The sequence below is a fragment of the Culex quinquefasciatus genome, chromosome 1, assembly GCF_015732765.1.
Source record: "Culex quinquefasciatus strain JHB chromosome 1, VPISU_Cqui_1.0_pri_paternal, whole genome shotgun sequence".
Taxonomy (NCBI): domain Eukaryota; kingdom Metazoa; phylum Arthropoda; class Insecta; order Diptera; family Culicidae; genus Culex; species Culex quinquefasciatus.
This window is the reverse complement of record NC_051861.1, coordinates 53,750,203-53,997,918: the sequence shown is the minus strand read 5'-3', so window position 1 is coordinate 53,997,918 and position 247,716 is coordinate 53,750,203. Positions and strand designations below refer to the sequence as shown.

Genomic DNA, 247,716 nt, shown 5'->3' with positions numbered 1-247,716 from the left:
AAGTGATTGTAGATAGGCCATTATGAATTGATCTCAGTTGAAAGGTTCTCCAAATCTCTGAATTGCAAATGTAACATCCTGGAGCAGAACAGTTAAATTCTAATAAAAACACTATTGTTGCTGAGGGTGTGAACCGGTTTATGTCGGACCTCTTTTAGTCAAACTCGAGATGATTCTTGGAGTAAGCTTAAAGCTGAAAATGTTGTTTATTAGTACATAGTTCAAAGGTTTGATAGCAGAGACTTACAATTTATAGTCCTTAAACCAACTTTGGTTCACCGTACAGCTATTTAGTCATAAGAGGGGCACGGAGCCTAATTTGTGCGCATAAGGTTAGTAAGTTTCATTTAAATGCAGATTTTGCTTACTTACAATCTAAACCTAGCAGATTTAGTTGAGCACAGATGATTTTTCACCCAACTTATCTATATGACCGCAAATGTTAGGTAAGCGAATTAATAAAGATCAAAAGAGTCCCAAAAGTATCTATCGTTGTTCAGCGAATGACTGTCTGCTTTCCACGAATTGACGTTCTTCTCTCCTTCTTATATGTCAACTCCGTTGACACGCCCGAGGTTGAGGGAGAGATCAACGAATGATCTAGATCACCGGGGGGTTTGCTCGCCTGGTCATCTGCTTCAGCAACAATCCCCGACCCGTATTGCTGGTCACCTGATCCAGCTATACTTCTACTCTGCACCTCGAGCAACCCCAGTCGAATGACCGGATATGTCAGTACTCCGCTAGATATCTGTGACCGCGCGCCAGGATTTGCTTCGTCCACCGGTTCTCCTGCCCAGCAGCATTGGATGCTTCCAGTGATGATTGTTGTTCCATCTCCGACACATTCGATCAACTGGAACAGATGTCTTTCGGTCCAACTTGTACTTTGATCGGCGAGCATGAGCTGAGCATGTTTATAGTTTGATATCAGCGACATACAAGAATCTTCCAGCTCTCGATCAACTTTCGTGTGTCCTATTATGGGAGGTTGAGAAATGACATCCCCGACCCGTCGAGGAAATGCATCCGAATTCGCCGGCAGATACCAGACCTTATTAGATGGGTTGACAATCAATGCTGTCTCTGTGACTGCCGGTTGCGGTGCAGTAACAAGCAGGTTTTTCGCCGAGATTTGCGGCGTCGATGGTACCGCTTTGCCAGCCAGATTCGGTGCAGGTGCAGGCGGGATCAGGTTACAAACCGCGAGCTGTTGCATCGCTGCTGTGACGGCAGAATTCGATGCAGGAGCAGGCGGAATCAAATGGCTCGCCAAGAACTTGGCCGATGAGGCTACCGCTGTGCCATCCGAAATTGGTGCAGGAGCAGGCGCGACCAGGATACCATCCGAAAACTGCGGCGTCGCCGCTGTGCCAGCCAGATCCGATGCAGGAGCAGGCAGAATCAAATCGCTCGCCAAGAACTTGGCCGATGAGGCTACCGCTGTGCCATCCGGAATTGGTGCAGGAGCAGGCGCGACCAGGATACCATCCGAAAACTGCGGCGTCGCCGCTGTGCCAGCCAGATCCGATGCAGGAGCAGGCAGAATCAAATCGCTTGCCAAGAACTTGGCCGATGAGGCTACCGCTGTGCCATCCGGAATTGGTGCAGGAGCAGGCGCGACCAGGATACCATCCGAAAACTGCGGCGTCGCCGCTGTGCCAGCCAGATCCGATGCAGGAGCAGGCAGAATCAAATCGCTTGCCAAGAACTTGGCCGATGAGGCTACCGCTGTGCCATCCGGAATTGGTGCAGGAGCAGGCGCGACCAGGATACCATCCGAAAACTGCGGCTTCGCCGCTGTGCCAGCCAGATCCGGTGCAGGAGGAGGTGGAATCAAATTGTTCACCAAGAACTTGGCCGATGAGGCTACCGCTGTGCCATCCGGAATTGGTGCAGGAGCAGGCGCGACCAGGATACCATCCGAAAACTGCGGCGTCGCCGCTGTGCCAGCCAGATCCGATGCAGGAGCAGGCAGAATCAAATCGCTCGCCAAGAACTTGGCCGATGAGGCTACCGCTGTGCCATCCGGAATTGGTGCAGGAGCAGGCGCGACCAAGATACCATCCGAAAACTGCGGCGTCGCCGCTGTGCCAGCCAGATCCGGTGCAGGAGCAGGCAGAATCAAATCGCTTGCCAAGAACTTGGCCGATGAGGCTACCGCTGTGCCACCCGGAATTGGTGCAGGAGCAGGCGCGACCAGGATACCATCCAAAAACTGCGGCGTCGCCGCTGTGCCAGCCAGATCCGGTGCAGGAGGAGGTGAAATCAAATTGTTCACCAAGAACTTGGCCGATGATGCTGCCGCTGTGCCAGTTGAGATCGACGCAGGAGCAGGCAGGATCAGATTTGTAGCCGAGAACTGGGTCGTTGAGGCTGTTACTGTGCCAGTCGGGATTGAAGCCGGAGCGGACAGGTTCAGATCGGTCGCTGACAACTTGGACGATGAGATTGTTGCTATGCCAGCGAGAATCGGTGCAGGAGCAGGCGCGATCGAGCTACAAGCCGCAAGCTGCGACGTCGCTGCTGTGCCAGCTGGATCCAGTGCAGGAGCGGACAGAATCACACTGATTGCCGAAACCTTGGCCGATGAGGCGGCCGTTGTGCCAGTTGATATCGACGCAAGAGCAGGCAGGAACAAATTGGTCTCCGAGAACTGGGCCGATGAGTTTGCCGCTGTGTCAGCCAGAATCGGTGCAGGAGCAGGTGCGATTAGGCTACAAGCCGCGAGCTGCGGCTTCGCTGCTGTGCCAGCCGGATTCAGTGCAGGAGCGGGCGGGGGTGGGTGAAATTCTAAGGCTGGATAAAGGGCTGCAATGCTTGTCGTGCTTGTGAACGACGATTCCACCGCAGTAATCGGAATCGAAGCTGGTGTCGACCTGAGCGTGGTACCGATGTTTGACGTGGTAGTAGTGCCGGGAATTCCTCCCACTACACCTTCCTCCAGAGTCAGGGTTTCCAACCTTGGTCCGACTGAGCTAGGATTGCTCCGAGAACTGAAGCTTGTTCTCCGTTCACGAGCGATTTTGGTTTGCAAAAAGACATATTTGTGCTCGATGAATTCTTTTTCCAGCCGTTGTTTTTCGTCCAGAACTCGATATTCCCGTTCTCTTTCCTCCTTAATCGCCCTTTCATGAAGACGCTTTTCCAGATTATTCCTTTCAATCAGCAAGCGTTCTTGGATCTATTTTTCTTCCTCCAGGCGTCGGAGTAGCAACGCTGTCTCTGCTGAAGATGTTGCTCTAGCAAAACTCGAACTCGACGATTTGTTTTCGTCCAGGGCGGGAATTCTAACCTCACCTTTCCTTCGTAGGTCAGACATCGCATGTATAAATTCTTTAAGTTTGTTGCTGAGGGTGTGAACCGGTTTATGTCGGACCTCTTTTAGTCAAACTCGAGATGATTCTTGGAGTAAGCTTAAAGCTGAAAATGTTGTTTATTAGTACATAGTTCAAAGGTTTGATAGCAGAGACTTACAATTTATAGTCCTTAAACCAACTTTGGTTCACCGTACAGCTATTTAGTCATAAGAGGGGCACGGAGCCTAATTTGTGCGCATAAGGTTAGTAAGTTTCATTTAAATGCAGATTTTGCTTACTTACAATCTAAACCTAGCAGATTTAGTTGAGCACAGATGATTTTTCACCCAACTTATCTATATGACCGCAAATGTTAGGTAAGCGAATTAATAAAGATCAAAAGAGTCCCAAAAGTATCTATCGTTGTTCAGCGAATGACTGTCTGCTTTCCACGAATTGACGTTCTTCTCTCCTTCTTATATGTCAACTCCGTTGACACGCCCGAGGTTGAGGGAGAGATCAACGAATGATCTAGATCACCGGGGGGTTTGCTCGCCTGGTCATCTGCTTCAGCAACAACTATTGAATTGAATATTGGACGATGTTGGAGCTAGTTTGGTCCCGGAAAGTGATCTAGTTTTCTTGGAGCGATGTATACGTTCCTGGCAGAGCGTTCCATTTCAAGGCCTGCACATCTAGGCTTTCGGACGCAGGAATTTGGCTTCATTGACATCATTCATTCAATCAACGCTATGAAAAAATATAAAGTTAGGTTAGGGTAAGACCACAGACAAACAGACGGGACACTCTAGTGCGGAACCATCGTCCTTCAATAACCGAGCCAAAAACGGTTATTTCAAATGCATTTTAGCTTCGGCATCCACTCACCCGGTGCTGATGGCGCTGCTGTCGTGACAGCTCGTACGTCTTTCCTCAGTGTGTGTGATGTGTTTTTGTTGTTGTAAATTTGAGCGTGAGCACGTGGCAGCAAATGAAGTCAAAACAGATATGATGGAATTCAGTAATTTTAACGGTGGCCCACAATCTTTGCTTTGCGGGACAAGATTGGGGCAGTCTCGGTCAGGGTCAGATGAGCGGCTGACTAGTGAGGACATACCTTTTTCCGCTTTTGCCCAACTATTAACCCTGTAGGCCTACCGATGTCGAGGCTGCTGTTGAGGCGCCCGCTACTGCGGAGGAAGACGGATCCTGTGGTGGAGTCATCTCCTTCGGAGCAACCTGCTTATCCTTCGTGGACTGCTGCTCAGATTGCTGCTGCTGGTCGTCTGGCCTCGTTTGGCCTTTTGGCGATGTTGCGACCACAATCTTCTTTCACAGTTCAGTTTCTGTTGAACTGTTTCGAAGTAAATTTTTCGGCAAAGTTTTTTGGAAACTTTGCGACTTTTCTCGCCTCATTTGCCGCTTTTTGATATTTGTTTGGCGCAACTTAACTGCGCCGTGGACGCGCTCCATGCGGATGTTTCCAAACGCCCATCGTGGGGATCAATTCCGGTAGATTTGAATTGGATTTTTCTATTTCGGCGGCCACTACTGGTATTTTCGTGACCTCTTGTTGAAGATGGTATCAGGTGTAATGGTTCGAGGTTTCAGTGGAGAAGGAATATTGGAAAGAACGGAGAGGACCAGTGGTTTGGTATCTGTCGTTGCGGTTCTGGTGCGTCGTTGCTGGTGCTGCCGCATGATTTGGCTCATGAGGTTCTGCCATTGAAAACGGAACCGACCCACCGTCATCTTCGGCCGTCGGTGTTAATTTTTATTTCCATTCCATCGAGTACTGACGATCAGCAACAATAAAATTATTTCAATCAGCTGTTGATGTTTACAATCGTTAGGGCTTGATTGTCTCACGCATACATTGACATGACACATGACAGTAATGGGTATGTATTGGTATGTTTGGGCTGCGCTTCGGCATCAGCTCACCAGGCAGCGCTGGCGTCGTCGTAATATGGTGGTTTGATGAAGGACGATGGATTTCAAAAAAAATGTATGGAGAGTCACGTCTGTTTGTCTGTGGTAAGACTGTGAATATAAAGTATAATTTTCTTACCAACATCCGCCGACTCTTGACCAACTAACAATTCCTTGGATACGGCATCGATTCCAGTGCAACAGGTCCGCTATCTGGAAAGTTGACTTGTTTAATAAAAGCAAATCATGTAATATTTTTTAGAAAAATTACCCACCATCTTTGCTAGTTAGCAAAGAGCAGTTGCTGGTTGCTCTGACTGCTGAAAAAATGCCAACACTTTTTACCCAGATTTAAAAGGGAAGCTGATCGAAAATCTGTGTAACTTTTTACACAGATCTGTGTTGAAAATTTACACAGTTTTGACAGCTAGAACATGTTCAACAACCTGTGTAATTTTTTTACACAGATCTGTGTTATCAGGATTTTGCGTGTATGAAAAGTGGGATTTGGAACTCAAAAAGTCATGATTTTTGGTAAGGGTGTGGAACGAGCTGTCAAGTAGGACCTTTTCTGTCAAGAAGGGCCGCGAAAGGATCACTTCCTATTAAACTTTTAAACGCTTTTTAGAAGCTGTAATCATAGACTAACTACTAATCGTTCGCCAATGTGCTGAAATGCCAACATTAGGGGCACGATGGAAAAACATGACGTTACCCTAACCGGACTGTCATTCGACATTTCTTTCTTGCTTTCTTGTTCTTTGTATTCTATTTGAACGCGTGATTTTTTCCTTCACGTTTAACAAATTGAATTGAACTTTTATAGAAAAAGTTCACACTTTTAAATTAACAAGAACAGAATATAACCATAAAACAAAGAGAAAAAACGGTCCATATAAGGCTTTCTAGTCAGAAATTTACCAACACATTCACATTGTGTACCCCGTATCGAGAAATTATAAAGAGAGATTTGAGCCGGTAACATGAAGTGAAACTTTCGTAGATTTCATGGTGAACTTCATAGGAGCTTGTCAGAGAGGCCGAGCTTGAGGCACAATTTCTAAACAAATAAAAGTGCTAAACCACCGAAACCGACGTAACACTTCATATGTAAAAAATCTACCAAAATGTGCCCCATCGTGTGTCGGTGGCTAAATTCAAGTTAAAGAAATCACATTAGAAAAGCTTAAACTTTACTCATTGAACAGACTTTTACCCAGCAACTCTGTTATGTTTACAAGCGTGCACGTCTGACAGCTGACAGCCACCCACCACCCAACTCCCTCTGCTGAAATGTTTTCTTCGCACTTTGCAATCGGTTCGTCAGTCTGAGGAGAGAGCTCATCGCGTTTGCCAGGATTTTCTCGGAGACGACAGTTATCGCGAGTGCGCGACTTCCCAGCAGCAAAAGGCAATAAAATACCCTCCCGTGTGGCAGGAGAAAAAAAGAGTTTTTCGACCAAATTCGATCGGAAATAGCTGTGATTCCTTAGGTGGTGAAGCGCCAAGTTTCGGAAATCAATCAGGTAATTGGAGTTTAGCCGCTGGATGGCCGAAAAGTGGTGGAAAAGCAGTTTTGTCGATTTGGTGCATTGTCATCCGAGAAATCGATCGATTTGTCATAGTTGGCCAGGGGAAGAAAAAAGCGAAGATGAGCCTACTACTTTCGGAATGTGTCGTCGTCGTCGATTGGGAAAGAAGAGACCCAGAAGGCTGGAAAGTATGAAAAACGGAAATGCAATCGATTCCGGATCAGAATTTGTGCAGTGAAAATTGGTCTGGAAAAGAAGTTTTTTTTTCTTCTCTCCAATAGACATCGTGTGTGCTACGCCCTTTCTGGTCTTAGTGTTGGTCGCGTATGAGAGAGAGGACGATGACGAAAAAAAGTGGTTCCAGAAGAGACAGTGCTGCTGCGGCAATTCGGAGTGGATTGTTCCTTTTTCGTGTGTACACACGCGCATAACACCAACACATCTTCACTTTGCTCCAACACAACCCACCCGGGGGACAGTTGTGGGTGGTGGGCGGTGGTGTTGGCGAGTGCGAAGGACACGGACACGGTGTGGGTGATTTCATTCATTCGCTTTATTCAGGGTCATTCGGAGAAACCAAAGGATGCAAGAAGAGACAAAATTGGACCCGTCTCTTGGTGGAACACCAATGAAGCAGGACGTGTTTTGGGTTAAATCTTTCTTTATCTTTTGCGTTGAAATCATTGGACTTGTATGGATTTATGACGTCAGCTATCGATCCCGCTAATCGCATCTCATGCGATGACTAAAGTCTTAAATAATCCCATGAATCAACAAAAGTCGAGCTGAGCTTGCGGAAATAACATTATAATATCTAATTGCGTTGTGTTTCAGTGTTTACAGTGTAACTATTAAAAACATTATTAAAATTTAGTTAAAATCTTAGCTTATGGTAATAAGAGCATTATTGCGTTGCTTAAACTGCTGATTGTTCGAAATCGGTTTGCTTGTCGAAAGTTTACAAGGCGGTGTCAAGATGAGTCTGCAAAAGTATAACGTTTCAAAGTCAATTTTGGACTTTTAGAGCTAAAAAAAATACAATCATTAACTTTACAGCAGCCTTATTTTAAACGAAAAAATAGCCCATTTCGTGACTCCAGAAGGTAAAGTAAGTAGTTTAGTCGACCATCCTAACCACTGATTCCCAAACTATGTTTGCACTTGCCCTACCTTCCATACTTTAACAGTGAAGCCCAGTGGCGCCCACGGCCAAACCAGGAATTTGTCAGTTTCCTGCTGCAGGTTCTATAAAGAAATTCTAATTTGCAAAAATAGGAATATTAGTTAAGTTTAGTACCCACTTTGGGAAACACTGGTCTGAACTGTTTTTGGGTTAAAAATTTGTTAGCAAACTGCGGTTTGCTCATAAAAAGCCGATTCGCTAATATTTATTCAAAACGCCTAAAATATTCTTATCTTACCTGAAGAAAGGTCAAAATCTTACAACATTTACTTTATGGGGGCGTTTAGTGACTTGTCCCCTTGCAATTTTAGTAAGTTTTTTTTTTATTTTTTTCTTACTCTTGGTGACACCTTTATTTACAAGCAATAACTGTTCCAAAATGGATTATGATGTAACACACATCTGTAACTCCAAAACTCTGTTATGTACCTGAAAAGAACTTATTGTATCTTGATTATTCACCAATAAAACCAAATTGAAAATTGAATTAGAGACTTGTCCGTGGAAAAAAAACAATCCCATATATAACTTCGATTGAGCGCAAAATATATAACATAACAAATGTGTTGAGCTGTTGGGAGCCACATACACTGCCGTTCTAGCATAGTTGTCCCATGTTCGAAAAAGCGCAACTGAGAAAAATGCGATTGAAAATTTTCGATCGATTTCTGTGTTTCTACGCATAATTATCCCGTGGGTCCTCATTTGCCCTATATGTCCCTAATCGCCCCAGTTAGTAGTTAATCACTCTTATTTGTAATCCTCTTGCTATACAACAGGCAATAGCGCTTGGCGCTTTTTGCAAGTGGAGGGGAAGTTTTGTTATGATTCGTTTTTCGTCGGGAAATGTACATGGCGTCTTTTTCATGATGCTTTTTTTCATCGCGAGGTTCACGTAGTCTTTTATTTGACAGATTGACAGGGTTATATAAACAGGCACTGATGATACCAGAGATTTTGTTTATGTTACTTTATTTAAAACCATTATCAAACGGACTTCGCTGAAGTAACTTTTGCTCATTTTTGGTGGAGAGGTAGCTTATTAAGAGTACTTTCAGAATATACAATAACCCAGGAAGTGTCAAAAGGGACATGATGCCTTTTGAAATGTTGCCGTCAACATGTTGAAATAATAATAATTTGTGATGGTTCAACAGTTTGGAAATTTATTATGAGATCCGAAATTCATACGAATTAGCGAAATTTTCATTTACGAATCCGCTCTGTATAGTAAGAAACTATAAATTGCATGGAAATAAGACTGGAACTTCCTCAACAGCATTGAAGTTCAGGGCCTTCTGGAGCCATGAACGATCCTAGTTGGGCTCTAGCAATGCCAAGTACATATTCAGTGGAGAGGAAGAAGCGAGTTTACAATTATTGTAAGCGGGCTCGTGGTTATTAATTGGCCATTTAATTTTTTTTTGGATCAAATTTTGACAGAAAATATGAAACTTTGAGGCCCTGTACTGCCGTTCTACGCATAATTGTCCCATGTCATTTTTGGTCGATTCTGACTTTTTGTCATTTTTAAGTTTGATTTGATGTATATTTTTAGAAAAACACATAAAATCTAGTACTTTGTTCGGAAACTCATCAAAAACAACACCAAGTCTGTTTGTCACATAGTTGTACTTCTACGCATAATTGTCCCACCAAGTATTTTCTTTCACGCAATCGTTAGTTTTACGAAATATTGTGTCTTGTTTGGCGAAGAAAAACGAATCATAATAAAGCTTCCCAACAGCAGGGTGGTACAAACTTAAAAAGGTCAAACGAAAAAGTGACCAACCACCGGGGGTTGAGTGTATCTCGATTTTTAAGCAAAGTTTTTAAGCAAAGATGGCGTTCGAATGGTGAACGCCCGAAATGTCAACATCACGCAGTAGTACCAACATTACGAAAAAAGTGTGCCATGGCATGACAGCCACATTTTTTGTCTAATGTTGGTGCTACAGAGGAAAAAATTGTGACTTCAGAAATGAACTCAAATCACTCAAAGTTAATTTTATGAGTGACTTTAACAGTTTGACCTAGTTTGACAGCTACATTGTCCCCAGTTTACTGTGGGAGAGAAAAGGAGGCGAATACTTTATGAAAATCATACCTGTCAAAATTCCTAGCCTCAAAATGTTGTCGCGAGTTGCTTTTCTCCTCTACTGCGCGATTTTGACATTTCGGGCGTTCATCATTCGAACGCCATCTTTGCTTTTAAACCTGGATAAACATTGGTGATTTCAAAGGAGTTATGTTTGTTTTTCTTAAATATAATGACGGAATCAATGTTTTATTGAATATGAATGATCAAGTATCAATAAAAGCAACGCGGTTTTCATCGTTTGTTATCATTAGAACATATTATTTTGCTTTTATATTTAAATGGGAATTGAAAAATTATGCTCAAAATGTTACGCGTTACGATTTTACGCGTTAGATTGCATTAAAAATTCGAAGCGCCAGGTCCTGTCGCAACCAATATATTGGATTCGAATAGAGGAGAAAATCAACTCGCGACAAAATTTTGAGGATAGAAATTTTGACAGGTATGATTACCATAAAGTATTCGCCTCCTTTTCTCTCACAGAAAACTGGGGACAATGTAGCTAGGCCAAACTGTTAAAGTCACTCACAAAATGAACTTTGAGTGATTTGAGTTCATTTCTGACGTCACGATTTTCTCCTCTATCGAGAAATTAAAAGTGAGAGTGTGTGCGTGCAACATGGCGTTAAACTTTTCGAAGTGCCATGGGAACCTTCACAGAAACTGCACAGAAAGTTTAACTCCGTGCAACACACTCTCACTTTAAATTTCTCGATATATAAATATGCATTGTTCAAAATCGTGACGTCAGGAATGAACTCAAATCACTCAAAGTTCATTTTGTGAGTGACTTTAACAGTTTGGCCTAGTTTGACAGCTACATTGTCCTCAGCTTTTCTGTGGGAGCACGAGATTGAAACTCGTCTGAAAAACCTGTATCATTTTCTCAATCAAAACGGTTGCGCCGCGTGGTGGTAGCTGCCTTGTTTATTACACTGTGAAATTATCCATGGCAAATTCAATGAACCAAAAGGTGACAACAGAAAAGTCCGCCCAAAAGGGGCGCTGCAAAAAAAAAATATTTCTAAAAAAATTCCTAACAAATCAGCAACGAATTACAAGTTTGAAAGTCGAACTACACTTAAAAGTTGGTTTAGTTATTTTGTTTTGCAAAACCGCATATTTTTTAACAAAAGTGCCAAAAATATTCGTAACTACCTTTTGCCTCTTGGTGGCGCTTTGTGTTAGTGTGTGTGTGTGTGTGTGTGTGTGGTCGATATTTGCGGACGTGCACGCAGAACACAGAACTGTGAGAACCTGGGATGGGATAAACAGAGAGAAAAAAACCTATTGTCAAACTAAACCACTTTCAACATGGCCGCTTCTGTCAACCTAAACCAGTCCTTTCTTATTAGGAGAAAATGAGAAGTATTGTAATTGGAGTTGAGAAAAATTAAAAAAAAATTAAATCAATTTCACAAATAATTGTAAATTGCATTAATAGATTGTTTAAAATATTTTCAATTGAAAGGCATTTATTTCTATCATACACCAAATGTTGACTTATCAGCATTTTCAATTTAAAAATAATACATTTCATGAACTGACTTTTCTTTTGCCCATTTAAAACTATTGTTATTTTTTTCGCGTTACATAGAAATGTCATCTAGATTGAACAATATTAAACCTGTGATTCCCATGAAATTAAAATGTGGCGTGAAGAAACAACATCGTACTGGATTTAAAAGCAAACAAAAATAATGGCCACAGTTTAGCCTATTTGATTTTTTCGCACTTTTTTATTTCAACTCATTGCCACAAATTGAAAAACAAACTTTTTGCTCTTTGAAGTGAATGAATTGGTACAAATTTGAATTCTTGCCAGCCATTTCTTTCGATTCTGACACCTTAGGGCGTGCGACCTATGGAATGTTAACTTTCTTCAAAGCTGAGTAAAAATTGCCGTTGAATTGGACGTGCTCCTCTTTGAGGAACTGGGAAAGATTTATTTACTTTCTTTGCGTAACGGGACAACGACAGGAGCAGATCTAGGAAAAATCTCCTCCCATTTAATGACTTGCAGGCTCGCTTGTAGGCTTTTTAGGATTTTTAGATTGAAGTAAGAAAACGCATTTAAATCGTATTGCATTTTTCACATCCAAATGAAAATTAAAAAACTTACTTATAAAAAACACATAAAAAATGAAGAAGTGAACATTTTTTGACTCATCTTTGATTTGCCAACCATTTCAAGTGATTTGTATCCGGCAGCTCCTTATGAACGGATCCACCGTAAAACGATGGAACATAAACTCAGGATTCTCCACCCACGTTCAACCGCAAATTTTAACAGCCAAATTCAAAAAAAATCTGCGAGGGAAAACTAAACAACATTTCAACCAAAGAAAAAGTCATCCGCATGCTTGAGCACTGAGTTGAAAAACATCATCAAGAAAATTTGAATTGTCAAGCTATCTGAATCACAGATTGCTTGATATTTGTTTTCGAACACAAATTTTCTTGCAAAAAACAGAAGAATACAAACGTAAACACTCAAAAAGAAGACTCTATCCAGCCGTCCCATCCCAGGTGAGAACTAGTGAAAATGCCTCACTTTCTTCTGATACAAGTCGCCATATTGGAATAGAGGAGAAAAACGTGACGTCAGAAATGAACTCAAATCACTCAAAGTTCATTTTGTGAGTGACTTCAACATTTTGGCCAAGTTTGACAGCTACCTCGTTCCCAGGTTTTCTGTGGGAGAGAAAAGGAAGCGAATACTTTATGAAAATCATACCTGTCAAAAATCCTAGCCTCAAAATTTTGTCGCGAGTTGCTTTTCTCCTCTATTGCTTGAAGATTCATACTCGTGGTGGGAGTGAATAGGAGGCGAATACTCATACTTGTCAAAATTCCTAGCCAAAATCATACTTGTCAAAATTCCTAGCCTCAACATTTTGTCGCGAGTTGCTTTTCTCCTGTACATAGGCTATGCATAAATTTGCAATCACCTTTTTACAAGTAGAAAATCTTTGCCCAGGCCCAACCTTTTGGCTCTTTTTCACATTTCTAACCATTTCATAGATTTCATTAATGGAATTGAGTCTTAGATGACTAATGGACATTACTCTGGCAAAAGTTTTTTGAAATATTTTCACACATGAACACATAACATGAAGAGAGTGAAGAAAAAGTTGAAGTTTTCAGCAGCGGTGTTCTAAATTCGCACTCTTCGGCAAAAATGTTCCCTGGAGCTGTGAGCTCGTGAGTTTTTTGAAAAAATGCGTAAACCGTTAAAGGGACCAAAACTGGCAAAACTAAAACGCACCGGTTTAATGGGTTTAATCCCATTTAAATTTCAAAGTCAAAGCGCCAGGTCCTGTCGCAACCAAACAAGCTCATATCTGGAGTGTTTTTTGAAAAGGTCCAATAAACCAATTTTTTAGTTTTTGCTTTTTGGGTGTTTTTTAATAGAGTTATCTAAGTCCGATATCACGCACACTAGCGCACCATTTGTTTTGCTGGCCGGTACAAAATTTAACCTCAATCTTTTTCGTGTACGTACACGCAATACATGCGCACATAGATAAGTCTATACCCCTGACTCAAGGCGGTTTCAAAAACTTTCAAATAGAAAATACTGGGAATTTGGTTTATTGAACCTTTTCAAAAAAAAAAAAAAAAACTCCAGATATGTAGGATTCGGGCTCAGTACACCTAGGGGATCATGCCCTAAAATGGCTGCAAAATTGACCCAATTTGCTACACCCTATATTATCCATGGCTCCATGGGCAGTACAATGCTTATTCACCCAATTACAAATAGGAGTTTACATCCATTTTCGCTAGAATTTGTGACTTTGAATTATCTCGCCTAGTCTGTTCAATTTATATCAACTTCACTTTATGGATGGATTTGATTCATTTTTTTATTCTTCTAGCAGCATTGACAAACTTTCAATCTCTGCAAAAAACATGTTTCCTTATAAAGCTTCTGGGTATTCGTGTATTGTAGTTTGCATGGTACGTAATAACACAAAAAAACGATACCATTTCAATTGTAAATCACATGTCTTGTGCATCATCTCTGAATTTGTTAGTTTAAAGACTCATCATTTTCACATATTAGTTGTGTTTGTTTAAGCCTCCGACGCTCATGTTACTACCATATGCTCCAGCAAATGTTTAATTTAATTTGAAATTTCTCGAAAACTGTTGAATCAAATGAACTTATTCTTCTAGCACAGTTTTACTGAAAATGTCAAATGAAAAAAAAAAACATAAAAATCAAGATAACTATGACTAAGGACAGGAAGAAGTTAAACAAGTTTTCATTGATTTTTTTTCTAATAACATGAATCGTCACACTTGTCCAACTGTGGAAGATTTTAGTAAATTTGCAGATACCGATTCAAGTAGAAAGTCACACAGGGTTCAGCTCAAGTTCATAAAAACAAAGTTGGTTTTAGAAGGCACGTCGATTGATTTTCTCACCAATAAACTAGTTTTTTTCTGTTTACAAAAATGATTTGGGTTTGGCAGACAATAGATAATAAAGAAGATTTTGTTTGGCGCACGCTCAGAATTAGCCCAATAAAACCGTTTCCAGCAGGTTATTTTCTTCTCCAGTATCGATTTTTCACGAGCAAGCAAAACTAAACCAAAATACACGCGGGTAACGCGGGAGATGAGAATGTTAAAGACACCACATGGCATGGGCACCGACTAACGACTAGCGGGAGAATTTGGCCCGACGACGACGTAGGCTTGAGAGAACTCGTCGCCGTCGTCGTCGGAATTCAACAGAGAGGATATTCGCTTGAGAATGTCTGGTCGGGACAAAAGCTCGCGTGCCGGTAAGAAATATATAGTAGCTTTGCGTTGATATGCACTGCGAGAGTGGTGGTTTTGCTATCTTTTTTCGTAGGGGCCTTATCCAAATTTGTTTTTATTATTGCTTTTTTCTTCCTCATTGAGGAAAGGATATAAAAGCACTTTTTTGCCTTTTCGAGGAAACACTTTTATGCAATAAGCGTACCCCCAGAATGGCGTAGGACTAGATAATTTACGTTGAAACAACGAAAAATTATACGGTCAGCAAAACTTCAGTACCTTAGGTGTGGGGGGACTTTTTCGCTTACAACAAATTCATTACGTTTAGGACCACTGAACTCAACACTTCGGAGTCATTTATTCTGAGAAATGCCAATCCTAATAATGTACCTTTAGTAACGAGCGCAGTCGAGTCTTCATCAGAAGGTGGCTGTACACAGCAATTCAAGCAGTCCCTCGCGAAAATGCGAAAACCTTGGTATAAGTTCTCAGGAGCAAAAATTCGTCACCAACGACTCTGGAGATCAGGAATTAAGCAGCCAAATGAATCACCGAAGAAGCCGTCACCGACCAGAGAAGATAAACGTTATCCGCTGGATACTTCTGCAAGATGCGTGATGCCATCGAGTGCACATCGCGAAAAACTTGGATCTGAGTTCAGGAGTACAGCAAAGCGAGGACTTCAACACATACTGACGATGACAAAGGAAAATTACGTTACACTTCAAAATTGAAACTGATTAAAATTCAAAACTCAAAATTTCTTTTCAAAATTTAACTAGTTTCGTGTGTGTGTAAGATAATCATTTAAATAATTTTATGTGAACAACGTTGTTAAATATTTGAACGAATCAAATTCAAACTTATAAAATCCTTTTCAAAATTTAAGTTGTATTGCGTGAATTAACTCTATAAAAATAGTTCAACAAGTCTAGCATCAAAAATTGTAGCGCTGAAAATGGCAATGTTAAATTTTCTGGACAATTAATACAAAATTATCAATCTATATCATTCAGTTTTTTTTGTGATTCATAATTGCAAAAATGTAATGAAAGATGTAATGAAAGATTACGTAATCCCTAATTACAATAATTCGTAAGTACGATCTCAGATGAAGTGTTGGAGAGTCAGGTTGACTTCCACTGGACCAAATATGAACGATCATCAATGACCGGGGCCATTTGTTGAGGGTTTAGGTAGACAGAGCGGAGAGAACGTTCTCCTAGAACTTTCTCTCTAGCCGAAGATCAAAATATCGCACTAGGTTCAGCAATCGTACAAATTATAGCACATCTCAAGTTGTGAAAAGGTCCCCAAAGGGGAAAGGTCACGGGGTGACCGTCGCTTGTAAATTATTGTACAGTCCTAGAAATAAGCGTTCTTGTAAAAATTTGTGTAGTTTACGGTAATTCGCATGTTTTATTTATTGCGGTGACCACGGAACCGTCACCCGGAAGCCCGGGGAGTCGTTCCCGCGGACTAATTGGACCTCCTCAAACAGTGTGTGTATGCGCAGATGGATCTGCGCCCAATCTACCATCGGTCTATGTTGGGACCTACCAACGGAACCACGGACCACTTATCGAAGGCAACCAGGTCCCCAACATAATGGCAATTGGCGTAAGTGTCACTTCAGGGAAATGGCATTCGGGAAAATGGCCGATTAGGGGAAATGATATTTGGGGATATAGCCGATTAGGGGAAATGATATTCGGGGAAATGGCATTCGGGGATGTAGCTGATTAGGGGAAGTGGTATTCGGGGATGTGGCCATTTAGGGGAAATGATTTTCGGGGAAATGGCATTCGGGGAAATGTCATTCGGGGCTAGACCCGTTGGCACGTACTTGGACGTACGACTCGGTGGTGGAATACGCATGGCATCGGGATTAGGCTGGTCATGGGGATCGGCTCGCAAGGTCTTCTGCGCACTCTTCAGGCAGTCAACGAACAGCTGATCAGCACAAACATACATCTACGCTACGATCGTCGATGATGGGTGAGGCACGATAGGAACGTTTCCTCACGAACACAACTTCTGGCAAAATTTGGTTGGACGATCTGATGATCGGGTTAGGGTAAAAGACTAAACAAATGTCCAAGCAAGACCTTCAGAAAAAGAAGATTTTTGACTACAAACACTTTTAGGACACACAAGCTCATGTTTTGGTTGAGCTTCGGACACAAACAACACAAACACGAAAACCAAGTAGAACTGTAAATGTATACCACAAAAACAAAAAAGCAAAGAAGTCTATTTCAGAATTCGCGTGGGAGTACTGAGCCCAAATATGAGCTTGATTGGAAGTGACAGAAAAGGGCGCTTTGCATTTGATATTTTTAATAGGATTTAACAGGATTTTTTTTTCTAAAAATCGGAATACCATTTATCAATAAGTAGTGAAATTTTCTTTTTTTAAATATGGTTAAATAATATTTATTTTTTAAACAATTTAGCAGAACATCAACATCGTTTCTTTTTGTTTGTTTTTTTTTTTCGCTTTAGAATGCCAGCTGCAGTCCCCGCGGAAAATGGTGCGGCAGCACCAGGAGTTCCAAAGACAGAGTTGCAGGAGCTGCAAATCAAGCAGCAGACGGTGGTGGATGAGGTTAAATCCGAACGGAAGTTCGACTTTGAAATAGCGATAAAATCGTGTTTTTCCTATTTCTCCTTTTTTGGCAGTCCCTGGATAGTACCCGACGAATGCTGGCGCTATGCGAAGAGGTAAGATAAGATGTAAATTTTGGTTTGTACAGTTGGAGAGAATGTAATGAACAAGCAGTTGTTTAAAAATAGAAATTTAACATTTCGTAGCTTTCATTAAAAGTATCAGGTTTTAGCTCAGTTGGAAGAAATGGAACAGGCAGTTTTTGTGTGAAATGCGTGCAAGAACAAAAAAAACGTAGCTAGTATCCTCATTCAGAATCAAAGTTAGATTATTTTATATATTTTTCTGATCATTCACGTCTAAGAAAAAAAATTTACAATAAGTTCAAATAGAGAAGGGAGCAAAATATTGTTTTAGCTATTATATCAGTATCATTCTGTTGTGTTTTAGATCCCTTTTCCCATGTTTGTGTAATGAAATGATAATTGTTTGACCAAATAATGTTGTTGTGGACAGTGTAAACTTTAAAGAACAGTAGCATACTTTATCGGTTCAGAAACAGTATGATGATTTCTATCATTATCGGTTAAATGATTAAAAATCGATAAATCAAGCGTATAAAATGTGCTAACATTATTGAAATATCTGAGTAAGTTTAACTTTGGGTTATTCATCCTATTATGTACACAAGAACGTATCATCTTATCTTTGCATTATTTGAATTATTTTGTTTATTATTTGAAATTCAATTGAACGTGATTTTAAGACCCTGAAAACCAGTTCTTTGTTTAGTTCTACACTGGATTATTATCAGATTAATTCCAAGTAAATGTTACTTCATAATCATACCTACAGATAGTTTCAAAAGTTGTTCAAATCAATTTAAACTTACATAATAATAAACATATTACTTAAACTTATTCACTACAAGTTTGGCAATGTTTCCAATCACATCACAGATTTATATGTTTCTTTTTATGTGTTATTTTTGCTTGACTAATTTTTTATTCTTTCCTATAAGTTGCATTTTTTCCAAGTATGTTTATATTTTTTGGCTGCAGCTGTACGTAAGTGTTGCATGTTTCGTCCATATTTATCTCTTGTATGTGTTAACAATATTTCAAACGCGACTATCAATGCTGTGTATACGCTATACTGACGCCAACGCTCCTCTTCAGAGCTTTCAAATCTATGTGTGTTAGGAATCTAACGAGAAAACAACGTAACTAAGCTCGGAAATAAAACAACTTGTTGTAATAAAACATTGTTCAGTTGCATGTTACAAACTATTGATACTTTCCTACTGGGGTCAACCCATTAAGTATGTTTCTTAGTTTTTAAGGAGTCATGATTCATTGATAACTTAATTTTTGTTTATTCAAAGCATTCTCTTGGAGATCGGGCAATTATTTGAAATTTAAATCTTCAAATGTAACTTTTTGGGAGCATTTCTTATGAATAAAAAATCATTGATAAAATTGTTCGAGCTTCACTGGGCCGTGTTGAATAGACGCAACATCACCCAATTTTGTTTACCGTGCAGCTTGACGTTTCGATGTTAACCTTACGATAACACAAAAGAGACAACGAAGAGCGCTGTCAAAAAAAAAAAAAAAACAAAATTGCAAGATGTATCGATTTCAGCAGGTAAGGCGGATATTTCAGCAGTTTTAAACAGTGAGCACCATAAGCGGATTTTATGCATACAAAATCCGATGAAATGTACACGAAAAATTATCAAGGTTTGACCTTTCTGAAAATCAAAATATGCTAATTATTTTTTGAAAACTGAAATATCTTCCTCATCTTTTGCTGTTCTTTTACATCCCTTGTTTCCACTTGAACTGAGAATTAACAAAAATAGTATTTCCAGAGTTTTTTTTAAAAAAAAGGTCCTATAAACATATGAAACACAATAGATTATAAGATCTTTTAAAAAAGTCTAGATTTGGCCAAAGTGTTGTTCGATAAAAAAAATGACGAATTGCTCTACTTGATAATTGTTTTATGTATTTGAATGAAGTGATAACCAAAAGTCCATACCTGGGTTGTCATCTCTTTGGTAATACTTAATGGGTTGATAAAAAAAAACTTTCACATTCAATACTTTTGAAATTCCTTTTCATAACTTCATATGCTCAATGTATATCTAGCGTTGCTAACCATACTTTCAAAAACATCTTATCTACATATTTTCACGATTACAATGGTTTATGTTATTTAATTTTAAGAATCACGTAACATGTTGTTACGTTGATTTTTGTTAATATTTTGTGTTTAAAGGTAAAAACCAGATTACACAAACTTTCAATTAGTTAAACATGTGCCTAGAAACAAAAATAAAAAAGCAAGACCTTTATAATGAACTTGAAAGAAATTTCGAATGAAATGAAAGAATAAATAGTAAAAAAAATTGATTACTTACAATGTTAAACCTGCAATCACATAAACTCTAATTTTTATTACAAAACAACAAAATTTATGCTACTACAATGCTATAACAAACACTGATCCACTAGACATTTTTGTTCAATATAATTGTTTCGTGTTTTATTATTTGTACTCGTCATTTTACTCCGATACTTTGAAACGTTGTTATTTTTCATTATTCCATACAAATCTCAGTTCACATTAATTAGGTTATACTGAATCATCAGTATTGTTAGGTTGAGGATAACTTTTTGGCAGGATAGGTTACATTGGTCGTGATCAAATTCCTAAAAGGACATACTGATACACAATAAGAGAGAGATAAAAAAAACACAGTGCAATACTAACTATCAACATGCAACATTTGAAAGTATTCTCAGTATTCTCACGTCTCCTTCAACTACCCTCAACTGTGTGTCTACGCGAGCAATAAAAACAACACAAAAAAACAGAAACAGCTAAATTCACAACATTGGTCCAACAACAAAATGACACTGATTACTTGCCTAATTATTCTAATGCCGCCATAAACAACAACAGAGCAAGGAAGCCGGGATTCGCACCCTGGTAGCTCTAGACGATCAGGGAGGTGAGTCACCTTAAACACACTTACTACTTAATCAATCAATCCCCACTTTTCCTATTCCAAAAAAAAATCACATTCTTCGAATACCCTCCCCTTTCAGACATTATTCTCCCAGAATAGTAAAATTCAAACGCTACTTTTTCTCACATTCTTTAGTATTCTTGCTGTTTTCCACTTGATTAGCAGTACATAACATATTACTCTTAATTTGTTTACATATATCCAACTTTGCAACATTTTACACCGTTTAGCCCACCTCACTTTGTCTTGTTTATTTTGAACGTTCTTTGAGTAGGTTTCCCAACGAAAAACTGTACAGTATCTTTTGAGATGTCACCACTTTTGCAATCGTTTTACGCATTTTGACCTTGCAGTAGTTAGTAAGTTATACTTCAAGCAACCATTTCTAAATTTCTTTTCGTTTAATATTTGCGTATTGTATAGCTAAGCTAAAATTGCTACAATACATTGTTAATTTACAACCCAGAAGTTATGAGGATAAAAGTTTTTCAAAGATATCACTCATAAAGATACCTTAAATTGAAGATTAAACTATTTCTGCCATTTGTCGCTTCTGACACAATAATCTTTAACTTAAGGTGCTGTATGTTGTAAACCTTCAAAGCACTTTTAAGATCAGGTCGATAAGACCGGACCCCGAATGTGGATTAAAGTTTTTTTTTTTCAGAAAAGCAGTGCTAGATTAGTCATTTAAATAGATACTTTTACAAGTATAAAGCTTACAAACAACATGTCCTCTTGCTTTTAGGTGCCTACCAAAACCGTTCTAGCGTCTGCTAAGAGAGACTCCTTCGACTGAACTCTATTACCTGTTAGTTTGTTTTTGTTGTCTTAGAACCGCCAGTAGTAGCTTTTTCTTTGATCCTTGATTGAGTTATTTTTTGTATGAGAAATGCGTTTTATTTAACACACGCACACAACAAACAAACAAACAAACCAACATAAACATACAGACACGAATCAAATCTTAGTGATTCAAACTGTAAGGGTCTTTGTTCGTTATCTAGTTCGAAAAGTGAGTTCAATTGACATGAGTACTTAGTAACTATTTTGAAATGTAGAATTTGATTTTTCATTTCTGTAATATTTAATTGTTTTTATTTTCTCAGTTCAAATAGTTATTTGTTTTTTTCTTTGAATTTTTGATTGTAGAGCGAAGATGCGGGTGCAAAAACTCTTAATCTATTCAGTATACAAGGCGGTAAGCTATGTTTGAAGCTAAAGTTTTTGGTTGAAGTGTTGAGATTTGAATGTTACTAAAGCACTAAACGCAGGTTTAAAAAAAAAAAATAACCTACATCTAATGTGATTTATGCGATTTGATTTGTGATAAAGAAGCAAGTGTAAAAAAATTGTAGTGATTAGTGAGAAAGGTTTTTGAAATTGTAACGAATCGATCAGGGATGTAACCACGCGCAGAGTGATTGTTATCAAGTCAGAGGGCCAACTCTAGAGCTATGTATAAGCTAATAATGATTTGATCTCGCTACCCTACTAGCGATACACTGAGACGTATTTGCTAAGATGCAATTTGTAATATTTTCCTATCTAGAGCACTGAAGTGGGAATGCGTACCATCGTTATGCTGGATGAGCAAGGAGGTAAGATTTTAAATGCTTGTTATAAAATGTACTAACAATTAAGATCAGTCGGTAGATAACTAGTTTTTGTTTTCGATAAGAAACTGAACAATTTTGCAGACTTAAATTGCAACAAATTTGGTTTGTATTGATTTATTCATTACGAAAAAATATATCAAACAGTATTTACGTTTGACAATCCGTTTTGAAGAAAACAAAAACTACAGTTATGTTTAAAGTTTGAGGGTAAGAAAGGACAACAAAGTAAATAAAATATGTTCAGCATGAAGGCATATCATTCTTTAGGTACACCCAAAATAGATACTCAACCTTGAATTATTATCTATATCATCATTTTGTTTGCAAACCAACTGTATTTTACTAATATGTGTGTAAGATATTTAGGCTGAACATCGAACAACTAACTCCAAAATCACAAATCACTACAATATGTACTACGTTCAGAAAGAGCACCATAATTTAAAAATAAAATCATTCACTAACAATTATAAAAACAAAATTGACCAAAGTCTAACAAAAGGAACACAACCATTTTGTGTTTACCGAATACGTGACAGTACTAAAACAGCAGCACCGCACAGATATATATATATAAATCACATTGAACAACTAACGCAAACTCTGCTTCTTATTGCCGTACAATTATATATCAAAATGAACTCCACCACAAAATACAACAAAATATCAATATAGATCCACAAGTGAGTACTTACATTACTTACAATGTTCTCAAAGAAAACACAGGATTTTTTCATTTTGTTTTTTTATTGTTTTATTGAATCCTATGTTTTTTTTACGGTTTTTTAATCAAGTATTTTTCAAAATTCTTATTTCGTTTGTTGTCTTAAGTTTTTTTTTAATGAAAACTTTTTAATAGCTATTCGGTTTTGTTCCTAGTAAAAAATTTGCTGCAAACAATTTGTGTCGTTTTCATCAATGCTAGAATGATTTTACAATACGTTGAACCAACTTATTTTTGTACATTCTTCTTGAATATTAAATTCAGGTTTGTGGGGGAATAGTTGTATGTAAAATATGTTACGCGTTGAATTTTCCCCCGGACCAACAAAGTATTTCTATGAATAGATACAAACTGCACAATTTGTTTGTACAGTCCAGACTCGATTGTCCGAAGCTTCGATTATCCGAAGTTTCGATTATCCGAAGCTCGATTATCCGAAGGTTTGTATGGGACTTCGGATAATCGAATCACGAACAAAAAAAATTGTTTTGTTTTCTTGTTTTCTTACTTTTAACATCAAATTCGAGTTCCGCGACCCCATTTTAGTCAAATTTGAATGGTTTATTGCCTATTAAATTGAAGAAAAAAGAACCACACACGGACATCACCCGAACTCCACGGATTTTTTTTCTCGAAATTCGAAGGTTGGAGATAGACGAGTTCTGTCAAGGTGAATGGATAGAGCGTCGAAAATCGAGGCAGTCTGATTTTTTGACGATTTTTTTCGATGAAATTCATGCTGAATCGTAATATTTACTAAGATGGAAATGACGTCCTGCCATAAAGTAAAACCTATACCTTTCTGTAGTAAGAAAGGCAAAAAAGCATTTTTTTGTATTTCATCTCCGCCATTTTGGCCACCATCTTGGATTTAAAAATTTTAAATCACTTTAAAGTAGTTTAGAGGTCATACTAAAGCTCAACAATCAAAAATATTACAACAAAAAAAACTTTTTTTTTCTTGATTCGATTATCCGAAGCTTCGATTATCCGAAGTAAAATTTTTGTATTAGAATATAGTTTAGCATTGTTACGGTTTTCATAAAATGTACAAAATAGTACTTGTTTTTGATTAATTGTTTCGTCTCAGTTACTTGGTTTTGATCTTTATGTTTTAGTTATCCCTCGACACATTAATATAAAACAACGCAACCACAGATACATAATTTCTCATACTCTTAGTTAAAAAAAACCCCAAAGAAGCAGTAACATTATTTACAAACATTCTAATCAAATTCAAGTAGCATAGTATTATACCCTTTCTAGGATACAACTTAACAGCTATCTCTTTCGAAAATTAATTGCATGTGTTTTGCTTTCAAAAAATCAGTTTTGCATCATTTGATATTCACACTTTTACGAAACAAGTATTTCTTTGCTAGGATAAGTAATGGTTGATTTCTTTTTCCATGCCTTACTATTCTAGAAACACTCCTGCTAATTTTGAATACTATATCTATAACTCTTCCCATTCCTCATGTGTTTCATCCTCGCTCAAAATCTAACAACCTCCATTCCACTCATTACGAAAAAAAGAGAAGAAAAAAAAAAACTTTAGCATCCGGGATATATTGGAAAACGTACTGATTTTTTGATATTATCCGCTTTACCATCCCACATCATCCGATCCGGGGCGTCAACTAAATGTGCTTCTTAGAACAACTGGACCGCATCGAGGAGGGCATGGACCAAATCAATGCCGACATGCGCGAGGCCGAAAAGAATCTCAGCGGAATGGAGAAATGCTGTGGCATTTGTGTGCTACCGTGCAATAAGTATGAAAATGTGTTTTGTAATTTCTAAATGTTTGTAAATGTTCAACTAACTAACACACACACAAACACACAATCTCATTTTTGTGTAGAAGTTGAATCTTCAAGAGACTTGAGCCTTCCCTTTGAAAATGCTGTTTTTGCCATTTTTGAAATGTAATTTCATGAACTTCTTTTATGAGAAAAATTTCAACTATTTCAAACTTAATTTACCAACCTGTTTTCGCCGGATTTTTTGGTATTTCTTTTAATAGATTTGCAAATTTGGTGAAAATGTTTTAACGAAAATATGTTTTTCCTGATTGAAGCAAAAAATAGTTTTTCTAGACTTAAGTACACATCTGTAAATAAAACAACTTGTTGATAATTCTATGTTCAAATGCTGCCGTATTAAACTCGCTGTAAGTATGAGTTGACGCAAATCAAACATAACGATCAAGCTTCCCTTGTGCGCTATGGCGTAAACGCATACTTGTAAGGGGAAAGGAGGTTTTGGCGGACAATGGCCGCCAAAATGTACCTTAAGACAGACACCGTTGACTCGGTTCCCCTTAACTGAGATCACTCGTGCGAAAAAAACATGGCTTGAAGTACGGAAGTGCCCTTAACCTATCTACAACACACCTCGAAAATGTTGACGCCTTCCTCTAGACACATGATACATAAGTGTTCAAAATCCTGCTCGAAAATTTTCCCGAGGCAACCTCGAAAAATGAATCACAAAAAAAACGATTTTGAACATTTCCCACAGAATCCACGCATCGACGAGTATCCCTCTTTTTCAAAATCACATTATTTTTTCCCAAAAACTTCGCTTATCGCACCCAGTGAACCCTTTTATTTTTACACAAAACTTTTGCCAGATAAAAATCCGCTTGAATATTGATTCACAGATAAACATTCGTGTAACTGAATGACTGGCGCCTTCTTGTAGCCAGAAAGCAAATTTAAAGTTATGTGTTTTAAAATTCAAAGTATCTAACTTCGTTTCAACATTATAAAGTTAAACATTTGATTATCTGTGACTAAATTTTCAATGAGTTTCATTCCATTATCATCAAATCCATGTGGGGTAATGTTACATCAACTGCACCACGTTGTTTTCTGGAGTGAAACACTAAAATATCCCAAAAATCGTCTATTCTACGACGAAAAAAAAACGAAAGCTTCAATCCTGTGCCCGGTGAGTTTGATGTAATGACATCTATTCATATTTTTTTTCAATAGAATTTATTCAATTTCGTAAATCCTTTGATAATATTGCGGTAAATGAATCAAAATTCGGCATGTTCTTGTTTTAAATATGGAGTCCAGGCAAACGTTTGAATCTTAAACAGGTACTTGGTATGCGTTAGTTTTATAGAAGATTGAATAATATTTGGTATTTTTAGTTGGCTTGTTATAAACAAATATCAATTGCACATGCTTTTATTTTTATAGAACTTTTCGCTAGCTAGTTTCATCAATTTGCATTATTATCTTGCTATATCATTTGCTTCCAGAACTTATAAACAAAAATACATGGATTTGAATGTAGCAAACTCCAGCTAGATTGACTACCAATTAATTGTTTTCAAACTTTGCAGTCGAATCAGCTGACGAAAATTTCACTTCGAAGTGATCAAATTTTTATGTTATTCACAGGACTACACTGCCCCTGATCGCATAAATGTCCCATATGCATTTTCATCGATTTCGAGTTATTGATGCAGTTTGATTGAATATTGTGTGCTCTTTCGAAAGAGCCTATAACATCAAGTACTTTGTTCTTGAAATCAGGAGGAAAACCAGTGTTTTCGCGAAAACTTAACACGTAGCCTTATGTATGGGACAAACTTCAAATGCGTTTTTCTCAGCTTGCTGTTTTTGCATATGGGACATTTATGCGAACATGGGCAGTACAGACGCTGTTCACCAGTGCTGTTAATCGTTTAAATTAACGACGTTTAACTTAACGGAATCGTTAAACGTTAACCTAAACGTGAACGCGAACGGAGCCTACGTTGATCTTAACGTGAACGTGAACGGAGCACTTTAATTAACGTCGTTAATTAACGCGTTGATTAACGCGAAAAGATCGGAAAATTTTACGAATGTTTCATATATTAACATTGAAAATCGGACCATTAATTGCTGAGATATCGTAATTAGAAAAAGGTTGGTTGTTTTAATGAGATTTAGAAAACTTCAATTTTCGTGTTTCTTTTTCTTAAAGCGGCTCTATCTCAGCAACCCGAGGTCCAATCTTCAATGTCTCTTAGACAACTTTTCAAAAAAAATATTTTTAGAAGTGGTCACTTATGGTCACTATTTTTAAAAATTGAAAAACTGCAAATATTTCGCTAAAATCAAACTTTCGGTGGCTATATCTTGAAAACGGAGCCCTTTATCAAAAAATCTGTAAAGTACTTTTCGATTGCAAATTCAATTTTGCATTAAAAAGTAATGTCAAACTTGTTTTTGCATGAAACTTCAATTTTTTCCAAAAATCACTATTTTTTCAAAAATTCATAACTCGGCGGCAGATTTTTTGACCTTGTTTCTCTATGGCTCAAAAGTTGCGGATTTTTGTCCCCTAAAACATATCAAAACATCTCGAAAATCAAAAAATACGTAGTTTGGGAAATTGAGTTTTAGTAAAAAAAAATGTTAATAAAAAAATATGCAAATTTTTTTTCCGTGTACCTATTTTTTCTCGAAAGTCCTCAACAATACCTACAACTTTGCCGAAGACACCAAATTGATCAGAAAATTCACTCAAAAGTTACAGCTGTTTGAATATTTACATACCATTTTTGTATGGACAGCAGCCAAAATTGTATGGAGACTTGTATGGCTGAACCATTGACGCAAAATAGCTTTTTTGGTCATAGGGAAGGCCCCCACAAAGTTTGAGTCAAATAAAAAAAAAATACAAAAAATAAAAATGGTCGAAATCGGCCGATTTCGTAGAGAGTTGCTCAGTTATCAATTTATTCCACTTAATTTTGCCATTCCGAACATCGGCACTGAAATTTAAAGACTAGTCGTTAAGATCAACGTAGGCTCCGTTCGCGTTCACGTTAATTTTAACGATTAAAGGACGCGTTAACGTTAATTGACGTTTAACAGCACTGCTGTTCACATTTTTATTTTGGCAAATGTACACAATAAAATCTAGCAAAACATTGTAATTGGGTTAATGTCGAAGTGTAAACAAAGGGACAGACTTTTTGTTCCTAATGTTAACACCAACTGACGTGAGCAGGATATACTCTTTGTTTACACTTCGACTTTGGCCCATTTACATTATTTTGCTTGAACTTATGGCAAGTACTACCGTAAAACGGGGTGACTTTGATAGCCGGGGTGACTTTGATAGGTTTGCGATTTTTCCGAAAAATGAAGAGTACAATTAAAAAACGTAAGGAATGGTTCAGAAACATACTGACCGTGGTAGAGAAGTGTTCAAAGTTCCTCAAGAAGAAGTTTTCATAAAATTTTGAAGAGTTTAAAAAGTTAGTTAACTATAGTTAAGAAAATGTTAATGAAAGTCATTATTTTAAACAAGCTTCCCTGCACCGTGCGGTACACGCGGTTCACTTGTCCCTCGGGTTTGCTTTGCGCCTGCTTTGTTCGGTTTACACCCGTACCCGACTCTCTCGAGCCGAGGGTATTTTGGTTCAACGTACCAGCGCACCACGACACTCTCGGTTCGTCGCCTTGGTTGTGTGTCTGGCACTCACCCGAGGCATGAACCCAGCGTATAAACCAAGGTGCTTCACTCGGCACGAGCCGAGGTACGTGCCGTGGTACGCGCTGGCGGTACAAACCGGTTTCAATACCACGGCGCGTACCACGGCACGCTGGGTTCTTGCCTCGGGTGAGTGCCAGACACACAACCGAGGCGACGAGCCGAGATTGTCGTGGTGCGCTGGTACGATGAACCAAAATACCAACACACAATGGGTTCAGGCTCGTGCCGAAGCTAGAAAACCAAACCCACGGTGTGCGTTGGCACTGGCGCATGGGAAGCTTGATTTTAAACTTCTCAAAGTGTCATGCTTTTCTCAATGAACATGATTTTGAATCGGAAAACGGAATGCATTTTCGGATTCTTTGGACAATTTTCCACTAGGAGAAGATTCAATAAGTTTGTAAATAATAAATAATATGTGTTTTTGAAACACAGTTAAAAAAAATCTTCAAATTTATAGGCATTTTCAGTTGAACAAATTTCATGTAAAATGTTTAAACTTGTGATTCGTGCTTCGAATTCAGTATAAAATGCAATATAAATCAATAATTTTATAAACAAAACTAGTTTTAACAAATTTCAGGCAAAATTCCGACTTTTTAGCAATTTTACCTAAAATTTATATGTATTTTGTTAAAAAGCTTATAAACTTAGTTAACTTAACATAAACATTGATTTTTTTCTTACAAACTGTATCAGCTTCTTTAGTGATGGTAAATTTAACGTAAAAATAAAGTTGGAACATCTTAAATATGTTTTAGCAAGAAAAACTATGACTATCAAAGTCACCCCGGAATTAAAACTATGAATTTTTAACGTAACTATTTTTCTAAACACTACTGAAAAAACTTTTTTTCCAAAATAGTGCATGGACTTAGTGTGGCCTACCCCAGTACATGTTTTAAAAATAATAATCTTGAGAAAACCCTTACCTGTTGGAAAATATTCTAAAAACAATTTGAAATCCTATCAAAGTCACCCCGGTTTACGGTATCTAACAATCGAAACTGTATAACCCATTGAAGATCGCCTTGATTAGTCAATACCGGCGTTCTCATAAAAGAAAAGCAGTTTAGGGACCATCCACAAACCACGTGGACACTTTTTCGGGAATCTCAACCCCCCCCCCCTCGTGGACAATTGTCCATACAAAAAAAAAACTTTTTTATATGGAGCGTGGACAATCGCCATACCCCCCCCCCCCCTAAAGTGTCCACTTGGTTTATGGATGGTCCCTTAATGTCGTAGAAGGTGTCATTCATTCTTGTAGCGATGACTGTTGTTTGTTGTTGTTTATTACACCGTTTTCGACTGTCAATGATGTAGATCCCAGAAATATTGTACGATCAGTTCCTTACTGGACTTTATAGCTATCTGCCACTATTGCTAGTACCAACCACTAGTGTCTTCCTTCTAATTACTAGGACTTCGCCGCCCTGGGCTCATAATGTGTTTGAGTACGGCACGGAGCGACGGCGCCGGATATCCATGTTTACACTTAGAATTTTTGAAAACACCCGACGCGGGATTCGAACCAAATAAAAGCAAAGTAATCCACTTTAACGACCCCCGGGTCCTTTGTGGTCTCTGTTGCAAGTTACTGCTCAATTCTAGGCGTTCGAAGGTTATTTGTGGTGAGTCACCCAAAACCTCTTTTACGCAAATGGACCGACGTTTTACTTACCCATCCGATAGAAGGCCATCAGCAACCTCTGGATTGTGAGTCCAGCACGCGGTTCGATTGATCCACACGGGCGGGACCTTACTGGACTCGGTCGTTGGAAACAATAAAAATTGGCATAAAAATTTCAATACCTCTTTCCCTCACTTCGTCTCATCTTCCAGCTGCAGCTTTGTTGACAAACAAAAGGAGCACGCGGTCTCATGATGGCGGGATCATGGAAGGAATTAGGGGTGATCATGGAAGGAAAAATAATAGGAGAAGGTCCCGGTGGCAATTTTTGAGACGAGATTTGTCTGATCACGCCTTGTTTGAAATCTCAGAACCCTCCCTCCTCCTCAATTTCCATACAAAACAAATCTTTTTTTTATGGAGCGTGGACAATCGCCGAACCCGCCGAAATAAAAAAAGTATAAAAAATTAAATTAGGAGCCACGGTTTTAACATTTCAATGAAAAAAGTGTTTTGGGCATACACTTTGAAACATATTTGCAACGGCCTAATAGATTAAAAAAATCTTTGAAACAAAACGAAGTTTTATGTATTTTGCGTTTTAAAATATTGAAGGGCATGCATGAGCATGAGCATGAGAGACCACCCATGGTTGTCCTTCTCCGTTGTTGAACAGAACCGCAATATCCTTTCAACACTACTGATAATAGGCTTCGACTATCAAGTGGTATTTCCCTTATCAACAGCATGTATGAATGCGCTGAAAAGATAAAACACCATGATTTTCAGAACAAGATCAGTTGCGAATAGGTAACAGTCATTGGCCACCAACGGCTCCCGCCATGTCAGTTTGTAGATCTCGATTTTAAGGGACGGGAATGTTAGTTAGCGCAGGTTGCTACTAGGGCAGCTGATGTACTCTGTGCTTACACCCCACAAGCGCCAGGAACCTGAAATTGGTTAGTAGGATAGGGTGTTTGGTCAGGATTCATCATAGAAGATGATGATGCGACCCAAAATCATAGTGTTTGTTGAAAGGTATTATATTTTATTCTCAAGGCAAACAATCGGTTGCTGCGGATGAGACATTTCCCGTTTAACTGTTGTTAAATTCTTAATGAAATGGTTTAATCTTAGACAGCCGGCTGTGAAAAGATAAAATCAAATAATATTTATTTATAAAATGAGGTGTTAAACGCAATGCTGCAATGATAGCGTAGTCTGATTTTTAATTATATAATCATTTAGTTCATGAATTTGTTACGGAATAGACGCGACGAACTCAATCATCAAATGCCTTCCGATCTTTTTTCTGTTAGCTAGATAAGGTATTGATTTTCGTTGCCTCTCGAGCTACGATGCTATGGAGAGGGCTTCACACACAAACAACCGACGTCGAGCCCTCCGAGCTACGGAGCTATGAGAAGGTCTTTTCAACACAAAAAAACTCGCGCACCACACGACGTTCTTGATGAATCAAAATAATTTTGTTACGCGATAAACCTAATCAACTCGGATCGTTTTTATCGAAAACTATATCACAATTCACGACAAAAATGCGAAACAAAAGGCACACACAAAGAAAAAAATCACTTTTCACTCCGGATATTTTTTTACGACCACGCGCTCCCTTTGCCAATTATGCACTCTTTTAAAATATTGAAGGGCATGCAGATGAAAAACTCCAAGATTTATGGCGCTAGCGACCGTTTAAAAGCTATCCTGAAAAATGAAAATACAAAAAAAAAAAATCATTCCGCTATAATTAATGGATCCATTTTAAATGTTTTTTGATACTTAAGTCAGATTGAAAAACAAAACATTTCGTTGGTCTTGGTTGAAAACTGGAAATTTCATAACCGAAATGATGTGGCCACCCTGCTCTCAAAATTTTTGTAATGGATTATGGAAAAAAAATGGTTTAAAACAATATTTCGATACTCCCCGTCCTTTCTCGAGCTTGGGAGTTAGGTTTAGCATACATACCATACCAAACAGCTTAGAACACCATACGCGGTGCCCGTGCTGTATCAAGAAGGTTGTTCCATGTTGCTCGGTTCTGGGCTGCAGCTCGCCAGTCTCCTAGGTTGCAGATCTTTCTTAAGTCCGCCTCGATCTGATTACCCCATCGTGCACGCTGCGCTCCTGCTCTTCGGCCAGTGCCGCCATCCGGTCGCGCGCGGTCAAAGAGCATCCTGACAGGATGGTCTTCGTCCATCCTCGCGACATGGCCGGCCCACCTGAGCCTCCCGATTCTCGCCAGGGTGACGATGGTCGGTTCTCCCAGCAGCGCGTGCAGTTCGTGGTTCATGCGCCTTCGCCACTCGTTCTGAGCTGTACGTACTCCACCGTAGATCGTTCGCAGCACCTTCCGTTCGAAAACTCCAAGGGCTCGTTCGTCCTCTTGCCGCAGCGTCCAGGTCTCGTGGCCATAGAGGGCAACCGGTCTAATCAGTGTCTTGTACAGGGTCAGCTTCGTGGCGCGTTGCACTCGATCAGATGTCAAGGTTTTCCGTAATCCAAAGTAGGCGCGATTCGCGGAGTGGATACGAGTCCGGATCTCTAAGCTGGTGTCGTTGTCGGCCGTTACCAGCGATCCCAAGTACACGAATTCGCTCACCTCCTCCAGCACATCGCCATCCACAGCTAAGGGGGTGAGTCTTGGGGGGTCAACGTCCTTTGAGCCCCTCCCTTTCATGTACTTTGTTTTCGTCGTATTCATGGCCAATCCAATTCGTCCTGCTTGCGTCTTTAAGGCGGTGTAAACCCTTTTCACCGTCTCTAGGTCTCTCGCTATAATAACAATGTCGTCCGCATAAGCAAGAAGTTGGACTGTCCTGTTGCAAATCGTGCCTCTCGTGTCTGTAACCGCTCTTCGCACAACTCCCTCAAGTCCGATGTTGAATAGCGCATTGGATAAGCCGTCACCTTGTCGTAACCCTTGATGCGATTGGAAGGGGTCCGCTAGCTCCCCTGCCACTCGCACGTGACACATCACACGATCCAAGGTAGCCTTGATCAGTCGAGTCAGTTTGTCCGGAAATCCGTTCTCGTGCATGATCTGCCATAGCTGTTCGCGGTCGACTGTATAGTACGCTGCCTTGAAATCGATGAAGATGTGATGTGTGGGCACGTTGTACTCACGGCATTTCTCGAGGATCTGCCGGAGCGAGAAAATTTGGTCCGTGGTGGCCCGAGCGCCAGTAAACCCCGCTTGATAGGGGCCCACGAACCTCCGTGCGTACGGTGTCATTAGACGGCAGAGGATCTGGGAGAGGATTTTATAGGCCGCGTTGATAAGCGTGATGCCGCGGTAGTTGCCGCAGTCCAGCTTATCCAGCGGCGGCCCTGTTGTTCTTCAGCTGCCTGATCTCCTTCTTCACCGTCTCCAGATCAGGTGCCGGGAACTGTTCGTCAGCAGCGGGCGATCCAAGTTGGGCTTCAAAGCCGTCTCCATGCGCTACATCGCCGTTGAGGTGCTCGTTGAAGAACTGCTGCCACCTGTTCAACACCTCGCCTTTGTCCATAAGAAGGTTTCCCTCGGCGTCCCGACAAGTGTTGGCTTGCGGCGCATAGCCTTTGCGGGACCGGTTAACCTTTTCGTAGAACTTACGCGTCTCGTTCTGCCGGAACAGCTGCTCCATTTCAGCGCGATCGCGATCTTCCAGCTGGCGCTTCTTGAGCTTGAAGACCGTTCTCTGCTGTTTCAGCGCTTGTTTGTATCTGGCCACGTTCTCATCAGTTGCAGCTCTCAGCTTCACCGCATAAGCTGCTTTCTTCTCGTCAAGTAGCCGCTGGCACTCCTCGTCGAACCAGCGCTGCTTTCCAACTCGGACCGTACTACCTAGCGCGGCTTCAGCGGCACTGCCGATGGCCGAGCATATTCTGCTCCATCCATCGTTGAGCGAGGCAGCGCCGAGTTCCTCCTCCGTTGGCAGGCTCGCTTCCAGCTGCTGCACGTAGTGCTGAGCCGCAGCCGTGTCCTGCAGCCGCTCGGTGTTGAACGGCGGTGGGAGCCGGCTCCGTCGTCGGTGATACGTCGTCGACAGTTTTGAGTGCATGCTTGCACCCACCAGGTAGTGGTCCGAGTGGATGTCCGCACCGCGGTACGTGCGGATGTTCCGTATGTCCGAGAAGAATCGGCCGTCGATGAGGACGTGGTCGATTTGTGTTTTTGTTCGTTGGTTAGGCGATGTCCAGGTGACTTTGTGGATGTCTTTCCGGGGGAAGAATGTGCTCCGTACCACACCATACCGCGGGAGGCTGCGAAGTTGATGCACCGCTGGCCGTTGTCGTTCGTGACGGTGTGCAGGCTGTTCGGCCCGATCACCGGCTTGTACATCTCCTCCCTTCCTATGCGGGCGTTCATATCTCCGATGACGATCTTGACGTCCCTCTGCGGGCAGCTGTCGAACTTCTCGGCATCGGATGATTCCTCGTGTGGGCAATGTACGTTGAAGATGTGATATTTGAAGAAACGGCCTTTAATCCTCAATCTACACATCCGGTCGTCGATCGGCTCCCAATCTATCACACGACTCCGCATCTTGCCCAACACTATGAAGCCGGTTCCCAGCTTGTTTTCGGCTCCGCCGCTCTGGTACATGGTGAGCTCCAAAGCATCATCCTCCCACATCTTCGCTCCCTTCCAGCATCTCTTGCAGCGCTACAACATCGAAGTTGCGGGGTTTGAGCTCGTTCAACAGAGCGTACTCATACCCATCGAAACGTAGCGATCTGCAGTTCCATGTTCCGAGTTTCCAATCGGTGTCCTTTTCGTGCCTACATTGAGTTGTGGCGCTATAACCACGGCAAATAGTGTCCAGGGCATTCGTGGAAATACAATGTCCCATCCCAGAGGGTCCCGGAGTACCAAACCTTCTTAGCATGGTGCTCCCAACGAATACAACCAAATCTCGGAGCGTATGGTGGTGTGTCCCCACGCTTCTTCCTCCCCTGTCGATTCAGAATTGTGTTGTTGTTCGAACACTCAGTGCTCAAACTCAACCCAATTACGAGTCATCTCTGCGATACGGCTTTACGCAGTAGGCCTGGCCGCTTTAACGCTTGTGATGTTTCAATACATTCCGATGCAATGGCGCACTACAAATGTTAATAAATGACAAGAAGAGTGCTAGGCGTCATCTAACCTAAGGCACTCTCCAGGCTCCCTTCGAAAGATTGGCTGCGCTAGGGTCTGATTAGATTAGATTAGATTAGGTGTCCTTTTCGTGCCTACACAGAAAAAATATGTAAATTAACACAGCACGTAATTACTGTTTCTTATGTAAACTCACTCAATGTAATGTTGAAATATGATGTAAAGAGTAAAAAGTCATGGAAATTACTCCAATGTAAATCTAAATCTAATGTAAATCATGAATAGAATGGAAACGTTGAGCATGGAAACTCAAATCTGATGGAATTCTACCCGTGTTCGGCTTCCTGTAAATTCCTATTTAATGTAAATCATATATCCAATGTATTTATGCCAAACGTTTACTTCAAAACTACCCGAACTAAAAATAGTTATATTTGGTTCTCTTTCTATCGCTCTCATATTTCGCTTGCCCACTGCCTGAGCCTCGACCTGAACAAGTTGATGATTTAGCCGTTCGTTTATAAAATGCGAAGATGGCTCAGTCGGCAGCGGGTAGCAGCAGTAACACCGAACATCCTACCCGTCGTCCGTTCGATTCCAGTCCAGCATTATTCCACTTGGCCGTCGACGAGAAAGCGTCCCCTACCTGTGAAACATCTTTTTAAAATCAGATTTTCCTTTTCCTGCCCGCTTCAACCATTTTAAAATAGAACATAGGCCACACCCTACTGCAATCCAAGTCGAGCTTCTTTTTCCCATTGGCCAATCAGAATTAGTTGATTTGAACTAATGTAAATTCCAAAAGTAATGTAAATTCCAAAACTAATGTAAATTTCCAATGAATCTAGTGTAAATTTCCAATGAACCTAATGTAAATATACATCATTTATCATGATACCTTTTGGTACATGATAAATAATGTAAATTTACAGGAATATTTTTTTCTGTGTATGGTACGCCATGTCCAGTCGTTCGCCAACCGTTAGGTTTAGCACTAAGTCTAATTTAAAAATACGAACATTTAACATTTTAATAGATTTGACATATTTTTTTATATATATATTAGGGTGTTTCAGCCAAACAAAAAAGTTCAAATTAACTGTATAACACTGTAGGAAACTGGAGTTTAATCGCAAATGTTTATCTGCTAAAAAATAAGTGAATTTCTGTGCTAACCCACAGGACAGAGCAATAACGACACACAGTAAAGGGCAGAATTGGATTCCGACGGAGCGAGCAGGAAAATGCAATTAATCCTGTAAGTAACACTAAACAAAAGTGCACGATAAATTATTTAGTAAAACATATGAATTAAAATGAATAAAATTTGTTGAGGAGGAGTAGGAAAAGGATTTCTGGAAAGTATAAAACTGAAATATGTTAGAAAATCACAAAGTTTGATCTGCGGTGAAACGTCTAATTCCCCAAATTAAGTTGCGATGATTGCGACACCATCCGAACAACATTTTTTTTTTCAATCATTCCTGGATTCTTTGAACACAATACGGCTGCTGTCCACACGTATAAGGATTTATTTAATTGAATGTATCTTGACCAAAATCATTTTTTAATCAAATAAAGCTGAGCAATTCTCTACGAAATCGGTCTTTTTTCTTCAATTTTAATTTTTGTATTTTTTAATCCGACTGAAACTTTTTTGGTGGCTTCGGTATGCCCAAAGAAGCCATTTTGCATCATTAGTTTGTCCATATAATTTTCCATACAAATTTGGCAGCTGTCCATACAAAATGATATGTGAAAATTCAAAAATCTGTATCTTTTGAAGGAATTTTTGATCGATTTGGTGTCTTCGGCAAAGTTGTAGGTATGGATATGGACTACACTGGAAAAAAATGATACACGGTAAAAAAAATTTGGTGATTTTTTTATTTAACTTTTAATCACTAAAACTTGATTTGCAAAAAAACACTATTTTTAATTTTTTTTATTTTTTGATATGTTTTAGAGGACATAAAATGCCCACTTTTCAGAAATTTTCAGGTTGTGCAAAAAATCTTTGAGCGAGTTATGAATTTTTTAATCAATACTGATTATTTCAAAAAAATCGAAATATTGGTCGCAAAAATTTTTCAACTTCATTTTTCGATGTAAAATCAAATTTGCAATCGAAAAGTACTTTAGTAAAATTTTGATAAAGTGCACCGTTTTCAAGTTAAATCCATTTTTAGGTGACTTTTTTGAAAATAGTCGCAGTTTTTCATTTTTTTAAATTAGTGCACATGTTTGCACACTTTTGGAAAAAATATTTTTGAAAAGCTGAGAAAATTCTCTATATTTTGCTTCTTCGGACTTTGTTGATACGACCTTTAGTTGCTGAGATATTGCAATGCAAAGGTTTAAAAACAGGAAAATTGATGTTTATAAGTCTCACCCAAACAACCCACCATTTTCTAATGTCGATATCTCAGCAACTAATGGTCCGATTTTCAATGTTAATATATGAAACATTTGTGAAATTTTCCGATCTTTTCGAAAAAAATATTTTCAAAAATTTCAAATCACGACTAACATTTCAAAAGGGCCAAACATTCAATATTACGCCCTTGTAAAATGTTAGTCTTGAATTGAAAATTTTGAAAATATTAAATTTTACAAATGTTTCATATATTAACATTGAAAATCGGACCATTAGTTGCTGAGATATCGACATTGAAAAATGGTGGGCTGTTTGGGTGAGACTTAAAAAACATCAATTTTCCTGTTTTTAAACCTTTGCATTGCAATATCTCAGCAACTAAAGATCGTATGAACAATGTCCAAAAAAGCAAAATATAGAGAATTTTCTCAGCTTTTCAAAAATATTTTTTCCAAAAGTGTGCAAACATGTGCACTAATTTAAAAAAATGAAAAACTGCGACTATTTTCAAAAAAGTCACGTAAATATGGATTTAACTTGAAAACGGTGCACTTTATCAAAATTTTACTAAAGTACTTTTCGATTGCAAATTTGATTTTACATCGAAAAAAGAAGTTGAAAAATTTTTGCGACCAATTTTGGATTTTTTGAAAAAATCAGTATTGATTAAAAAATTCATAACTCGTTCAAAGATTTTTTGCACAACCTGAAAATTTCTGAAAAGTTGGCATTTTATGTCCTCTTAAACATATCAAAAAATAAAAAAAATTAAAAATAGTGTTTTTTTGCAAATCAAGTTTTAGTAATAAAAGTTAAATAAAAAATCACCAAATTTTTTACCGTGTATCATTTTTTCCAGTGTAGTCCATATCCATACCTACAACTTTGCCGAAGACACCAAATCGATCAAAAAATTCCTTCAAAAGATACAGATTTTTGAATTTTCACATATCATTTTTGTATGGACAGCTGCCAAATTTGTATGGAAAATTATATGGACAAACTAATGATGCAAAATGGCTTCTTTGGGCATACCGAAGCTACCAAAAAAGTTTCAGTCGAATTAAAAAATACAAAAAAAATCGAATGACCGAAATCCTAGAGAACTGCTCAGCTGGCTCACATTATAAAAATCGATTCAATATGATCAATCTTTAAAAACATAAAGCAGGTTTTGGGGGTTTTGCTGAATGGCACTATTTTGCTACCGCCCATGACAAAGGCCCTACACAGAAAAAAAAATCATGGTAATATTACATCTGGGAAGGGGTACATCTTTTATGTCAGAAAAAAGGTGTAATTTAACCTCTGGAAATGTGTAATTTTACCACTTTTCTGGTGTAATGTCATTTTTTCAGTCTAAATTGAGGTAAAATTACATCATAAAAGAGGTAATATTCAACCTTCCAAAATTACAGCTTCCAAATTTACATTATTTTTTTCTGTGTAGTCATAGCCTCGGGAGTATTCTAAAACGGTTAGCAATACGTAAAAAAGGTGCATTCAGAATAACCCAATAAATATTCCTTACACAAAAATAGATAGATCAAGGTATTAGCTATATGAATAAATATTTGCGTTAAATTGTAAAAATAAAAATTAAATTAATCATCTCCCAGAACACCAGGTAGTAATTATTGAACAGCGCGCCTGTATGCTTCTAGCAGATGAAGTTGATGTAGGTAATCTCAAATACTAAAAATTCAATGTCTCGGGAACGGAACATATTCATTTCTGTCGATAAGTGATTCTTATGCAAAATTGGTCGGGGAATACGATGATGAGGTCAAATAAAAAGAATAAGTTGGGGTGTTTTGAGATACGGCCATTCAAAGTTTTCAATTGCACAATACAGGTAACAAAATAAATCAATCAAAATTTTGATCTTGGAATGGATTCTACGTCCAATTTCCTTCAAAATTGAGTCTAAGATCGACCCTCTAAGATTTGAGCTATCGCCGTTTGAAACTAGGAGGTTCGCTCAAAAATCGCCAAAAAGTCGATTTTTTGGGGAGGTACAAAAATGGAGGGGGTGGTCCGATTTGGATGAAATTCGGGATTCATGCATGTTTTGATAGTATCAACAGCCCTGCCAATTTTGAGCAGGATCGGAGAGGGTAATTTTCAAATTTGCACTTTTTCGCGCACAGTTGAGATGGAATGACCCTTATACAGAATTCCGAACAAAGCAGTTTGGTTGAGAATCTAATTCTAATCCGCTGCGTGAGCTTGTTTGTAGAGGAGAAGCAGACCGCAAACATCCTCTTCGCTGGTTGCACTCTTTTTCTGTATCTATCTGGTAGCGACTCTATGGAACTAACGTGTGAATGGCTGAACTGCAATGATGGTGAGATCGTATTCATTTGCAGTAGGACTGCAATTCCACGTCATTACATTGAGATTACTTTGCTTTGCAGCAATAACTGTTTTGGGTTAAGATTTAAAAAAAAAGTATCTACGTGGTTTATGAATGGTCCCTAAAATAAAAGTCGTTAATTCATTCTTGACTGGATGACTTTGGAAATAAAAAAGCTGCTTATACTAATAGATCTTCTTTTGGAGTGGAATTTTAGCAAAATTATATGTAATTTATCTTGCCTCAAATTGTTTAGACACTTTTTTCCGTTTTGAAAATGGGAGAGATCGTATTGTTTCTTTGTCGCGTAATAAAGAAAAAAAAATGAGTATTTGTAGATTCATGTTCAAGTATCGTATTTCGTATCAATACGGTTTTGCTAAGAAATTTGCTATAAAATAAAAAAAATGGAAAAGTTTTCCTTTTTTTCATAAAATTATTTTCGTTAGGTCCTTTTCGGTTCTGGACCCTGGTTAGGACAAAGTCGGCTTTTTTAATTACATTGTTCTTAAAGCTACACAGAAAAAAAAATCATGGTAATATTACATCTGGGAAGGGGTACATCTTTTATGTCAGAAAAAAGGTGTAATTTTACCTCTGGAAATGTGTAATTTTACCACTTTTCTTGTGTAATGTCACTTTTTCAGTCTAAATTGAGGTAAAATTACATCATAAAAGAGGTAATATTCAACCTTCCAAAATTACAGCTTCCAAATTTACATTATTTTTTTCTGTGTAAGAGTAATTACAGATGATCTTGTGAGTAAATGTTAGTGGGAGGGAAGCCGATTACCCGCGGCCTACTCGGGGTTAGTAGGGAAGGCATTGATGTTAAAAGACAAGTCGTGGGAGCGGAAGGGGGATTGTGTAGTGGTCTTGGTAGGCTCTGCTGGTCTTTGTTTTTGTCCTCAGCCGCAATTCGGTGTCCAGCTGCTGGGGCAAAAGTTTCCCTTAAACGAATTTCGTTGATTATTTCCGCAAAACGTGGAGAAAGACAATTAACCTTCTTCATGGTGCCCTTGTGACAGAATTTTTTATTCTTTCATAGCATCATGAATAATTTTTAAAAAACCTTCTTTTTATTATTATTTGCACTCGTTGTCAGGTCAGTATAGAACATAAAAAAAGCATAGCAAGTTATGTTTCAGTTTCACGTGTTTGTTGCATGGAACAACTCATCCCCAATATATGAAGAGTTTTGATTCATTTACCTTTAACCTTTTTTGGAAATGAAACTCACAATAATGTTTCTAGTGATTTTTACAAATTGTAATATTGTGGTATTTTTGTAAAACACATTCTGCTCACTAAATAAATCTATTTTTCCACAGCATACCAGGGTTTTTTGATGTGCGGCACTTGAGCATAAAATTATCACCGTCATCTCTCTTCAGTCAGAGGATCGAGATGCAGAGGAACATGTCGACTACACTGCATGCCAACACTACTAATTCAAAACTTTGGCGTTATGTTTCCCTTTGACTAATTCATTTTTTCTCTCTATTACACCACGTGTGGAACCACCTCACCTCAGGAGTTCGTCCTTCAAGGAAGACGATGGTACATGGAAAGGTAACGACGACGGTAAAGTTGTGAATAATCAGCCTCAAAGAGTTATGGACGACCGTAATGGACTAGGACCACAAGCGGGTTACATTGGAAGGTATTTCCTGTGTTTGTCGATTAATCAATGTGTAACACACACTAGCTATTGGAAGATTGGAAATCAAAATGTATACATTTAGGGCTTCCAAATTACTAACAAATTGAAAAAATCAACACTGAATTGTTGTCGATTGCACTGAATTATTTTTTAATTATTTAATTGTTTTTGTTTAGAGAAATTCATTAGCTTTAAAAATCTATTTCTTCAACTGTTTATGTGCCTTTTCGTTACAATTAAACAACAATTTAAATCCCATTACAAGAAGGTAGTACTTTTGGCTTGGTATTATTTTGTTAGGCTTCAGTAGTACTTGTTTTCCAAATATGAACCTTAAATAAGGCAACGTCCAAACTCACCGCCAATTTGTTTTTAATTTTGTTTTTCAAACAATTATTTATTACTAAAACAGTAGAAAATCCTAGAAAGTGCGGTGCTAATAATGATCCTTACAAAAGATGAAAAGAGGTACATAACTCAATTTCGATTGTTTGTACCCGATTTATCTTTCGTCACGGCACCATTCTTTCTTGAATATTATTTCTACTGCTTTGTTTAAAAACAAAAATTACTGCGTTTCTGAGCGGCGCATAATTTCCTCAAGCCACATAAACTATTATTATGTTTATAATTCACTGCAATACGATATAAATTCGGCTAACATACATACTTTCACAATGACAAGGTACGGTTCCTATTCTACTGTTTCGTTACGTAACTGTATAATATGGTGTTTTGAAGAAATTGCAACCATTGCATTGTAATTGCCTCAAAACATCATGAAATCAAACTTTATGAACGCCATGGGAGCTGCTTTGGTTTACTGTACTGTTTGTTGGTGAAATGCTACATGAAATGCTGCAAATTGTAGTGGATAAGCTTTTGGTAGATATCAAAATTAACAATCTATGTGATTTCATTCGATACCCCTTTCGTTCCAAGGATCACCAACGATGCACGTGAGGACGAAATGGAGGAAAACATGGGACAGGTCAACACGATGATCGGTAACTTGCGAAACATGGCCCTTGACATGGGATCTGAGCTCGAGAACCAGAACAGACAGATTGACAGAATCAACCGCAAGGTAAGGTCGGCTAGCGTAACGCTTCCTTTCAAATACGCACCAAGCGTGTTTGAATTTATCAATGTACATTATGGGTCACTTTGGTACACCTTTCTAAATCAATACATTATGTAGGCAAATCATTCGTGACAAAAGTTACCAGGTTTTCAAATTCAGAGTTGATAACAGTCCTGGTGGTTTCCTTGTTATGCTGATGTAACTAATGTTGATCAGATTATTTATCACCAGAAATCAAAAACCAATGCTTCGTTTCGATTAAACGTGATCATTTATTAACATGCTTGCACATTTATCATTTCATAATTGATCGTTTGTGTTATACTGTTATCATTTCCTTCCTTTCAATTGTATTTGGTTTGTTAAGTTCCTGGTTATGTAGCAGTAAATTTGTGCGCACCTTTCGTTGCTATTAGACTGTTGATTGATATATTAGTGAAAGTGTTTACTAAGGCTTGAACACATGCACTTGGAAGGATTCCGGATAGATGAGGTGTCGGCGTCATCAGTGAGATCACTGGAATTACACCGTGACGTCATTTGACAGCTCGTGTGCACTGTTTACATGGTCTTCGTCGATTGTCGACGAACTTCCCCGCAAAAAATCGACGATCGCATCGAACTGTGCTAAGTCCATGTAAACAGTGCACTCTTTTCTAACCTCCAAATCGAGTCGGCGTAAAACCTAATAACCTAGTACATAAAACTAGTACAAAAACAACAACCAGAATTCAAAAGTCTCACTGATGACGATGCATTTCAAAAGCAGAAATAGACGGTAACGTAAAATGCATTTTCTGAAACTCTCTATCATTTATGTTCGTTTCTTGAAAAGCGCAGCTAAGTACATGCTATTGATTATTTGCATTTCAAAAAGAAGTCTTTTGTCTCAGACGAACATGTGAAATTATGTCTAAATCCGCATCCAGTTTTCCTTCAAATATACAAAATTTTGAGCTACAAAGATAACTCAACTATAAATATAGGTTAAAGATTAAAATCCTATTAAAAGATAAATATTCAACAGAGATAGTTGATCAAAAGCTGAGTCAAAGATTTGTTTTTTTTTTTTTTGAAAATCATCTAATTGTCAATTTTTATGCTCAATATGCGTGTATTCCAAAATCTTAAAATAAATTCGAAAAATACACAAAAATCGAAAAAGTCATTCTAAAACAAAATAACTTTTGAAATATTTCCAGTGAAGTCTGATGCTTCTCTATCATTTTTTCTCTCTCTCTCACGATGAGAGAAGACTTCTGGAGTTTTTTTGAAAAGGTCCTATAAAACAAATGTTTAGTGTTTTGCTTTTTTGTTGTTTTTTAATATCCCTGACTCAATGCGGTTTCCCAAAAACACCCAAAAAGCAAAAACTGGAAACTTGGTTTATTGGATCTTTAAAAAAACTCCAGACTTGAGCTATGCCAAACTTTTTCAAAAATATGGTGAAAATCGGAGAGGTGATGTTCTTTTTAGAATCCCGAACGATGGCTGGAGAAGTTATTTTAACCCTTTTTATGAATGTTGTAAATGTTTTAATTCTGTCTGTGTCAAATTTACCAACGGAATGTCCAAACTTAGCTTTAAAAGTAGAATTAAGGGAATAGATTAAATATAGATCAGTCTGTGGATATTTTTTGTATCAAAGACGGTGTGACTAAATAAAATAAACATACATTTTGAAAAATATCAACACAAATGTGGTCCTTATTAGTAAATTACTCACTTACACTTACACAAAAATTTTGATATGGAGCATATGGTAAAATGTCCAAATTCACTCCGAATATTAAAAATTAAAAATGGAAAACTAGACGCAGATTCAATGGATAAAATATACTCAAGTAAATGTTCGATGAGTCCTGGACTCATCCGGACCATATTACACGGTCTCTATTCAAAATATATATGTTGGCGGGACAACAAAGTTCAAATCTCTGTAACGAGCTTAGGTTAACTGTTTAGTTAATGCATGCATTTGCAACCTATTATATTAAAACTATTCTTCACAGCGATTCTTTAATCAGAAAAAAGAGTCAATATCAACTTGATTCCACTTATAAGTTGCACTTTTACGACAAGTTAACAATAGTTACTTTTTTGTTGCAACAAGAGTAATTTCGAGCAGTTTTCTTCGTGAAATCGCAGATTTTTACAGCACCTTTGTCAACAGATATGTTTGAACAGCATACAGATTTTTTTTATGTTGTAGTATGCTTAGTGCAATTTAAATATCCTTAAGTAGATTGACAGTAGCTGCACTGTTTCTTTTTAGTCAGGCACCTTTAAACATTTCCCTTCTTTCCAAAACGATCACATTTATTACCTCAACAAGCTTATATTCTAATATATACTGACTGAATAATATGTTGATCGCTTCTTACTTATGCATGTGGTGATGGTTATTATACTCTTTTCCGACTATCCAGGGCGAATCAAACGAGGACAGGATAAAGGTGGCAAACGAAAAAGCACATTCGCTGCTCAAATAAGCAGGTTAACCTCCATAACCAAGTGTGTACATGTAAACGTAACTCAATTAACTATTACTATTATTGTTATTATTATTATCTATATTAATAAGTAGTGGCAATATTTTTGTTATTACAAATTCAGTTACCTTTTTTTGATTTTTTGTCTTTCATAAAGAATTATATAGCGTGTATGGCATAAAACAAATAATGTGGACTAAAGTAAGAAGTATAATCTTATTATTTACTGCAAATCAATAAAGAAGACTTGACCAACTAAGAAAGAGTGTCGAATGAATAATCTGATCATGGTTTTTATTTTGCATAGTATATTTAACCACTGATTTACGCAAACAAATTAACTTTCAAAACTTTTTCGCAACGCTCCACAAAAACAATGAAATTCCCCCTCACTTTACCAAATCGTGATCGTTCGTGCACAATAGGGTGAGTCCAACGAAACCAGGATAGCAGCCGCAAACGAAAGAGCACACACCCTACTGAAATAAGCTGATCCACGCACCCCGGGATAGAGATCAATATGATATTATGGCTAAGTTTGTATGTAAGAATGTGCAAGAAGTGCAAGAATGCGTATGAAGTGGTGAAAACTAAAAGGAAAATACTATACTTAAAATAGGCAAAGGCAGCAGCAGCAGCAGCATGATACTACTGTACTCTTCACCATTATATTCAAAATTTACTGTCGTCGATCGCGCACTCAAATCGCAGTGCAAACACAATTTGCAAAATATCTGTCAGCATGGTTTTCCCTAAACTTCAAGGTTTTGTTCTTGGAAAGGAAAACAAAGTGTAGCGAAAGAAGTCAAACAGAAAAGAGCATATAATGTTTTTTACTGAATGTAATGACGATAATGCGAAAATTTATTGTATTAAAATTATTGATCATTGTCACCTATTGAATTTTATGAGAATCTCAATATAACATCTATATAAATATGTATTGAAAAATAATCTTGTATAAACTACGGTAATCCGCTTGTTAAAAATATATATATACATACAATATTATATATTATGAAGTAACAAACAATTATTGAACCTTCAAATACGCAACAGTTAAATAAACATAAACATAGGATTTACAAATATTAAAACAACAAAATATTGCTTTGTTTAAAAATAAACTTATTTTTACTGATTGTTGGGAACGCATTTCGATTGTTCCGAAGCAATAAATTGTCGTGCTTTTGCTCTTTTCAATTTATACTTATATTTTGAAGTCAAAATAAGTGCCTAGCACTGTCATTTTTCGTTTATTTAAACAAAAACATCAACAAAGCCAGCGTTGTTTGGAGCGCATGCTTCCTTGAGTTTATTTAAAAGTGTTTGGTCATCGGTATAAAGATTTTCTGTTTTAAAAACATTTTTCAATGTTTCTTTTACATTTTGATAATTGTTCAACATGAATATGTAATCTTAAAAAAAAATCTGTTCGTTTAAACTGCTTGTTAAAAGAGTTTTTTTTTTAATTTTACTCGAATTGTTTGATTAAACAAAGAGTCAAACTACGACGATAGGCCGTCAACGTAGATGCTTCTTAACAATCACGCCAGAAAGTCCGACGAGCGCGATGAAATTGATGCAGTCAAAAAAAATTTAGGCCATTGGTCAAAAAATCTCCATAATGTTGGGACCAAAATCACCTGACCACAGAAGCAAAAAAAAACATGTTGATCCAGCCATCAGGCACACACATAGCCAGGTCAAATGTTCTTACTGATCAGTAAAGTTGTTTGAGAAAACTGATAGTGTAGCTAGAGAACTCCCGATCAATCGCCGGAGTGTGTGTGTGTGTCTGTGATGGCCGAGTAGTTGAATAATGGTATCGAATAACTCCCAACATTTGTTGACGAACAGAAACGAAAAATCGAACGAAATTTTACACGTTTTTATTTACAACTTGTTCGCGCCCGTGAACGTAAAGTGGTTAAAAATCAAAGCAATAAAGGTCCTTATTTTCTTAATGTGCACTGACTTCTTTAAAAATGCTCCTCGAGAAACAATTCTGAATTGACAAAAGTGCGATACGGCTTTAAATCCTTGGCACACATTTTGTTCATAGTATTTCACATTCAAGTGTGATTACTTTTCCAGGATACCTCATAATTCTGTTGCAGATCCGACGTTTTCTATATGTTTTCCCACCGACAAATTTTAGAAGGAAAGTAATTGTTACGATACAATGTTCAGAAAACATTTATTAATATAGATACGAACAAAACCAATAAGAAAAAAGAAAACATCCATATAAGTAGGACAATTTTAGATTCAAAAATCAGTGAAAAACACCTTTCCAAGTAAAGAAAATCAAACTCACATACGAAAAAAGTAATGCTTCAGCTCCGTAGCTCAACAAGACATTTTCCTCCTTCGGTCCGGTTGATCTTGTACAGATGGCCTATGATGCGTAGAAGTGCACTCGAATAGTTGCAAAACTCAAAGTGCTTCAATGGCAAAATTAACTAACTACATAAAAAAACAAAAAAATCAAATCTACAATACTGTACTGCATATTACGGTCCTCAGTAGCTATAGAAATAAATCTATGATACACAAAAAGAAAACACAAAAACACACAACGCAGAAGAATACAACTCGAATTGATCGGACTATCTGACAAGATAGCTTTATTGTGAGTAACAATAAAACAAAAAGCAAGGTGCAGCAGATCGAGGTTGCGAAAACGGAATCTTTTCAGAAGTTTAATCGGAACCAACCACTAAGCAAGGGAAATCCACCATCTTGTTACTCGATTTGATTTAGAAAAGAAAATTTAAATTAACTAGCTGAAATTTGATGTAACAGTTAATTCAAAAATAGAAAGAGGGATAGATTTTGTTGCCGTTTTAACATTCTTCATTTGAATCATGTTTGTCTAACAAAAAATAACAAGGATGTCGTCCCATACTAACCAGTTCTCATTTGTGTTTGTTTTAACTGTTTTTAAATAATGGTTTCAGGTTTCAAGTTAATAAATAAAAAGTCGATTGAAGAAAACTCTAATTATGTACTACTTGATGTTTTTTTTTTAAGTTTTGTAATTATACGCAAACAGCAACCTAAACAATTGCTGAAGTTAAAAATGATAACCACCACATTCCAAAACTTTAAAGTCCAATAAATTTACCGTAACAGATATGAAGATGTTGGTGCTATTTTTGTATAGGTTACGTTATGATTTATTTTAGTTTCTGTTATTTTTACCTCTTTATTTTATTATTTTCATTTCATTTTAAGGGAGACGACAACACGACTAGGCTCCAAGAAGCTAGTAAAAGGACCGATCAACTGTTACGAAGCTAATGCAACAGGTTTGGTTTTATTTTCCTTCATTCAGTATAAATGGGAACGTTAACGATGTAAACAATCTGTTGCCAGCGCCAAGACTATTCTAGATATTCTTGATTTTTAACTACAAAATTATTCGAAGTGGTTATTTCGATTTCCGTATTTGAATAAAATAGTTTGTGAAAAGTTATTTATGTTTTTTTATCATTTGAAAATTTGTATGTTTTTTTAAATAATTTAAACCTACTGCAAAACAACTAAAACCATATCATATTCGAAGCAGAGTTGTATAATCTACGAGAGCGCATTACCGGTATACCAAACATGATGCGAGTGGTTCTGTAAGTGTCCTGTTACTTCCTAAAATTCCTGTTTGTAGGTCACCATAAGGTCAACAAGAAGCAAAGGTATTGATTCAAATTCAATTCCAGTTTTCGTTAGAGATTAATTCCCGTTAAACGGCACTTTGCTAGCAATAATGAACATAATAACAATTGTGATATACAAACATAAACTTACAAGAACTATTATAATATGAGCCAAAACAAAGACGCGAAGTTGAAATTTAATATGGACGCAGCCTTGAAACAAAAAAGCAACATAGAAAAAGAATTGGCATCTGTGAGAAATGCCTTGTTTAATCGTCTGAGCACTAGTTTAAAACCAAAATGACGTTTTTACGATTATTTCAAAACGCTTTGTTACACCCATTTTAGCAACAGCATATTGAAAATCCTAACGCATTATAGATAAACGAAGTTGAGATGTTAGTAGCGGATGTCTAAAGGAGATCATGTTATTGACTTCCCTCCATATTATCAATCAAACTAGCAAACTTAAACATTAGACACATTCAAAGTTGCTATTCAAATGTTGGGAAACCCAGTGGAGAATAGCACGTTGTACTATAAACGGTACATTTTATTTGTATTACTCAGTTTTTTTTTTTGTTTAAAGATAATATTATCTGCATCATTTTTATCATTTCAGAAACAATCGAAACGATTGTATAAATTTGTACTCATTTATTGTTTTACAACGTCGTATTTATCAAAATTAATCCGACTGGGTACAAGCAATAAATTGGAAAGTTTGTTCAAATTTTAATGAAATTGGTCCCACCAAACTGTTCTGACACAAAGTTTTACTGATAATAACATGGTTTTATTCAATGTGAAAAATTGCAACGAAACGTATGTTTGGAATAATATGCTTATGCACAATTATGGATGCTTTAAACATTTAATATCATTTGCTATTACATTTCGTCGGATAGGATAGATAGAATAAGATTTATTACATGCCCAAGATGGTTTTGTTTTCCAAACATAGGTACTGGGATTTCAGTATGAGATGTGTATGTCTTTTGGTCTGAATAATTGCAAGCTTTTAACCTGCTGATTGGACACAAATTAAAAGTTGAAACTCTGTGTCAAATCTAAATACAAAAAAAAATGCAACCTTTTGTTGTTGGCCCTAATTGAGTACATTAGCATCTGTTAAGCGTGTTTGGGCTACAAAATACAACCAGCAATAGAATAATATCTTAGGCTGAATCTACAAAAAATGCAAAATTAAACCAAACAAAAATTAGAACAAGCCGTTGAAAGGGCAGTATCCAGCAGATCTAGCAAGACAGATATTTATCGCTTTAAAAAATCAATTCAACTCTCGTTGTCTTTTAAACTCTATGTGTGTTATAGTGAACCAAACGCAACTATCGATCAAGTGATCAAGATAATGAAAGAAACTCAAACATCCTAAGCTTGACCTGTCTAGCACATTTATTCATCACACTAACAACAAACAAAGATCCTAAGTTAATCCCCCTGAAAGTATTGTGATTTTCCTGAAAACAATGTGTTGCGAGTAGAGAAATCATAATTTCAATGCTGGCCAATTTGAAACAAAACAAAATAGTCAGGAATCGAAAATAAAAAAAAAACTCGGTACACACTTTTTCCGGAAGTTCTCACACCAGTAGGAAAAACAATCTCAATACTGATGCTGTATCGCGAACATCACCACTTCATAGGAAAACTTCTTCAGTATAGGGCAAAAGCTATAAAAGAAGCCATGTTGAGTAAAGCAGATCAGGTAATCGAATGTACAGATATTATTCAATCAACGAGACAAGCTTAAAATATGAAAACGAGATCTCGCCCAACGCGAGCTTATTTTTGAGGTTTGTTTTGTACAGAAATGAGTTTTTGATAGTTCCATTATTGTTTGCTCTATTGATAAATTGTTAACATTTTGTTTTCAATTTGGTTTTTTTATTTACAAAATTGAAAAAGAAAAGAGGAAAATTTTAGATTGAAATTGAAGTGCATCAAATACTAGTAGATTAGTTTTATCATTACTCTGGTTAATATTTTTCAAATGTATTAATGATAAAGTAACATAAATAAAATATCAAAAAAAAGTATTCACGTTTTCTCAGTTACCGTCATCAGGGGTGACATTGGGTCTGGGGGATGAGATTGGGTCATAGAAATTTCAGCATTTTTGTATGACCCAATCTCACCCCCAGACCCAATGTCACCCCTGATGACGGTATCTAAAGTATATCACAGTCCCTTTTCTGTTATTTCAACACACCAGAAGTTTGTTTCAATAACTTTTGGTTGGTCCAGGTGTTAAAAAAAAGCCCTTAAAACTTTTAAAACTATGCTGCGGTGCTAGGTTGCTGAATAAATAACTTATAACTATTTTTATTTCACAGGCCACCCTAAGTGGCAGAATGCAATACGAACGCAGTCAGTTCAATAGGAATTCTTAAACGGAAATCGATTTAAATCGTTTGGAACGGGATTCGTATACGATTTGAATCAAAATCCCTTTCAGAATTCAGCTGTAATTGAAAACACCTCTCGTAATTTCTATATAACGAAAACAACTAAAATGATATCGAAAAACTTCCAACGTAGATAGGAATGAAACTAAAATGATGCTCAAATACAAAGAAAGGATCAAATCAAGTCATTCAACAGGACGTAACCTTGTGCGTGTTCAAGTTACTCAGACTTGCTCAAGGGAATGTCATTCAGGCGGTATCAGGCGGCCATAAATCAAAAAATCGGCACACTCTTTTTTTTATTTTTTTTTTTCTTTAAATAATAATCATTCTAACTAAGAAATATTCGAGGTTTGAAGGTTGTAAGTTCAAAATTCACTAAATGGCAAGCCTTCAAAGGCGAAAATGGAAATAAAAAACATGTTTTTTGACAAAAAAAATATTATTTTTCATAGTTGTACTGTGTAGCTGTCTATGTATTTTTTCCTGCATCATTATATATATTCAGAAAGGGAATTGATTCAACTTTTTAATAACATTTAACAAAGCATGCTTTTACAGGCTAAAAAAACTGAAAATAAAAAAAGATGGATTTTTATTCAAAATTTAGTTTTTTTCAACTTTGTGAAGTAGGGGAAATCTACCCATTTTAATCCTAATAAGCGGTCGTGTTTGAATGATGCTGGATAATCTAGAGTCTCCCTTGAATTTTACTAAAACCAAGTACACCAACGAGTAGAGCAAGTTTTTGTGAACATTTCTGTTTATTTTCACTTTCACTAAAAGTTATTCTATCTCTTTACCAAGCATTTAACAAAAAAAAATCCCAAGGGTATTCTAATCGAAGCGAATGCATTGGGCCACGCCCATTTTTCTAATATCGGCTTAGTTTTTTTTTCTTCCAACACTCTGTCGAGTGTTGCCATTTGCGCTGACAGTTCAAACGAACACTCACGAAAAGTGGCATTTATAGGGAAAGTTTCCTGGCATCGCTGGCTGGTGCTGCTGGTGGTGTTGACGGCCAGCCTTTGTTCTTTTTTGCCTTCGTCTCTCGCTCGGTTTTCTTCAGCCTTCGATTGGAATGCAAAGTGAAAATTGAAACGTCAAACGACTTGGCGCGTTTGTTTTTTTTTTTTTTGATGGCGCTTGCTAATTTATTACATTTTTCGGGATTATTCTTCAAGTAGTGCCTTACTAATGATCAAAAGAACATGTTGCCGGTAGTTGGAAGCAATTTCATATCTTAAGTGCCGTGAAAAAGTAAGCGAAAGTGAAAAGTTAATTTTGGCGATATTCATTAAGCGTTTGAGGGATTCTCGTGTGTGTCACTGTGTGTGCCAACAAAATGATGAGAAGTGGTCTCGCAAAATACAAATTATGATCAAAAGTACATTAAATGTGATCTTTTTGGCCAGAAAGTGGCATACATTTGAGTGCTTACTCGAGGCGGTGCTGTTGCTTTATAGCCCAAAAAGTATTTTTGGAGCTTTAATCGAGCATCAAACTCTCCATATGACGAAGATAGGTGTTTGATTGGAAAGGGTAGATTTCCCCTACTTTTTTGTGTGCATTTGTGCGATCTGAAAATTTCCCAGCTTAAAATTTGAACCATGTCCTAACTTGTCTCCAAATTTCAAAGTGCACAAATGTGCACTTTTTGAGTTATGCCATTTTAAACATTTTGATTCATGCGAAAAAAATAATGATTTCGCGTATACGCTTGGTAAAAAGCACATTATTTTACCTGTGGAGGCAGAAATAACGTACCTGTTATGCATGTTTTGAAATTGATTCGATATCATGACTGTTGGTACTTAGATACGTTTTATAAAATTAGAAATTTCTATTCTAAGTATTTTAAAGAAACGATTTATATCAGTTCGTTGTTGTGTTCTTTTGAAAGTATGGATAATAATACCGTAGTGTCCCTGTACGATGTAACGAAGCACTATTCTGAAAACGTGAGAACTGCTTTCGAGTATATTCAAAGAGAGGTGGATTTTAACTCAAGAGGAAGGGGAGGGGGGTTGAACGTAAATCAGAAACTGTAAATTAGCATAAGCCGCCATTCCGTGCTTAAAATAGACAGAGCAAGAATATCAAAATTCACCACTTTAATGCATGTGGCCTAAAATATATGAAAAAATCGAAAATTTAACTTTTTTTTTTTAAAAAAATATCAAATTTCATTTGTTTTCATTATAGGGTAATTCTCCGCCAACTCACACAGCAGTTGCCCCGACCCCTCTTCGATTTGCGTGAAACTTTGTCCTAAGGGGTAACTTTTGTCCCTGATCACGAATCCGAGGTCCGTTTTTTGATATCTCGTGACGGACCCCTTCCATTTTGAACATGTGAAAAAGAGGTGTTTTTCAATAATTTGCAGCCTGAAACGGTGATGAGATAGAAATTTGGTGTCAAAGGGACTTTTGTGTAAAATTAGACGCCCGATTTGATGGCGTACTCAGAATTCCGAATAAACGTATTTTTCATCGAAAAAAACACTAAAAAAGTTTTAAAAATTCTCCCATTTTCCGTTACTCGACTGTAAAAATTTTTGGGACATGTCATTTTATGGGAAATTTAATATAGTTTTCGAATCTTCATTGTCCCAGAAGGGTCATTTTTTCATTTAGAACAAAATTTTTCATTTTAAAATTTCGTGCTTTTTCTAACTTTTCAGGGTTATTTTTTAGAGTGTAACAATGTTCTACAAAATTGTAGAGCAGACAATTACAAAAATTTTGATATATAGACATAAGGGGTTTGCTTATAAACATCACGAGTTATCGTGATTTTACGAAAAAAAGTTTTGAAAAAGTTGGTCGTCATCGATCATGGCCATTCATGGTCACCCGCGACAGACACGGACGACGAAACAAAGAGAAACGCAAAAAGTAACTTTTTCAAAACTTTTTTTCGTAAAATCGCGATAACTCGTGATGTTTATAAGCAAACCCCTTATGTCTATATATCAAAATTTTTGTAATTGTCTGCTCTACAATTTTGTAGAACATTGTTACACTCTAAAAAATAACCCTGAAAAGTTAGAAAAAGCACGAAATTTTAAAATGAAAAATTTTGTTCTAAATGAAAAAATGACCCTTCTGGGTCAATGTAGATTCGAAAAGTACATTAAATTTCCCATAAAATGACATGTTCCAAAATTTTTTACAGTCGAGTAACGGAAAATGGGAGAATTTTTAAAACTTTTTTAGTGTTTTTTTCGATGAAAAATACGTTTATTCGGAATTCTGAGTACGCCATCAAATCGGGCGTCTAATTTTACATAAAAGTCCCTTAGGCACCAAATTTCTATCTCATCACCGTTTCAGGCTGCAAATTGTTGAAAAACACCTCTTTTTTCGCATGTTCAAAAATGGAAGGGGTCGTACCGCCCCTCCGTCACGAGATATCAAAAAACGGATCTCAGATTCGTGATCAGGGACAAAAGTTACCCCTTAGGACAAAGTTTCACGCAAATCGAAGAGGGGTCGGGGCAACTTTTCCCGATTTCGTGTGAGTTGGTAGAGAATTACCCTATAGTAAGTACAAACAACAACAAAAAGGCACAAAAAAGCAAAAGAAACATATCTGGAGTTTTTTTGAAAAGGTCCAATAAACCAAATTTCCAGTTTTTGCTTTTTGGGTGTTTTTAAAACCGCCTTGAGTCAGGGATATTGAAAAACACCCAAAAAGCAAAAACTGAAAATTTGGTTTATTGGACCTTTTCAAAAAAAAACTCCAGATATTTCCTTACAAATCAAAATTCTTTTCCCACCAGTATGCAGCAGCTATTGCTTTTCATTGTCCGGATATGTCGGAGTGCGTTGCTCCCCTGCTCGTCGTCGTCGTCGTCTCGACGAAGTCACATGGGTTCAGCTCAAAGCGAAGTAGCCCCACACAAACACGTGCGGGTTAAAGCACTCTGAAGTAAACAAACATTCGCAAATAAAAGCGCGCCTCTTTTTTTCTCAGCGACAATCATCGTCATCATCGATGTCAGTTTGTGAAGCACGCGTTACAAACCCTAAGAGTCAATAACGCATTGCATGAATAATACTTTTCTACGAAACTCTACGACTGTACGTCTCGTACATTACTCCCAAATTGCGAACTTGAACTCGACTCGGTACAGGTTCATGCAATTAATTTATAAATACAAATCACGTAGTAATAAGTATATTGCAAGATATTAGTCAGCCTCCGTACGAGGGGGGATATTTTTATAATACGTACGACAGTTTGCCTATGAAATTGCATAACAGAAAATCAATTCCACTAAAACTACTAAGTCACCTAAGTTATTGAGAACGGTTATAGAACTCTGGATCCTGCATTTATCATAGGCACATTTGCGGATGTGCATTGGCCATTGTCATCGCGCGAAGGAAGGTGTTCACGTATCACACGTGTCGATTACCGATAATAAGTGCAGTGCACGCACAAGTTCAATAAACCACGGATCGTCTCAGAACGGAAATACTGCGATGGATCACTCACCTTCCTCGGCGCACCTGAGAATACACACACACATAATGTGCCGGTACCTACTCCTAACGATGGCAATATACTAACAACGAGTGTAAGCGTAGGTCACTACTATATTTTGCCCTTAAACTTGAACGCCGGCAATAGACGAGGGAATTGCGACATACCGAGAATCGTAAACGAAGTTCAAACGAATTGCTTCAAGGTCTCTTATGTCTAAGCTAAACATTACTTTACGAGTATGGACCTGATGTTGGTGTTGATATTTCTATTCTGCACGATTAAACCAAGTATTGAAATTGAACCATACATCCCAGCAACTATCATTTCTGCTAGATAATAATACTTTTTATTCATTATTTTTTTGACCGATTTAAAACTTTTTGAAAAAAAAATGAACGATAGGTAGGGTAGTTTGGTATAGGATATAGGTAATCAGTGTTTCCACTAGTGGGGCCTGACAATTTCCTGATGAGGCCGTCTACCGCAACATTGATGTATGGAAGGTGGAGAATTAGGGTGTAATCTGGTTGCATGTTTTAATAATAAAGTTATCCAACACTGGTGGGCACAGCAATTTCCAGTTACTTTTGGGGTCCTAAACAACTCCTGTGCTCTACAACTTTCCCGAAAGGTCGTGTCGCTAACTCGATTCAGCGTATTCGAAACTGGTCTAAAACGTGATTTTCAAGCATCCTATCTAACCAAACCAACCATACTTGATTTTTCATTGACATAAAATACTCTTCGAAGTTTGCTTTTCCCCCTTTCAATAGTTTTACTAAAAATTATTGAATTATTGTTACGCTGTCCGCTTTGTAAGCGGATGATTCTGGGTTCGATTCTCATCTGCTCCAACCTTCCATCGGATGAGGAAGTAAAATGTCGGTCCCGGCCTTGGTTGTTAGGCCGTTAAGTCATTCCAGGTGTAGGAATCGTCTCCATGCCATAAGTACAAACAACACACCAAACCAAGCCTACTCCGGTGGAATCGCTGGCGGCGGTTGGACTCGCAATCCAAAGGTCGTCAGTTCAAACACTGGGGTTGAAGGTTCCTTGGAGCAGAAAGAGGTTTGGGTGCTCTCCCCATTCAAGCCTTCGGACTCCTAGGTTCGAGCAGAAACTTGCAATAGAGTCCACAAAAGACCCGGGGTCGTTAATGTGGATGGCTTGATTTTTTGAAAAATTAAAAGGCAAACAAATTATTTGTAACAAAACCATTAAAAAAACTCGCAACTCCAACGTTAAACGACGCTGCTGCACACAAATGGCTTTTCTTTCGCAAATGTTGGAAAGTATTTACCTTAATTTCTACCCGGTTTGAGATTGGGAAGTTGGTCATTCGGGGAGGCTTCATTTAAATATCTGCTAATATCTGACTCTTCTTTAAAATTCCCTTGATGAGTATTTGGTTTTTCTCGAAATACTTGATTTGGCATAATAGCCGAATCTTCAATAATTGGCAGAATAGCAGCACGTACTGCACTAAAGTGTGGAGACTAGGATGTAATCAAATGGATCAATTTCAGGGAATAATCTCCTAGGTGTACTGAGCTCGAATCCTAAATATGAGCTTGATTGGTTGCGACAGGACCTGGTGCTTTGACTTTGAATTTTAAATGGGATTTAACTCGTAAAATCGGTGCGTTCCTGTTTTGCCAGTTTTGAGCCCCTTAACGATTTTTGCATTTTTCAAAAATCTCACGAGTTCATAGTTCCTGTTCTAGGGAGCAATTTTGCCGAAGTGTGCGAAAGGATTCGTCAAATATTAAGAATGTTACAGACAGAGCCGTACCTTGGGTCCAAGGCGCCTTTGGCGAAGCATCAATTTGGCGCCCCTCCCAAATTTACAAGCATTTTGATAAATTGATATTAATTTTCAATGATTGCTTCAATATGAGTTTTGATTTTATAATTGCAATTGGAGACCTTTATATGGTTAGATTCAGAAACATAATTATTTCATGTTTTATTTTTCAAATAATATGAGACAGGTTGAATTGAAAATTAAGTATTGGAGTTAAGTTGGCTGAATATTTTCTCAGATTTCATAAAGTCGATAGTGATAGCAAGTCTTTGGTTTTTTTAAATTTATTTTTCAGATTAATGCACAGAATAAAATGCTCAATCATGATAAATTTTGCTAGAACTTGTTAGCTAATTTTATATTTTAAGCCTGCATAATTTGATATCAGATATTAAAGACCGATTCTTAGCGAAGCTTCACCAAAATGTCCCTTTTTCAATTTTCAATGTGACTTTTGATATGAAAGATTTTATTTGTATTATGATTCAATAATTGCAATGTGCTTTAAATGCGTTTTCTTATCTCAAAAGCCAAACAAATGACCAAATATGGTCTGCAAGATATTGAATAGGAGAGGAGTTTTTTTTCATAAATCTGCTCCTTTCGTTGTCCCGTCACGCACAGAAATGGCTGGCAAAAACTCAAATTTCAACCAATTCGTTCAGTTCAAAGAGCAAAAGATTCTTTTTTGAATTTTTGATAATGTGTAGAAGAGCAAAAGTTTTAAAAAAAATCAAACTGGCAAAACTGTAGCTATTGTTGTAGTGTGCCTTTTTAAAAGTCCAGTTTTACGATGTTGTCCCGTCACGATACATTTTCATTTCAGGGGAAGCACAGGCACTATATGGTTCATTGTACATGATATTTTTTGTAGGAAAATCAACTATCTTTCTAAATATGTAATAACATTGGGGGTTTCTTCTTTTATTTTGCCACTACAGCTAAAATGCTGAAAAAAAATTTTTGGAAAGGAGCTTAAGAATCGGTCTAACGTGATTGTATAATCAAAGAACTTTCCCGGATTCGTAAAATAATTAGCTGATTTGGCTATGGATTTCACTCCGTTAAGGCTTCATCCATATCCATGTCACACTTGCTTAGATCACCCCCCCAACGAATACAACCAAAATCTCGGAGCGTATGGTGGTGTGTCCCCACGCTTCTTCCTCCCCTGTCGATTCAGAATTGTGTTGTTGTTCGAACACTCAGTGCTCAAACTCAACCCAATTACGAGTCATCTCTGCGATACGGCTTTACGCAGTAGGCCTGGCCGCTTTAACGCTTGTGATGTTTCACTGCATTATAATGCAATGGCGCACTACAAATGTTAATAAATGACAAGAAGAGTGCTAGGCGTCATCTAACCTAAGGCACTCTCCAGGATCCCTTCGAAAGATTGGCTGCGCTAGGGTCTGATTAGATTAGATTAGATTAGATATATTTCATTATTTTATTTTTTTTAATTATGATTATCATTGATTTTTATTTTCATCAGTATTTATTTGTTTGTTTTCAATTCGTAAAATTAAATTTCATATTCTAGAAAAACATTTTTTGCGCAAAACTGTATAAATGTTTTCAAAACTTGAAAAATATTTTTTTTTGGTTTTACCTAATTTTTTTGAATTGTTTTTCATTACCAAAGCATTTTATACGATTTAAAAAGTAAACAACACCGGTTAAGCTAAACTGAAAAAGTGATGTGCTCTGAAATACTTTTTTTTTTTCTTGAACAAATAATGTTGGTCTTATTGGTGAAAATTTAAAACAGTTTTCCAATTCCAAAACGCTAGTATTTCGAAAAAGAGTATGCAAATTCTTATCAACTTCGTGCATAAAAGAGGAAATTGAGCTGAAAATATTTCAAAGGCCAATTCGAGAGTGTAAAAATTTCAAAAGAATAGGTGTTAAAATAAATCCTATTTCAAAGAAGCTAAAAATATGACTTTTCCACAATTTGGCTGATTGTGATTTACAGCCAAATTAACGTGAAAATAACATATAGTTGGACATTTTTTTAGTTTGAAAGGTATGACTTAAACTACATTGTACACTCAAACCCCGATGGTTTGACACCAACTGTTGTCAAACGAACGGGGTCACTTTTTAGTTTGACACCCCTTTTACACGGAGTTCACTCACACTCTCAAACGTTTGTTTTGATAGTGTGCGTGAGCGCCGTGTAAAAAGTAACAGTTCGTCACTTTTTAGTTTGACTTTGGCCAATCAACGGGGTACAAACTAAAAAAGTGTCAAACGAAAAAGTGACCAACCACCAGGGGTTGAGTGTACAACGGTCCAAACATTAACGTGTATTTATTTTGAGAAGTTCTTCTAGAACTCCTTTAACTTTGTGCCACTTGAACATTAAGTATGAATTTTCAAAACACTTCAGTAGAAATATTCATACAATTGACGCCACTATTTTTTTTATTTTAAACCAAATCATCTAGTTATTTGTAATTCTATTTTATAATTCGGCGCCCTTTCTGTTTCAAATATCTAATGAGGATGTTATAGCTGACATGAACATTTTGTACAATCATCGATTTTGGCGCCCTTGGCGGTCGCCAACCACGCCAACCCCTAGGTACGGCGCTGGTTACAGAATTTATAACACCACCGCTGAAAACATCAACTTTTTCTTCACTCTCTTCTGGCAGCACTTGCAGAAAAGATTCAGGGTATGTATCGCGATGCTCATGCAACCAAACAAACTTATGGTTGTCAAAAGAGCTTGAAGAAAATGTTGAAGTTTTCAGCGGTGGTGTTATAAATTCTGTAACATTGTAACATGGGCGCATTTTTCGGCAAAGTTGTTCCCTGGATATACAAAGTTATTTCCAAAATACACCGATTTTACTGTCGCAACCAATCAAGCTCATATTTTGGATTCGGGCTTAGTACACCTAGGTCCTAGGGGAACATGCCCTGAAATGGAGCCTAACATTTCAAAAGGGCACATAACTTTTGTAAACAATAGTGTATCCCTTTCCCTCAAATGACAGTTTACATAAGGTGTGAAAGGGACACACTCTTGTCGAAAAAAGTTATGTGCCCTAATGAAATGGCAAGTACGAAATGTCCGCAAAATTGACCAATTTTGATGTCCTTAAAATTGACCCATTTTGTTACATTCTAGTGGATACGCATGGTATAGCTTCATAACCAAATGGTTTGACGAAACGATAATATTTCTGCCATGAAATGTGACTTGAAAATGCCTGTTAGATGAGTTGGTTTAAATCAAGAGGTAACTGTAACTGTAAATAGCTCCAAAACACACCTTTCGATTTGAACACCAGCCAGCTGATCTGGAGGCAGCTGCACTCCAAATTATGGGGGTTTGGTACCGCTCAACCACGTTGAAGTACACACATATTTGTTCTGAGCCCGTCTCGCCGGTCTCGTCTAGAAAGAAACGTGAACGGCGGTGTGTTTGTTTACATTTCGCTACCGCATATTTTCTCGATAAAAGTGCCGCCTACAGTCGAGAAACGACTCGACGACGCTCGGCTCAAGTTGTATGCAAACAAAAACCGCACTCTTTACGCGTCCTGATGACGCATGCTGTATACTGTAAGAACACGCGCTTGATGACGAAACGAGCGTCGCGACGCGTCGACCACGTTGATCATCAACGGGAATATGATGATATTGGTATCATCGTGATGCTCAGTACACACCCTATGATGAGCCAGGAACAAAAGGAGGAGGTGGAAGCATCTTTTGTTATTGTTTGTGGAAGTTTTTGCTTAACCGGCGACGCCTTTGCATGAAAGGAAGACGCTTACACACATGCGCAAATGAATCGTATGCCGTTGGGTGTAAGAATAATTGATATTGATACTACTGACTACACCTCCACTAGGGGGTGAGAACTCTTGGGACATGTCAATTTTGCTTTGTATAGGACGACCTTCTCGTTTCGATATAATAGCGGCTGTCTTTCCGGCTAGCAGTGTCATTTCGGGTCGGATTTTCTTGCAAACCATTTGCTAACTGCTCCAGCGTGTCAGAATCGGTTTAATGTACATTGAGATTATCAAATTTTGACATCAGAACCATGCGATGGAGTTTGCACAGAGGATTGTGGCAAGGTGTTATCTTGATTTTCCTGTCTGAGAGCATCAACAGTCAAATCAACTGTAAGAACCGAGAATGTGAAGTATTTTGTCATTTTAAATCAACGAACTCAAAAAAAAATATTGTTAAAAACAGAAAAATATTGAATTGTGAAATAGTGTGGCAAGGTGGCGAAGTGAACACATATATACACTCCTCGGTTGTTCTGAAAATCGGCACTTGAGTAGGTGCGGCATTAACATTCCAACGCCCAAGGCTAAAAAAAAGTTGGAACGGTAACTTCAACTCAATGATTCTCGGGCATAACTCAACCAATAAAGATGAATCTTCTTTCCAGTGATTTGTTAGGATGTCTAGATGATTCTAGAACTTTGCAGAACTTAATTTGATCAAATCTGTAATTTTTGCGACCAAAAACATCGTTCCAACTTTTTTTTCGCGTGTAAAAAAAAAATCGCCAAAAATTCCGCGGAGGCAGTTGTTTTAAAAAAGGTGGAACGATGTTTTTGGTCGCAAAAATTACAGATTTGATCAAATTAAGTTCTGCAAAGTTCTCGAATCATCTAGGTATCCTAACAAATCACTGGAAACAAAAATCGTCCCAATTGGTTGTGTAATGCCCGAGAACCAGCGAGTTGAAGTTACCGTTCCACCTTTTTTTGGAGGCTTGGGCGTCCGTGTAAGTTAGACATGCGTTGGGCGTTCCAGTATTAAGTGTTATAAGTATAGGCCAAAAATGTGTTTTCCCATATGTATAAAATTCCATGGAGGAGGTGCATGGTGGCTCAAGATAGTTCTATAAATTTGTAAATAAGTCTCATTATATGGCGTGTTTCAACAATTTTTCATTTCTTTACCTTTAATTAGCATTAAATTTCGAAAAAAAAATTTTTAAATCAACTTTTTTATTTTTTTAGTACCAGGCGTCTCCATTAGTATGAAAATACATTTTTTCTGAAAAACGCGAACCGATATAATATTTCGCATTTAACAAATTTTTGATCAGGAAGGTGAAACACAAATTTCTACGTACAAATCTCGTGTTTTCGATTTATAATATTTTGCTTCCGCCATAGGGACCATCCATAAACCACGTGGACACTTTTTTGGGAATCTCGAACCCCCCTCCCCCCCTTCGTGGACAATTGTCCATACAAAAAAAACTTTTTTGTATGGAGCGTGGGCAATCGCCATAACCCACCCACCCCCCCTCCCCCCCTCCCCCTAAAGTGTCCACGGGGGGTGAGATTGGGTCATACAAAATGCTGAAATTTGTATGACAAAATCGCACCCCCAGACTTAATGTCACCCCTGACGACGGTATCCCGAGCCGACGGAAATAACTTAGGAATAACATTTTTTGATATTTAAAAATTCTAGGCCAATAACATTTTGTGTTATTTATAACAAGATTCGTTATACGTTGTTATTATTTTTTTTGTTATTGGATTGTTATTGTAATAACAGACTAATAACATTTTAAGTTATTCTTCGAACAAATCTTCGTTATTATTTTTTTGTTATATTAACAACCAATCCGATCATCCCAATAACAGTTGGCGTTATTCTTCAATAACAAAAAATGTTATTTCAAAGTTGTTTAGGCTGTCAACCAATATCAGACCAATAACAAATTTTGTTATGATAACATAAACTGTTAGTAAACCCTTATGCAAAAATTGATTTATCAAGAAGATTCCGGGTAGTTTAATGTTGAAACTTTTCTTTTGTTTAACTTTTAGGGTCGATAGTAAATAATAGTCCGGACTCGATTATATGAAGCATCTGTTATACGAAGTTTCAATTATTCGAAGGACCGCAAAGAATCTTCTAATATTCAAAAAATGAAAAAAAAATTGGATTAAAGCACTGCATTTTATTGACTTTCCGGATAGTTCGCATGATTCCGGACCAAACTGCATCATTACTCAAAATTTACGAAATTACAAATGGAACGGACTTGCTTCGAGCGGCAGTTTAGATCCCAAATAGTCATATTCGTGTGGTTGATTGCCAGTTACTGATGATGATGATGATGAGATGGTGGATTAGACATTTATAGATCACTGTTTTTGGGTTCACATTTGAGCTAAATGACTCCAAATAAGACACACAGATAAATCAGTTTGACGTTTGAGTGTTTTTTAATTCGAAAACGTTCGAATTAGCAAGCATTTGATTTGTTGGACATTCGAATTAACGAATTCGTTTTGTATATATAAAAACTTATTTAGTATTTTTGTGTATACTTTTGTGTATACTCAGAAAAAAATGGATAAGGTGCTAAAAATTCTTGAAAATATTGTTAAATAAAACAAGAAAACGAACAGTTCCTAAAGACGTCTTATAATCAATTTATCCACAAATCGACATATGTCAACAAAGCGATTTAACGACAAAGTGAGATAGAGATTCCAAAACAAGGCGTGGTCATTCCACCTCGTTTCATTTGTGGGGGAATATGATGGATTAGGCTTAAAAAGGAAAATAATGTATCGAGTTGTTTTTATATTCCAAAAAAAAACCCTTAAGCTTCAATCATGCAGTTTCCCACGAGCTAAATTTTGATTTGCCGTTAAGAAATGCAAAATTTAATTCATGCAAATTAATTCACCGATCATTTCGATGAATTGGTTATTCTTAGTAGCAACTCGATGCGGGTATTTCAAGTCATTCAACTGTTAGCTTCCAATTCACTTGTCATATATTTTACACTATAGCGACTCAATGAATCCCATTGCGTACGCTTACAGTTATGATTCGCAACTAATAGAGCAGATAATATTCTCAACCTACCATGTTATTGAACTTCAACCAACCACCACAGTTTCATCGATCCCATGCGGCACCGGCGGAAGCAGCAGCAGGAGACAGCGAATAGTCGGTGGTTCCGACGCGGTGCGTGGCCAAACGACGTATATTGCAAGTCTCATGAAGTACGGTGGCCACTTCTGTGGCGCAACGGTATTGAACGAACGATGGCTAATCTCGGCCGGTCATTGCGGGTGCAAGTAAGTTGTTGGTTTGAAAGCAAAATTGAATTCACCACAAATGGCGTTACCATTGTTTTTGGTTGAAAAAAAATGCCAGTACCAGACTAACAGGATAATACTGGCCGTTGGTACGTCTGTTTTTTTTCTATTTGGATTATTGTAACATTGTACAATACATTGATCAGAAAGCGTGGTAACGTTATTCGTGAGTGTACTAATACTAGAAACATTGATTAAAAATGCACATTCGTAGTGGTCTCAACAAGCCGATACGTCCGGCTCTTATTAAAGCAATTCTCGGACTGTACAAAATTTCTGAACTCAAAGGAAACCAAATCGGAGAAATTGATAATGGACTTGGTACTGCGTATGAAATGACCATCAAGTCCATCGTGCTCCATCCAGAGTACTTGTGTAGTAAGCCGTACAATGACATTGCCCTCCTGGAGTCTACCAAGGTGATCTTTTTCAATCAAAACGTGCGACCAATTTGCCTGGCCACCAGCCAAGATTCTTCCGGCCACGTCGAGGGTAAACTGGCGGCCGTATCGGGCTGGGGCTGGAGTCACGAAAATCGCAAGGAAGGAGTCAAACCCGATACGTTGCAACGGGCAGTGGTGGACGTGTTCCGGAATGAGGACTGTGAAGCATTCTACCGCGATGGAAATCGACCGAGGACCATCGCAAATACACAACTTTGCGCTGGTAAACGAACCGGTGGAATCGATTCGTGTTGGGCAGACTCCGGAGGGCCGTTGGTGACCAACGGTGATGTTCTGATTGGTATCGTGTCAACGGGAATTGGATGCGCGAGGTCGGGATTTCCGGGAATCTACACGAGAGTAAGTGAATTTACCAACTGGATTGGTGAAATCGTGAAACGATGAAAAGTTTGTCGTCTGATGAGTGATTTGTTTTAACAAAATGTGATATTTCTACCTCGTTGTACAATCTGATCTTCTAGTCTTAGGTTATTAAAAAGTTTACAGTTATCCAACAGGATGTTAATTTTGAAAGAAATTTCCTTGGACAATTTTTCTCACTAAAACTCAAATATCTGGGCTACCCTAAATTAAATAAGCATTTCTGAAAAAAAAATCGAAAAAGTGCGGAAAGCCAAATATTGATAATGAGCAATTTTCTACCAAAACCGGAAATGGATTTTATTTGTAATTTTTTATTTGGCTCAAACTTTGTGGGGGCCTTCCCTATGACCAAATAAACTATTAGTCTCCATACAATTTTGGCTGCTGTCCATACAAAAATGGTATGTAATGCTGTCCATACAAAAATGTATGTAATATTTAAACAGCTGTAACTTTTGAGTGAATTTTCTGATCAATTTGTTGTCTTCGACAAAGTTGTAGGTATTGTTGAGGACTTTTGAGAAAAAAAATAGGTACACGGAAAAAAATGCAGATTTTTTTATCAACTTTTTTTTCACTAAAACTCAATTTCCCTAAATACGTATTTTTTTATTTTCGAGATTTTTTGATATGTTTTAGGGGACAAAAATCCGCAACTTTTGAGCCACAGAGAAACATAGTCAAAAAATCTGCCGCCGAGTTATGAATTTGTGAAAAAATAGTGATTTTTGGAAAAAGTCGTAGTTTCATGTAAAAACAAGTTTGACATTATTTTTTATTGCAAAATTGAATTTGCAATCGAAAAGTAATCTACAGATTTTTTGTTAGAGGGCTCCGTTTTCAAGATATAGCCACCGAAACTTTGATTTTAGCGAAATATGTGCAGTTTTTCAATTTTTAAAAATAGTGACCATGAGTGACCATTTCTTAAACTATTTTTTTTTAAATTCAGAAAATTTGCTTTAATATTGTCTAAGAGACATTGAAGATCGGACCTCGGGTTGCTGAGATAGAGCCGCTTTAAGAAAAAGAAACACGAAAATTGAAGTTTTCTAAATCTCACCAAAACAACCCACCATTATCTAATGACGATATCTCAGCAACTAATGGTCCGATTTTCAATGTTAATACATTTGTGAAATTTTCCGATCTCTTTGAATTTTTTTTTTTGAATTTTTTTAAATCAAGACTAGCATTTTAAATGGGTGTAATATTCAATGTTTGGCCCTTTTAAAATGTTTCCAAAAATCACTTTTTTTTTTTCAAAAAATCATAACTCGGCGGCAGATTTTTTGACCATGTTTCTCTATGGCTCAAAAGTTGCGGATTTCTGTCCCCTAAAACATATCAAAAAATCTCGAAAATCAAAAAATACGTATTTTGGGAATTTGAGTTTTAGTGAAAAAAAATTGATAAAAAAATCTGCAATTTTTCTTCCGTGTACCTATTTTTTTCTCAAAAGTCCTCAACAATACCTACAACTTTGCTGAAGACACCAAATTGATCAGAAAATTCACTCAAAAGATACAGCTTTTTGAATATTTACATACCATTTTTGTATGGACAGCAGCCAAAATTGTATGGAGACTTGTATGGGTGAACCAATTACGCAAAATAGTTTATTTGGTCATAGGGAAGGCCCCCACAAAGTTTGAGCCAAATAAAAAAAATACAAAAAATAAAAATGGTCGAAATCGGCCGATTTCGTAGAGAGTTGCTCTAATGCATCTGAATCTATGGACAGAAACCTATCATCACCTGCTCCACAAGCGCCCATCAAAGTTGGCCTGAATAATCAGGGCTTTGGTATGTTCTACAAAGTAAATAGCATTAAATTTCCAATAAAACTCTCACTTTTGAGAATATTTGGATAAAAGTAGCGCACCGTGCAGACCAAACCGTAAGAAAATTGGGTTTTCCATACATTTTTTTTTCTCATGCAAACTCCACCTTTGAGTATCAATGGGTAAATGTTGATAGATTTTGCTCATATTTGGCCCAGGGCCCTAAAATAGCTCAAGGAACAATATTCAGATGGGGAGCGAGGTTTTGAAAATAAGTCCCATATTCTGGGCACCCTATTGTGTTTTCATTCCGAGTGATTTAAGAAAAAATGTTCGAACAAGTGACTTTTATCACTAAATCGAAGAAGGAGTGCCAGAAAGTTTTTTTTTCTAGTCGAAGAAAACATTGCATCATTTTCTATCATTTAAGAAGTGAGCACCTAGAATTCCTCAACAAGACCTCAAAATGGGACTGGACAATTGGGCAGTATAACCTTCTCGTGTAATTGGATTTTTTTTCCAAAAACTAGGGAGCCGTACCCGATCAGACGGATTTTTTTATATTTGAAAATACTAGGTCAATAACATTTTATGTTATTTACAACAAAATTTGTTATTCATCGGTATGATTTTTTTGTTATTTGTTTGTTATTGAAATAACAGACTAATAACACTTTTAGTTATTCTTCGAACAAATGTTTGTAATTATTTTTCGTTATTTTAACAACTAATCCGATCATCCCAATAACAGTTGGAGGTATTCTCCATAACAAAAAATGTTATTCCAAAGTTCTTTTGGCTTTCAATCAATATTAGACCAATAACAAATTTTGTTATGATAACATTAACTATTATTAAACCCTTATGCAAAAAATGATTTTTCAAGAAGATTCCATAACACTTTCTGTTATTTTAAAAGTTTTTGTTATTTTGTTATTACCATCTGCCCGGATATTTCACCAATTTCATCGATTCTCTCTACCAAAATGAATCATCATGTGCCAGTTGTACCGATCTTGAAGGCACTGAAGGAATGTTTGTTCTTAAAAATATGTGTCTCGAAATTCATATAATTTTGTAAACCAATCTTTGAGGTAATGGTCGGTAAACATTGATTAATCATGATTTCCTTAGGGAATCTCGAACCCCCCCTCCCCTTCGTGGACAATTTTCCATACAAAAAAAAATCTTTTTTGTATGGAGCGTGGACAATCGCCATACCCTCCCCCCCCCCCTAAAGTGTCCACGTGGTTTATGGATGATCCCTTACAAGAAATAGTTAAAAAAATTGTGGCAATGATTGCAGCCGTCTTCTTAAAAAATGAAACAATTTCACTCATCACAAAAATTTTTATTACCTGTTTCAGGACTGGGAATTACATTGTCATAATCAAACTAATCTATTAACTAGTTTATCTTTATATTCAAATAAGTACTCTACTAACCTATGATCACGCATATAACCATTCGGTTTCATTTTCGAAACCAGAAGGAAGGAGCACCTCTTGGCTGATATTTCCAATAATGGCAGCTACAACTTCATCGTCGAAAATCCTGGAATAAAACAAAACAGAACTATTTAGAAAATCATGAAAACTGTGTACGCCTCATCGCGAGAACTTTTTTTCTTATTGTTTGTCCAGTTTAAAGACTCTTTGTGCAAGAAAAATGTTTAAAACTGAAATCAAACTGTTAATAAACAACTTACGGTGAATTGCTCGTCGGCACGTCTAGCATTGCTAGGACCGGCTCTGAAGAAAACGGTTGATATGCCTCCTCTAGTTGCTCATTATGTTTGAGTGCTTCAAAACTATTTTGAGCATCGACACCCAGTATAGAAACATAATCCTCGTCGAAATATATTTCACTGGAATCATCTCGAAACGAATCGTCCAAAGAAGGTGTCAGTTCAATTGGCACGGGAGAATCCCAGTTTATTTCTAACGGTTGAAGTAAAAATTCCAAATCTTTGTGGTCGTCTTCTGCAAACTGCGAATTCGCCAGAATGTCGATGTATTCGTCATCAAGAAATCCATCAGCTTCCGTTTCTTCCTCTCGGTAGTTTACAATGTGTACATTTTCATTGACACAGTCGTTAAACGAGCTGAAATCGGTTATTTTTTATTTAGTATGATTTTTTAGTATTGTAATGCTGCATACTTACTTCAATACACTAGTGTGTTGTTCGTCCTCCGAAATATCATTGCTATCTAGTGATGAAACGTTCTGAAAATACAGAAATAAAAATATAAAATTTGATCTTTGAATTGGAAAAAATATAAAAAATTTGAAGTTAAGTGGATTTTTTTCATTAACACATTTTGTTATGACATTTACAAAAAACAGCGCAAACTTCTACAGATTTAGAACTCTAGAAACGCAACATTTGAACCGAATTTATTTTCTCTATAATGATTATCAGTAAACATAAATTTAAAAGCAAATGTTTTCTACAAAACTGCTCGCGTTGGTTTTTGTTTTCATAAAATTGTAATTTTGTATTTTCAACTTACACTATTTCCTTCAGATATCGAGCAATGTTTGCAAAGTTTTTTAGTAGATTTAATTCTTTGCTTTTGGCAATTTCCACAACGGTTTCGTATTGTTTTCTTAAGAATCACTTCTAACTGCCACAGGCCACCAAGAAAGAGCAAATAGCTCACAATCACCATAAACCGATACAAAACAAATATCACGCTGATCTTCTTGACACAATTACAGTCACTGTTTTCACATTGTTCAGCATCGTTAAGCATGAAATTTGAATATTTCTTAAGGATTGACAACTCAAACGATTTAGCACTGGCCGTAACCGAATCTATTGGTGACCACTTGACGTACATTTTGGTGTTTTAGGTTTAACGGGGATAAAAAAAATAGTTGACCTGCGGCACGATCAAGATCTAGCTTGAAACTGACGAGCATCTACACAAAATACGAACAATTATAGAAGAACTGAAGCTGGGTTGAGATAAGTGCAATCTTTCTTTACACATTATCCTTCGGAAACAAACGAACACATCCTTGATTTTTGGTTTTGCTAAGAGGAAGAAAACCATGCATACAGAACATGCAACAACAAGTTCAATCAATGTTCGAAACGTGTGTGGGGAAATAGATCATCAGGTACATGGACAGGTAATTCAGTGCAAACGTTGTAGAGTTCGCCTTTTGTTCTTAGCGAGAAAGCAACACGCCCTCAGTTTGGTGGAATTGAAGTCGATTGACTATATTAACTGAACATATGCGTGTTAGAGGCCTGATTCTTGCAGGTAACGTATTTTTACGTCATGCTGTTTAAATGGATTGGTCCTTCTTGTTGTATTGTTTACTTCTGTTTTTGAGTATATAATGAAACTAAAACAATTTCATGTAATATATTAACAAAAAGTACAAAAAAAAAACTTTTCAACTTTTTTGAATGAATACGACGTGTGCTGAAAAAAATCAAGTTTTGCAGCGAGTTCCATACAACTTTTTTTTTGCAATTCCGAAAAACATTCTTTGAATGGAAATATAAGTCTAATGTTCATGTTGTTGTTGTTGTTGTTGATTTTATTGGGGGAACTTTAACCCTATGGGTCATTCGCTCCCGAAATGTTCATGTATTTTGTCAATTAACCTTTCCAATAAAAAAATGAAAATTATTACTTTTCAAAACAATTGCTGAAAAGTTCAACTACAGTGGATTCTCTCGCTGTCGATATTGAAGGGATTGTAGAACGATTGTAGAACGAAAAGTATTCTATTTGAAGGGACTGAAAATTTATTGACAGCTGGAACAATAGAGCTTTATGACGTTTCGCGTACGCACACTAGCGCACCTTTGATTTTGCAGGCCGGACAAAATTTAACCTCAATCTTGATCGTGTACGTAAACGCAATACATGCGCACGTAGATACCACTATATTGATCGTCAGCCAAAGAGTTCACTGTATTCATTTTCATTTAATTCATTTCGTTGTTTAAGAATTACTTGTGTGAAGTTACTATCCTAAGCTGAGATGTGGATTACCTTGAACAGCTGATTAATTCAAAGTTGGGAACAGAGTTTGCGGGTGCTGTAAATATGTAAATGCGAGTAAATCTACTGAAGGAAAAAAAGTAAAAAAAAATAACCATCAAAATAGGGTTAAACTGTTCGATTCTCTTATTTTTGGAACAGAAGATCTTTTCAGCATTGACAACGTTGTGAAAAGTTTAATTTTTTGCAACTCAAGTTAATAAACTTTTCAGCACTAGTTAGTGGTTTTAAATGCATGAAAATTAGTTTTAAATTTATTTTTTTCTGTTTTTCATAAGGTAATTTGAAATTTGCAAGAAAAGAAATAGAAAGATTGATTTACAAGAACTTTATTCAAATGTTAAATGTACATTGTACAACTATAGTCCTGTCGCTAGAAATTATTCAAAACCAGAGATTGACTCGAGGAACTTTGCATGTGCAGCGGATCACAAAATAAAACTAAGAATTAATTTGTTGTGGTGACAATATGATTTAACCAAGAACACGAACCAGATTCTACAACAGATTTTTCTCCAAAATCTTCTTGATGTACTGCTCATGGGTACTGCTAGTTGCCGTCGCCAGCAAACCTTTCTCGTTGACGAACGGATCCTTGTCACTGTACGATATCTCCTGATTGTTCAAGTCAGTCATCTTGCCACCGACTGCGTTGAGGATGGCATTTCCCGCACAAATGTCCCACTTTTTTATGGCCGTCGAGTGGAGATACGCCGTGGCTTCGTTGTTGAGCACCTTCAATACTTTGTATCCTTGAATAGTAAGATTTATTTCAAAATTGAATTATTTTTATCAGATAAAAGATATGACCAACCTGCTCCACCTGCCTTAATGATGTGAACATTTTTACCAAAAACTTCTTTAGCAATAGTCTGTACATCGCCGGTATGAGAACGGGACACAATTAAAACGGGATTCTTTACTTCTTCGTCCTTTGTAAGAAAAATTTTCCTGTTAGTGATACATCGCTCTGAGAAACCTGCACAAACATATATACTCTACCCGTTTCATGTTGGACAGTGGCTCAGACATTGCCTTGTTAGCCCAAGCCCAAACGGTCGTCTTCGTAAACGGGTTGTGAACAACTCCGATCGTTGGAACTCCCTTCACGGCCACGCATACCATCGTCGTCACGTATTCTGTCAGAGATTCTGTAAAATTTATGGAAAAACAAAAAAAAAATATAATAGGTTCCATAAAATAGTAGATTGGCATCTAACCTGTATACTCCTGCGTTGCATCCAGAGGATCTATCCACACGGTCACCTCGTCAATGTCAACAATTTCATCCAATACATTAGTTTCGTGCATAACGGTCGGGTCCAGATCGAACAGTTTTGCATCGGGACAGCTTTGCTTGGCACTGTCTTCCTCGGATATGATCCTTAGTTTGGGGAATATCCGGTGCAAACCGTCCGCCATTACGCAGTGCGAGCGAAAGTCTGCATCCGTCACCGGATCATTAGCACCTTCCTTAGTTTTTCCCTTGCTCTGCACCTTCAAGTCGATGCTCTTGGAAACTTCGACCACCTCGAGTCCACCGCGCTGAGCCGCTTGGATGGACCCAATTAGCAGCTTTCGCAAGTTGACTTCGTTCGGATTTTTGTTCAAAGCGTAGTTTGAACTACCAGACTTTCCGGTCGATAGGTAATATAGGAAAAGTAACAGACCTATTGCTATTAAAACTACACCGCACTTGTTTATTCGAATTGATCCACCCAGATTCATATTGGTTAATGTTTTTGAGTACTAATTCTAGTTAAATATAAGGATTTCTTGCTGCCCAAAATACAAAACAAATTAATTATTCACACCAACTTCTTCATTCATTTTCAGTAATTTTCGAAGCATATTCTTTTCATGCCACAAAGTAACTGAATTGCTTAAAAATATCTATAAGTAGGTATGATTTTCAAGTAAATCTTTAATGATTACTTTAACAAAAAGTTTTACAACTCTTATGGGAGTCAGACGATAGGTGTAGACGTAGCTTGACTCGGTTTATTTTTGTTCCTCTCTGCCATTTCCCGTCATCGTAACATGGAATATGACAAAACTACTGACGTTAGCTCGCTTTAGATTGTATTTATGGTATATTCGTTGGTTTGTTTTGTCACTTAGTGTCTTATGCACATTGGATACATTTGATAATTTGTGACCAAAAGAAAATGTATTTTTTTGGGTGTTTTGTGTTCTTTTTCTATTTCCTTACTTTCAACATCAAATTCGAATTTCGAGACCTCATTTTAATCAAATTTGAGTCAAAATTAGGGGGCAAAAATATTTGTTCCAAAAAACTGGAAAATTTCAATGGAAATACATAGAAGTCTAATCAACTCAAAATAATCTAAAATGCCTGCACCGCAAAAAAAAATTCTTACAAAAATAAAATTTTCGTCAATACTTAGAAATTTTGGAAACTTATGATTTCAAAACAACAGGACAGATGACATTTAAAAACACTTTTGCCTTCCTCACTGAGGTAAGGCTATAATCCTGCTCTGAAAATGAACTTTTTATTAAAAGCTCCTAGACCCACCTTCATGTATACATATCGACTCAGAATCGAAAACTGAACAAATGTCTGTGTGTGTGTGTATGTGTGTGTGTGTGTATGTGTGTGTGTGTGTATGTGTGTGTGTATGTATGTATGTGACCAAAATTCTCACTGAGTTTTCTCAGCACTAGCTGAACCGATTTTGATCGAACCAGTTGCATTCAACTTGGTTTAAGGTCCCATACATCGCTATTGAATTGTTTGAAGTTTTGATAAGTAGTTCAAAAGTTCTGTATAAAAACGTGTTTTCGCAAATATCCGGATCTCAATTATATGAACGTAAACGATGTCTGGATCCTTCATCCAACCCATCATTGGTTAGGTAATTGAAAGGCCTTTCCAATAAGTCCAAAACATTGAAGATCTGGCTACCCTGTCTCGAGTTATTACCACATAAGTTATATCTGTGTTTTTTTTTCTGGAACTAAAAAAAAAGCTGAAATGTGTGTTCAAACCACGCATATTACTTATTTTTGGTAAAAAGTGAGAAAGGCATCAACCACATAGGTGGATTAGGTTAATTTTTCATTTAAATGTTGGAACCGTGGAAGGTATAAAAAAACTTTTTTTGCGGTGCTGCTCATCGAAAATGCCCCTCGATTTTTCGAACCAATTTTGAAGAGACAAAAAAAATATTTGCAACAGCCTAATCAGTTTTCGGTTCCCGAGCTAAAAACATAAATTTTTCTGAACAAAAACTTTACAAGGTTTTCGATATATGTAAACAAACCTAAAATAAAATAACATTGATCAAGAAGAGTTTATAAAATAAAATAAATTGCGTGTACTTAGGTGAATCGGGAATGCAGTATGAATAAGGACAGCAGTTTTTAGAGCACTTAAATACTTAAAATTTGTAAAACGATACTCTATTTTTGTTGTTCTGTGTTTGTTCTATCAAAAAGCAATAAAAAATGTCCAAATATTGCTCCAAATACAGCTGTCCCTAGTAATGTTGTGTAGTAGTGAGTTAAAAAAAAAACAATGAAAAGTCAACCTTCGTGCACACATTTTATTTTATTTATTGCAATCAAAGGTACAGGCATCACTAGTGTAAATAGCTTAGAACTAAACGTGTGTGAGAATTTCTTTTACTTCGACTAGTTTTGAACTTTCATATTTGAGCGAACATATCAATATTGCTCGACAAAGCAGTTACAGCTACACACTAATCGAACACAGTGGATTTTGGAGGAGATTTTGTAAATCTCTCAAGGGGTCCTAAAAAGTTGTTTTTGGGTTTACGTTTAATTTTTCAATACATAAGACTATTGTAAGTAAACGGCTTACAGCGCGTTTCGATGACTTTGGTCGTTTGCTATATAACTATACCTAAATACATACCCTATTGTCGACGGAAGCCATATTTTATTAAGAATCGGCTTCGATTTGACTCCTGCTTACAAATCTTGCTTTAAAATATTACCATAACTATCGATCACAAATAATGTCAGTCCATCTAGCTGAATGGTGTCCCCGACCTGAAAGTTGTCGGTGTCGGTCTCTAGGAAGGACCAGTAAACCTTCAACATCCCATCCACCCTGTCGCGTAGCTCAATCAATTTTAGAAACGAGTTGACGCTTGTTACAATCCGTGTTACAAAGTTAAAGCTAATCCTAGTATCACAATTGTTATCGTTACTGCTGGGGCTGTAGTTGAACCACTTGTGGAACCGCAGGGTGACGGCGCAGTTGTCTGCAAAGTACGTAACATCACTTTCCTTTTGCTGCTGATACTTGAGCAGAAACTCGCCCGGCCGCTTGATTTGAGTCAATTTGCTGTTTAGCGATTTACGCGTTGGTCCTCCCCGCCCAATAACTCGGTCCGGAAGATCTTCCGTGTTTGTTATAAGTGTGAACACACGATTCACGTGGTCCAATCCGGAGCCCATGATGCCATCCTTCGTGTGGCCAAGATCGAAGATGTGGCCCATCTCGTGGCAAACGGACCCAATCGTGGTCGCGAAGCAGCCTCCGTAACTAGATAAAAAAAAGACTTAGTCTTGGTTTTCTGTATTTAAAATCAACTATTTAAGCTACTTACGTGTATCGATAGTTGCTGTCGTCCATCATCAATTCTCGATTAACAAGAGTCGTGTTCAGGAACGCAGGTACAATGCCGTCCAATCGATCCGGCCAGGTGTACAGACATCCGGTTCCAAACAGTGCAAGACCACCCCCTCCCAGTGCCACGTTGCCCGTAGTTCTTCGCTTGATGTTCTCGTACGAGAAATCGTTGTCCGAGATTCCTTCGTAGTACGTGCTACTGATGAAACCGATAAACTTCTGCTTTTCAGAAGTGTACAGCTCCGATTGGAGAATTTCCTTCGCGAAAAAGTTCCAAAGTTGTTGATCGGTCATCGCCTTAGACTCCTGCAGCGGAAGCGAGCTCCGGAACGGCAGACAATCGCCGGCAATCGTGAACGTCTTTCTACTGGACCATTTCTCTGCCATCTTTTCCGCGTACAGCGATTGTACCAGCTGAATGCCCAACGTGATTTTTGCACACGCATTTTCAATACTATTCTCCGCTGTATCGGACTGGAAACACCCATCGTGCCCATCGCAAATTATGTACAAGGGCGTAATCCGGTGCGGATTTTCAGACTCCTCGAAAAACAAATTCAACTCGAGCTCCCGACTACAGTAGGTCAGCGTAACACGATTTTCACCTTCCTTCAGCCGAAGCAGCACCTTAAACTGGCCCCGCTTTTCGTTGATGAACCGAACATCTTTCGATACAGGACAGTCGTAATTATCGATTTGCACCTTCAGCTCACCTGTCTCGCAGCGAATCCCCAGCGAACCCTTAATCAAAATTACCGGATAGGTAAACTTTTCATTGTCGGCCACGCTAACCGATTCGATGGAATGGTCCTGGTTGCACATCTCCAGACAATCTCCAAGAAACTGCAAACTTTCGAAAATATAGCTCGCTGCACCGGCCGTAATAACTCTCCGGAAAAAGAAACTTGGTCGCCAAGCTGCTGAGCTGCTGCCGAGTGGGTGGTGGTGGTGCGATCTATGCTCGTAGCAATAATGTAATAAGAGGGTGTGCTGCGTACGCACACATTTACTACTGCCACCTACCCACCCACTTCTTCGGAACTGTTTCCAGCCGGTGTCCATCAATGCATCCAGAAATTAAAAGTGAGAATGTGTGCGTGCAACATGGAGTTAAACTTTTCGAAGCGCCGTGGTAAACTTCACAGCAACTTCACAAAAAGTTTAACTCCATGTTGCAGATTTGACAGCTCGATAGCAGAGTAGCGAAATCAATGTTAGGGTGGTACATACAGCATTAAAAGGCAACCATCTTCAGTCAAAAAAAAAAACTTCTCATTCTCTTATTATTTTTTTTTTTTTTTGTACAAAAACTTTATGCAAAACAAATCTGTTTTCAGTGATTAGAGGGAAAAGGGGCAATATGCAAACCTGGGAAAAAAATGATTTTAAAGTCTTTTGTAGATGCACTAACTGGCGGTACATGCCTGAGTACCATCTCCTTTACCATTCCGAACGTCGAACAGATCTGGATTTTTGTTTTTATTTTTTTTAAAGGTCCTATAAACAAATTTTTTTTTTTTTCTGTTTGAGTGTGCTTAAATACCCCTGACTCAATGCAAACCCCCAAAAAGCAAAAATCTCGCTTACTTTTTCAAAAGATCCTATGTACATAGGCAGCCCATGGCGCATTGGTTGTTTTGAAAAAGTAATCTAGAAATTGAAAATTTTGTTTATAGGACCTTTTCAAAAAAAAAAGAAGTACATTGATTCACATTAGGGCCCAAAAGGGGCACATTCCCCTCGACGACTTTGTAAGAGGCTTTTGCTTTCCTTGCTGAGGTTCTGAGGCTCAAAAATTAACTTTTCATGGAACGCTCGTAGACCCAGCTTCATGTACATTCCAGACTTGATTATCCGAAGGCCTCGGAAAAAAATCACTTCGGATAATCGAAACTTCGGATAATGGAACCACGAAAAAAAATGTTTCGTTGTCTTATTTTTGATTGTCGAGCTTAACCCTCTAACGCCCAGAGCTGTTTGCGTATCGTAAAAATAGTAAATGGCTTAATTTTGGTACAATAATGCAGGAAATACTTTACTTTGACCCACAAACATCGAATTATGGCAAAAAAGTAGAATTTGAAGTGGTGCACCAGAGCACCATCAGGAAGATGAGCAACTTTTTTTTAAACCACAAAATCTCGTTTTCTTCATACCTATTGGTTCATTTGTTTGAAAACGCTTCGAAATGTGTTAAAAACTACTTATTATTTGCTGTAAGACCATATTTCTGAAGTATTAACTACAAATTCTAAAATCTCTGCATTTTCAGCTTTCTTTGATTGACTCATTCAAAACCCACAAACAACCATTTTCATGAAAAATGAGGAAAATAATAAAACTGTCAGTCTAATAACAATGTTTTGTCTTGTTTATGAATAGTCAAAACGTTTATAAACTTTTGTTTTGATAAAAATAAGCTTTTTCTATAATTTAGAAAAAAGTGCTCCTGAATATTTAGTTGCTCATGTGCCTAGGTGGTGCTCTGGTGCACCAAATGAAAAAGGTTGAAAAACACTTAAAACCGGTCCAAACTCACAATGTTATTCACAGGGGTTCTTGTCCAAGGTTCAAATGATAGCAAAACATTTTTTGTTTCATAAAATTTTGTGTTTGGTAATTTTTACGGGCTTTCGAAAACAGTTATTTTTTATTTCCCTAAAATTGGCCCATTTTTGTTAACATTTCACACTGTAACTTTGCTTGTGCTTAACCAAATTTGATGAAATTTGGGGAGATGTTAGAATACATTCTACATGAACACCTGCAACTTAAAGCACCATGAAAAGTTGTGTCAGTTCCGAGATATTTGAGTTCAAAGTTTTGGTGCTCTGGAGTAACCATGGGCGGGAGAGGGTTAAGTACACAGAAAAAAAGTTGAATTTTGGAATGTTGAAAATTTGGTAGGTTCAATATTACCTCTGTTTTGAGTAATATTACATTAAAAAATGTGTAAAAATGTGAACCTGATGAGTATTCATCAAAAACTGATGAAAATTCATCATTTTCTGGGGTAAAATTAATCTTTTTTTTTTACACAAAATCTGTCACCATTTCCTGATGAATACACAGCTAAAAAAGTAGTAATCCAGCTGCGTGTAAAAGGCCTGGGTGTAAAATAATTATTGCATTATTTTATACAAATTTATGTTATTTTGCACCCTGAAATATGTATCCCATCAGTATGGGAAACCAACTTGACCGAAATGTCAAGCTCATAAATGCGTTTATCCTTACAGCTTTTCATCGGTCTGATGGCCGAGTGGGCTAAGGCGCCAGTCCTTACTGTTGGTGCTGGGATTGAATCCCGTCGGATGCAACTTTTTTTTTGTTTTTGCAAAAATTGTACATGCAGTGTGTAATATTAAGTGTTTATTTTGACGAAGGTGATGTGCATGCTTTTGCATGCGATTTTACCATCGGATTTTTTGCTGTGTATAACCATCATTTTTTCTGTGTGTATGACCCCTAAACTACGCTAAAGTGATTTACATTTTTTTAATCCAAGATGGCGGCCAATATGGCAGTGCCGAAATATTGAAAAAATGCATTTTATTATTTAGTAAGCAATCAACTATTCAAGTTTGACTAAAATGTAGTCGCAGAACTCGAATTTGACGTTTAAAACAAGAAAAAGAAAAAAAAAACGAAAAAAATGTTTGTTCTGGACTTTATACTTATCAGAATCGAAAACTGATCAAATGACTGTTTGAGTGTGTATGTGATTGCGTATTCGCCTTGGTGCTCAAGATTTTTGCCAAGTTTTCTCAGTTTCCAGTTAGTCTAAAAGTTTGAAGATCTGGCAACCCTGTCTCTGGTTGTTACCACTCAAATGATATTGACTAAGTTGGCTCACTGCCACAAACCATGTTTTCTGCGCACTTGGTATCCGTAGATTTTATTACGCAGATAAATATAACTTTCAGATATTTTGATTTATCCATTTTTGATCAGAAGTGCAGAAGGCATCAACTACATAGTTGGATTAAGTTAGTTTTTTATACGGTTTTGTAACATTAATTTTGTAACACGTTTAAAACGTTTTCGGGCCAAATTCCAATGAAACATGTCATAACATTCCTAGCAGCCATTTTGTGAAGAGAAGTTGTCGAGAAACATAAACTCTTGCATAGGAGATAAATACCTATCACCCCCTCAATCCCTAGATCAAACAAGACAAACCGAGGGAAAGTTGCTCGCTTGCTCACTGTGGAATCCCACTATCCAACAAGAGAATCGCCCAGAACGGCGACTCCCTAGATTTGAGCCTCTAGCTCGGAACACTGATGACGACTGAATGCCGCGCTCGTTCAAGCTGTCAAATCTGCAAAGGGGGACGTCGATATAAACCTTTACGCCGACAAGCAGCCGTAGCGTGTAGTCTACACGCTCAATATGTTGCATTCAAGTTCCATCCTAATATGCACACCACACATCCTCCCTCTACTCAAGAAAAATGAAAAAAAAAGATTTTAGGACTCATTGCGTTTTGAGTTGCTGTCATCTTACGAATGTTAGAACCAAAAAAAAAACAAAATGTAACCGGGGTCGAATGGGATCGAACCTAAGCCAACTGGGATGAGAGGCAACCATGGGACCCGGACTATAAAAGCATCTAGCTCTGATTTTTTTTTTTTTTTTTTCACCGCATAAAGTGTTGGGAGAATCGATGTGATATCGTCTTGTCTGCCACTTGGCCTAACCCTGGCGGAAAGTCAATCATTGCCAACCCTGCCCATTTCGAAACGGTCATCACTAATACTTGACGATCTACGGCGGACAGCGCATCGATTTCCTTCTGATCAACTGAGGCGAAAGGGCTCGAAGCACGATCGATACAATCAAGTTAGTTGCACTTCAACCATGTGCGGGTACTAACCGTTGAGAAAGGCCACCTCCAAGCCAAGCCTAGTGCATGTATAAAAGTGCGTAATTAGAAAGTCCTCTGAAATTGTAAAGATCCTCCAACCTACCACCAAGGCGACCTTATAACCCAGTATCGCCCACGGACTTGAATGAGCCTATTTGTTTGCCATTAGACCGTCCACCAGCACACTTGATCGTATACAATTTTACAGAACAGGAGGCAGTGGTAGAGTGTGGATGGGAAAACCTTTAGGGAGAAGGATTTTTTTCGGTTTGATTTCCAGAAAACCACGCGGCGATCTTCGCCGGCCCAATTGTTCAACCGAACTCCGGACAGCATCAACCGGAGTACACGATCACCCGCAGCGTCGGATATCACCTGATCACTGACCACGTAGCGCACACGAGGACGTTCAGATGTCCGTAGGAGATCATAGCCACGGTATCCGATATAAGGGCGCCGCCTTCAGGGGAAATCCGGTTTCGGCTGGTCGCCTGACTGACTAAAATGATTTACGGACATACCGTAGGATCACATTAATCACGTCTGGTTGTTGTCAATCCGTAGAGGCGCGTCAAACCCCTAGCAAAAGGGAACTTCCGTTGGTTGTAAAATGTTGGGGAAACCGCTACCAGCGAGAAGTGATCTTGACGTCCTCCATATTCGGCGTTGATCCCGCATCCGGCACTCGCACTTGGGCACCATCCCTAATCCACACACATTCCCGCACTCAAGCTCGACACACGCGTGCACGCCATTTGATCGTGTGATCAGGATGACGCAGTGTCATTAACATCCTGCTAGAGCCAACCAGGTCGCGCTACCTCGCGATAATCCATAACGTGCCTCACGCCAGTTACGACCACGTGGGGAACGAACGACTACCACGATCACCAATCAGCAGGAGCCGTCGAGGAGCGCTCAGATGCTCCGGCCTCTTAGGGTTTCAACTTCATCATGTGGGACAAGCCGTGCTCGCCTTTCACGACCACTTAGTGTGAATACAAATGCATTCTGCTCAACCAAACCACAACGACGTTGTGGTCGACGACCATTATTCATGCGCGAAGTCCGCCGGGAAGCGCTTGGACGCTCCGGCCACGTGTTTCGCTTGGTCAACCGATCTCGTCACTAACATCTGGGCGGTGATCGACATCACCTGCTCGCCTTCAAGGCCGTCAAGAAGCGTAGAACAAGAGATCACGTGTGAGATGAGACACGCGGTCATCCGACGACAAGACGCCGAACAGCAGACGGCGTTCGCAGATATGGGGTTGCCGCATTTCTGCAAAATGTGTGTTTACCCGCAGATGTGTGATTGCCCGCAGATGTGGGGTTACTCGCGTTCTTAACAGGTCAGATCAGCCAGATTAAGCTCCCCAAGCCGTCCCCAATTCGTTTCGCCAATGATAGTCTAGCACTATTCTCAATAAAGTCTTTAACCTAAACAAGTCATTTGACCCTTCGTGGTGGAAAAGCTTACTCTTTTCGCCCCTGGGTTGCGAGTCCAAGAGCGAGAGAGCAACTGAGCCGGTCCTTTGTGAGATATGACAACCATAACCTCTACCACAACGCTCCGTTTATCCTGTCTGAATTACAAGCCGTTCCCGTCACGCCTCTTTCATGCAGACATTCCATATCACTCACATAATGCGGACATGTCCCATGCCCTCTTTCTTTGTTTTTTTTCTTTTTTTTTTTTGTCGCGAACATCCCATTTCGCTTCAGTCCTTCAGACTTCTCGAATTCCTTTCATCTTGCGGACATCCCATCTCGCTTGCATCCTGCGGACATCCCATCTCGCTTTAGTCCTTCAGACTTCTCGTATTCCTTGCGGACATCCCATTTCGCTTGCATCCTGCGGACATCCCATCTCGCTTTAGTCCTTCAGACTTCTCGAATTCCTTGCGGACATCCCATCTCGCTTGCATCCTGCGGACATCCCATCTCGCTTTAGTCTTTAGACTTCTCGATTCCACCAATCTTGCGGACATCCCATCTCGCTTCAGTCCTTCAGACTTCTCGAATTCCTTTCATCTTGCGGACATCCCATCTCGCTTGCATCCGGCGGACATCCCATCTCGCTTGCATCCTGCGGACATCCCATCTCGCTTCAGTCCTTCAGACTTCTCGAATTCCTTTTATCTTGCGGACATCCCATCTCGCTTGCATCCTGCGGACATCCCATCTCGCTTCAGTCCTTCAGACTTCTCGAATTCCTTTTATCTTGCGGACATCCCATCTCGCTTGCGTCTTGCGGACATCCCATCTCGCTTCAGTCCTTCAGACTTCTCGAATTCCTTTTATCTTGTGGACATCCCATCTCGCTTCAGCCCTTCAGACTTCTCGATTTTCTTTTATCTTGCGGACATCCCATCTCGCTTGCGTCTTGCGAACATCCCATCTCGCTTTAGTCCTTCAGACTTCTCGAATTCCTTTCACCTTGCGGACATCCCATCTCGCGTCAGTCTTTAGACTTCTCGATTCCATCAATCTTGCGGACATCCCATCTCGCTTGCATCCTGCGGACATCCCATCTCGCTTTGGTCGTTCGACATCTCTAAGTTCTTGGAATTGTGGACATCTCATCTCGCTTTCATCTCCTCTCACATCAATTAAATTCGAGTGAATTTATCTAAAAAAAACGACAAGAAATACTGATTAGGCACATTTCTATATTAAAAATGCATGAACAAAATCTAAAGAAATATTTTCTTAACCATTTCTTTACTATGCCGCACTCAATACGGATTTGTGTGGATAGACTTTACTGGTCCGAAAAGTCTGCGAGTAGCTTCATCCGCTGACCCTGTACCATTTCCTGACCAGCTACTTAACGCAGAATATCACCCAATTGCATTTCGGAACAATAATTTCTAAACCGAGATTATGCAACGGATTCGTGTGAACAGACCTTACTAGCCCGACACTGCTTTATCTTTCTTCACACATTAGCATTAAACCAACTTTTCACACAGCAAAAAAATATGATTATTTTTTTTAAAATGGAGATCACGACACCACGCAACCGGAACAATTAAAACTTCTCCCAGAGTCTGTCCTATCTTATCCTGGGACACAACATGGCGACAAAAAGTTGTTTACCTTTCAGAGACGAGCCGCCTCAAGAAACAATTTTACTCGCGCCGCCTGAGCGACTCTCTCGTTGGGGGGAAGGTCCAGGTTACAGCTGATATCGCGTTGAAACAATATCCGGCAGGATCGCCAATGTGGAATCCCACTATCCAACAAGAGAATCGCCCAGAACGGCGACTCCCTAGATTTGAGCCTCTAGCTCGGAACACTGATGACGACTGAATGCCGCGCTCGTTCAAGCTGTCAAATCTGCAAAGGGGGACGTCGATATAAACCTTTACGCCGACAAGCAGCCGTAGCGTATAGTCTACACGCTCAATATGTTGCATTCAAGTTCCATCCTAATATGCACACCACACACTCACTGTCTTTCTCCGAGTTTCAGTCAATAAAATACAAGCTGTATTTTGATTAAATGGATGGCACATTGTGTGAAATGTTTTTCCATTCTAGAAATGTTTAATAATATCTTCGAATATCATGCTAAATTTATACATTCTTTTTCATTTTTATATAAATATAAGTTCAATTTATGCATAACTAAAGATCTTAAAATGGCGATGTTATTTGTTTTTAATATCGAACTATGAAATATTCGACAGGCTAAATACAAATGCGTTGCAAGTTGGAAAGTTTCAAGTAAATTTTCAAACATTAATACCAGACTGTGTATGTGGTATAAGAGTGTTTCAAAATTGTTCTCAAGAAATGAATTGAACCACCCTGAACGTTGCATACAATCGATTGAGCAGCAACAGCGCAGCATGAGGCAGCATAAATTTACAGTTCATAAGACTGTCAAAATCATATGCTTTACCTGGTATCATGTAATATTACGGGTTTGACAAACAGTTAACTTTTCTTGTAACATTTGTTGTTAATGTTTGCAGAATCAAATATATTCAATGTTTATTTTAATTTTTTTATTTTTTTAATGTGTTTTTATCAACATACAAATGTTAAAAAGATGCACATCTAGCCATTGCGATTCAAAACTACTAAAATGATAAAATATAATAAAGTTATGGCAAAAAAGGGTTCAGGAGACTCAGGACAAGCTTTTTAATTTCTTAAAAATTGCAGCAGATAAGTAAGCATCTCGTCAACATGCATTGTGGCATGTGTTCAAAATTGTATTCACGAAAGTGCCAACAGTTCAGCAGTGCACATGACAATCTCTGCCTTCATCAACCAAGAATAAGCCAAGCCAGAGGTAAAAACACACACCCGTTTCTCTGCGATAAAATAATATCTGATGTGTGTTTGGCGGTGATTTCGTTTTTTGAGTCTCAAGCAGCGCACACGCCGAGCTGATAAAGGTATTGATTGTGGTCGTGGCTGTGAAGTGAAGCCCCAAAGGAAGGCAGAATGGAGGAAAAGACAAGCCCGCGACAATGATTCACCACACCACCAGAGCTCTCAGCGTGTGTCGTGAATCAGTCACTTAGTCGCTTGCTTGCTTTCCGATTGGTTTAACCATGGCCGCTGATCTGGCACCGAGGATAGATTTTTCAAAACTCAAGTGTTTTCCCGAGGTGGACGGTGAGAAAAACAAAATTGTGACCAAAGCATTTCTCGAATCGGCCCAAAATGTTATTGATAGTATAGGTATGTCTCAAGAAATTGTACAATTTCGCACATCTTTACAAACATTAAACATTTAATTTTGCAGAATCATTCGGAATACTGTTCTCACCTATAGTGAAGGATATGCGCGGTAATGTAAAGGTTTGTAGTATGAAACCACATGCACAAGTTGATAAATTTAAAGATTTCCATTTTTTCAGCGCCTGGAGGCCAAATATAACGAAAATGATAAAGCCTTTCATTATCTGGAGGATCTAATTTTATGCGATAGCAAAGGGAATGAAAGCTCGGACGCATTCGACACGGTGACCGAGGGCTTACTGTGGCTCAAGCGGGCGCTGGAAATGATCGAGAGGTTCTTTCGGAACATGTTGGACGATACCACCTGCAGTGATAACGTGAAACACCTGCTTAAGAAGGCCTACGAAGACGCGTTACTGCCGTATCATGGGTTTTTCGCACAGAAAGGGTTTCAGGTGAGAGCATGTTTGATGTACTGTTATGCTATGTGGTTGAGTAATTTTCAATATAGGGGAACAGCATCTAATTCCAGCGAGCCTCTAATGTTGGCAGGTCAGAACTTTGACACTCAATTAAAGCTAATTAAAAGCGTTTTCAACTGAAATCGAGTGATAAATATCTCAATGAAGTGAGCAAGCAAGTTTCTGTCCAAAGTTTTGCAAAATTAGCTGTTTAAATAGTGAAAATCAGTAAATTGGATGGAGTTAGGAGCGAGTGCTTAACCTGCCAAACATACGAGAATTTCCCCTAGTATGTGAATATTGATTGCAATCTTGAACATTGATTTGCAATCTTGAATAAGCTGCCAAATTTTCTCAGGCAAGATCGATAATATAGTTTTCATGGATTTAAAATTTTTCATTAATGTTTGATAACTAAACATTAAAAAATCGGAGTGAACCGAAATAATTTGTAGGAGGTCTAGTGCAACTGTGTTTTTAAAGATTTTTTATCAATTCTATAGAATATTTCTCTGAAAAAGTTACAGAAAATTGTGGTTAACATGTTTTTTTTTTTTGAATTAAATATACTTTATTGAATCTTTCTTATAATAATTACATTTGGTTTACATAATAAGTGGTCAGCTGTGGCTCTTCAGCTTTAGTTTGCTTTTCGTGATTTAAACACTGTTCATTTTCTTAACTTTAAATGTATATGATTTATCATTTTTGTAACACTAGGTACAATGAGGAAAAAAAAATTAAGAAAACATAACCTAACCTAAAACTAACTTAATCTTACCATAAACTAAACCAATCCTTGAATCAAGGGGTATTCAGATATAGCACATTTTTCCCTGAATTTCAAACATTTTTCTTGAATCTTCTGATCCAACATTTTTACTTCTGCTAATTCATGAACCTCACTTGATCTTGTCCAGCCAGGAACATTCAAAACCATTTTGAGTACCTTGTTTTGGACACGCTGGAGCTTCAATTTATGAGTTCTAGCGCAACACTCCCAAACAGGTACTGCATACTCAATAACGGGGTAAATTATTTGTTTGTAAACTGCTAGCTTATTTTTCAAAGATAGCTTTGATTTTCTGTTAATTAAAGGATACAAACACCTGATGAGAATGCTGCACTTGTTCAATATTTTATCTACATGCTGCCGAAACAATAGTTTCGAGTCAAGTATGAGACCTAAATAGACAACTTCCTTTGACCAGGGTATCGAAACATCATTCATTTTATCAAAACATCATCCTTTGGGGCAAATCTGGCCGATTTGGAAAGTGGAAAAATGATGGTTTGAGTTTTGGCTGCATTTATGCGAATTTTCCAGTCGCCAAAGTATTCGGAAAGAACGTCAAGACCCTTCTGAAGACGGCCAACTAAATATCTGGTTATTTTACCCTTATAAATAACGGCAGTGTCATCAGCAAAAAGTGACAACACACCATTACCAGGAAGAGTAGGCAAATCAGATGTAAAAATATTGTACAGAAGTGGGCCAAGAATACTTCCTTGGGAACCCCAGCATCAATGTTGAATAATCCAGAAGCAATCCCATTCAGAAAAACCTTGAACGATCTCTCCGAAAGATAGTGCTGGATAATTTTGATAAGATACATTGGAAAACCGTATAAATACAGTTTATGTATCAAACCATCATGCCAAACATTGTCAAAAGCCTTCTCAACATCCAACAAAGCCATAGCAGTTGATTTAGACTCAAGCTTGTTCTGCTTGATGATTTTAGTTACTCTCGTAAGCTGATGAGCAGTATTATGCCCTTTCGGAAGCCAAACTGCTCATTCAAAATTATATTATTATCGTTGGTAAAATCCAAAAGCCTTGAATAGATGACCTTCTCAAAGAGTTTGGACAGACTACTCAAAAGACTAATGGGACGATAACTTGTTGGCGATGTTGGATCTTTTGAGGCTTCAAAATTGGTATGACTTTGCCCAGTTTCCAATTGGTGGGGAAGTAACCAAGTTGCAAACATTTATTGAAAATATTGGCTAGATGTTGAAAGAACTGATCACTCTGTTTTTTCAACACTAGATTAAAATGTTATCAAAGCCTGGAGCTTTCATATTTTTCATTTGTTTAACTGCAACTTTGACTTCCTCACCAGAAACATGGGAATCTGCAGGAAATTCAAAGGTAGAGTCATTGATTGTTGAAATACTATTGGCAACTGATGTTTCTTTACGGCTGGTCATGGAAGCGCCAAGATTATGTGAACTAACAAAATGAAGCCCAAGTGCATTTGCCTTTTCCTCGGATGTAATCAAAGGAGAATCCTCAACAATAAGAGGAGGAATAGGCTTTGGTTTGTTTTTAAGAACTTTTGAAAGTTTCCAAAATGGTTTTGAATAATTCCCAAGCTGGCTTACATGTTTTGAAAATTCTTGATTTCTGATATTGTCAAGTCGGTCTTGTATGATTTTGTTCAAATTGTTAACTGAAATCTTTTGTCATAGTCCCCAGTCCGTTGATATTGTCTCCTATAAACATTCCTAAGTCTAATCAAGTGTTTAGTATCTACGTCAATATCAGTTACCTTAAAATTAACAGGAACCTCCCGAACGTTGGCAGCCTCTGCTTGGTTGATAGCCTGCTGGATCACCTCCAGCGAACGATCAATATCGGCAGAAGTTTCCGGGTGTTGATCATAGTCGATGTTGCTGTCTACCACTTGCTGAAACTGCTGCCAGTCAACGTTGTGGTAATCTTTCCGGGTTGGTTGCCGCTGCGGAGTAACGGAAGCTCCAACCTCCACAACCACCGGATAGTGATCAGAACTCAACTCTTCAAACACCTCAGGATGAGCCACGTTCTCAGCCATATTGGTAATGAAGAAGTCGATGATTGAGTGATTCCCAGACCGAGCCACCCTCGTTGGACGATCTGGACTCACAACGTTGTAGTATCCGTTTTGCAGATCGTTGTGCAGAATCACTCCGTTCCGATTCCTCCTGCTGTTGCCCCAAACTTCATGCTTCGCGTTGAGGTCACCAGCGATGATGTACTTTGCGCTCCGCCGTGTCAGCTTCTGGATATCGCCCTTCAGTTTTGCTGCTGAACCATCTCTGGAATTCACCTGACGTGGGCAGTATGCAGCAATGAAGAGTACTGGGCCAACCGAAGTGGGAATTTCCACCCCAACGGCCTCGATGATGTCCAGCTTGAAGTGTGGCAGCCGGCGTGGCTTGAGATCACGATGAACAGCGACAAGCACACCTCCTCCTCCAGAGGTGGTCCTATCGAGCTGCGTCGCGATCTTGTAGTTTTGCAGATAAACTTTTTCACCGGGCTTCAGATGAGTTTCCGTGATGGCAGCTACGTCGATCTCCTTCTCGCGAAGAAAATCCACCAGCTCTAAGTTCTTCCTCCTAATGGAGCAAGCGTTCCAATTCAGCAGCTTGAGGGACCATACTGGATGACGAACGAGGTCAGCACTTCAATCTGCTGGGTCTTGGTTTTGCATCCACGCAGTGCAGCGGACATCTGTTTGAAAATATTGAGGAGTTCGGTTGAGGTGTAAAGATCATTACCATTTTCCTCAACTGCTGGTTCTTGGATTGGTCTTGGCTCCTGGCTGAAGCCCGGTGGTGGCGGTCTCGGCTCCTGGCTGGAACCCGGCCGTGGATGATTCATCTCAGCTCTCTTCCTGGGATCCAACGGCAACGGTGCCAAGTTCGGGACCTGGCGTCGCGGTTGAAGAGGTGGAAAATTTTGCTCCACCAGGGCTGGAGGAGTTCTACGACGCTGAGGCTGATTCTTCGTCGATGCTTGCTGCCGAATTTTCACGAACTCAGCTCTCTTGGGGCACTTTCGGTCGGTTGACGAGTGCTCACCGTTGCAGTTGAGGCACTTCACCAGCGAATCTTGGATGCACTGGGATGTGATGTGCGCATCGGTACCACATTTGGCGCAACGACGCTTCAGGTGGCAGTTCTTACCTCCGTGCCCGAAGCCCAGGCAGTTGAAGCATTGTGTGACGTCACGATGCACTGGTCGGTATCGCTCCCACGACACGATAATGTTGAAAACCGCTCGAATTGCCTTCAGCTCAGGAAGCGTCGTCGATCCCTTAGCCAAATGCAGCAGGTAGAGCTGGTCACGGTACTTGATGTCTTTGTTGCGTCGGCTCATTTTGTGCACGGCCAACACATCCAGTTTCAAAACTTTTAGCTCGGCAGCTAATTCCTCCACTGGCATGTCGTACAGACCTCTGACGACGATTTTGAACGGCTTATCCATGACGACATCATGGGTAAAGTACTCCGCCTCGTTTTCGGTCAAGTAATCCTTGACCAGTTGATAGTGCTGCCTGGATTGCACCAGCACCTTAAATCCGTCCTGACACAGACGAATGTTGCCTTGGACTTTCCCAGACTTGATGAGTTCAACCAGCCCCGCACGAAAGTCGATCGTTGCTGCTGATTGCCTCACATAAAAAGGAGGCAGTTTCTCCTTTCGCTGTTTCACTTCATTCTCCTTTGCTTCCGCTACCTGGTCCTCGTCAGGCAGTCCAGCAAACTTGTTGTTCTTCAAAAGCTGCTCCTCGTGCGATGAAGAGTTCTCCTCCTCCTCATCCATCGGTACAGTACCGTCGCTCTTTTTCGTCTTTTTGCTGTTCGATGTCACTTCCAAAAGCACCTTCCTTTTGGAAATTCCCGGTTTTTGGCCATCAGTTGAGGCCTCAACCTTCCTTTTGGAAATTCCCACTTTTTTGCCTGCTTGAGCCGCAGGTAGGGCAATATTGCCGGCGTTTTGCGCCGGGACGCGACGAGTCATGTTGATTCAGACAACCTTCACCAACGAATGCTCGGATAACAATGGTTAACATGTTCATCAAATTTCTCATCTAAAATTTAAAAAAAAAATCTTGTTGATATTTTAATACCAACAGATGTTTGATACGTTTGAAAAATTTTATTTGATGGTTTGCTCTGATGCTATTGATAACATTAATCACAGAAGGCATAGACTGCGGTATAAACTTTTGGTTTTGTGGACAATGTAGCTTGGATTGGCTTGCAAAATCCAAAAATATTATTTATTGGGAAGTTAGATTTTCTGACACATTCTAATCTTGAACCACTTGAAATTTCAATTAAGCTCAAAGTAGCCATTTCCTATTTGCAACCACTTTTCTGAAAGCTCAAAGCTCCAAAACTCAAATTTTGTTTAAAAAATCAATTTCCACTTAATTTGCGATCTGGACTGTGCATTGTTCACATTAAAATTTCCTTACATTAACCAATAATTACATGAACTAAAAAGAATGGTACAAATCATATTTAAAAATATATATAAACATTCTCATAATGAAATTCTCTTCTTTTTAAACAAAAGGAATTGAAAAAACTGCGATTATTCAAATATTAGTTAAGTTTGCATTAGATCTTAGACGTAATTTGTTAATGAATTTCTGCAGCAAAATGAATCAGCGACGAAAAATTTACAACTTTGAACAAAAAATCATGGCAATGATAGAAGTCTTCACGTTAAAGGACTCGAATTGAATGTAAAAATGATTTAAAAAAAAAAACCTCGGGTAATCGATCTTGGACTAGATTATCTTTAAAATGCTTTAAGTAGTTCAACTGCATTTAATGCTCACTGAAAAACAATGTAAGTTTGATTTGTTTTAGTGAAAAAAGTAGCTGCAACCAGAGTTCGGAAACTCACTCACGAGTTCCTCAACCATGAGGAAAAACTAAGTTACCTGCGAATAAATTACTCATCACTCTCGGTGAGTGTGAGGGCCTTCCTCATTTACTCACAAAGAGGGCTTTGAGCGCTCATGAGGGCTATTTTAGAAAACAAATTTAGAGATGTCAAACTTTACATCGGTGATTTTCTTTTAACTCAACAGCGAAAAAGTAGTCCTGATGGTAGAGGCGCAGTGCTCTCAATTAGAAGTTTTATTTTCACACTGTGGTTCAAATCCTGATTTTTACTGTTTTTTTTCAGCGAGTTTAATTTTTTTTTTAATCACAAAGTTTGTTGTCAGCTTCCAGCAGTCCTACCGACGGAAAGGTCGGAGGTTGTTTAGACGGGGGATGCCTCTGCGGGTGAATTTTACCAGCTTTACCAGCAGTGGAAGGCCGTGTAGCTGAGGTAAGTGGCCACTCCCGGTCGTCGACAGTTGTACAAATGTGTTTTGGTTCAGAATCGGGACACGCCGAAGAAGTTGCAGTAGCTGCCGGTGACTTTGGCTTGGAGGTTCACGGAAAACTAAAAAAGGCCGATCCAGTGCTTTGGACAGCTTTAGGCTAGGGCCACCGGCGGCCGCTGAGGCTCCACTGCTGGTTCTTAGGCAAGACATATTGGTAGAACTGTCAGCGACCGAGAGTGGCCACAGTTGCCCAGCTGTCGAAGGGAGTGACCATTACCCACAGCTACACGGCCATCTTCTTTTGGTATGGCTGCCCGCAGAAGCTGCCCCCATCTGTGGCCTCCGATTTATCCTGCGATATTTCAATCCACAGTGGATTCCACCGGTCACCAATCTTAAAATTATGAAAATAATTGCCCATCCGCTGGACTTTGACAATCCAAGATTTCTTTTAAAGCAATGAAAAAAAAAATACCAGACAGACAAATAAAAAAATATTGATACCACATTATTACCAACTCAAAACTTTCGGATTTATAGACATTGACGCTACCTCGAATGTACAACCGATTCATAAAGACGCTTGATTTTTGATTGATGTTGTCAATGATTTTGTAAATAACAAATTGTTGGAAACGGCCTACTCACACCCTCATTTTACTCAAATATGAGTAAATTTACTCAGCCCTCACACTCACGGTGAGTATCGAGAGTGTTTGCTGTGAGGAAGCCTACTCGATTTGTGAGTATGAGTGGTTTTCCGAACTCTGGCTGCAACATATAGAGTTATCTACGTGCGCATGTATTGCGTGTACGTACACGAAAAAAAGTGAGGTTAAATTTTGTACCGTCCAGCAAAACAAATGGCGTGCTAGTGTGCGTGAGAGCGGGCTTAGATAACTCTATTGCGAACTAACCCGAGAAATGTTTACACTGTATTTTTTTCTAGGTTTTACACCATTATGTTCCAACGAGAACCGCCCTTTTGGGATCATCACAAACCAACAACAACAACATCGTTGCTCTGAAAACGTTTCTGGTTACATTTCGTGCCAACATTGACCATATCAACGCATTTTTCGAAGCAAACAACCTGAATAAAACGTACAAAGTTTAGCAACGGTTTTATTAGACTTTACTCTAGTCACTAATAATGGAAATGTTACTATTTTGACGACCTTCGAGGATGTTTGATTTTTGGCTCTGGAACTGTTCCCTTCGAAAGTGTGACGCTCGCCGGATAACCGAAAAGCTAGAACCAACTTGCAGCACAAGCAATGCACATTGGAAGCCCTGCACTACAATACTAGTTGTATATTTTAAAACAGGTTCACTGGTCATCAAGTAAATTTGCAACGGAGTTTGTATGAAGACAGAAAGTATCCAGAAGCCAGCAAAATCGGGTATCTGTTAAAAGAAAAATTGCCAAAAATGATAGAAAAGGTTTCGTAATGTCCGCTTGCCTTGTCCAAAAGATTTCCAGAATAACCTAAATACAATCGAAGACATTCAATTGGGGCTGCAATCGTCAAGGACAATACCGATAACACACGATGTATTGTTGTAAGGTTGAAATACTAGAATAACAAACATAATTGAACAAAATGTTTTTTCAACAATAAACTTTATGTACTTCATAGTATAGTGTAATAGAATTAGATGCCAACCAAATCCAACTGAAATAAACGTTTATGAACAAGAGTAGTTGCACCCAAACATTCGCAAAGAAACGTTCCTCTGTAATTAAAGAAATAAATTTGAAACCGATCACTTTTCCATGCTACGTTCCACAAACCTTGGTATTCCGTAATTTGAGAAAACTTGGATTTCCGTAAATTACTAGAACTACAAACAATCGCACTGGAAAACGCCTGCTCGTCCGCTGTATTTCGCATTTTGTTGTTTTGTTACGGTAAGAAAAAAAAACACTGCAAATCAAAGGGTGCCTTGGCGGTAGCCTTGGCAACATAAAGCACAAGCAAACGATTTTGTAATCAGTGTTTTTATTTTATGATCCTAGTCTCGTCCTAGTGCAAATAAAATGAAATGGTGCTGTATTATTGAGTAAAGAAATTAGTTTTTCTTTTTCAATATTTTAATGCGTCCATCCCGGGATTTCCCAAGATGAAATTCCCGAGATTTTTCCAAAACCGGGAATTCCCAAATCCCGGGATTTTTTTACATTTTTTCCCGAGAATTTCCGGAGTTAGAAAAACATCAAATTTTTGTATGTATGTAATTTAGTTATTGACGTGGAAGTAGATGAAAAGTTGAATTCTTAGAAATCGATAACAATAAAAAACTTATCATTTGAAAACAATAATATCATTTAAAATTATACAAAACCAATATTAACAGGTATCATTTTATTTGTTGTTTTTGTTTTGTTATTTTACACATTTTAAAATAATTTACAGTCATGGCATGTAAAAATATAAATTAATTTTAAGAGACTATTTAATTTTAAAATCCAAAGCACAAAAAAGAAAAACAATCTTTTAAGCTATCTAAAAACTGCTATCCATGTTTAGATTAAAGTGTACGTGTGATTCAACCGTTTAAGGCTAGTATGCTGATCGGAAGGAAAGGGGTCAAGAAACAGCTTTACGAACAGCAGAACAAAGGAGAGAGAGCGATTTCTTGGGGATTTTCTTCACCCTCTCTTACTTGCTTGCGCTGCCGCTGCTGCCCATTTGATTTTTTTCTTGACCGGTTCCTTCCAAAGTGCGTATATCGCTTTACGTCGAATCTCAAGTTTACATCAACTGAGTTTACATGTGATTATTTTTTTCCGTGTCGAGTAAATTCGAGCCAAACATTTCATTAGGGCACAAAACCAAAAAGTAAACATTCGGGATTATTCCACTATTCCACTCCATAGAACACTCCCTACATGCCCTCCAAGAATCAGATTGATAGCAAACAATTTCCTATTGAAAAAATCAAAAAAACAAAAGGGCACATAACAATGTTCACTCCAAACCAGAAAAAAAGTTCAATTGTGCCCTTTTCTTTTTCGTTAGTTTTTCGTGGTTAAGGAACTTTCTATGTTATAAAGTGAACTTTTTATACATTCTTAACACTAATTCACTTCAAAACAAAGTTTGGTTAACGTTTCACCAAGGGTTTCTGCAGAAAAAAAACTTCGTCGAAATACAATATTGAATACGGCCCGCGGCTGCTGTTCAGTACACTTTTGAAGAATTTTAATGTTTCACATACCTTATCTGCTCCATTCGATCATAAAACTTCACCAATTATAAAAATTTCCACTGAATTCCTCATTATTTCTAACTAAACAAAAGGGCCCATAAACATCATTCAAAACAACAATCCGGTGACAGCGCTTTAGTGCCCTTTTAGTTCTCTTCGAAATTGCATTTAGAAAGGGCCCATTATGAACAGCAGTTGGAAAGCTAAAAGGGCCTAATAACGAGATTTTTAAAATTATGAGTTTTATTGCGAAAATCAACATAAATTAAGAAGCAGTAAAGCAGAGTTGAGGATAATGGTGTGTTTTATCGAATCATCAGTAAAAATACCATCAGTCATGCTTATTTTTTAAATAGGAATTGAAACAAGTTGTCCATTTTTTGCAAGCGATTTTCTCGAATCGCGGTTTTTGCTTTTGTGCCCTAATGAAATGTTTGGCTCGAATTCACATATTTTTTTCTGTGTAGACTCAATCAATAGTTTTGAGCCATTTCTATGATTTTGAGCTTAAAAAACAATAAAAACATAGATTTTATGACTGTTTATAAAATTTTCCGGGATCCCGGGAATTCCAGGGATTTCAAAAATATTTTTTCCGTTTCCCGGGAAATTCCAAACCCGGGAAAATTGGACGCCCTATATAAGTTTAACTAACCATAATGAAGAAACGCAATCTATTTTATTAATTATGTGTTATTCAACTGATCTAAAACGGGCTGTGTTAATAATTCGATACCTCTGTGCTCCCTCGTACTAAGCTTGCTGGTCCTATCCAGTTAGTATAAGAGCGCACAGAGGCATCGAAATGTCACTTGTGCCCTTTTTCGAAGATCCCAGATCCCATGAGTACAATTGTGACCAATGACCACATTTCGCCTAAGGTCAACTAAATTTGACAAACAAGCAACATGTGTATTCTTGGATAATCCAAACCAAATTTTAAAATTTAAAAATCCCAGTAACACAATCATTTTTATTCTAATTTTACTGGATCAAAATGTTTAAATTTAATATCAGTAGGCTATTGATTGGCAATCAGGCTAGGGTAAACAAAATTGTTTATTATTTACGTTGTTTCGCTTCAGTTGGCAAACTGCCGTCTGGGAGTTGCACTTTGCACCCTCGCCAAGCACTTCCCAGACGAGTGATTGATCATGTTTATGAGATGGGCATTCCACTCGATTTGACCCTATGACGCCTCTCGCAACAGGATGTAAAATTCACGTCACCATAAAGCTACATATGGTCACAAAAATGAAACCCACTGAGCTGTCTGTGGTTTTGAAATGTATGTGCTCTTAGATGTCTAATAAATTATTTAAAAAAAATCGGAATGATTTTATTTAACTACTGTTTTACAAAACAAATTCATATAATTAACCATATTCTTACTGAAAAGAAAAACAATAATAAGTTGCTAGAATATCTTTTGATATAAATAAAGATATAAATTAAATTATTGAAAACAAAATTAACGAGTGACTACAATATTTGAAGTTAATAATTGAATCTTAAGCAAAATTATATTTTCAAAAGTGATAATGATATTAATAATTCTAAATTCATCAACATTTTCGTGTGTTTGAACATTTATTATAAAAAAAAACTCAATAGGAGTTCAAACAAATCAACTATAAGTGTAAAGTTTAATTTATGATTATTTTCAGATAGAACTGGACTGAATTAGGTGCGCAGTTGGAAAAATGTGTTCTAAAAACGACTGTACTTATTCAGACTGTAGTCCCGATTAGTTAACGGTATCATCACCAGACTGTTTTGGCTGAACCCATTTCCTCCATATGTTCCGTTACGCCCAGTTATTGACTGATGACTTAAAAAAGTCCTCTCCAAATATCAGCAATGCCTTTCTATAAAAGCACAACTTGTTTTAAAACTGACCGAGTGCCCTCCAAAACACCACATGCTATACATTAATTCAACCGAAAAGTTACTCATTTCATGAAGTTCTGTTCCTGTAAATTTAAATAACAAATCAGACGACTCCTGCTAACTGTAACATAACCCTCTACTACCCAACTCGGCCTCTGAATGAGATTTAATCTTATTAAAATACCCATGAAGTTCAAATCATTTTTTTCTTCCGTATGTTTTAATTGAAAATAAATATTCAGAATGTATAAACAAAGAATTCGATTCCCATCTGCTCCAACCTTCCATCGGATGAGGAAGTACCACAACACACCGAAACAATCCTGCTTCGGTGGAATCGCTGGTGGCGGTTGGACTCGCAATCCAAAGGTCGTCAGTTCGAACCCTGGGGTGGAAGGTTCCTTGGAAGGAAAGAGGTTTAGGGGCCCTCCCCATTCAAGCCTTCGGACTCCAAGGTTCGAGCAGAAACTTGCAATAGAGACCACAAAAGTCCTGGGGGTCGTGAATGTGGATGGTTTGATTTTTTGAAACAAAGAAGATTAAGAAAAATAATGAAAAGTATGGAAACATCCCTACAAAACTATGATTGGCGGTTGTAGATAAGCCTTAATTTTCTAGACAAAACTAAATATCAGGATAATAGCATATAAATAACCTCCTTTACTAAAAAAAAACAAAACAGTTTAGTTGGCAATACAGGGTTACACTAGAATCAATTTCAAATTGCGCGAAAAATATCATCTCACAGCACATGGGGACACCTCACTGCCTGCCTGCCTGCCTACTGATACCGCATGTTTTTGTTTTATTTTGTGATAATTGAAAGGTTACTGCGATACCCCTTTTAGAAAACCGGCAACGCCAAAGAGAGAGAGGAACCGTTTCGGTAGCGTGCAAAATTGATTAGGGGAAAGTGGGGCAAGTGTAACAAGCTAAGGAAATCCTCGTTAAAACCCATTAAAACGTTAAAACATCTGTCGGATTTTTTCATAATCACCTTATTTCAGGTCTTGACTAAGACTTTGACAGAACAAATTTTGAAAAAATCCTGTTTTTCAATGTTAAAAATTGATTTTAAAATTTCTGATTTTCCGTACGTTCTACTCAACTAGTGGGGCAAGACGAACAACCCGTTGGGGCAAGAGGAACGATGCATGAAACAACATGTTAATTTGCTAACAAGTGAACTGCTATCACTTTGAAACATCAGATTAGAATGTATTTAAAACGTTTCTTTCACTTTTAGGTTTAATAATAATATTTGACTAAAAATTTGATCGTTTTTACGAAAACAAATTATTGCTTAGATGATAAATAGTAAATTTTCATAGTATCACTTTATTTTGTAGGAACTTTTTTTTAAACAATTGTTTATCAGTTTTAAGAACTTTTTGTATTTATTTCCCAATAAAATATGTTGTTGCAGAAATACGTATTTTTCCATACTAAAAATCCATATGGTACACTTGCCCCACCTGAACAAGATTTCTAAAGCTCTCAACAAAAAAACCAAAAGTTAAATCATACTTTCTAATAGGTGCAAATCATTGGTTGGAACACTACTGATCTAGGAAAAATAGGATTTTGATAAAATGAGCCTTAAAACGAACCGTAAGCCTTATTTTGTACTTTCCAAATATTATAAGAAAACAAAGGTTTTTAAAAAACTTCATTAAATCTTATGCTCCGTGGCGTTTACGTCGTTTTGGCGGTTACGTGGTAGTAGAATTAGTCAATTGCACTGCTAGCAACAATTCCTCATACTGGAAATAATCAAAATTGTAAAAATTACGGCCGTACGAGCGATTGTTCCTCTTGCCCCATATGGTCGTCTTGCCCCACCTTCCCCTATGTGAACCACGGCAAAATGTCCTTCTGCTATCAGCTCGCTCGCTCGCCTGCTCGGATGGGGCCGACGTGATTAGAGGAGTTTGTTTTTTTTTTCGCTCCCCAACCCAGAATCGTATAATACGTGAAGTGTAACAACTTTCAGTAGAGTATTTTGAGCCCAGCAAAGGACCACCATCGCCACCGCGCATCAAACATTCCGCAGATTTAACTCCAATCGCAACAACAAAGTAGCAACGCCCGCTATGTCCGCAGAATCTCAAGGAAAATTCACAATTTTGCACTTTGAAACGATTCTCTGGGGTTTTCGCGATCTAACTCTTCATACCGTCTTGCGTTTTTCGTGAGGCTTTCTGCAACATCTTAGGGCAATTTTGTATTTTTTTATGCGATGTGACGGATTCGAGATACATAAATATTTAAATTGCGATATCCAAAGTTATTTAAATAACCAACGAGCTTATCAAATGTCATTCTCGAGTGGAACAAAAAGGATAACATGTCTACACAGTTTAATTGAAATCGGAGAGGGTCGAGTAAAAAAGTTACTGTTTTGGGCTGAAATTACTCTTTATGCAATAGATTTTTTTTAAGATTCACAACTTTTTCAAATTTGTGAACTCAAAATGTGCACATTTATAAAGAAATTTGCAAACATTAAATGATTACAAATGCATTACTAAACGTTATACAATATATTCTAAATAGTTTGCAAATGATTTTACATGTTTTATTTTTGTGATTGAGGCAGTATTTGTAGATTTTGCTCGGTTTGTTCTAGAGGTCGTATCGAGGTGCTCCGATTTGGCTGAAACTTTCAGCGTTTGTTTATCTATAAATGAGATAAACTCATGCCAAATATGAGCCCTCTACGACAAAGGGAAGTGGGGTAAAACGGGCATTGAAGTTTGAGGTTTAAAAAACATAAAAAATAAAAAAAATGCTCTAATTTGCGTAAAACTTGATCAATTTCAACTCTGCATCTAGCATTCGAAGGGTCTTTTGAAGCACTTTAAAATGTGCTGTATACATCTAAGATTGGTTTGACTTTTTCTCATAGGTTTTGCAAATTACTGCTAAAAATGATTTTTTTAAAACCTTAATATCTTTTTGCAACAGCCTCCAACACCCATACTCCGATAAGTCAAAAGTTAGGGAATTTCGTGGACTATAAGCCAACGGTATTAACTTTTTGGCCAATCGCGGTTTTCTCATAGTTTGTCGATTTTTCTATAACAAACATTTTACAACGTTAGTTTTTGCTCTTTAGGCTTCCATAGCGACACTTTTTTGTCTCAATTTTGTCATATTCGGAATCCTTGGAAAATTTCAAGTAAGTAAGAAGTATTGGAGTAGTAAATTTGATTTAAAAAATAATATATATATAGCAAATTTTAAAGTGCTTCAAAAGACCCTTCGAATGCATCTAAAAGAGTTGAAATTGATCAAGTTTTACGCAAATGGGAGCAATTTTTTGATTTTTAATGTTGTTCAAACCTCAAACTTCAATGCCCGTTTTACCACACTTCCCTTTGTCGTATAGGGCTTATATTTGGCATGGCATCATTCATAGACAAACAAACGCTGAAAGTTTCATCCAAATCGGAGCACCTCGATACGACCTGTTACACATTGGTGAAAAACTCGCATTTAAACATAGGGGAAAGTGGGGCTAGTGTAACAAGCTAAGAAAATGCTCGTTATAATCCGTTAAACGTTAAAAAATCTGTTAAAAAATCTGTCGGATTTTTTTATAATCATCTTATTCCAAGTCTTGACTAAGACTTTGATAGAACACGTTTTAAAAAATCCTGTTTTTCAATGTAATAAAATGATTTTAAAATTTTTGATTTTACGTACGTTCTACTCAACTAGTGGGGCAAGACGAACAAAACCCGTTGGGGCAAGAGGAGCAATGCATGAAACAACATGTAAATTTGCTAACAATTGAACTGGTATCACTTAGATATATCACATTAGAATGTATTTGAAACGTTTCTTTTATTTTTAGATTAAATAATAATATTTTACAAATAATTTGGTCGTATTTATGAAAACAAATTATTACTTAGATGATAAATAGTAAAATTTCAAAATATCAGTTTTTAAGCACTTTTATGTATATATTTCCCAACAAAATATGTTGTTGCAGGAATTCGTATTTTTTTCCATACTAAAAATCTATATGGTACACTTGCCTCATCTGGACAAGATTTTTTAAAAGCTCTCTACAAAAGTAACCAAAAGTTGAATCATACTTTATAATTGGTGCAAGTCATTGGTTAGGACACTACTGATCTAGGAAAAATAGCATTTTGATAAAATGAGCCTTAAAACGAACCCTAAGCCTTATTTTGTACTTTCCAAATAATATAAAAATACAAAGGTTTTGAAAAAAACTTCATTAAATCTTATGCCCCGTGGCGTTTACGTCGTTTTGGCGGTTATGTGGCAGTAGAATCAGCTAATTACATTGCTAGCAACAATTCCTCATACTGGAAATAATCAAAATTGTAAAAATTACGGCCGTACGAGCGATTGTTCCTCTTGCCCCATATGGTCGTCTTGCCCCACCTTCCCTTATTTTTTCAAAATGCTTCTAAACTTTTATGGAAATGTAGGTAAATGCAATAAGCCGACATTTCTCTACTTTGATCTAAATTTATATGCATCAAAATTAAACCAACAGTGTTTCTAAATATATTATATGTTTTCAATGTTAATATAATATTTTTCATATTTTTTATGGACATTTATAAAGTTAAAAATATTATTGAGTGTCCAATCCCAATTGGTGACTTTTCACCTCAATTTCAATTTATTATTAAAATATTGTAGCTCACGCTATTCAGTGATTTCAGTATAGGGTATTTTAACCATTAGTGGACCCCCTAGTAGAGCCGAAGCACATTTTTCACAAATTTTCAATATTTTAAGCACATTTTCATAACCCTTTGTACAAAACAATGAAATCTGAAGTCTTTTGAACAATATTGACTATTTGTTTCATCAGTTATTTGTTTTTGAACAGAAAAATTGCCATTTGAAAAAAAAATTTTTTTGCCTTGTTATGGACCCCCTTTTCCTATAGTGGACCCGGGTCCATAATCCGATTGTGGACCCGGGTCTACTATAGGCAAACTGTTATTTTGATACCAAATTTAACCGATATTTGATGTTTTGATGCATGGTGTAGGTCTAATGATAGATATAATGATTAAATGATGGATTTTGCTCACTTTTCATTATAAACAAATATGTTTTGTTAACAAATTTGGCTTTAAACAACAAAAAACCTAACAAACATTTAAACACATTTATTTCCAAAAAAGATCAGAGAAAACGTTTCAAAAACCAGAATGAACATAAAAATAATAAAAAAAAAGTAATCTTGAAGCATTTTTTCCATATTAATTACATAAATGGTTGACCGAAACTAAATAATAGATTTGTTTTCAGTTGCTGATAAAACCACGCATGTTTATTTTACAAAAAAATGTTTTGTTATTGATTTATTATTATAAAATATCATTTCAAACTGCAATTATGATGCTTCAGTTAAATACAATTAACTATAGTTTTGATTAATTTTAAATTCTGACGGCTTCAGCATTTTAGGTACTTTTAACATGAAAACAGCTATATTTATACTCATAATTGAAAAAATATGCTTTTAGGTTGATAACAACAAGCATTTATTGTATGTTTTATAGAAACTTTTGCTTGAATACACAGTTTTCTTCATTTTTGAAGGTTAAATTAACAGGGGTCCACTTTTGGAAAAGTTAGGATTTTCGTTGTCCTATATTGGGCCCCCTAATTTTTGCTCGAAAATGAGCAGTTCTTCGCTTTATTTTAGTAAAGTTTCTTAAACTTACATTATTTCGACTTTCTGAAGTTAAATAATCAGTCAAAAAATGATTTGATGGTTAATTCAATCATAAAATATAAATGCAGTTTTGTTGTGAAAATGCTAGTGGCCATGGCTGATTTCAGATGCCGAACTTAAAACACTTATTTTGGTAAAAAGGACAATTCAATATCAGTCAACATTAATTTAAATGATGCTGAACATGCCAAATAAATGATTTGTAGACAACAACACGCATGAAATTGTGATTTTATTGAATTTTTCATCAAAAACCCTTCAGAGGGTCCACTATAGGAAAGGGGTCCACTAATGGATAACGTACCCTCTTCCTATTAAATCAAAAAATCCCAAAAAGTAACCCTCAAAAAATCATAAAAAGAAACCCTCAAAAAGAACATAATGGAACATTGTACAGGAGGTCCTAAAGTAACAAAACGTTAATATTTTAACATTGCGTTCTTCTGGAGAACTACTCATCAAACGTTTTCTGAACAAGATGCTCCTCTCCCATCCCGTGAGAGCAAGCCGCCAAAAGGCGGCCGCGTGCTTATAAAAATGGCGGTTCGCGTACGCAACCGTTCATTCGCAGTTCAATTTCGGACCGAATCGGACCGTTGCCTCTCGTTAATCGGTGCTGAACGTCGTGATCGTCTAGCCGTTTCGGTTTGTGGATGTTGGTTTTAAGGTGAAAGTGCATAATCCTTCCGGAACCATGGACTCTTGCTTGGATTACACGAGAAAGTGCCTCAGAGTGAGCAGAACAGGTTCAGCAGAGAGGAGTCAAAAGTAAACCGGAAGAGTGACTTGTGAAAACTTAACCGTTACGAAAGTAAACGTGGATTAGCCTGGAAAGCAACCCAAGCACCGCACGAGGATCCGATTATGAAGGTGGTACGTTATGGTCATGCTGATGAACACCTTTGAACTTACTGGTTATTTCTACACACAAATATGGTCTGGGAATGAACGTTATAAAACTGCAACTAAGTGTCTTCTTATAACGCTACAATTTAAAGAATTAAATGTGGTATAACATTAGACTGTTTTTTGCCACACTTTTTCAAATGAGACTGGTGGAAACGCATGGTTAATCAAGTTTTCAGTGATTAGCATTCTTCTCCTTCAATGAAAGAGCTTCAATCAGGTTTCAAAATAGTTCAACAAACAAATAAATCTAGCTTACATGGCAGAACAAATGTACCTTCACTGCTCTCAATTCAAAATCACATCCTCGAGCTCGCGAGATTCGCTGGGTGTGGAGTGGAAAAACACGTAAACACCGATGATAACGGTCACTTCCTCCTCCTACCACATATTTGCTGCTCGAGCAGCAGTGTTGCCAACGCAAAAATGGCGACGAAGGGGAAAAGGTTGCGGTCGCGACCAGCATCATGCACTGGTCACATGGTTAGCCCATCAGCGCCCTTTCTAGCTTCGGTATTATTCCTGAAAGGATCGTGGATCGTTATTTTTTCATAACCTATTAGTTCAATTAGATAAATGAAATCCAAAAAGCTTTAAAATTTTGATGTTGCAAACGCCGTTTGTCATTGCATCATACATAACGGATTTTAAAAGAAACATATCTTTCGGTAGACGGATCTCGTGGCGCAGGGGTAGCGGTATCGGCTGCCGATCCCGATGATGCTATGAGACGCGGGTTCGATTCCCGCCTTATCCACTGAGCTTCTATCGGATGGTGAAGTAAAACGTCGGTCCCGGTTTCTCCTGTCTCGTCAGGGGCGCTGGAGCAGAAATCCCACGTTAGAGGAAGGCCATGCCCCGGGGGGCGTAGTGCCAATAGTTTCGTTTCATCTTTCGGTAGACAATAATAACTGTCCCTCATATTCAAACTGTTAACCTGTTGTCCACAATCACCTCAGTTGGCGGTTATTGTCTGATTTGCGGGGGCATGACCGCCGAAACTAATTTGTATTTTTTTTTTCTAAAACAAAACTAAATTCCACTGTATCCATTTCATTCCGAAAGATCAGGGGCAAAACAATATTTTATTCAGAGGACACTGAAATTTCAATAGAAATTGAAAAACAATGAACTAAAAAAAAATATATGCATTTTCCGGCGTTGATAATCATGTTTGGCATGATTGAACCAGTTCAAAAATATTAAGAATTTGTAAAATTCCGCAAATAATTTATTTTTTGCAAAAAAAATTAATATTAAGCTAGGATTTTTTTCAAAACTAATGAATGGGAAACAACTGCACTGGTGTGTAATGCATTTTAAAATATGATTTATGCTTCTTGAGTTTTCTGAAAACATAATCAAAGGATTTTCCAAGAATTAAATAAAGTTTCCGCGTGACTTGTGAACATAAACGTCGTTGGACTAGAATTTTCAAATATTTTATCGCATTTCAGCAATTCTTTTTAAGAACCGCCTTGAGTCAGGGGTATTCAAAAACACCCAAAAAGCAAAAATTGAAAATTTGACAATAATTTTTAATTGATTAAACCTAATAAAATTTAAGTTAATATTTGATTGTGCACATCAAACATTAATATTATTTAAGTTTTTTTTTTATTTTTTCTGCTTTTTACTAATAACTGTAAATATTGATATTCTAAATAACCCCACAGTCTTTTGCAACAGTCTGCATCACCATCACATTTAATTTAATGTCTGGGTAATTTTTTTAAAATAAATTTAGAGCTTATGGCATTGTGTTGTTTGGCCAATGGCTTTTTTTCTTTTCTTATAAGACCGATGCAAATATTTTTCAAAGTTGTTTTATGGAGAATCGAGTTTTTTATCAAGAATAGAACTAATTCCACCTGAACCAGATTCTCACCACCATGGCAGCCGTCCATTGCCGGACGCTTCCATCTCCACCGCGCACCAGGGACTAGGAAAGGGATTTGGAACGGGAGGTATTGATGCTCCACATTTTTTCAGAGTATAAAGGGAAAATCTCCACGGTATCCTCAAATAAGTATCGCTTGGAGTTTATCGGTTCGGGAAGGTGAATGTTCTAAGGAGCCAACCTAGGAGAGAGGTACACGGTGGGTAAGAAGGGGAATATTATGCAACTTGCATGCACCTTGTTAATTCCTCCTGGAAGTACGTCGAAAATCTCGGTCTAACTGGACAAATATGTACATTTTCATCAAGATAAAAATTCTTATATATGAAAAAATCAAATGCTATTAAGTTCAATCAAGCTCATATTTGGGATTTGAGCTCAGTATGCCCACCGTAACCAGCCCCTGAATGACCGCCAAAATGTTATTTTTGTTACACCCTACTGAGTATGATCGTAGTAGCTGTTTATAACAGAAATGAGTTAAATATCAAATAATTTTGAAAATTGGCTCAAACTGTCCCACTAAAATAGACATAACTTTACTACAAATGGACATAATTTCATACTTTTTTCTGCAAAACTGTTCTTCATTTTGTTTGAAACAATGCTGGAACATTAGTTTTTGAATTCAGACATGACAGTTTACTTACCAGAGCAAATTGAGCATATCTTTCTAGAAATAGGGGAAAGTGGGGCAAGTATAACAAGCTAAGGAAATGCTCGTTATAACCCATTAAAAACGTAAAAATAATTTGTCAGATATTTTCATAATCATCTTATTCCAGGTCTTGACTTAGACTTTGATAGAACAAGTTTTTAAAAAATCCTGGTTTTTAATGTAAAAAATTGATTTCAAAATTTTTGATTTTGCGTACGTTCTACTCAACTAGTGGGGCCCGACGAACAACCCCTAGGGGCAAGAGGAGCAATGCATGAAACAACATGTAAATTTGCTATCAATTGAACTGGTATCACTTAGATATATCACATTAGAATGTATTTGAAACGTTTCTTTTATTTTTAGATTAAATAATAAAAAAACGAAACGAAAAACGAAACTATTGGCACTACGCCCCCCGGGGCATGGCCTTCCTCTAACGTGGGATTTCTGCTCCAGCGCCTCTGACGAGACAGGAGAAACCGGGACCGACGTTTTACTTCACCATCCGATAGAAGCTCAGTGGATAAGGCGGGAATCGAACCCGCGTCTCATAGCATCATCGGGATCGGCAGCCGAAGCCGCTACCCCTGCGCCACGAGACCCACATTAAATAATTAATGTGATTAAATAATAATATTTTACAAATAATTTGGTCGTATTTATGAAAACAAATTATAACTTAGATGATAAATAGTAAAATTTCATAATATCACTATATTTTGTATGGACAATTTTTTGTTACAATTGTTCATCAGTTTTGAGTACTTTTATGTATTTATTTCCCAATAAAATATGTTGTTGCAGGAATTCGTAATTTTTTTCATACTGAAAATCCATATGGTACACTTTCCCCATCTGGACAAGATTTTTTAAAAGCTCTCTACAAAAGTAACCAAAAGTTAAATCATACTTTATAATAGGTGCAAGTCATTGGTAGGGACACTACTGATCTAGGAAAAATAGCATTTTGATAAAATGAGCCTTAAAACGAACCCTAAGCCTTATTTTGTACTTTCCTTTGTACAAAGGTTTTGAAAAAAAAAACTTCATTAAATCTTATGCCCCGTGGCGTTTACGTCGTTTTGGCGGTTATGTGGTAGTAGAATCAGCTAATTGCATTGCTAGCAAGAATTTCTCATACTGGAAATAATCAAAATTGTAAATATTACGACCGTACGAGCGATTGTTCCTCTTGCCCCATATGGTCGTCTTGCCCCACCTTCCCCTAAAACTATTTTACACCTTCTGATGACGCTGACACTCAGATAATGGATCGATTTAATGTCAGGCTCAGGAATATATTTTGAGAACTAAGAATTGATATCTTGATGAAAATGTAAATCTTTGTCCAGAGTTAGACCGAGATTTAAGACGTATTTTTGAGGTTTCTGATGATATGTTAGGGTTTTTAACTTCAAATTGATATAAAATCAGTTTTCAACGACAGAATATTTTGGAAATCGATTTTTCTGACTCAGAATAGTCCTCCCAACAATCTCCAAGATGAATTTTCGAGGTGCATGCAAGTTGCATAATAATCCCCTTCTTACCCGCCGTGCGAAATATCTTCATGAAACTTTCAGGAGTGATTGAAAATCATCTTTTGAGTGGATTTATTTTTTTTTCTCTAATTGCAATTTTGTGATTTTTCACACGTATGTAAGTAGGGCTACAAAATCCGTACAAATTCAAAAGTTTCTTTTTAAAGCAGAATCAAAGAAAGCAAAACTAATGTCCCTGTTTAGACTTCAATCCCGATTTGCCCCATTTCAAGGTAGTAGTTTGAATTGTTTAAAAATGGCTTTTTTTGTCGATATTAACCTGATTTTTCAACATCATTGTTTGTTGTGAACATGTTTCTAAACTGAATTTTCTATTTATTGCAGGGACTAATCGTAACTGTCGTGCTATTGATGACTCACCACGCGCACGCAAGGGCCGTTCGCCGATCATGTGGCAAATATCTAGCAGACCGGATATACGATATTTGCAAAGCCCGGGGTGGCTACAGCCAACTTAGTGCGGCTCCTAGCATTACGACCACCACCAGGGCACCTGAGCTGAGCCATCGGCGCGTCAGACGGGGAGTGGTTGAGGAATGTTGCCGTCAGAGCTGCACCGATGCCACCTTAATTCAGTATTGCATGGAAAGTGCAGTTGAATCTGCCGAAAATGCACAATTTGGAGGAGGTTTGGACCCGAACAAATCGGCGATGCCGTCACCGACGGAGAGATCTACAAACACGGTAATTGTTACGAAATGATGCATATTTGTTCAACTGACTTACGGTTTGATTTGTTTTAGATTTTCTCGACCAAGTTTCCGATCCGGAACACCGTTCCGTTCGAGGTGGGCACCGTTCGGCCAGAGTTCAACAATATTAATGCAAAATATGTCGTCAATCGACGGAAACAGTACTACTAACTCACTGACCTCTGCTGGTGGAGGGTTACTAAAAGTGATTGAAAAAATACTTCATTGTATGAAGTGTGGCTGTGATTATCTTCTTAGTTTAGACAAAATACAATTTCTAGTCATCAACGAAAGAAAAAATTCACTATATTTGTTTTGATGACCATCACAGCCATCGATATGGCCAAAAACCGATTTTCAACCGTTTTATACTTTATAAAAGCAGTCTTATTATTTTTTTAAACTGGGTTTGCTAGCCCAATAACAAGTCGCAAATTATTTACATTCCCTTCTCGAATAAGCCCCGTTACATAAGCTGTCTACAGATGCGCTGCCACTTAACTCGATTCTGAGCTTCATTTCTCCAATTCCGCTTTGGAACTCCGAACTCCCACACTTTACAGATCTGCCTTGATCTAGTTCAAACTCCTTATACGTGGCGCGCTCCTCCGCCACGTTGCAACCGTAAAATTAAATACCAACTTCACTTGATTGGTATTCTGGTTCGGTTGGCGTGCATCCGACGTTTACGGCATCTTCACTTTGGTTGTACTCACGACATTTCTCGAGGATTGCGCCAGTGAAGCCCGCTTGGTAGGCCCCCATGAAGCTCCTTGCATGGAGTGACCGCTGACGGCAGGGAATCCAGAAGAGGATTTTGTAGGCCGCGTTGATGAGCACGGTAGTTGCCGCAGTACCGCTTATCGCCCCGTCCCCTTTATTAGCTCTGTTGTTCTTCAGCTTCCTAATCTCTCTCTTCATTCACTGGGAAATGTTCACATGCTGGGGGTGCTCCAAGGTTGACTCCTACGCCGTCTCCGCTCGCTTCATCGCAGTTGAGGTGCTCGTTGAAGTACCTATCCAACACCTCGCTTCTGCCCGTGATCAGGTTCATCTTGCTGTACCTACAAACATCGGCTCGCGGCACAAAGCCTTTGCGAGACTGGTTGACATTTTCGTAGAATTTTCGCGTTTCGTTAGCTTGGAGTAACGATCTCGGTCTTCTTGCTGGCTTGAAGACCGCGACCTGCCGATTCAGAACCTGCTTGTGCCGTTCCACTTCTCCCTTGTTGTTCGTCATCCTACCAATCGTTTCGACTGACTCGAATCGCACTACCCAGTGTTGCTTCCGAGCGAGACAGCGCCAAGTTCTTCCTCACCTGGCAGCATTGGGGCTTTGTTGATGGCGAGCTCACCCTCGTCCGGTAAGGCAACAGTACATTCCTGTACTCGTAGTCTAGAAGTTCGCAGAAAAACGTTCGTGTCATCGTTGGAAAGAATGCGGATGCTCCCGATGATGGTGAGAGACTTGTGGTTCCACGTCCCGAATTTCTTTGTAGGGATACTTTTCGAAACCTAACACCGGAGGCTAGCACAGCCGTCTCCCTCAATGGTGGTTGGGGTAACACTTAGTTATTGCAGAGTGTGAACAAAACACGTCTGTAGGGTAAGGTTGATAAACCGGTCTACTCGGTTATCTCCAACAGTTAAACAGTTAAAGTTAAATGAAATCAAAGTCCTTTAAAAAAAACTCAAAAAATACACAATAATTCTAGAAGAGATTTCATGATATTGAAAGGAGTTTTCTTTCAAAAAAGTTACAACCTTTTTCTTTAAGTGTAGTGTTATATATGTATATATTAATAATCAATGTGTTGGGTTGAACAATAACTTTTTTTTTTTCACGAGCGTCAATAATTGGTTTTCATTTATTTCAGACAACACGCCAGTTTTTTCATCGCAGAGATAGTCATAATTATTTGTGTTAAGTATAAATTTCTTTCGCGATCCCATGCCGTACAGCAGCTTTCAGCGTTCCGTCTGGTCTGGTGTTTACCTCTAATACTAGGCTTGTTTCTGTTTAGGAATGGAGTTTCTACAATGCAACTGCCCACTTTGATGCTCCATAAGAAAAAGTAATTATAATTTGCTTTAAAAAAAAACTTGTTTGAAAAGATAGTTCCATTATGCACTTAAAACGAAGATTGGATTTTGTTTAGGCGGCAGCCGATTTCTCTTGCAGACACTTTTGCGTGTGGTTGATTTTGTCACCCAAGCTCAAAGCCATGCCCTGGTGGAGAATTGCGAATTAGCTTGTTTTTTTTTAGCAGAGGTGGTGGGAAGAAGAAGAAGAAGTATTACCTGACTCTTTGCCCGTATCCGGATGTGTCCCGTAACCGGTGCGTCCGGTCGGTCCAGCGGCTTCTCAATGCTCAGGTTGGCCAGAGCGTCCTCACCGAAAATGGATCTGAAGCAGTAAGCGTTAGGAATCGAGCGTGAAATTTTGCCCCCCTCTGAAGAACTCACCTAGCGTACATGTTGGCGGCCATGAACCCGCACTGGCCGGACAGTGCCTTTTCCGGCGTCAGACACTTCATGTTAGTCGACTTGAGCAGCATCTTGAGATACTCGTGCAGATCGGTCAGCGTGGTGTTGACCGAAACCTTGTTCTCCCACTCGAACTCGACCCACATGGTGCGGAACTCGGTGTCGGTGCAGCTCGCGGGCAGGATGTAATCCATGATGTCGATGTGGATCGTGTTCAGCACGACCACGTTGGACGAACCGGTTGTGTCGTATACTGTGAAAGTGGGGAATTACGATCACGTTGAAAAGCAAGCATTTTTTGAATAATCTTACCAATATTGCCAAAGATAATTCCGTTTTCGGTCGAGGAAACTTTTACGTTTGCCTTGATGTTGCAAAAATCATGCGGGGCCAACACGACCGGATGGGGCCGTTCAACGAGCTTCAAATCGCCCACGGTGGCCAGTTCCAGGGTGCAATTCTGCAGCGTGTCGCTCGTTTGGTTCACAATCAGCACGTCCAGCACGATGTCGTACTGATTTACGTGCACGTACGCTTCGGCGTAAACCGGATCGGAGAAGCCCGTCAACTGGGTGACCTTGTTGAGCTTGTTGTTGGGAGATGCCACATCCGACAGGGCGGTACTCTTCGTTCCGGCCAGGGCCTGATTCAAGCTGGATTCGAAAACGTTTTCCCCAAGTTGGTCATTCTTTCCGCTGGAAAGCTGCGTGAACGCAATCGGATCGTCGGGCTGGATTTTGGCGGCGACCTTTTGCTTGTCCTTCTGGGTTTGCTGTTCCTCTTCGTTCTGAGCGCTCAACATGTTGGCCAGTGCGTTACGGCACGATTTCCTGAAGATTTCCACAATTTCCGGCGTGCGCAGGCTGAGCGTTTTCAGACAGAGGAAAATGCGGTCCATGTCGTCATTCGTGATGGCCTTCGTAGGCAGTCCGGATTTTCCCAGGTGCAGAATCGAGCTCATTATCAGCATCGCGCTCGAGCAGAGACGGTTTTGCTTCTTCTCGTTCGACTCAAGCTCGATGAAACGCAGCACCAGCTTCGTGAGGGTCGCGGCCAGCGTAGTGCCGATGAAAAAGTCCCCGTCCATCAGATATTGGCGCAGCGGGGGACGTTCCACCTTCTTGGAGACGCTACAACAGAGATAAAAGTTTTTAAATTGTTCATTTACCGGATTCACTGTTCAACTTACGGCGCAACGCTAAACGCACTCTGCGTGGCGTACGTTCCGTCCGATGTGACCTTGTTGTTTGGCACCGCCACACTGTTTGGCGCCTTATTTTCGTCGTTTTCGTTCCCTTCGCCAGCGAGACGGCGCTGTTCAGCCTCCACGATCGGAACCTCACCGAGCGTCTGGTTGATGCTGGTGATGACGTCCAGGATGTCCTTGACCGTGGTGGCGTACTCGCCCAGAATCCAGAGGGTAGCGCGTTGAATCTTGGACGATTTGATGGCCGGGAATGCCTCGAGCAGTTTTTCGATGACGAGCGGTTGCAAGTGCGGGAACTTTTGGATTGCCTCGCGCACAAAGATCAGCACGTCGGCCGCCGCCAATTCGTTCGAATCGGACAGAAATTCCACCAGCACCGGTATGACCGTTGCGGCCACGTCGGGGAACTTGATGCAGCAACTGTGCAGCGTACGCACCAAAAGTTGGCGATACTTTCCAGTGTCCTCGTGCTCAATGTTGTGGGTTTTGGAAACCTCCTTCTTGAGCACCAAAACCATCTCTTCGATATTGCGCGATGAAACCAAATCCATGGCAAGTGTGAGAGTTTTGCGGCGAACTTCAATATCTGTAGCGGACAAGACGCGAAGAATGTCCATGACCAGTTCCTGCATCACACGCTCCATGTTTTCGTTTTCCTTCAGTGCAATCAGACGATCCAGGACAATCAGTTTTACGTTATTATCGCTCTCCTTGATGATCAGCTCGATGTAACAGCTGACGGCCGCTTTAATGGCCGTTGGCGCAGTGGAAAGTGTCACGAGAGTTCCAGCGGCTTCATAGCGAACCGCGTTCGAGGAAGAATTTAGCAAATTGTAGATGCAACGAATGAATCGTGAACGCTCGGCTGGGTTCGCATGGCACACCTTGTAGATCAGCTCAACGATGACCAGCTGCAGAATGTCGCCAAAGTTATTCACCTGATCCAGGCACGAAGCCAAATAATTCAACGCTCGCTCTTGATCAGCATGAAGCAACATCAGGAAAGCATTCCGCTTGCACGACATGTCCTGCTGTGAGTCCAAAAAGTTGGCCACCAGTTCCGGACCGTCCGGCACGAGCCACTCAAAGTTCTTGTAAATTGTGAATATAGCCAAAACAGCATTCCTCCGCACATACGAGTGCCGGTGCTCCAGACAGGCACGAATCGCCGGCATCAGCGGTTCCAATAGCTCCGGTTCCTTCAATTTACACAAAAATCGCAGCGTCGATCCCCGCAAAAACTCATTCGGATGTTGCAAATCCTTCCGGTACGCGTCGCACACCAAAATCATTTCCTGCAGAAGCTTTCCATCCGGCGAGGTCTTCGGAACAATCTCCCAGTAAATCAGCAGCAGCTTCTTGATGGTGTGATTCTGCAGCGGCAGAACAAACCGAATTATGGTCATGAGCAAGCTTGGCAGCCGCTCGCCATTCAACAACAGCTGAATAACCCGCTTTAACGTATCGATCTTTACATTCAGCTCGCCTTTCTCTGTAAAATACAAAATAAGTCAAAAAATATTTTAATAAAACTTAAATCCAATTCTCACCAAGATCCATCTTGAGCTGCATTTCATTGTACGGCTCCGTCTCCTGCGCGTTGATGATCGTGTAGCACGGTGCTTCCGAGAGGAACATTTTGATCCGATTTCAGCCTGGCCGCTTATTTCAAAATCCAAAATTTGCAATCCTGAAAAAAGAAAACAACAAACTCAACACTCAATCAATGTACTAAAAATCCTCCCGCACAGCGATGACAGCTCAGCAAGTCCAACATTGCGCCCCTCACCCCTCCACTACAACACCCCCTCGACGAACCCATCCGGGACAAATTTTCGCCGAACAGTGCAAAACTTGCAGGCGCACTTCACGACCGAAATTCACTCCTTCCGCGCAAACTTTAAGCGAGACGAGTAAACTGCACTTTGATACGTACCTGGGTTGGGCAAGAGACGAAATTACCAGCAAAATTGTCGACTTAATTTGCACAAAACTTTTCAGCCAGCTCGCATGACAACCAGATACGTGTACAGACTTCACTTTTAGTACCCCCATTTTTAGAACATGGTCGTCGCCGATGTTGACGTAGCGCTGCAGCCCCGGTGGAAAAAATATGCCATGCTACACAAATATTTGAAAGTACTCCAAAAAAAGTATCAAATAATCACAGAATAAGGCAAAAAAAATTAAAAATCTTTACATTTTGGTACCGTAAACTGGGGTCAATCGGGACACATGGGGCGAATCGGGACAGCATTTTTAACCATGTTGGAGCACTAAATTTTGATTTTTCTGGTTGGTTTCGGTTAGAACAGACTCGGGCCAACAAAATGTGTACATCCATTTCCAAATTTAAAAGCTTTAAGTGCTCTAAAAACTGCTGTCCCTATTCAGACTGTAGTCCCGATTCACCCCAGATTACGGTACGTTCGTTTGAAGGCTAGTTCCACACTGAGTGCCGCACTCAGAGCTGTCAAAGTGTTTGTTTGAAGAAACTCGCGCTAGTTCCGCACGAGTTTCACCGACATCTTGGAACTGAAACTCTAGTGCCGCACTCGATATTTTTTCAGTTTCATGCGGGTTCCACGCACACTCACAAATGACGTTCGATTGAAACAAAACTGACACCGACGGCTCTTCAAACGAACGTACCATAAATGTTCGACGTGAACAGCTTTTCTAATGGTACGTTCGTTTGAAGAGCCGGTGCGGCACTGAGTGCCGCACTCGTCGGTGCCAATTTTGGTTCAATCGAACGTCATTTGTCAGTGCGCGTGGAACTCGCATGAAACTGAAAAAATATCGAGTGCGGCACTAGAGTTTCAGTTCCAAGATGGCGGCGAAACTCGTGCGGAACTAGCGCGAGTTTCTTCAAAGAAACACTTTGACAGCTCTGAGTGCGGCACTCAGTGTGGAACTAGCCATCAAACGAACGTACCATACGGCTTTCTAGGCCCAATGAAAAAAATATAATTTAACCCAAAAATGACGAACTTCTCGTCACAGTGTCCTGATGCAAACAACCCAGTCACGACGTTCTAGCAAGATTCTAGCAGAATTCTTAGAGAGCTAGATATTCTTAGAGCATTCTAGCAGAAATGTTCCACCGTTCTAGCAGGATTCTGACAGAACCAGCTCTGCTAGAATATTTCGTGACTGGGAATGATCGAGCTCGAGCTGTCACAGCCCTGCGAAGTATGTTGGCTGACATATCGGGCGGCCAGTCAAAAAAACCAGCTAGAAGTCGCCTGACAAAAAACTTTTGCTAGAAAGAGATAGCAAACCTGATGCAAACAAACGTCCAGCTGTAATGTGAACATACTTTGAATGTGTTGGTAAATTTCTGACTAGAAAGCCTTCTATCACTCATTTGCAACACTGCCCCTGACTCAAGGCGGTTTCAAAAACTCCCAAAGGCAAAAACTGGAAATTTGGTTTATTGGACCTTTTAAAAAAACCTCCAGATACTAAGTTTAAATTTATGTAAAAAAAAAACAGAGCCACGGTTCTTTTTTAAAAAATTCGGTCTTTTGAAAGGACCGTTCCTTTATCGAGAAATTCAGAATGTAAAAAAGAGTTCCCAGAATATTCTTCCAAAGTTTTTTTCGCGGAAATCAACGCAATTGGGTCCTATAATTTAGCTTTAATTTGTGATATTATTGTTCACAACGATACCCAGTTCACTCAATCGGAATTCTGAAACGGAATTAAATTCGAATCGTTTACATATTCCGTTTCAAATGCAACGACCGATACGTACACGGAATCGGTTGTTGCGTTTGAAACGGAATACGTGAACGATTCGAATTTGATTCCGTTTCAGAATTCCGATTGAGTTAACTGGGTAAAGCTTTGTTTTTTTTTAGTACAATGACCCTTTGAACGACCGCAGAGGATTTAAAATGGATTTTTTAAATCAATTTTGGAAAGTTAACTTCGCAGCCCTTCTTGACAGAAAAGTTCCTACATAGTGCTATAGGACCCTATTGCGCAACATAAAAAGCAACTTTTTCCAAAATCCTTATGTATGTTTGAGTGCTCCCCTCATTCAAGCATTCAAACGTTTAGGTTCATGAAGAAATCTTGACATAGTGAACGCCAAGACTTCGGTTTGAGCATAATTGGGTCCTAAAATGAAGCTTAGATTGCTGATATTATTGTTTACAGCGATAAAGCTTATTTTTCTGAGTACAATGACCCATTGCACGACCACAAAGAGTTAAAAATGGATTTTTGAATCAATTTTGAAAAATTAACCCCGCGGTCCTTCTTGACAGAAAAGCTCCTACTTGACAGCTCGTTCCAAGGGGACCATAGTTGATCCATCGAAAAAATGTTGTCTTGACAAAAAATTTTTTTGCGTTAAATTGAAAAAAAGTGATCAGAAATGGTTTTTAATCGTGTTTTTTACCGTTGTACATAAAAAATTACATAGGGCTTTAGTACCCAATTTTTGAAATAATTTATAAAAATCCAATAAAAGAAGATCAAAAATCACTCCATGCTTTAAAATAGCCTTTTCAAAAGAGCGAGAAAGCCGCTCATTTCTTTGAGCGACCGAAAATGTGCGGCTCCTAAAAAAGAGGTGGCTCTTCTTTTTCTAAAATGTATTTCTTATGAGTGGTTGTTCAAATGTTACGTGCATAGCAGGTTCATTAGGAAGCGTTACCACAGGAATTATACTGCCGTTCTACGCATAATTGTCCCATGTTCAAAAAAGTGCAACTGAGAAAAAGACGATTGAAATTTTTCGACCGATTTCGGTGTTTCTACGCATAATTGTCCCGTGGATTCCTATTCGCCCTATGTGTCCCTAATCACCCCAGTTAATAAGTTATCACTCCTGCTACACTACAGGTAAACAAGACATAATGCTTCGTAAAACTAATGATTCCGTGTAAGAAAATACTTGGTGGGACAATTATGCGTAGAAATACAACGATGGGACAAACAGACTTGGTGTTGTTTTTAATGTGTTTCCGAACAAAGTACCAGATTTTATGTGTTTTTCTTAAAGTACACATCAGACTAAACTTAAAAATGTCATTAAGTCAAAATCGTCCAAAACTGACATGGGACAATTATGCGTAGAACGGCAGTATAGTTCTATAAAAAAAAATAATTGAAAAACAACAATGTTCAATGCAGAAACGAGCGTCATTTATTGAAATGGTAAGTTCAACAATCGCTGAGCGCAAACTATGTACACAAACAAAAATTCTAGCCTTTTTTATCCTGTGGAACAACAAACACATTGGTACAATTTATCTACTATCACTAGTATTGAGGAGATAAATTAGGGCTTTCGAGACGATGCCAGCTCGTCCGTTTTCTGCAGCTTCGTCGCTGTCCGACTCTGCGTCGTCTCTATAAAAAACCTCATTTTCAATCACATTTAACGCTTGTGTTACCAGGCCAGAATTACCACTGGACGTGGGGTATGGTGGCCTATCCGGAATATACAACGGTTGCTCGGCGCTGTTCTTCTTGCCGGTCAGCTCCGACAAGATTTTTGGCGTCCATGAGGATTTTGATTCTGAAATTGAAACAATGCCGTTTTAGTTCTATCTTTAGAAACGGTGTCTCTAATGTCTCTCTACCTAAATCTGCTACGACCCGAGCCATTTCACGGATCTGAGTATCTTGACGTTGCACTTGGAAAATCAACTCGTTGATTGTTGCTTGAAGCTCCAGCTTTTCCTGCAGGACTACTTCCTCCTTGTTGGCTTCCTTTCGAACTTGTCTGCAATGAAATGTATCGTGAGAATCGAGATGTTAGATGTTATACTAAACATTGTCCCCGATCTTACCGTTGGTATTCCAGCAAGAGCAAGCCGGCACCGATGGTGAAAATTACGATTTCACCCAATAAATTCGCACCCAGCTCAATGGCCATCGCCTCGTTCAGTACCGGAACTGCGGTAGGCTTGCCCAGGTTCATGGCCCACATTTTGGTCTTTACCTCCATCCAGTTGTAGAATTGAGCCGGTGGCATGCACACGTACTTCCGGAAGAACGGACTGTTTTTGGCCCGTGCTTTCAGCAAACTGGCGATCGGCTTGGAAATCTGCTTCATGGCAAGCACGCCCAGTTTGGCGGCCGGAAAGGCACCCACGACCATCTTTGGGCCTTTTGTGCGCTTCTTAGAACCGTTAACAATTTACCCGTATGCCAAGGCAGCAGAAATTCACTAGTTTTCGCTGATTTCTTACAAAAATTGGAAATCTTGTCCCGAAAGAGTTTATTTTTATGCAATACTTTTGTTGAACTTGTCCGCCGAATGCGTGCAAATTGTGGATGACAGTTCCGGAGTACACGGATATCGTTAAAACCAAATTTATGTTTCCATTTTACACATTTCATAAATTTATGAGGCGACCTCGAAAATGCATACAATGTAGAAACCTGCCGCCTCGTTTTTTTGTTTCTAGAGTTTTTTTTTTAACTAACTTAATCCACCTATGTGGTTGGAGCCTTCCTCACTCATTACACTATATCATATCTCAACACCATATCTCAGTACACCATATCTCAAGACAAGGTTGCCCAGATCGTCATTGTTTTGGACTCGTTGGAAAGGTCTTTCGATAACCTAACCAACGATGGGGCGGATGGTGGATCCGGACATAGTTTACATACATTTAAGTGAGATCCGGATATATGTGAAAACACATTTTTATACATAACTTTTGAACTACTTATCTAAACTTCAATCTGTATAAAACTTGATCTATGGGACCCTAAACCAAGTCGAATGCAACAGGTTCGGGTCAAATCGGTTCAGCCAGTGCCGAGAAACATGAGCTAGTTTGTTGGTCACATACATACATACACACACACATACACACACCCATACACACAGACATTTGTTCAGTTTTCGATTCTGATTCGATATGTATACATGAAGGTGGGTCAACGACGTTTTTTTACAAAGTTCATTTTTAGAGCAGGATTATAGCCTTACCTCAGTGAGGAAGGCAAAAGTTCCTATAAGCTATAGAGCTATCTAAGCCCGATCTCACACACACTAGCACACCATTTGTTTTGCTGGCTGGTACAAAATTTAACCTCACTTTTTTCGTGTACGTACACGCAATACATGCGCACGTAGATAACTCTATTGTCTTTCATATGTTTATAGGACCTATTCAGAAAAACTCTAGATTTGTTTAACCCTAGATTTAACCCTTTCAGACCTGATTGGCAATATGTATAAAAGGGAGCATTCTTTAATTACGTAACGCAGTTGGGGGGAGGCAATCCCTAAGTTGCTATGGGGCGCGGGTTCGATACCCGCCTTTTCCTTCTGGCCTTCTATCGGATGGGGAAGTAAAACGTCGGTCCATTTGCGTAAAAGAGGTTTTGGGTGACTCACCACACAAAATCCTTTATCTTTTGCTCGATTGGTACCTCCGTTTGACAGTTCCCGTGCTTCGATTGGTACTTTTGGTTTGAGATGGCCGTTCTCTAATAAGCTCCAGGCTCTCTACTTGAAATGAGCAGAAACTAGCAACAGAGACCACAAAAGACCAGGGGTCGTTAAAAAGGATTGCTTTGCTTTAATAAAAACGTTACTTAGTTGATTGGTGCCTTCCTCACATTTAAAAGGTAATGCTATCCAAAATAGGGCGAACTTTTAAGTGCTCTATCAAGACTCATTATTCGAACCATCAGATTGGGTAGACAAATCTTCATATTTCAGGGTACTTATGTGCTTACAACTTCAATCACGCAGAAAAATAAGGCATATTTGAATCAACAAAACGTTTTGTTGATTTGAAAATCAAGATTTTTGTTGTTTTAAACGTCAAAGCAACTTTTTCAAAACAACAAAAGATTTTTGTGGAATTTAGAAAATCAAGGTTTGTTTCAACGCAAAATCGGCGTTGATTATATTCAACAAAAAAAATGTTGAATCAAACCTCGTACAGGATGATTCTACAAAATATTTTTCTGCTTGATGATAGGGTAGTCAAATCTCCAATTCAATTCGTGCTTGAAAGGCTTTTTATTATCCGCGCACCACCAAACCGAAGTGCGCATCTCTTCTGTTGCGCGAAAAAATCTGTTGCGCCGAACAAAAACTAACCGGTTTTTCGTAAGCGCGTACATCAGCCTGTGGCGCAACAGGCTTTGACAGGTTGCGCTCATATTTTGATTTTTGTCTGCCTTCACAATAATAGAGTTATCCAAGCCCGCGCTCACGCACACTTGCACACTATTTGTTTTGCTGGTCGGTACAAAATTTAACCTCAATCTTTTTCGTGTACGTATACGCATTACATGCGCACGTAGATAACTCTATTACCTATCCAAAGATAGGTCACATGAAATATGGAGCCTAACATTTCAAAAGGGCACACAACTTTTGTAAACAATAGTGTATCCCTTTCCCTCAAATGACAGTTTACATAAGGTGTGAAAGGAACACACTCTTGTTTTCAAAAGTCAGCAAGGTGACGAAAGCAAACCGACACTTTTTTGAAATCTAAGACACCACGTCCCCCTCGTGAACACCCCTAAGGTGTCAACGTGGTTTATGGATGGTCCCAGTACAGTCTGCTCAAACTAAAAGAGATTTGTCCGCAAAATGAAGAGTACAAATTTAAATCGTACGGAATAGTATGGAAACATACTATCCGTGGTAGAGAAGTGTTCAAAGCAAGGGTCCTGATTGCCCCAAAAGACTCAGTCACTCGCGAGCACAAATCTAACGCGACGGAAAACTGATCTAACTGTTTCCTACCGTTTGTCACTTCCTCACCAATCGCTACTGAACATTCTCTCTTTGCTCTCCCTCTCTCTCTCCAATCGGGTAGTACAGCGAATCAGCGAATGGTTCAAAGCTGACTGAAAAAAGTTTGCGATCGGCTTTGCTTTGATCATTTAAGAAATTGCTTATTTATAAATATCAATAATATTCTGCAACAACATCAAAGACACATTTGGTAGCCATTTCTACCATGCCAAATTATAATTGACGGCCAACTGTTGTAGTGCAGGTCAAGTGAGCGCCTTGCCTAGTATTTGTTTAGGTTTACTCCTCTCTGAACATATTCGTTGAGCAAGCCGCTGGCAGCCAGTCTATGCAGCCAGCATTTCATGTTTCGCTTGTAACAGTTGCACTTGTTAGCATTTATTTATTTATTTATTTTGGTTTTTCCGTTCGTCTTTAAATGTAATTTGATCTCCGTTACCACGGTAATCAATGTAGGTGATGTTAGCCCTCACGATCGTTGGTAACTTTCGTTACCGGTTTAAGACCTGGAGAGAGAATCTCGCGGAGGTCGCTCACATGTTGAATCCTTCGGGAAGACGGAAAGGGACGGTCAGAGCCATTGCCGACCGCTAGAGTGAGACGGGAACTCAGATCTTTAAAGATCCGAAGAAGCCCGAGGCAATCTCCGGGAAACGGCGTACCAAAAGTACGTCTGGGGCCACTTTCCCCGTTCTGAGGAACCTAGTACTCGTTCACTTTGTCCCAGACCTTTGTGAAGTGTGGAGTGCGCGGACTTTTATCCCGGGTTCCCTTTTTTCCAGTCCTGAGGTTTGAAAGTGGCGTGGTAGTGTTTCCGGTTAGGTCTTAAATTCTAACTTCTCCCCCCCTAGATCTCGTCGAGTTAGAATTGTGAGTGTGCGAAATAGTGAGCCTCAGTGCGGCCTAGTTAGAGATCAGGTAAAACCGTTACCCCGTGCGAATTATCCCCGTGCATGTGCTAACCTCATTCGCGAAGTTCGAAGGCTTCGCTTCCTTTCGCCCTACCAGCAAAGCAGCACCAGTAGGAGATCGAGCGCGCGTCCACCACCGCCCGCATCGAGTGTGGGACAAGTTTTGACCCGGCACACGCTACATTCGCCGGAAGAGACGAGCCGTCAACATCTCGTCTGGAGGCGGTCCGATCCGTCCACGTGCTGGCCGGAAAGCCAACGCCGGCCCGCGCAACTTCATCAAAGTCGACCACGCAACCGCAGGTCGAACCGACATCGTCGTCTACGCCGGCTACGAGCACGCGGTGAGGAACAACAGCAGCATCAACAAGTAACAGGAGCAACAGCAGCAGTCCGGTGAGTCCGTTCTTTTTCATCGGGTGAAGGGTGACGGCCACAGAAGGCGTCACGAACGTTTTTCCGTTCCGGCTGCGGCCGTAGAGCGGACGCCATTTTGATGGAGGGCGTCCATTTTGTTTAAGCGCGTGTTGCCATGTGCCCGGAGTGTGACGGCCTTTATTGACTCGCCCACACGTCCACGAAATAGTTCGCACTCTAGTGCCTTTTGTCTGCCGCAGTCCGCTTGACTGCCGGTGACGTCAGCGATCAGCTGTTCCAGCTGACGAGCAGAAGATTTGAGGTTGAGGAGAGAGCACAAAAGCACGGGGTAACAGAAGAACAAACAGTACAGACAGTAGGGAGAGCAAACGCACACAGTAGGAAGATGGTTAGGTAGACGTTGAAGACGAAACAATGAATGAAAAATACAAAACCTTAGACTAGTCCAATAAAATGAGCACCTCTTTTTGATTTCCTACCTGAAGTATTTTGTGTGATTATTTGGAGTTCAATAAAGTCCCTGCAGTAAAAATGAGCTCACGTGTTAGTTTTTCTGGTCGATCCGGAGCGCTGCTTCCGTCACTTTAGGGTCCGTTCCCAGTCCTTTCCTCCCCAATGCAAAAGTTCTGCGTATCTCCCATGCTTCGTGAAGTTCTCTGGTGGCGGGTGTCGGTACTACCCATGATAATTCATACGGGCACGGGGGGTCCTATACTGGTGGATTTCTGAGGAGCTTTTTCGGGAGGCTGAGCTTTCCGTACCGTTCTTGTGGGTCACTTTGGTACGCTGGCCGATTCGATCTTGCTTCTTCCCTGGGAAGAAGTTCAACCGAGCACCTCTTCGAGAGTCTCAAACCGGGCAAATTTAACATGGCGGGCAGTCTCCCTCACGGGAGTGGCGCATAAGCTGCACCGTTTGCAACCGATCGAATCGCAACGGCTACACGCTATATGTAAGGTATGCACTTCGGAAGAAACCGGTCAAGAAAAATTTCAAATGGGCAGCAGCGGTAGAGAAAGTAAGCCAGAGAGGGTGAAGAAAAGCCCCAAGAAAACGTTCCGTCTCTTTTGTTCTGCCGTTCGTAAAGCTGTTTCTTGACCCCCATTCTTTTGATTAGCATACCAGCCCATAGCCGGTAAAGATTCATTCAGTGATGAGTGAGTGATTTCTGATCTTTGAACTGAAAATCAGGAAACTTGGTTCAAAGTTCCCTTAATTGACAATCGGTACTGAACAAGGGTAAATAAATAAAAATCGAAAAAAATAGCATAGAGCAGGGTGGCCACCAGATTTCGATTTTCAATTTCCCGGTTTTTTCCCGGTTTTCTCCCGAGCCCAGAAGGAATTTTCCGAAATGTTTTTAAACCAAACTACAATGTTTTTTTAGGCTAACGTTAGTACCAACATACTTTTTGAACACATACTTTTGGTTCAAAGTTTGAATTCATCAAGAAAGCTTTCAAATCTTGAGTAAAAAGTAAGTAAGTTGTAAACGAAGCCGTTTTTATCTGTTTCCAATCCAAACATCTAATTTCCATAATGATTGGGATTTTTCATCATCATACATGTAGATTGTATAACCTCAAAATAAAAAAAAAATCGTTTTAGTTTTTAGAATGAGATTAATTATTACTACAATTTATTAATTTTAAAGAAAAGAATTGCAAAAATAAATTGTTATCAACAGTTATGTAAATGCTCGTTAATTCGTTAGTTGCCTCGAAAAATCAGGGGGCAAAAAATATTTTTCAAAAAACATCAAAATTTCAATTGAAATTTAAGTGCAACCAGCTGAAATCAATATAAAATGCATTCCCTTGCGTTTGGAATCATTTTTAAGCATGTTTGGATTAATGTAATTTTTTTTTTAATTTTACACCTTTAGTTTTTTTTATTTTTTGTTACCGCCAAATCTTACATTTTTTGAAGACAAAACAAATAAACTAGTGTAAAATGTATTTGAGCACTTTTTGCATTCAAATGTTGAGACTATGGATTGTTCCCCCACTTGACCCCGGCCAGAGCCGAGGGACAAAATTTTTGAAAAATATTAGCATCGGCCTTATTTTCAACATGATCTCAATTTTTGTGTTGATGTAGTAACCACCTAAAAGTGATTGCCTTTATTTCAAGTGACGTTTTTGTAGCAGAATTCTAAATATATTGTATTTTTAAAATATCTGAAAATTTTAAAATTTTACATAAATTTCAAACGACATTTAAAAAAAACTTTGCAAAAAAAAAATCATTGCAAGTTGTCCTTAATAATTTGTCTGGCTGAGAATCTCAAATATTATCAAATAAAATAATATTTACAAACAGAAACTCCATGATAATATTATTTTTATGTTGAAATATGTTATAATTCAACGGTTCTCAACCTTTTCTAGGCTAGGTACCCTTTTTCGTGTTACTTAAGCTGCTGGTACCCCCTAGCGTTCATACATGAAATTTTTCGTTTGCATGAAACATGAATTTTGAAGTATTAAAAATGGCGTAAATCTTGTTTCTAGAGTTGTTTAAAAACATGTGCTGGATAGGCCACACAACGTCCATGTACATCTCTTCAAATCAGTTTTCTTAATAAAGCTTCAAAATAAAATGTTGTTCCCTGTTTTTCTTTGAAACTATCTACTGAAAATGTCTTCAAATTTAGAGAATATTTTTTTGTAAATTAAATTTTCGTTGTCTTTTTCATTTCTACAAACAACCCCGATATTTTTTTAAATTTTATTTTTATGTAAATTTAAATTTTGTAAATAGTATTTTTTTTGAAGTTGTAGCTATTTTCAATTGAAAAATTATTCTATTAAATGGTTGAGAAAATTCTTTTCTGCTTTCTTTTTTGAACATTTTTGATCCATTCTTTTGTTGCATATACAAATTTGAAACAAATAATTGTAGAAAAAAAAAAAAAACAAAAAAAAACTCAAAAACGATGCACTTTACTTCAAATTCATAAAATTTCTAAACGAATGCAAATTATAGATTTACAATTTAAATATTTTTTAAACATTTTCTGATTGGTCAAAAACAATTCGCCCGTAATTCATTGAACCTTAAGCATGGTTGTTATTTTTTTTTTATTCAAAGCAATTTGTTTTTTTATTCTCTCAAATATTTTGTTTGGGACAAATGTTCGCCATTGTGGGGTTTGTCCTCCGGACCCCCTGAGACCGCTCGTTGTACCCCCAGGGGTACATGTACCCCAGGTTGAGAATCGCTGGTAGAGGAAACATTTTGCTTTATTAAAAAAATAAATCGCCATGTAAAAATATAATAGGATACAAAAAACATCCCTAACCAAGAAGCATGAGTCTATTACACAAATTCAAACATAGTTTTCGCGAATTCTTCATTTATAATAACAGGAATAATATTCTAATTGAGAAAAGAACATATTGAATAAATTAAAGAGGCTTTTGTTAAATTTTAACTAAACTTAAAATATTTTCCCGGTTTGTCAGTCGAATTCCCGAGTTTTTCCCGGTTTTCTCCCGGTGGATAAAAATCCCGGTTTTTTCCCGAGGTGGCCACCCTGGCATAGAGTTATCTACGTGCGCATGTATTGCGTGTACGTACACGAAAAAGATTGAGGTTAAATTTTGTCCGGCCAGCAAAATCAAATGGTGCGCTAGTGTTTGTACGCGAAACGTCATAAAGCTCTATTATACAGAGTGTTGAAAATGCGTAAATATAATTCAAAAGTGCTCTATATTTGTTATACGTGTTGATACTTCAAATTTCAACTGTCAGTCAGATGTCAAATTCAGACCGTCATAACAAAATAAATTGCTTAAAAATCTTTCAGTAAAAAAAACAGCAAAAAATAATTCAACGTTTGATTAAAATAGGAGATTAAATCACCCCTAAGGTGTCAACGTGGTTTATGGATGGTCCCAGTACAGTCTTCTCAAACTAAAAGAGATTTGTCCGCAAAATGAAGAGTACAAATTTAAATCGTACGGAATAGTATGGAAACATACTATCCGTGGTAGAGAAGTGTTCAAAGCAAGGGTCCTGATTGCCCCAAAAGACTCAGTCACTCGCGAGCACAAATCTAACGCGACGGAAAACTGATCTAACTGTTTCCTACCGTTTGTCACTTCCTCACCAATCGCTACTGAACATTCTCTCTTTGCTCTCCTCTCTCTCTCCAATCGGGTAGTACAGCGAATCAGCGAATGGTTCAAAGCTGACTGAAAAAAGTTTGCGATCGGCTTTGCTTTGATCATTTAAGAAATTGCTTATTTATAAATATCAATAATATTCTGCAACAACATCAAAGACACATTTGGTAGCCATTTCTACCATGCCAAATTATAATTGACAGCCAACTGTTGTAGTGCAGGTCAAGTGAGCGCCTTGCCTAGTATTTGTTTAGGTTTACTCCTCTCTGAACATATTCGTGTATGACTCGGGTTGACAGACGGAGTAGGAAAAGCAATTATCGAATATTTGTTTCACTGAATGAAGTGATTGAGCAAGCCGCTGGCAGCCAGTCTATGCAGCCAGCATTTCATGTTTCGCTATATGTAAGGTATGCACTTCGGGAGAAACCGGTCAAGAAAAAATTCAAATGGGCAGCAGCGGTAGAGAAAGTAAGCCAGAGAGGGTGAAGAAAAGCCCCAAGAAAACGTTCCGTCTCTTTTGTTCTGCCGTTCGTAAAGCTGTTTCTTGATCCCCATTCTTTTGATTAGCATACCAGCCCATAGCCGGTAAAGATTCATTCGGTGATGAGTGAGTGATTTCTGATCTTTGAACTGAAAATCAGGAAACTTGGTTCAAAGTTCCCTTAATTGACAATCGGTACTGAACAAGGGTAAAATAAATAAAAATCGAATAAAATAGCATTATACAGAGTGTTGAAAATGCGTAAATATAATTCAAAAGTGCTCTATATTTGTTATACGTGTTGATACTTCAAATGTCAACTGTCAGTCAGATGTCAAATTCAGACCGTCATAACAAAATAAATTGCTTAAAAATCTTTCAGTAAAAAAAACAGCAAAAAATAATTCAACGTTTGATTAAAATAGGAGATTTCACCTGTGCCGAACAAAACACCACCAAAACTTGCCGGAACCTTCGTTCAGCGAGCATGGGCAGTCTAGAGGAAGCTTGCATTACCGGATTTTTGTGCCGGTTGTGCTCCCAAATTCATCGATCGGTCATTTTTATCTACGGTGCGGAAGGAAAAGAACATAAATTAGAACAGAAAATCAACAACTATTTGCCAGTAAAGGTGAGTTAATTCACGTTTTATACGAAGCGACGATTGGTGAGTGGAATAAAGAAAAATATGTGAAAGGAACTCAATAGAATGATTGTTTTTATTACGTCGAAAATTTATCAACGCATACATTAGAACAATTCGTCCATCTTGGCCACCAAACAACTAAACAAAATTGTCTAATAAATTGAACAAATGATTTATTTTTCCTAAAAAACAATGGCATTACTTTTCCGTGATAAATGAGTGAAGCTGATTTCACTTGGTTCAAAGCAAAGGAGTCTCTTTCAGTGGTTCTGAATAGTTAATTATCCAGCACCAGATGATCGCAAATAAACTGTTCATGTGACCACTGCAATGTGTACAAGACTGACGCTTCATACTGCTTTTTTTTCAGATTGCACCCACCGACCCCTTGCCAAAAACGGTCTGCGAAGGATGTATGAAGAAAGTGATTCAGCACCACGGAATGATTAAGAAAATCGCCGAAACTCAGAAGAAATTTAAAAAGATGCGAGAAGAGGAGATGCTGCTACGCCAACAGCTGAACCGACACAACGCAGAGCAAGCTGCCCAGCAGCAACAGCAACTACAACAACAACAGAACCAGAGCGGTACCGTTCCTACCACCGGAGGAAGCAGCGGAAGCAGTGGAACCAACAGCGCAAGCTCAACCGGTCCAAGGTGAAGAGTTTGTTACAACTTTTAGAATTTATCTATATATTTCCTGCACCCCCGCACATTCCAGATCGTCAACCGTAGCGCCCACATCAACTGCCGCGGCGGCGGCACCAGCCGGTAGCACAAGCCGGCCTTCGTCTACCATCAGTCCAAACCTGAACCGTCGAATAACGAGGTACGCGCTGCGGATTCATCGCCAGTTGAACAACGACGTAAACAATTACGAAAACATGTCGTCGTCGTCGGATTCGAACAACTCCGAAGACGACAGCGAAAGCGACGATGGAAACTGAAAAAAAAACTGAGCATCGGAGTGAGAAATTGGCACATGACAACAATGATTTTCTTCTTAAATTTTTAGTTTAATACGGACTGAATCATTTCTTACGACAAACAAATAAAAGCAAACATTTTGTGAAGTCTCTGACTGGCACTCCACTAAATCGAACTTTCTTATTTGTTTGAACTCGAATTCAGCCCAATAACAAGCAATCGGTTATTGCTTTTAACTGTGTACTTTAGGCTGAACTAATGTGGAATAATTATGTATAAGTATTATAATTATACTATTTCGTAAATAAATTAAGTCTTATCAGTAATTCACAATTTTCCTGACACATTATAACACATTTATTTATGTTCCAGATGCAAAGCCGACAAAAATGGCACAAGCAGGTTGATTCACACATTCAATCCATTTTAAATCATCATCTCTACGGTGAGCTTCACGCAGAATCCGATGGAAAATCACAGAGTTATGCTACGTAACAAATGAGAAACATTACCTACTTAATCCACCGCTAGGTGGTAGAGTGTGTTTCTTCAATTTATAAAGACTTTTTATTCGGACTTCTTTTTCGTCGTATTCATGGCCAGTCCAAACCGTCTTTCTTGCATCATCAAGTCGATGTAATCCCACTGACCCTTGTCACCGTCCCTAGTTTTCTCGCTATTTATGTCGTCGGCATAAGCAAGTATCTGAACCGATCTATTGCATATCATTACTCACTCTTTGCAAACCCGATTTAAACAAAAACGCGCATCTGGATGAGCCATTCACCTTGATGAGAGGTGAAGGGATCCGCTATAACCCCCGCCACTCGCACGTTCTCGTGCATAATCTGTCATTCCAAAATATATTTTGTATTTGTTTCTTTCCCCTGTTCAATTTGTTCTACCATGTACTAACTAGTTAGTTGTTACCAGCTTCGGTTAATTACTGCACTGATAACTTTGCCAAAACAACCCAATGTATGAAATAATAAAATGAGAAAAAAAAAGAATAAAAAAATATTTTTTTTTACAAATTATATAGAAAAGCTACAATACATTCTTAATTTTTGTGTACACTTTGTTTGATTTTACTGCAACTTAAATCTTATTTTTGAAGACACCAACACATCCACACATCTACAATAGGCTTGAAAACCAAGACCATGCATGGAACCTTGCTTTTTGGGGCTAGTTTTCATTCAGAAATGGGTTATTTCAGCGGGTCGCCGGGACTCCGGCACACCGGTCACTTAACTTTTGTAATTAACGATATTTGTATTTTAATATAATGTGCAATAAACGTTTATTTTCGTATGTGCGATTGTTTCAAAGCGGTGCGTTTTGACGTAGACTTACGTCTTTGTCGAAGGTACTGGGGTGCCATTCCAAAAAACCCGGGCCGAAGGTCCTGGAATATTGCGTCATCCGTCAATCGCTTATATCTTCCTTCCCTCAAATCGAATCGGCACGATTTTGGTTCCATTCGATTCGAAAATTATTCAGCAATTTGCTATTAAATTTTCAATGTTGGCAAAATAGTTTTACTATTGTAACAACTCGATGTTTTTAAATGTTTTCAAAATGCAGAGATTTTGCAAGCAAAATGAGCGCTTCCCACTCACGGACGGGAAAGTCAAGTACATATTTTGAGGGGAAAATCACACAAGCAGCGCGACCGGTACCGGTCGCGAAAAAGAAGGGGAAGTAGCGGGCCGAAAACATATATAAGAAACTGCGCCAGATTTCAGACCATCATTCACGTCTCAGACGTCGGACCGGCAGCAGCAGCAGGAAAGCTCAGCCCAGAACAGCAGCAGCAGGAGAGAGAGGGACCAGAACTGCAAAAGAAGCGCGCATCGTCGTCACCGTCAGCCAGTTGCCTCTCGATGGCCGGACCGTTTGGATCTTTCGTGGTATGGAATGGGGATTTCCCAACTCTTCGGAGTTGCCTCACTCCCCGTCCCTCGACCCACTCGGGGCTGCCTTCTCGCCGAACAGTTGCCTCTCGTGGATCAAGCCGTGGTTGTGAAACAACCAGGAAGGGGGTGAAGACTTCCCAACTCTTCGCAGTTGCCTCACTACCCGTCTCTTGTCCCACCCGTGATGAGTCTGTGAAATGCCTTTCAGGAACTAGTGTTGGTCTTCGGGGGTGACGGATTGCACAGCTTTCTGAACTCTCTCCACCACATTATGGTACCAAACTTTCATTCGGTTCGCGAAAAAATCGTTTTTCGTTCTTCTCTCCTCCATTCGATGTTTCCATTGTTTAAATACGGCTTTCTAGTCAAAGATTTACCAACACATTCAAAGTATGGTTACATGGCAGTTGCGGTCCGATTGAGTTGACTGGAGTGTGTAAGTTCTGTTTTGTCGGGGGGTCCATCTCCCATTTACGATCTTATTCCGTTAATGTATTTCAAGTATCTAGCTAATTCTTCAAAATTAAGATATGGAAAACTCTATGTCCACATCTCAAAACTTTACGTAGTCTACGCCATTCCGGTTATGTCTGTGACATAACTACTTTGACTTTTATTGGACATTGACGGTGGCAAACTGGAAGCGTTCCTGTAGCAGTAGGACGCTACGATCCCCCCTCCCCTCCCCCCATTAGCGAAGCAGCACAAGTCCGTCGGCCAGGAATTTGGCTGTGTTGATGTTGCGGAGGAACTGGTCCGAATCGAAGGTCCGTAGCCCAACCGTCCATATAATCTCGAGATATCGTGGCACCCGTAAATCAACTCGATTTTTAGAGAAAAACGCTCAGAAAGTTTGACAGTTCGATAGGCAAAATTTCAAACTTAAAACCTTCAGGAGTGATTAAAAATCACTTTTTGAGTGTATTTAATAAATTTTCTGTAATATGGCATTTCGCATACCTATGTAACTCCTTAAGGCTAGTATGCAGATCGGAAGGAAAGGGGTCAAGAAACAGCTTTACGAACAGCAGAACAAAGGAGAGCGAGCGATTTCTTGGGGCTTTTCTTCACCCTCTCTGACTTGCTTACGCTGCCGCTGCTGTCCATTTGAAATTTTTCTTGACCGGTTTCTTCCGAAACCTCACATTAACCGTTGTGTGCACCCTACCAAACATCATATTTTCTGAGTTCAATATCCCACTTTTCATACGTTTAGTTCAACCCATATAACCATTTTTATGATTGTAATTAGGTTTTACGCCGACTAGATTTAGAGGTTAGAAACGAGTGCACTGTTTACATGGACTTAGCACAGTTCGATGCGGTCGTTGATTTTGTTCGGGGAAATTCGCCAACAATCGACGAAGACCATGTAAACAGTGCACACGAGCTGTCAAATGACGTCACGGTGTAAATCCTAATAGGGGAACTTCTCGTATGTTTGGAAGGTTAAGCACTCGCTCCTAACTCCATCTAATTTGCAAATTTTTACTATTTAAACAACTAATTTTGCAAAACTTTTGATAGAAACTTGCTTGCTCACTTATCATTGAGCTATGTATCACTCGATTTCAGTTGAAAACGCTTTTAATTAGCTTTAATTGAGTGTCAAAGTTCTGACCTGCCAACATTAGAGGCACGCTGGAATTAGATGCTGTTCCCCTACCTGAACTTAAAAAATCGTATGAAAAGTGTGATATTAAACTCAGAAAATCATGATTTTTGGTAAGGGTGTGTAATAAAATAAGAGAATACACTCAAACCCCGATGGTTTGACATCAATTGTTGTCAAACGAACGGGGTAACTTTTTAGTTTGACACCCCTTTTACACGGAGCTCACATACACTACCAAACGTTTTTTTTTTTGTAGTATGCGTGACAATAAAAGAAAATCGACATCAGAGATACCCTCTGACTCGATTCCTAATGCAAAAATAAGTATTGCTAATAACTCATCAGGATCAACTCGGATCGTCTTGCACCCTTCTACAAAGTTGTAGGTAATAAAATTTCCTACAAGAATCTCACACTTGGATAATTTTGGGCGAGACCTGCGCCACCTGCTGCAAAAATCCTGAAGCGATGTTTTTTCCATACATTTTTGCGATTTTCCCCACCGCGACCGATTTGGCTCAAAATTGGCACAGTTACTTGTTTTTGCCTAAAGAATCGATACAGGGGGTATAGCTTGCGATTTTCCGAAATTTTCAATTTTTCTTGTCACTCTAGTGAGCACCGTGTAAAAAGTGACAGTTCGTAACTTTTTAGTTTGACTTTGATCTGGGCGGTGTGAAAAGTAGGTACATAACTGTACTACACTCAAAAATAAAGTTACCGGTTGAAAGGGTTAAAAGTATCCTTTTAAACGGTAGTCGAGGTTTACCCTTTGCAAAAGGGTACATTTTATCCTTTTAAAAGGGTTAAAACTATCCGTTTGATTCACTTCATTGGCGTTACCCATTCAAAAGGGTAACTTTCTTTACAACAGGTACCACTAGCGCCGCCCTAGTTTCTAAATTCGGTACTTAAATCTGTTTGACGTTTTGAATCGTGCTCGTGCGTGGTGCGTGTTTTTTTTAAGTTTTTTTTAGTTTACCGGTGTTGTTCCAGATTTTGGCCAATTTTGTCCATCTACCACCATTCCGTCGTAGAAGACTGTGACATCCGCACACAGTGGGCATCGAAAATCGCTTGCAATCAAGTTTGTTTTGGTCGGTTTTGTTTTTGTCATTTTGGTTACAGGCGTTCTTTTTGCAGAAATATGCCGGTTTCCCGGATGGCTGAATGTGCAACATCCGGCCGGATAGCACACAAGGTGCGTCATCTAACCATTATGATTGACCACATGTCCCAGCCGGCGGAAAATGTCAGCGTGAAGGTGCGCCGGTTGGATGGACCTGTTCGAAATTCTCTTCGAATTGGATGAAGTCCTAGTCGACGTTCATCCCGCGGCGAGTCGATTACGTCGTGATCGCGAGTGCATGGTTTAAACCGAACAGCGCAATACTCAAAGCATGTGATTTACTAAGGATTACTTTTTATTTTGAACTGTAAATATTAATTTAAAACAATAAAAAAAACTTTTTCCTGATAAAATCTAATGTTTAAAGAAATTATGAAAAATTACAATAGATGGCAGCACTGTTTCAACAAAACAAAATTGACTCATAGATGTCGCTAGTGAGCGCGCCGCTCCATGACCAGTATCCTTTTAAAGGGTACTGGGCCAGTACCCTTTTGAAGGGTTTCGCCCTCGTACCCTTTCAAAAGGGTGACGACGGGTAAACTTGAAAAAAGGATAGAAAGTACCCTTTTAAGGGTTATTCTGATTTTGAGTGTACGACTATTTTAATTCGTTTACTTGAACTTTAAATTATTGTGTGATTTTGCTTCAGTGTGTAATCATTAAGGTTATGTTTCTATTTTCACAACAATCAAAAGTCCAAGACCCCTTCCGCGGCAGCATGTCATCGTTCATCAAGCGGTTCCGTAAGTCAACACTGGTTGCGTTCAACCGGACAGTCCACTTCCTTCAGGATGACTACAGTGTATGGTCGTACGAAATCGATGCGGACAAGGAGTCGGTCCCCTTCGAAAAGGGCCGTCCGCGTAAGTACTTTGACGCCGACAGCGACAGTGACGAGGAGCAGCAAAACGGCGACGAACCGGGAACCGGGAAGAACAACGGAGGCGGTGACACAGGGAAAAAGGACCAGGATGACCAGACCAACGCGATCGTGGCGCTGGATGTGAATGAGGATCGTTCGCTGGTGGCGGTGGCCACCGGAGATAAATCGCTGTACCTGTTTGAGGTGGACCAGGATGGACGAACGCTGAAGGTGCTTTCTCGGAGGTTGCTGTCCCGAGCTTCCAGCTGTGTCAAGTTTGCCGCCGGTGGTCGGTTTGCGATCGTGTGTGATAAGGGTGGAGACTGCTACAAATACGACTGCGAAGAGTACAGGAAACCGGGACGATGGCTGCTTGGTCACATGAGTCAGGTGCTGGATGTCCTGATTGACACAGAAGAGAAGTAATATTTGCCTTGCTTGTTAAATGGACTTAGTTTGACTTTTATTTTTCAACAGACTCATCATAACCAGCGACCGGGATGAGAAAATCCGGGTTACGTGCCATCCGGATTGCCACAACATCGAAACCTTTTGTCTAGGTCACACCGAATTTGTGTCCCATTTGGAGTTTCTCGGACCGGAATTGCTGTTGTCCTTGTCGGGAGATAAAACGTTACGCTGGTGGAACTACACAAGTGGAAAGGAGCTTGCTCGGAAAGAGCTGGAGCTGCCCGGTAACAAATTGGCCCTCCAGAAGCTAGCCGCAGATGGAACGGGACTTTTGGCAGTTCTATGCTACAAACCAACGGCGGTCAACGTTTTCAAACTGAGCGGAACGACCGGCTGTGAATTTGTTCAAGCGTTAAACTTAAAGTCCGGACAAGTCTTTTCAACAATCGCCTTTGACGAAAGTGGTAATTTGTTGGGATTCGTCATCGAAGAAAGCACCGGAGCTCCTTGGCTGGCAAAGTACGAATTTGATCGCGAAAACTTTAAATTGGCAAAGGAAGCCGCGTTCATCAAGAGTTTCGACGACTCCAAGCTGCCGTACGTCGATTCCGTGTCGTTTTTGTTCAAGAAAAAGTTCGACAACATCAAAGACTACCAGGAGCGGAAGCGGAAACGGATCGAGGAGAACAACAAGCAACTGGGATAATGACGTTTCTCTATCATTCTATCGTGTGTCGAAAAGCGCTTTGACGGTACATCCGACAAGGATTATTGTTATTAATTATTAATGCGTAAGATGTATTGGGAAATAAACAGAATATACTTGCGCGCGTGCGATGCATACACGAACTCTCCTGCTTAGACCGGCTTGTAGTCCAGCTTGCTCTCCAGTCTCTTGTTGTCTGCTACCTTCCGGACGGCTTTCATAAAGTCTTCCTGGATGACGTACTCGCGTTCGGCCCGAATCGCAAACAATCCCGCCTCGGTGCACACATTTCGCAGATCGGCGCCGTTAAAGTTGTCCGAAAGTTTCACCACGGCTTCGTAGTCGATGTCTCCGTGTTTGGCGATCGGACCGGCATGAATTTTCAAAATTTCCAGTCTAAAAAATATTATTTGTTTTAAAAATGATTTCCTTACCACATCATCTACCATCCAACTCACCTGGCCTGCTCGTTGGGTAGCGGGATTTCAATCTTCCTGTCCAGACGACCCGGACGTAGAAGGGCAGGATCCAACGTATCCGGTCGGTTCGTGGCCATAATCATCTTGACCTGTCCCAGCGAATCGAAACCGTCCATCTGGTTGAGCAGCTCCATCAGCGTGCGTTGAATTTCACGATCGGCCGAAGTGCCCTCGGAGAATCGCCGCCCACCGATGGCGTCAATCTCGTCCATGAAAATGATACACGGCTGGTGGTCCCGGGCGTAGTTGAACATTTCACGGATTAACCGAGCCGACTCTCCAATATATTTATCCACGATGGCCGACGAAACCACCTTTAGAAAGTTTGCGTCCAGCTGAGAAGCGACCGCACGGGCCAGCAAAGTTTTACCCGTTCCCGGTGGTCCGTACAGCAAACATCCCTTCGGTGGCGTAATTCCAACACGAAGGAACAGCTCCGGATTGAGCAGCGGTAATTCAATGACTTCTCGAAGCTCTCGAATCTGTTCCGACAAACCTCCAATCGCGGAATAGGTGACCTCTCCGGGGTCTTCGTGGGACATGTTGTACACTAGAGGATCGACCTCCCTCGGCAGGTATCGCATAATGGTTAACGTTGTCATGTCCAGCGCTACCCGAGTTCCCGACTTTAGCTTGGTCTTGTCCAGCTGGCGACGACATCCGACAACATAGCGCGGACCGTTCGTTGCCTTAACGATGAACTTGTCCTCAGTCAGCTGCTTCAGCACCTCGCCTACAATCTGACCAACGCTCTGGAGCGCCTTCAGGTCATTCTCAGACTTGTCGAACTGCTTGGTCAGTTCCTTCAGGGATTCTCGCACTGAAAAATAAAAACAAAATATTTACAACAAAGACGATGACAAGTCGATTTTGATTGCCAGCCATAACCTCCATCTTGGATGGTCAAACGTCGCAAGCAAAAATCGCCCTAAACTTACACTCTTTCAGTCGGGATTCCACTTCCTTGTGCTCCAGCAGCTTCTTCCGGTAGTCCTGGAGGGCTTTCTCTCGGGCTGGCTCGACGGCGGCAGACATTTTTCCTGGGTTTTTACGAATAAAACTAGAACCGATCTTTTGCACTGATGATTCCGCAGTCTAATTTTTGTGAAGTTTGGCTTGCGATGACTTGTGTACACGCTCGCGTAAGGTTACCCAACATATGGAATAAATTCAGTAGTAAACTATACTGTACAATGGAACGACTCACTTGTTTGATTTTGGGCCATTACACAAATATTTAAATACAAAATAACTTTATTTTAATCCATTCGACCATAAAGTCACAGACAACTATGGTCCCTTTGAACGAGCCGTCAAGAAGGGCCACGAAATTATTTTTTCAAACTTGATTTCAAAATCCATTTTAAATCCTCTGATGTCATACAAATGGTACGTTCGTTTGAAGAGTCGGTGCGGCGCTGAGTGCCGCACTCGTCTGTATCAGTTTTGGTTCAATTGAACGTCATTTGTCAGTGTGCGTGGAACTCGCATGATACTGAAAAAAATATCGAGTGCGGCACTAGAGTTTCAATTCCAAGACGGCGGTGAAAGAGAAACACGAGTTTCTTCAAAGAAACACTTTGACAGCTCTGAGTGCGGCACTAAGTGTTTAACTAGCCATCAAACGAACGTACCAAAAGGATCATTGTACTCAGAAAAAAATAGCTGTATCTTTGTGTTCAATAATAAATATTACTAATTTAGGCTTTATTTAAGACACATGATACGAATATATTACGAATTTAGGCTTATGGTACGTTCGTTTGATGGCTAGTTCCACACTGAGTGCCGCACTCAGAGCTGTAAAAGTGTTTCTTTGAAGAAACCCGTGCTAGTTCCGCACGAGTTTCGCCGCCATCTTCGAACTGAAACTCTAGAGAGTTATCTAAGCCCGATCTCACGCACACTAGCACGCCATTTGTTTTGCTGGCCGGTACAAAATTTAACCTCAATCTTCTTCGTGTACACCCTTACCAAAAATCATGATTTTTTGAGTTCCAAATCCCACTTTTCATACGATTTTTTGAGTTCAGGTACTACAACCATAAAAATGGTTATAAGGGTTGAACTGAAAAATTCGTATGAAAAGTGGGATTTGGAACTCAAAAAATCATGATTTTTGGTAAGGGTGTATGTACACGCAATACATGCGCCCGTATATAACTCTAGTGCTGCACTCGATATTTTTTCAGTTTCATGCGAGTTCCACGCACACTCACAAATGACGTTCGATTGAACCAAAACTGGCACCGACGAGTGAGGCACTCAGTGCCGCACCGGCTCTTCAAACGAACGTACCATTAATTTAAGACCCAATTTCATGCTTCCACACAACTTCGACATGACTGCGCAAATTTGTGTTGTACTGTGATAAGTAAATATTCTTGCACTCTACACTGTAACTGAAAATCGCACTTTGCTGAGTTCGTTTTCGCACTTTTTCATACGATTTTTTCAGTTCAACTACGATTACACTTTTTTGTGTTATCGCAGTCGAACTGAAAAAATCGTATGAAAAAGTGCGAAAACGAACTCAGCAAAGTGCGATTTTCAGTTACAGTGTATTTCATGCTGTTTTGTTCAGCGAGTAGCAAGAGGGTAACATTTTTAACAGATGTCAGGCGAACAAAATATTCGTGTTCTGAAAACATCGAAAGATTGTTTGCCAACAAAACAAATTTTGTTTTTATTCGAAATAAAACCGCGACGGTTGTGAGAGCAAAATTTAATTCTAAAAGGTGATTCTACGAAAGATTGAAACATTTTAAACAATTATTCGATTGAGTCAACAGCAAAAATGAACGAAGCGTACAGTGTTCTGGACGACAAGAAAGAACCCGGTGACGAGGACGAATTCATTGGGGCAGCGGATTTCTTCGACCCAATCGCTGCCCTTTTGTCCAGCATTGGCGGCGAAGCGGAAAATCTGACCGAAGAGCTCAGGTAAGTTTGATCAGATCTTAAAATATAGCCGATTCAGGGAAAAATGCCCGCACTCTGCTAAGAAATCAAGGGTTGACTTGAGACATTTTTCTCTGAAATGGCAGTATTGTCTGTATCCAGCTTTTTAAGCGAAGATGGCGTTCGAATGGCGAACATCCGAAATGTCAAAATCGCACAATTGTACCAACATTAGAAAACAAATGAGGCTGTCATGCCATGGCATTGACATTTCGGACGTTCACCATTCAAACACCATCTTCGCTTAAACCTGGATAAATATGTTATACACTCAACCCCCGGTGGTTGGTCACTTTTTCGTTTGACAAAATCAAACTAAAAAGTGACGAACTGTCACTTTTTACACGGCGCTCACGCACACTATCGAAACTAACGTTTGGTGGTGTGTGTGAACTCCGTGTAAAAGAGGTGTCAAACTAAAAAGTGACCCCGTTCGTTTGAGAACAGTTGGTGTCAACTATCAAGGTTTGAGTGTAAACGTATTTTCTAATTTTAGGAAATATGGCATCAAATACGAACATCTGTCCGCGCTGTGCGACGAGGATCTCAGTCTTCTGGGAATGAAAAACAAAAAGGTTCGGGAAGAAGTCCTTGTCGAGATCTCGAGCCTTCCGAATCAAATGGAGAATTACGATGGGTAAGTTGCTATAGCCGATTCAGAGAAAAATGTCTACACTCTGCTAAGAAATCAAGGGTTGACTTGAGACATTTTTCTCTGAAATGGTTGAATTCTTTCTCGAATTTTGATTTTGGAATAACACTGGTGTAGGGAGTTGAAAACTCTCAATACCGGGGAATACGTCGGTGACGTGCTGGTCAACATTTCAAGCCAGCTGGACAACCTTAAGGCGCTGCTGGTTCTGACCAAGGTCAAAATACAGACCCATCATGTGAACAATGTCCAGATAGACGACACCAAGTATGCCTCGGAGGTCTTGGTGAATGTGTGCGAGAAACTGACACGCGGCACCATCGAACTGCAACACTCGGTGGAGATGTTGCTCCAAGGACGATCTCCGCAGAACGAAACAAAGGCCATTCAACGGGTGTCTGCTGCTCCCAGCAAGTGTCCCATGAAATTTCTTTTGATAGGAAGCGTTCTATTGAGCAGCGCTTATCTAGGGTTTAAGTACTTCAGAGTGAAACCGTTTGTGATGTAAGACTGAAAACTGTTTAATGTTCCAAATAAATATTAAAATAATCGTGCCTCTAAGGCCCATCCAAGTTCGGAGTGTCAGTAAATCCGATGACGGCCTCCCCGCGAACATCTTTCTGGTATTCGATTACAACTAGCTCGTTCTTTCCTTGCATCAGGATATGTCTTGGCACGTACAAAGTCACTTGCGGTCCAGCCAGCGGCCAGTATCTTCCCAAGTTGAACCCGTTGATGATGGCCAAACCCTTGCCCCACCCGGATGGATCGAGATAAGTGTCGTGGATTCCTTCATTTGTAATTGTAAAGTGGCCTCGGAAAATTCTCACCGAAGCCTGCCTGGCCTGTTCTGAGTCATATCCACTGAACTGGTTTAAATAGTTGCTAAGAAGTGAATAATCGTCCAACGGAAATCCGGTCATGGTCCAGTTGAGCAACTCGTTGCCATCTAGCGTTACGGGACCCAAGATTCCCTTGAAATCGTTCGCTATTCCATAATTGATGCGACCTTGATTCTCCACTAAAAGTTGAAGCTGTTTGCCCTGACCCAAACTTATTGGTAGCGTGTCGATTGCATTCTCCCTCGACAGGACTCCAATGAATTGCTGTAAGGTTAGAAAAAACTCTCAGAAAATAAGGCCAAGAAGCAGAGGATGTTTACTTACATTGTCAACGTGTACGTAGGCGCGATCCCGAAGATTCGTAACTTTAAGTGCTTGAGGATCGCGGTGTAAATGTTGTGGAATGTCCGCTTCATAAAGCACAAATCCTGAATGTTGATTCAACGCCTCAAAGCTCAGCGTACGATCGTTGGTGAAAATATATTTCGCCAGTGCTTGGCGGGCTTCGTTGGACGTTAGGAACCCGTATTGGGTCAGTGTCACCGGTGGTAACTTCATTTTCGGGAGTTTTTGTGGCACGGGAACTCCAGGATCTGGCATATACTCCAGAATAACGTCGCGAAGGGCAAAATACTTTGGTGTTGGGTCGCCAGCCTCGTCCAACGGCGCATCGTAATCGTACGAAGTTATGTCCGTGTTGAACTTGCCCGGGCCTCCATCATTGGCTCCGGCAGTGAATGCGAAATTAGTTCCCCCGAAAAACATGTAAAAGTTTACGTTCGCTCCTTGGTTCAGCATCAGACGAAGCGTGTCTACGACGGGGCCCGTTGCGGTACGAGCCATCGGTTCCATCCAGTGCGTCAGCCAACCCGGGTAAAACTCTGCGTTGACCAGCGGACCTTTGGGCTGTACTTTGCGCAATTTCTGCCAGTAGCGCTCGGGACTTCCAGCTGAAAGTATTTAACATGATTGCGTCAAATGTTTAGAAAATAATCTTAGAACATACTCGACCCAAAGTCCAAAGTTGCAAGAATGCCAGGAATTCTACCGCAGTTCAACTGTTCCGGACCATCGTTCGTGAAAAGAACAGCATCTTTTTGTATGTAGGATTCTGAGAACGTTGAAAACGTATTTATTTTTAAAAATATTTGACACTCATACTATGCAATCACCTGTCATATTCTTGAGGAACTTCAAGTACGTTTTATCACACGCCGAGAACGATCCGTACTCATTCTCAATGGACACCATTATAACTGGACCTCCTCGTCCGTACAAGTACTTTTGAATTCGAGGCATCAGCACGCTGTACCACTTCTGGACTTCTCTCATATAATCTGCCCGGAAGTTATCAAATTATTTAATAGAGCGTTGCATTCAAATTAATCATGTTTAATACCTGAGTCTTGTGTTCGCAGCTTGATATTCGGGAACTTAGTCAAAAGCCAATACGGAAATCCGCCCATGTCACGCTCCGCGCAGATGTACGGTCCCGGGCGCAGTATCACGTAAAGGTTTTCCTCTTCCGCAATCCGGATAAACTGCTCGAGATCTGCAATTTCGTTCCATCTATAGTCTCCCTCGGTTGGTTCGTGTGTACTCCACTCGATGTAGCTGGAAAAATCTTCCGTTGTGAATATTGTCCAAACATTATCCCGAAACCCCTCACGTCATGACGGCGTTCAATCCGGCGGCCCTCATTGCGCGGAGAATGTGGCGCCACGAGCCGGGCAGGGCGCGGAAGTAGTGAAACGATCCCGAGATGAACCGAAAAGGCTCTCCGTCCAGCAGGAATGTGTCCCGCTCGTAGTCGATGCTGAAGGATCGCTGCGGGAGCGAAGAGTGGAGAGTTGTTATTTTTTTTTTAAATTAAATTAAGAAACTTTGTCAAAACTTGAAACTTTTTTTTATTGATTGAAATATATAGTTATTCAAAGTAAATTTTTTTCAACCCGCACAAGGACACTTTTACAAAAATGATTTTTTTGGCATTTTGGCCAAGCATGCGTTTATTTTCAACATCACTGGCGTGTAGGCCAGATCCTTGCGCAAGTTTAGGTATACCATATTTGTATAAAATTGAAGTTTTGAGCACTCTGAAGCTGGGTAGGCAGCGAAAAATGTATGTTATTAAATGTTATTAAAGGTTTCGTTTAGAACAGATACAAAACAACAAAATTTGTAGATTGATTTATAAATTCTAAGTTTTTAAGGGTACACAGCAACAAAGGAAGTTTTGTCTTACTGTCTTACTATTCCAAAATTGTCGATCTTACGGACCCAATCCTGCAACAATACGATTGTAAAAATAGTCAAACTTTGTTGTAAATAATTCTGTGTACAAAACTTTAGGGGATGAATCCAAAATTATATCGATAGTTCTCGTATAGTTTTTAAAACACAAAAATGTGTGTTTTAAAAGTCACCCACTGCTAAAAATGTAGTAATCCAGCTGCGTGTGAAAGGCCTGGGTGTAAAATAAATTTTGCATTATTTTATGAAATTTTATGTAATACAAGCCTTACCCGACAAACTTCGTTCTGCCTTTTTTCGTTTGTTGACGTTTTTAATTTTTTTGCTTATTCAGCCTCCTGTGATCAAAATTTGACTTTACGTAACTTTTCCCATACAATCTGCAGAATTTCTGAAATCGGTTCCAGAGTGGCCAAAGTTGTAACTTTTTGGCGTATGAACCTTCCGTGGACTTATACGAACCCAATGCAACAAAAAGCACCTCGATCCGACGTTCCGTGTTGAATTGATTCGCGTTCGAACAAAACCGTCGAAATTTTTTATATATATAGAAATAGATTACACCCTGAAATATGTAGTCCATCAGTATGGGAAACCTACTTGACCGAAATGTCAAGCTCATATATGCGTTTATCCTTTCCATTCTTCATCGGTCTGATGGCCGAGCGGGCTAAGGCGCCAGTCCTCACTAAAGGCCGGTATGCTATTCAAAAGAAAGGGGTCAAGAAACAGCTTTACGAACGGCAGAACAAAAGAGATTTTTTTTTTTTTTTTTTTCTTTATTTACGGTTTTTGCTTTTGATAGAGAATACAATTAACAAATATTGGTTTTTGCTTTTGATAGAGAATACAATTAACAAATATTGTATATACTAAATAAACTACCAGTTAAAAAAAGTTAATACAATTTTGAAAAGTATTTTTAAAAGCTGTCCTATTATTCCATCTAAGAACTCTTAACCTTTGTTGAAAGCAAAAAAAGGGATGGATTTTCATAGTGTCTCATCTGATAATGGATTGCTTCTGCTACTACAAAAAGTGCTGCCTTACTTTTGTAATCCTTTTCTAAAATTTTCGTTGAGAAAATTTTTGTCGGTTGTAATTGAAAATTCAATTTGTTTTTAACTACCTCTTCTACCCAATTCCAGATTATGTCTGATTTTTCACAATCCTTAATCCTATGAAAATTTGTATCTCTCTTTCCACATATTTCACATAGTGCGTTTTCGATGTTTTGCACACAACAATTAAACATTTTATCTCTATTCGCTACAACATCATTAAAAACAAAATAAAGAGTTTCTTTTGCTTCACTTGAAATAAAATTATTTTTAAAGTTTGCCCAAATAGTTTCCCAGTCTAAATGAGGAAATTTTTGCTCTATTTTCAAAATAATTGTCTTCTCTTGCAAGAGGCACATGTAAATAAGCTTGCTTGTGTTTAATAAATCAAATTTTTTCAATTCTTTTGCTTTTTGTAGCCACTCCGTAGTATTACGGCTAAGTTTCAGATTATCATTATTCATCATAAAATGATCATCTTGTTGGGGAGAATTTTTATGACCGTAAAGAACTAGTTTGATAAATAGAGACTTAATTTTCATTTCTGGATCCATTAATCCAACGCCTCCTTTTCAATCGGAAGATACAGCTGTTCACGGGCAATTTTAAAAAACTGAGATTTCCAAAGAAATTTAAATGTACAAATTCTTATTTCTGCTAAATGCTTGTTTGATGGGGGCAAAATTTGACCAATATACCAAAGTTTTGAATATATAAAGGTATTCAGCAACCAAATTTTTTGAAAGATATCCAAGAATCGTTTCCCGTTGATGATCAGTAAACTTTTAATAGACTGTATTATTTTGTTATAGTTAAGATTAATCATTTCATTCCAATTAGTAGTTATAATCATTCCTAATATCTTTAGATTTTGTTTTTCTGGGATCAACTGAGGGCCAATCTTGCAACCATTGACCCTTAAAAAGGAAGACTTGTTTTTATTCAATACGATTCCAGAAATTTTCCCATAATCAAGCAAAATTTTCATTAATGCATCAAACTCCTCATCACTTCTTATAACTATCAAAACATCGTCTGCGAAAGCGAGAACTTTTATAAATTTATTTGATATAAAGAGACCGGTTAACATCTTATAAATTTGTCTTATCAAAGGTTCTAAGTATAAAATGAATAAAATCATCGATAAAGGGCACCCTTGTCTAACAGAGCATTCAATTTTTACTGAATTCGTCGTAAATCCATTAAACATAATTTTAGATGTTGATTTTTCGTAAATGTTTTTGATAAGATTAACAAAGAGATCTGGAAAATTAAACTTTTCAAGAATTTTCCAAAGTAAATGATGATCTACCGAATCAAACGCCTTAGCCATATCAATGCTGAGTAAAGCAAGCTTGAATTTTTTAGACTTGTTAGCTTTGACTAGAATATTTCTTATGTTATCTAAATTGTAAATACATGATGGCCTATCTACAATCACTTAGCTTAGAAAATTTCACTTAGCTTAGGAATTTGAATCAATGGAAATGAAGCCGAGCTTCTACAATGGAAAAGTAATCAAATTAGAAACTGACGTATGGTTTGAAAAATTTCAAAATCTACGGTAAGTTGACGTTTCAATATCAAAGGTAAACAAACAACTGCATAGCAACGTATATCAGCCCAGCAAAATTTCTAAGTTGATTGTGGATGACGGCCGTAAGTTGCGTACTTTCCTTAGTAACTACTTTACTTAGATGTTCTAAGCTAAGTGATTGTAGATAGGCCATGAGCCATTATTAATGCACGCAGTTTGACCTTCCTCAACAATTCCTCCTAGGAAAGCCTGAATCCTCATAGCTAAGATTTTTGTCAAAATCTTGTGGTCGCAGTTAAGTAAACTGATCGGCCTGCTATTGTTCAGGTCTTGACTGTCCCCAGTTTTTGGAATAAGAGTGACAAGACCTTCTGAAAATTCAGAAGGAGGTCTAACTCCTCCGATCAGGAAATCATTAAATAATTTTAGTAAATCATCTTTTAACAAATCGAAATGTTTCTTGTAAAATTCATAAGTTAGCCCATCAGGACCAGGACTTTTCTTTTAGCAGAGTTATTAATAACAGTAAAAGTTCGTCGTCAGTAATAGGTTCACAAAGTTTAATTTTTTGTTCGTTAGACAGCGCTTTCGTTACATTTTCGAGTAAGGTTGCATCGTTAGGATCAAGGTTTTTCTTTTAAACGTATTTGAATAATGGTCAAAAATAATGTTTCGAATTTCCTTACTGACGAAGTCACCTCCCACTTTCTTTTTCAATTCGATAAGGGAATTCCTTTGACGTTTTTGCTGCGAAATCAGCTGAAAAAGGCTTAGCCTTTCTCCTTCAACCAAGTTACTACCTGTAAGCTTCGATTCATAGTGCTGCAGCTTTTCCGTTTCTATTTCAAGAAGTTTAGATTTTACAAATTGTAGTTCGTCATTATTTGTTTCCCTATTATCTTGACTTTGGGATAATTCAGCAAGGGCTTGATATAAGAAAGATTTCCGTCTGTTTAATTCTTGATTAAAATTTATACTTTTGGATTTGTAGAAGTTTTTTGTTTTTGATTTTAAGTAGCAACACCACCAAAATGGAAAATTTTCAGTATAACTCCTAACTTTTTTGAGATTTTCGTAAAAGAAACAGTATTCGTTCTCTATTTCATCGTTATTGAGGAAGCTACTATTAATTTTCCACATTCCTTTCCCATTGGTCTGTCCCAGATCGTTTCGGTCAACGTTAATTTTGTACATTTTAGCACAGTGATCGGAAAAAGCTAAATCAACGGTTTGGAAAGAATGAATTTTGGCAACTAACTCAGAGTTTATATAAAATCTGTCCAATCTTGATGCAGAATTTCCTCTTAAAAAGGAGTAACTTTTTGCGCTCCCCTTTAGAACGTATTCAAGATCTTTTAAACCCATATTAGTAATTAATGAATTTAATTCTGGTGAAAAAGTGTTTGCCTTTCCCTTGCTGTCTGAAGAATCAAGCCAGCAATTGAAATCGCCCCCAATCACTACATTTGGGGCGCTGGTTTTGTTCAGATGAAGAATGATTTTTTCCGAAAAAGCTCCTCTCTCTCTTGCGCTGAGAACCCGAGTGACCGTACACGTTAATGTAGTTGGTACCATTGATGACAACGGACACGATTCGACCCTCTAAATCGCAAACCACGTTATTAAATTTTAAGTTTTTTCTGACGAGTATTGCAACGCCGTGTGTGCTCCCCAGATTCGTGATGGCAACATGTGTCGGAATAAAGCTAAAATTTAGGAAGGCTACTTCTTGAAGAAGGACGATGTCTAAATCATTCTGTACAACAAACTCCTTAAGTAAACCAAGTTTCGCTTTAACCTGGATGGAGTTAATGTTAATCGTTGCTACTTTTTGTGTGTAATTAATCGTTGTGTTAGTGTTAGTGTTAGAGTGTTAGTTTACTTCTTCAATCGTGACCTTGATCTTGAACGTTTCGGTTCTCGATCGGAATTAGAGAGCTCCTTGAGCGGGTCACGGGGCTCTTTCGGCGTCCGTGGTTGGCCAGGCTGTTTGGTCAAGGAGCGACCTTTCCTGCCCGACTTGCCAGACACTTCTTCAGACTTGGGTCGGGCTGGATTGGCTGGATTCAGCGAAACCGGATCGAACGGTGGGCTGGTAGGGCTGATATCCCGATCGAAATCGACGGGATTGAGCCTGTTGTCTTCGGCGCCTCCCTGAGGCAGGAAATCATGTTTTCCATGACTGCTTCATCGCGTTCCGCTGCGTCATCGTGTTCCGCTGCGTCATCGCGTTCCGCTGCGTTGTCGCCGCTGCCGGCGTCATCTTCGTCCATGGAGTCGTCCGTCTCTTGCACGCTGCCGTCTTTGACAGCACTTGCGTACGACTGCGAACCAGTGCCACCGCTGGGAGCCAGCCTTCCCTGAACGGAGCTTTTGTTTGGGCAGTCTGCCTTGACGTGCCCTTCCTGTTTGCACACAAAGCACTTATTTTTAAGCCCTTCGTAGAACACTCTGGCTTTGCAGTGTCAACAAACATGGCGGCAGGAATATCGGACTTAACCTCAATGTGCGCGCCTCGGATTCCGGGTATACGTTGAACCCAAAGTCGGCCGGAAATTTTCCCGGACAACTTGCCGTACTGTACCGTACTTTTGCAGCGCCTTAACGATTTCCGTATCCGTGACCTCGGGCGGCAGATTAAACAGGCGCACATATCTGAGCACCCCGCCGGCAACAGTGACCGCTACTTTCGTCTTTCTTCCGTCTGGATAGGTGAACTCCACATGGTCGCCGACCTCGTGTAACACGTGGTCCAGGAAATGGTCGTCCTTGAACTTGACGAACAACACGCTTGCTTCTGGATCTCGGTAGATCGAATGGACCTCGTTTTCTCTGAGCTTCAGCTGGGTCTTGAAGAAGCTGACCGCGTCTCTGGCCGTTGGCATCGGTGCATTAGCTCCGAAATCAAACTGTAGCGTACACTTTTTTCCGGTAGCGTTCATTTTTTTACTAGGGTGAACTTCCTACCACTGTAAAGCTTTTGTGGATTGGCCTATTGTGCAGGACAATAGCCGGCGCGAACAAAAACGCGTTCTGAAGAACTGATTGTTTGGACGTCTGTTCGATTCCACGTTCCAAAGCGAACTGAGATGAAACGTTTTATTGGGGCTTTTCTTCACCCTCTCTGGCTTGCTCTCAGTACCGCTGCTGCCCATTTGAAATTTTTCTTGACCAGTTTCTTCCGAAGTGCATACCTTACATAATGGTGCTTTGTTTGAATCCCGTCGGTTGCAACTTTTTTTGTGTTTACGAAAATTGTACATGCAGTGTGTGATGTGTATGCTTTTGCATGCGATACGAAAATTGTACATGCAGCGTGTGATGTGTATGCTTTTGCATGCGATTTTACTATCGGGTTTTATGCTGTGTAGTTGACGCTGTCCTTGATACTACTCAGTGGACAAAAAACATACAGAGCAACCAACATTACAATTTCACCATAGCTGCAACAATTAAATTGTTTTAATTCAACTGCGAGACGAATTTAGGTTACAGTTTGATTAGGTTCATTGACCAACCAAAAATATTCCAAATATTTTGCAAAACCAATGCTAAACCGGGGCAGCGAATGACCTCCAGTTGAAGGTGCTCATGATTCAGTTTTGTTATAGAGCAGAATATACTCACTGTTGGTACCGAAACGACATCTTTTTGTTCAGCTATTACCACCGAACTGAACACTGCCGCTAGCAGTATCAAACGGCAAATCTGCAACATGATCTGTTTGAAAAAGAAAGATGGCGACGATTAAAAATAAATTTGCTGTGATGAATAATTTGTACAAGAAAAAATATCATGTCCTATCCTCAAAAGTCATCTTGGCTTTTCCGCAATAAAAACAGAAGAAAGTGATGAGGCTTTGTATCATGCTGTTTTCCTTGGGTTTATTGGTGAGTTGGTCCAGTTTCCCAAAAGTTCCTCTAAAGTGCCATGCAATGGAGTGATAATTTGGTGAGGCAATTCTAATTGCATGCTTTTTTTTGGACTTTTTTCGCGGGTCATGTTTCCTCGTTCGATATTGATAACTTCCTCTAACCACATGTTTTTTGCGTTTTATTTAGTCCTAGGTTTATACCTACCTCCCAGTCCAAAATCTCCCTACAAACATCTATACCACTAAGGTTGGGCTTCCTAAAATGTTAATGTGAAATTTCCTTGGAAATCTGGTATAAAAAAAAACTGTTACACACGAGGTTACACATCTCTTTGCTTCGGATGCTGGCATATCGAAAAAATCATTCAATTGGGTACTAAAGCCCTATGCCAATTTTTATGTACAACGGTAAAAAACACGATTAAAAACCATTTCTGATCACTTTTTTCATTTTAATGCAATTTTTTTTTGACAAGACAACATTTTTTTCGATGGATCAACTATGGTCCCCTTGGAACGACCTTTTCTGTCAAGAAGGACCGCGAGGTTAATTTTTCAAAATTGATTTAAAAAACCATTTTAAGCTCTTTATGGTCGTACAAAGGGTCATTGTACTCAGAAAAATAAGCTTTATCGCTGTGAACAATAATATCAGCAATCTAAGCTTCATTTTAGGACCCAATTCATGAAAATAAAAAAAACCAAGTGTTAGGCAAACTGTTCATCTAAAAATTCAATTAGTAGCCTTTCTTTGAAATGCGAAGTGATAAAACAAACAAAAAAATGGCGCTGAGTTCGGGTAGATGTCCTTATTTTCAACCTACCGATTATAAAAGTGAATGTCTCGGATTAGTTTTCAAAAAGCCGTAAGTGCCATTGGTAAACAAAGTCCTGCATCGGTATTCGACCTACTTACGAAAAACTAATATCAAAAATGCTCGAAATTGTTCATCTACACGTCCTTCAAGTGCTCCATACTTGAAATAAATTAAATTTTGTTTCATTTTCGAGAAAAACGAAAATTAGTGTCAGAGGTCACAGTGGCTCTTACGGCTTTTTGAAAACTCAACCGAGATGTCTTCTTTTTTTTGTTCAAAGCCGCTTATGTCAAATATACAGTTCAATAATGGCCATTATGTTAATCAAATATTTTTTCAGAGCATGCCCATTACACAGCTAAAAAAGTAGTAATCCAGCTGCGTGTAAAAGGCCTGGGTGTAAAATAAATATTGCATTACTTTATGCAATTTTATGTGATTTTACACCCTGAAATATGTAGCCCATCAGTATGGGAAACCTACTTGACCGAAATGTCAAGCTCATATATGCGTTTATCCTTTCAGTTTTTCATCTGTCTGATGGCCGAGTGGGCTAAGGCGCCAGTCCTTACTGTTGGTGCTGGGTTTGAATCCCGTCGGTTGCAACTTTTTTTTGTGTTTGCAAAAATTGTACATGCAGTGTGTAATAATAAGTGTTTATTTTGACAAAGGTGATGTGCATGCTTTTGCATGCGATTTTACCATCGGATTCTTTGCTGTGTAGGATGTAACAAAAATGACTTTTTTGCGGGCATTCAAGGGTTTGTTCCGGTGGGCATACTAAGCCCAAATCCAAAATATGAGCTTGATTGGACGTAACAGGAGCTGGCGCTCCGCCCTTCAATTTTAAATGGGATTGAACCCCTAATAAAAATATTTTTTTCAAACATGTCAGTTTTTGAGGCATTTTGGTTACTGAAGCGTTTATTTTCAACATCATTGGCGTGTAGGCCAGATCCTTGCGCATCTTTTGGTATACCTAACATTGAGATTTGGAGCACCCTGGAGCTCGGTACAGACCTTCAAAGTTTGGCATTTTTTCGAAAAATCGGCCCCGGCAAAATCAAACGGCGTCGCTAGGCGCGACGCATATCTTTTTTGCTGGGACCAATTTTTTGAAATAAACGCAACAGTGGCCAAAAAGCCTCAAAAAGTGACATTCTTGAAAAAAAAAAATTCACGGGTTAAATCCCATTTAAAATTGAAAGGCGGAGCCCCAGCTCCTGTTACGTCCGATCAAGCTCATATTTTGGATTTAGGCTTAGTATGCCCACCGGAACAAACCCTTGAATGCCCGCCAAAAAGTCATTTTTGTTACACTCTAATGCCCATTCAATTTCATTTGGAATTGACATGAAATGTTAAAAATTAATTTTTAATTGTTGATATTCATTTTTGCAATTAGTTTATTATCGAGCGTATGTAGCGTGTAAATTATATATTGGATTGCTGTAAATTGAGGCGCACTTGAAATTGCACAAAAACCTGAAAGTTGAACACTTTCGGAACATGCTGATTAATTTGGATGGATTATCGATGGAATTGAATACAGGTCCTTTTTAAATGATGATAAATGTTTAATGAGAAAGATGGACATATTCACTTATTCCCTATACTTTTAAATTCAATATCATCGAATCTAATTTTACTCCTCACTAAATCACGCTTCTTAATCTGTTCGCTGATATTTCGGGATCAACATTAAACACTTTGGCTCAGCCTGGACAAAAATCCGTTTATGTGTACACGCTTCAAATGCTATTTTTAAACTAAAGTATGTGATGGATGCTCCAAAGCTAATTTCACTTGTTCCTTTGCTTGGAGACAGGAGTACGGTTCTATACACACATTTTCTATTCAAACACTATATTCGCGTTGTTCGATCCATCAATCAAACGATGATCAATTGATCATTTTGTTTTAACGCCTTAACTGCAAATACAATGCCAACGGAAAATCAGTAGTTCTAAGTTCTCTAGCCTAAGCATTACCCGGCAAATTCAACTTTTGTTCAACTTCACTGGTCCGCAGCCAAAACTCGTCTGTAATAGGAATAGCTACAAACAATATGTTGTGCAAACGCCCGAGGCAGCTGAAAGAAGAGGTTTCTTGGGAATGGTGCTTATATAGACAATGCATGTTAATACTGGGAGCGATAAACGAAACAGCTGGAGATCAATGGCCAGAATGAGGCGTGGTGGATTTACGGTTCTCGTCTTATCTGAAGTGCCCCCATAGCCTGATGGAAGTGCCTAATGGTCGCTTCTTGACGGGAACCTGTTTTATTCCCTGGACTCATTGGAGTATAAATCTCCATGATTTTGAGAGCTCGAAAGTGTTTGCAAACCGGTTCCCGGTCGAGTGCAGAACTAAAATTATTATTCTACTATCGATCATCAATCAAAGCTGCCCGGGACTGTTGTCGTTTCTGGAGACTTGCACATTTTAACACTCAAACGATCGACCCCAAAATGCTCTAGAGTGATTTAAAAATTCTAAATCCAGGATGGCTGCCATAATGGCGGTGAAGAATCAAAATTAGAAAATCAATTTGGTAATGTAACAGGCAATAAATCAATCAAATTTGACTAAAGTGGGGTCATAGAATTGTAATATGATGTTGAAAGTGAGAAAATAAGAAGGAAAACAAATTCTAGAAAATCCATTACGTGCTTACAATTGAAAGGAAAGTTTAATTTTAAATTCTTTAAAGTTGAACTTTTATGTTTTAGTATGACGCAATTCGGAGGTTCTTTTTAATATTCATTAAAACAAGTCGTTAAAATTTTATTAACAAAAATGTAAATAATATTATGGAAAACATGTATGATTTTTATTCAATTGAACTTAGGTGAACTGCTGAAACCAATCGTCATGAATGGAGCTTTAATAGTTTGATATTCAACAAGCACAATCTCATTCTGGTTATTCCGAAGGATGTGTCTCGGCACATATAGTGTAATTTGGGGCCCCGTCAGTGGCCAGTACCGTCCCAGGTTGAATCCGTTGATGAACACAACTCCCTTGCCCCACCCGGTCGGATCGAGGTATGTGTCCATTATGTCAATCCGCGCAATATCGAAGGTTCCTTGGAATATCGTTGGTCCACGTTGGACAGGTGAGCTGATTTTGGGTATGATACGTTTGGATGGATAACGTTTTTCGAGCAGGGCTTTTCGATTAATGTATTCGTGGATTTTTCCAACATTGTCTAAGGGTATTCCGATCATGGTCCAATTTTGTAGCTTTTGTGTGTTGATAAAAACATCTCCGACGATTCCCTTAAAGTCGTTGGGCGTTCCGAAGTTGACACGACCTTCATTCTCCACAAAAATTCGGAGTTTTTCACCAATGCCCAATGTTATTGGGAGCGTATTGATCGCGTTTTGTCTGGACAACGTTCCCACATTAGTCTGAAATGTTGAAGATTTTTTAAAAAATATGCTCACTTTAAGAAACATTCTTTTATACCGTATCTACATACACGTAACCCTTATCGTGTATGTTCTCGACCGTAAGTTTGATTGGGTCCGTTTTCAATCCGGTTGGAAGCACCGCCTCGTACAAAACAAGTCCGGAATATTGATTCATGGCTTCGAAAGTCAGTGGATCACGAGCGTTAATAGCAGGTGAACCGATTGCACTTAGCAGCATCTTGTTCAACAAGCTATCAACCGGTTTAAGGACTACCGATGGTAGTGACATTTTTCTTGCTGAAAAAAGAGAGTTTTTACAATTGTCACGTAGTCTATGGGTGGTTTCGTGTACTTACCAGGACTGGGAATCGGTACGTTTGGCATTGGGAAGAACTCGGATATAACTTTACGTATGGCGAAATATTTCGGCGTTGGATCTCCCGATTCGTCCAAAGGAGCATCATAGTCGTAGGAAGTGATGTCGGGGACGAAACGACCCGGTCCCGCTTCATTTGCACCTGCCGTGAATCCAAAGTTTGTTCCTCCGTAGAACATGTAGATGTTGACGTTTACTTTTGCGGCCAACATTTCTCTGAAAATGAAATTAGTTACACTTTTAGTTTTGAAAGATCATTGAAAGTTCTTCACCTCAATGATTTTGTAACGGGTTCTATTGACACACGTGCCATTTCCGGCTCCTGCCAGTGCGTTAGCCACCCTGGATAATATTCCGCATTGATCAAAGGTCCTTTGGGTTGTTGCTTACGCAGTTCATTCCAGAAACCGTTGATTTCATCAGCTAGAAGATATTACAAAATCGAAGTTCTGTTTCAAAACATATGCTCAAACTTACTTGAGCCAGCGCCAAAATCAAGACCACTAATAACGTTGTCCACTCCCCCACAAGTGGTAAGTCCGGGACCGTTATTAGTGAAGAGCACGGCGTTTCCTCGTACGTATCTCGCTGTGATTGTAACAACATTTTGAGATTTTCACATAAGTATTACAAGTTGAACATCCTACCAGTTTCATCCCGCAACCATTTCATATATTTGTGGTCACACGCGTAGAATGATCCGTACTCGTTTTCGACCTGAACCATTATGATTGGACCGCCATTGCCGTACAAATATGGCTCCAATCTAGAGAGGAGTTCGGCGTACCATGTTCGAACTTCACGCAGGTAAGCTGGAACAAGATTTCACAAATTGTAATGCAGCACTTCTGTAGTTTGTGGTTAGGTATCTACTTCATACAAACTAAAACACCATGCGTTTCCAGCATTTAAAAATGTTGCATGGAGACGCATGGTATTTAAAATTTCGTTGGAATGAAAAGTGAACATTCCTGTAGTATTTGGTGATTCTAAGCCGCACACTTACCCACGTCACTTGTCCTCAGCTGAATTCCAGGATACTTGTTCAGAAGCCAATATGGAAATCCACCCATATCCCGTTCAGCGCAAATATAGGGTCCCGGGCGAAGTATTACATACAGATCTTCAACTTGAGCAAGGTGTACAAATCGTTCGATATCGCCCATTCCCTCCCAGTTATAGACACCCTCCTTGGGATTATGAAGTGACCACTCAACGTACCTGAAACCCGTAAAAAGGCAAATAACTTCTCATTCCATAGAGCGTGTTTCGGTTAATATCTACGTAGTAACTGCATTCAAACCAGCAGCTCTCATTGCTTTCAAAATTTGCTCCCATGATTCTGGCAACGCTCTGAAATAGTGAAACGACCCACTGACGTATTGGAACGGTTTTCCATCCAGCAGAAAAGTGTTGTTGTCATAGTCGATAGTAAACGATCGCTGTAAGACAAAAAATGGCTTAATTTCATATCCAAACTTTGTGCACTTGACATTACCTTTTGATTTTCAAGTATTCTCTGGCCGTAAGATAAACTGAACGCAGTCGCAATAACACTAATATATAGTAATGTTCTTTTAAGCATTGCCATCACTGTGTCAAAATCTTAATTCCTTCTTAAGAAACAACACACGATTAACTCATATCAGCACCCATAAAAATATCTCTTAAAAATTGTCAACAGTATTCACAATATGCAAAAGATATAATTAAACTTCTTTTCCGCAACGCACGCACGGAGCACTCAATTGTCTGCCCTCTGAACTGTACTGTTGTTGGCTGCTGGTCGGTCGACTGTTGGGCACGATCTGCTCCTTGAGACTGAGAGCAGACGAATCTTTCCGTTTGCGCAGAACCAGATGTCTGAGAGTGAGCATGTGTGATGATTATCTACGCATACTACACAGCATCTTGCACTTACACTGAAAAAAAAAAGAAGTAATCCAATTCCTAAAATTTAGGAATTTGCCAACTTCTGCCAGAGAAGTCACCCAATTCCTAAATTTGCTGGCCCAATTTAGGAATTCTGATACTTCTTTGGAAAAATGAGCTTAAACTGACAGCAAAGCTTCTCTTGCGCAACTGCGCCATCTGATATTGAAACTCGGAAGCATTATTCAGAGCTTAACAGTCTGAACTTTCCTTTTTCTTTTGTTCTCGAGAGAAGCTGCTCAAGCTTGACTTGTTTCGACAGGATTCTGATGATCGATCCACATAAATGACAGAATAAAACTTTTTCATTTAAAAATATTTTCAGATTATGAAAATGTAATATAAGAAAAAGAAAGGCTTGAAATCTAAAGTATAAGATGTATCTGAAGTATTGAAAGTATTTCAAGTTTTTAAAACATTTCATGTATTAAAAATAATTAAAGTATTTAAGAATTTAAAGTATTTAAAACATTTAAAGTATTAAAAGTATTAAAAGTATTCAAAGTATTCAAAGTATTCAAAGTATTCAAAGTATTTAAAGTATTTAAAGTATTAAAAGTATTTAAAGTATTTAAAGTATTTAAAGTATTTAAAGTATTTAAAGTATTTGAAGTATTTAAAGTATTTAAAGTATTTAAAGTATTTAAAGTATTAAACGTATTTAAAGTATTTAAAGTATTTGAAGTATTTAAAGTATTTAAAGTATTTAAAGTATTTTAAGTATTCAAAGTATTTAAAGTATTTAAAGTATTCAGAAGTATTCAAAGCATTTAAAGAATTTGAAGTATTCAAAGTATTCAAAATATTCAAAGTATTCAAATTATTCAAAGTATTCAAAGTATTTAAAGTAATCGAAGTATTTAAAGTATTTAAAGTATTTAAAGTATTCAAAATATTCAAAGTATTCAAATTATTCAAAGTATTCAAAGTATTCAAAGTATTCAAAGTATTCAAAGTATTCAAATTATTCAAAGTATTCAAAGTATTCAAATTATTCTAAGTATTCAAAGTATTTAAAGTATTTTCAGTATTCAAAGTATTTAAAGTATTTAAAGTATTTAAAGTATTCGAAGTATTTAAAGTTTTTAAAGTATTCGAAGTATCTAAAGTATTTAAAGTATTCAAAGTATTTAAAGTATTTAAAGTATTTAAAGTATTCGAAGTATTTAAAGTTTTTAAAGTATTCGAAGTATCTAAAGTATTTAAAGTATTCAAAGTATTTAAAGTATTTAAAGTATCTAAATATCTAAAGTATTCAAAGTATTCAAAGTATTTAAAGTTTTTAAAATATTTAAAGTTTTTGGAGCATTTAAAGTATTTTAAGTATTCAAAGTATTTAAAGTATTTAAAGTATTCGAAGTATTTAAAGTATTTAAAGTATTCGAATTATCTAAAGTATTTAAAGTATTCATAGTATTTAAAGTATTTAAAGTATCTAAATATCTAAAGTATTCAAAATATTCAAAGTATTTAAAGTTTTTAACATATTTAAAGTATTTGGAGCATATAAAGTATTTTAAGTATTCAAAGTATTTAAAGTATTTAATGTATTTAAAGTATTTAAAGTATTCGAAGTATTTAAAGGATTTAAAGTTTTCGAATTATCTAAAGTATTTAAAGTATTCAAAGTATTTAAAGTATTTAAAGTATCTAAATATCTAAAGTATTTAAATTATTTAAAATATTTAAAGTATTTAAAGTATTCGAAGTATTTAAAGTATTTAAAGTTTTTATAGTATTTAAAGTATTCAAAGTATTCAAATTATTCAAAGTATTCAAAGTATTTAAAGGACTCGAAGTATTAAAAGTATTTAAAGTATTCAAAATATTCAAAGTATTCAAAATATTCAAAGTATTCAAATTATTCAAAGTATTCAAAGTATTCAAAGTATTCAAAGTATTCAAAGTATTCAAAGTATTCAAAGTATTCAAAGTATTCAAAGTATTCAAAGCATTCAAAGTATTCAAAGTATTCAAAGTATTCAAAGTATTCAAAGTATTCAAAGTATTCAAAGTATTCAAAGTATTCAATGTATTCAAAGTATTCAAAGTATCTAAATATCTAAAGTATTCAAAGTATTCAAAGTATTCAAAGTATTTAAAGTTTTTAAAATATTTAAAGTTTTTGGAGCATTTAAAGTATTTTAAGTATTCAAAGTATTTAAAGTATTTAAAGTATTCGAAGTATTTAAAGTATTTAAAGTATTCGAATTATCTAAAGTATTTAAAGTATTCATAGTATTTAAAGTATTTAAAGTATCTAAATATCTAAAGTATTCAAAGTATTCAAAGTATTCAAAGTATTTAAAGTTTTTAAAATATTTAAAGTATTTGGAGCATTTAAAGTATTTTAAGTATTCAAAGTATTTAAAGTATTTAATGTATTTAAAGTATTTAAAGTATTCGAAGTATTTAAAGTATGTATTCGAATTATCTAAAGTATTTAAAGTATTCAAAGTATTTAAAGTATTAAAAGTATCTAAATATCTAAAGTATTTAAATTATTTAAAATATTTAATGTATTCGAAGTATTTAAAGTATTTAAAGTTTTTATAGTATTTAAAGTATTCAAAGTATTCAAAGTATTCAAAGTTTTCAAATTATTCAAAGTATTCAAAGTATTTAAAGGACTCGAAGTATTAAAAGTATTTAAAGTATTTAAAGTATAAATTTTTAAAGTATTTGGAGCATTTAAAGTATTTAAAGTATTTTAAGTATTCAAAGTATTTAGAGTATTTCAAGTATTTAAAGTATTCGAAGTATTTAAAGTATTTAAAGTATTTAAAGTTTTCAAAGTATTTAAAATATTTAAATTATTTAAAGTATTTAAAGTATTTGAAGTATATAAAGTATTCAAAGTATTTAAAGTATTTAAAGTATTTGTAGTATTTTCAGTATAAAAGGTAATTTAAGTATTTGAAGAATTTGCAGTATTTGAAGTATTTGAAGTATTTGAAGTATTTAAAGTATTTCAAATATTTGAGATATTTTGAGATCAGAGTTTAGAGTATACAAATAAATGTTTTAAATATAAATTACAATTATTTTTTTGACAAACTTCAACATTTTTTTTGCCGGGGCCGATTTTTCGAAAAAACGCGGTAAACGCATTGGTGGCCAAAATGCCTCAAAAAGTGACATTTTTGAAAAAATCTTTTTTTACGGGTTAAATCCCATTTAAAATTAAAGGGCGGAGCGCCAGCTCCTGTTACGTCCAATCAAGCTCATATTTGGGATTTAGGCTCAGTATGCCCACCGGAACAAACCCCTGAATGCCCGCCAAAAAGTCATTTTTGTTACATCCTACTTTACATATTTTAAATACTTTAAATACTTGAAATACTTGAAATACTTTAAATACTTTAAATACTTTAAATACTTTAAATACTTTAAATACTTTAAATACTTTAATTACTTTAAATACTTTAAATACTTTAAATACTTTAAATACTTTAAATACTTTAAATACTTTCAATACTTTAAATACTTTAAATACTTTAATTACTTTAAATACTTTAAATACTTTAAATACTTTAAATACTTTAAATACTTTAAATACTTTAAAATACTTTAAATACTTTAAATACTTAAATACTTTAAATACTTTAAATACTTTAAATACTTTGAATACTTTTAATACTTTCAATACTAAATATTTCAAATACTTTAAATTCTTTAAAAACTTTAGAATTTAAAATTTAAGAATTTAAGAATTTAAGAATTTAAGAATTTAAGAATTTAAGAATTTAAGAATTTAAATTTAAGAATTTAAGAATTTAAGAATTTAAGAATTTAAAATTTAAGAATTTAAATTTAAATTTAAGAATTTAAATTTAAGAATTTAAGAATTTAAGAATTTAAGAATTTAAGAATTTAAATTTAAGAATTTAAAATTTAAAATTTAAGAATTTAAATTTAAGAATTTAAGAATTTAAATTTAAATTTAAAATTTAAATTTAAGAATTTAAGAATTTAAATTTAAGAATTAAAATTTAAGAATTTAAGAATTTAAAATTTAAATTTAAAATTTAAATTTAAGAATTTAAAATTTAAATTTAAATTTAAAATTTAAATTTAAAATTTAAGAATTTAAGAATTTAAATTTAAATTTAAGAATTTAAGAATTTAAATTTAAGAATTTAAAATTTAAGAATTTAAAATTTAAAATTTAAAATTTAAAATTTAAAATTTAAAATTTAAATTTAAGAATTTAAATTTAAATTTAAATTTAAGAATTTAAAATTTAAAATTTAAGAATTTAAGAATTTAAGAATTTAAATTTAAATTTAAAATTTAAGAATTTAAGAATTTAAGAATTTAAGAATTTAAGATTTAAAATTTAAGAATTTAAGAATTTAAAATTTAAGAATTTAAGAATTTAAAATTTAAAATTTAAATTTAAGAATTTAAAATTTAAATTTAAGAATTTAAATTTAAAATTTAAGAATTTAAGAATTTAAGAATTTAAAATTTAAGAATTTAAATTTAAAATTTAAATTTAAGAATTTAAGAATTTAAGAATTTAAGAATTTAAGAATTTAAAATTTAAGAATTTAAATTTAAGAATTTAAGAATTTAAATTTAAATTTAAAATTTAAGAATTTAAGAATTTAAAATTTAAAATTTAAGAATTTAAGAATTTAAATTTAAAATTTAAAATTTAAGAATTTAAGAATTTAAAATTTAAATTTAGAATTTAAAATTTAAGAATTTAAGAATTTAAGAATTTAAGAATTTAAGAATTTAAATTTAAAATTTAAGAATTTAAATTTAAGAATTTAAATTTAAATTTAAAATTTAAATTTAAGAATTTAAAATTTAAATTTAAAATTTAAGAATTTAAGAATTTAAATTTAAAATTTAAGAATTTAAATTTAAAATTTAAATTTAGAATTTAAAATTTAAATTTAAAATTTAAATTTAAGAATTTAAATTTAAATTTAAATTTAAGAATTTAAAAATTTAAAATTTAAAATTTAAAATTTAAAATTTAAATTTAAGAATTTAAATTTAAATTTAAGAATTTAAGAATTTAAGAATTTAAATTTAAATTTAAGAATTTAAATTTAAATTTAAATTTAAGAATTTAAAATTTAAATTTAAAATTTAAAATTTAAGAATTTAAGAATTTAAATTTAAGAATTTAAATTTAAGAATTTAAATTTAAGAATTTAAATTTAAAATTTAAGAATTTAAGAATTTAAGAATTTAAATTTTAGAATTTAAATTTAAATTTAAAATTTAAGAATTTAAATTTAAGAATTTAAGAATTTAAATTTAAAATTTAAATTTAAGAATTTAAATTTAAGAATTTAAAATTTAAGAATTTAAGAATTTAAATTTAAAATTTAAGAATTTAAATTTAAATTTAAGAATTTAAATTTAAAATTTAAGAATTTAAGAATTTAAGAATTTAAGAATTTAAAATTTAAATTTAAAATTTAAATTTAAATTTAAATTTAAGAATTTAAAATTTAAGAATTTAAATTTAAGAATTTAAGAATTTAAAATTTAAATTTAAAATTTAAGAATTTAAATTTAAGAATTTAAAATTTAAATTTAAATTTAAGAATTTAAGAATTTAAGAATTTAAATTTAAGAATTTAAGAATTTAAGAATTTAAATTTAAATTTAAAATTTAAGAATTTAAATTTAAATTTAAATTTAAGAATTTAAAATTTAAATTTAAATTTAAGAATTTAAATTTAAATTTAAGAATTTAAATTTAAGAATTTAAGAATTTAAATTTAAATTTAAGAATTTAAATTTAAATTTAAGAATTTAAATTTAAGAATTTAAGAATTTAAGAATTTAAGAATTTAAATTTAAGAATTTAAATTTAAAAAATTTAAGAATTTAAGAATTTAAGAATTTAAATTTAAGAATTTAAGAATTTAAAATTTAAATTTAAGAATTTAAAATTTAAGAATTTAAATTTAAATTTAAAATTTAAATTTAAATTTAAGAATTTAAATTTAAGAATTTAAAATTTAAATTTAAGAATTTAAGAATTTAAAATTTAAGAATTTAAATTTAAGAATTTAAATTTAAGAATTTAAGAATTTAAATTTAAGAATTTAAGAATTTAAATTTAAATTTAAGAATTTAAATTTAAGAATTTAAGAATTTAAGAATTTAAATTTAAATTTAAGAATTTAAAAATTTAAAATTTAAAATTTAAGAATTTAAGAATTTAAATTTAAAATTTAAGAATTTAAAATTTAAATTTTAGAATTTAAAATTTAAATTTAAGAATTTAAGAATTTAAATTTAAAATTTAAGAATTTAAATTTAAGAATTTAAGAATTTAAATTTAAAATTTAAGAATTTAAAATTTAAGAATTTAAATTTAAGAATTTAAATTTAAATTTAAGAATTTAAATTTAAGATTTAAATTTAAATTTAAATTTAAATTTAAGAATTTAAAATTTAAAATTTAAGAATTTAAATTTAAATTTAAAATTTAAATTTAAGAATTTAAGAATTTAAAATTTAAATTTAAAATTTAAGAATTTAAGAATTTAAAAATTTAAGAATTTAAAATTTAAATTTAAGAATTTAAATTTAAGAATTTAAATTTAAAATTTAAGAATTTAAAATTTAAGAATTTAAGAATTTAAGAATTTAAGAATTTAAGAATTTAAATTTAAGAATTTAAAAATTTAAGAATTTAAAATTTAAGAATTTAAGAATTTAAAATTTAAAATTTAAATTTAAGAATTTAAGAATTTAAATTTAAGAATTTAAGAATTTAAAATTTAAATTTAAGAATTTAAAATTTAAGAATTTAAATTTAAGAATTTAAATTTAAAATTTAAATTTAAATTTAAATTTAAGAATTTAAATTTAAGAATTTAAATTTAAGAATTTAAAATTTAAATTTAAATTTAAAATTTAAATTTAAGAATTTAAGAATTTAAGAATTTAAATTTAAGAATTTAAATTTAAGATTTAAATTTAAGAATTTAAAATTTAAGAATTTAAGAATTTAAGAATTTAAAATTTAAATTTAAGAATTTAAGAATTTAAAAATTTAAATTTAAATTTAAATTTAAGAATTTAAATTTAAAATTTAAAAATTTAAGAATTTAAGAATTTAAATTTAAATTTAAGAATTTAAGAATTTAAATTTAAAATTTAAATTTAAGAATTTAAGAATTTAAGAATTTAAGAATTTAAATTTAAGAATTTAAATTTAAGAATTTAAAATTTAAATTTAAATTTAAGAATTTAAATTTAAGAATTTAAGAATTTAAAATTTAAGAATTTAAGAATTTAAGAATTTAAATTTAAGAATTTAAAATTTAAGAATTTAAGAATTTAAGAATTTAAAAATTTAAAATTTAAAAATTTAAGAATTTAAGAATTTAAATTTAAGAATTTAAAATTTAAATTTAAAATTTAAATTTAAAAATTTAAATTTAAATTTAAATTTAAATTTAAATTTAAATTTAAGAATTTAAAATTTAAGAATTTAAATTTAAATTTAAGAATTTAAGAATTTAAAATTTAAATTTAAGAATTTAAGAATTTAAGAATTTAAATTTAAATTTAAATTTAAATTTAAATTTAAGAATTTAAGAATTTAAAATTTAAGAATTTAAGAATTTAAGAATTTAAGAATTTAAGAATTTAAAATTTAAATTTAAATTTAAATTTAAAATTTAAAATTTAAAATTTAAAATTTAAAATTTAAGAATTTAAGAATTTAAGAATTTAAATTTAAGAATTTAAGAATTTAAATTTAAGAATTTAAGAATTTAAAATTTAAATTTAAAATTTAAAATTTAAGAATTTAAATTTAAGAATTTAAATTTAAGAATTTAAATTTAAATTTAAGAATTTAAATTTAAATTTAAAAATTTAAATTTAAAATTTAAAATTTAAAATTTAAATTTAAGAATTTAAATTTAAGAATTTAAAATTTAAGAATTTAAATTTAAAATTTAAATTTAAATTTAAAATTTAAAATTTAAAATTTAAGAATTTAAATTTAAAAATTTAAATTTAAGAATTTAAGAATTTAAATTTAAGAATTTAAATTTAAATTTAAGAATTTAAGAATTTAAATTTAAGAATTTAAATTTAAAATTTAAATTTAAATTTAAAATTTAAATTTAAGAATTTAAAATTTAAGAATTTAAATTTAAATTTAAAATTTAAATTTAAGAATTTAAATTTAAGAATTTAAGAATTTAAGAATTTAAAATTTAAGAATTTAAGAATTTAAAAATTTAAATTTAAGAATTTAAGAATTTAAGAATTTAAGAATTTAAAATTTAAATTTAAGAATTTAAAATTTAAATTTAGAATTTAAGAATTTAAAATTTAAGAATTTAAGAATTTAAAATTTAAGAATTTAAGAATTTAAAATTTAAATTTAAAAATTTAAGAATTTAAGAATTTAAATTTAAATTTAAGAATTTAAAATTTAAAATTTAAGAATTTAAGAATTTAAATTTAAATTTAAGAATTTAAATTTAAAATTTAAGAATTTAAATTTAAGAATTTAAGAATTTAAATTTAAATTTAAATTTAAAATTTAAATTTAAAATTTAAGAATTTAAGAATTTAAGAATTTAAGAATTTAAAATTTAAAATTTAAAATTTAAGAATTTAAGAATTTAAAATTTAAGAATTTAAGAATTTAAATTTAAAATTTAAATTTAAATTTAAAATTTAAGAATTTAAGAATTTAAAATTTAAGAATTTAAAATTTAAGAATTTAAGAATTTAAATTTAAGAATTTAAATTTAAATTTAAATTTAAGAATTTAAATTTAAGAATTTAAAATTTAAGAATTTAAATTTAAGAATTTAAAAATTTAAATTTAAGAATTTAAATTTAAGAATTTAAGAATTTAAATTTAAGAATTTAAAATTTAAGAATTTAAATTTAAGAATTTAAAATTTAAGAATTTAAGAAGAATTGTGATCTAGTTTTAAGCTTTCTCTATTTCTATCCTTTCCCTTGCAATTTTAGTAAGTTTTTTTCTTATCTTTTTCTTACTTTCAGTAACCCCTTAACTACAAGCAACAATTGTTCCAAAATGGATTATGATGTAACACACAGCTGAAAGAACTCCAAAACTCTGTTATGTATTTCAAAAGAACTTATTGTATATTGATAATTCACCAATAAAACCGAATTGAATTGAAGAATTTAAGAATTTAAGAATTTAAAATTTAAGAATTTAAGAATTTAAATTTAAGAATTTAAGAATTTAAGAATTTAAGAATTTAAATTTAAGAATTTAAATTTAAAATTTAAAATTTAAAATTTAAATTTAAGAATTTAAATTTAAGAATTTAAGAATTTAAATTTAAATTTAAGAATTTAAGAATTTAAATTTAAAATTTAAAATTTAAAATTTAAAATTTAAGAATTTAAGAATTTAAGAATTTAAGAATTTAAATTTAAAATTTAAATTTAAGAATTTAAATTTAAATTTAAAATTTAAGAATTTAAAATTTAAGAATTTAAATTTAAATTTAAGAATTTAAAATTTAAAATTTAAATTTAAGAATTTAAGAATTTAAGAATTTAAGAATTTAAATTTAAATTTAAGAATTTAAATTTAAGAATTTAAGAATTTAAGAATTTAAGAATTTAAGAATTTAAGAATTTAAGAATTTAAGAATTTAAGAATTTAAGAATTTAAGAATTTAAGAATTTAGACCAGTGTGAAAAAGTGACCAACCACCGGGGGTTCAGTGTAATTTATCTATTAAAAATCAAGCTAAATAAAAATTTGTTTCCAACTTTTCCTCAAAGATTTCTAAAACTCAAAGTGCCGTTTTAAAAGTCAATCGATACGTTGGTTATTTCAATAAATTAGAAAACATTTAAATTTAAAATAATTATCCTAACTTTTGAATAAAATTCAAAACGCATTTGTAATTGAATTTTCAAGAATAGAACCCCTGGTTAAGCATGACCCTCATTTTACTTTTACCTGAATATTTTTAGAAAAATTACAATTGGTTGTAATTTATTATTCCGATAGTATTTTAATATCAAATAAAAACCTTTTGCAGTTGAGGGATAGATTTTTTTGCGGTGGATTATCAAGGGTTAAGTTAAAGCTTTCAAATTCAAACACAAAGGAATGGAAATCTTAAGAAACCGCAGTAGGCAGCTGTTCCGTGAAAATCGGATTTTGTCCGGTATTCTGACCCCTGTATTCTATGGAATCGAGCATCAAACGGATGCCGGAACAGGTAACTATATTTTAAATTCTGAATTTTGCTCCGTTGAACAAAGGTTTGAATTTTTGAGAGTAATCAATCTTGTTTGTTTCAGTTTTGACAGTCGAATCCAGATCGATGGCCGCTGATGGCCCGGCTCTCCCGTACCGCCTGCCGCGATCCTTCCAGAAGCACCGCCGTTAGCGCTTCTCCTGAAGCTTCTCGGATGTGGCAGCTGGAAGCCGCGGCAGGGAGAATTCGGCTTCTTGAAAGACTGGACCGCAGACTCGTGGTGGTGACTCTTGCTGCCATTTCCAGTCCGGCTTCTACAGAACCATGTTCCGGATCAACAATGTAGAGGTGAGGATGATCTGTTGAACGGGGTATTTGGTGCTGATTCTAAAATCGGAACACATCTCCGGGCTAGTTGACCGTCAACCTTTTTCTAACCTACGCTTTCCTTTTTCCCGTTTCAGTACCAAAAAAGCTCCGGATGTCAACGTTTTTGAGCAAACGAACGGCTGAGGTGGTCCCGGCAAACATCCCGTGTTTGAAGAACCAGTGGACCGTTGGCGGATGGCCGCTAGAACCTGCCGTCGATTTCAACGTGAACATCGATGTCATGTCAGAAACGCAGGTTCTGACCGGTACCTAACTAGGGAGAACGGTTGTCGTGGACATCATTCAAGTGTATTTATAATTTTAAATGTGTAGTTAGGTAATTTTTTTGAATAAATGGTACTTTTTTGATTGTTTTTCATTTCATCAAAATTTAAATAAAGCCTTGAAAATAAATTAACAGCAATTTAATATCTTTCCACCGCCATCAGATGTCGCTCTACGAGCTTTCAGTCACAAAATTATTCCACCACCAGATGTCGCTTCGACGTGCTTAATAAGCTTTTTGAGCTTTTCTGCAGTTCAATAAACCAAATGAAGTTGGCGCCACTAGTCAATTCAGGCTGGCAAAGCATGCTGTCAAATTTAGGAATTTGGTTACTTCTTGCGAAGAAGGAAGCCAAATTACTAAATAAGGAAAGGGGGCAAAATTCCTAGAATAAAGGAATTTTGTACTTTTTTTTTATTTCAGTGTAGAACGCTACACTGGTTCTTCAAACACGGGATGTTTGCCGGGACCACCTCAGCCGTTCGTTTGCTCAAAAACGTTGACATCCGGAGCTTTTTTGGTACTGAAACGGGAAAAAGGAAAGCGTAGGTTAGAAAAAGGTTGACGGTCAACTAGCCCGGAGATGTGTTCCGATTTTAGAATCAGCACCAAATACCCCGTTCAACAGATCATCCTCACCTCTACATTGTTGATCCGGAACATGGTTCTGTAGAAGCCGGACTGGAAATGGCAGCAAGAGTCACCACCACGAGTCTGCGGTCCAGTCTTTCAAGAAGCCGAATTCTCCCTGCCGCGGCTTCCAGCTGCCACATCCGAGAAGCTTCAGGGAGAAGCGCTAACGGCGGTGCTTCTGGAAGGATCGCGGCAGGCGGTACGGGAGAGCCGGGCCATCAGCGGCCATCGATCTGGATTCGGACTGTCAAAACTGAAACAAACAAGATTGATTACTCTCAAAAAATTCAAACCTTTTGTTCAACGGAGCAAAATTCAGAATTTAAAATATAGTTACCTGTTCCGGCATCCGTTTGATGCTCGATTCCATAGAATACAGGGGTCAGAATACCGGACAAAATCCGATTTTCACCGGAACAGCCGCCTACTGCGGTTTCTTAAGATTTCCATTCCTTTGTGTTTGAATTTGAAAGCTTTAACTTAACCCTTGATAATCCACCGCAAAAAAATCTATCCCTCAACTGCAAAAGGTTTTTATTTGATATTAAAATACTATCGGAATAATAAATTACAACCAATTGTAATTTTTCTAAAAATATTCAGGTAAAAGTAAAATGAGGGTCATGCTTAACCAGGGGTTCTATTCTTGAAAATTCAATTACAAATGCGTTTTGAATTTTATTCAAAAGTTAGGATAATTATTTTAAATTTAAATGTTTTCTAATTTATTGAAATAACCAACGTATCGATTGACTTTTAAAACGGCACTTTGAGTTTTAGAAATCTTTGAGGAAAAGTTGGAAACAAATTTTTATTTAGCTTGATTTTTAATAGATAAATTACACTGAACCCCCGGTGGTTGGTCACTTTTTCACACTGGTCTAAATTCTTAAATTCTTAAATTCTTAAATTCTTAAATTCTTAAATTCTTAAATTCTTAAATTCTTAAATTCTTAAATTCTTAAATTCTTAAATTCTTAAATTCTTAAATTCTTAAATTCTTAAATTCTTAAATTCTTAAATTCTTAAATTCTTAAATTCTTAAATTCTTAAATTCTTAAATTCTTAAATTCTTAAATTCTTAAATTCTTAAATTCTTAAATTCTTAAATTCTTAAATTCTTAAATTCTTAAATTCTTAAATTCTTAAATTCTTAAATTCTTAAATTCTTAAATTCTTAAATTCTTAAATTCTTAAATTCTTAAATTCTTAAATTCTTAAATTCTTAAATTCTTAAATTCTTAAATTCTTAAATTCTTAAATTCTTAAATTCTTAAATTCTTAAATTCTTAAATTCTTAAATTCTTAAATTCTTAAATTCTTAAATTCTTAAATTCTTAAATTCTTAAATTCTTAAATTCTTAAATTCTTAAATTCTTAAATTCTTAAATTCTTAAATTCTTAAATTCTTAAATTCTTAAATTCTTAAATTCTTAAATTCTTAAATTCTTAAATTCTTAAATTCTTCAATTCAATTCGGTTTTATTGGTGAATTATCAATATACAATAAGTTCTTTTGAAATACATAACAGAGTTTTGGAGTTCCTTTCAGCTGTGTGTTACATCATAATCCATTTTGGAACAATTGTTGCTTGTAGTTAAGGGGTTACCGAAAGTAAGAAAAAGATAAGAAAAAAAACTTACTAAAATTGCAAGGGAAAGGGGATAGAAATAGAGAAAGCTTAAAACTAGATCACAATTCTTCTTAAATTCTTAAATTCTTAAATTCTTAAATTCTTAAATTCTTAAATTCTTAAATTCTTAAATTCTTAAATTCTTAAATTCTTAAATTCTTAATTTCTTAAATTCTTAAATTCTTAAATTCTTAAATTCTTAAATTCTTAAATTCTTAAATTCTTAAATTCTTAAATTCTTAAATTCTTAAATTCTTAAATTCTTAAATTCTTAAATTCTTAAATTCTTAAATTCTTAAATTCTTAAATTCTTAAATTCTTAAATTCTTAAATTCTTAAATTCTTAAATTCTTAAATTCTTAAATTCTTAAATTCTTAAATTCTTAAATTCTTAAATTCTTAAATTCTTAAATTCTTAAATTCTTAAATTCTTAAATTCTTAAATTCTTAAATTCTTAAATTCTTAAATTCTTAAATTCTTAAATTCTTAAATTCTTAAATTCTTAAATTCTTAAATTCTTAAATTCTTAAATTCTTAAATTCTTAAATTCTTAAATTCTTAAATTCTTAAATTCTTAAATTCTTAAATTCTTAAATTCTTAAATTCTTAAATTCTTAAATTCTTAAATTCTTAAATTCTTAAATTCTTAAATTCTTAAATTCTTAAATTCTTAAATTCTTAAATTCTTAAATTCTTAAATTCTTAAATTCTTAAATTCTTAAATTCTTAAATTCTTAAATTCTTAATTCTTAAATTCTTAAATTCTTAAATTCTTAAATTCTAAATTCTTAAATTCTTAAATTCTTAAATTCTTAAATTCTTAAATTCTTAAATTCTTAAATTCTTAAATTCTTAAATTCTTAAATTCTTAAATTCTTAAATTCTTAAATTCTTAAATTCTTAAATTCTTAAATTCTTAAATTCTTAAATTCTTAAATTCTTAAATTCTTAAATTCTTAAATTCTTAAATTCTTAAATTCTTAAATTCTTAAATTCTTAAATTCTTAAATTCTTAAATTCTTAAATTCTTAAATTCTTAAATTCTTAAATTCTTAAATTCTTAAATTCTTAAATTCTTAAATTCTTAAATTCCTAAAGTTTTTAAAGAATTTAAAGTATTTGAAATATTTAAAGTATTGAAAGTATTAAAAGTATTCAAAGTATTTAAAGTATTTAAAGTATTTAAAGTATTTAAGGTATTTAAAGTATTTAAAGTATTTAAAGTATTTAAAGTATTTAAAGTATTTAAAGTATTTAAAGTATTTAAAGTATTTAAAGTAATTAAAGTATTTAAAGTATTTAAAGTATTGAAAGTATTTAAAGTATTTAAAGTATTTAAAGTATTTAAAGTATTTAAAGTATTTAAAGTATTTAAAGTAATTAAAGTATTTAAAGTATTTAAAGTATTTAAAGTATTTAAAGTATTTAAAGTATTTAAAGTATTTCAAGTATTTCAAGTATTTAAAGTATTTAAAATATGTAAAGTAGGATGTAACAAAAATGACTTTTTGGCGGGCATTCAGGGGTTTGTTCCGGTGGGCATACTGAGCCTAAATCCCAAATATGAGCTTGATTGGACGTAACAGGAGCTGGCGCTCCGCCCTTTAATTTTAAATGGGATTTAACCCGTAAAAAAAGATTTTTTCAAAAATGTCACTTTTTGAGGCATTTTGGCCACCAATGCGTTTACCGCGTTTTTCGAAAAATCGGCCCCGGCAAAAAAAATGTTGAAGTTTGTCAAAAAAATAATTGTAATTTATATTTAAAACATTTATTTGTATACTCTAAACTCTGATCTCAAAATATCTCAAATATTTGAAATACTTTAAATACTTCAAATACTTCAAATACTTCAAATACTGCAAATTCTTCAAATACTTAAATTACCTTTTATACTGAAAATACTACAAATACTTTAAATACTTTAAATACTTTGAATACTTTATATACTTCAAATACTTTAAATACTTTAAATAATTTAAATATTTTAAATACTTTGAAAACTTTAAATACTTTAAATACTTTAAATACTTCGAATACTTTAAATACTTGAAATACTCTAAATACTTTGAATACTTAAAATACTTTAAATACTTTAAATGCTCCAAATACTTTAAAAATTTATACTTTAAATACTTTAAATACTTTTAATACTTCGAGTCCTTTAAATACTTTGAATACTTTGAATAATTTGAAAACTTTGAATACTTTCAATACTTTGAATACTTTAAATACTATAAAAACTTTAAATACTTTAAATACTTCGAATACATTAAATATTTTAAATAATTTAAATACTTTAGATATTTAGATACTTTTAATACTTTAAATACTTTGAATACTTTAAATACTTTAGATAATTCGAATACATACTTTAAATACTTCGAATACTTTAAATACTTTAAATACATTAAATACTTTAAATACTTTGAATACTTAAAATACTTTAAATGCTCCAAATACTTTAAATATTTTAAAAACTTTAAATACTTTGAATACTTTGAATACTTTGAATACTTTAGATATTTAGATACTTTAAATACTTTAAATACTATGAATACTTTAAATACTTTAGATAATTCGAATACTTTAAATACTTTAAATACTTCGAATACTTTAAATACTTTAAATACTTTGAATACTTAAAATACTTTAAATGCTCCAAAAACTTTAAATATTTTAAAAACTTTAAATACTTTGAATACTTTGAATACTTTGAATACTTTAGATATTTAGATACTTTGAATACTTTGAATACATTGAATACTTTGAATACTTTGAATACTTTGAATACTTTGAATACTTTGAATACTTTGAATACTTTGAATACTTTGAATGCTTTGAATACTTTGAATACTTTGAATACTTTGAATACTTTGAATACTTTGAATACTTTGAATACTTTGAATACTTTGAATACTTTGAATAATTTGAATACTTTGAATATTTTGAATACTTTGATTATGTTCCGGTTGACCATCCCTATTCCCCCAACTGGCAATGCACACCCCTGTGCATTTGACAGTTCCCGGCGCGCGCCGTGACAGCAGTGAAGTCGCAATCAAACACACGAAGAAGTCGGACGTAAATAAAGCGAGCTTAGTTTTACTTTATCCGGCGTGTCTTTTTCTTTCTCCTCGGTTCTGCCTCGTCGGACCAGTCCAAGGTCCACCAAAACATGGTCCTTCGGAGTCCGGATAGTTTTTGTCGCGAATCGGTGGACATGGAAAAACTGGTCCAAATTCGGAACGCAAACCTGGTGCGAGTGAGAGGGGAGTTGGCGGCAGCTGAGAACCTGGCCGGGCGGAAAGCGACCGTTGGCGAGGCCCAGGATCGGCTCAACCTTCTCCGGGAGCTTGCTGGAAACTTCCGGCGAACGCAGACGGCCATCGAGGAGGAGGAGGAGAACCCGGAAGCGCTGCACGACTATCGGGAAGAGTTCAACGAGTCCTACTACAGCGCGATGAACATCCTTGAGGAATACGTTACGGCCAACAAACCGGCAAAATCGGGTTTCCGGACAGACGGAAACAAACCCATTGACAACGAACGCGACATCCGAGATGCGATGCAGTTGTTTCTCGAGACGCAACGCGCCACGATGAAGGATCAGCTAGGGCCGGATTTGGAGGAAATGCTCGACCAAGCTGAGCGGTTGCTGTCATCGGGGGACGCCAAGGAGGAACCGGCCTACAACAACAACAACAACAAACCGGAAGCTCAACCCGGAAACGGAAATGGTGCGGAAGTGCCAGCGGAGACGCTTCGGGGAACCGATGGTAATCTTCCCCAAGCGCGGATTCACGACGATTTGGATTTTGAAGCATCATTGCTCACTTTTGGGGATCAGGAGGAGGTTCCGAAGCCGCAGCAGCTTACTCCTTCTGGTCAGACAGCCACAGTGCTCACACGGGACAAGGACGGACGCTTCATCGTGCGACTTCCGGTCGACGATTCGAAGTCAACTGCAACAGTGACCAACAACACGGATAGCCAGGAACCAACGAACACAAACGGGATAGCAACGGACGTGGAGGTAACGTTTGCGGCAGGAAAACTTCTCTGCCGGCACAAGTCGGTCGACGCGATGGACCGGAACCGCGTTCCTGCCGGGATTCGGGAAGCTGAGCTACAAGCAAAGAAGGCGAAGTGGCAGGTCGGTGTATATCCGATACACACCTGTTTCTCCTTGTCGAAGCGGATCACATCCATCAGAGAACCTGCCGCGATTCACATCCCGCTGAGGCGGCAGAACAAGTGGCACCTAATGCACAGCCCAACAAGCGAGATTTGGAGTCGAAGCGTTAAGGAGGTTCAAGTTGGCGAACCGCGGAGTCAGATAAGCTACTATGATGAAGGAGTAAGCGGAAACGACGGGAAACGACCGGATGGCGACACTGGGGAGAGCAGAGGCGAATTACTTGCGAAAGTTTTGAAGGGTCCGCGTGCGGACATTGGGTTGAGGCACTCGTGCCTCAAGGCGGGGGAGTATGTTCCGGTTGACCATCCCTATTCCCCCAACTGGCAATGCACACCCCTGTGCATTTGACAGTTCCCGGCGCGCGCCGTGACAGCAGTGAAGTCGCAATCAAACACACGAAGAAGTCGGACGTAAATAAAGCGAGCTTAGTTTTACTTTATCCGGCGTGTCTTTTTCTTTCTCCTCGGTTCTGCCTCGTCGGACCAGTCCAAGGTCCACCAAAACAGATTATTTTGAATACTTTAAATACTTTTAATACTTCGAGTCCTTTAAATACTTTGAATACTTTGAATAATTTGAATACTTTGAATACTTTAAATACTATAAAAACTTTAAATACTTTAAATACTTCGAATACTTTAAATACTTTAAATATTTTAAATAATTTAAATACTTTAGATATTTAGATACTTTAAATACTTTAAATACTTTGAATACTTTAAATACTTTAGATAATTCGAAAACTTTAAATCCTTTAAATACTTCGAATACTTTAAATACTTTAAATACATTAAATACTTTAAATACTTTGAATACTTAAAATACTTTATATGCTCCAAATACTTTAAATATGTTAAAAACTTTAAATACTTTGAATATTTTGAATACTTTAGATATTTAGATACTTTAAATACTTTAAATACTATGAATACTTTAAATACTTTAGATAATTCGAATACTTTAAATACTTTAAATACTTCGAATACTTTAAATACTTTAAATACTTTGAATACTTAAAATACTTTAAATGCTCCAAAAACTTTAAATATTTTAAAAACTTTAAATACTTTGAATACTTTGAATACTTTGAATACTTTAGATATTTAGATACTTTAAATACTTTAAATACTTTGAATACTTTAAATACTTTAGATACTTCGAATACTTTAAAAACTTTAAATACTTCGAATACTTTAAATACTTTAAATACTTTAAATACTTTGAATACTTTAAATACTTTAGATACTTCGAATACTTTAAAAACTTTAAATACTTCGAATACTTTAAATACTTTAAATACTTTAAATACTTTGAATACTGAAAATACTTTAAATACTTTGAATACTTAGAATAATTTGAATACTTTGAATACTTTGAATAATTTGAATACTTTGAATACTTTGAATACTTTGAATACTTTGAATACTTTGAATAATTTGAATACTTTGAATATTTTGAATACTTTAAATACTTTAAATACTTTAAATACTTCGATTACTTTAAATACTTTGAATACTTTGAATAATTTGAATACTTTGAATATTTTGAATACTTTGAATACTTCAAATTCTTTAAATGCTTTGAATACTTCGAATACTTTAAATACTTTAAATACTTTGAATACTTAAAATACTTTAAATACTTTAAATACTTTAAATACTTCAAATACTTTAAATACTTTAAATACGTTTAATACTTTAAATACTTTAAATACTTTAAATACTTTAAATACTTCAAATACTTTAAATACTTTAAATACTTTAAATACTTTAAATACTTTAAATACTTTAAATACTTTTAATACTTTAAATACTTTAAATACTTTGAATACTTTGAATACTTTGAATACTTTGAATACTTTTAATACTTTTAATACTTTAAATGTTTTAAATACTTTAAATTCTTAAATACTTTAATTATTTTTAATACATGAAATGTTTTAAAAACTTGAAATACTTTCAATACTTCAGATACATCTTATACTTTAGATTTCAAGCCTTTCTTTTTCTTATATTACATTTTCATAATCTGAAAATATTTTTAAATGAAAAAGTTTTATTCTGTCATTTATGTGGATCGATCATCAGAATCCTGTCGAAACAAGTCAAGCTTGAGCAGCTTCTCTCGAGAACAAAGAAAAGGAAAGTTCAGACTGTTAAGCTCTGAATAATGCTTCCGAGTTTCAATATCAGATGGCGCAGTTGCGCAAGAGAAGCTTTGCTGTCAGTTTAAGCTCATTTTTCCAAAGAAGTATCAGAATTCCTAAATTGGGCCAGCAAATTTAGGAATTGGGTGACTTCTCTGGCAGAAGTTGGCAAATTCCTAAATTTTAGGAATTGGATTACTTCTTTTTTTTTTCAGTGTATAGCTTATAAACAAACTGAGAAATTATAGTTTATAGAAGTTTCTTGATGGAGAAAGAATTTATCTGCATTGCATTAAATTATTGAATTTATTAACATTCCAACGCCCAAGGCTCCAAAAAAGTTGGAACGGTAACTTCAACTCAATGGTTCTCGGGCATAACTCAACCAATCAAGATGATTCTTCTTTCCAGTGATTTGTTAGGATGTCTAGATGATTCTAGAACTTTGCAGAACTTAATTTGATCAAATCTGTAATTTTTGCGATCAAAAACATCGTTCCAACTTTTTTTTTCGCGTGTAAAAAAAATTCGCCAGAAATTCCGCGGAAGCAGTCATTTCGAAAAAAGGCGGAACGATGTTTTCGGTCGCAGAAATTACAGATTTGTTCAAAACAAGTTCTACAAAATTTTAGGATCATCTAGACATTCTTACAAATCACTGAAAACAAAAATCATCCAGATTGGTTGAGTAATGCCCGAGAACCAGCGAGTTGAAGTTACCGTTCCACCTTTTTTTAGAGGCTTGGGCGTCCGTGTAAGTTGGACATGCGTTGGGCGTTCCAGTGTTAATTATATTTTGTTCGAGTGAAAACTGCTTTATTGTACTTATTTTATAACAAAATTAGGCCGCCTCTCTCTCTCTTTAAAATTTGGCTGAAAATCAGAGGGTAAAAAATATCTTTTCAATAAACTAAACTCCTGCACAGTCTGTCTGTGTTTTAACTATGTGAAAAACAAACAAAAAATAACTAGGAAAATATGAAAAAAAAAAACTACTTTTAGGCTAAAAGTTAAGTGGAGTGATTGGAGGTTTTAAAACAGGTTAATTCAATTCAATTCGGTTTTATTGGTGAATAATCAAGATACAATGAGTTATTTTGAAGTGCATAACAGAGTTTTGGAGTTCCTTACAGCTGTGTGTTGCATCATAATCCATTTAGGAACAATTATTTCTTTAACTAAGGCACTAGCAAGAGTAGTTAAAGAAATAATTGTTCCTAAATGGATTATGATGCAACACACAGCTGTAAGGAACTCCAAAACTCTGTTATGCATTTCAAAATAACTCATTGTATCTTGATTATTCACCAATAAAACAGGTTAAAAAAATACATAAATGCATTAAAATAAATTGAAAATCAATGAAAATTCACATAAATTAAGAGAAATACAGTTTTTCCTAGGATATGAGTGACCTCCAGAAAATTTCAGGCAGTAACCTCCAGAAAATTTCAGGCAGTAAAGCGGAAAAAGCATGTATGTTATTAAAAAGATGGGTCATCGGCAAGGTTTTTTCTTTCAGTTTTTTATACTTTCATCACACCATTATAGGTTTATTTTATATTTAAAAAAATAAACAATATTTAAGCTTCATCCAAAATGGCACTATCGGCAAAGTGAACCATTTTATCGGTGGGAGCCTTCTGCAGCTCAACAAGCACGATTTCATTCGCACCGGACTTGAGCAGCTCCTTCGGAAGGTACATGGTCACCTGGGGACCCGCCACGGGCCAGTATCTTCCCAGGTTGAATCCGTTGATAAAGATGAAACCCTTTCCCCAACCAGTCATGTCGAAATAGGTATCGTGGATCTCGCTCGTCTCGATGACAAGTTCCCCCTTGAATGTCACTGGACCGTGAATTGCAGCTCCCTTTCCATTCACGCCGTGTCCTGCTCCCTCGTTTAAGGTGGCAAACAGTTGCGTGAATTTGTCGTAGCTGTCGAACGGATAACCGGTGATGGTCCAATCGGACAGCTCCTGTGTGTACGGCTCGTCGTAGATTTGAATGGTAACATTGCCGAGGATTCCCTGTGAAAAAATTCGAATCATTGATCGAGGGTTTGTAAAACTTTCGGAATTCGGAATACCTTGTAGTCGTCGAGAACATCAAAGTTGATGCGACCTTGATTTTCTACCAGGATAGAGAGCTTGCTACCCCAACCGGCCGATATTGGTAAGCTGCTGATTGCGTTTTCTCTAGATAGGGTGCCCAGATAAAACTGAAAAGTAGGGTAAAAATTGATGAGTACTGTTGGCATGCTAATTGTGGAATGCTTACCTCATCGACATAAATTTGAGCTCTGTCACGTAAATCGTTGATGGTCAGCAGGCTTGGATCACGTGTGAATTTGGGCAGCGTTGTTTCGTAGAGGACAAATCCAGAATTTTGATTCAATTCCTCAAAGGTAAGCAATTTATCGGACTTAAGAGCGGGTGTCCCGAGAAGATTTCTGGAGCTGGTGCTCAGGATGCTTTCTACGCTTGACAACAACACCGGTTCGTGTTTCATCTTTGGGGCACGGTCTGGCACTCGAACAGCGGGAAGTGGGATGTACTCCCCGATGATATCTCTGAAGATGGTATACTTCATCGAAGGATCTCCAGCTTCGTCCATAGGAGCGTCATAGTCATACGAGGTGATGTCGGCCATGTACTTGCCCAGACCCCAGTCGTTTGCACCAGCCCAAAAGCCAAAGTTTGTTCCTCCAAAGTACATGTAAAAGTCAACATTCCATCCATCCTTGAGCATCTTACGCAAAGTAGCAGCTAACGGGCCTGCAGGACGTCGCTGGTTCTTCTCTTGCCAGTGCGTCAACCAACCTGTATAGAATTCGGTATTGACCAGAGGACCCTTTGGCTGGATTGAGCGAACCTTGGCCGCATGGGTGTCGACCTCGTCGTCCGTCATCAGTCCAAAATCGGTAGTGATGAACACTCCGGGAATTTGTCCGCACACTAGCTCATCGTCGTAAGGCCTGTCCACAGTGAACAGAACGGCCTTTCCTTGGGTATATTTTTCCGTTTCCTCTTTCAGAACGTTAAGATATTGTTTATCACACTTTCCGAATGCTCCGTACTCATTCTCGAGCTGAACCATGATGATGGGACCACCGTTGCCGTACATGTAGGGTGTCAGCTGGGACATAAGCTTTTCATACCAAATTTTCACTTCTTTGATGTAGTTGGCATCACTGATTCTGACTTGAATTCCTGGGTATTTGTTGAATAACCAGTATGGCAGGCCACCCTGTAATGGAATAAATGTAAGTTTTTTACTATTCTGCTAACACCCATTTGTTCTCAAATTAGCACAGAAAGTAGAGCCATCCCGAGCAGACGGAAATAATTTGTGAATAACATTTTTTGATATTTGAAAATACTAGGTCAATAACGTAGGATTTGTTATTCGTCGTAATTATTTTTTTGTTATTGAGTTGTTATTGTAATAACAGAATAATAACATTTTTAGTTATTCTAGATGACTTTTTCAAAACAACCAATGCGCCATCCTATGTACATAGAACCTTTTGAAAAAGTAAGCAAGTATTCTTCGAACAAATCTGTGTTACTATTTTTTGTTATTTTAACAACCAATCCGATCATCCCAATAACAGTTGGCGGTATTCTTCCATAGGGACTATCCAAACCCCCCCCCCCCCCTGAGGTGTCCACGTGGTTTATGGATGGTCCCAATAACAAAAAATGTTATTTCCAGGTTGTTTTGGCCTTCAACCAATATCAGACCAATAACAAATTTTGTTATGATAACATAAACTGTTATTAAATTCTTATTCAAAAATGGATTTTTCAAGAAGATTCCCTAACATTTTCTGTTATTTCTGTTTCTGTTATTGAAATGGCAAGAATTTTGTTATTACCGTCTGACCGGGATCTCGCGTCTCCACTGTTTTCATTTGAATATTTTAAACTTTTATATCCACTCACATTATCAATCTCCGCACAAATATAAGGCCCAGGCCTCAAAATTACGTACAAGTCTTCCTCGATGGCGGCCTCAATGACGTCCGTGATGTTGGCAATACCGTCCCATACGTACTGATTGTCCTTGGGATTGTGCAGTGACCACTGCACGTACAGGTCGACGGCATTGAGCCCTCCGGCGCGCATGGTTCGCAGCTTCGATCGCCATGTCTGGGGCAGAGCTCTGAAATAATGAAAAGAACCCGAAACATAGCGAAAGTCCTTTCCATCCATCACGAAGGTATCCCGGTCGTAGTCAATGTAGAACGAGCGTTCTTCATTCTGTGAAATGAACAGAAAAGAACAAATTATTCCACAAATTGTTTGCTTTACTCTTCACAATTGCACAGTACTTTCTTCGAATGATTTGAACAAGATGCTGCTACAACACCGTAGGAAAACAAAACGGTGGCGAAAGCCACTAAATGGTGCCACTTGATCATTTGAACTGTTTGAACTTGTCCTCTCTCGAAAAGCTCGATGTTAACACGTCGAGAGTCGCGAAACCATTGACGGAATATTATCGTTCAAGTGCTCGCTTACATGCTGTCGAAGCATATATAGAATTTATTCCGTGGCCAAGACATGAAGGCTTAAACTTGATTGATTGAACTTTTGAGAAAATAAACACGACTGTCGCCTCTGGATGCGCGAGTAGCTTAGTGACAGTCTCAAGATGAGATAAATTTATTTGTTTTGTGTAGCGAACTGAGAAAAAAGTTTTTATAAAATTACCAAAAAATTCAAAGCATTAAAAAAAGCAAAGTTGTCATAACCAAAGTCTCTATTGAATCCTTCTGATGATATTAGTTCGATGGAGACGCATTGTGATTCAGCAAATAACAAATTAGAATAGGGGCCTGTGTGGTGTAGATCACCCTATTGTGGTGTAATTGAGCGCACTCCACTGAGTTCCCCTTTGTCCAGCCCTGCAATGACAGATCAAACCTGATCGGTGAGAGCCACTCACACAGGCAAGAGTTCCGGGCAGACTTTTCCTCCTTCTTCGGCTGACAGTTGGACCAATCGGACGTGAGCCCACACTCCGCGCAGCGACTAACCTCGGCAGACGATTCCCGATAGGAATGTCGGATCACACATTGGCGACCGTGACGGAGTTGTAATTTTATTTACAACTTCAAGAACCTGTGGGGAATCGTCTGCTGAGGAGGATTTTCATCGATTTTGGTTTTCATGGGTAAGCAAAGTGAGATAACTGTTGAAGTTGTCGAGTTTTTTTTGTGTGAAGCAAGTGTCAGTGTGCACACTAAAAAAATATGAATTTTACATCAAACGGAATTCAAAACCAGACGTAAAAACTCATCATGTAATCAAAAATCAAACGTAATATTATGTTTGGTTTGATGCTGAACAACCAAATTCACCGTCACAAAATAGAGAACAAAATTGTATCTGATAAAATGTAACATTAAATCATTTTTAACTGAACATTACATCTAAGATGATGCACATGACTGGAGCGTGTTTTGTCGTGTAATATTCTGTGCGATGATTTAATTTTACATTAGAATACCCCAATTATACGCTGATTTGCTGTCTTTCCACTTCACAGTGCAGCGTGGTGCTGCAAACGTCAGACATGTTTGAGATTCAAGAATATCGGTCGAGGTCGCGAATAAGTTTTTCGGTAAATTGTTGAGAAATGTACAGGTTTTTTATTACGATTGAGCTGAAAAGCGATATTAAATCAATTTTTAAGGTAGGTTTAATGACTTTTTGTTTATATTTTTCCTGTCATTTTAATTCTGAATTCTTAATTTCAGTCAGAAAAATGTCCTCCCTTCTTCCGGACGATGACGCACCGGTCCGTTTCATGTTCAAGCTGCTGGTCAAGGTTATCCAGCAAACGACCACACGGAGACGGCTGCTGGCGACGGACAACTGGAGTGCGAAGCAAACTTCAAGCTGTGCCCCAGCAACGACGCACGGTTGATAGTGCCGCGGAGGTTTGTGATTGATGCAGACGGCGGCATTTAGCCAAGGAGGCCGCTTTCCGGTACTGGCCCATCGACACTTCAACTTAACTGTTCCGGTGCGCACAACAGTTTGGCGGTCCGGGTGTGGAGCGGTGTCGAATCGACGAAACTATCCTGAACGGCGCATCTTTAGGACAGGTGGGACAAAAACGGACGGAAGCCGTTGGCTGGGGCCTTGCTAGACAACCGCAGCTAGCTGATAGACGCGTACGACAATCTGAGACGAGCTCGGATCAATATCCGGCGCGGCTGGATGGTTGTGGCTCGTTGTGCAGAACGCGATGAAAGAGTCTTCTGTAGTTGGACAGTTCCTGGCACAGCCGGGCGTTCCGGTAGTGACAGAAGAAGGAAAATCGTAGGACACTTCGCTCATCGCGACCACCGTGAGTTGGATCATACTGGAACCGGAAGCCGGAAGCGCGATGAGATTGATTATTCGTTCCGCCACGGCAAAAACACTCGTGCTTTGTTATACCCTTTTTATTATATTAATATCAAATTAAATGTTTTTTTCAGTAAGAATGTGTTTTTCTTTCTCTGCCCAAAAAATCCAATCCAATAAAAGTAGATTCTAATAGGAATGCTTTCCAATGCATTGCGTTGATTGTAATTTTACACGTCCATACCAGTCGCTGGTTTGGTCGTGTAATTTTCAAATCAGATGTAATTTTCCGTCTTATGTGACGCTCCAGTTATGTGCATCATATAAGACAGAAAATTACACGATTTTTTCGAAGTGTGTGTGGTTGCTTGAAGGTGGATTTGGCGGACAGTCAAAATGTTTGCAAAGTGCGGTGGAGTTTGCGAGCCTTGACAACACAATCGCGTGGGGCACGGTGGGTCAAATGGACCTGCCGTGGTAAATAGCCTGGAAGGCCGCGATCAGTTGCAAAAAAAGGAAAGAGTCGCGTTGGGCACGGTGGGTCAAATGGACCCGCCGTGGTAAATAGCCTGGAAGGCCGCGATTAGTTGCAAAAAGGAAAGAATCGCGTTGGGCACGGTGGGTCTAATGGGCCCGCCGTGGTAAATAGCCTGGAAGGCCGCGATCAGTTGCAAAAAAGAAAAGAGTCGCGTTGGGCACGGTGGGTCAAATGGACCCGCCGTGGTAAATAGCCTGGAAGGCCGCGATCAGTTGCAAAAAAGAAAAGAGTCGCGTTGGGCACGGTGGGTCAAATGGGCCCGCCGTGGTAAATAGCCTGGAAGGCCGCGATCAGTTGCAAAAAAGAAAAGAGTCGCGTTGGGCACGGTGGGTCAAATGGGCCCGCCGTGGTAAATAGCCTGGAAGGCCGCGATTAGTTGCAAAAAAGGATGTTGAGTTGAAGACTGCGCGCAATCAAGTAGGCACTGTGTGCCGGCAGCTTGGTTACAATTATTAGTTAAAATAAACTTCTACCGATTGGACGTATTTCTAATCCACTGCGTTTCTCATTACTCTAACAAGAGGTTATGAGCCCGGACGTGCGCGAAGACTAGCGGAAGATGTCCGATCGGAATTACGGGATCGAACGGCTGGTCGGTCGGGAGAACTGGGCCGATTGGAAGTTTGCGGTCCAAACCCACCTCGAAGTTGAAGACCTGTGGGATGCCGTCGAACCGAAGGTGAAGGCGGATGGAACGGTGGAAGCGGTCGACCCGGCCAAGAGCAAGCTTGCGCGAGGGAAGATCATCCAGTTCCTGGAACCGGTAAACTATTACCACGTTCGAGAAGCGAAGACGGCGCAAGAAGCTTGGAAGAATCTGGTCAACGCGTTCGAGGAGAGCGGACTCACGCGGGAGGTCGGATTGCTGCACAAGCTCATCAGGACTGATCTGGACAGCTGCGGAACGATGGAAATCTACGCGAACCAGATCATCTCGGCGTGCCACCAGCTGAAAAGCATTGGATTCCCGATTCCAGACAGGTTCGTAGGAGCGTTGCTGTTGGCGGGGCTGCCGGACCGGTTCAAGCCCATGGTGATGGCGCTCAAGAACTCCGGAATGGCGATCACGGGGGACTCCGTGAAGACGATTCTGCTGCAGGAGGAGGACGAGCTGTTGCCAGGTGAAAAAACATTCGTTGCTAAGCGGCGAGTCAACAAGCCAGGTGGTTACCGACGCAACACCCAAACAGCGGGCGGTTTCCATGGCGACGACCAAACAGCGAGCGGCTCTCGTAGCAACCACGGCTCGCGAAAAAGTCAGCCGGAGGAACGCGGCCAACGGTGCAGGAAGTGCAACAAAATTGGCCACATTGCGAAGCACTGCCCCGAGAAGGATGCCGTGCGCGGGAAGCAAGCGTTGTGCACGGTGCTGTCAACATTCAAGTCGGCCGGGACGGACGACTGGTACCTGGACTCAGGTGCGACACAGCACATGACGCGGAACCTGGAGCTGCTGGAGGACGTGCGGGACCGGAGCGGAACGGTTGTAGCTGCCAACAAGGAGTCGATGGAGATCCAGGCATGCGGAACGGCCATGCTCTTCCCGTCGTGTTTCAATGGTGAGGAACCTGTTCCGGTAAGCGATGTGCACTTTGTCCCCGATCTTTCGACAAATTTGCTGTCGATCGCACAAATCGTACGCAAGGGCAACACGGTGCTGTTCAACGCGGACGGCTGCATTATCCGGAATGCTGATGGCGGCGTCGTTGCGACCGGTGTTATCGAGGATGACCTGTTCAAGGTGGACCAGCGTAAGAACAAGGCGCTGGCGTGCTCGCGCGTGGAGACTCTCGAGACTTGGCACAAGCGCCTGGGTCACCTGAACGTGAGCAGCATCAAGAAACTGGCCAACGGTGTAGCCAGCGGTGTGCAGATCAACGGAGACGGCATGGACGATTGTCAGATTTGCCCGATGGGGAAACAAGCTCGATTGCCGTTCAGCAAGAGTGGTTCCCGCGCCGAGGAGTTGCTTGAGGTAATTCATTCTGATATCGCTGGCCCGATGGAGCTGCCGTCCGTCGGCGGTTGTCGGTACTACGTTTCGTTTATCGACGACAAGTCCCGACGAGCGTTTGTGTACTTTCTCAAGACCAAGTCGGAGGACGAAGTACTGGCTTGCTTCAAAGAATTCCATGTTCTGGCGGAGCGCCAGACAGGCCGGAAGTTAAAGACGTTGCGTACGGACAACGGCAAAGAGTACGTCAACAAGGGATTCCGGGAGTACTTGAAGCGGATGGGCATCCGACACCAGACCACCAACGACTACACTCCAGAGCAGAACGGGATGGCCGAACGCTTCAACCGGACAGCGGTCGAGAGAGGGCGCTGCATGTTGTTCGAGGCCAAGCTCCCGAAACCATTCTGGGCTGAGGCGGTGAATGCTGCAGTTTACCTCATGAACCGATCGCCAACCAGTGGTCACAGTCTCACACCGGAGGAGATGTGGAGTGGAAAGAAATCGGATCTCTCTCACGTTCGCGTGTTCGGAACGAAGGCGATGGTGCAAGTGCCGAAAGTCAAGCGCAAGAAGTGGGATTCGAAGTCGCGTGAGTGTGTGCTGATTGGTTTTGAAGAGGACACGAAGGGGTACCGCCTGTACGACCTCGCGAGCAAGACTTTCCTGAAGAGTCGCGAAGTGACTTTCATCAACGAAGGCTTGGGCGAGAAAGCGGCTGTCACGAAGAAGAAACCGGAGGTAATTTCCCTTGACTTCGGTACAACTCCGAAGGTTGATGCCGTGCAGCAGCCTGGACTGGTTCCGCCGGAACCGGATGCCGTTGAGGAGGAGCAGCCTCTCGATGTTGATGATGTCCTCGAAGACGACGGCCACGAAGAGCCTGTGGTGGATGCTGCGGTCCCTGGGCTTAGGACCGATGCTGTGGTCGATGACCAAGTAGCTAGCAGTAGTTCGACCATGACCAACGTGCTCCCTCCGCAAAACATTTCCAAACCACCCGGGTCAGGGGTGTTGGGGCGCAGCGGTCGGGAGCACATCCTTCCAGGCAAGTACAAAGACTTTATCGTTTCTGGCAAAGGTCTACCTGTGTCCACCATTTCTCAGACACTCGACGACGATTCGAGCGACTCCAGCGAATACGATGATGCCGATGATGTTGAGTTTGGAGGGCTAGCAACTGGCCACCGAGACGATCCACTTGCGGAGCCGCGGACCTACGCGGAGGCGATGGCGTCGCCGGATGCGGAGCGCTGGAAGCAAGCGATGGTCGACGAGCTTGAGTCGATCAAGGCCAACGAGACGTGGACTCTCGTCGACTTGCCCCCGGGTCGGAAAGCTGTTGGCTCGAAATGGGTCTACAAAATCAAGCGGGACGCGGATGGTCGCGTGTTGCGGTTCAAGGCACGGTTGGTTGCACAAGGATTCAGCCAACAATACGGGACCGACTACGACGAGGTGTTTTCGCCGGTGGTGCGACAAACGACCTTTCGCGCGCTGATGGCTGTTGCTGCGAAGAAACGCATGACCGTGAAGCAGTACGACATCAAGACCGCCTTCCTGTACGGCGATCTTGAGGAGGAGATTTACATGCGTCAGCCACGGGGATTCGAAGGCGCCAAAGGCAAGGTGTGCAAGCTGAAGAAGAGCCTGTACGGACTGAAGCAGGCGGCGCGGTCCTGGAATCAGAAGCTTCACGATGCCTTGAAGCGGCAAGGATTCGAGCGATGTGTGGCGGACACGTGCCTGTACCGCAAGCGACGAGCTGGACGTTGGTGCCACTAGCGTGCCCAGGTCCTCAAGGAAGGTGGGGCAAAAATATTAGAGTTTTGAAAATTTCGTCGTTTATGGACACCCCCTGCCCAATTTTAGAACAAATTTCCGAGGATGGTGGGGCAACTGCCCCATGTTGCCCCACCCTGGGCACGCTAGTGGTTGGTGCTATGTTCTTGTGTACGTGGACGACTTGATTGTTGCGAGCGAAGATCCGAAGATGATCGAGGCCTTGGCCGGAGCGCTGCAGCAAAACTTCGAGATGAGCGTTCTGGGAGACATCCGGTTCTACCTCGGCATGGAGATCGAGAAGAACGCACAAGGTGATTACTTCCTGAGCCAACGGAAGTACATCGGAGAAGTCATCGATTCGAGCGGACTTGCGGACGCGAAGGTATCCACTGTTCCGCTGGATCCGGGGTACATCAAGTGCGAGTCGAAGGAGGAGCCTCTTCCGGACAACAAGGAGTATCAGAAGTTGGTTGGGAAGCTGCTGTACATTGCCGTCAACACGAGGCCGGACATCTCGGCGGCGGTGTCCATCTTGAGCCGCAAGACCAGCAGGCCAACGCAGGACGACTGGAACGAGCTGAAGCGGGTCGTGAGGTATCTGAAAGGAACAAAGGATTACCGATTGCGACTGAGCCAGAACGGAACCGACAACGGGATCGTTGGATTTTGCGACGCCGACTGGGCGGAGAACCGAGAGGACAGGAAATCTAACAGCGGGTTCGTGTTCAAGGTCAACGGCGGAACTGTAAGCTGGGCATGCAGGAAGCAGAGCTGTGTCTCGCTTTCAACCGCCGAGGCCGAGTTTGTATCGCTTTCCGAAGCGGTGCAGGAGGCGCTGTGGCTGAAGGTGCTTCTGCGAGAGTTGAACGACGAGCAGCAAGTCGTTATCCAGGAAGACAACCAAAGCTGCCTGAAGATGTTGTCTGCCGAGAAGTTCAGCAACAGGACGAAGCATATTGCCACGCGATTCCACTTCACGAAGGACCAGATCGAGAAGGGGGAGGTAAGCTGCGTTTACTGTCCAACGGAGGACATGGTGGCGGACCTTCTCACGAAGCCACTAGCCAGGATCAGGACGGAGAAGCTGGCTGGGATGATAGGCTTGACCGCAGCAGTCTAGGAGGAGTGTTGAGTTGAAGACTGCGCGCAATCAAGTAGGCACTGTGTGCCGGCAGCTTGGTTACAATTATTAGTTAAAATAAACTTCTACCGATTGGACGTATTTCCTTGCGTATTTCTAATCCACTGCGTTTCTCATTACTCTAACAAGAAAGGAAAAGAGTCGCGTTGGGCACGGTGGGTCAAATGGGCCCGCCGTGGTAAATAGCCTGGAAGGCCGCGATCAGTTGCAAAAAAGAAAAGAGTCGCGTTGGGCACGGTGGGTCAAATGGACCCGCCGTGGTAAATAGCCTGGAAGGCCGCGATCAGTTGCAAAAAAGGAAAGAGTCGCGTTGGGCACGGTGGGTCAAATGGACCCGCCGTGGTAAATAGCCTGGAAGGCCGCGATTAGTTGCAAAAAGGAAAGAGTCGCGTTGGGCACGGTGGGTCTAATGGACCCGCCGTGGTAAATAGCCTGGAAGGCCGCGATCAGTTGCAAAAAAGAAAAGAGTCGCGTTGGGCACGGTGGGTCAAATGGGCCCGCCGTGGTAAATAGCCTGGAAGGCCGCGATAAGTTGCAAAAAAAGAAAAGAATCGCGTTGGGCACGGTGGGTCAAATGGGCCCGCCGTGGTAAATAGCCTGGAAGGCCGCGATTAGTTGCAAAAAGGAAAGAGTCGCGTTGGGCACGGTGGGTCAAATGGACCTGCCGTGGTAAATAGCCTGGAAGGCCGCGATCAGTTACAAAAAAGAAAAGAGTCGCGTTGGGCACGGTGGGTCAAATGGACCCGCCGTGGTAAATAGCCTGGAAGGCCGCGATTAGTTGCAAAAAAGAAGAGTCGCGTTGGGCACGGTGGGTCAAATGGGCCCGCCGTGGTAAATAGCCTGGAAGGCCGCGATCAGTTGCAAAAAAGAAAAGAGTCGCGTTGGGCACGGTGGGTCAAATGGACCCGCCGTGGTAAATAGCCTGGAAGGCCGCGATTAGTTGCAAAAAAGAAAAGAGTCGCGTTGGGCACGGTGGGTCAAATGGGCCCGCCGTGGTAAATAGCCTGGAAGGCCGCGATTAGTTGCAAAAAGGAAAGAGTCGCGTTGGGCACGGTGGGTCTAATGGGCCCGCCATGGTAAATAGCCTGGAAGGCCGCGATCAGTTGCAAAAAAAGGAAAGAGTCGCGTTGGGCACGGTGGGTCAAATGGACCCGCCGTGGTAAATAGCCTGGAAGGTCGCGATTGATCATAATGGTGAATATAAAAGCTTTGAGTTGATTAATTCCTGTTAAAGGAGAGCAGCTCGTCGGATAATAATACATAGAATATATAGAAAAGTTACGATTTATTTTTGATAGCAGAAACATACGAACATGTTGTTCAACTTGTTCAAGATGTGTGAGTATGAGGTGCCTGTCCGATGGTGCTAAATTTCCAACTGAAAGTCTCATCTTGATGGAGAAAAAGGGCCCGTTGGATTGCCCTGGGAATGTCCGAATTCGCTGAGAACGGAAATTATGGAGATGTGCGCGAGACTGCGGTTTCTAGTAGAACGGCTAGTCAGAAACCGTAGGTGCAAGAACCTACTAATAGACCGGATTGCAGAGGACCAGCTGGAGCACGTAAAGGACAAGCGGATGCGGATAGTAAAAGATATTTGGGAAACATTTATGCGCTCCTCCTCCAGTTAGAAGGTTCTACGGGAGTAAAAGGTGGCCGACGTTAAGATGGAACGGAGAATTAACGGAGAAAGTCTGCTGGCGCATCCTGAATCGTTCAACGCGCTCGTTACCGATCGAGCCCTTTTGGAGAACGTTAAAAAACGCCTGCTTGACGAGGAGGGAAAAGGACAACCGAGCTTAATAGACGGCTCTGGTCTCTCTTCAATTGTCGAAAAAGAGACGACCAGAGCAACGGAACCGGAAAGAACCAGGAAAAACCACAAAGTCTGTAGCGTTTGAAGATTTGTTGATGTAAGTTGGAGAAGAAAGAAGAAATTTTAAGCATTCTGGTTGGTGTAAAGCAGATCAGAGTTAGTATGTTGAGCCACTGAACGCAGCCCATCATCTCACCCTCACACACAACTAGCTGTCAAACCCGATCACACCACCACACGGACGTGGTTTCCGGTCCGGTCGACAGTAGGCGAGAGCAAAACTTGGAAGAGAGCGATGCACGAGACGAGAGAATGAGGGCCGTGAGAGTTTTGCGGGGAGTTCGGCTCGTCAGCCGTCGGGCTCGGCCAGTTCGTCCCAGCCTGTGCTAGCGTCTAGACGCACTTTTGCGGGAATTTTTGCGCGAGTCGACGAAACAAAAAAAGGTTTTAGTCGGGAGAGGTTTGTGACGCCGGCGGAACTTGCAATCGGTTTTCATTCCGGGTCAGCTACGGCGGTCATCGGCGTTCACTAAGGGACCGGTAGCCACGCGCACCACCAGGAGTTTGTTCTATCTCCGGAACCGGAAAAGCTCGGCTCAAACCCGGGGCAAGCGCGTGCGGCGGAGGCCGCGGGCACAAGGCCGCGACGTGGTCGGTCGAGACGTGGCGGCGCGAAAGAACTGGTGGCGGGGCCCAGAAGTCTGCCGGTATCTGGAACGTGCGGAGTTCGTCGGACGCGGAGTGGCCAGCCATGAGGCTGCGGCGCGGCGCGGAGGAGCAGCAGGGGGAAGAGGGTGAGAGATGGCGGAAGGAAGAAGTGTGCTAGTTGGTCAAAGAAGGCCTTGAGAACCACCAAAAGCGAGGGCGAAAAGGACGCGAAATACATGTTTTTCTAAGATAAGCGCGAGTGGTTTTCTTTTTGTCCATGAAGAGAAATAATTCTTTGTAACATGGCGCCCAACTAAAAGACCCACATGGAAGAGCTGGCCTAGCAAATGTGCAATTGTTTGAATAATTGTTCCACGTGTGATCAATGAGTTTTGAGCTACAAACTTAGTTAGATCTCGATTTCTGTGAGTGGTTGGGAAGGAGGAAAAGGGGCCGTGCCAGGAAAATCTGCCATGAAGATGGTGCTCAAATCACGTCTGGTAGGACTCGCTGCCGCATTTAGTTCAGTTTAGTGTAAGGAATTTGTGATTTTTGATCTGGCGAGCATCGTAGGCTCGCGTACCTCAGTTTGTTTAAGGTTATTTGCTTCGGCAAACACGATTTGTTGAGTCTTGGCACGGCGCCCAAGGAAGAGAAGGTCTGGGAGTTTTTTGCGAGCTACTGTTCGAAGCTCGCAAAAAACTCCGCTTTTGCGTTGGGGTTGTGTAGCGTTTGAAGATTTGTTGATGTAAGTTGGAGAAGAAAGAAGAAATTTTAAGCATTCTGGTTGGTGTAAAGCAGATCAGAGTTAGTATGTTGAGCCACTGAACGCAGCCCATCATCTCACCCTCACACACAACTAGCTGTCAAACCCGATCACACCACCACACGGACGTGGTTTCCGGTCCGGTCGACAGTAGGCGAGAGCAAAACTTGGAAGAGAGCGATGCACGAGACGAGAGAATGAGGGCCGTGAGAGTTTTGCGGGAGTTCGGCTCGTCAGCCGTCGGGCTCGGCCAGTTCGTCCCAGCCTGTGCTAGCGTCTAGACGCACTTTTGCGGGAATTTTTGCGCGAGTCGACGAAACAAAAAAAGGTTTTAGTCGGGAGAGGTTTGTGACGCCGGCGGAACTTGCAATCGGTTTTCATTCCGGGTCAGCTACGGCGGTCATCGGCGTTCACTAAGGGACCGGTAGCCACGCGCACCACCAGGAGTTTGTTCTATCTCCGGAACCGGAAAAGCTCGGCTCAAACCCGGGGCAAGCGCGTGCGGCGGGAGGCCGCGGGCACAAGGCCGCGACGTGGTCGGTCGAGACGTGGCGGCGCGAAAGAACTGGTGGCGGGGCCCAGAAGTCTGCCGGTATCTGGAACGTGCGGAGTTCGTCGGACGCGGAGTGGCCAGCCATGAGGCTGCGGCGCGGCGCGGAGGAGCAGCAGGGGGAAGAGGGTGAGAGATGGCGGAAGGAAGAAGTGTGCTAGTTGGTCAAAGAAGGCCTTGAGAACCACCAAAAGCGAGGGCGAAAAGGACGCGAAATACATGTTTTTTCTAAGATAAGCGCGAGTGGTTTTCTTTTTGTCCATGAAGAGAAATAATTCTTTGTAACATGGCGCCCAACTAAAAGACCCACATGGAAGAGCTGGCCTAGCAAATGTGCAATTGTTTGAATAATTGTTTCACGTGTGATCAATGAGTTTTGAGCTACAAACTTAGTTAGATCTCGATTTCTGTGAGTGGTTGGGAAGGAGGAAAAGGGGCCGTGCCAGGAAAATCTGCCATGAAGATGGTGCTCAAATCACGTCTGGTAGGACTCGCTGCCGCATTTAGTTCAGTTTAGTGTAAGGAATTTGTGATTTTTGATCTGGCGAGCATCGTAGGCTCGCGTACCTCAGTTTGTTTAAGGTTATTTGCTTCGGCAAACACGATTTGTTGAGTCTTGGCACGGCGCCCAAGGAAGAGAAGGTCTGGGAGTTTTTTGCGAGCTACTGTTCGAAGCTCGCAAAAAACTCCGCTTTTGCGTTGGGGTTGTGTAGCGTTTGAAGATTTGTTGATGTAAGTTGGAGAAGAAAGAAGAAATTTTAAGCATTCTGGTTGGTGTAAAGCAGATCAGAGTTAGTATGTTGAGCCACTGAACGCAGCCCATCATCTCACCCTCACACACAACTAGCTGTCAAACCCGATCACACCACCACACGGACGTGGTTTCCGGTCCGGTCGACAGTAGGCGAGAGCAAAACTTGGAAGAGAGCGATGCACGAGACGAGAGAATGAGGGCCGTGAGAGTTTTGCGGGGAGTTCGGCTCGTCAGCCGTCGGGCTCGGCCAGTTCGTCCCAGCCTGTGCTAGCGTCTAGACGCACTTTTGCGGGAATTTTTGCGCGAGTCGACGAAACAAAAAGGTTTTAGTCGGGAGAGGTTTGTGACGCCGGCGGAACTTGCAATCGGTTTTCATTCCGGGTCAGCTACGGCGGTCATCGGCGTTCACTAAGGGACCGGTAGCCACGCGCACCACCAGGAGTTTGTTCTATCTCCGGAACCGGAAAAGCTCGGCTCAAACCCGGGGCAAGCGCGTGCGGCGGGAGGCCGCGGGCACAAGACCGCGACGTGGTCGGTCGAGACGTGGCGGCGCGAAAGAACTGGTGGCGGGGCCCAGAAGTCTGCCGGTATCTGGAACGTGCGGAGTTCGTCGGACGCGGAGTGGCCAGCCATGAGGCTGCGGCGCGGCGCGGAGGAGCAGCAGGGGGAAGAGGGTGAGAGATGGCGGAAGGAAGAAGTGTGCTAGTTGGTCAAAGAAGGCCTTGAGAACCACCAAAAGCGAGGGCGAAAAGGACGCGAAATACATGTTTTTTCTAAGATAAGCGCGAGTGGTTTTCTTTTTGTCTATGAAGAGAAATAATTCTTTGTAACAAGTCTTTACATCGTTGGGTGGATGATGCTGTTGAAAGCAATAATAGTGACACAGCGCGTGTCATTTCTATAGATAACGGAAGAGGAAAAATCGAGAAGTTTCACGACCCTGATTCAACAAAACACATGTGTCGTGATCGGGGACTTTCTTTTTTATAATAAAAACACAGATATTTTGCAATTAACAAACAACACGTCTTATTCCACAGAAATTAACCACAAAACTGATTTGACAATCTTCATTCTCTCTTTCGCCAGCCGCCATTGTCGTGATCGGGGACTTTCTTTTTTATAATAAAAACACAGATATTTTGCAATTAACAAACAACACGTCTTATTCCACAGAAATTAACCACAAAACTGATTTGACAATCTTCATTCTCTCTTTCGCCAGCCGCGCGCATCTCGTTGTTTTCTCGCTTGTTGTTCTCTCTCGCAGCTCGCTAGCGCGCTCTCGCACTCCATCCGCAATCAGCTAACAAGGCAATATTCATGAAGGTGCGCACTTTTTGTTGCGCTCTAAACTCTTATTTATGAATTCTATCAATCTTATAATAAATACCATTTTAATAATTTATTACATATTCAATCCTGCAACCCATAATCCCTACATTCTCCCTCTTTTCTACTCTCAAGATGACGAATATCAATCATAATTCCTAACCGAAAAATTACATGAATTAGCATTCAATCAATGTTTTTCTTAAATTTCCTAAAAGATTTTCGTCGGGTTCCTCGACTTTGCTTTCATGCTGATCTAAATACGAAAGCGCAGTCTTCGAAATGTTTCATCTATGTTGTCCAAGACTGACATCCGATCGCAGGAATTGTAGAAAATGGAATGCGTTGATGAGGTTGAAAATTTAAAACACCTGAAAATATAAGAAAAAGAAAAAACGAGGCGAAAAACAAAAACCACAAATATTTCTCAAATAAACGCAGGTTTATCAATTTTTTATGCAATACGAGATTAGTGATTGTTTACCTGATTTTCTTCAAATTTTATGTAATTTAAAATTTAAAAGCAAATTTTACAAACATTGCTGAAACAACACAATACGATTTAAAAAAAAATAATAATTCAAATTCAAAAGCAATTTTTTTTTTAAACATTTCGAATTAAATGGAATCACATTTTTTTTATTTATTATCATTTTGTGAATATGAAATATAAAACAATGTGTTCTAAATTCAAAAATCTAACATTTTGCTGACTTAAATAACAAATGAAGCATAATCCTGGCGTTTTTTAAGTTTTAAATTAATGTGTACAGTATAAAAAACAAAGAATAAACATTTCTAAAAATATATACAATGTGGTAATTTATTTAACTTATTTAAAAAAAAAATCTGAAACAAAAACTATGACAGGCACAGATATTGTTTTTACACAAATTTACACTTTGAATTTATGTGCGCCCGCCACGGAGTTCAAACCGATCTATGGATTATGAGCCCAAGCCCAGTGCCACGTCCGATTGATCCACCAGACGGGACTTGAAGGTAAACATAAACTGATTTTAATATTAACGTGAAGACTTCCATCATTGCCATGATTTTACGTTCAAAGATATAAATTTGGCACCCTTATCAATATTTTGACAAAATTCCTTCTACAAGTTGTTTAGAATAGTGCCCTACACATGCTGATACTTTTTGGTAACGATTATCCCATTCCTTGCAAAGTTGTGGAAATCGTCATTAATCAATGATTGTCAAGTAGGGCGTCAATGACTGTACCACAAAATTATATAAATTTTGAAACACATTTGATTAAGACCAAAAATTCTTTCAGTGGCCTTAAGAAGGCAACAACCGGCACATGCTGATTCATTTTGGTGCAGAAATTCGTTAAATTGAATTCAATACAGAGCTTTTTAGAGTGATGATCAAATTTCTTCGAAAATGATCAACGGCTACACCTTAAATGCAGACGTGACGAAAAGTATATGTTTGTAATTAATACCCAAAAACACCCAAAATGGATCTACAAGCAAGCTTATTCCTTCCTCATTTTCAATATTTTAATCTGTACTTTTCTGTAATTTATTCCCAACCAAGCAGTACAGCTAAAACAAACTACATTTTTTTTAAATAATGGCCAGTATGGAGATCGGAAGGAAAGGGGTCAAGAAACAGCTTTACGAACAGCAGAACAAAGTAGAGGGAGCGTTTTCTTGGGGCTTTTCTTCGCCCTATCTGGCTTGCTTTCGCTTCAACTGCTGCCCTTTTGAATTTTTTTCTTGACCGGTTCCTTCCGATGTGCATACACCGCCTAACATTGTATCAAAAATTACCGCATTTTAACTAACTTGAAACTGTTAATAAATAATGGCAAAAATTACTAAAATGCAAAATCAGTAATATTTTTGAAGAATTTGTTTTCATCAGTACCGGTATACTTTTATAAAATAAAAAATAGTCCATATTTCAGTTTAAGATTTCTTGAAAAGCAATCTCAATAAATGAAGCAAATTGCAAAAATAATATAAATAATTCAATTAATGCTCAAATTGTGCTTTGCTGCACAAAATAAATTGTTTTATAAAAAAATAAAATCAAATGTTGTTTATTCTTGCCACAAAAGCTTTCTGAAAAAAACATTTTTACCGATTTAACGATTTTGTTCTGTAAATGCATGGTAGTATCAACATTTTTCAACTTTTATATTAAACATTTTGAACTTTCTATTAATATTCACTTACGCGATCTTTTAACCAAACAAACGATAGTTTTTACCGAATAGTTTTTTTTCTCTGTTGTGTCTACTTAATAATATTTTTGTTTATCTTGAAACAAAACATGGTTCAGAAAATATTATTCTGATGAATAAAACAAAATCATGTGGTAAATTGTTGCAATAAAAATAAAATATATAAACTGAAATAAATGCCGTTCCGCTATATTCGATTTCTATTATATGTCAAATTAATTTTCTCTTCAAATTGTATTTATTGTAGCTAAAGGTATGGATTCAAGCACTTTTGATATTACCGTAGATTAGATTATCCAATGTTACATTTAATCATGACCAAAACAATGTTTAAGGTCATTTTATTTATAAATACCTTCAAAATGTACTGTGCTTATCAGATAACAACAAAAAACATATTTTATTCAATTATTCTTGTAATGCATAGATGTATAGATTGCAATCTGACTACTTTCTCAAAGGGTTCCAGCTCAGGCGAAACATTTTTCAAACTACCTTCGCAGAGGTCTGTCAGGCTCCAACACGGAGGAGACAATATCCTAACCATAAATTCCTTCAAAACGTTTCTTGCTTATCTAAAAATAGCTGAAAGATTTTTTTAATGTTTTATTTTTAAATATTTTGATTTATTTTTCTCGTAATGTAAAATGGGTTCCAAGCACCTTTGATATATTTCATCAGTAGATTGTTCACAGAAACTTAATTTTTTTTAATCACGATCTTTACGATCCCTGTCAATGGTTTCTCTTCTTATTTAAAATTTTAACTTTTTCTTTGCTGATAAACTCCTGTTATGTAATTTGAAAAAGTTTGGTTTCATAATTAAGTACAATCGATTAAAGAACCCCAATGTTTCTTTAATTTATTTCAAAATAATGTTTCTCTTAATTTAATTTTGATATATTTACTTTACTAAAATTCTGAAAGTTTTTTTTTAACTCAATAAAATGATACATTGTTAAAATGTAATTCTATCGAAATTAATGAATGATTTTGAACTATTTTGATACAAATCACAGAAATTGCATTGAAAAATAAAAATCAATATAATTAATATAAATATTTCCAAGTTTTTTTTTTAAATTATGTTTTTTTTTTCGTTGCTCAATTCAAAATTAATATTTAAATATTTGTATTATTTTCTCTAGTGACGCAACGCTCTCACAATTTAAATTATATTTTAAACATTTCTGACGATTTATCTTTCCTTTATTTATTATTTTAAAATACATCAAATTAATTATTAAGTGAATTATTTTACCTTTTTTTTAACTAATAATGTATTGTTCATGTTAACGATTACTTAAATTTTTGCGTCCCTGTGAAATAATGTTGGGTTTCAAGAATTTTTTCATCACAGCTGAGTAAATCGATTAAAGTAACAATTAACAATAACAACTATCAATATGGAATACTTAATCATTAACGTCTTTCAATTTAGAGGTTTATCTTTCAAGAGAGGACAACTCCAGTGTTAGTTATAGTGACAACCGTTTTAGTCCTATTCGATGAATTTAAAATCATTTTTTTTAGGTAGTTCACAGACATAACGCCAAAACACATATTGCTTTATCTGTGGTAACCAAAAAGTGCTCACTTTCACATTAAAATTTATTTATTCATTTTCTTAGGTCAATTTCTTTTGTGATGTTAAAGACGGTCCTTAATTGAATGAAAAGATTTGCTGAACAATATATTTTTAAAAACCATAAGGCTCCTTCTGCGAAGTTATTTAAAAAAAAATCATCACAAAAGTCTGTCGGGTTCCTTTATCGAGGAGATTGTTATTTGACTGCTTTCACAGAAATCCAGCACAGATTATTCATTTTTTTTTAAATCTGACTACCATCGCAGAGGTCTGTCAGGCTCCAACACAGAGGAGACTTTTTTTTCTGACTACCATCGCAGAGGTCTGTCAGGCTCCAACACAGAGGAGACTTTTTTTTCTGACTACCATCGCAGAGGTCTGTCAGGCTCCAACACAGAGGAGACTTTTTTCTGACTACCATCGCAGAGGTCTGTCAGGCTCCAACACAGAGGAGACTTTTTTCTGACTATCATCGCAGAGGTCTGTCAGGCTCCAACACAGAGGAGACTTTTTTCTGACTACCATCGCAGAGGTCTGTCAGGCTCCAACACAGAGGAGACTTTTTCCTGACTACCATCGCAGAGGTCTGTCAGGCTCCAACACAGAGAAGACTCTTTTTTCTGACTATCATCGCAGAGGTCTGTCAGGCTCCAACACAGAGGAGACTTTTTTTTCTGACTACCATCGCAGAGGTCTGTCAGGCTCCAACACAGAGGAGACTTTTTTTCTGACTACCATCGCAGAGGTCTGTCAGGCTCCAACACAGAGGAGACTTTTTTTCTGACTATCATCGCAGAGGTCTGTCAGGCTCCAACACAGAGGAGACTTTTTTTCTGACTACCATCGCAGAGGTCTGTCAGGCTCCAACACAGAGGAGACTTTTTTCCTGACTACCATCGCAGAGGTCTGTCAGGCTCCAACACAGAGAAGACTCTTTTTTCTGACTATCATCGCAGAGGTCTGTCAGGCTCCAACACAGAGGAGACTTTTTTTTCTGACTACCATCGCAGAGGTCTGTCAGGCTCCAACACAGAGGAGACTTTTTTCTGACTACCATCGCAGAGGTCTGTCAGGCTCCAACACAGAGGAGATTTTTTTCTGACTACCATCGCAGAGGTCTGTCAGGCTCCAACACAGAGGAGACTTTTTTTCTGACTACCATCGCAGAGGTCTGTCAGGCTCCAACACAGAGGAGACTTTTTTCTGACTACCATCGCAGAGGTCTGTCAGGCTCCAACAAGGAGGAGACTTTTTTTCTGACTTCCATCGCAGAGGTCTGTCAGGCTCCAACACAGAGAAGACTCTTTTTTCTGACTATCATCGCAGAGGTCTGTCAGGCTCCAACACAGAGGAGACTTTTTTCTGACTACCATCGCAGAGGTCTGTCAGGCTCCAACAAGGAGGAGACTTTTTTTTCTGACTACCATCGCAGAGGTCTGTCAGGCTCCAACACAGAGGAGACTCTTTTTTCTGACTATCATCGCAGAGGTCTGTCAGGCTCCAACACAGAGGAGACTTTTTTTTCTGACTACCATCGCAGAGGTCTGTCAGGCTCCAACACAGAGGAGATTTTTTTTTCTGACTACCATCGCAGAGGTCTGTCAGGCTCCAACACAGAGGAGACTTTTTTTCTGACTACCATCGCAGAGGTCTGTCAGGCTCCAACAAGGAGGAGACTTTTTTTTCTGACTACCATCGCAGAGGTCTGTCAGGCTCCAACACAGAGGAGACTTTTTTTTCTGACTTCCATCGCAGAGGTCTGTCAGGCTCCAACACAGAAGAGACTTCAAAATTAACTATGACTAATCAATTATAACGGCAAAAAAACGTTGCTCAAATCAAATTTCATAGCAAAACATTGATTGTCAATTTCTGCATAAATCTATAAAATTTTCATTAGAATTCTAAAACGATAGTTTTCAATTTCCACAGCATCAAGCAACAATCTAATATTGCATCAAATTCACAGTAAAAATTTATCGTCAATAATAACAACAATCAAATCTTCATTCAAATGAAAACTTAATATTTTTTCATTAATAATCAAATTTTGTATCAACTTCAAAACAAAACATTGGTCATCAATTACCATATAAACAATCAAATATTGCGTCAAATTTAAAACTCAAAATTGCCCATCATAAAACCACAACCAAATATTACATGAAATTTAAAACCGAAAAAATACCGTTCTACAATAACAATTTCAAATTCAGAAAACAAATCATGGCCTTCGATTGCCACAACAAAAAGCAAATCTATCATCATATTCAAAATAATAACTGGTTTTCGATTACCACAATATCAATCAAACCTCGTATCTTACTCGAAACAAAATATTGGTTTTCATTTATCGCAAAAATAAGCAAATTTGTCATCTTACCATAACAAAACATTGGCGTTTAATTCCCTCATCAGCAATCAAATCTTTCAATCAAAATTAAACCTGTAAATTTTGTAATTTGTGATTTTATTGGACTTTGCATCAAGTCATTGCCACAAGAGGCATATCTTTCATTAAATTTAAAACAAAACTAACAAGAAACAAACATTTATCTTATTCAAAAATAAACATTGGTCTTCAATAACCAATATAACCAGCATCCAATCCAAAATAAAAAATAAAAATAATGATCATCAATAATAACAACAATCCATAACAATCAAATTTTGCATCAAATTCAAAACAAAACATTGGTCGTCAATTATAATAACAACAATAAAATTCAAACAACAAATTTGATTTCAATTACCAAAACAACAACTAAATTAAAAACAAATTATCTACCTTCAATCGCAAACTAATCCTCCATCAAATTCAAAGCGAAATATTGATTTTCAATTTCCACAATCTTGTCAAATCTATTGTCAAATTATAAACAAAATATTGATTTTTATCAATCACAAAAATAAGAAAAAAAAATTGAAGTCTAATTCGTAACAAAACATTGGAGTTCAATTTCCACAACAACAAACATTGCATCAAATAAATAAACATTGCATCAAATTAAAAACAAAACATTGGTCGTCAATCAAAACAACAACAATCAAATCTAAAGCAAAAATGTGATTGTACAAAATTCCACCATAAACTTAGAATAAAACATTGGTTTTCAATTATCACAACGAAAAGCCAAACATACTACTTCAAAACAAAACATTCGTTCCCAAAATCACAACAACAAGCAAATCATTCATTAAATTCAAGACCGTCAATTATCGCAGACAGTTCTATGCCTTTTATCAATTTCAAATAACAAGTTCAAGCAAAAATCTACCTGTTTCAAAACACAGGCAAAACAACAAAGCGAAACTTTGCATCTGCATTCTGGCAGGTAAACAAAACTGTTGGATTTCACAACACAACAATTCAAGCAAAACGAATGATCTTTCAAGAATCAAAAGGTTCGACTTACCGGACTGTGCCATTGTCGTGATCGGGGACTTTCTTTTTTATAATAAAAACACAGATATTTTGCAATTAACAAACAACACGTCTTATTCCACAGAAATTAACCACAAAACTGATTTGACAATCTTCATTCTCTCTTTCGCCAGCCGCGCGCATCTCGTTGTTTTCTCGCTTGTTGTTCTCTCTCGCAGCTCGCTAGCGCGCTCTCGCACTCCATCCGCAATCAGCTAACAAGGCAATATTCATGAAGGTGCGCACTTTTTGTTGCGCTCTAAACTCTTATTTATGAATTCTATCAATCTTATAATAAATACCATTTTAATAATTTATTACATATTCAATCCTGCAACCCATAATCCCTACAACATGGTGTGCGACAAGACGTTGTTTGAAGATCTTCAGTCCTATTAAAAATAATTTCTGTGATCAAGTCCAGCCAAACGCTAGTGACGGATTCAGCCGGAGCTGTTCAGTAAAGACGCAAGTGAACAGTTGTTGAACTAAAAGATGTTGTTGAATTGAATGACGAAAGACAGCTTGCTTAATTCTTGTCAAACTCATTTTATAGGAAAAATAGAGCTGTTTTTTTTTAATGGAGAAGAGGAGAGATGTGTGGTGTAGATCACCCTATTGTGGTGTAAATGAGCGCACTCCACTGAGTTCCCCTTTGTCCAGCCCTGCAATGACAGATCAAACCTGATCGGTGAGAGCCACTCACACAGGCAAGAGTTCCGGGCAGACTTTTCCTCCTTCTTCGGCTGACAGTTGGACCAATCGGACGTGAGCCCACACTCCGCGCAGCGACTAACCTCGGCAGACGATTCCCGATAGGAATGTCGGATCACACAGGGCCATTTATGGTTATTATTTCTAATAAATTTCAAGTTTTTACATTTACTTATTCAAATCCACCGATACAGAAGTAATTTAATATCTCATGCGCAAGCATGTTTGCCTCTGCCGTAATACACATACTGATATAACATTATTTTATTGAGGCAACTGATGGAGCGCCAATGCTATCAACCATTTTTCGAACGACAATCGAACTTTATTATACGACACTCTCTGTTTTGGTCACGGCACGTATCACACATCATGCGGGTCGTTTGCATTGATAAGGCATACAGGCAGGTATACACACATTTATTACAGTAGCAGGAGCTTGTCCGAGAAAACCTTGCTGTTCTTCTTCTTTGGTAAAAAGTTGTTTCTAAATGGTGACTAGTTTTTTTTTTCAAACTTTTGCACTCGTTGTTAGTTAATTAATTAATCTTGTATACATACCTTGCGTTTTTTATCCGACAGAAGATGGCTCATGGTTTAGTGGTTTGGTACAAACTAATTTACAAACGCGTGGAACGAACTCTACAAACACACCCGGCTCTCTGGTGGCTTAAGAAACTGGAAATGAAAGTGCGAGCAGAAATGCCGGCCACAGGAGAGAGCGCGGACATTGCGCATGTGGAATGTACGCGTGAAACCAAATTTCCACAAAATTCACTCTCACTATTAATAATAAAATACTAGCTATTGGAGACGGTTCGTTGTGTTAAACGTACCTACGTCATTTAATTTTCATTCATTGTTATAGTAAACTTAAAAAAAACGATGTCTGTTTTTTATCAATATTACGTTGCTTGAAGTATTGAAAAAAAGGTTCTTAATAGAAGAGATTAAGAGATTTTAATTGTAATCGGAAAGGAACAATCATGAAATTGCATACATAGTTTTAACAAAGGTGACTAATTTGTATCTTTAAAATTTAAAATGTCTAATTTTTCCGTTTAAAACGTTTTGATAAAGTCCACTAATTTTCTCATATTAGCCACACCAAAATACAAAACAACCTCAAGTACCTACCTATGATTGTATTTGTAGAGAAGGCACATTTGAACTCAAGTACATAAACATATTTATTTGTAAACTGATTTATTTCAAGATCGTTGGTGTTTGCATTGATTGCAATAATAAATAAACCATCATAAAATAAAAGATTAGTAAACTATCGCTCAAATTTGTCGAACTGTTCATCATTTTAGTAGAATTTTTTTGAAAATGTTTCCAAAACGCAAAATTTGGTCGGATACACTTTGATAACAATATCATGTCTGTTTGTCCCATTACCGTGATCGATCGGAACATTTGGTAGTCGATTCTGCATGTAAAAATAGGCAGATGGCCAAAATTTAGGGCATATCTTTGTACCCCTAGATTACGCTTTGATTTTTTTCGAGGTATAAGGGAGCGTTCTTTTATTACGTAACGCAGTAGGGGGGGAGGGGAGGTCGGAGGCCGTGTTACGCTCCATACAATTTTTTTAAAATTTGTATGGAAATTTTGTTACGAGGGGGGGGGGGAGAGGGTCTAAAAGTCCGATTTTTCGCGTTACGTAATAAAAGAACGCTCCCTAAATTTCATACAATAATACCCGAAATTATTATTTTATTTATTGAGGGGTTCGATTCCCATCTGCTGCAACCTTCCATCGGATGAGGAAGTAAAATGTCGGTCCCGGCCTTGGTTGTTAGGCCGTTAAGTCATTCCAGGTGTAGGAGTTGTCTCCATGCCATAAGTACAAACAACACACCAAACCAAGCCTACTCCGGTGGAATCGCTGGCGGCGGTTGGACTCGCAATCCAAAGGTCGTCAGTTCAAACACTGGGGTGGAAGGTTCCTTGGAGTAAAAAGAGGTTTGGGTGCTCTCCCCATTCAAGCCTTCGGACTCCTAGGTTCGAGCAGAAACTTGCAATAGAGACCACTAAAGACCCGGAGGTCGTTAATGTGGATGGTTTTTTTTTAATAAAATTCAATTCTTTCGATTAGAGCATGTTAAGGGAGCCCAAATCTAGCATACCTTGATTGAATATTGAAAAACCAGTAAAAACACATTTTTCTCTTCATTTCTAAAAGTTTATACAAAACAATTGTTTCTGTTTACATTTATAATAACTAGAAGATGAAAGATGGGATTTAAAACAATAATGCCCGGTGGAACTAGCTCCATTTGAGTGATAAAAAGTTGGACATGTATCAATTTGGAATCAGCTATGATCAGTTAAAAAGTTCAAATAGTTTTTATTTGTTTAAGAATTTATTTAAATCCAATTTAACGACCAATAAATGTATCAATTTGGAAGAAGACACACCTTTCCCGGTTGGTGTGCACCCTTTAATGGACCATTTTCGTTGACTGCAGATACACAAATAGTTTTACACTTTTACAAATACATTGAATATTACACTTAAAATTCCAATTTTAACGGTCTGAAAAGTGGTAATATTACTCATTTTCATTGGTAAAATTACCCCTTCTTGGATTTAATATTACCATGATTTTTTCTACTGTGTGGTGAAATTTAGGTGTTATAACATTGTTCTTATGTTTTATGAAACAACACTGATCAATAAATCCAGAGGTCACTAGTTCAAATTTCGTTAATGCATTAAAAACACAAACACTTTGTCTTTTATTTAAAAAAAAAATCTAACCTGCTTTTGTTGCCCATTGGATTCATCCAAGCCAAGCACGAGTCCTAACGTTAGTCCTAAAATGGCCACTATAACTACGGCGCCTAATCCTATTTTGTGCACTTTGGTGAGACTCATCTTTCTTTCCGTCACGGTAGCTTAGAACCCAATGAACTGTCCACGTTGGGCTCCCGAAGTCGCCGTTTATATATCTTATCACCTAAGAAAATTTTATTGCAATTGAGACAAACTTTTATTGTGCAGCTGGTGATGAGAAAAGGGCTTGCAGATAATTTGATTGGTGTCGATGAGCTATCGTTGAAAGGTAATTCATCGATCAACCCACAATCCATATCCCTTTGGTTTGAACTGATTAGGTATGGTTTCGTTTGTTATAATCTCGATTTGCCCTTAAATCTGCAGGTGTTAAACTACCACAATTCGGTGTGACTTTAGACACTTTGAAATTTTGTTGGAGTTTTCACAACATTTTTGTGCATTTCAATGTTTTAATCTTTCAGGCACTTGGAATGGTTTGAAAAGATTCTTGTTTTTTTTTATGATTCTTATAGGTAATTTTTCCCGTGGAGCACGATGGCGAAATAAAATAAAGTTTTAAGAAAATATTCTTATAATTAAATGTTTCAATAAGAAAATATCACTGGATGTTTAAATGTGTTTAACAATAAAATACAAATAAATATAAAACAAAAAAAAATCTCTGGGAAACGGATTCAAATCGTTTGATGTATTAAATATATTTTTGCCGAGTGGTATAATTCATGTGGGTGGGTTGCATCTAAGCTACAAGAATGAACTGTTTTATAGCATACTACTTTAGGTCGAAGCTTATACCACATGACTGAACCCTCATGCCATTCATTTTGTTCAACCATTCACGCTGAGCTCATTCAGCTCTCTCTCGTCAGTCTTTGAGGGCCAGTCGTGTTGAAATGACGTGTTTCGTTGTTACTTTGTGCGTTTTCTTAATTTAGTTTTGAGAGTGAATTCTTTTTCATTTGTATCCCTTCCTGTGTTTTATACCTTCTTCCATCTTTACTTGCGCTGCCTTTCAAGCATTCAAACGACGACGAAACGCAACAAATTCGTAAAAATTGTGATAGTTCAGTGTTAATTTATCGCACAAAATTGGGTTTGATTCTTCGGGTGCAGTATAACCAGTATTGGTTAAAGTTTGTGCTTAGAAAAGAGTCTTTTTGTGGGAGCGGATTGGTGTGGTGACCTTAAAACAATATGTGATGTAAGCAAACCTGGCGCGTACATCTACTTCTGAGAAATATTCATACACATATATATCGAAACGAAGTAACGAAGAAGCGGAAGGTGTGGAATTACTGAGTGGAAGAGGAAGAGGGTGAAGTGCCTTAAACGTGAAGAGAAATTTATCGCTGGCATACCGCCCAATAGAAGAGAGCAGCAGCAGCAGTTGTGGCAGAGACTGCCTTATAAGCATTTCGAAATTACTCCAGCGCAGTACGACGAAACGCAACAAATTGCAATCAACAAAAAAAAGTGGTGATACCCCCGAGAGTAATTTCCCCCCGAAAATACTCGAATTAAGTGCCACGGCAAGATGATTCACGTAGGAGACAACACATGGAATATCCGGGTATTCATCACAGACCTTCAGGTCGAAAAGATCCTGCGCGTCCGGGGTGATCTGCACATCGGAGGCGTCATGCTGCGGCTCGTCGACCCAGGTAGGACACATTTGCCACTAATATTTCTAGCGGAATACTGTACTGTAAGCTCCCTCTGGTAACCCTGGCGCAAGAATAATCTAGAAAATTACGGCGACATGCCGACCTTATCTTATCTGTTTGCGACTTAATACGGTTGATTTTTTACCCGGGCCCACTACTAAACAGGGAGTCATGGATGGAAAAGGTGCATTAGAATTTGATGTCTATTTCGTCAAACGGTGTACCGTTTTAGCAAAATTAATAGTTTTGACAAATCTATTAAACTCAATCAAAAAATGTATAAATTTAAATAATTGCAGAAAATGTAATCATGCTGAATTAAAAAAAAAAACTTTTGAGATAGATTTTTTTATTTTTTGGGTTGAAGACTAAATAAATACAGAATAACTCTTGTTTTTTATTTAAAACACTTTTGTTAAACTTCAATATATTTGTGGAAATGCAAGTTTTCAATGCATGTTCGGTTAAAATATTTTATCCTAATGATTTATTCATATTTCTTGGCCATTGTTTGTTCTAGCTAAACCACTACTGGCGTAGTTTTGTTGAATAATTATTTGAAGAAAAATTAATGAAAAATGTTAACTTGATTGCAAACTCAACACATCTCAATGAATCTTCTTCGCGGTTAACTTTTACGCAGTAGGCCTGGCCGTTGGAATGTTGTGATAGTTATCAAATCAGCCTGCTTCAACGTGTTTCGAAAGACTGTACCGGAATGTATTCAGTTTTCAAGACAACTCACCGTATCAGTTGCTTTTGGTAAAGAAATGAATTACACAATTGTGGACAACCCTTGTTCGAACCCAGAGTAACCAGGCGGCAATACAAGGCAACACGCTGGCAGTCTAAAAATATGTTTTTTCGTAATTCGCGATTAAAATTCTCGGCTTGATCGAATCCATGTGGAGTAATCATTAAGATGAGAAACCAAAAGCGAAAATAAAATAAAAAGAACAACAAGCTAAACCTAAGCACAAGGTGCTGCACAATCTTGGCTTGGCTTGGCACACGGTATACCGTGTGTGGGACAACAACGGACGGAACGGCGCGTGAGTGTACACCGCCACCGTGTCCGTGAAATCTGTCCCACGTAAACCGTTCAAAAATAACTGCGACTACGACCGTTCGTTAGTTCGTGTTCGTGGCCATTCATCGGCGCCGCCGCGGTCGTACTCGGGGAAGCATCTGTTTGTCCAAAGTCGAACGGGGGGGTCAATTAGCCTCGAGAACGAAAACCGAGAACGAAATCGAACATTCCTATAAACGGCTCCATTGAATGATTTACGACGAAAGGAGGGGACTACGCCCCAGAAGATCACAAATTACAACAGGTTTTTTTTTTTTTTGCTCCCTCTCGATCTCAAGTGTAAAACGCCCTAATGTACTATAAATTCGCACACAAACTTGCTAGTACATGGTAGTATTGGGTTTCCCAACACTGCCAAGTTCTATCGAATGTACACACGTGTTGGTCTGTGGGTTATTCGCGACTACTAACGGAATACACACGAGAATCGCACGTACTTTCAGTAGCATTTACTGGAGATGAGAGTATGTGGGTAAATTCCGACTTCGCGGTAATTGATTATTGACTCAATTCCATATCGCGTACACGACATATTTTTGCGCATTTCGCGTTCCACTGAAGTTACGCTCACGGTCTGATACAAATATATAAATTGAGACTGTTTTGACGTGGGTACTTGTTGATGGATGACCTCATCACGTATAAATATAAAACAACTATAGACCTCTTGGCTTTCCCCCTACAAACGGCAGACTCTGTGACTTGATTTTGGTAAAAGTTTGCGCCAGCCGCAGCTCACCGGCTTGTACTATTATTAACACCGGAAATAATCGTCAAGCATAAGTTCAGACGCTCTCATGTGGCCGCCGCAAATTGCATGACGTGCGATTCCTATAGCATCATGCTCAACTTGAAGTATCCTTGTGTTTGTGTGTGTGTTTGTGTGTATGTGTGTGTTTGTGGGCTTATTTCCACAATAATAAGGAACAGAACAATTCGATCCGCTTCTAAGGTTTCCTGCACAGCAGAGAACAACAGTGTGTTCCAGTTGCAATCCATTTCGCACCGCAAATCCATTTTATTTTGTTTTTCGCACTCTCAATAGCCTCCCCCTATTCTAAATTGAGCTCGGAAAGATGTTATTCCGAATACAAAGGATGTTTGCCAGCTGCCACTGTTTTCGTCTACATACGTTTTGCTGGCTACTTCTGTGCAATGAGAAGAGTGTTCTGCTACCAGTAATAGAAATTTATCTCACTCAGGAATCAATGTTTCAAAAGTTGTGAATTATTTAAAATATTTCAAGCAAAACAATGTAAAAGGACCGAAGCCGAAGTGTAAACAAAGAGTCTATCCTGCTCACGTCAGTTGATGTTTACATTTGGAACGAGCAGGATAGACTCTTTGTTTACACTTCGGCTTCGGCCCTATTACAATGTTTAGCTAGATTTGTCGTGTCAATGAAATTAAAAACTTTCATCATTCAAGGTAATGGAAAATATCGGAGATTTATATGTAGAATGTTAGTGATTTCCTCAAAATAACTTTCCGATTACTTTATCTACGTTTGAGCCAACAAATAATATTAATTCAATTTGGAATTTTCCCCATCCTAATAAAGCTACTTAATTTGAAGATGGGCCTTAAAACATTGCAAAAATTTACCAAACATCAGCTAAAATTTTAAGTCATCAGTAAAATTTTAAGTTATTCAGTTTCAATTTAAAAAAAACACGATTAATTCATTAAAATTTAAGGTCGTTTTTCAAATTGTATTTTGGAAGATCGACCTTATATTTTAATGAATTAGTTTTGTTTTTTTTAAATTAAATCTGAATTCCTTCAAATTTGAGTGGTTGTTATGTTTTGTACACAAATCAAAATAATAAAGAGGATTTCAATGATTTTTTGGATATTTTTTTCTAATAAAATTTGTGTGCCTCAACCTTATTTTAAGAACCGTTAGTTTTTTTACAGTGTTAAATACTTTCTCGAAAAAAGCATAACATACAAGCTAGGTATTCAGTCTCCCTATGCACACGGGATTGAAACTCGTCTGAAAAACCTGTATCATTTTCTCAATCAAAACGGTGGCGCCGTGTGGTGGTAGCTGCCCTGTTTATTACACTGTGAAATTATCCATGGCTAATCCAAGGAACCAAAAGGTGACAACAGAAATGTCCGCCCAAAAGGGGTGCTGCAAAAAACTTTTCATTTTTAAGAAATTTCCTAACAAATCAGCAACGAATTACAAGTTTGATAGTCGAAATACACTTAAAAGTTGGTTTTGTTATTTGTTTTTGCAAAACCGCATATTTTTAAACAAAAGTGCCAAAAATATTCGTAACTACCTTTTGCCTCTTGGTGGCGCTTTGTGTTAGTATGTGTGTGGTCGATATTTGCGGACGTGCACGCAGAACACAGAACAGTGAGAACTAGCGAAAATGCCTCACTTTCTTCTGATACAAGTCGCCATATTGAAATTGCTTTAAGATTCATACCCGTGCTATGCATCAATTCTCAAAACACAATTTTTGATGTAATTAATGAAAAATAGACAAATAATTTTAACTCAAAAACCAATCAAAATCACTTCGTTTTACGGTAGTTTTAAACCTGGGTGCTGAATAATGGTTTGCAAAACGGCCTCAATTTTGAACTGTCAAAGTGGAACCAATTTGCTGTTCGCCAAAAGTAGAGAGTATTGTAATCGATCATTAAAAATTGTGGTAAAAGTCAAGAGACCTAAAGAAAGTTGAAGGCGAGATCGTATTTTATTATAATTATGAATGGAAGTTGTTTATGGAGTCGATGCGGTTGTATCCATCCAGAAGCTGTCTTTATTGTTTGATTCCATTTGCAAACCTGGTTTAGTGAAAATTCTTTCTGTTTGTTGGATCAGCTTCGCTAGAATTAGCGATGTTTTTTCGCTGGATCAGGAAGAACTGCAGGATTTAAAAATCAGCCAGGGAATTTATCTGCGACATCGCAGAATTACAGTCTCGCCGCAGTTCTTCGTCACCCGTAAAAAAAGAAAAATCTCTTCTAACCGATCGAAAAGCGACAATTTTCCAGCAAAAATGTAAGAAACTAGACAACATAAAACCCATACTACTGATTATAAAACAGTTCATTTACCAGTAAGAAAAAAATCATGCTTGTGCTTGAACATCCTCCTTCTTTGTAGATGTAAACAAAGTGGGATAATTCGAAAATCACGTTACGCGTTCTCTCTATGCATCACCCAGTTTTAAACAATAGCTGGCCTCCCCAGCTACCTGTTGTCTAGGAAATTACAAAATAGTTCAAGCTGTAATTATGCTTTTGCGCCCTTTTCAAATGTTGTTTTAGAAATTCGATTTCTGCGACCATATTTTAGGTTTATTGCCTGTTACATTACCAAATATATTTTTTTCAATATGTCACTACCGTTATCACTTCAGAGCACGTTTTGAGCCTAACATTTCAAAAAGGCACATAACTTTTTTAAACAATAGTGTATCCCTTTCACTCAAATGACAGTTTACATATGGTGTGAAAGGGACACACTCTTGTCTAAAAAAGTTATATGTCCTAATGAAATGGCAAGCACGATTTATGGTCATATTTGAATTCTTCCATATCAACCAAGACACATTTTTTTCAGATAAGCATCACATTATCCGAAGTGATTTTTTTTGCTGTCTTCGGATAATCGAGTTTGGACTATTTTTCAACAAAAATACGACTTGCTTTTCCCTCATAACGTGGGCTGATTTTTGTTTGCATTTAATGGGCGATAGAGAATTAAGTATTTGACTTGATTTAAAGTCTGATTGAAGTCACATGAAGTTAACACAAATAAGACCTTGTCCTGTTCAACTTGATCGCAAATGCTATTGTATCGTAAACCCAAAGAATCTGTGAACTTAGAGCCTTGTTCTAACACCTAACAACCACGCCGCCGTGTGCATTACCTGTTTTGGGCATATACCTTCATTACGTCGTTCCTTCCCCACAATAATTCTTGTCCGTTAATAAACAAGAATCTACCTGTGTCGTTGTTTAAGGAGGTGCCGTTCTGGCAGTATGACAATTTGTGGACTAAAGTTGTTTCTACGGACATTGGAAAAAATATCCCCACTGCAGTTAAATGATGAAACTTTCCCTCATCTTCAGAACCCGCTTGATAGCGTTAATTGTGATTTATTGACGCAGTTTTACTGAAATGGTTTTAATGGATATAGCAATAAAACTAAAATATGCTGGTTTCAATCGAAGAGATTTGAAGAGATTGACAATTCTTAAAATACTTAGAAAGATAGGAATGCAACCTTGACGCAAGCAATGTAAATAATAGAATGTTGGCGTAATACCTACTAATGTGCCGTGAAATGTTACGGTGCTGAGTATAACACGTTCTCATGTACATAAATCACAATAGTACGTGACATTCCTACTTTCAGTTGGATTTGCAAAAAAGGTGGTAGCCAAAGTCTTTGGAATGCTTTCAAAAATGTCTGTGTTTTGTCTAACCTTAAATTGATCATAAAATGATAAAGCTTATCATCCACGTGGAAATAATTTCGATCTCCACTAGTGTGAGTTGGTATTTCTGTAACATTTAGCAATGGCATTCAATTTCGCCAATCAGCCGTCGCCGATGAGTGTGTGCAGCAGCAGTGTCAATAAACAGGAAAAAAAAAATCATCGTGAAGCACCCCGGATCGCCGAAGACTTCAACCCGTTCCCGTGCGGGTTCAGTGCTCAGCTCACGGTAAGGTTGCTTTTGAGTCGTCATCGAATCCGGCTTTCATACCATATTTGCGCGATATTCGCCAACATCTTGAGTGCGCGCGCAAAAATCGCACCAATACAAGCGTGGCGTCGCGTAGTAAATCGCAACGTCGTCGCACTGTGCAAAAATGTGAGAGCAGCAAGGTTCGAAGTTAAGTTAATCATTTGAAGTGGATTTGAGCTACTTTTATTTCAATGAAATTTTGTTTTCGCATAAATTATTAAATTTATCTGTTTACTTATTATTTTTATCAACTTCAACAATCTTCTTTTTACAGTGCCACACTGTAATCAAATCTATCTTTATTTTGAAACCTAACTATCGGTTTAAATCGCACGAGACACCATGCTCGACAATTTAAGGAAGCCTCTGGTCATAAAACCGCGCGCAGGAAAACGAGTCAACATTGACGCTGACTCACAATCCAAGAACCAAGATGATGACGAACAAGGAATGCTTACTTGCGAAAAGTAAACTTCTTGGTACAGATAAAAAAAACTAACATTTTTCTCATTAAAGTTTGATGTATTCCTGGCCAACAAAGGCGTTTGAATGAATAAGCATGCACCTTAAAACTATATTTTAGATACGATACATACTAACTTGAAACTATCACTTGATCTGTTCGAATTAAATCAATAGAGGGCGATTGGGATATAATTCTGTCAACGTCTACATTAAGCTCTCATCAAGCAAGAGTGTGGCATCGAATAGTTTCACATCAAAGTATTGGGAGGAATCGGTCATTTTCTATCCTGCATCTATTTTTCAAATTTCTTATTGAGAAAATTTGCTCATATTTAACATTTCAACAGGATTTACCAGACCAACCTGTGTGTTTAGCACGTCGATAATCGATTTTGACTCGATTTGATTTGGGTTTCCAGATTTGAGTTTTTACTTAAACCAGGAGTGACCAAAGTGTGGACCGTGGGCCCAACGTGGTGATTTTTTGTGATCCGCGGACCTATTTTGAATGATCATGTAAAATGGCCCGATGGCCACTTGTACAGAGATTTTATATTTTTTAAAAAATTTACGTTAATGTCTTATTTTTTTATGCTAATTTTTTTTATTAATGATTTTTTGATCCCCATTCAAGGATAAAATATTTATTTCAAAAATCTTAATAATTAAAACAATTTCACACGTTTCAATGTGAATGAAACTAGTAAATATTGTCAAATCTATCATCAAACATTTTTGGAAATATTTATAAAACGTTTAAATTTTACTTAAGTACAAATCTGTAATAATTGCAATAATATAAATATTCTCAAAAAAAAAATCAAACCATCCACATTAACGACCCTCGGGTCTTTTGTGGTCTCTATTGCAAGTTTCTGCTCGAACCTAGGAGTCCGAAGGCTTGAATGGGGAGAGCACCCAAACCTCTTTTAATCCAAGGAACCTTCCACCTGTTTGAACTGACGACCTTTGGATTGTGAGTCCAACCGCCGCCAGTGATTCCACCGGAGTAGGCTTGGTTTGGTGTGTTGTGTTGAAAATATTCTAAAAACAAATTGAAATCCTATCAAAGTCACCCCGGTTTACGGTACTTATGGCATGGAGACGACTCCTACGCCTGGAATAACTTAACGGCCTAACAACAACCAAGGCCGGGACCGACATTTTACTTCCTCATCCGATGGAAGGTTGCAGCAGATGGGAATCGAACCCAGAATCATCCGCTTATAAAGCGGACAGCGTAACCATTCGGCCACCCACTGCCCCAATATTCTATATAATTTGAAAACTGACTCTCACAATTAATTTGTACTTAGAAACCTTCCCTTGGGATTCGAACTCATGACAGTTGGATAACGAATCTGACTACCATCTGATGCAGGCAGACAAAATGTTGAAATCGGATGAATAAGGCTGTTGCAAATATTTCACAAAGCTTTTGACGACCAACTCTCCCCCTTCCCCCATTATTAAAAATTGGCACGAAACATGAGAGGCAAAAATATTTTTTTAAGAAACTTCAATAAATCAATGAAAATATAAGCGCAATAAGCATAAATTAATTAAAAATGCATTCTTCTGCGTTTAAAATCATTTGACCATGTTCGGGTTTATTAAAAAATAATTTGAATTTTAGTGAATTTCTGTTTAATAGTTATTTTTTCGCTGAAATGTTTTTTTGTCGAATCTTACATTTTTGTGCATTTTCATACATGTTTTACATTGAGTGTAGAAATTTAGGTTCTCAACGATGTTTAGTCTCAACGATCATTAGTCATACTTACTTTGAAGATAAAATTACGCCGTCAACAATACCGAAAGAAAACTTTAATTTTGTGATTTCTATTATTTGTAAATAACGAAAATGTTAAAAAATATCAAATGATTTTCAATAACCTATTTTGCAAATTTGGCCGGCAAGCTCATTTGAGCATCACATTTGGCCCGGCATCCAAAAACTATGAGCAGGTGAACCCCTGATCTTGAACCAAAAATTTTTCAATTACGGTACTGCCCATGTTCGCATAAATGTCCCATATGCAAAAACAGCAAGCTGAGAAAAACGCATTTGAAGTTTGTCCCATACATAAGGCTACGTGTTAAATTTTCGCGAAAAAACTGGATTTTCTCCTGATTTCTAGAACAAAGTACTAGATGTTATAGGCTCTTTTGAAAGAGCATACGATTTTGAACCAAACTGCATCAATAACTCAAAATCGATGAAAATGCATATGGGACATTTATGCGATCAGGGGCAGTGTACCAATTCGACTGTAGAGAAAATAAATGAATATGACAATACATATTTAAATCAGTTTACAAGCGTTAGTTTGGGTTTTATTAATACATTTTTTTAGATTTATGTTTTAGCTTCTTTCAACTAATAAAATGGGCTAAAGAACAGAAACCTAAATAATGATATCTATGATAATTCAAATTTTGCATGTTATTCTGGACCAAGGATGCAGAAAAAAAGTATTCGTATACGAATGATCATTTGCATTCTTAGTCCAGACTAATATAAAATCTGGAATCTATATTGCTATCAGAGACATTGTAGGCAAAACTTATTATCATGTGAATTGTGTTGGTAACTTAAAAGCATTTCTGATAAGCATGAATTGGCATATAGATGCAAATGCACACATGTTGACTAGGACATTTCTTAATGAGTACTTTTGAAAATTCTGCGATCAATCCCTCACGCAGATGTGAAACTTAGCTGTCCGAACGCGCAGAAAATAGAACGATGGTGATGTCATGTGCTATTTTCTATTTATGCCAATCAGTCTCACTGTCTCTCAGGCAGAGACTTATTTAGTTTGGCCAGCTGGTTGAGAAATGAGCAAATGTGTTAGTAAATCATTCTAAAAAACTTTTCTGTAATTGAAAAGTTTGAAAAATCTGTAATTTTGTTCAACAAATAATCCACTTCCGTTTAACATCAAAACCATTTGTAAAAGGAAATTGAATATTTTTCTGCAGCGTCAGTTCGTCCGGTTTCGTGTTTTTGTAACAATTTTACCTCTTCCGAAGCTAATGCCACACTTTAGGAACAGAAATACACACTTTCCGCCGCATTCTGATGCTAGTTCCGTATGGAATGCATCACTTATTTTCCGCCCTGCACTGCACTGCACTGCCCAAGCCAAGCCAGTCAGCTTAGTCGACACGAAATCGAACGTAACGAAATAAAACGATCAGCGATGCTCACTTGAACTGGAGAAGGAGAAGGAAGGGTGCCTATTTTTAGCCCCGCGTTGTTTAGCATTACCAGAGGAATTGTTTGTTCTGGTTCTGGCTTCTGGAGAAATTTTCACCCTCGCCGCGTTGCACTGGAGAAAGGGGAGTTTTCATGCTGAAGCAGTTTTAAAACATAAAAACATTCGAGGCTTTGGCGAGGAGCAGTTGGAAGTTTTATTTGTGAGGCAGGTGATTTCTGGAATTAGACTCAAATAGAGCAGAACCATTGCATTTGCGTGTTTGCTGTAACAAATAAAGAATTAGTGTTTTTTAAACCCTTTTCATTTCTAGAGTTTTTTTCTCTAAATGTATAGGCTATTGTGTTTTATATGTTTATAGAAACTTTTCGAAAAAAAACTCTAAATTTTATCTTCTATTAGCACTATTAGTATCTTGTTACTCACGCTATCCCTCACAACATACAAAAGGAAGCTTGCCTTGTTCTTTCAACGGATCTAATGAAGCATGTACGACATTTGTTGCATTTATGATTCATCTATATTTTTCATGAATCAGTCTCATTAAACACGTGTCAGCAGGTTAAATGAATAATCGGTATAATTTCTGAAACATTCGTTCAAAGTGTTAGAAGAGGAACTATCGCATCCTTTAAATTAACGAGAACTCAATCAAATACACTAAACAAAACGTTGGAAATTGTTATCTATCTACTCATAAAGAAACATTCTAAAGTCACGTTGTACACAGTAACACTGTGGAACTAATTCTGTCAGGCAGGATCATTCCATTTAGAATTGGGTCCTAAAATTAGGCTTAAAATTGTGATATTAATTTCACAACGATAAAGCTTAATTTTTCTGAGTACATTGACACTTTGTACAACCGCAAAGTATTTAGAATGGATTTTTAAATCAATTTAAAAAAATTACTTCGTGGCCCTGCTTGACATCAATGGTTCTACTTGACAGTTCGTTCCAAGGGGATCATAGTTGATCCATAGAAAGAATGTTGCCCTGCCAATTTATTTATTTTTGCATTAAAATGATAAAAAGTGATCAGAAATGGGTTTTAATTGTGTTTTTACCTTTGTATATAAAAATTGCATAGGGCTTTAGGACTCTATTAGTTTAAACTTGAAATCCAGTATACAAGAAAAACGTGTTTAGAAAACCCTATTAAACATCTACTACAATGCCAAGAAAAGCATATTTTTCTATAAGATTGTAGTTTCCTAAAAACAAGGCATCGGTTAGATTAGACTTCGCTTAATTTATCGATTCTATCGTCAAATCCACTGTTCTCGCCTAGTCCTAATTTTTTTTAATCATTCCTTACAGTTTATCAACTAAGAGCAAATTATTAAGAGAAATTATGATCAAAAGTATGTTTTTTTACTCATTTACATGCTAGAAAATCAAGCTGATAAAACGATCGATAAAAAGACTGTTGCAATGATGATTGACTGGCTTAATATTTCATAAATCTTTGAAATTTTCTTTGCCCTTCTTATTAAAACGATTATATTTTTGAAACAAATTGAGCTAATAATTTGTTTTGGAAATTGTTCGCATGGCGCACAATCTATAATCCAGAATAAATAATTTCAAGATGGCACGGTTCTTATATCCCCACTTGATCTATTCGCTTCAAGTGGAGCAAGCAAAGTGTCAGACAGAGTGTGGAGCTGTCTAGTCAATACGCGGTGAGTTTTGCAATTTGTAGTACCCTACATATTATGTGTGGGGCACACATGTGTGGATTGTTTTAATCGATGGCACGTGCTTGAGGAATTCCTGAGCGTTACTTAAATAAAAATGGCGCAAAAAACATCAACTTGAAGGAAGCTAGATTAATACAAGATACAAAGTTTAAGACAAATGGATACGTAGTTTGCATGTAAACTAACTAGATACACACATTTTTAAGTGTAAAGAATTGGGCTTTTAAAACAAATCGCCAGCCTGACGACAGAAACACTTGACATTTTTCTGAGGTCCAATAATATTTATCGAACCAATGTATAAGAATTTAAATAAATTGTATTTCATTTTACTACTTACTAAACAAACCGACCAACAGGTGATACCAAAAATGGTCAGCAAATCGTCACAATAACCTTCGCACCAAGCGAGAGCATTGATCGCAAGCCAGTTATAACGATGACGATCGGTATTCGTCGGCGGAGATGACGTAATCCACAGAGGGAGGAATATTTACCATAAAATACCGCCAATTCGTTTTTATCGGTGATTTTGTCAAGCTCGAGAGCTTGGGGGCGTACGGTTTCCGTTAAAATACAGCGCAAATTCTGCGATCGGTTTTTATTTTCATAAACATTTTCATTTGTAAAACAATGAAAAAATAAATAATTGAAAATTCAAATATAAATAGCATTATTCAAATTTATGAACTTGTGACAATCTCAGTTCAGCCAAATCCATATTTACCAACTCGAAGCACCTGATGTATGCGATTAATTAAGCTTTAACTTTCGCATGACATGCGTGCGTGCTACTGAATATTCGTCTGTGTGTGTATGTTACACATGAATTGGCGAACGCAGCAAATGTAAGATGTAGAAAGTCTACCTATGCCACGCCGCCTCCCAACGACAAGTTCCTCTCGCAAGCTGCCAAGTTGTAAACGGGCCGCGTCCCATTCATCTCGAGGTCGTCGACGGTCGCCGCCGCGTCATCCCGCGTCGTCTGAATAAGCACGGTAAAAAAAAACAAAAATTAAAATAAAACAATGGTAATCGAAAATTTTGAGAATTTACCAACACATTATATTGATGAAAACATTATTTAATGTTACGCTAAAAAAAAAATATTACCAATGCTCATCACATAATTCTTAACTGTATGACTTCCCATCGCGAGAACGTGTCACATCGATCGTTGCGTGTGGTGTATGCGTCTTCCAGTTGTCGCAGTTACCGGATCGGTCGGTTGACGCCGCCGTTGTATTGGTGAGCTATCGGCATACATGAGTTGTAAAGACACGGCTACAGCGAGTTAGCAGTTCATTGTTTTGCAAAACTCGAGCATAACTTAAACATTGTATATTTTTTACATTTTGAATCAAACGGAACGAAACGGGACATTGGTCCCAATTGAGACTGTTGTCCCGATTAACCACAGTTGACGGTATTTCAATTTTTGGCCATTAGAGAGCGCAATAGTTGTGCAACCCTTGGCAATTCTAGGATATAGGAATTTAATTAAATTCTGAGCAACTTTCCCGAAAGCACCATATTTTTAGGATTTTCCAAGCGAAGCTTTTGAACTGCCCATGTTCGCATAAATGTCTCATAAATGCATAAATGCAAAAACAGCAAGCTGAGAAAAACGCATTTGTCCCACACATTAAGATACGTGTTAAGTTTTCGCGAATAAAACTGGATTTCCTCCTGATTTCTACAACAAATTACTGGATGTTGTAGACTTTTCTGAAAGAGCTCACTATTTTTAACCAAACTGCATCAACAACTCAAAAGCGATGAAAATGCATATGGGACATATATGCGATCAGGGGCAGTGAAGACCATAAAAAACCATGGGTAAAAACTGTTTTCTCAACAGTTTATTTATTTTAAATGGAGATGTTTGCGTTGTGTGACAAGCTGTTCAAATTTTGAAAAGTGATGCATTTTGATTGACTTTTGTTGAAGTTATACAGTATATTTTTGCAACGATTTACAAAAAAACATGTTTGTACCTATATGCGTCTAGAATATCACTCTATGGCGACTCTATGCTTCCTCCACGTTATAATATCCCCTTCCTGTGTGAACCATCATCGCGTGTAAGTGTGTGTTGTGGGACCACATCTAGCAAATGAAAAACGAGTTTCAGGCAGGCAGACGATTCGTGACCTTGATATACTTACTAAAATTATATGGTCGATCGAAAATCCGACCAAATTAACTTCCTCTCCCATCATTATTGGTTGGCCCAGCCCATGCATGCTCTATAGTTTGGCGAGCCGGAATCTGATGTGCGTTTCTTGCGTGTCCCAGTCCCGTCGTGCAGGCACAGATAACAGTAGCAAATGGCTTAATCCAACGAGCACGACTTTCCAACGCCAACCAACATGTGTTATTATGACGCCATCATCACCGCGTAGACCGGAATAGCGCACTGCTTCTGAGCGATACAAAACTCACAAAAGGTCAGCGGTTTGGCGCCAGGTTCATGTTTTTTTTCCTCGTACCATTGGCGTCTGACGCGAGTATACAATAGTATCGGAAATGATTCGGAACAACATTAGACTCCCCAAATTAGTACGACCCCAAATTGGTAACGAGAAATAGTTGCTCATACAAATGGAGACAATTATGCTCTCGTAGAAAAGTAGAATTAATTTATTTTGTGTTTCCTCTTGAGACAATTCCTAACTAGTCCATCCTGTCACCTGTCGATTGGCAATTGAAGCAATTCAACTAAATTTGCATTTTTTCCCCTCCTTACAGAAAACCCCAAAGATTGGTCCGACCACGCACTATGGTGGCCCTCGAGAAACATGTGGCTTACCAGAACCAAGTCCACGCTGGACCAGGTGGGACTGCACGCGGACGCCTTGCTGCACTTCACACCCATGCACAAAACCCTCAGAGTACAGGTGAGCTTTAGAGGAGGGGTGGGGGGGTAGGTTAATGGGTGAACTGAACATTCCATTCCGTGGTTGATTCCAACAAGTGCATAAAAAACTGAAAGTGGGACAATGTGCCGAAGGTCGAATTATATATTTTACTGCCAATTTATAGACTATAATGACCACAACAGCAAAACAGTAAAAAGCAAGTGAAAATTGAAAAATTTGATTGGCGATTGTACACGAAGGGTGGAGGGAGGGGGTGTTGAGATTTTCAATAAAGTGTCCACGTGGTTTATGAATTGTCCTCTATCAGTAGTTGTTAGACGACCAAAAGTGGCTTAAAATTACTTTCTAACTTGACAAATCATTTGGAGTTACTTTATCATCATAACGTGGTTGGTCGCTTGATAGATCCGGACAACGATTTCATCAACATATCTGAGATCCGGCCTCTAAAAGGCGTATAAAAACACCTAAGTGTTAATAACTTTTGATAGGGTTGTCAGAATCTTCCGAACTTTGGCCAAAACCGTTTTTTAACATAACTTTTGAAGTACTTTTATAAAGTTCACAATATTAACTAGGGTCTTATGGGACTCCAAGACCGATCGAATGAGGCCACGCACATACATTTGCTCAGAATTTAATTCGATAGCTGTACTTGTAGGTGGGTCTACGAGGTCGAATTAAGTACCTAGTTCATTTTTCGAGTGATTTTATAGCCTTTCGTCAGTAAGGCGAGGAAGGCAAAACGCTTAAAAAATCTCACTGGTACTTTTCTTTGAACTCGAGACATGTATATAATTGAAATGTCTAATTTGCAAGGGTTAAGCATGTACGAAATTCTAAAATTTGGTTTTCATGTTTTTTCGCTCGCTGAATTTTGTGCAAAAATGAGAAGTTCCTCAATAATAACCCAGTCAACTCAATCGGAATCCTAAAACGGAATTCAATTAGAATCTTTTACGTATTCCGTTTCAAACGCAACAACCGGTACGTACACGGAATCGGTTGTTGCGTTTGAAACGGAATACGTAAACGATTCGAATTGAATTCCGTTTCAAAATTCCAAATGAGTTCACTGGGAAAACTAAAAACAAATCACTATTCCTAAAGCAGGACCTGTTTTTAATAACTCATTACAATGCATAATGCGTATTTTTTTAACCCAGTTTATCTATACTACTATACTTACACTAATATACAAATTGATTGAATTGATGGTGTATGCAACAAATAATTTGCAATTATTGCAATATGCTGACTTTAAGCACGAGTCGAACATTTAACGAACGATTCTCTGTAAAATGTATTTCATGCATTAACCCATGCCCAACGTCAATTTAAGGCGAAACGGGACGACAATTCTTTACAACTTAACTTAATTTCTAAAATTGAAAGATTGCTTGCTATCGTTATGTTTATCGTCTGATCTTATTTAACTTACGGTATTTTCCATAAAATTGCTTTAAAAAGCTCGAGTCGGTGTGTCGATAAGGCGACGTTTTCCCGTTTCACAATGATGCCATATTGACCCTTAAAACGCCGTCACAGAAACAAGTCCTATCTGTTGCAGACGATAAATATAAAGATAGCAAGCAGCAAGGGAGCGTTCTTTTACTACGTAACGCAGTTAGGGAGGGAGGGAGGGAGGGGGGGGGGGTGGGGTTCAAATCAACCCAAACATGCTAAAAATTATTCTAAATGCAGGGGAATGCATTTTAAATGGATTTCAGCTACCGTCAGTGGGGGTGACTATGGGTCAAAAAACGATACACCTCTCATATTTTCTTAATAGCAAAAACAATTTAAATAACATCGAAAATCTTTCAACGTAGATTTGTTCTTAGATAGTTTACTAACATTTTCCCAAAATATGGTGGATTTTGATGAACACTACCTTAAATGCCAATTGTTTGAAAATTGACCCAATCACACCCCTTAGAGGGGGTGACATTGGGTCAAATGAAACTAAAATGATGCTCAAATACAACGATATGGTAAAAACAAGTCAACCAACAGTGTTTCTTGTTCGAGGGAATCGTATTGACACGCTACAATGTTTGAAGTGGAGATTATCAAACATTTGGGTAGTTTTCGAGCAATTCTTACAAAAATATTAGAAAAATGATTTTTCGAGAGGTCATTTTTGGCCAAAAACGTATCCCAACTTTAGACATCTGCCAACATAACAGGATTTGTTCTAGGAACGAGATTTTTTAAGCGAAGTCATCTTAAGATGTCCCCTTCACAACCCTTCCAAAAGAATTCATTTACATTGAGAAGAACCTGAGAAATGGTAAAATCCGTAAAAAATCACTTTGACCCAATCTCACCCCCAGACCCAATGTCACCCCCACTGACGGTAATTGCACTTAAATTTCCATTAAAATTTTGATGTTTGTTGAAAAAAAATTTTTTGCTTCCTGATTTTTTGGGCCAACTTTCCAGATCCCCTGAAAAGCTTTCGAATGAATAATAACAGAAACCATTATTATATTTTTTTGCTTTTCAATATTATAAAAAAAAGTTATCAAATCTCAATCTTTGCATTAGAAAAAAAAAATCCTCTGGGTGGTAGAAATAAGAGTAAATCTAATCTCGATCAAATAGTTTATCCACTCACGTGGTTTAAATGGCCTCGACCATTGCTAGCCACTTTACTGTCGCTCGGAACAGCAGGTCGAACAAAAGTTGTGTGTAGGTGTTGGCGCGTAAATATCATTATCATCAATTACTTTTTGTGACATTTTTGTGTATGAAACTCGCACATGTGTTCGTAAACTTAATGGTTTGTTCCAGCCAGCCAACCTTTAACACCTTTTTGCCTCTCATTTCTGAATGAAATTTAAAAACAAGCGTTGGCTGACCGTACAACGTTTTGCAACCAACAGGTCGATATTAGGAATGAAACGGCAATAAACCGCTTTCGCGGGCCGCGCGGTCGGTTCTGAATTAATGAGACGCGAGTGCGTAGGACGCAAAACTTGCAAAAGGCTTGTAGAGTAACACACTCAAACATATCATTTTTTTTTTTTTTTTTGCCCACAGATGCCGGATTTGCGATACCTGGACTGCCGGGTGGATTACTCGATCAAAACTTTCGGAGCCGTTGTGGCACTTTGCAAAGACCTGGGCATTCGACATCCGGAGGAGTTGTCACTGTGTAAACCATTGGAGCCGGCACATTTGAAGAAAAACTATGCCGATTTACCGAAAAAGAAGATTCCAATCGAGCAGAATGGCAACGGACGAGATTTTGTGCAGCCAGCTCCAGATACGAACACGTTTATCCAAACCACAGCTACAAACTTTCACGGCAGCAGCGGAAGTCTGGATGGACCAGCGAACGGTGGACCATTTTCCTGCGCACCAGTACAGCATCCACACTACACACCCAACAGGCCAAATCTGCAGAGCACGCCAATCAGCTCTCCCACGGGGGTAAGATTCGAAATCTGAATTTCTCTAATATCCCGTTCGCTCACGCCAAATTTGTCTTTTTTTCTCTCTATTTTTTAATTGCGCAGACTTTGAGGCACAATTATGCAAATGGACACACTTCGTTCAACGAGTCATCTTCGAGCTTGGGTGACGCGATCGACAATTTGGCGTACAGCCCGTGTGCCCCCAGTCCGGAAGCACGGTCACGTTTGGTCAGACCAAAGTCACTCGTCGAGCGGGCCCGGATGAACGTGGGCTGGCTGGACTCGTCTCTGTCGATCATGGAGCAGGGCATCCGAGAGTTTGATACACTCTGCTTGCGCTTCAAGTATTACACCTTCTTTGACCTCAATCCCAAGTACGACCAGGTGCGCATTAACCAGTTGTACGAACAGGCCAAGTGGCACCTGCTGAACGAAGAAATCGATTGCACCGAGGAGGAAATGCTCATGTTTGGAGCGCTGCAGTTTCAGGTCAACCTGCAGAACGAGGTTCCGCAGCCTGACTCCGGCATTGACACGTCCAGTTTGGACAATGCTGCAGATGACGATGTGGACGCGGCCCTTCGGGAACTACAGATTACACTCGAGGGCCCAAACAATGGCCATACAGCGGGAGATATAACCCATATACCGGAACTAACGGATTATCTAAGATTTTTAAAGTAAGTATCTGGTTTGGGAACCACAGGATTAAATGTTTAAAAAACTACGTCATCCAAAATTTATTTTAAAAAATACGGTATTTGTCCCTATTTTGGATCTACTAAGCAGAACGCATTTTAATTTGGTATATATACCTTATATCGCTGTATATATCCTACCTTATAAAACGAAGTTGACTTTATAGCTGTCGGCCACCATTGCTAGTACCAACCACTAGTGTCTTCCTTTTATCTACAAGGACTTCGCCGCCCTGGGCTCCTAAGTGTATGAAAGTATGGCACGGAGCGACGGCGCCGAATACCCATATTTACACAAAGAATTTTGGAGCGCCCGCCGCGGGATTCGAACCGGCGACCTCTGGATTATGAGTCTAGTGCGCGGTCCGATTGATCCACACGGGCGGGACCTACCTTATATCGCTGTAAAAACCCGAAAAACTAAAACTTTTTTTGTCCCTATTATGAGTCTACTGCTCCTGATATCCGACCTTCAATGTGCCTATTTTCGACCTACCTTCCGATTGGTTGGAATCTCGAAGCACGTGGCGAACTCTTCTGACGTACCGTTCACCCCCAGCTCGTACAGTACAGCCCCAAAAATTCGGTCGACAAACAAGCTAAAACATTGTGATGTTTTATGCCTCAAATCAACATTACCAGAGTTTTTTAAGTTCTTTAAGCTATTGTGTTTCGAATATTTATAGGACCTTTAAAAAAAAAACTCTAGATTAGAATGGTTGATTCCACTTGCATTGTAAGGAGTGATATATTTATTGCTTTAATTTTAATTCAAGAGGAAAAAGTGAATTATTCTTGCCCACCAAAATGAAGATCATGATAGCACGTATCATTCTCAAGTGCAATGCACAATTTCGTTGAATTGAGTTGGGTAGATCCAAAATAGGTAAAAAAAAGGTGGTAGACCCAATATAGGAACAAATACCTCAGATTTGATTATCCGAAGTTTCGATTATCCGAAGGTTTGTATGGAACTTCAGAAAACGAATCATGAACAATTTCTTTTCCGTTTTTCTTTATTTTCTTACTTTTAAGCAGTGATCCCATGTACCGCGTTTCAAAAGTTCAAGCAAATCTAGACTCTGCCGCTAGCTCTGCCGTGTACAGGCAGTACTCGCACAGGCATCATTCCTCGCGTTTCAACCCGAACCTTGCATACAAACACCGTGCAAACGACGAAGCACAAAAGAGACCAAAATAGTTCTTCCACGCTCTCTCTGCAGCAAAGTGGCATTTTATTGTCTGTCACTCATACAAGATTGTGTTGTGGCCAGCCCTCTGTCACGACGGCCATGTTTATGAAACCTAAATGTTCGACGCGAATATGAAGACAACAAAGAAGATGAAGAATGCATTTGCTGTCAAAGTTTGAAAATAAACAAACCGCGTGGCAAAAAAAGGCATAATTTCATAATGTTGAAATGATTTCCATGAAAAAATAATGACACGGGACGGATTTCCAAACACATGTTCCTGAAGGACCCTATCCGCCAGATACTATGGATAAATGCCCCGCGAAGTGGCGATGAAGACGTTTTGTAAGTTCAAAATTCAGCTTTGTTCGGAACACTTCGCGATGAACTTCTTGTAAGTCCGCAAAAGGTCGGATTCTACACAATTCCTTTGATTCCCTGTGCGAGTCGACAGCGGGAGTGGGCCAGTCCTCGGAGAAGGTTATCGAAGGATGCTCGGAAAGACCAGCTCCGGCACAATCACCGGAATCACGGATGTTTCTGCACTTGGTCGGTTACTCCCTGCCGGAGATTGCAGCGAGTTGTTCGGAAGGATCAACAGCGGGACTTGACCAGTCCCCGGTCCATTACAACCCGGCAAATCTTCCCGCTCAATCGGAAGCAACAGTTCTCACCTTTTTTCGTAACAGATTTGCACACACAAAAAGTGATGTTTCTTGAAAATTTGGTGTAAACAAACAGGCAACACCAATACTGCTACACTCACAGAGCCCACGCAGTAGTATTAGTGAAGAGCCCACGATAAACAACGTGGGCTCTTCACTAATACTACTACGTGGGCTCTTCGAGGTTTTGGTGACTGTCAAACGTTCTAGCCATTTACAGTGGTGCCAGAGGGTTGGTTGTGGCAGAGAGAGAGAGTGAGAAGTAATAGACAAATCCAGCGAAAGCTCAACGCTGCTTTTTGATGGTGAGAGATTTGACAGCTCCCATACTAAATGTCTCGATTTTCATACTTTTTGTTAATTTTCTTTTAAAATAAAATACTTAACATATGAAAACTATATATTTTTGGTGCCCAAAATTCTTGCTGAATCGAATGGTGTACTTATCTTGATTGCAAATTTTTCGAACAGTTTTTATTTTAATAATATTCTAGACACATTCTGTGCACCTAATCAATCAATACTTTTATCATAAATAATCATTTTATAGCTTAAAAATTGAGTTTTCCTGAGCTCCCATATTCAAATACATGGAAGCTGTCATTTCTAACACCATTGGTCACCTAGCGGCCATTTTAAACTGGATTCGTCTATTGTTTCGAGGTTTTTCGGGGTAAACTTATACGGAACATCTGGAGCAACATTTGAAAGGGGCGGTACGACATTGCCCTTACGGCCTTTCATTATGGTTCATTGTGGTTGGTTTGAGGTTCGCTTGCACTGAAAACATTGTTCGATGTGTAAACGGGCTGCATGGTTTGGGGAGGCTGTCCACACCCATCATCAACAGTCATTGATCCGAATGTAAATGACACCATCTACGACCCCATAGACTCAATTTTAATTGTGGGCAGTGCGCCGTTTCATATTTTTGCAGCTTTATTTGAAGCGTGCAGACCGTTTTTAAAACTGTTATTTTAAACTTGCCATACCTACCTCAAGTTATTTTCGATATTATATTATTATACTTTGCAACAGATTTAAAAGATACTGCTGAATATGCCATTTTATTTATATGTAACCAATACATAATTTTAGATATAATTATCTAGTTTGAAAAAAAAAACTAACGATAGCTTTGTTCTCATTACAGGCCCAAAAAGTTTACCCTCAAAGGATACAAACGCTACTGGTTCACGTACAAAGACTTGCATCTGCATTTGTACAAGAGTCGCGATGATGCCCGATCTAACAATCCACCGCAGGTGTCAATCAACCTACGAGGGTGTGAGGTAACGCCGGAAGTAAACCTGTCGCAGAGCAAGTTCAACATTAAACTGGAGGTTCCGCTCGAGCACAATACCAACAGCGAAATGTGGATTCGGTGCGACAACGAGGATCAGTACGCGAAATGGATGGCGGCGTGTCGGTTAGCGTCCAAGGGTCGTTCCCTGGCGGACAGTTCGTACGACAGCGAGGTCGCCAGCATCAAGTCGTTCCTGAGCATGCAGAAGCCCGCCCAAGCGCCGGCAGTCACCATCAATCCGAACAACATCGAACCCAACGAGTATCTGTCGCCGCGGTACGCGAAAAAGCTTAAAAATAAGTCCGTCATGCGGATGCTGGAGGCGCACGCCAACGTGAAGGATCTGTCGCTGGTCGATGCCAAGTTGAACTACATCCGGGCGTGGCAGAGCCTGCCGGACTTTGGTGTCACGCTGTTTGTGATCAAGTTTGACGGCCACAAGAAGGAGGAACTGCTGGGCGTTGCCAGCAACCGGATCATGAAGATGGACATCAACACGGGCGATCATCTGAAAACCTGGCGCTACAACACGATGAAGGTGAGTTGGAGTAAGTCTGTAGGTAGGAAAATTGTTTAATAATACTGTTGTTTCAGGCCTGGAACGTCAACTGGGAGATCAAGTGCATGATGGTGCAGTTCCAGGGCGAGAGTGTCATCTTCTCTTCGCTGTCCGCCGACTGCAAGGTAATCCACGAATTCATCGGTGGTTACATCTTCATGTCGATGCGATCGAAGGAAACGAACCAAACCCTGAACGAGGAGCTCTTCCACAAGCTAACGGGCGGATGGAACTGAGCGAACCCATCGAAAATGAGGAAAAACGAACGAAAAATTAACATAAGTTGTGCTATTTAAACACTGTGTAACACAATTGTTTTTAATATATATTAAAATAACTTGCATGTAAATAGTAACGCTGTAAGCTTGAAAAGTTTCAACTTTATTAAACAAGTGAAAGAGGTAGCAATAATAACAATTGGAAATTTATCGTAAAAAATTGTTCTACGCGAGACCATGTTGTTCAAAAGTTTACAACGGAATAAAACGACCGCACGTGTTAAAATGCAAGCAAAAGAACAATAAGTATTCTCCGCTTAAACGCAAACTCTTATAAAATGCCAAAAGTGTCTTTGAAGTTTATAAACGAAGAAATTGTCGGAATATAACATATTTTCATATTTATAGCGTTCATAAAGGGTAATAACAGCAGGTAATTAAAAGTTTCCTTGTTATATTTGCTACTTAATGTTTGTTTTAAACCCGTGTACGAATATTTACTTAGCATTTTGAACGTGTTACAAAAATAGAACCATAAACTAATTTAAAATTACGTTTAGACAAGCCGAGTATTTTAACAGTTTAAATTCGAAAATAATGTGCCGCAAAGTAGAGTTAAAATGTTTACATGATTTTTGTAACACACAATTAAAACGGAAAGATAAATTGTCGGTAGCCAGAAATTAACAACAATGTAACTAATTGTAAATGATAGCTGTTAAAATAAAGTGTACTACATTTTACTTACTGCACATGAGTTTTTCTCTCAAAAGAAAAGAAAGCGTTTATTTCAAAAGTTTATTCGCCTAGGTTGAGTTATGTACAATTGGTTACGACTTCTTACGGTTGCTGGTGAATATGTTGAGATATTTGCCACGCGTCATCTCCTTCGATTCCTGCACGCCCAGCTGGTAGGCCTGGTCGTAGAGCTTTTTCACCTCCGCTATGATTCCGTTAGTGGACAGCGCGCCAAGTTCTGCAAAGAGATTTGGTGTTACAATCCATACCAGATAATCCGAAGTTCTCGAATAAACATCACTTCGGATAAAACGAATCATATAAAATTTTTCGTTGTTTTTTTCTGGGTTGTGATCTGTGAATATGTAATTTTACAGGAAATTTACTAATTGTGGGTCAGTGAACTAAAATGTAATGTTAAAAACGAAAAATTACATATTAACATTCCAACGCCCAAGGCTCCAATATTTTACCCCCATTTTCATTTGTTGTTCCAGAAAGCTTCTCAGCGAATGCAGCTGCGCATCTGTCAAATCGTCTGTTTGACAATCGCAAGTTGTTATCAAAAGTTTTACAAAAATAATTGTTTCAATAGAGATATCCACGCGCGAGAGTGTGTTAGTTTATAACAAAATTTACATGCAGACATAGAGTTATCTACGTGCGCATGTATTGCGTATACGTACACGAAAAAGATTGAGGTTAAATTTTGTACCGGCTACGAAATTAATGGTGCGCTAGTGTGTGTGAGGTCGGGCTTAGATAACTCTATAGAGTTATCTACGTGCGCATGTATTGCGTGTACGTACACGAAAAAGATTGAGGTTAAATTTTGTACCCGCCAGCAAAACAAATGGGGTGCTAGTGTGCGTGAGCTCGGGCTTAGATAACTCTATAGAGTTATCTAAGCCCGCTCTCACGCACACTAGCATACCATTTGATTTGCTGATCGGTACAAAATTTAACCTCACTTTTTTCGTGTACGTACACGCAATACATGCGCACGTAGATAACTCTATAGGCAAATCGAGTAGAATGATTCGTCTGTCAAAATCAGCTGTGTCCTTTGTTATACCACGAGCACGTGGTAAACAGCTGGTTTTTACAGACGATTGATCTACTTGATTTGCCTATGTCTGCGTAAAAAAAGTGTAAACAAAATCAGCTGCTTGGAATTCAGCCAATCACAATCGTTCAAAACCAAAACAATACTTCAAATACAAATACTAACACAGAATCATTGTGTGCGTGAGAGAAACCGTGGAGATCTCTATAGAGTTATCTACGTGCGCATGTATTGCGTGTTTGTACACGAAGGGTTTTTAGGTTAAAATTTGTACCCACCAGCAAAAACAAATGGTAAGCTAGTGTGCGTGAGATCGGGCTTAGATAGCTCTATAGAGTTATCTATGTGTGCATGTATTGCGTGTACGTACACGAAAAAGATTAAGGTTAAATTTTGTACCCGCCAGCAAAACAAATGGAGTGCTAGTGTGCGTGAGCTCGGGCTTAGATAATTCTATAGTGAAAATCAGCAAAGTGGATGGAGTTATGAGCGAGTGCTTAACCTGCCAAACATACGAGAATTTCCCTTACTTTGTCCCAAAACACTTAAAGAATCGTCTTGAAAAAGCATCTTTTTAAGTAATGAAAAGTTGCTGTGAAAATAGTCATTATCCATCAATAGTCACATTTCCTTTCTATTTAAAAACTTGTAATGCCTTTTAGGTCGCCTACTGTATGGCAGTTGGTTTGTTTATGTCACGATCTTTTCGGATTCGCTGACTTTAGATGAAAAATCTTTTAGTGGCGATTTGCGTAACGACGCACGACATTTTCAAACCTGCTTCGAAAAAAGCAAAAAAAAAAGCAAAGCAATCCACTTTAACGACCCCGGGTCTTTTGTGGTCTCTATTGCAAGTTTCTAGGCGTCCGAAGGTTATGTGTGGTGAGTCACCCAAAACCTCTTTTACGCTGACCACCGCGTCACGAGGCCCTCAAACTGTTTCGAATGAATAATTTATTCAGGATTGCTATTGGGTACCTATAACAGAACAAATATGTGCTAATACTTACGGTACATTGAGTTTATATCATCCTGGGTCAGGCCCTTGGTCCACGCGGGCGGCGAGAAGTTCAAGTTTGGTGTGGCGAATCCCCGCATGCCGGAAGCTGAAGGAAGAAGCAATATGATGCTTTAGATTTACTGTACAGACATTATCACAGTATTGGGCGTGTGTAAACATTTCCAAACTGGATTTTGTTATGAATTTCGAAGATAAATAAAAACTACCCACTACACGTCGATCAGAAAACCATTTTTTTTTATTTAAATACTGTGGAACAACAACTTCGACCGTTTACAGGCCCTCCAGATCAAATTCTTCCTTGATGATGTCGCAGCTGTTGCTCTCGTCTTCATCTGCCTCGATGGATTCGATCACAACCACCGGTTCCTTCTCCATCCGTCTGCGTCGCTTCCGCGCAACCGACAGCCGCATGCCCTTCACCTCGGCGAACCGCTGCTTGGCGTTCCTCACGCACCGGTGCAGAAACGTTAGGCAGTCGTCGTATAGAAATGTCGGATCCGAGTACAACACCACCTGGTAAAACAGGTTGATCACCTTGTCGAACCTCTGGAAGGGGATTTTTGTGGCCCTGGCGCCATTGTTCTCCGTGCCGCGGGCAGTGCCAGTCCAGGAGCAGGTCAACATGAAGCGGCGATCGAAAAAGTAGTCCACAACGCGCAGACAAATCGTTCGACCTTCGCCCATGTGGCGACACTTGCCGTGGATCATCCCCATGGACCTTATAACGCTCTGCACAAACAGTGGGTCGCGAGCGTGGTCCTGTAGAGCTTCCATATCTTCCAAAGATTTCACCGGTTTCAACGGAATCGTGTTGGTTGGGTCTGTCGCGTTCGAGGAGCTTGGGATTTCCAACACGCCCAGCGCTTGAGGAGTTTGAGGAGGGCCTTCGTTGAGTCTGTCGTTGATTTGCAGCAACAAGTGATAGCACTTATTCACTTGCGTCTTTGTCGTTTGCTGATCCTTGGCGATTATTTGCACTTGCCTTTGCAGCGATTCCACCGAGGAAAGAATTTGAGACAGTAGAACGTTTCCTTCGGCTCCCTGATCCGATTGCAGAGACGCGGAAGCTGTTGGCAGTGGCTGCTTGTTCAGCTCATTCAACTCCTTTTCCAGAGTTTTCTGCTCGCAGATAGCCTGAAAAAGGAACAATTCGACATTTTTAAACCACTTCCTCATTGAAGTAATGAAAAGAAAATCTCACCTCAACATACGTTGGAATATTTTCTTTCAAAATTTTGCACCGAAATGCCGACAGAAATCGTTTGTCAATTGCGATGGTAGGATCCAGCTTGGCTTGCTCCAGAAGGCGATAGCCGGACGCACCTTTAGGCCAGTAGCACAGATCGTTCCCGGCAATCACCGACATTCGATCTGGAGTTCCGCCATTCCAGCCTTTTTTGTTCACCCACTTTGACGGAAGCGCGGACAGATTCGATTCATTGTGTTCAAAGGTTTGAATAATTGTGTAGCTGTCCAATGATGCTGAAAATTTAAAATGTGAAATATTTGTAATAATCATTGTAACAAAACAAAAATGTTTATACTTTATACAATTCTTCTCCCTCACAAAGCTCTCAAATATTATTTTAAGACAACATCGTTGATCAATGTTGAGCATCATGGACACAAATATTGCTACAAAATTAAAAAATAATAAGAGTCACGAAAAGTGCTCATTTCAACTCGTTCAAGGTTTTTAAATACTTGGATCAAGCAATAACTTCTTTTCCGTCAATCCTTTTAAAGATCGAATTACTCCATTCTTAATAGTGATAAGTTTAAAACATTTTTTTTTTTTTCTAAATAAGTACCTTTTTCAGGCCATATTTCTGGCGTTCCTCGGTCAAGTTTCTCCAAGCTCATCAAATTGGGCTCATCGTCAGTTTCTGAAAATAAATTAAATACATGAAAAAAGAGACAAAGGGGGATCCAAATTTTGATAACATCAAAATAATGTTTCCTTTTAAAAAAATCCATCCGATTACAAAAAATATTAATTACAAAGTTCCGAGTAATATTGCCCAATCAAGTAATGAATTCCACAAGGAAATATTACTCTATTACATTACGACCAAGCCTCTAGCCGTTTTCAAAAATAACGCGAGAAATTTTTATGTTGTGGACATTTTAATGACTTTGTTATTGCGAACATTTGAAAGAATATAACTTGGTACTTAAAACGTACCTTCTTTTATTTTAACGGGCGTCCTTCCTTCTGAATCGGTCATTGCGTTACTTCACAAAATTCTTTCGTTTAAATGTTAAAATTGATTAAATTTATAATTTTACAAGCAACTTGAACAGAAACTATAAACACAAGCCGCCACTGAAAATGTCACTCAACAAAGCAATCCACTGAAAAAAATCCAAGCGTTTGTTAGATGACAACGCCAGCGATATGCACGTTTCTCCGAAATCACTCAAGTTCAATCAATAAATAATTTATTTTATTAATTTCGTAGGCAGCGAAGTTACTCAGGAATGCGTTGTTGTACTCTGAACTGAGTAAGTTAACGAATTTTATGTGATTTGGGGTAAAGTGTAGTAGTAAAGTAGCTGGGAGCCATGGTGTAGGGGTAAGCGTGGCTGCTTCTCACCCAGTCTGCCTGGGTTCGATCCCAGAATGTCCCGGTAAGGCATTTTTCGAGACAGAGATTTGTCTGATCACGCTGTCCGTCGGACGGGGAAGTAAATGTTGACCCCGGTCTAACCTAGAAGTTAGGTCGTAAGCTCAATCCAGGCGCAAGAGTCCTCTCCCTGGGGCCTGTGCCGGTGGAGTCGCTGGTAGGCAGTTGGACTCTCAATCCAAAGTCGTCAGTTCGAATCTCGGGTGTTTAAAGAGATTTGCAATAGAGCACTTCCATTCGAGCAGTTTTTGCTTTTTTCTACAATGTACACTCAAACCCCGATGGTTTGACACCAACTGTTGTCAAACGAACGGGGTCACTTTTTAGTTTGACTTCCTTTTACACGGAGTTCACACACACTACCGAACGTTTGTTTTGATAGTGTGCGTAAGCGCCGTGTAAAAAGTGACAGTTCGTCACTTTTTAGTTTGACTTTGACCAACCAACGGGGTACAAACTAAAAAAGTGTCAAACGAAAAAGTGACCAACCACCGGGAGTCGTAATCGAGCTGTCGTGGTAATCGGTCGCATTTTTAATTAAGTCCGTGTCGTTCCGCGCGCTTTTTGAAGTGTAAGCATAAACCGCGAATTCATTCATTTTTTGTGTCGACTTAACCCTCTCAACTCGCGAAACATGCCCTGCCATATCAATAACTGCCAAATCACCGACGCATCGCACTTGATGCAGTGTTCCGGTTCGTGTGGCAGAAGTTACCATGCTGCGTGCGCTGGAACACAGAGGAACTACGAGAACGAAATAACTAATTATATGATCCCGCTGTGCCGAGACTGCCAGGGAGTTATTTCGGTTGAAGTCACAACTCGCGCCGTTCTCCTGCAACAGCAAAAGCTGACTTGCGATATCAAAGCTCTGATTGATGCTAACTTTAAGGCTTGCAATGCCTTCAAGCAAATGGACAACAAAATCGAAGTTGTTCAAGATGAATATGAGGGCATTGCCACCCTCCTTGGCGAAATGCAGCAGCAACTCAACAGACTGGATAAAAAATCGATGACTCTACATTAAACGTATGCAAAAAGTTTCGTCAATTTTAGATGACGTAGCACCAGCGGACAACGCCAGTACGTTGGTCAAAATCGACGCACTGACCTCCGTCACTCAGCAAATTGGTGAGAGTCAGAGCATGATCGGTGAAAGACTTAAGAATATCAACACGGAGTTGATTTTTTGTCTGGGCGTGACCCTGGTCCTGCTGTCAATGAAATCCTCGAGGAGATTAAGGCAATCTCAGCCAATCTCCCGGCTGGTACTGAGCAAACCGAGGCTCATCACGAAACTCTCGCTGATGAGTTAGCATCTAGCTCAGCTTCAGGTAGTCCCAATCTTAAAGACAATTCTGGATGGCGCACACTCGGCAATAAACGGCTATGGAAAGCTGACTGGACTGACTACGATATCCGAACAGCACGCCGAAAGGAGCAATCTAAATTGAGACGTAAAGCCAATCAGCGAAAACGGCGTCGGCAACATAGGCGCTCCAGCTACACCGGGACAGACGACCTCGATGAGATCGATTACAGCTTCTTTGACAACAATTTCCACTTAGAACAACGTAACGACCGGCTTCACCGCCTGTGCCACAATCAGCTTGCACAACACTTAGTAAAACAACCAGTCAACTTATTACAATCTCTCGGTGCTGTCGACTTCATGGCTGACGCAGAAAACGAGTCTATTCTTATTCTCATCTTAGGGAAAGTGATAGATTACAAGTAATTTTTGATAAAATGTACTCTCTCGGCCTAAATCAAATTAATCATGTTAAAAATCAAAATAATCGCTTTCTTGATCTTCTTTTACTAATATGACTGAAGACTTCTGTGTGACTGAAGCAAATAATCCACTTTGGAAAAATGAAGCTCATCACACAGCAATTGAATTTTCACTTTTCGTGCATAAGGCTAATAACAGACCAGATGGTTCAGATTACGAAGAAATTCCTGATTACAATAATGCCAATTATCCCTTAATCAAACGTAGACTATTAGAAGTTGATTGGAAAGCATTACTAGAGAAAGAAACGAACATCGAGCTAGCAGTTAACACTTTCTATAGCATTATATACGACATCCTCGATGAAAGCGTCCCTATACGAAGAAAAAGACGCACAATTGACAAACACCCGCCTTGGTTTACAAGAGAGGTTAAAAATCTTAAAAATAGAAAACAAAAAGCTCACAAAGCTTACAAAAGCAATAGCCAAAAACTTGATGAGTATCTACAAATATGCAGTCAGTTAGAAGTCACCATCCAATTTGAATTTGAAAAGTATCATAGAAAGGTAGAATCGGAAATCAAGAGTGATTCCAAGCAGTTTTTCAATTTTGTCAAATCAAAATTAAAAAGTAGTAATTTTCCGTCAAATATGTCTCTCGACAATAAAATTGGCAAAAACAGTGCAGAAATTTGTGAATTATTCGCAAACTTTTTGAAAGCGTATACACCTCTTTTGATGAAAACGATCGCGACCGAAGCTACTTTTCCTTTATACCCCAAGCGAATAACGAAATAACAGTCGATAGCTTATCCTTCGATGAAATTCAGGCGGCTCTTAAAGCTCTTGACAGTTCAAAAGTACCGGACCAGATGGAATATCTCCAAAATTTGCAAAAATGTAGCCTCTGAACTGGCTTCTCCGCTTTATTGGCTATTTAATCTATCATTAAAATCAGGAATATTCCCAAGTGCTTGGAAGAAATCATATTTAGTTCCAATTTTCAAATCCGGTAAAAATCTGACGTGAAAAACTACCGTGGAATTGCTCTTATTTCATGTATTCCCAAGCTCTTTGAGGCAATAGTTAACAACAAAATGTTTGCTCAATTAAAAGACTACATAACACAAAAACAGCATGGATTTTTCAAAGGGCGCTCAACCGCAACTAATCTTCTCTCGTTCGTAAACTACACATTGAATGAAATGGATAACAAAAACTCTGTACAGACACTCTATACTGACTTTAGCAAAGCCTTCGACAGAGTGGACATTCCTATGCTTCTTTTCAAATTGGATAAAATCGGAATTGATTCTAATCTACTTTCATGGCTTAAATCTTACTTAACAAAACGCACACAATGTGTTAAATTTAATGGCCTCATATCTAGGCTCATCAATGTTACTTCCGGGGTACCTCAAGGATCTCATTTAGGCCCATTACTTTTTATTCTTTACGTAAATGATGTATCCTTTATATTTAAGCATATCAACGTTTCGATTTACGCAGATGACATGAAATTGTTTATGAAAATTAAAGACGAAACTGACGCTTCAAGATTCCAGAACGAAATCAACATATTTTTTGAATGGTGCTGTCGTAGCCTTTTACAACTTAACATTAAAAAGTGTACATCGATCTTGTTCAGCAGAAAAATAATTAAGCCAAATATAAACGTAAAACTAGACAACCAGATAGTTGAAACCTGTTCAAATGTTAGAGATTTAGGAGTCATACTTGATTCTAAAATGACTTTCATCGAACATTACAACACGATGGTATTCAAAGCAACTAATATGCTCAACTTCATAAAACGATTCAGTTATAACTTTAAGGACCCCTATACATTGAAAACATTGTTCATAGCTTATGTTCGCTCTATTCTTGAATATTGTAGCGTCGTGTGGAGTCCACACATCAAAACACACGAAACCCGTATTGAATCAGTGCAAAAACAATTTTTACTATTTGCTCTTCGTAAACTAGGGTGGACAGTGTTTCCCCTTCCTTCGTATATTGCACGCTGTATGTTAATAAGCTTAGAAACACTTGTAAAGCGTCGTGAATTCGCTTCTCTTTCGTTCGTAAATGATCTTATTGCAAACCGAATTAATTCTCCAGAGTTGTTACAAACATTAAATTTCTATGAACCCACACGCGTATTGAGAGCACGTGAGCCATTCGCATTGCATTTTCACAGAACTGACTACGCTAAACACGGGCCCATGAATAGAATGATGGAAACTTATAACAAATATAATAACATAATCGATTTCACAATGACAAAATCCACCATGAAAAAACAGTTCTACAATCAAAGATAGATGTTCCCCCCTTGTAATTAGAAACTAAGCAACGATCATGTAGTCTACGTATGTTTGACGAATAAATAAATAAATAAAAAATAAATAAATAAATAAATATTCTTTCAGACTGGTAGAATCAACGATGGACGGGGCACGGCGTGAAGATTTCGGGAGCGATGTCCTACCCGATCGAATTGCGCAAGGAACTGTGACAAGGCGACGGTATCTCCGGCCTCTGTTTCAACATTGGGCTTGAAGGTGTTAAGAGACGGTACAATTGCTATGCCGACTACATGGACATTGTCGGCAGAACGTTCGAGGAGGTGGCCAGGAGGTGCACCGAATTGAAGCGGAAGCGGAGAAGGTTGGATTGAAGGTGAATGTTGCAATGACGAAATACAGTAGTTGTTCGGTAACTGGGCGTTGTTGGCCTGGGCTGCTTTCTAACTGGGCGCTCGATAATTGGGCCGTCGCCCAGTTAAAAGCAGACAAACGTCAAAAACCAAAACAAACCAAAATGAGCGAGGGGTTAATGGATGCAGAAATCATATTCAATAAATAAAAAAAACTTTTTTCAAGCTTTTGTTTGATTTCAAGTTACAACTAAAGTAATATGAAAAGTAAGCACTGTAAATAAATTTAAGTAACTTTTGTTTATATATTTCATCTGGAAAATATGCATCGGTAGTCCCCTCGTTATTTTTTGTTCAGCCCAGTTAACGAGCAACATTCGGTCACAACTACTGTACCTGCTAGCAGGGGGAACCGAGCCTCTTAGGGCTCGCATAAGACCGAGTGTGACGATCGACGGTGACTAGTTCCAGGTTTTGAAGAGTTTGTGTACCTTGGATCGTTGGTGATGTCGGACAACAACTGCAGCAGAGAAATTCGGAGGCGCATCATCACCGGTTGTCGTGCCTACTATGGATTCCACAAGACCTTACGCATGGGTATGAATCTTCAAGCAATTTCAATATGGCGACTTGTATCAGAAGAAAGTTAAGCATTTTCGCAAGTCCTTACTGTGCTGTGTTCTGCGTGCACGTCTGCAAACATAGAGTAATCTACGCGCGTATGTATTGCGTGTACGTACACGAAAATAAAGTGAGGTTAAATTTTGTCAGCCAGCAAAATCAAATGGTGCACTAGTGTGCGTACGCGAAACGTCATAAAGATCTATAGAGTTATCTACGTGCGCATGTATTGCGTGTACGTACACGAAAAAGATTGAGGTTAAATTTTGTACCCGCCAGCAAAACAAATGGGGTGCTAGTGTGCGTGAGCTCGGGCTTAGATAACTCTATAGACCACACACATACTAACACAAGCGCCACCAAGAGGCAAAAAGTGATTACGAATATTTTGACACTTTTAAGTGAAGTTCGACTGTCAAACTTGTAATTCATTGCTGATTTGTTTGAAATAATAAGTTTTTGTCAAAAATAATAAGTTTTTGCAGCACCCATAGAGTTATCTACGTGCGCATGTATTGCGTGTACGTACACGAAAAGATTGAGGTTAAGTTTTGTACCCGCCAGCAAAACAAATGGAGTGCTAGTGTGCGTGAGCTCAGGCTTAGATAACTCTATTTTGGACGGACATTTCCGTTGTCACCTTCTGGTTCCTTGGATTGGCCATGGATAATTTCACAGTGTAATAAACAGGGCAGCTACCACCACGTGGCGCCACTGTTTCGCATGAGAAAATGATACAGGTTTCTCAGACGAGTTTCAATCTCGTGCCTTACGGTCTGGTACCTTTTCCCGACGTGCAACGTGTACCATGTACGAAACTCTGATAAGATCCGTCGTCCTCTACGGGCACGAAACGTGGACGATGCTCGAGGAGGATCTGCAAGCGCTTGAAGTTTTCGAACGGCGTGTGCTTAGGACGATCTTTGGCGGCGTGCGTGAGAATGGATGAACCACGAGCTGGCGCAACTCTATGGCAAGCCAAGCATTCGGAAAGTCGCCAAGGCTGGCCGGATCAGGTGAACCGGACGCGCTGGATGTACGCCAACCGAATCCGACTAGGGTAGAGGACCCAGTTTTCGCCCTGCTCCAGTTTTCGCCCACCTACTGGATTTAATCTGTATTTAGCAAACTCATACCGTTTTTGGTTGAATTTATTATGCAGGTTTACATATTCATTCATTTCTAGTACTAATTGAAACTTTCCTAATGAATTTATATTGTTTATTAAGTTTTTACAAGCTTTTCAAAAAAGCCTTACTGCAGCCGCCATATTTTTGTCAATTTAGACTACAGCGGGTAATAATGTTAATGAGGAAAACAACTCATTTTGTCCGAAAATAATGTAAATGAATAATTCATTAGTTCACTACATGTCTGAATTTCATGAAAATCTAGTGATTTACCTGTTTATTATTATTTACCTATTTATTAATTATTGTTTATTACCAAAGGTTATTTCAATAAAATAAAGTGGGCGATTTCTGGGGTCATGAAAAAACATTCGATCCAATTTTCGACCAGGGCGAAATCTAGTACTGTGTTTTAAGATTTTATCTAGAACCAGTTTTCGTTTACCATAAAAACTTTCCTAATCGCATCGAATTGTGCTTGAAAATATATTTGGAACATTCTAGATTATTGTTAAAGGTTAAATAATCATTTAAATTACTTTCATTCATAAGGGGTTTTGGTTCAAATGTTGTAATGTTGGTACATAGGAGAACAAATTAAGCAGAGGATGGAGAAATAGTTACACATGTGCTTTAATATTTTTATTAAGAGGTACTCGATGTTTTATATTGAGTCAATTCGGGAGCAAATGACCCATAGGGTTAAAGCTCCCCTAAGCTGAGAACATGTTTTGGTTTTAGTTATAATAGACAGAGAATCTCAAAATAAGTAGGATATCTAAAAACAAACTCCTAGGATTTTTTGAACCTCAATTTATAACATGTACGACAAAATATGTGCACATCAATGAAATTTAGCTTCGGGAACATATTGTGTATCAATAGGAGACTATATTTGTTTAGCTTTGTGTCATAATTTCATTTGATTTCTTGATTTTTGTCGTGGGCGAAAACTGGTTCCAAGGGTGGGCGAAAATTGGATTGAGGGGGGCGAAAATAGGCTCTTCAGAGCACTTTATGAAAACGCAAAATTTTATCAAAAATGAACATGTAAATGATAAAAACTTTGTGGAAACTTATAATCAAATAGTTTATCAACGTTCTACATCAAATAGAACCAAAAACCATAAATTGTCATCAAATTCTCATCATATTTCCTAGATTGCCACTATAAAGTGGGCGATTTCTGGGTCCTCTACCCTATAAAGGTAAGAACAAGATTGTCCGTCAGGCCTGGACGCAAACGCAAAATTTTCGCCTGTCATCATAGCCTGCCAGTCATCGACCATTGAACAAAGCACCCCTACAGATTGTTTGACTGACAGTTGATGGAAGAATCGAACTGGCACAGCGTTCTGCGTTCAGCACTGCGTCGAACGGACTACACTCAAACCCCGATGGTTTGACACCAACTGTTGTCAAACGAACGGGGTCACGTTTTAGTTTGACATCCCTTTTACACGGAGTTCACACACACTACTAAACGTTTGTTTTGATAGTGTGCGTGAGCGCCGTGTAAAAAGTGACAGTTCGTCACTTTTTAGTTTGACTTTGACCAACCAACGGGGTACAAACTAAAAAAGTGTCAAACGAAAAAGTGACCAACCACCGGGGGTTGAGTGTATCTTGTTCTTAGCTTAAATCTTAACTCATTCGGAATTCTGAAACGGAAAGCAATTCGAATCGTTTACGTATTCCGTTTCAAACGCCACAACCGGTACGTACACGGAATCGGTTGTTGCGTTTGAAACGGAATACGTAAACGATTCGAATTGCATTCCGTTTCAGAATTCCGATTGAGTTAACTGGGAAGGTTCTACATTTTTTTTTATCGACAGTGTACACTCAAAGTCAGAAGTATCCCTCAAAAGGGTACTTTCAATCCTCAAAAAGGATACTTTCTATCCTTTTAAGGTTCTCCCGGCGTCACCCTTTTAAAAGGGTACACTCAAAGTAAAAAGTATCCTTTTTTCAAGTTCACCCGTCGTCACCCTTTAAAAGGGTATCGAAAATGTACTGAATTTGACATACCCTTTTAAAAGGGTGACGACGGGTGAACTTTAAAAAAGGATAGAAAGTATCCTTTTAAAGGATTGAAAGTACCCTTTTGAGGGATACTTCTGACTTTGAGTGTATGTCAAATTCAGTATACTATATATATACATTTTGTATATATACATTTTCTCGACATTTTCGATACCCTTTTAAAGGGTGACGACTAGAGACCCTAAAAAGGGAGACTGGTCTAAACTTGCTAAATCGATCTGGCAACGTATGTTTTGAGCTTGGCAACTAGGATGTAACAAAACCACACTTTTTTGCGGGCATTTCAGGGGATGATCCCCTAGGTGTACTGAGTCAGAATCCCAAATATGAGCTCGATTGGTTATAGTTTGAGTTTCAGGGCACAACTTTGCCGAAGACTGTGAAGAGATTTGATAATTAGTACTGCTTGTACAATAATTTGAAAATAAAAAAACTTTTTGCCATTAATTTGTTTGATTAGTATTGGCAACACTTTCTTTGAACGCGCGCATCCAGAGCCAGGCGTCGTTACTATAGCAGCGAGAAAACATCCAGCGTACAACGGTCAAAGTTTGACACATGGAAAGAAAATGCTTTATTTGGATGTTGTGCTTATGTTTTCGATGGTGCCGGAGGATTTGATCACCGGTGCTGCTCTTTTAATCTGTCGTAGATTCCGGTATTCTATTTGGCAGTGAATCGCAGGATTTAGTTCTTAGCCCACCTGGTCCTGTCTTTAACCCGTGTGGATCTTTTTCGTCGCGACCAATTGTGGTGCTGGGGGACATGTTAGCGAACCCATAGACTAATTAAAGACTAAACACTCCGAACAAAATTTTCAAAAAAGTATGACTCATAAGCTGTGAACCGCGGGTACCACGGTGAACCGCATCGGCTAGCCCCTCGTATGACAGATCGACCTGGCAGCGCTGACTTTTTCGATTTCGTTTTGTGCTGATTTACGCGCGCATCTTGTTTATTTTTGTTTTGCTTTGCAATCAAGGTAGCAGCCTGCGAAGAAGTCAATCAGCTGTGCAGCAATATTTGTTTGGTGAAAGAGCGGGATTTACTAGTGGTCATTCCGGCGACACTATCATCCCAGTGCATCCCAGAGCTTCCCCAGGATAAGATTGCCGCCCTGACGGAACACATTCAGGAGGCCGATGCCGGTTCGGCCACGTTCTCGATGGCCTACGCCAGGCCCGTTTTGCCCTCGCCCTGGTCCGTGCCATGAGGGACGAAAAGAACGTGATCGAGTGTGCGTACGTACGCTCGGATATTTTCGAGGACATTTACTTCTCCATGCCGCTGCTGCTGGGTAACACAATCTCGAGAAGAAAATTGGTCAGCCCAAGGTGAACGCCTACGAGAAGGAGCTGCTGAAAAAGGCCATTCTGGAGCTGAAGAAAACCATCCAGAAGGACGAGGAGTTGTCAAGAAGAACTATGTGAATTATTGTAATAACTTTCATAAATAAACCCTCAAGTACATGATACAAAGTATCCACGTTTTTGTTTCGGCGGGTTTTGTGAGAGTCCTTCTACACATGGAACAAACTGTGCTGAACTGTTGCCCTGCTTGCTGACAATCTGAGCGGAAGGTTGATCGTATTCCTCGTTGCCAGTTCCAGTTTTTGCACCCGCGTACAGCTCGCCCATATCGGTGCCAGGGAGGTCGTACTCTTTGTCGGTAAAACTGGTTCGGGGACAAATTTTCATTTGATGACGTTATCGCTGGGATTGGGAATGCCAAGTTGGCAGTTAAGGGAAAAGCTAGGGGCAAAGATCTTGGCCGTGTTGAGGTTTTTAAAGTAGGTGTAGTACGTCGAGGTCTAGATAGCGTCTCCAAGAACTTTCTAGCCTCTCAGGGCGAAGATTCCGGGTTGGAGGAAGTCGGTTTTGCCCAGCGGTATTACCCGAAGGCGGGCCGCTTGGCAAACCCGACGGTGTTCACGTGATCGTTTTCTGGGAGGATGACGAGTGAAAGTCCGAAATCGATCGGGAGCTGCTTGTTGCAAAATCCCGGAATGACCTTCTAGCGAGGCGCGTCCATCTTTCAGCAGACACGCGGAATGTGAAACGCTAGAAATTCGACCACCCTCGAGATTCCCCGGACGATGGTTCACTCTAGTAATCATCGTCCTCATCCGAACTTGTTCCGTTTGAATCAAAACAAAAACATAAACAATAACATTGCGCGAAATGTCATGTCAAAGTCAGAGCTGCCAGTTGATGACATTTCGATCCGTCATTTTTGACAGTGAACCGGTCGTGCCGAGGGGTCATAAAAAGGTTGAGTCATGGTTCAGAGTCCACTGTGTAGTCTTTTATTAGTCTATGGTGAACCTGTGCTCGAACATAGTGCAATTGGTGTCTAATGAGTTCGCAAAATATCTAGCCAGAGAAGTCTGCTGTATGAAAATAGTGTTGTTGTCAATGCAATACATTAATTTGTTTATGACCGATTTTATTACCAAATTGCCATAACTCTTTGATTGATTACAAAGCGAGTGAAAACTCTCACTAAAATGCGTGACTCTCGAAATATCTTCCGGAATACGGAATATTCAAAATGTACACAACATCCGTGCGTAATAAAGCGTTTTCAAGACAGGCGCGTTAGTTGGCACTCGAGCAAGGTTTAGAATCGGTTCTGCCTGGGCATCCAACTGAACCCTGAGAGTCAACCGGAGAACTTCTTGCAGTTCCATAAGAACTTCCGTTCTCAACAATCACAACAACAAAAACAACAACACGACGCTGGACAAATACATGCCGACGCATCGCGACGCACCGTAGCATGCGTTGTATAGTTTGCCGAAAGCGCGCATCAAAAGCGAGTGTTGCCAGAACATGTTTTACGTTATCAGAAAAACAAGAGAAAAGATTTTGTAAATTCTGTACCATTTTTTTGAGCGGTCAAATCTCTTCGCAGTCTTCGGCAAAGTTGTACCCTGGAACACAAACTATAAGCTCATGAGGTTTTTGAAAAATCCAAAAATCGTTGAAGGACTCAAAAAGGGCAAAAACCAAAACGCACCGATTTTACGGGTTAAATCCCATTTAAACTTTGAAGCCGGAGCGCCAGGTCCTGTCGCAACCAATCGAGCTCATATTTGGGATTCTGACTCAGTACACCTAGGGGATCATCCCCTGAAATGCCCGCAAAAAAGTGTGATTTTGTTACATCCTATTGGCAACACTGATAAGTTTTTCTGGGCGTAAAGGCAAATGCTCGTTTGGATACGACAAACTCGCGTCTGTTTGGGTACGTCAAATTCACTTCGTCCAGTCTCCCTATTTAGGATCTCTAGTGACGACGGGTGAACTTGAAAAAAAGATACTTTTTATTGTGGTTTCGGAAATAAATCGAATTTTCGCGGCGACTCATCTGACACTACGCTCCGCAAACTGATCAAATCTTATTCTGAGTGCAACGAGATGTTGTGTTGAACGCGAGGTTAAACGTCACTGAAAAACAATTTGGCGCTCTCCCATAATCAAAAACCATCGGGGAATAGTCCAAACTATATTACTACTAAAAGATGTGTAGTTACCACATACTTAACCATTATCATATAGTTACGGCACTATACAAAACCATAACGAAACTGATCGTCAAATGATGACGTTTTTATTGAAGTAAATCTAATGATTCTAACTATTTTGAACTATTTGGGGTACAATAACCTTACACTAAACAGTTCGGATTGTTTAGACAACGTGACTCAACGAAAAAATGTACAAGTCCAAATAGTTCAAACAATTTATCAACTTTATTGAGAACAATATAGCAAAATTCCACAGATTTTAGATTTTTATAGACAGAACCTGTAAGAACTAAAAACCTACTATAAATGCTATAGTAGAACACAATTGATGGCGGCCACATTTTTTTCGATAAGTTTGTATAATCCAAATAATTTGTCAACTTACATGAAGTAAAATTACTATACACCATACTATTTTGAATTAAAAATTTCTATAAGTCCAAATAGTTCAAACAATATTTCAACAGTATGGAGTACAATTACAGTTTGTTATATAATCCAACTATATGTTTAACGATTGGTACAAAAAATTCAACTTTTATCAAGTAAATTGATCACAGTCGATTCCTCTGGATGATAGAGAACCTTCAACACCCCACTTCTCCTCAGATTATCAGAAAACTCCCAAAAGAAGAAAAATGTTACGAGGGCTCATGAAATTGGCATGCTGTTCTTACCATACACCAAAAATATGTACTACATGGTGGACTATTACTGTTCACTATAAAATGAGTCAATTGTTTGGACTACTTGGACTTATCGAAAATACTTGCCCCGAGCTTGCTCCCTTCTAACACAACATGTCACCAAAACCACTGAAAAACCACTAACAGATATAGATCAATCGGATAAGGCGGCAGCAGTTAAGCAGCAACGTAAATAACATCACATATAATGGCGGTAATCAGCTCCCTCCGTGTACGCACGAGAGCATGCAGCTAGTGCTCAGTGCTTCATCGTTTTTTCGATTTTTTTCGCCGTAATTGATTGTGGTTACCCGCGAGTTTGCTTCTCCAGCATGCCAAAGGCCGGCCGTGGCCGTGGCAGTTCGAGTGCGGCCTCGAAAAACCCGCGAAGTTCGTCTACCGGCCGTGTGCAAAAAGGTAAACAAAACAACGCCGTGTCGGCCGCCATCGCGCAGGGAGCGTCAGCGCTGAAGGCATCGACAAAAGTTACTACATCCTGGATATGTCCCAAGATCACCAGTGCGAACCCGTTCCGGTACTTCCGGTGCCACGACCAGTGGCACATCAACATCCGCCAACATCCCCATCAGGAACGAGTTCCAGATGCTGAGCGACGACGAAGAAAATAACAACTCTGACGGTAGCAGCACTACCGACGACGACGACGACGATGATGGTCGTGCACGGAAAAAGTGCCGACGTCAAAAAGAACAACTCTCCAGTGGAACGAAGACCACCTCAATTTTTGTTTTGGACACGTTAGCGGACGATGTTGACGAGTTGCTGGAAGGCCTCGGATATTGTCTGAAAATCGGTAAGTCGGCAGTGCAAGTGATCACTCTGACCAAAAGAATTTCGACCTGGTGTTTGAAGAATTGAAGCGTAGCAACTTCAACTTCTACATTCAACCCGAGAAGCCCCTGTTAAGGTCGTCTTACAGGGTTATCAAGACCGTCCGATCTCCGACCTGAAGGGTCACCTTTCGGACGCCGGAATAAAACCGCGGGAGATTAAAGTGCTCTCGCGCAAGACAACGGTAACAGGTACACACACACTGTACCTGTTGTACTTCGACCGCGGCACCGTCAAGATCCAAGACCTGCGGCGGACTAAAACGTTGGACGGTTTTTGGGTAAACTGGCGGTTTTACACCAAGAACCCGACGGACGTAGCGCAATGCCACCGTTGCCAGAAATTCGGCCACGGCTCGCGGAACTGCAACCTCCGGCCCCGCTGCGTGAAGTGCGGTGAGTCACACCTCTCGGAGGCGTGCGCACTGCCACGAAAGGCGGACTTGGGGACAAGGCAGAACAAACCAAGGCGCGCGTAAAGTGCGCGAACTGTGACGGCAACCATACCGGCAATTACCGCGGATGCGTCGCGCGCAAGGTCTACCTCGAGGAGCAGGAAAAGAGAAAAAAGAAAGCGTCCCACCCTCCTCAGCGAAGTACGAGCGCAGCCGTTCCTGCAGCTGGACAGCGTACGGTTCCAGCGGAAAACTCAGCGTTCCCTCCTGGTTGGGGGCGTTCGTTCGCCAGCGTGGTCGCTGCCGGTAGCGGCAGTACGGCCCAGCAAGAAGTCACCGGGGAAGATCTCTTCACCCTGCCGGAGTTCTTTGCTCTCGCGGGGGAGATGATGACTCGGTTTCGGAGCTGCCGGAACAAGGCAGAACAATTCCTGGCCCTTGGGGAACTGATGATCAAACACATCTACAAAGGATAAATTTTCTGTGATCTAGTATTAAGCTTTCTTTTCCTCTATCCCCTTTCCTTTGCAATTTCTGTAAGTTTTTTTTTATAGTTTTTTCTTACTCTTGCTAGTGCCTTAGTTAAAGAAATAATTGTTCCTAGATGGATTATGATGCAACACACAGCTGTAAGGAACTCCAAAACTCTGTTATGCACTTCAAAATAACTCATTGTATCTTGATTATTCACCAATAAAACCGAATTGAAATTGAAATAATGGCGGTAAACATTCACCAACTATCGATAGAACTTAAAAATCAAATTTGATTATATCCGAAGTAGTTATCACAACAATTGTAGGGTTCATTTTTGCGGTCTTTTTAAAGTGTCGGCAAAGTAGTGTCGGTAAAGTAGTTTTTCAGAAACTATATAGGGAATAGTCAATTTTTTGGGCAATGACTATTTGACGTGAAATCCAAGTTTATAAAAATATTTACATATGTATGAAAACCTCATATAGTTTTCTGCCTAACAACTAATTTCTCATATAGTAAAATCGACCAAAACTATTTTGGGAATGGAATTAATGGTTTGATATATCGTACACAGCAAATTCTGATGTTCGTTTTCAGTTAATATTTACTGAAAACTACACTACTGAAATTTTCAGTTAGTTTTTCGCTGATCTTCAGTTAAAATTTATATGGAGCTGTCAAATTTTGCTGAAATTTCAGCAAGTTTTCATTTACTGAAAATTTCAGTAGTGCAGATTTCAGTAAATTTAACTGAATTCAGTAATGAGAAATTGGTGTGTACATATATAGTTGGGTTACAATTTAATGAATAGTAGAGACCATTTGATAAATAGTTGAGTAACTATTTGTCATAAAGTAGTTATATAGTTCATGACTATGCGGGCTGGCACCAAACCGAAACGAACGATTTCCACTCTCGCCGCACTTTTTCTCTCCGCATTTTCTGTCTAACTAAAAAGTATCAGTGCTTGCGTGTTGCCGTCGGAGATTTTGGATGATGATGTTTGCCATTAATGCAAGTAAAAAATAGTACACATTTCATTTTGGTTTTTATCAAATTAGCCTAAAACCGCCGGCAATCCTTTTCATCAGTCAGAACAAGATGGAGGAATCATAACAGACTTGGCTTACACACTGATCTATAATACCAAATTAAGCTTGACAGAAAAAGGCGGAGAGAAAAAGTGCGGCG

At 38.2% G+C, this 247,716-nt stretch overlaps 20 protein-coding genes and 3 long non-coding RNA genes across 40 annotated transcripts; 12 read left to right on the top strand and 11 right to left on the bottom strand.

Moving 5' to 3' along the window:
* Positions 1-1,287: 1,287 nt before the first annotated feature.
* LOC119769643 lies at positions 1,288-2,355 on the top strand. Its single transcript, XM_038262890.1, has one exon. The coding sequence runs from the start codon at positions 1,288-1,290 to the stop codon at positions 2,353-2,355; it is 1,068 nt and encodes a 355-aa protein (XP_038118818.1).
* A 4,183-nt stretch (positions 2,356-6,538) lies between these two features.
* LOC6034776 (synaptosomal-associated protein 25) lies at positions 6,539-50,741 on the top strand. 6 transcript variants are annotated; one of them, XM_038248846.1, is made up of 8 exons: positions 6,539-6,757; positions 17,326-17,428; positions 17,503-17,544; positions 22,018-22,066; positions 24,466-24,583; positions 41,318-41,446; positions 42,389-42,533; positions 48,263-50,741. In XM_038248846.1, the coding sequence occupies exons 2-8, from the start codon at positions 17,327-17,329 to the stop codon at positions 48,326-48,328; spliced, it is 651 nt and encodes a 216-aa protein (XP_038104774.1). In that variant the 5' UTR covers positions 6,539-6,757; position 17,326; the 3' UTR covers positions 48,329-50,741. The 6 variants fall into 6 exon arrangements, with proteins under 6 accessions (XP_038104774.1, XP_038104777.1, XP_038104773.1 ...); XM_038248849.1 differs by having other exon boundaries at positions 45,448-50,741; XM_038248845.1 differs by lacking the exon at positions 22,018-22,066 and adding an exon at positions 20,399-20,447.
* A 10,733-nt stretch (positions 50,742-61,474) lies between these two features.
* On the top strand, positions 61,475-65,477 carry LOC6034777 (trypsin-1). Its single transcript, XM_038262880.1, has 3 exons — positions 61,475-61,556; positions 64,322-64,505; positions 64,741-65,477. Exons 1-3 carry the CDS (start codon positions 61,475-61,477, stop codon positions 65,372-65,374), a joined length of 900 nt encoding a protein of 299 aa, XP_038118808.1. The 3' UTR covers positions 65,375-65,477.
* A 3,001-nt stretch (positions 65,478-68,478) lies between these two features.
* On the bottom strand, positions 68,479-70,403 carry LOC119771205. Its single transcript, XM_038266889.1, has 4 exons — positions 69,651-70,403; positions 69,302-69,363; positions 68,846-69,241; positions 68,479-68,691 (listed from the first exon to the last, which is right to left on the bottom strand). Exons 1-4 carry the CDS (start codon positions 69,978-69,980, stop codon positions 68,589-68,591), a joined length of 891 nt encoding a protein of 296 aa, XP_038122817.1. The 5' UTR covers positions 69,981-70,403; the 3' UTR covers positions 68,479-68,588.
* A 1,207-nt stretch (positions 70,404-71,610) lies between these two features.
* On the bottom strand, positions 71,611-73,183 carry LOC6034779 (putative inositol monophosphatase 3). The gene is made up of 4 exons (XM_001845000.2): positions 72,383-73,183; positions 72,165-72,313; positions 71,977-72,094; positions 71,611-71,914 (listed from the first exon to the last, which is right to left on the bottom strand). The coding sequence occupies exons 1-4, from the start codon at positions 72,888-72,890 to the stop codon at positions 71,661-71,663; spliced, it is 1,029 nt and encodes a 342-aa protein (XP_001845052.2). The 5' UTR covers positions 72,891-73,183; the 3' UTR covers positions 71,611-71,660.
* Positions 73,184-74,717: 1,534 nt separating this feature from the next.
* On the bottom strand, positions 74,718-77,270 carry LOC6034780 (putative zinc metalloproteinase C607.06c). Of its 2 annotated transcripts, XM_038266887.1 has the most exons (3): positions 76,814-76,863; positions 75,764-76,741; positions 74,718-75,699 (listed from the first exon to the last, which is right to left on the bottom strand). In XM_038266887.1, exons 1-3 carry the CDS (start codon positions 76,846-76,848, stop codon positions 75,120-75,122), a joined length of 1,593 nt encoding a protein of 530 aa, XP_038122815.1. In that variant the 5' UTR covers positions 76,849-76,863; the 3' UTR covers positions 74,718-75,119. The 2 variants fall into 2 exon arrangements, with proteins under 2 accessions (XP_038122815.1, XP_001845053.2); XM_001845001.2 differs by having other exon boundaries at positions 75,764-77,270.
* Positions 77,271-84,638: 7,368 nt separating this feature from the next.
* On the top strand, positions 84,639-93,640 carry LOC6034781 (glycolipid transfer protein). Of its 2 annotated transcripts, XM_038248511.1 has the most exons (5): positions 84,639-84,962; positions 85,037-85,357; positions 85,422-85,477; positions 85,537-85,812; positions 92,889-93,640. In XM_038248511.1, the coding sequence occupies exons 2-5, from the start codon at positions 85,228-85,230 to the stop codon at positions 93,054-93,056; spliced, it is 630 nt and encodes a 209-aa protein (XP_038104439.1). In that variant the 5' UTR covers positions 84,639-84,962; positions 85,037-85,227; the 3' UTR covers positions 93,057-93,640. The 2 variants fall into 2 exon arrangements, with proteins under 2 accessions (XP_038104439.1, XP_001845054.2); XM_001845002.2 differs by having other exon boundaries at positions 84,639-85,357.
* LOC119765168 (transmembrane protein 17-like) lies at positions 93,050-93,916 on the bottom strand. The gene is made up of 4 exons (XM_038248512.1): positions 93,735-93,916; positions 93,573-93,676; positions 93,403-93,516; positions 93,050-93,346 (listed from the first exon to the last, which is right to left on the bottom strand). Exons 1-4 carry the CDS (start codon positions 93,832-93,834, stop codon positions 93,080-93,082), a joined length of 585 nt encoding a protein of 194 aa, XP_038104440.1. The 5' UTR covers positions 93,835-93,916; the 3' UTR covers positions 93,050-93,079.
* A 9,423-nt stretch (positions 93,917-103,339) lies between these two features.
* Positions 103,340-108,800, top strand: LOC6034782 (bombyxin B-1 homolog). The gene is made up of 3 exons (XM_038249356.1): positions 103,340-103,652; positions 108,133-108,492; positions 108,552-108,800. The coding sequence occupies exons 1-3, from the start codon at positions 103,644-103,646 to the stop codon at positions 108,669-108,671; spliced, it is 489 nt and encodes a 162-aa protein (XP_038105284.1). The 5' UTR covers positions 103,340-103,643; the 3' UTR covers positions 108,672-108,800.
* A 1,473-nt stretch (positions 108,801-110,273) lies between these two features.
* Positions 110,274-114,256, bottom strand: LOC6034783 (coatomer subunit beta). Its single transcript, XM_001845004.2, has 7 exons — positions 114,131-114,256; positions 113,745-113,884; positions 112,177-113,686; positions 111,300-112,117; positions 110,967-111,240; positions 110,802-110,907; positions 110,274-110,730 (listed from the first exon to the last, which is right to left on the bottom strand). The coding sequence occupies exons 2-7, from the start codon at positions 113,830-113,832 to the stop codon at positions 110,656-110,658; spliced, it is 2,871 nt and encodes a 956-aa protein (XP_001845056.2). The 5' UTR covers positions 113,833-113,884; positions 114,131-114,256; the 3' UTR covers positions 110,274-110,655.
* A 3,076-nt stretch (positions 114,257-117,332) lies between these two features.
* LOC6034784 (putative OPA3-like protein CG13603) lies at positions 117,333-118,500 on the bottom strand. Of its 2 annotated transcripts, XM_038249455.1 has the most exons (4): positions 118,005-118,500; positions 117,795-117,937; positions 117,620-117,730; positions 117,333-117,561 (listed from the first exon to the last, which is right to left on the bottom strand). In XM_038249455.1, the coding sequence occupies exons 1-4, from the start codon at positions 118,313-118,315 to the stop codon at positions 117,491-117,493; spliced, it is 636 nt and encodes a 211-aa protein (XP_038105383.1). In that variant the 5' UTR covers positions 118,316-118,500; the 3' UTR covers positions 117,333-117,490. The 2 variants fall into 2 exon arrangements, with proteins under 2 accessions (XP_038105383.1, XP_001845057.1); XM_001845005.2 differs by having other exon boundaries at positions 117,333-117,730.
* Positions 118,501-121,313: 2,813 nt separating this feature from the next.
* Positions 121,314-122,725, top strand: LOC119765058. The gene is made up of 3 exons (XR_005276475.1): positions 121,314-121,741; positions 121,804-121,870; positions 121,929-122,725. It is a non-coding gene; the product is annotated as an uncharacterized LOC119765058 (long non-coding RNA).
* A 4,447-nt stretch (positions 122,726-127,172) lies between these two features.
* LOC119765468 (uncharacterized protein DDB_G0286447) lies at positions 127,173-128,737 on the top strand. The gene is made up of 3 exons (XM_038249348.1): positions 127,173-127,486; positions 127,872-128,158; positions 128,223-128,737. Exons 1-3 carry the CDS (start codon positions 127,343-127,345, stop codon positions 128,446-128,448), a joined length of 657 nt encoding a protein of 218 aa, XP_038105276.1. The 5' UTR covers positions 127,173-127,342; the 3' UTR covers positions 128,449-128,737.
* A 5,013-nt stretch (positions 128,738-133,750) lies between these two features.
* Positions 133,751-135,210, top strand: LOC6034786 (tRNA (guanine-N(7)-)-methyltransferase non-catalytic subunit wuho). The gene is made up of 2 exons (XM_001845007.2): positions 133,751-134,378; positions 134,434-135,210. Exons 1-2 carry the CDS (start codon positions 133,762-133,764, stop codon positions 135,071-135,073), a joined length of 1,257 nt encoding a protein of 418 aa, XP_001845059.2. The 5' UTR covers positions 133,751-133,761; the 3' UTR covers positions 135,074-135,210.
* LOC6034787 (26S proteasome regulatory subunit 10B) lies at positions 135,113-136,696 on the bottom strand. The gene is made up of 3 exons (XM_001845008.2): positions 136,491-136,696; positions 135,532-136,372; positions 135,113-135,469 (listed from the first exon to the last, which is right to left on the bottom strand). Exons 1-3 carry the CDS (start codon positions 136,585-136,587, stop codon positions 135,226-135,228), a joined length of 1,182 nt encoding a protein of 393 aa, XP_001845060.1. The 5' UTR covers positions 136,588-136,696; the 3' UTR covers positions 135,113-135,225.
* Positions 136,697-138,202: 1,506 nt separating this feature from the next.
* On the top strand, positions 138,203-139,737 carry LOC6034788. The gene is made up of 3 exons (XM_001845009.2): positions 138,203-138,495; positions 139,010-139,150; positions 139,283-139,737. The coding sequence occupies exons 1-3, from the start codon at positions 138,350-138,352 to the stop codon at positions 139,671-139,673; spliced, it is 678 nt and encodes a 225-aa protein (XP_001845061.2). The 5' UTR covers positions 138,203-138,349; the 3' UTR covers positions 139,674-139,737.
* On the bottom strand, positions 139,671-151,836 carry LOC6034789 (beta-galactosidase). Of its 4 annotated transcripts, XM_038248649.1 has the most exons (9): positions 151,698-151,836; positions 151,542-151,642; positions 148,486-148,578; positions 141,677-141,834; positions 141,407-141,621; positions 141,180-141,344; positions 141,014-141,118; positions 140,332-140,957; positions 139,671-140,271 (listed from the first exon to the last, which is right to left on the bottom strand). In XM_038248649.1, the coding sequence occupies exons 3-9, from the start codon at positions 148,573-148,575 to the stop codon at positions 139,723-139,725; spliced, it is 1,908 nt and encodes a 635-aa protein (XP_038104577.1). In that variant the 5' UTR covers positions 148,576-148,578; positions 151,542-151,642; positions 151,698-151,836; the 3' UTR covers positions 139,671-139,722. The 4 variants fall into 4 exon arrangements, with proteins under 4 accessions (XP_038104577.1, XP_001845062.2, XP_038104578.1 ...); XM_001845010.2 differs by lacking the exons at positions 151,542-151,642; positions 151,698-151,836 and adding an exon at positions 151,200-151,322; XM_038248650.1 differs by lacking the exons at positions 151,542-151,642; positions 151,698-151,836 and adding an exon at positions 151,207-151,322.
* A 476-nt stretch (positions 151,837-152,312) lies between these two features.
* LOC6034790 (beta-galactosidase-1-like protein) lies at positions 152,313-167,167 on the bottom strand. 5 transcript variants are annotated; one of them, XM_038248562.1, is made up of 10 exons: positions 167,153-167,167; positions 154,841-154,958; positions 154,627-154,784; positions 154,349-154,563; positions 153,990-154,154; positions 153,820-153,930; positions 153,615-153,765; positions 153,323-153,558; positions 153,022-153,263; positions 152,313-152,963 (listed from the first exon to the last, which is right to left on the bottom strand). In XM_038248562.1, exons 2-10 carry the CDS (start codon positions 154,931-154,933, stop codon positions 152,388-152,390), a joined length of 1,947 nt encoding a protein of 648 aa, XP_038104490.1. In that variant the 5' UTR covers positions 154,934-154,958; positions 167,153-167,167; the 3' UTR covers positions 152,313-152,387. The 5 variants fall into 5 exon arrangements, with proteins under 5 accessions (XP_038104490.1, XP_038104488.1, XP_038104491.1 ...); XM_038248560.1 differs by lacking the exon at positions 167,153-167,167 and adding an exon at positions 165,303-165,320; XM_038248563.1 differs by lacking the exon at positions 167,153-167,167 and adding an exon at positions 165,303-165,320 and having other exon boundaries at positions 154,841-154,955.
* Positions 165,680-166,216, top strand: LOC119765188. Its single transcript, XR_005276553.1, has 2 exons — positions 165,680-165,821; positions 165,938-166,216. It is a non-coding gene; the product is annotated as an uncharacterized LOC119765188 (long non-coding RNA).
* A 9,113-nt stretch (positions 167,168-176,280) lies between the features above and the next one.
* Positions 176,281-203,242, bottom strand: LOC6034791 (beta-galactosidase). Of its 3 annotated transcripts, none has more exons than XM_038256810.1 (5): positions 203,095-203,242; positions 178,691-179,008; positions 177,024-177,992; positions 176,833-176,964; positions 176,281-176,773 (listed from the first exon to the last, which is right to left on the bottom strand). In XM_038256810.1, exons 1-5 carry the CDS (start codon positions 203,209-203,211, stop codon positions 176,327-176,329), a joined length of 1,983 nt encoding a protein of 660 aa, XP_038112738.1. In that variant the 5' UTR covers positions 203,212-203,242; the 3' UTR covers positions 176,281-176,326. The 3 variants fall into 3 exon arrangements, with proteins under 3 accessions (XP_038112738.1, XP_038112749.1, XP_038112744.1); XM_038256821.1 differs by lacking the exon at positions 203,095-203,242 and adding an exon at positions 200,889-201,002; XM_038256816.1 differs by lacking the exon at positions 203,095-203,242 and adding an exon at positions 179,080-179,338.
* LOC119767679 lies at positions 199,975-200,986 on the top strand. Its single transcript, XR_005277647.1, has 3 exons — positions 199,975-200,461; positions 200,522-200,800; positions 200,910-200,986. It is a non-coding gene; the product is annotated as an uncharacterized LOC119767679 (long non-coding RNA).
* A 761-nt stretch (positions 203,243-204,003) lies between the features above and the next one.
* On the top strand, positions 204,004-227,691 carry LOC6034792 (unc-112-related protein). The gene is made up of 6 exons (XM_038252815.1): positions 204,004-204,794; positions 218,748-218,896; positions 221,924-222,316; positions 222,403-222,980; positions 226,010-226,700; positions 226,757-227,691. The coding sequence occupies exons 1-6, from the start codon at positions 204,668-204,670 to the stop codon at positions 226,955-226,957; spliced, it is 2,139 nt and encodes a 712-aa protein (XP_038108743.1). The 5' UTR covers positions 204,004-204,667; the 3' UTR covers positions 226,958-227,691.
* Positions 227,692-229,974: 2,283 nt separating this feature from the next.
* LOC6034793 lies at positions 229,975-232,134 on the bottom strand. Its single transcript, XM_038252824.1, has 4 exons — positions 231,953-232,134; positions 231,579-231,653; positions 230,969-231,249; positions 229,975-230,901 (listed from the first exon to the last, which is right to left on the bottom strand). The coding sequence occupies exons 1-4, from the start codon at positions 231,993-231,995 to the stop codon at positions 230,038-230,040; spliced, it is 1,263 nt and encodes a 420-aa protein (XP_038108752.1). The 5' UTR covers positions 231,996-232,134; the 3' UTR covers positions 229,975-230,037.
* Positions 232,135-247,716: the final 15,582 nt, after the last annotated feature.

What these genes read in the sequence shown, in the direction of transcription:
- LOC119769643 (XM_038262890.1), top strand. Translation starts at nt 1,288, where the DNA reads ATGAGGCTACCGCTGTGCCATCCGAAATTGGTGCAGGAGCAGGCGCGA.
- LOC6034776 (XM_038248846.1), top strand. Translation starts at nt 17,327, where the DNA reads ATGCCAGCTGCAGTCCCCGCGGAAAATGGTGCGGCAGCACCAGGAGTT. An exon ending in TGCTGGCGCTATGCGAAGAG is followed by an intron (nt 17,545 to 22,017) that starts GTAAGATAAGAT and finishes TTTCCTATCTAG; the next exon opens with AGCACTGAAGTGGGAATGCG. An exon ending in TGTGTGCTACCGTGCAATAA is followed by an intron (nt 24,584 to 41,317) that starts GTATGAAAATGT and finishes ACCTCACCTCAG; the next exon opens with GAGTTCGTCCTTCAAGGAAG.
- LOC6034777 (XM_038262880.1), top strand. Translation starts at nt 61,475, where the DNA reads ATGCGATGGAGTTTGCACAGAGGATTGTGGCAAGGTGTTATCTTGATT. An exon ending in CATCAACAGTCAAATCAACT is followed by an intron (nt 61,557 to 64,321) that starts GTAAGAACCGAG and finishes CAACCACCACAG; the next exon opens with TTTCATCGATCCCATGCGGC. An exon ending in GCCGGTCATTGCGGGTGCAA is followed by an intron (nt 64,506 to 64,740) that starts GTAAGTTGTTGG and finishes GCACATTCGTAG; the next exon opens with TGGTCTCAACAAGCCGATAC.
- LOC119771205 (XM_038266889.1), bottom strand. Translation starts at nt 69,980, where the DNA reads ATGTACGTCAAGTGGTCACCAATAGATTCGGTTACGGCCAGTGCTAAA. An exon ending in CAACACACTAGTGTATTGAA is followed by an intron (nt 69,242 to 69,301) that starts GTAAGTATGCAG and finishes AACCGATTTCAG; the next exon opens with CTCGTTTAACGACTGTGTCA. An exon ending in GTGCCGACGAGCAATTCACC is followed by an intron (nt 68,692 to 68,845) that starts GTAAGTTGTTTA and finishes GTTTTATTCCAG; the next exon opens with GATTTTCGACGATGAAGTTG.
- LOC6034779 (XM_001845000.2), bottom strand. Translation starts at nt 72,890, where the DNA reads ATGAATCTGGGTGGATCAATTCGAATAAACAAGTGCGGTGTAGTTTTA. An exon ending in CACTGTCCAACATGAAACGG is followed by an intron (nt 72,095 to 72,164) that starts GTAGAGTATATA and finishes TTTCTTACAAAG; the next exon opens with GACGAAGAAGTAAAGAATCC. An exon ending in CATTAAGGCAGGTGGAGCAG is followed by an intron (nt 71,915 to 71,976) that starts GTTGGTCATATC and finishes TTACTATTCAAG; the next exon opens with GATACAAAGTATTGAAGGTG.
- LOC6034780 (XM_001845001.2), bottom strand. Translation starts at nt 76,848, where the DNA reads ATGGACACCGGCTGGAAACAGTTCCGAAGAAGTGGGTGGGTAGGTGGC. An exon ending in GACAGCAACTATCGATACAC is followed by an intron (nt 75,700 to 75,763) that starts GTAAGTAGCTTA and finishes TTTTTTATCTAG; the next exon opens with TTACGGAGGCTGCTTCGCGA.
- LOC6034781 (XM_038248511.1), top strand. Translation starts at nt 85,228, where the DNA reads ATGGCCGCTGATCTGGCACCGAGGATAGATTTTTCAAAACTCAAGTGT. An exon ending in AAATGTTATTGATAGTATAG is followed by an intron (nt 85,358 to 85,421) that starts GTATGTCTCAAG and finishes TTAATTTTGCAG; the next exon opens with AATCATTCGGAATACTGTTC. An exon ending in ATATGCGCGGTAATGTAAAG is followed by an intron (nt 85,478 to 85,536) that starts GTTTGTAGTATG and finishes CCATTTTTTCAG; the next exon opens with CGCCTGGAGGCCAAATATAA.
- LOC119765168 (XM_038248512.1), bottom strand. Translation starts at nt 93,834, where the DNA reads ATGCGAAATACAGCGGACGAGCAGGCGTTTTCCAGTGCGATTGTTTGT. An exon ending in CTATTACACTATACTATGAA is followed by an intron (nt 93,517 to 93,572) that starts GTACATAAAGTT and finishes TTGTTATTCTAG; the next exon opens with TATTTCAACCTTACAACAAT. An exon ending in CTGGAAATCTTTTGGACAAG is followed by an intron (nt 93,347 to 93,402) that starts GCAAGCGGACAT and finishes TTCTTTTAACAG; the next exon opens with ATACCCGATTTTGCTGGCTT.
- LOC6034782 (XM_038249356.1), top strand. An exon ending in CGGAGAGATCTACAAACACG is followed by an intron (nt 108,493 to 108,551) that starts GTAATTGTTACG and finishes GATTTGTTTTAG; the next exon opens with ATTTTCTCGACCAAGTTTCC.
- LOC6034783 (XM_001845004.2), bottom strand. Translation starts at nt 113,832, where the DNA reads ATGTTCCTCTCGGAAGCACCGTGCTACACGATCATCAACGCGCAGGAG. An exon ending in GCAGCTCAAGATGGATCTTG is followed by an intron (nt 113,687 to 113,744) that starts GTGAGAATTGGA and finishes TGTATTTTACAG; the next exon opens with AGAAAGGCGAGCTGAATGTA. An exon ending in GCCGCCAACATGTACGCTAG is followed by an intron (nt 110,908 to 110,966) that starts GTGAGTTCTTCA and finishes TTACTGCTTCAG; the next exon opens with ATCCATTTTCGGTGAGGACG.
- LOC6034784 (XM_001845005.2), bottom strand. Translation starts at nt 118,315, where the DNA reads ATGGTCGTGGGTGCCTTTCCGGCCGCCAAACTGGGCGTGCTTGCCATG. An exon ending in CTCTTGCTGGAATACCAACG is followed by an intron (nt 117,938 to 118,004) that starts GTAAGATCGGGG and finishes ATTTCATTGCAG; the next exon opens with ACAAGTTCGAAAGGAAGCCA. An exon ending in TCGGGTCGTAGCAGATTTAG is followed by an intron (nt 117,731 to 117,794) that starts GTAGAGAGACAT and finishes TTTCAATTTCAG; the next exon opens with AATCAAAATCCTCATGGACG.
- LOC119765468 (XM_038249348.1), top strand. Translation starts at nt 127,343, where the DNA reads ATGGGCAGTCTAGAGGAAGCTTGCATTACCGGATTTTTGTGCCGGTTG. An exon ending in ACAACTATTTGCCAGTAAAG is followed by an intron (nt 127,487 to 127,871) that starts GTGAGTTAATTC and finishes CTTTTTTTTCAG; the next exon opens with ATTGCACCCACCGACCCCTT. An exon ending in GCAAGCTCAACCGGTCCAAG is followed by an intron (nt 128,159 to 128,222) that starts GTGAAGAGTTTG and finishes CGCACATTCCAG; the next exon opens with ATCGTCAACCGTAGCGCCCA.
- LOC6034786 (XM_001845007.2), top strand. Translation starts at nt 133,762, where the DNA reads ATGTTTCTATTTTCACAACAATCAAAAGTCCAAGACCCCTTCCGCGGC. An exon ending in CTGATTGACACAGAAGAGAA is followed by an intron (nt 134,379 to 134,433) that starts GTAATATTTGCC and finishes ATTTTTCAACAG; the next exon opens with ACTCATCATAACCAGCGACC.
- LOC6034787 (XM_001845008.2), bottom strand. Translation starts at nt 136,587, where the DNA reads ATGTCTGCCGCCGTCGAGCCAGCCCGAGAGAAAGCCCTCCAGGACTAC. An exon ending in GGAATCCCGACTGAAAGAGT is followed by an intron (nt 136,373 to 136,490) that starts GTAAGTTTAGGG and finishes TTTATTTTTCAG; the next exon opens with TGCGAGAATCCCTGAAGGAA. An exon ending in CTACCCAACGAGCAGGCCAG is followed by an intron (nt 135,470 to 135,531) that starts GTGAGTTGGATG and finishes AATATTTTTTAG; the next exon opens with ACTGGAAATTTTGAAAATTC.
- LOC6034788 (XM_001845009.2), top strand. Translation starts at nt 138,350, where the DNA reads ATGAACGAAGCGTACAGTGTTCTGGACGACAAGAAAGAACCCGGTGAC. An exon ending in AATCTGACCGAAGAGCTCAG is followed by an intron (nt 138,496 to 139,009) that starts GTAAGTTTGATC and finishes TTCTAATTTTAG; the next exon opens with GAAATATGGCATCAAATACG. An exon ending in CAAATGGAGAATTACGATGG is followed by an intron (nt 139,151 to 139,282) that starts GTAAGTTGCTAT and finishes ACACTGGTGTAG; the next exon opens with GGAGTTGAAAACTCTCAATA.
- LOC6034789 (XM_038248647.1), bottom strand. An exon ending in GGATTGAACGCCGTCATGAC is followed by an intron (nt 141,622 to 141,676) that starts GTGAGGGGTTTC and finishes AGATTTTTCCAG; the next exon opens with CTACATCGAGTGGAGTACAC. An exon ending in GCTGCGAACACAAGACTCAG is followed by an intron (nt 141,345 to 141,406) that starts GTATTAAACATG and finishes ACTTCCGGGCAG; the next exon opens with ATTATATGAGAGAAGTCCAG.
- LOC6034790 (XM_038248562.1), bottom strand. Translation starts at nt 154,933, where the DNA reads ATGGCAATGCTTAAAAGAACATTACTATATATTAGTGTTATTGCGACT. An exon ending in ATGGTTGCGGGATGAAACTG is followed by an intron (nt 153,931 to 153,989) that starts GTAGGATGTTCA and finishes TTACAATCACAG; the next exon opens with CGAGATACGTACGAGGAAAC. An exon ending in CGTACCGATTCCCAGTCCTG is followed by an intron (nt 153,264 to 153,322) that starts GTAAGTACACGA and finishes CTCTTTTTTCAG; the next exon opens with CAAGAAAAATGTCACTACCA.
- LOC6034791 (XM_038256810.1), bottom strand. Translation starts at nt 203,211, where the DNA reads ATGAGTCTCACCAAAGTGCACAAAATAGGATTAGGCGCCGTAGTTATA. An exon ending in CCAATGGGCAACAAAAGCAG is followed by an intron (nt 179,009 to 203,094) that starts GTTAGATTTTTT and finishes TTCATTTCACAG; the next exon opens with AATGAAGAACGCTCGTTCTA. An exon ending in TTTGTGCGGAGATTGATAAT is followed by an intron (nt 177,993 to 178,690) that starts GTGAGTGGATAT and finishes ATTCCATTACAG; the next exon opens with GGTGGCCTGCCATACTGGTT.
- LOC6034792 (XM_038252815.1), top strand. Translation starts at nt 204,668, where the DNA reads ATGATTCACGTAGGAGACAACACATGGAATATCCGGGTATTCATCACA. An exon ending in GCTGCGGCTCGTCGACCCAG is followed by an intron (nt 204,795 to 218,747) that starts GTAGGACACATT and finishes CCCTCCTTACAG; the next exon opens with AAAACCCCAAAGATTGGTCC. An exon ending in CAATCAGCTCTCCCACGGGG is followed by an intron (nt 222,317 to 222,402) that starts GTAAGATTCGAA and finishes TTAATTGCGCAG; the next exon opens with ACTTTGAGGCACAATTATGC.
- LOC6034793 (XM_038252824.1), bottom strand. Translation starts at nt 231,995, where the DNA reads ATGACCGATTCAGAAGGAAGGACGCCCGTTAAAATAAAAGAAG. An exon ending in AGAAATATGGCCTGAAAAAG is followed by an intron (nt 231,250 to 231,578) that starts GTACTTATTTAG and finishes TTAAATTTTCAG; the next exon opens with CATCATTGGACAGCTACACA. An exon ending in ATATTCCAACGTATGTTGAG is followed by an intron (nt 230,902 to 230,968) that starts GTGAGATTTTCT and finishes TTCCTTTTTCAG; the next exon opens with GCTATCTGCGAGCAGAAAAC.